Source organism: Labrus mixtus, chromosome 3 (assembly GCF_963584025.1).
Source record: "Labrus mixtus chromosome 3, fLabMix1.1, whole genome shotgun sequence".
NCBI classification, from domain to species: domain Eukaryota; kingdom Metazoa; phylum Chordata; class Actinopteri; order Labriformes; family Labridae; genus Labrus; species Labrus mixtus.
The window spans coordinates 19,523,089-19,753,249 of record NC_083614.1 but is presented as its reverse complement, the minus strand read 5'-3'; the positions used below and the strand labels follow the sequence as shown (position 1 = coordinate 19,753,249).

The 230,161-nt window shown below is 38.7% G+C and overlaps 21 protein-coding genes and 1 pseudogene across 30 annotated transcripts; 11 read left to right on the top strand and 11 right to left on the bottom strand.

The window, feature by feature from the left end:
* The first annotated feature begins 395 nt into the window (after positions 1 to 395).
* Positions 396 to 5,375, top strand: LOC132964600 (deoxyribonuclease-2-beta-like). Its single transcript, XM_061033648.1, has 6 exons — positions 396 to 628; positions 836 to 1,010; positions 2,355 to 2,433; positions 2,914 to 3,075; positions 4,028 to 4,225; positions 4,750 to 5,375. Exons 1-6 carry the CDS (start codon positions 516 to 518, stop codon positions 5,082 to 5,084), a joined length of 1,062 nt encoding a protein of 353 aa, XP_060889631.1. The 5' UTR covers positions 396 to 515; the 3' UTR covers positions 5,085 to 5,375.
* Positions 5,376 to 8,153: 2,778 nt separating this feature from the next.
* On the top strand, positions 8,154 to 9,531 carry LOC132971978 (deoxyribonuclease-2-beta-like; annotated as a pseudogene).
* Positions 9,532 to 10,196: 665 nt separating this feature from the next.
* Positions 10,197 to 14,843, top strand: rpf1 (ribosome production factor 1 homolog). Its single transcript, XM_061033646.1, has 9 exons — positions 10,197 to 10,528; positions 11,234 to 11,290; positions 11,383 to 11,463; positions 11,562 to 11,657; positions 11,980 to 12,133; positions 12,362 to 12,444; positions 12,852 to 13,033; positions 13,149 to 13,275; positions 13,710 to 14,843. The coding sequence occupies exons 1-9, from the start codon at positions 10,283 to 10,285 to the stop codon at positions 13,749 to 13,751; spliced, it is 1,068 nt and encodes a 355-aa protein (XP_060889629.1). The 5' UTR covers positions 10,197 to 10,282; the 3' UTR covers positions 13,752 to 14,843.
* LOC132964584 (guanine nucleotide-binding protein G(I)/G(S)/G(O) subunit gamma-5-like) lies at positions 14,353 to 15,831 on the bottom strand. The gene is made up of 2 exons (XM_061033647.1): positions 15,623 to 15,831; positions 14,353 to 15,450 (listed from the first exon to the last, which is right to left on the bottom strand). The coding sequence occupies exons 1-2, from the start codon at positions 15,701 to 15,703 to the stop codon at positions 15,325 to 15,327; spliced, it is 207 nt and encodes a 68-aa protein (XP_060889630.1). The 5' UTR covers positions 15,704 to 15,831; the 3' UTR covers positions 14,353 to 15,324.
* A 769-nt stretch (positions 15,832 to 16,600) lies between these two features.
* spata1 (spermatogenesis associated 1) lies at positions 16,601 to 22,562 on the top strand. Its single transcript, XM_061033644.1, has 12 exons — positions 16,601 to 16,981; positions 17,096 to 17,202; positions 18,112 to 18,229; positions 18,492 to 18,545; positions 19,098 to 19,473; positions 19,928 to 20,096; positions 20,203 to 20,263; positions 20,520 to 20,637; positions 20,737 to 20,862; positions 21,153 to 21,328; positions 21,821 to 21,919; positions 22,230 to 22,562. Exons 1-12 carry the CDS (start codon positions 16,916 to 16,918, stop codon positions 22,359 to 22,361), a joined length of 1,602 nt encoding a protein of 533 aa, XP_060889627.1. The 5' UTR covers positions 16,601 to 16,915; the 3' UTR covers positions 22,362 to 22,562.
* Positions 22,563 to 22,706: 144 nt separating this feature from the next.
* ctbs (chitobiase, di-N-acetyl-) lies at positions 22,707 to 27,299 on the bottom strand. Its single transcript, XM_061033645.1, has 7 exons — positions 27,097 to 27,299; positions 25,253 to 25,391; positions 24,921 to 25,129; positions 24,614 to 24,785; positions 24,419 to 24,516; positions 23,541 to 23,702; positions 22,707 to 23,180 (listed from the first exon to the last, which is right to left on the bottom strand). The coding sequence occupies exons 1-7, from the start codon at positions 27,208 to 27,210 to the stop codon at positions 22,992 to 22,994; spliced, it is 1,083 nt and encodes a 360-aa protein (XP_060889628.1). The 5' UTR covers positions 27,211 to 27,299; the 3' UTR covers positions 22,707 to 22,991.
* Positions 27,300 to 28,351: 1,052 nt separating this feature from the next.
* Positions 28,352 to 37,247, top strand: vtg2 (vitellogenin 2). Its single transcript, XM_061033643.1, has 34 exons — positions 28,352 to 28,391; positions 28,757 to 28,777; positions 28,860 to 29,011; positions 29,140 to 29,391; positions 29,494 to 29,655; positions 29,756 to 29,904; positions 29,991 to 30,141; positions 30,236 to 30,393; positions 30,475 to 30,640; positions 30,731 to 30,877; positions 30,968 to 31,174; positions 31,268 to 31,485; positions 31,578 to 31,675; positions 31,755 to 31,879; positions 32,413 to 32,511; positions 32,631 to 32,750; positions 32,843 to 33,029; positions 33,113 to 33,206; positions 33,309 to 33,494; positions 33,579 to 33,681; positions 33,762 to 33,966; positions 34,056 to 34,378; positions 34,462 to 34,506; positions 34,591 to 34,659; positions 34,740 to 34,946; positions 35,028 to 35,170; positions 35,277 to 35,415; positions 35,518 to 35,647; positions 35,738 to 35,921; positions 36,036 to 36,130; positions 36,237 to 36,331; positions 36,449 to 36,614; positions 36,766 to 36,927; positions 37,037 to 37,247. The coding sequence occupies exons 1-34, from the start codon at positions 28,352 to 28,354 to the stop codon at positions 37,147 to 37,149; spliced, it is 4,911 nt and encodes a 1,636-aa protein (XP_060889626.1). The 3' UTR covers positions 37,150 to 37,247.
* Positions 37,248 to 46,972: 9,725 nt separating this feature from the next.
* Positions 46,973 to 56,230, top strand: LOC132964458 (vitellogenin-1-like). The gene is made up of 34 exons (XM_061033637.1): positions 46,973 to 47,012; positions 47,682 to 47,702; positions 47,911 to 48,062; positions 48,144 to 48,395; positions 48,480 to 48,641; positions 48,732 to 48,880; positions 48,967 to 49,117; positions 49,209 to 49,366; positions 49,460 to 49,625; positions 49,707 to 49,832; positions 49,923 to 50,141; positions 50,231 to 50,448; positions 50,546 to 50,643; positions 50,723 to 50,847; positions 50,942 to 51,043; positions 51,157 to 51,273; positions 51,383 to 51,569; positions 51,863 to 51,956; positions 52,033 to 52,218; positions 52,329 to 52,470; positions 52,559 to 52,775; positions 52,865 to 53,175; positions 53,270 to 53,314; positions 53,416 to 53,490; positions 53,602 to 53,808; positions 53,901 to 54,043; positions 54,131 to 54,266; positions 54,359 to 54,482; positions 54,579 to 54,759; positions 54,855 to 54,949; positions 55,116 to 55,210; positions 55,398 to 55,563; positions 55,725 to 55,886; positions 55,984 to 56,230. The coding sequence occupies exons 1-34, from the start codon at positions 46,973 to 46,975 to the stop codon at positions 56,094 to 56,096; spliced, it is 4,935 nt and encodes a 1,644-aa protein (XP_060889620.1). The 3' UTR covers positions 56,097 to 56,230.
* Positions 56,231 to 58,528: 2,298 nt separating this feature from the next.
* LOC132964474 (afadin- and alpha-actinin-binding protein-like) lies at positions 58,529 to 66,410 on the bottom strand. 4 transcript variants are annotated; one of them, XM_061033638.1, is made up of 14 exons: positions 66,302 to 66,410; positions 64,520 to 64,615; positions 63,756 to 63,925; positions 63,448 to 63,651; positions 63,208 to 63,318; positions 62,957 to 63,092; positions 62,745 to 62,820; positions 62,215 to 62,395; positions 61,927 to 62,074; positions 61,529 to 61,665; positions 60,239 to 60,412; positions 59,974 to 60,091; positions 59,579 to 59,726; positions 58,529 to 59,464 (listed from the first exon to the last, which is right to left on the bottom strand). In XM_061033638.1, the coding sequence occupies exons 2-14, from the start codon at positions 64,536 to 64,538 to the stop codon at positions 59,359 to 59,361; spliced, it is 1,728 nt and encodes a 575-aa protein (XP_060889621.1). In that variant the 5' UTR covers positions 64,539 to 64,615; positions 66,302 to 66,410; the 3' UTR covers positions 58,529 to 59,358. The 4 variants fall into 4 exon arrangements, with proteins under 4 accessions (XP_060889621.1, XP_060889622.1, XP_060889623.1 ...); XM_061033639.1 differs by having other exon boundaries at positions 60,239 to 60,409; XM_061033640.1 differs by having other exon boundaries at positions 63,756 to 63,910.
* A 429-nt stretch (positions 66,411 to 66,839) lies between these two features.
* LOC132964426 (atrial natriuretic peptide receptor 2-like) lies at positions 66,840 to 82,768 on the bottom strand. Its single transcript, XM_061033635.1, has 23 exons — positions 79,842 to 82,768; positions 79,106 to 79,196; positions 78,687 to 78,819; positions 77,626 to 77,749; positions 76,881 to 76,985; positions 75,928 to 76,030; positions 74,876 to 75,021; positions 74,468 to 74,540; positions 73,949 to 74,093; positions 72,903 to 72,989; positions 72,628 to 72,771; positions 72,399 to 72,520; positions 72,047 to 72,185; positions 71,794 to 71,842; positions 71,601 to 71,708; positions 71,359 to 71,478; positions 71,030 to 71,123; positions 70,557 to 70,644; positions 70,078 to 70,217; positions 69,645 to 69,797; positions 68,666 to 68,764; positions 68,203 to 68,294; positions 66,840 to 67,719 (listed from the first exon to the last, which is right to left on the bottom strand). Exons 1-23 carry the CDS (start codon positions 79,968 to 79,970, stop codon positions 67,609 to 67,611), a joined length of 2,595 nt encoding a protein of 864 aa, XP_060889618.1. The 5' UTR covers positions 79,971 to 82,768; the 3' UTR covers positions 66,840 to 67,608.
* Positions 82,769 to 82,896: 128 nt separating this feature from the next.
* lpar3 (lysophosphatidic acid receptor 3) lies at positions 82,897 to 90,660 on the bottom strand. Its single transcript, XM_061033636.1, has 3 exons — positions 90,427 to 90,660; positions 88,004 to 88,758; positions 82,897 to 84,657 (listed from the first exon to the last, which is right to left on the bottom strand). The coding sequence occupies exons 2-3, from the start codon at positions 88,743 to 88,745 to the stop codon at positions 84,329 to 84,331; spliced, it is 1,071 nt and encodes a 356-aa protein (XP_060889619.1). The 5' UTR covers positions 88,746 to 88,758; positions 90,427 to 90,660; the 3' UTR covers positions 82,897 to 84,328.
* A 1,506-nt stretch (positions 90,661 to 92,166) lies between these two features.
* On the bottom strand, positions 92,167 to 109,179 carry mcoln2 (mucolipin TRP cation channel 2). The gene is made up of 14 exons (XM_061033634.1): positions 109,002 to 109,179; positions 108,175 to 108,328; positions 107,384 to 107,557; positions 106,725 to 106,881; positions 106,422 to 106,500; positions 106,213 to 106,309; positions 105,891 to 105,990; positions 105,022 to 105,134; positions 104,491 to 104,640; positions 103,628 to 103,729; positions 103,274 to 103,396; positions 98,303 to 98,509; positions 97,429 to 97,562; positions 92,167 to 92,775 (listed from the first exon to the last, which is right to left on the bottom strand). Exons 1-14 carry the CDS (start codon positions 109,043 to 109,045, stop codon positions 92,739 to 92,741), a joined length of 1,671 nt encoding a protein of 556 aa, XP_060889617.1. The 5' UTR covers positions 109,046 to 109,179; the 3' UTR covers positions 92,167 to 92,738.
* Positions 109,180 to 112,057: 2,878 nt separating this feature from the next.
* Positions 112,058 to 119,744, bottom strand: clcc1 (chloride channel CLIC-like 1). Its single transcript, XM_061033633.1, has 10 exons — positions 119,295 to 119,744; positions 119,096 to 119,203; positions 116,061 to 116,171; positions 115,693 to 115,914; positions 115,121 to 115,261; positions 114,915 to 115,014; positions 114,593 to 114,690; positions 113,847 to 113,993; positions 113,185 to 113,754; positions 112,058 to 112,286 (listed from the first exon to the last, which is right to left on the bottom strand). The coding sequence occupies exons 1-10, from the start codon at positions 119,424 to 119,426 to the stop codon at positions 112,191 to 112,193; spliced, it is 1,725 nt and encodes a 574-aa protein (XP_060889616.1). The 5' UTR covers positions 119,427 to 119,744; the 3' UTR covers positions 112,058 to 112,190.
* An 805-nt stretch (positions 119,745 to 120,549) lies between these two features.
* ftsj3 (FtsJ RNA 2'-O-methyltransferase 3) lies at positions 120,550 to 129,723 on the bottom strand. Its single transcript, XM_061033631.1, has 21 exons — positions 129,558 to 129,723; positions 129,324 to 129,429; positions 127,716 to 127,762; positions 127,020 to 127,099; positions 126,749 to 126,848; positions 126,269 to 126,463; positions 126,064 to 126,179; positions 125,733 to 125,837; positions 125,454 to 125,554; positions 125,228 to 125,314; positions 124,986 to 125,129; positions 124,336 to 124,471; positions 123,708 to 123,901; positions 123,497 to 123,614; positions 123,250 to 123,331; positions 122,961 to 123,102; positions 122,735 to 122,829; positions 122,336 to 122,438; positions 121,594 to 121,777; positions 121,331 to 121,425; positions 120,550 to 121,219 (listed from the first exon to the last, which is right to left on the bottom strand). Exons 1-21 carry the CDS (start codon positions 129,622 to 129,624, stop codon positions 120,964 to 120,966), a joined length of 2,553 nt encoding a protein of 850 aa, XP_060889614.1. The 5' UTR covers positions 129,625 to 129,723; the 3' UTR covers positions 120,550 to 120,963.
* A 1,460-nt stretch (positions 129,724 to 131,183) lies between these two features.
* Positions 131,184 to 136,417, top strand: plaat1 (phospholipase A and acyltransferase 1). 3 transcript variants are annotated; one of them, XM_061033630.1, is made up of 6 exons: positions 131,336 to 131,410; positions 132,215 to 132,264; positions 132,395 to 132,461; positions 132,571 to 132,709; positions 135,111 to 135,379; positions 136,235 to 136,417. In XM_061033630.1, the coding sequence occupies exons 4-6, from the start codon at positions 132,571 to 132,573 to the stop codon at positions 136,334 to 136,336; spliced, it is 510 nt and encodes a 169-aa protein (XP_060889613.1). In that variant the 5' UTR covers positions 131,336 to 131,410; positions 132,215 to 132,264; positions 132,395 to 132,461; the 3' UTR covers positions 136,337 to 136,417. The 3 variants fall into 3 exon arrangements, with proteins under 3 accessions (XP_060889612.1, XP_060889611.1, XP_060889613.1); XM_061033628.1 differs by lacking the exon at positions 132,395 to 132,461 and having other exon boundaries at positions 131,187 to 131,410; XM_061033629.1 differs by lacking the exons at positions 132,215 to 132,264; positions 132,395 to 132,461 and having other exon boundaries at positions 131,184 to 131,410.
* A 1,801-nt stretch (positions 136,418 to 138,218) lies between these two features.
* Positions 138,219 to 148,563, top strand: mfn1b (mitofusin 1b). Its single transcript, XM_061033624.1, has 17 exons — positions 138,219 to 138,376; positions 138,542 to 138,677; positions 139,034 to 139,196; positions 139,702 to 139,826; positions 139,984 to 140,092; positions 140,919 to 141,026; positions 141,130 to 141,283; positions 141,701 to 141,768; positions 143,078 to 143,199; positions 143,447 to 143,573; positions 144,357 to 144,461; positions 144,555 to 144,657; positions 145,475 to 145,701; positions 145,805 to 145,987; positions 146,083 to 146,279; positions 147,051 to 147,185; positions 147,657 to 148,563. Exons 1-17 carry the CDS (start codon positions 138,229 to 138,231, stop codon positions 147,724 to 147,726), a joined length of 2,280 nt encoding a protein of 759 aa, XP_060889607.1. The 5' UTR covers positions 138,219 to 138,228; the 3' UTR covers positions 147,727 to 148,563.
* Positions 148,564 to 149,010: 447 nt separating this feature from the next.
* Positions 149,011 to 172,156, bottom strand: LOC132964305 (guanine nucleotide-binding protein subunit beta-4). 3 transcript variants are annotated; one of them, XM_061033626.1, is made up of 12 exons: positions 171,995 to 172,156; positions 167,152 to 167,233; positions 160,315 to 160,505; positions 160,038 to 160,076; positions 159,688 to 159,794; positions 159,335 to 159,349; positions 157,925 to 157,988; positions 157,086 to 157,248; positions 156,024 to 156,090; positions 155,496 to 155,697; positions 154,959 to 155,175; positions 149,011 to 153,468 (listed from the first exon to the last, which is right to left on the bottom strand). In XM_061033626.1, exons 3-12 carry the CDS (start codon positions 160,369 to 160,371, stop codon positions 153,362 to 153,364), a joined length of 1,038 nt encoding a protein of 345 aa, XP_060889609.1. In that variant the 5' UTR covers positions 160,372 to 160,505; positions 167,152 to 167,233; positions 171,995 to 172,156; the 3' UTR covers positions 149,011 to 153,361. The 3 variants fall into 3 exon arrangements, with proteins under 3 accessions (XP_060889609.1, XP_060889608.1, XP_060889610.1); XM_061033625.1 differs by lacking the exon at positions 171,995 to 172,156 and having other exon boundaries at positions 167,152 to 167,351; XM_061033627.1 differs by lacking the exons at positions 159,335 to 159,349; positions 171,995 to 172,156 and having other exon boundaries at positions 167,152 to 167,350.
* A 1,703-nt stretch (positions 172,157 to 173,859) lies between these two features.
* On the bottom strand, positions 173,860 to 176,147 carry aldh7a1 (aldehyde dehydrogenase 7 family, member A1). The gene has a single exon (XM_061033619.1). It carries the CDS (start codon positions 176,145 to 176,147, stop codon positions 174,525 to 174,527), a length of 1,623 nt encoding a protein of 540 aa, XP_060889602.1. The 3' UTR covers positions 173,860 to 174,524.
* A 1,210-nt stretch (positions 176,148 to 177,357) lies between these two features.
* Positions 177,358 to 186,093, top strand: actl6a (actin-like 6A). Its single transcript, XM_061033621.1, has 14 exons — positions 177,358 to 177,499; positions 179,972 to 180,048; positions 181,343 to 181,520; positions 182,516 to 182,616; positions 182,934 to 183,031; positions 183,216 to 183,310; positions 183,712 to 183,818; positions 184,019 to 184,108; positions 184,208 to 184,269; positions 184,467 to 184,581; positions 184,738 to 184,818; positions 185,148 to 185,243; positions 185,348 to 185,434; positions 185,797 to 186,093. Exons 1-14 carry the CDS (start codon positions 177,475 to 177,477, stop codon positions 185,875 to 185,877), a joined length of 1,293 nt encoding a protein of 430 aa, XP_060889604.1. The 5' UTR covers positions 177,358 to 177,474; the 3' UTR covers positions 185,878 to 186,093.
* A 786-nt stretch (positions 186,094 to 186,879) lies between these two features.
* Positions 186,880 to 189,661, bottom strand: mrpl47 (mitochondrial ribosomal protein L47). The gene is made up of 7 exons (XM_061033622.1): positions 189,503 to 189,661; positions 188,659 to 188,807; positions 188,489 to 188,549; positions 188,311 to 188,407; positions 188,037 to 188,167; positions 187,310 to 187,405; positions 186,880 to 187,185 (listed from the first exon to the last, which is right to left on the bottom strand). Exons 1-7 carry the CDS (start codon positions 189,634 to 189,636, stop codon positions 187,074 to 187,076), a joined length of 780 nt encoding a protein of 259 aa, XP_060889605.1. The 5' UTR covers positions 189,637 to 189,661; the 3' UTR covers positions 186,880 to 187,073.
* A 189-nt stretch (positions 189,662 to 189,850) lies between these two features.
* ndufb5 (NADH:ubiquinone oxidoreductase subunit B5) lies at positions 189,851 to 193,376 on the top strand. Its single transcript, XM_061033623.1, has 6 exons — positions 189,851 to 190,012; positions 191,125 to 191,207; positions 191,431 to 191,497; positions 191,628 to 191,689; positions 191,872 to 191,978; positions 193,159 to 193,376. Exons 1-6 carry the CDS (start codon positions 189,895 to 189,897, stop codon positions 193,277 to 193,279), a joined length of 558 nt encoding a protein of 185 aa, XP_060889606.1. The 5' UTR covers positions 189,851 to 189,894; the 3' UTR covers positions 193,280 to 193,376.
* Positions 193,377 to 194,603: 1,227 nt separating this feature from the next.
* On the top strand, positions 194,604 to 228,589 carry usp13 (ubiquitin specific peptidase 13). Of its 3 annotated transcripts, none has more exons than XM_061033616.1 (21): positions 194,604 to 194,867; positions 197,087 to 197,212; positions 199,690 to 199,750; positions 202,204 to 202,325; positions 203,155 to 203,297; positions 203,798 to 203,982; positions 204,533 to 204,630; positions 204,730 to 204,920; positions 206,289 to 206,360; positions 207,615 to 207,687; positions 209,320 to 209,445; positions 213,136 to 213,289; positions 213,786 to 213,960; positions 214,128 to 214,216; positions 214,892 to 215,014; positions 218,398 to 218,421; positions 218,835 to 218,978; positions 221,202 to 221,371; positions 223,726 to 223,915; positions 224,594 to 224,678; positions 224,971 to 228,589. In XM_061033616.1, exons 1-21 carry the CDS (start codon positions 194,757 to 194,759, stop codon positions 225,065 to 225,067), a joined length of 2,559 nt encoding a protein of 852 aa, XP_060889599.1. In that variant the 5' UTR covers positions 194,604 to 194,756; the 3' UTR covers positions 225,068 to 228,589. The 3 variants fall into 3 exon arrangements, with proteins under 3 accessions (XP_060889599.1, XP_060889598.1, XP_060889597.1); XM_061033615.1 differs by having other exon boundaries at positions 207,615 to 207,708; XM_061033614.1 differs by having other exon boundaries at positions 207,615 to 207,720.
* Positions 228,590 to 230,161: the final 1,572 nt, after the last annotated feature.

The following is a 230,161-nucleotide window of genomic DNA, read 5'->3' as shown; positions in this document are numbered from 1 at the left end:
AACTTTCTTTATTACGTTGAATCTTAAAACATATGAATCATTTATGAAATCAGCGCACCACAAAATAAGAGAGTGTGAGGTGAAATGAAACAGTTTCATTTCAACATTTACTTACAATATGAGAGTGATATTAGGCCAGATGTTTTACGTTTTAGAGATCAGCACCCCCATGTTAATAAAAGATGACTCTATTTATAACGAGAAGCAGGTGCAGCACTCTAAATGAGAGGAAGAGAGCTAAAAAAAAATGCTCCAAACTCCCCCTGGGTATGTTTCAGTTGAGTATCATAGATTTAGAGCCAGTGAAAGTATCAAACCCTTCCAGTTCCCTGACTATAACCTTGACCATATCCTTCAGTATTGTATCTCCCTGTCTTATGACCACATCATGTGACTTCCTGTTTTCGCAGCTACAGCTGTGTTAGCTTTGCCAGTTACTCAGTCTTGAAGCAGACGTGCTAATATCAGATTTCATATTTCCCTTTTTTTGTTCACTACACCTGCAGGAGTCAGTCATGGTGGCCAAGTGCTTTAGTTTCTGCTTGCAGATCATTTTATTGTTTAACTATTACACAGTGTGTAGTGCTAATATTTCATGTAGAAATGAAGCCGGGGAGCCTGTTGACTGGTGAGTTGGTCTATAGTATTTAATGTTAGTTTTAAGGGTACAATGCTATCAACTTTTTAGCTAAGATGCCGGTTGGTTCAACTTTGAAATCGTGGTGTGTTGTTTTTAATACATTTAGGATTGAAAACTATTCAAAATAACTGTTATATTGTACTTGATTTTTTTTTTTTTTAAATGCCAAAGACAGTATCTCTCTCCTTTTCTCAGGTTCGTCATCTACAAGATGCCCAGGTATAAGATCGGCGAGGTGGGCAGTGGAGTGGACTACATGTACCTAGACTCCTCAGCAGAAGGCTGGCACATGAGTAAATACATGGTTAACACCAGTCAGGGAGCCTTGGTGAGCACTCTGAACCAACTTTACATGGGAAAGGCCTACGAGGTGAGTGTATGTCCTCTTTCTTTTAGCATTTTTAAACAATGAAGCCTGTGTGTGAAGGCAGATAGAAACCCTTTCAATCAGAGCTGAAGCTCGAGCCAGTTTGCAGCGTTAACTCTCTTTTATAGGGAACTGAACTGTAGCTGAACATTAACATGCTTCCCCAGCAACACGAAGTAAGTGACACACTCCTTCCTCATGTCATTCACTTTGAGTTTCATGGAACGCACATTTCTTAGTCGTTTGTCGTCTGCATTAGAGAACAAAATAAAAATGGAACATAAAAAAGGGCTCAAGTGTTACCACAGATAGAGCAATGGCTGACATATAGTCTTGTTTCATTTCATACTAAGAGTGCAGTAAATATAAATCCACAACCCAGTCAGCAGGTTGTACTAAGCCACGCTATAAAAACAAGTGGTCATTGTTACGTAAAATCCATTGTCAGAAAAACTAGAAGTATAAATATTTTGTGTTTGTCATCTCAACCAATGTAAAGTTTTCCAACTTACAAAAATGATTCAATTGAAATTAAGAATATGAGTCAAAAGGTTACACCTTGTAAAAAAGTTGACACAAATAATAATGTATAATAAAGATGACAGTCCACAAAGTAAATGGTGCAATGGTTACTGCTGTCCCCTCGAAGACAAAAGGTTCCTGGTTTGCAACTTCACCAACTACCAAGGTGCATGAAGAGTGAAAGGCTTGAAGAGTAAAAGCTCCAGCAACACTCGTAGTATGAAGATCAACTATTAACTGTATTAGACCGACACATTTCAGCTTGTGGCCTTCATCGGGGTCACCAAGAAACACATTGCAAACATCATTTAAGTACCTATTTAATAAAGTTAAACCTCATACTACAAGTGTTCCTGGAGCTTTTTGACCTCTTGCATCTTGGTTTGGTCATCAGTGTAAAGAAAATATTGTGATGACATCACCTTAATAGTAAATATAAGTTCAGTAAACCAAAAGATAACAAGTACACGTTGGTTTAACAAGGAACTTGATTTTTTTTCCCCAGTGAAAACAGATTAATCTTTACTTATTATCTCAAATTCCTTACATCACTTAATAAAGCAGCTGGACACAACTTTTTCCACAAGTGCAACAACTTTCTTGTTTCCCCCCACGTTGTAACCTTTTGCTGTCTGTAGACTCAAATTTATTGTATACTCATTTCACAAAACTCTTACCACAACAGTGAAGAATCATCTTTCTTTATAGGTCAAACCTTAATAAGATGTCAAGTTACAAAATTATTGAAGTGTTAAAGATAAACCACATCCCAGAAAGTGTACTTCTCCATGTTCAAAATGTATGAAATTAGTATTTTTTTCCCAGTCTAACAGTTCAGTCTACGCTCTCTACAATGATGCTCCACCGTTGACAGATTATATCCGTGGATATGGACACACCAAAGGTACAGTAAACTGAAAAACGTGTTTTTTTTCCTGGTGAAAGAACACTGTAGGATAATTGAAGATTGTGCCAAATGAAAACAACGTTAAAGCAACAGTTACACTACATAAACTCTTGTACATCTGGTGAAAATTGCTGATTCAATCATTCTGCCATTCCTATTTATTATCTTTTTAAGTTCTCAGCTCATGATGCTTTCAGTATATAAAAACTGAACTTTCCTTAAGGGTTAGGGTTAGGGTTAGGTACCTTCCAGAAATTTACTCTAGTGCTATGATTTAGCAAAAAAAGGAACAGATCAATGAGATTTGGTATCAGGGGAGGAAATGAGCAAAGGGCACCTGTCTGATAACAACTGTTGACTCTGGATTATTGACTACCCTGATGAGACTTTGGTTGAAATGTTTGATGAAGGCATGCTGATGAACATGTGTGTATTTTGTTGCTCATGCATTGAGGGTTGTTTGTGTGACTCCTGCAGGGGCCATGCTCTTTGACAACTCTCAAGGTTTCTGGCTGTCGCACAGTGTCCCCCATTTCCCCTCATTCCCCGAGAAAGGCTACGTTTACCCCTCCTCTGGCAAAGTCTACGGTCAGACCGCTCTGTGTGTGACCTACCAGTATAAACAGTTCCTCCAAATAGGTGAGTGACGGCTCAACATGTAACAAAAACAGGCTTACATGTCAACTTACAAAATTCTCTATTTGCTGAATGGTAAACACAATTTAAACAGAAACCTGGTCTTATGTAAGACTGTCAGGCTCCTCCGTGCAAACAAAACGGGTTGGAGGGTTTGAAGGTTATTCTCTTAAATAAATAAATAAATAAATAAAACAAACAAGGACACTGATGTGATTTAAAGTGCCAGTACTTTTGTTTGTTTAGATACATTAAAAGGATGTTTTCAACAATGCAATTAATTTGGAGTTGAATGCATAGTGTGGAGTATTTCCACGTCACCAGACACGTCATAAAACATGTGATATGAACACTGCTAATGGAAAAAGTTGTTCACAGTGTACTGTATTGTATCCTCATATATGTAGACTTGTGTGGTTTTACCTTCTAACTTACTGAATGCTGTCAATTTCATGACACAGCAAATATAAAGGCCTTACCAGGGGCAAAAATAAAAATAAACAATAACTATGAACTCTCTGGGCAATACATCAGTTTCATGCTGTGAACTTATCAGGATCTAGATAAATGCCTATCTTAATAAAGATTTCAATGGCAAGCAAATTTTCTTAGGTTTCTTTATTTACAACTTTTTATTAGTAAAGGAAAATCTCAAAATACATCACGTTGTTATCTTAATAAAAAATATGAAATGAAATAAAATGAATAGACGTCATAAACCTATAACATCCATATGTGTAAGCCTCCATAACAGTATTAATTAAAAATGGTTCTGGTTGATGTTTCATTTGAGCAAAAAAGAACAGAAGTCCAACACTTTCAATTAAAAAATAAACCCTTTAAACCTCTCTCTCTCTCTCTCTCTCGCTCTCTCTCTCTCTCTCTCTCTCTCTCTTTATGTTTGTATTACTACTGTCCATACATAATATTTCTTATTTCTCTCTTCCATGTCCAGCACAGCAGATGGCGTATATCTTCCCACGTTTCTATAACTGCTCTGTACCTGCAACCTTCATGGCTGACCTGCCGCAGTTGGTTCAGTTATGTAAGGGCTCCAAACCACCGCTGTCCTCAGATAAGAGAGAGGAGCATCTTTTCTCAATCAGGGGGGAAAAGTTTGTCAGTTTTGTCAAATCTGAACACTTAGTAGATGGTAAGATATGGTCATGCACTCTTTGTCACATCTCTTCTTCTCTTTTTCAGACATTTGAATTGCTCTTTTCTTCCTCAAGCACTTAACTCCACATTTCATCTCACATAAAAAAAAAATGAAATGGTAAAAATTGTATGCACTTCACAATTTTGCAGAAACCACTATCTGCCACGGTCATGTTTGCACACTTCAGTCAGCCAGTAATTTATTATCAGGTGCAGACACCCTGAAGCCTATGAAAACACCCCACTCGAGGCCTCCACAGTCTTATTGATAAAGCGGAGGCCTAGTATTTGTGTTTACTTCACAGAGCTGATTCAATATCATCTCTCTTACATTTTGCAGACTAATTACATGTTTAACAACTCTAATATTCAAATACTAAAAGGAAATGTCCTGTTATGTAGAATTATTTGATTATCTTATTAAAGAGTTGTTATCTTTATGGCACCAAATGACAATGACCAAGCGGCCTTACCTATATTCACTGTGTGTTTTTGTGTCATTAATCCTAATCCTTTCAGACATCTACACGGGCTGGATGGCTCAGGTCCTGGACGCCGACTTACTGGCAGAGACATGGCAGAGACAAAGTCACGAGCTGCCCTCAAACTGCTCCCTGCCCAAACACGTCATGAACATTAAGAGGATCCAGCTTCCTGGGTCAGTCCGGTTTCAGTCCTACTACGACCACTCAAAGTGGTGCGTGTCCTTGGCCTATGAGGACCAGGTGACCTGTCTGGGGGATCTTAACAGAGAGAAGGCCCAAATGTGGCGAGGTGGGGGGATGGTCTGCACCTTTAACCCACTGATTTACAAGGCCTTCAGGAAGATGGTCGACTGGTACATCGGCTGTTGAACAAGAACAAAAGATAGGATGTTTGGGTCTGTACCTACACAATTTGAATGGGTAGTGAGAAATATTCTCATGTGTAAAAGAGCAGTTTTGAATATAATATCACAAAAGATTTATCTCAATTTCTTTACTGACTCCGACATTTTCTATCAATCTGAGTCTGCTGATATTTAAAATGAGCCTAATAGGCAAGAACTTGTTTGTATGTACCGGTATTAAAATGATGACCTTGTTTCACCATGTTTACGCTTTTATAGCAACTGACAATTAAAAACTAAAGCTTTTATAATCCAATCTTTAAGAATTTGGTTTTTGGAGAAAACTCATTTTTGTATCATGACATGAGTTATATGATGTCACTATATGTTATTAATAAATGTTCAAGAAACAAGATGATCAAATCCAATGGAGCTGTCCACCCGGGGGCTGCAAATTAGACTAATTAAATTGCTGTGTTTCTGGGAAAAAAATTTAACTCAGGAGGTTTGTTTCTTGAATTAATGAAAAAATGCAAAAGGTGTAGTCTTCTTTATTTAAAAAAGAAGATTTAAAAAAAAAAAAATCAGTTTGCAGGATTTTAGGTCACCAGTGACTCCTAGTGGTCAGACTAGTAGACTCATACAGTTGAGTATTTTCTCTGTGAATTATTAGATTGAGTACAGTACTCTTTACTTTACATTTACTAGTATTGTATCCCAAATTCTTATTTTTCTAATACAAACCCAAACTCTGTCACATAATTAAGATTATTGCCTGTTGCTCATACTTCTATTGATTTAAAGGATATTCTAGAATAGTGTTTCACATTTTCTTGAGAATAAGTGTGTGAAACAGTTGTAGACTATAAAGCAAATTTCGGCAACAAGACAACTAAAAGTGCTTCACACATGATATCAAACGCATCGCGGCAAAGAGAAAAAGAAACATTAAAATAGAAAATGTCAAGATCACTCCAACAAACAATTAACAATCACAGAGAAGATCAAATAATCACAGAGAAGATACAATAATCACAGAGAAGATGAAATCAGATTAAAGTGAAGTGTTAGTTTGAAGTTAGTGTAATATTGTTCCTGCCAACTCTCAGTGTAACCCAAAGTGGGAGTACGGACCCCCTGGGGGGTCGCGAGACACTGGGAGGGGGGGGGGGGTTGCGAGATGCCTTCCTAAAACAAGACAAATTACTTAAAATGGCATATTTTACCCATTACTGTGAAATAGTCTTTAAGAGAGATTTGTGCCATGATGAAAGTAAAACATTTGAGTTTCCATATGAATGTTGGTATCTGTTGTGCTCTTTGTTTTATTTTGTTGAATTATTTTAAGGCTGCTGTATTATTTAGTGTTGTTCTATTGTCTGTGTTTGGATAGGCCTATTAGTGCGTGCTGCTGTGCACAACACTGAATACTTTAACCACTTCCAGGGACAGAGGGGTGTCCCCAGTCTCTCGCATCGTCATTTTGGGGAAAGTTTAGGGTTATGTCTGTTATTTACCTGTCTACTGAGTACTTGTTGGGATTTTTAAGTCAAACAGCTCCATGTAAAGCAATCACAGTTTGTCATTGTCAGAGGTTTCATGAAGTTAGAAATGGCAGCTCTAAACCTGTCTGACCTCGGTTCAGTTAGATAAAAACTGTGTGCCGAAAGTCAGTGAAAACAAAGAAGGTTTTCAAAGCAAAAGAATGTTTGCACGGGGTTTCAACTTGTTCTTTAAAATAACGATGCATAAGCTCATTTGAACAGATAACCAGTCAAACTGGGTTCAACTGGGAACACAAAAAATGTTAACCAACAATGTCCCTTGTTTATACAATGAATCAACATCCTGGTGTCAGGCATGTAATCATTGAATCAATGAAGATACTGAGCAATGATGAGGAAGAAGTTAATACATGATGTGTTGTTAGTGTTAGTTTTGTTTAACAGTCAGTTATACCACAAACAGCTTCACCGACAGACTGAAGCTTAGATGAAAAGTAACCAGTGAGCACGATGGCTAACTATGTAAGTAAAACATTGACTTATTTTGAAAATGATGCCAGAAAAATACATACATAAATGTAATCAAAAAAATAGATATTTAAGTTGTATTATTTGGAGTTTTGTCAAATATCTCACAGCTAAAGCTAAAGGTTGAGTCCAGTGGGATCAAATCTTTCATCTATAGATTATGATTCACAATTATACATTGAAGATAACAAATATTTGCTTTAAGGAACAATTTTAACGATTTGGAGACTCTTGTTTTTGTTTGTCACTACTCATGAAATGAAGCTGCTTTGGTTGAACCATTGCCTGATCTAAAAGTGGCTGTATAGAAATGCAGAACTCTGATAGCCCTCTGATAACTCAGCTTCCTGTTCGCAGCAACATCTCTCTACAATCATGGTTGAACTAATACGTTTGTCATTTTATAACATAATTCATGTTGTTTATGTTATATTTACATTTTTGAGTCTCTAAAAATAATGCAATGTTATACACCCACAAACAATTTGATCCTTTTGAACAGCACTCTGTTACAAAAGCGGGGGATGAGAGTAATTGTGCCCAAATTTCACTGCTGCTAACCCTCCATGCTCAACAGCTATCGAATGGTGGCAGTAATATGACCTTTTACAGTGACTAGCTGTCACCGTTTACAATGCAAATCCTTCAGAGTCGGTCTGACAATTGGAAATGTAGTCTAACCCTATATTATATTATATTGCTGGGATGGCTACACTAAATCCAATCCCAGTCTTACCCTATTATCACTGTAACCAATTTATGGCAATCCTAGCCCTCACCTCAAAAGAAAACACAACATATTCTTTTGACTTTCTCTTGGAAGAAGATTTGAGCCATAAAATTCAGCTCCCAAAATTCCCACTACAATCAGTACAGTATCTATGTACCAAACCTTCACAGTCATTTTCTAAATGATTCCGACATCAACTGTTTATTAAGCCAACAGGACTGCTTTGTAACCTTTTCTTTACATTTTTCTTTTAGATCAAAACAATGAGATTGGTCTTAAGTGTCTGGCTATTTTGTTCATGGCTGTGATTTAGATGTGAAATGCAGGAACGATGACAGAACAGAGGTCGACTGGTTGGTGGAAACTTTCAATTGTGGCAGTTTTTTTTTTTTTTTCACCAGTTTTCACTATCAGCAGCTCACCTCATCGAATGTATTTTTCTGTCTGTTAGGTATATTTTGTACAAGTTACCTGACACGAATGGTAAAGGTTTGTCCTAGTTGCACATGGATGAGAACACCAATGGATGGATACTTAGCCGGCAGCAAATCAACAGTAGATCTGGCACTCTGGTAAACACGCTGCAACCTCTTTTGGACTTTTATGAAAATTCATATGACTGGGCAATCCCGACAACCTTTTTCAAAGAGCTGCGGTGTGTTGCACAACGAAGATGCTACACCCTGGTCTCGTGTAGAGATGCTGACTTAAAATAGAGGGAGTAATTTCCAAAGCATTGTGAAGTACAATCAATTTGGGGATGGTGAGTGTTCACAGTTACAGTACAACACGTTTTTTTTAAAATAGATGTTTAAAATCATCTTCTTGGTTTGTTTTCTGTTTATTAAATCTATGCACGACGTTTTTATTCAAAGATTTGGCTCTAATTGCATGATGCCCGTCTGTTTATGATTCTTTTGTAGTACATTGAATCATATTCAAAAGTGTTGTGTTGTTTTACGTGTTTTGTTTTTCCCATAGATCTTTACTCTGGCCTTATTGTTTCCAAACTGGGTCAGCCTCTATATGTTAAGAGCTGGGGAAAGATGCCTTCCAACTGCAGCAGCAGCATCCCTCGTGTTTACAATGTGACGAGCGTGAATCTGATGGGAACCCGTTATTACAATACTGTAGATCACTCCAAGTGGTGTGTGACGCCTGATTGGCCCTTGACCTGTATTGCTGATATGAACAGGGAAAATAGCCAGATGAAAAGAGGCGGAGGTGCAATATGTACCAACAACGTTCTATCAGCTTATCGCACAGTATGAAGATTGTACAAATAATTTTCATCCACCTGAGGAGCATCAACAAAGAGAGCTTTAGAGACACAGGCCTGAATGAAATGTGAATGTACATGACTAAATTTGAATTTGAATTGATATGTTTAATAGGGAAAATTCAATTTAACATTTTCAATACAGAGCATGAAACTGATGTGCTGCTTAAAGGGTAAATAGCTTAGCACTGACCACTGACACTGATATCACTGCCAGGTATACTGATCACATTACATATCCATATTTTTAAGAACTTGACCTTGTCTTTAGTTTTCTGCACAGTTTATTGATGTTTTTAAGCCCTGTCTTTTCACCTATATACATTTTAAAACATGTTTTATGTTCAAAATCAAGCATTAACTTAAATACGCTAGGGACACTGTTAAAATTCATTACATTATGGAAATTAAATAAATTCAAATTAATCACTATGTGAACCATTTGATTTTCTCTTGTTGGTCAAAAAACTCTTGGATGATAAAAGTTAGTTAGTAGTGACTTCCACTTGCAGCCTCGGGACACTTTTGACAGAAAACTTTACAACCACATTTTAAATGTTATATCAATTTTTAGACATGATTTATATCTATATCTATATATAGATATATGTATATATATCTATATCTATATATAGATATATGTATATATATATCTATATATATAGATAGATATTTATTGACCTATACTTGAAACACTTTACCTTATTACAGACCTTCAGGCCTACTACTATTTTTTTCCCATATCATAGCGACAGGTAGCCTCAATGCAATCAGAAGATAGGTCGACACAGTCAGAGGGCTCATGAAAAGTGAGAACAACTAAGTTTATAGAATTGACACCAAAAAATATTTCATTGGTGGAGAAAAAAATCCGTTCAAATTGAATTAATTTGATTTATTTATAAATGAATCTGTTTATTTGACATGGACAGTATCATTGGTGCTCGTCCAGGGACATGAAGTGACGATCTTTAACTGAAGCTCAAATTGCAGGTAGCCAACAACAGGTGAAATTTCAGGGGCCGCTTGTCTGTGTGCGCTTTTTTATTCCTCCTAACCACTAGATGTCACTGTAATTTAAATCGCGAGTACAACTCCGTCACTTCCGGCCCCCAGACGACACATACACGAGCAAGGACTACACGTGAAAACAGCTTCCCAAAACTGACACCTGAAACAAGATGGACATCACGGAGGTTCCCGTGAGCCAGAATGAAAAGGGTAAGAAAAAGAAGAACAAGAAGCCAAAGAAGAAGAATGAGGGGGGGAGTGGAGAAGGCAGCGGGGTGGAGGTGAAGGAGGAGGACGTGAAGATGGAGAAGAGCGAGGCAGGAGCTTCCTTTCCCCCAACCTTCAGTGTGTCCGAAATCAAGAATAAACAGCGACGACACCTCATGTTCATGAAGTTCAAACAGGAGAAAAGAAAGGTAAAGTGGGAACATTATATTTAGACAGTGTAATGAAACGACCCTGCAGATAAACATGCATTCAAGTAGGTTATTAATATTTACAGTCTATGGTTATTACACTGTTCTGGTCTGAGAGTACTTAATCCACTATAAAGAGACGTATTTTCTGCTGATGGTTTTATACTTTTCTACCAGTAGAAACTAAGATAAGTGCAGAACTTATTCTCTCTAATGTCTCTGAGAGCTGCAGTGATTATTCTCTTAGTTGGATAATGTTCAATGGATCTCCTTCTGTTATGATAAATCAGTGAGTTGCTTTGAATATTTCTATTTATAAATCAAAAGGTTTGGCTTTTACTGTCCCAGCTGGGATTGTGTTTGGATGTTTACTATGACTTGAAAGTAACATAGTTACAATATTTTGGTTGTTGGCAAATAAATATATTTCAGAATGTCAGTTATGTTCAATTTAATTTATTTAATTGATCAAATATTAAAGCATTAAAATAAATGTATTCTGCTCAGATGTACGCCGTTGCTTTTTAGTGGTTCATTTTGCTTTTTTTTTTTTTTTTTTTTTTTACACTGAAACATTTATTTTAAAGCTTATTAGATCTTTCAAACCTGCAGGGCTTTTTAAAAGGAGTTACAAGAAAACTGCTCCTGGAATTTGTGGGAAACTGTTTTATGTCTTCCCTCATTTTATTTCTTCTTTCATTTTAGCAAAAGCTGCAAGTGAAGAAGAAGAAGAAAAAAGAAAGGGATGCTTTAGGTGACAAGGTGAGTTTGATCTTTCTTTCTTTCTTGATTTCTCAGCAGCGTTATTACCTCACACTCACTCTGTCTTTTTTTGTTTTTCCTCCCCCCTGTAGGCACCACCGAAAGAGGTCCCAAAGACGATCGAAAACCAGCGGGTGTACGATGAGACGACAGTTGACCCAGAGGATGAGGAGGTTCTGATTCAGTCTCGCTGTGCTTGTTCAAACAATCGATGCTTATTTTTTTCTGACGAGTTTTGCATTTATCTTTGTTTTTCTGTCGTCTCTTACAGATTGCATTCGATGAGGGAACTGATGAGTTTTCGACGTACTTTAACGGGCTGACAAACCCCAAAGTGCTCATCACCACGTCCGACAGACCGAGAGGAGTAAGTGACTGCCGTTGAGAATATTTCACTTTAGCAGTTTATTTTCATTGTTTAAACTTTCTTAAAGGTTAATAACTTCAAATCTTTTGGGGTTATGAAAAAGGACAGGTAATTTATTTCCGTCCCACTGTGTGATTGAACCTGATTTGACAGTTTTTGTGTTGAAGTGTAGACAGTTTTGGATTCATAAATAATGTCAGTATGCTATTGAACACTTTATAAACCTTTAACAAAAACCTGAAGATGGCTAATTATCCTCCTTTATGTTTTCCCACTCTGTCTGTTCAAACATTGATTGTTCTTTTTAATGGCTGTCTTGTAGAGGACGGTGAGGTTTTGTGAGCAGCTGGCCACAGTTATCCCAAACGCCTACGTGTACTACAGAAGAGGTTTGGCCCTGAAGAGAGTCATTCCTCAGTGTGTCGCCAGAAACTTCACCTACCTCATTGTCGTCAACGAGGATCGCAAAGTGCCCAGTATCCTTACAGGCAGCTCATGAAGATGAACACTAAAAACTCTGTTTGTTTTCTGTTTCACAGTATTTATTACAGTGCTGTATTGTGGTTCTATTTACTAAACTAATGTCTTACAAGTACAAAGAAAACTCTCATGAGATGGAAGCTCGTTAATGATGGAATCTGCAACAAGTAACAAAATATCTTAAACGGTCCTGCATGTCAGCTCCTTTAACCCCCGACTTTCAGATGGTTTGGTTCTCTGTCATCTACCTGACGGGCCGACCGCACACTTCAAGGTCAGCAGTGTTCGCTTACGCAAGGAGATGAAGGCAAGTTGACAAATCCACACCGTCTGTGTTCCGTTTCTAATGAGATATAGCTGTCATATCTGTGTAGACATTAGTTTAGACAACACTTTTCTTTTACAAATGTGAGCTCCCAATCTATGTTCATATTTAAATGTTGGGTTTTATCTTTGCATCATTTCCACATTATTCACAATATTTTCCAGCAAAAAAAACTGCCGTGTGCAGTCCTGGTTTCATTATACAATTTCAGACTGTGCAGTGCGACGAGATACAATGATTATCAATGCTGAGGTCTGTGGCTTCTTTTTGTAGAACTTCAAAGTGTTTCGCTTTTGAACAAAGCTGATAACAAGAGTGTCTTAATTGTATCCGTTTGGCAGCTGTGTAGTTAGTGTTCCGGTTATAATTGTAGGGTTTTCTCTCTGCAGAGACGAGGCAAGGATCCAACTGAACACACCCCCGAGGTGATCCTTAACAACTTCACTACACGTCTGGGACACAGCATCGGCCGAATGTTCGCTGCTCTGTTTCCGCAAGACCCTCAGTTCGTTGGTCGTCAGGTCGCCACCTTCCACAACCAGAGAGACTTCGTCTTTTTCAGATTCCACAGGTGAGCATGAGTACTGTGAATTCTGATACGAATTGGACACAGTGCTCTGTAGTATAACCCTCCTTCCTGTTGATCTCAATCTATTAAGTCTAAAACAGTTTATTTGACCTTTCAGGTACATTTTTAAGAATGAGAAGAAAGTCGGTATTCAGGAGCTGGGACCTCGTTTCACCCTCAAACTCCGCTCTCTACAGAAAGGAACCTTTGACTCAAAGTTTGGGGAGTATGAGTGGGTCCTGAAGGTGAGTCTTTCATCACTAAACCTGTATTTGAGATGCCAGAAGAGCTGTGGGGTAGAACTAATGGTGTAATGTCAGCACTAAGGGTCTAAGAAAATACCGATAAACGTGTATGGATTCTCAAGAAACCTCCTTAAATGTTTGACAGTTTCCTAAGAAGTGATTCTTAAAAATGTTGTCTTGCTCACAGCAAGGTAACACATTTAACTGTAATTCCTGTATCATGATTTATAGTCTCACCAGATCATTAGTCATTAGTCGCACGAGTCATTTCTCTTTTAATCCGGGATTTGTTTTGTGCCACTTATAAACATGGGCTTGACTTCCTGCTGCCAGGCTAGTCAACAATGTATGAATGACTGGAATGAGCTTAAGTAACATGCTTAAAGTACTTCTGCAATTTCACTCAAAATAAAATGACTCTTTTCTGTTTCCAGCGCCATGAGATGGACGCCTGCAGGCGAAAATTCCAGCTTTGAAAACCAATTCACTACTGGCTTTTTTTCAGTCAGACAAGGACAACTGTGTGTATAATCCAGGATTGTTCTGCCGTCTGTTGCTCTACACGTATAGGCCCTTGTGCGGATATCCACATCATTTTTGGGACTATCAGCAGCAACAGCGAAGAACTTCTTGAAAGCCTTATTTTCAGTGCTTCTGGAGACAAAGAGTGGGACAGGAGCCTGGAGCTGATGCAAGGACTTTTACTTTCTCTGACGGAGACAAGCAAGCGCTCTCCACATGAATCTCATTACCCTCACATTTCTTACCTGCATGGGTTTCTAGAAGTTGTATTGGCAGATCAAATGTATCCCCACATACTGAACTGATGTGGTAACAGTTCATTTTGCATATAGACATGAACCTGATAGATATGGTATAAAAGATTCTTAATTAAGTGCTACAGCTGCTAGTCTCTGGAGATGGCTTAATTGTCCAGATTGTGTCCACAGTGCAGTTTGTTTTGTGTGTGATGGAATTTCTTTAAATACGTGTGGATGAATTGTTTAAGACTTGTTCACTGATTTCATAATGTAAAATACTCATTTTAAAATAACATGAATCTGCAAGCTTAAAAAGTTGAGTTACCATTTATTCTCAAAATTAGGCATGGAAAAAAAAAATCAAAAAGGCACAAGTGTTGAAATGTGTCTGCTACTTTTAAGCAAAGAAGTTAGGACATTTATCATGCTGCTTTTAGCACCAGGGAATGTTTCCGTATTACATTTTACAATAGCAAAAGTACAAAAAACTCTTGAGTTAGTTGCCTGTTCTCAAAATCCTGAGACGTCTCTAGTCCACAGTGCAGATCGTGCATCCAAGTTCCTCAAGGCACCACAACGGTCAAAACCTGCATACAAGAGTAAAATGATCATACAAACATTCAACTTCACAAATAAGACTAAATATGTTTGTTTTTTTTAAGTTAGAAAGGAACCTGCAATTACAAATGTGTCCTTATGTGTGCTGCCAGAGAATAAATATGTGGTTTCTTACTGTATGTCACTTTCCTAGGAAACTTTAAATGTTTTATACAACATGAATAAATGGTGTTAATCAAAATAAAGTGATCTGCAGGTAGATAATCTCTACGTCTCTCAAACTGCCAGTGTCATCAGGAGCTCCCTCACAAAGTTCATGTTATTGCAGCTGAGCCTTGTTTAAACTCATATACCTATTAAGTTTCTAAATACTACACCAAGGCTAAATAATGTGTTTAACACTGAACATAGTGTAAATGATAACCAAATGGGTAAAAAGTTAACAGATATTAGATGATTCTGTGTCCATTAAGGCAGAGGATGGGCCTTGAAATGGGAGATAAAATCATGACTTTTAGGGACAAAAGTATAAATAAATTGATGTATCTTTACATTTAAATATTGCAGTGTATGCTACATATCAAACCACTGACATTTTGTCAATGGGTTAGATAAAAAAAAAAAAAAAAAACAGCTGTAAAAACGATTGAAAGGTTTTGATATCTCTTAAAACCAACAGGTGTGTTGGGGTGTATATGAGGTGTTACTCACTTTAAAGGGTCAGTGTGTGTTATAGGAACGAGCAGACTTTCTGCGGTCTGAACGGGTTATTGCTGGACGACATGCCGGTGAGCAGAGGGTCCTGCTGGGCGTGCTGAAGACAAAACTGCTGCAGGTCTACGGCGGCCTGGGACACCTGTGGACAACAACCGAGTCCTCACAAGTTAACTCGAGTGTTTCACGAAACAGCTCTATTAAACACATGAACAGGGCGGTTGTTGTGTCACGCTAATGGTATTAAAGTAGAAACAAAATAACCTACAAATAAACAAAACACACACACATTAGTACCGTAGTGAACGCGTTACCTTGACTCTGTTGATGCCAGCCTCCAGGCGTAACTGTTTGACAACTTTCTTCATCGCTACGATGCTGGATGAACTCGACATTGCGAATACCTTAATAGACTTAAGTCTTACAAATGTCGAAAGTAAAACTTTGACAAAAGCAACTGTTGGCAACTAGATTGCTACGTCTTCCTCATAACCAAGTTTCCGGTTCTGAAAGGCGTGTCCGCAGCTGATGCGTTCATGGAAAAAGTACATTTACCACTTTCATAGTTTATTCCAAATTGAATTGCACTGAAATAATTAGGCTACATGTAGGTCCTATCATTTTTTGTAATATTGTCCAACATTTAGATGTGAATAAACAGAATTAATTACAATCTTAATTTAGAGATTAAATGTAGGCCTAATTTCGTAGCCTATATTTAGGCCTATTAGCCTATCGAGTGTGATATGGTTAAAATAGGCTAGTTTGAAACGTTGTCTTTTAGTTCTACTCTAACATAGGCTGTCGACATAGTTTTCTGTTGTCTGGTTACTGCATAACCTCGTCAAAATATGGCGGGGCTTTGGGGTGAGAATAAAAAATAATTTTTAAACTTTACAATTCCGACAACTTCAGAGTAAGTGAAAGCAGCACCTAAACTCCAGTGATGGAAATTTGGAAAATCCCATTAGGCTATTATAAGATATAAAACATGCCTATTTCTTAAATAGGCATACAGTTTTTTTTGTTTGTTTAAAAGTTAACATATAGTCGAGCCCCTGAGATGTCTCAGTGAGAATTGAGGACTATTTTTTTTGTGTTTCTTCGTAATTCTTTTGCATTTACCTCGCAACATTACATTTCTTCATAGGCCTACGTGAGCCCTCGTCACGATACTTGTTTTCGTTTTCTCCATCGTCTGTGCAATAGGCTCAAGCGTTACTTTCAGTGTTGATCAACATATTGAATCTGACTTTTAACTGGCATTTAGTGCGCTGAGATAACCTATTTCTACTCCTCAATGTGAATGGTTATGTAATTAGTAAAAGTAAACTTTAATGGCATATCCAGAGATCACAGTTGCGTCCTTCTTCTAATATTTACAGTCTATGGTCCTTCTGCAGCAGTTGTCATCATCGGCACCAGAGCAACAACTGTTGGCACTCTCATAAAAGAAACTCCACTGGACCAATGACTGTGTTTGATTACAGCAGGTTGTTACTTGGCATTGCACTCCTCCACAGAGCAAAAACCAGCGACTCTTGCGGATAAACCAGAACGGAAAAACAGAAATCTAAGCTCTATTTTGAAGCTGTTTCTCTTGTCTGATGATAATGGAGCTTTCTTGTGAGTCAGTGAGATACACTGAGGACAGAAGACCGACCAGTAGCAAGGTATGCCTTTGTGAACCTGAACCTGACAACCTAAATAAGTTACTACTAGGCCTATAGAAGTGACACTGTTAATCGCTTTTCACGCCAATTTACACATCCGCTGTCTGTGTTTAGTTTGTGGAGCTCCATGTGCTGTATGTGCCAGATGACCAGTGGGATGTGAAGCTCAATAAAGTCCCTGCTGAAGCCATAGAGAGCTTCATATCTGCCGGCTTCATCAGGTGAAACTATAACTTCAATTTGAAATTAAGATTCAATGTGCCAGACTCAGAAGGACGAGATCTTGTATTCAAATATTGTGTTGTTGTGCGCATGTAAGTTATTTAACTCTGCCGTGAACAGATATAAAGATAAAGATAAAGATAAACTTTATTGATCCCCAAGGGGAAAATTTTTGCATTACAGCAGCTCAAGAAAACAGGAAACAGGAATATAATTATTAAAAATAAAAATAGAAGTTAAAAATCAAACATATTTACATCAGTTAAATAAAAAAACATACAATAATAGAAAATTACACGGTATCTACACTTCCACTTGTGGAAAGAGTTATTGTTATTAAAAACACACACAGTGTGTAGCATTATTGAAATGAGTCATGAGGTGGTGATGCTGTTAAAGAGTCTGAGTCTGATATTTAAAGAGATGCAGATCTCAGCATTATGGCATTGATAAAGATGCCAGGTAGTTCAATGGTAAGCAGTGTAATGTTGTGGTAGGTCAAGAATGTGTGATGTAAAGTTACAACTGTCAGACAAAAACCATGAAGTAAGATGAGCAATATATCTGAAATGTTGGTTGATTTCACTATAATTCGGTCAAACAGTAACCTACACAAATTTATTTTAGACGTTTTCAAATAAACGTACAGAACATAACTAAATGTAGCCTACTTTTTTTGTCTTAGAATCCTACTTTAACTTGTTTCCTACATGCTTTTAAATAGGCCTATGATAATCGTATATGTGAATTGAAGCTCTGAAAATGTACATTTTTGTATTTTTATTTTGTCAGAAAATATTAAATCTTTACTCATGTTTCGAAACCAATGTGACATCATCTGTTATAATAGGCTATATCCTGTATACAGTTCCATCCAAATAATGTACCTTTTTTTCTTTCGATGTCAGGGTTTACCCTGATATCACCCTGAAAACTCTGAGGAACGAGCTCGGAGCTCTTCTTGGTGCAGAGAGGACCATAGACAGATTCTCCTTCCTTAAATGTGTGGGGCGCAGTTTGGCACTGGTGAGTGCAGCTGGCTGTTAACTGTGCTTTTTTATAGCTGGTTGTGTTTCACCGAGTCAACAGACAAAAAAGAAACAATGCAGACAATTTGATTCACAAGCTCACTATTCAGGTTGCTACACTAAAGGGTGTAAAGTATGTGTGTGTGTGTGTGTGTGTGTGTGTGTGTGTGTGTGTGTGTGTGTGTGTGCGTGCGTGTGTGTGAGTGAGCACATGTTTTACTACCATGCCTTTTACAAAAACAAATTCTTTCCAATGACAGGTCAAGAGCAGACAGGAGAGGGATCTGAAAGTAAAAACATTCGCTCCACCGTATGTATGTCGAGTTTATTTTCTTAAATTGATCCTTTTTTTTTTCTTGAATAGTTTCAAAATCTTGATGATTTAGGTTTCAAGAAGTCCAAGCACATATTTTACAACACTTTAAAGTCAGATCTTGCCTTTCGGGTATATGATCAAAATTGGGAGCCGACCGAATTGGGAATTTTGGGGCCGATACAGATATATCGGCCGATATCTTTCTTAGATCTATGAAATCTGAATGTTTACACTCTTGTGCTCCTAGACACAGCTGTTTTTTCTAGAAATCTGCTTAATTATCCCATTCAATATGCACAAATTTTTATAGAAGTTTTATACTTCTTCCTACTCCTTTTCAGGCATATCAACTGAATATATGTAATTTTCTTTTTCTCTTTTTTTTTGAAATTATTTGAACATTGTTTTTTGTTTATTGTATTTTCGTGCTTTTTCATTTTTGTTTTTGTATTTTTGATATGTTTGATTTTTATTTGATATGTCTGAAATAAATTTAATCAATCAATCAAAAATTAAGCTCCACTAATGTCCTGCTTTGACCTGTCGACAGGCCCCTCAGCCAGAGCTCTACTTGCTGCCCACAGTGGATATGGACAGCAGCGTATGCTCCCAGTCTCTCAGCCCGGACACCAGCAGCAGCAGCTCTCCAGACCAGCACACCTATTACCACACGCCAAAGACCTGCAGTCTGCCAGCAGGAACAAAAGAGCCCGTTAAATTCCCCCTCATTCCAAAGGGTTCCCATCAGCCACCTCCCACCCCCAGCCTGGAAGAGGAGGAGCAGGAGGAGGAGGAGGATGAGGAGCAAGGCTACAGTTCTTCAGATAATGAAGAGGAGGGTCTTTCCTCAAAAAAGTCAGGGTGGGCAAAGAAGGATTGTTGCCAAAATAAGAGTCAAAGAGCACCACCTGTCTCATATAATAAAGGTAAAATTACAGTTTCGTAACAAAGGATGCGTTAATTGCTGTACATGTATACATTTACAGCCTGGCAATCATGCATCTTGACTTGATCAGGTCCAGTTGTAGAAAAGTGTAAGTTTCTGTTTTTTTCTGTTATGAAACAAAATTGCTGCTAATTCAGATTTTTTTAGTCACTTATCTCTCTTAATTTAGGCTGCCTCAATATTCTTGTGGTAATATCAGAACAAAAATGGGAATTCAATGTTATGTATCATCCTAAAAAGATGCTCATCTTCACTGGAAAGCCAATTTCAAAATAATGTATAATAATGTTTGTATGGAATATATTCTAGCTTTTAAAATGACAATATATATTTTGCTATGATCTGTTTTTTGCAGGTTTGTGTATTTGACTTTCAGTATCTTCGCAATGAAATTACATTGTGGTACTAAGATCTTAACTTTCACATATTTCAAGTTTTAAGATGCTGTGAAGCTGATTCAGTTCAAGTAAAGGAGTCACCAGAGAATGGCAATAATTGCGGGAAGAAGAATAAAAAGCACAGCGGACAGAACAGAGCGCCCCGAGACTCAGGAGCAGGTCCGTCTTTGGAGGACAGAGATTCAGGCTTTTCTCTCACAGACGGGTACACAGTGCAGCCCAGCACACCAAGCTGAAGTGTTACTGAGTGCCACATCATTTGTAGTCACTCTTTCTGCTGCTGCTTTCTCTAACTGTGTTTTTGTTGACAGGCTGGGGAAATCAAAAGATGCACATGCGCTTAAGTTGATCAGGAATAAACAAACAAGTGGAGTGAGTAAAAGACAAAACTATAAAAACATGTAGCAATCATTGTCTTCTGACTTTCTTTTTTTTTAGAGCAGTTATCGTTAAAGATTATTATAGGGCATTTAAAATGTACAGGAAGGGTCTAGCAAGTTGTTTGGTGTAGTAACAAGTCCAACTACCACTGACGGCAAGTGTGTGAGGTCTTTTAAGTGAACAAACAAACAACAGAAGTTCATGAACATCCATTCACACACACTCTCTTGCTCTTGCTTGTTTGAAGGTGACAGACAGTCCAGCAGTATTATCTCGGCCTGTTCGCTACACCTCACCGCCTCCAGGTCTGAACTTGGCAATGGTCTCTCAAAAGAAGTCTGCCTCTCCTGTCTTTCACACAAACCGTAAGCAATCACTTTGGGGACACACCCAAAATCAATGTCATCTTCCTTCTGCCTTTGTCTTTTGTCCTTTAACTGACTGTCATGGTTTGTTTCTGTCAGGAGAGGACTTGATCAAGGAGATCAAGCTGGTGAGGGAGGAGAGAAAGCAGCTGGAGTGGACAAGACAAGAGTTATTAAGAAAGGGGAAGGATTTGTTGGCTCAAAACAGACACCGCAGGAACCAAGGTAAGTGATGTGAAATATAGTGCTTCATATAATAGGTGTCATAAGAGTTAAGAAGTGTACCAGCAGTGTGTTTACCTTTAAACAGTGGTCATCATTGTTCCTTATGTGGTGCGACATAAGTGTTACACATTGGTGTAAATTATATATTTAAATGTTTTGGTAAATTCTCTGTATGTATGTAAGAAAAGAAAAAGGATAAACAGTTACTTTGTTTTCTGATTACAAAGTCAAACTTGTCAAAAGTAACTAAATGGACCTGGTGCACCTTCCGTCCTTTTTTTCACATGAAGCCCGTGACAGTTGGAAGAAGAAATATTTCGAAACCAAGAAGGTCACAGCACCACTGGAGGAAAATCTGAGAAACTTACGACAAGAGTTGGAGACGTTTTACAACAAACTACTGCACCAGCTGCAGGCCAGGGACAGCAGAGGGAAGCCAAGACGACAGGGCAGATCTTCCATAAAGGTCCAATCAGATTCATCTTGATTTTTGTTGAACTGTATAGACTGATTTTACCATGTAGTGAAATGCAGGCACAAATTCTGATCAGTGATTTATCTGAGGGTTCCTTATATTTAGATTTATGAATATTTGTCAAGTTATTTTTTATGGGTATTATTGCCCTTTACTGGGTAGGATAGCTGAAGAGAGACAGGGAAGGCTGGGAGGAGAGAGTTGGGAATGACATTCTGCTACAGGCCAAGTCAGATTCAAACACACATACCCTGCAATGAGGACTATAGCCTCTGTAAATGGGGTGCGAGACATAACCGCTAGGCTTGATAGTTTGAATTACCATTAAACAATTTTTACAGCATGTATTTTGCCTTTAAACAGGAAAAGAACAGATTTAATTGTAATCATTGCAAAATTCCATCCATGTCCTCATTTGCTTAAAACAATTCAAACTCTAATTAAAGTTGTGGAAATGACTGAATAGCGGCTCCTGAATTTCAGAATGAGCTCATCATTCAGATCATGACAGAGAGCCATGTGATTGACAACCTGAAGAGGAAGGTCGAGGACGCCAAGATGAAACTGGTAACAGAGATCAAGGTACCGTTAAATGATTTCCTCTACATCTCCCCTAATCTCACTCTAACCTTAACACCAAAATAGTTTTTTTTTAAAGTGATGAAGTTGATTACTAGTTGAACATATTTGAAAATTATTTTTTTTATAGCCTGTACCAAACTGACGACTTATAAATAGCATCGACATTGTTAATCCAAACGTACAGTTGAATTCAAGAAACCCTGCATGGAGATGAAAAATATATTCATAATGAAAATAGTTCAAACTTTCAGGCTTGATGATTTGTTGGCCATCTTGCGTATGACATTAACAAACCATGTTTTTCATGTAGTTGAGGAAACAGGCTGCTACAGAGCTGAGGGCGTTGAAGGCTGAGCTGGCCCAGAAGAAGAGCCAGTCCTCTTATCCTACTCACATGGAAAATGCTACAAGGAACAGACAAGTTCAGAGCACATCTGTCTAATCCACAGTTAAGAGAACTGTGAGTCAGTCTTAAACCAGACTTGGAATACTGAATAGTGTTTGATGTCCTTATTTTATTATTGGTTTTATACATTTTATTTTACAAAGTTTTTTCTTGTAAGAAGACTCACCATTTTGAACCTGAGTTTTGAATGTTGTTCTCGCTTTTGTTGCAATGTATTAAACTTGATTTGCTGCTTGGACGTCTGGTTTGTTCAGTCGACTGACTTCCCAAATGAGACAGGTAGGTTGTTGCAGAAGGAAGAACGCTAAAACGGTTATATAACTTAAAATTCACAACTTTAGCAATTTTTTTTATTCATGAAAAATACAAAGTGGAGAAATGTAAGCATGTTGGGTACATTTTAATCAACAAAAATGTTTGTCTTCATCACATTTAAGGAGTGATGGAAATAAAAAAAAGTCAGTTAATCAGTTAGCACAGACAAATGTTTTAGATGTTACATTGGAAGACAGGAGCAATAACAGCCACAATCAACTCTGAAGTGCAAGTATGCATCTATACCCAGAGGGAAGTCACAGCCCATTACAGCTACAATGGGATAGATTGACTTTGCAACAAATAGGAGGGGAGATGTAAATGTCTGCAGCTGTGATACATGTATTCCTGCTAGCATCCTAAGAGTGCATTCCACATCCCTGCGGTTTGTTGCCTGGCGACTGGCTCATCGCTGTAGTCCAAAATGTTTCCATTCCACATGCCAATACCCCTCAAACCTTTAGATTTCACAGAGTCTGCCTTGGGACAAATACTCTGTGGATCATCATACCAAACCTGATGAATCTGTCCCGTCTGGTCCTATAGGGTAAAACGTGCAGATGATAGTTAGATGAGAAAGGATGAAGAACACGTAAAGCTGTAAAAACTTTATTGCTGTTTGGAAGGGGCCATTTGTTTTGTTTGAATTGGGACTGGTAGCTCGGTTGGAAGCCAGCACTCCAGATGAACAACCCATGCTTGAAAACCCTGCTTTAGTTCTTGAGTCTTCACTTATAAAAAGTTGAAAAGGTGAAGTCAAGCAGGCCTGAATTTGACAGCAAGACAAATTCTCTGAGATAAAGGCGCACACTTTGCTTTCCATTGATTAAAACTTCTGTGTTTATCTAGAAAAAAAAGGCTACAGACTAAAGGCTTGACACTCAAATAAAAACAACGTACCTTGTAATTGAAGTAAGGAGCCTCCTGCTTTTCGTCCCAGAGCCGGCCGGACATTGAGACATTGACCTGCTTCATGATCCACTTATATGGTTTCTGTCTCCCAGCTGCATCGCTGCACGGGGCTCCACGGAAAGGAACTTTGGCTATAGAACATATTCCATGCTGGGAGAAGAAAAGACACAAAGGGACATGTGTTTATACGTCAATAAAACTAACCCCTGATGTATTTTAACAATAAATATAAAGTGGAAAATAGCAGTAACATAAACTACATTCAACATCATTTTGAGACTGTTTCAGGATGAGAAAAGATCTTTCAGAAAGATCATCACTGATCCGGAAATGTGAAAAGTCCACATTCATGCTAACCTGCTCACAGCACGATATTAAAACAAGGGTGATGTGAATGTCATCAGTTTAGAAACTCATCTGTTAAACAGAAACAGACCACAAGATGGCGCTAAATTAAAGCTTATGGCAAACAATACTAGTAAACAAATTTGGAAGTGGGACAAGAATGTTTGCAAAACTTCAATCCATCCAATAGTTGTGAGGTGATCTCAACCTCAGAGTGGCTCAACAGGAAAAAGTCTGAGAATCAGAAAGTCATAAAACCTCTGCACCACATGCTGTTCCAATCAGTCCAGTAGAGTAGATGTTGTGATATTCAAAAACATATGTGAATACTTTTCCCACATGGGGATGTTTCAGGATCAACAAAGTAAATATATTTATGCCATCATATCATGACAGTCTATTTCACAGTTGTTGAGATATTCTTAAAGCCATAATTCTAGCACAGTTAAAAATGCTGAATATTACAGGACTCTTCACAAGTACTATCCAACATTTTGACCGTAACTTGATAAACATCTCACCTCAGAAAGGTTGAGGCATGGGTAGTCATAGCCGTACCATGGCACTCCCATCACAAGCTTCATTGGATCGATGTTCATACTCAAATATTGGTCATAGGCTTAAAAGAAAGTGCACAGGCATTTGATGTAACAGTGATCAAAAGTAATGACAAGCTCATATTTTCTGACGACTAATCTCACATCTGGAAAACAAACCATTCAGTGTTTGAGAGAGTGGGGCGTTTGCCATTGCTATACAGTCCCCTGTGATCTGGCTCTGTTCATCATAAGACATGACAAAGAGCAGGTCACAGGAGTCAGCGATGGTGATGTAATCATAGCAGCGCTTGTCGATACATTTTGGTGACCAGGCAACATCAAACGAGACCTAGAAGTCAGGATAAGACAAATTTAACATCATTTAAATACATTTTCTCTGGAGGGGGGCAACTCCCAGAGTTCATTTTGAAAAAAATAAGCCATATGTTTCCTTAGAGAACGTAGTCAAACAAATAGTGCTGACCTGGGAACCTGGGATCTCCCTGTGGAAGGTCTCAGTAGTCTCTTTGACCAGGGCTGTCAAAGCATGGAACTCTGGCGAGCCGTCCTCCACAGCTTGTTCAATGTCAATGTTAATCCCATCCATAAACTGAACCTTTGCCAGGTTGATCTTCTCTGTTATCCACACTGTCCTGTTTTCCTGGTCCACAATGTAGGAGAGAGGAACGTCACCTTTTACCCAAAAATAGGTAAGAGAGGAAGACGGACACAGTTATGAGCACAGTGGGTCCATGAAAGCAAAATGGAATCAGTCACCCACATAAATAAATACAGTAGCTATTCAATGTAGTCTACCTTTGAGTACAACGCGTGCTCCATTGGAGTGAGCATGACACATGAGTTCAGCATCATATTTCCCAAACACTGCCACCGTTGTCACCATGCTCCAGTTGTAAGACTTCCATGTCTTTCCACCCACATCAAACACAAACACCTGAAAAAAAAAAAACATACACACTTACTTTAAGAATACCTGTTTTCTTTGATCAACTGATTTTCTATTTGTTTATTTTATGGGTAAATCACCACAAAATTGAACACTTACAGAGACTCTTTTTTAAAAGGTATTCCCTCTTCTCGTTATACCTCTCAAAAAATAATGTTATTAGGTATGCTTTAAAGAAGCATAATATATAAATATATATATATATAAATATATATAAAATATCACATGGCCACAAAGCAAATACAGACACACTGGGAACAGTCCCAATTTGAAACTTGGGACTTGAAAGAGAATACTGCTTCATGCTTTGTAACCAAACTATCTGAACAGTGTAGAGTGATATATATTGTTTTATATAATGTTTAGTTGTCCTTGTAAGCCCTGGAGTAAAAACTGTAGATTGCATTGTTTTACATTACTGTAGGCTACTGTTTAGGTTACAGGACATAAAGTAAAGGTCTTATTAGTGAAGACACCAGTTTAAAAATCACAATTAAAAGCATTTTCTATCATAGGATCGGATTTAATAAAAGTCATAAACACCATGTAAGAGCCTTGTGACAGTATTGTCCAAATATTTACCACACCCGGAAATTATTTTATTTTAACCTAAAGATCCTTAACTCTACCCAAACAGCAAATAACCTGAGTTCAAATATTTTAGACAAAGTGTGGTCGTTATTGGTAGAAGTAAACAAATTCAGCCAAGAACATATTTAGCCTCTTAAAAAGCAAAGCAACTACGCATGGTTAACAATGGCCACTCAATATAATTATTTCCTTGTTTTTGTTCTCCTGATCTCGATTCACCTGTCAATTAAAAGCCTACGTTTTGTCATAATGACCAGCTCATATTTTGTCATAGACTACTTATGAAAAGCAGCTCCTTACGGCGGAGGATTAGGGCCATGTTAAAATATATATATTTTTAAATTTCGAGATTAAAGTCGTAAATTTACGAGAGTAAAGTAGAACTGAAAGTAGGCTATTTTCCTCTGCAGACAACTTCCTCCCTGTCAGTGTGGTTCTTTCTTCGGAAAAGCCACAGTTTCTTGCAGTATCTTTTCAGGGTGCTGATATTTTATGACAATGTGAACGTGATGATGTGCCAAAAGCATGTGTAGTTTCATATCTGCATAAGTAAAGCCCCAACACAACTATTTGTGTCTGTTATCGGTCTGCCTTGTTAAAGTGTCTCACTTGCAGAGACAGTTTGTGTCCTGTTCATCATTTTACAGAGAAACAAGGTCTTGCAAGTTGAAGTGAAAACTTCCCTTGAACTGTTTTTACCGACTACACAAGGAAGTAGCCTCTTTCCTTATTAGTGAAACCTTTAGGCCGAGATGCTCCATGTTTGTCACTTGAGAACAGGATGCTGCTGCTCTTCTGATATAGACTAAAATAACGACTTTATTCTTTTATTCTTTAAAGACTTGTAAGAGTTCTTCTTTCATCATTTTCGCGCAGGCTGGTCTCGAAAATTAATCCCGAAATGTAATTTAGTTTAATTTAACGTGGCCCTAATCCTCCGTCGTAGCTCCTAAACCATGAACAATATGTTTTATAACTAAATTATTAGTGAAATGTTAACGATATTTGGCTTAGGGTTGAGTTTGTTTAATAGCCTAGGCTACTTGAACGTAAGCGGAGTGTTGTCTGATGATCGTTTTAAATGTATCAAACGAACTTGTACCTCAAAGTCTTTCTCCTCGCGGATCTGCTGACAGTGCTCCGGTCTCTCACACGGACAAATGTTAGCCCTGCAAACCACAACTATCGTCGACAAAAACAATAGAAACCAGGACATTTTTTAATTTTGTCAAAAGGGGAACTCTTAAAGTAATGAATCTGTCCGGCTGCTAGACTTCGAACTGTCAAACAAATCCCATTTAATCTCATGACAACTGTACGGAGGCTGACATGGTACAAACTACAGTCACGCTGTAACGCGTTTAAATTAGAAACCAAATGTATGCCTGTTTTACCAGAATGTTACCATAAAATAAAGATTGAATTTCCATTCATATTAAACTTTTTTTTTTTTTTAAATTTCATAAAATTGTGTGGAGAATCCAATTGTTAACGCCTGACTTTATTAAATGTTGATATGGCTTCATGGATCCTATGTTTAAATGTTAATAACATCAGAAGTTCTGTGTCAACGTTGCTTTTATTGACAATGGCCAGATATTTGTCCAGAGCTCTTTGGCCACATATTCATGGCTCTAAGCTTTCTCCAAAACTACACTCCTGTATATTTCCTTGTTTCATATTCTTACATTTCTCTCCTCTCTTTTTAGGGAGTGGTGTAATGACTTTGGTTTATTCTATTTTATTTGTCTTTAAAGCCACTGCTGGCAATGTGGAACATTGTATTACATGGTAAAAAGAAAAAAAGTTATAAGAATTTTAGTGCAATTTCTATACAGTTCGATTTTCAACTAGATGATTTTGCAACATTGTGTTATATAAGCAATAAGCAAACATGTTGGATGGTTGCCTTTGGGAAGTCAACAGTTCCCAGGTTGAGCCAGGTAGGACAAAATTACAGGTCAAGACGAGATGACATTTTCTAAAGAGTCTGAAGCGCTCATGTTTAATGTTTAACAGAAATCCAAATAATAATTATTTTAAACTATATTTGAAGTACAATGCAATGTGTGAAGGTTAAAACTGAAAAGGTAAGTATTATAAAAAATAAATCAAATATGTAGTGACATTACATTAGTTTAAATTTGCAAAATATAAAAGAGAAATAATGATGTATTTGGAAAAGGCTGTCAGTGCCATGAAAGCCAGGGTGAGATAACTGTGACATTTTCAACCATGCTTTAGTCAGCATGTCATAACTGCACGACCAGGGCACAGTAACATTGACATGCCTTGTAAACATTCAGCAAAGCTTTAAAAGGCAGTATCTGGATGCAGTCATTTTACAACCACCAGCCATGAGACTGCTTGTGCTAGCTCTCACTGTGGCCCTTGCAGGTGAGCATAACTTTATTTATGAACTGAATAATTGATGTTGCTTTTTGTGAAATAAGATAACAGCACTTTCAATTACATGAATACAGGGAATGTGCATGATCATATATTTAACCAGCCAAAAAATGAAATTAATTGTGATTTAACAAAGGTAATACTGCACACGCTAACAATCTCTTATTATAGATTAATAACCACGGCTAAATTTCGTGCCTTACCCAGAACAATACAGGAAATAAAATAAAAAAGATGTCGTATGCAGTATGTTATTTATTTTCTGTTTTTTCTTTATAAATACGTTTGTTTTTGACACATACCTTATATATCGTTATGAAAACCTTTTCTTTTTTTTTCTTACTATCTTGTAGCCGGTTACCAGGTGAGCTTTGGTAAGTTGTCCTTCTATTTTAACAAAAATTTAAATCAAAAGTAAAAACATGCAATCGCTATACTAGTTTCATGTCTTTCCAGTTCCAGAGTTTGCTACCGGTAAGACCTACAAGTATAAATATGAAGCATTACTCTTGGGCGGACTGCCTGAGGAGGGTCTCGCACGTGCCGGAGTGAAAATCCATAGCGAAGTCTTGATCAGTGCAGCAGCTGGTGACATCTTTGTGCTAAAGGTGAGGCCTTTAAAATGTACAATTTATTGTGATAAACAAAAAAAATGAATGAGATAAGTGATTCTCCATGTGGCTTATTAACAATGAAGTTTCAAAGTGTAGTCAAGCCGTCACTTTTTTTTTTATAGCTTGAAAGCCCTGAAATCCTTGAGTACAGCGGCATCTGGCCTAAAGATGCTTTCATCCCAGCCACCAAGCTCACCTCTGCCCTGGCTGCTCAGCTCTTGACCCCAATCAAGTTTGAGTATGCCAATGGTGTTGTGGGCAAAGTGTTTGCACCTGCTGGCATTTCTGCAACTGTGCTGAATATCTACAGGGGAATCCTCAACATCTTCCAGCTGAACATCAAGAAGACTCAGAACGTCTATGAGCTGCAAGAGGTACAAATAATTCACTTTTGTATGCTCCCCTACAAATAATTATGCAAAACTTATACTAAAAACTGTAATATGCAAATACTGCCTTTATATTTTGTGAACTAGGCTGGAGTTCAGGGTGTGTGCAAGACCCAGTATGTCATCAGTGAGGATGCAAAGGCTGAACGCATCCTGCTGACCAAGACCAAGGACCTGAGCCAATGCCAGGAGAGAATTGTTAAGGACATCGGCCTGGCTTACACAGAGACATGCGTGGAGTGCGAGGCTGTAAGTAACATTTTGTTTTTATACTCTTTTTATTCTCTTTTACACATTTCCCTCCTGGACACTGATGCTGTGATGATAATGTTGGATTTTGTCATTGCAGAGAGGAAAGTCTCTGAAGGGAACTGCTGCTTTCAGCTATGTCATGAAGCCATCAGATACAGGTGTCCTGATTTTGGAGGCAACTGCCACAGAGCTCATCCAGTTCTCACCTTTAAACATCTTGAATGGCGCTGCCCAGATGGAGGCCAAGTATGTGATTTAAATTCAAAAGAGGAGTGCAACAGCAATGTTTGGAGACAATGCACATTGATGTAGAGGTTGCATTTGTTTCACAGACAGACCCTGACCTTGATGGGGATGGAGAAGATTCCAGTGGAGCCCATCAAGGCTGAATATCTGCCCAGTGGATCCCTGCAGTACGAGTTTGGCAGCGAGCTTCTTCAGATTCCCATCCAGCTTCTGAGGATCACTAATGTTGAGACTCAGGTACTCCTGGAAGTATTCCCTCTTAGTCAGAGCTCTCCTAATTGCATCCTGTAGCAGCAAACTATAATAAGGGAAATGCTTGTGTTCCTGACAGATTGTTGAGACTCTCAACCACTTGGTGGCCAACAATGTTGCCAAGGTCCATGAAGATGCTCCTCTGAAGTTCATTGAGCTCATCCAGCTGCTGCGTGTGGCCACATGTGAGAACATTGAGGCCCTCTGGACTCAGTTCAAAGAAAGACCAGATCACAGGTGACTACAACATTCAGAAAGAGCTGTGAAATTCAATTGCATGCTGTGTGTAAATACTTACATGAAAGTTTCCCTTTCCAGGCACTGGCTCCTGAATGCTGTCCCTGCAATTGGTTCTCATACAGCTCTGAAGTTTTTCAAGGAAAAGTTCTTGGCTGGTGACCTGACTATTGTTGAAGCTATTCAAGTTCTGCTGTCATCAATGCACATGGTGACAGCCGACCTGGAAGCCATCAAGATAGCTCAGGCAAGTCAATGTTTTAAAGATTTCTTGAGCAACTGTCATCATGTTAGGACCTAGATGTATGATCAGTTATTTACTTTGCCCTCTCCTTAGGGACTGACCAAGGTAGACAAGATCCTGGAAAACCGAGTCCTTGCGGAGATTGCCCTGCTGGGCTACGGCACCCTGGTTTCTAAATACTGTACAGAGAATCCAACCTGCCCAGCTGAACTTGTTAGGATACATTTAATTTGTTTATGGGTTTTATAAAACTTAAATTCAGTTACGAAATTTGAATACAAAAAAATTCTGTTCCTCCCACAGCTCCCACAGCTCCCACAGCTCCCACAGTCCGTCCATGACCTTGCTGGCCAAGAGAAATTTGAGAAGCTTTCTTTTGATCTCAAAGTTCTTGGTAATGCTGGACACCCTGCCAGCCTCAAGCCAATCATGAAGCTCCTGCCTGGCTTTGGCAGTGCTGCTGCTCATCTGCCACTTCGGGTTCACATTGATGCACTTCTGGCCCTGAGGAACATCGCTAAGAAGGAGCCCAAGATGGTGAGACCATATATTCAGATGAATTCCTTGTTTTGGTAGGTGCAGATTGTTGTTATAATTATTTTATTTACAACATTAATCTTTGGGGAATAGATCCAGGATATGGCTGTTCAGCTGTTTATGGACAAGGCCCTCCATCCAGAGCTGCGTATAACTGCTGCTATTCTGCTGTTTGAGACCAAGCTGCCAATGGGTTTGGTGACTACTCTGGCTGATGCCCTTTTGAAGGAATCAAATCTGCAGGTTGCCAGCGTTGTCTACTCATACATGAAGGCCATGACCAAGAACACTGCCCCTGACTTAGCCTCTATGTAAGAACAGAAATTATAGTTTCCTTTTGCAGTTCTAAATTATTTTGACAAGTAAACACTTAAAATCTCATAATAAAATGTTCTAATTTCAGTGCTGCATCTTGTAATGTTGCTGTGAAGATCCTAAGCCCCAAATTCGAAAGACTAGGCTACCGCTTCAGCAAAGCTCTCTATATTGATGCATACACCAGTAAGAGCATGAGAAAATACACATTTTGATCAAACATTTCATGTCAAATCATTATATTGGACAATTTTTCAAATTGCAGGTCCCTGGATGATGGGTGCTGCTGCAAGCGCCTTCTACGTTAATGATGCTGCGACCGTTTTGCCAAGGGCCGCTTTGGCCAAAGCTCGCGCCTACCTCGCAGGAGCTTATGCTGATGTACTTGAGGTAGGGCTGTCAGCGTTAACAATGTTGATCACGATGTGATTAAGGTCAGAAATTAATGCATACATTTTTTTCTATTGCATGCTATTTTGTCCCTAAACTGCACCGTAGGTAAGCCATGCAGTGTCTCCCTGTAGTCACAGTGATGGAAAAGAACAACCCTGCCATGCCTTTGAATGGTTAATTTCACTTTCTTTAAAAAAAAAAAAAAACAGGCAGTGCACTTGAGTCAAAAGTAATATCCACCTTGTAACATCAAACATTTCACTTTTTTTACCATTCCCTTTTGCTGTTTTGATTAAATTTTTGATCCGTAACACCTTCCTTTTTCCATGGTTAAGTTAAGGTTGTAACATTTGATCGACCAGAAGTTTCTTATTTTATTTAAAAATAAAAGCAGATTTGTATCCAAACAGCCATAGTTTGAGATATAACTATCATATCTTCATAACTACTAGACACAATGGAAGTATCTCACATTTTTGTTAAAAAAAACCCCAAAAATATATATATAAATGAAACTTTTATTTTTTCAGCTTGGTGTGAGAACTGAGGGACTCCAGGAGGCCCTTTTGAAACACCAGGTTCCTGAAAATGCTGACAGGATCACCAAGATGAAACAAGTTATGAAGGCTGTAAGTTTAAGGGATCATTAATAAGTCCAAGAAATGTCATATGCTTTATTCATTTCCCTGTTCATAGGAGCTGTAATTTTTATTTTCTCTGTTTCGTTTTGGTTTTTTTGCTCACTTAGCTTTCTGAATGGAGAGCTCATCCTTCAAGCCAGCCCCTGGCCTCTGTGTATGTGAAATTCTTCGGACAGGAAATTGCATTTGCCAACATCAACAAAGAAATTGTTGAACGGATCACTGAGGTACAGCCTATAGCAGACAAAAATGACCACTATGTTATAATTGCACTGTGTATTTAATATCAGATGTCACATTATCAACTTTACATTTGAAGCTTGCCAGGGGACCAGCTATTCACACATATGGAAGGAAAGTTTTGGATGGTCTCTTGTCTGGTTTCGCATTGCATTATGCTAAACCAATGCTGGTTGCTGAGGTTCGTCGTATTCTTCCCACCACTGTTGGTCTGCCCATGGAGCTAAGTTTATACACTGCTGGAGTGGCTGCTGCATCTGTAGAATGTAAGGTCCACCGCTGTAGCTTTAATCTTTCTGATTTTAGGCAATTGTTTGTGATGATGCTATAACTGTGTTGTTTTTCATAGTCCAAGCAGAGGTAACACCACCTCTGCCTGAGAATTTCCATGCTGCACAGCTTCTGAAGTCTGATATCAGCATGAGGGCTGCCATTGCCCCAAGGTGATCAAGACGTTCTTTCTTCTCACCAGTTCAACCAAGAAATTCAAAATATTTATAATTATAGTGATCAGTCGTAAACTTGTTGTTCTGTGTCCCTTTCAGTGTTTCCCTGCATACATATGCAGTTATGGGAGTAAACACTGCCTTGATCCAGGCCGCTTTGCTGTCAAGAGCCGAAGTCCACGCAATCATTCCTGCAAAGATTGAAGCAAGAATTGACATAATTAAGGGCAACTTCAAGCTTCAGCTCCTGCCTGTTCAAGGCATCGATAAAGTTGCATCTGCACTGTACGTGTTTAGCATTGTCAACAGGTAATATGCATCATCCAAGAAACATATGTTTTATCAAACTTATTTTCCTTTTTACAACAGTGTTGAGACTTTTGCAGTAGCAAGAAATGTGGAAGACCTTGCAGCTGCCAAATTCACACCCATGATTCCTGCTGAAGTTCCAGCACAGCTGGCTGGTAGCATGGTGGGTTTGGTTCCCCTACAACTTTTTTCCAACATCTACCTGTTCTGAATTGTGTGATGACATCTATTGTTGTTTTACAGTCAGAATCTTTTGAAAGCATTCCTACTGTCCTGCCAAGCCAGCTGAAACTCCTCAAGGCTTTCAAGAAGAAAATGTGTGCTGTAATTGAAACTTTTGGAATCAAGGCATGCACTGAGATTGAATCTCACAATGCCGCCTTCATCAGACACTGCCCACTCTACTCCATGATCGGAAAACATGCTGTCGTTGTTGAGGTTTCTCAAGGCAAGTGACAAGGAAGGCATTTATTATTCACACTTGTAAGAGGTTGAAAAAAATATAATGTATATATTTATTTATTTATTTGTTTGCAGCTGCCGGGCCAGTCATTGAGAAGATTGAAATTGATATTCAGGTTGGAGATGAAGCAGCAGAAAAGATCATCAAAGTTATCAATATGAGCGAGGAAGAGGAGATTCTGGAGGACAAGAATGTCCTGATGAAACTCAAGAAAATCCTGGTTCCTGGTCTGAAGAACACCACTGCCAGGTCTTCCAGCTCCAGCAGTTCTCAGTCTGGCAACTCTCCCTCAAGTAGCTCCCGTTCAAGTCTCTCCTCCTCTGCATCATCCAAGTCCTCCTGCAGCTCTTCCTCTAGCCTCAAGAGCAAGAACGCCAGATCCAGCTCCCTGTCCAAAGTGAGATAACTTCCCCTTTGAACTTAGTAGAAAAAGCAGAACCAAAAATAATGTGTGGGAATTAATTACTTTTTCTATTGCAGCAAGAACTGTATGAGATGAAGTTTACCAAGAAACATATCCACCAGGTAATTTACAGGTTGAAGTTAATTTGACTGCCACATCATGCACTCTGTTTGTTCAAGCTAAATGTATTCTGTCTTTGTTTGCAGCATGCTTTTTCCACAGCCCGTGCTAACAGCGGGAGCAGTGGCTACAGTTTTGAAGCCATCTACAAAAAGGTAAGCCTTTTAACAAAGCCATTTATAATTTCTTAAAGTTAAATTAGCACCAATCTTAAAACTAGTCTTCACACTTTTAGGCCAAGTACCTCGCAAAGGAAGTCTCTCCCATTGTGACCATTCTTGTCCGTGCTGTGAGAGCCGACAAAAAGCCTCAGGGATACCAGTTTACAGCCTACTTTGACAGAGCTACTGCCAGACTTCAGATCATTCTTGCCAACCTGGCCGAGAACGACCACTATAGGATCTGTGCTGATGCCATGATGCTGAGCAAACACAAGCTAATGGTACAAACTTGCAAGACTTGGAAACAGTTTTAAGAATTATGTGTGATGTGTGATATTTGACATTGGTTCAATATCTCTTAGGCTAAAATTGCCTGGGGCATTGAGTGCAAACAATACGAGACTGAGACCACAGCTGAGACTGGTGTTGTAGGTAAAGAGCCTGCCTTCCGCGTTAAGCTGACCTGGGACAAACTTCCCAAGAGCATGAAACGCTACGCCAAGAAGTAATGTCACAAACTGATGAATATATACTTTTTTTTTTGTGATTTAATTTCCAATCTGACATTTATCAAATACTTAAAAATAACCTTAACCTTAATGTCTGGCTAGGCTTTCTAAGTACACCTTCCACATCGCTAAGGCGGCCGGAGTAAACCTGGAAAAGGTCAAGAACATTCGCAACCAGATCAAACTGAGTGTTGCTGTTGCTTCTGATACAAGTGTGGATGTGGTGCTGAAGACACCAAAGGTGAGGTTTTGTTGGGGATTTTTTTTCCACCCAAAAAATATCTGCAGCATTTTTGTCAACTACATTGTTTGCTCCTAAAAACTAATATAACTTTTCTTACAGAGAACCATGTATAAACTGGCCATAGCTCTCCCCATTTCTCTGCCATTTGGAGACACTGCTGCTGAGCTGGAATTTTACCAGAGTAACTGGGCTGACAAGATTTCTTACATGATCACCAAGGCTCATTCAGGTGAAACAATTTTAAGGAACGGTTTTTATAGTGATGAGTCCACTAAGTTATTTGTTTCTTCATTACTGTACTTTTTCCTTTTGACCCCAGCTGAGTGTGCCATGGTTAATGGCACACTGGTCACATTCAACAACAGGAAATACAAGAATGAGATGCCCCAATCCTGCTACCAGGTTTTGGCACAAGATTGCACCCCTGAACTTAAATTCATTGTTCTGCTGAAGTGGGACCATACACAGGAACAGAACCAGATCAATGTGAAGATTGCAAACATGTAAGAAGAACTACTACTTTCATTATGAGAATTGTCAAAAAAAAAGAGATAAAGTCCTGAATCTGAAAATCCAGAAATTAAAATTAACACATGTAGCAACTATTCTTTCAACAGTGATGTGGACATGTATCTGAGGGACAGTGTTGTCATGGTGAAGATCAATGGAGTAGAAATTCCCACCCACAACATGCCATATCAGCATCCTGAAGGTTTTTTGTTGAATTAATTCAATATCAAATGCAAAGTTATTTATTTTGTTCAAAGTCAAAAGGAGATATATGTATATAAATACATGCATGTTTGTTTTCATGTCAGGCAAAATTCAAATCATACAGAGAGATCAGGGAATCGCACTCCATGCACCGAGCCATGGTCTTCAGGAGGTCTATTTTGATCTGAACACATGGAGGGTAATATAATAATTCTAACTATATTTCACAGATTTTGGTATTGATTCGAATTTTGATTACTTTTTCTAAAAATCTTCATACATGTATAATTGCCAAGCTGTATGGGTTGTTTTTTAGGTTAAAGTTGTAGACTGGATGAGAGGACAGACCTGTGGACTCTGTGGAAAGGCTGACGGTGAAATCAGACAGGAGTACCGCATACCAAACCAACGCCTGACAAAGAATGCTATCAGCTACGCTCATTCCTGGGTTATGCCTGGAAAGAGCTGCAGGGATAGCTCTGGTAAATATTTGATTGACTCCTTCACCTTTACACCTTTATTTTTAACCATTCTCGCCATAGCCAAATGCAAAATAGAACAAATTTAAATGACGATGATGTGTATGTGTGTGTATATGTTTAAACACTTGCCTGTCTTTTTGTCCTTTTCCAGAGTGTTACATGAAACTTGAGTCTGTGAAATTGGAGAAGCAGGTCGTCCTGTATGGGGAGGAGTCCAAATGCTACTCTGTTGAGCCTGTACTGCGCTGCCTGCCTGGCTGCATGCCTATCAGGACCACCACGGTCACTATTGGATACCACTGCCTGCCTATTGGTAAGTTTACAAGAAATCACAACTGGCTGAAAAAATATGGAATGAACTTAATCTGTCTTGTTTTTTTGATTACATTGCCTAACTTTTCTATACTATTCTCTTTTTGCAGATACAACCCTGAACCGATCTGAAGGTATGAGCAGCATCTTTGAGAAGAGCATTGACCTAAGAGAAACCGCAGAAGCCCACCTAGCCTGTCGCTGCACTGCTCAGTGTGTTTGATTTAATTTCCTGCTGTCCCTCCATGTTGTATTCTTTGTTTTATGTCAACATTGTTATCAACTTGAATTGTAGATTGAAATAAATTGCAGAGGCATTCAGTGGCAGTTCTAGACCATTTTTACTGAGGGGGCCAAACTGGGGCCATTTGTTTTGTCAGAGGGGAACATTAAACCCAGGTGAAAAATAGACAAGGATGATCACTTTAAAAAATATATATTATGCCAAATAATAGCGCACATCATTAAATACCACAACATAAAATATCGGTTGTTGAGTCAAGTACTGTGTATGTGTTATGAGGGGGGGGCTCTTCCTTTAGGAGGGGTGGCCACAGGGGGGACCAAGCTCAGTGTAACCTGTTGGCCCCTGCCTAGAACCGCCCATGGAGGCATTTGAAACATGTTTTGGCTGATATTCTTTTTAAACTGCAGCAGGTAAATATCAATAAAACAAAAAATAAGTGATCCATACAGACAAGTTCACATTTTCATTACACACAATATCAAGATAATGAAAGACTTAACAGACTATGAATAAATAAAGCTGCTACGTTAGCTGCCCTGCAAGCACTAGCTCCAGGCATCCCAGGGCTGCAGCCATGGAATACCAAGAAACTGATGTGGAGGAACCTTCTTGCAGGGTGTTCATGTCTGAAAACCAACTTTTTAAGACCTTTTTTTATTTTATTGAACCTTTTCTTTAATCAGGTAATTAACCCATTAAGATCAAGAGCTTTTTCTCAGGGGTGACCTGGCCAAGAGGGTAGCAGCACAGGCCATAATAAACATTACATGATCAAGAAACACTTCAAAAGAAATAAGTTAAGGGCAACAACAATCAAAATGGTTTGCAGATAAAGTGCAAAAGTTGTGATCACAGTTCAAAAACAGAGGCACTGTCCAATGGTCTCACGCTTTTTGTCATTTTAGATAGAGCCAAAGGCTTCAAGTGAAATGAGGTCTGCCAGTTTTAATTGATTCTGGAGAAAGTTCTTTGCTGAAGGGGTAACAAAACAAAACGCTCCTTTCCCGAGCACCGTCGAGACACTAGGAACAAAGAATTGCAAAACATTACAGGAACGCAAGGCATAACGGCTTCTGGTTCTTTGGAGGTATGAACATAAATAAGAAGGAATTAAACCAAGAAGAGCCAAGGCACAGTGGTACACAGTGTCCAATAACTGCAATCATTTGGCTGAAGAACCCATATATAGACCATCCTCATAATCCACCAAATGCATAAAGGTTGATGATACAAGAGGTTTCCTTGCTCTGAGAGAAAAGAAGGATTTATTTTTTTAAATAAAACCCTAATTTCACCTTGAGTTTGGAGAACAATTTGACAATGTGCTTTGATAGACAGCTCACAATCAATAAGAAAACCCAATTACTTGTAGCTTTTCAAGAGCTCGATTTGATTTGCTTGGGAAGTTAAAATCAACGGGACATTAGTTGGTAAATGAGTAAACAACATGAGCTTGGTTTAATCAGTGTCAAGGATCAAGGACCAATTTTAGTTCCTGCACAGAGCCTGGAAAACGTTGAATACTGACTGCAAACTGCATACAAGACATTCGACAAATTTTTACACAGGTTATTGATATAAAGGGAAAATAAAATGGATCCTAAAACTGAACTTTGGGGCATGCCTTCTGACACCTTTACAAAGGAAGAGGTGGATCTTGCCATTTGCCTGCTTTGCTTTCTGGCTGACTTAACCAGATGCCTCACTTTACTATAGGTTACACAAAAAAAACTCACTAATGATGGGGTAATAATTCAGAAGTGGGTACTAGTTACGATGTCTCACTTTAGTACAGGAAACATAAAGATGTAAGTGAGAATTAGATAATGATTCAGTACTGAGTAACTACCAAGTATGGTGCCCCACTTAGTTCTCTATTGAGGAATCATTGGCTAATCTGTATTGTGATGAGGAGTTACTCACTATCTAAGGGTCAGTCCTTTGGCCAATACTTTTTAATCTATACATGCTTCCGCTCGGTACAATCATCCACAACATATCTTACCACTCGTACGTTGATGACACACAGCTGTACATCTCGCTTTCATCTGAATATCTCAGTCCTATAAACAAACTAACAGACTGCAAAAAAGATATCAACTCATGGATGTCCAGCAACTTTCTCAAACTTAACGCAGACAGACAGAAATACTCACCATTGGTCCAAAACAATCAGAAACAGCGAAATACAGTGAGCAGGCCAGAAATCTTGGCATTTTTTTGTATTCTGACCTTAGCTTTGACAATCATATCTCCAACCTTACCAGAACAGTATTTTACCATTTAAAGAACATATCAAAACTCCGATCCTTCATATCCAAAACTGACGCCGAGAAATTAGTCCATGCTTTCATCTGAACTAGGTTAGATTACTGCAACGCTCTATTTGCCGGATTATCCAAACAATCTGTCGGTAGACTTCAATTTATTCAAAATTTAGCAGCCAGAGTCCTGACAAGTACGAGAAAATTTGATCATATCACTCCAGTCTTCAAAACTCTCCATTGGCTCCCCGTAACACACAGAATCACCTTCAAAATCCTTTTATCAATCAATCAATCAATCAATTTTTATTTGTATAGCGTCAACTCATAACAAGTGTTATCTCGAGACACTTTACAAGAAGCAGGTAAAATACCTTACTCTTTGTCTGTTAACATTACAAAAGAGCAGGTAAAAAGACCTTACTCATTGTTATGTTACAAAGACCCGGCCTATCCATCATGAGCACTTTAGCAAAGCAGCAAAAGTTACAGTGGTAAGAAAAAACTGCCTTATTAAAAGGCAGAAATCTTCGGCCGGATCCCCGGCTCATGACGAAACAGCCTTCACGGGCCTAGACTGCGCTGGACTTGGAAAGGGATAGGGGGAGAGATGGGATAAGACGCAGAAAGAGGGATAGGGAGCAAGGGGGTGGCGGGAGGCAAGCCGTCCATCAAGAATCCGGTGGGGAGGGGGTTGTTCTGGCAAGCCGTCCAACGATCTCGAGGAGCCTAAGAGAGCTCCCAGGAAAGTAGGTGGTTAGTGACTGAGATTTACAGATAGATACATGCAGTAATATGATGTACTGTATATGCACAGAGAGAGAGAGAGAGAGAGAGAGAGGAGCTTAAGGTGCCAGTTCCTCCGGTAGTCTAAGCCTATAGCAGCATAACTAGGAGCTGGTCTACACCAGCACCAGCCCTAACTATAAGATTTATCAAAAAGGAAAGTTTTAAGTCTATTCTTAAAAATACAGACTGTGTCTGCCTCCTGGACCCCGGCTGGAAGACGATTCCAGAGGAGAGGAGCCCGATAACTGAAGGCTTTACCTCCCATAGTACACTTAGAGACTGTAGGTACCACTAGCAGGCCTGCATTCTGGGACCGTAATGTTCTCGAGGGGCAGTACGGCACGAGTAGCTCCTTAAGATAAGATGGTGCCTGGCCATTTAGAGCTTTGTAAGTGAGAAGAAGGATCTTGAATTATATTCTAGACTGTATAGGGAGCCAGTGCAGAGAAGCCAACACAGGAGTAATGTGGTCCCTTTTCCTAGTTCTAGTCAGTACACAAGCTGCAGCGTTCTGGACTAGTTGAAGAGTCTTTAGAGACTTACCAGAGCACCCTGATAAAAGAGAGTTACAATAATCCAATCTGGAGGTAACAAATGCATGAACTATTTTTTCTGCATCATTTTATTAATCCATAAAGTATCATTTTATTAGTCCATAAAGTATCATTTTATTAGTCCATAAAGTATCATTTTATTAGTCCATAAAGTATCATTTTATTAGTCCATAAAGCACTCAATGGTTCAGCTCCTGAGTACATTTCTGGCCTGCTCACAGACTAAAACCCAACCGGAACCCTCAGGTCATCAGATGAAAGTCTTTTAACCGTACCCAGAATCAGATCAAAGTCCGGAGAGGGGGCCTTTAGTTACTGTGGTCCTTCTCTATGGAACAAACTCCCTGCTGACCTGAGGTCCATCACCTCCGTATCTACTTTTAAAACAAAACTCAAAACCTAACTGTTCTCCAAAGCATATGCATATTTTTCTTTTGTATGCGTTTGTGTATGTATGATCACTTTTGTGGTAACTGATGTTTGCTTTTTCGTGTGTATGACTTCATTGATTAGATCTCTGTATCTTATTAATGACTGTGGAAACATTTTTTTTTTCTATGCTGTGTTTTGATGTTGCTTTTAACCTCAATGTAAAGCACATTGAGCTTATCTGTAATGAAATGTGCTATATAAATAAAATTGCTATTGCTATTGCTATTGTTTCTCCTTCGTTCCTTAGTAACTATTCAAAATGTTGTGTATATCTGTTTACTAATGGTTAACTAGTAGCTAGTAGCTAGTAGCTAGTTCCTCGTTCGTTACCCAGTAACTATGCACAATTCATGCACCTTATTGTAAAGTGTCACCACATAAAATATTCACACTGCACATAGTTAGGTAATTGAAAGCAAACTATACAGTGCAAAGGGTACCCAAAGCCTGGCAGGATTATCTGGCTATATTTTCAAAGATCGAAGAAATCCAAATGAATTAGAGGTCTACTTGACTCACTCTGTTTCTCTGTTTCTAGTCTCAGCTTCTACTCAGTTTGTACAAGTTAATGATAAGTTATGTCAAAGAAAGTCATGGAGTTCTACAAGCTCCAGTGCTCAGACTGAATCTTTGACCTTAAACATGCTTTATCAAGGTAATATCATAAAAAACTCCTTTAATTTTGCTTTGTAATGTATAATACTAAGTTACTTTTCAATGAAGCCAGATGAAACCAATCAGTTTCTCGACTCAAAAATACATTCAGGATGTAAGACCAGATGACCGGCAATTTTTTGGCCGCTTAACTTTAGACAAAACTAAAGAGATGAGTCAATATGCAATCAAATAATACCTTCCCTTGATGGTATCAGTATGACACATGGTGAGTTCTATATAGCATGGTAACATTGAACAGCTGGAGTCTTATATGTCTTCCTTTTAGATAAATCTAGAAATAAATAACTCATTATTCACTGTAAGTTGGAAAAACAAATTGTTAGAGGCAATACACCATATTGCTAATGTACAGTGTCTGTATTGTAGATATAGGCAAAATGTATGTTTGCAATATTATTTGTATTTGCATTTAAAAAAAAGTTATTACAGATCTACCTTGCAACAAAACCATGGATTACTGGTAGGTGTTGAATGACCAGTTTAGTTATATGTTTTGTTAGCTTTTAGTTACAGTACAAAAGACAACATACAACATACAAAAGATAAATATTATAATTGAAATACATTTTTAGATAAGATAAGATCAGACTTTAATTGTCCATTTACACAGATCACAGACAAATCTGTCTTGCATAACAAGTTCATGAATAAGGAAAACTGAATAATTAAAACAACAAAAGATACATTAATAAAATCAGTAAATCATAGAGTAAAATCTCACTCTTTGAATGAGTAAATTAATCATGCTGGTTGACATGTGCAAGTCCATGTATTGTAGTTTTAAAGGCAACATAATTTGCTACTATTATTCAACATTTTTAAAGATGACCTCCATAAGATGCACATGATGAATTAACCCTTCTGCACACCTGGACACTAGTGACCGGAACTCTCTCTCCTTACCACTGGCATCGTCCAGATGGCTCCCTAGCTCCATCTACTGGTGTATGAAGCCACTTCTTTCCACTGAAATTAGACAGGATCTAGATTCTCAGGTGAGCCCTATTATCAACAATCTCTGCTCTCCATTTCCACTCTCTGCTCCAGTATTTAGCATCCCTGTACTCATCACCAGTGTCCGCAAGAACCGCCAGTTCCTCCCCAGCACAAGTTTTTGTAACCAGGATAACTTAGTTCTAATTAAACCAAAACCATTGCCATCTGCTAGTGGGCCCTCCTGTGACTCTGAGCAAGTTTTATTTAACCCACAGACTTTTAAGTCAAGAAATGGCTTAGGTTTTATGCATTTAAATATTAGAAGTCTTTGTGCTCAGTTTAAATTAGATCATCTGAAAACTCTTGTATCACAAACTGACCAAGATATCCTTGTGCTGACAGAAACTTGGCTTAAAAAGAGTATCCATGATCCGGAAGTTGCAATAAATAATTACAACTTGTACAGAAAAGACAGAGAGGGACGAGGAGGTGGCGTGGCTATATATGTAAAGGACTTTATATCTGCTACTGTTTTAAATACCGTCTCTATACCTCACTCGTTTGAATGTATTGCTCTACAAATTAAAATCTCTTGGAACAGATCATTGACTGTGCTAGGTGTATATAGACCACCATCAGCTAATCCCAGTGCTATTAATCAATTAACAGAAATGTTTTCTCAGTTCAGTACTTCAGAAATCCTGGTTTTGGGTGATTTTAATTTAAATTGGTTGTCAAATGATTCATTAAGTTTAAAGGAGATGTGTGATGATCTAAATCTATCACAGATCATAACTGAACCAACTAGACCTAATTTGAAAGATCCCTCAAAATCACCATTGATTGATCTAATTTTTACCAATAGAAGGGACAAAATTACAGCCTCTGGGGTCTTCTCCCTAGACATCAGTGACCATTGTCCTCTGGCATGTATAAGGAGTGCTAGACTAGCAAGATCTAAGCCCAGGATTGTACTCAAGAGAAATTTCAGAAATTTTAATGAACAGGTGTTTTTTAATGACATTGTGAACAGTAATATATGTCAAACATCTGAAATACCTGATGTGGATCATGCACTTGAATATTTTACAAATACATTTCTCAAAGTTATTGACAAGCATGCACCTTTTAAAAAGTTAAGGGTTAAAGATAGATCAAGCCCATGGTTCTCCACTGAATTATCATTACTTTTAAAGGAAAGGGACAAAGCCTGGGCATTAGCAAGAAAGACAGGCACAGCAGCCCATTGGCTTTTATTCAGACAACTCAGAAATAAATGCACATATTCACTGAGAAAAGCTAAAACCTCTTATCACCAGGAGTTGATTTCTAGTTGCTCTTCAAACCCATCAAAATTCTGGAAAGCAGTGAACATAAACAAAAATAAATCCTCCCCATCTCTCCCTTCTTATGTTACTTTAAATGAAGGCCAAACAAATCAAATTTTAGATATTTGCCGTGCTTTTAACCTCCATTTTGCTGCTTCTGGGAGTCAGTTTGAAACATTGTACTCTGGAAACACTGTTAATATCCGGCCGCTGGCTCATATTCCTACTTCCCACAACCATTCCCCTAAATTTACTATACAGGCCTTCACTTCCTCTGCTGTAATGGAGGCTCTGCACTCTATAGATATTAGGAAAGCAAGGGGAGAAGAGTTCCTATATTTTTAATCTTTCAATCACCACTGGAGTTGTCCCTCAGGTTTGGAAGTCAGCACACATCGTCCCTCTGCATAAGGGCGGCAACAAAAACAAACTCAACAACTACCAGCCGATCTCCAAACTGTCCAGCCTCTCTAAAATCCTGGAGACATTAGTCAACAATCAACTAAAATCATTCCTTTCAAGAAATTCTGTATTAAGTCCTCACCAGTCTGGTTTCAGAAAAAAACACAGCACCACATCAGCAATTACCTTTGTCATAAATAATATTGTATCTGCTGTTGATCAAAGGAAATACTGTGCTGCCCTCTTTGTTGATTTAACTAAAGCGTTTGACACTGTTGATCACACCATACTCCTGCAGAGGCTACATGATGTTGGTTTTGACAACTCCTCATTTAAATGGTTCCAGAATTATCTGTCTAATAGATTGCAATGTGTGACTGTACAATCTGATCGCTCTGATTACTTACCACTATCAAAAGGGGTTCCACAAGGTTCTGTATTGGGTCCTGTGCTGTTCACGATCTATATTAATAATATTGCTTCTGTATTTACAAATTGTAAGACCTATCTCTACGCTGACGACACAGTTTTGTATTGTTTTGCTGAGACTGCACACTTAGCAATGGAAACTTTACAAGAAGCACTTCACAAATTACAAAATGCACACCTTGATTTAAAATTATTACTGAATGCAGACAAAACTAAATACATGCTCTTTACACGAGCCAGAAATACCACAGACAATGACTTGCATATAACAACTCTGGAAGGTCACAATATTGAAAGAGTACCTCATTATAAATATCTTGGCATCTGGTTGGATCAATCCCTTTCATTTAAATTTCACATTGATACATTAACCACTAAACTATGACAGAAAATTGGATACTTGTACAGAAACAAAGTGAACTTCCCTTTAGTGGGTAGAAAGTGAATAATTGAAGCCATCTTCCTATCTGTTCTGGACTATGGGGATGTCATTTATAGACATGCTTCTGCCTCCACCCTAAAATCATTAGACACAGTTTATCACTCCGCCCTCAGATTTATCACTGGTGACAAATATTCCACTCATCATTGCATTGATAAAGTTGGTTGGCCTTCACTAACAGTTAGACGTGAACGGCATTGGCTGCTATTTATTTATAAATCACTTGCGGGTAATCTACCAGCATACATCACATCTTTATTAATCTGGGCTGATAATCAGTATCAGACTCGATCAAGTGACTGGCTAATGTTAACGGTTCCACATGTAAAAACTAACTTTGGGAAAACATCCTTCACCTATTGTGCACACACCTGGAACACAATACAAAACACATTAAAACTCAATACAATGGTTACCATGGGTCAATTTAAAAACTTAATCACAGTTCACTGTACTCATGAGTGTAAATGTTATTAACTTCAGTTACCTGTTTACTGCTTATTCTTCTGGACTTATAATCTATGTATTTTGACTTTCTTGTTTTTTGTCTCTTATTCGTTTTAATTGTACTCTCGACATCATTGTAAATGAGGGCTTGCCCTCAATGATTTCTCGAGAATAAATAAAGGTAAATGAAAGTTCAATCAATTATTAAAGACTGCAGCATTTTATTCAAACACATGTACACTTCAAAGGTTCAGGACGCATTTTTAAGAAATAGAAAGAGCACCACAGACATTCAGAAAATGAACAGAATTTTGGCAATTAATGACAAAGTTTGGATGGAACAAAAATGTCATGACAACAGTGGTCATGCTGACCACAACAAACAAAGTAAGTAAACAGCCATAGTCATGGTGCCCTCTTGTGTGAACTTTGAAACTGAATTTAAAGAAGTGAGATGAGATGACAAAAACAATAGTATCATTTACTAAACTAACCAGTGATATGAATTGAATATGATATGATATGATATGAAGAAATTAAATTAATGATTTATGGCCTAAGTTCAATCAATTTAAAATAACTCCTTTTTAATTTAATCAAAATGAAGGGCCATTAACCTTTCAGTCAACCGGAGCTATGATTTGAATTTAAAAAGACATCAACGTCTTACTTTTGACAAATTGTTTCCTATTCTTTTCTTATTTTGTATGTCAAATAGCAGTATCATATTAGCAAATAAGAGATACAGTAAATGTACCCCGACATGTAAAATGTTCAAGTAAAGTTCAAATTGATGTGTGAAATTAAAGTTAGTTTTACATTTTGTTAAATAATAACCATTACATGGCGTAATTTAGAGGAACAGCGGTCAGTTGACCATAACTTTTTATCCATTGATACATGTCCTGTCACCCTCTCCAATCTAGCCCAGTGTTTTTTTTATCTAAAATGGGATGTAACCTACCAATCTAATAGACTGTATTGATCAAACATGCCAAGACCTAACCATGCCTTCATGACCTCCCATTTGACTTTGTCAGCAAAAATTTCCCTTTAAAAGGCTGCCCATGACTGCAGAGAATCACAGCCCCATCAGCCATGAGAGTTGTAGTGCTTGCCCTGGCCCTGGCCCTTGTTGGTGAGTGTGAAGGTGTAACTTTAACAGAAATCAGCTTTTCTAGTTGAATCTTGAACAATGCAATGAAAAACTAGAATTTAGGAGAACACTTTTCTTACCATAATCCTAATTTGTGAGCTAATGGAAACTATTGTGAGAATAGCTATATATTTTCTTTACATTTGTAACTTATCTTGTTTTTTTAAAGACAGATTACGATGAGAAAAAATGGCTATATTACTCAGTAAATAGAATCTAATTTCCTGTTGTACTGTAACTACACTTACAAACTTTTGAAGGCATTTACAAGTCACAAAAACAAAAAAAGCAGTCTATCATTGCTTTAGACAATAATATAAAACAGAATGGCTTTTATTGTACATTTGACAGTTTTTTCTGTATTGTTAATGAGACAAAAAAAACACAGTATCCTGTGTGCCACAGGGTGTTAAAAGAGCACAAAGATCTCAATATGTATTTGATGTGCTTCATTTAAATAAAAAAAAACAGTATCAAACATAACTCACTTTTAAATCTATTGAATAATTTAGTTTTTAAGTGTAAACGATTTGAAAGCAGAACACTACTGCATTGAATTTCCTTGAATTGCCAAAAACTGCAAAATCCTTAACCTGTTTAGTTTCACCATTTATTTCTGTTTTAATAATGAATTTTTTTTTTTCACTTCAGCCGGACAGCCTCATAGCCTTGGTAAGTTCAGATGTTTATTACAATAAAAAAAGACGGTAATTTTTTCCCCTCAAAATTATAGTTGGACACAAAATGCATTGCAACCTTTTCCAATGTAATCTGAAACTCAATCTCTCTGTGCAAATTTTTATTTGTATAATTAAAACATTACTCAGATAATGTTGAGGATAAGGCAGATCACTTCTCACTAAGTAAATTGTTCTTTCAGCTCCTGAATTTTCTCCCAGTAAGACTTACATCTACAAATATGAGGCGCTGCTCCTTACCGGACTTCCAGAGGAAGGTTTGGCAAAGGCTGGACTTAAAGTCAGCAGCAAAGTTCTCATCAGTGCCGCAACTGAAAACATTCACATAATGAAAGTAAGATCAAAAATAAATGTAAGCTCTTTTTTGTTTCATAATCCAAACTGCTCTGTAATTAAGTTTGTTTTTACCTTCTAGCTGGTTGAACCTGAACTCTTTGAGTTCAGCGGAGTCTGGGCCAAGGATCCTCTTATTCCAGCACCCAAGCTCACTGCAGCCCTGGCCTCTCAGCTCATGACTCCCATCAAGTTTGAGTATGCCAATGGTGTTGTCGGAAAAATGTTTGCCCCTGAGGGTATCTCAACCTTGGTGCTGAACATCTATAGAGGTGTCCTGAATGTCCTTCAGCTCAACATCAAGAAGACACAGAATGTCTACGAACTGCAGGAGGTTTGTCTAAGATCCTTGACTAATGATTTCAAATCCAAAGCAGGAAGTTGAATCTCAAGAGTAAATAGATGCTTTTCTTGTTAGGCCGGAGCTCAGGGTGTGTGCAAGACCCTCTATGCCATCACTGAAGACGAAAAGGCTGATCGCATCCTTTTGACAAAAACAAGGGATCTGAACCACTGTCAGGAGAAGATCGTAAAGGACCTGGGGTTGGCATACACAGAAAAATGTTCTAAGTGCCAGCAGGTAAATTCAAACCCTTTTTGTGTCAGGCATACATCAGTGAAAGTAGAAAAATGTTTCATAATTGAACAACTATGTGGATTGTTTTAACAGGACTCAAAGAACCTGAGAGGATCTACAGCATACAACTACATCTTGAAGGCAGTTACTGGCAGCATTCTCATCTTGGAGGCAGCAGTCAATGAGCTGATCCAGTTCTCACCTTTCTCTGAGATGAATGGAGCTACTCAGATGCAGACAAAGTATGTCAACGGCTAAAGGAAATGTAAAAGGGGCATGGTTGGATTTAGAGGAGCTGTTGATTAATGCTGTGCATATTTATTTCAAGGCAATCCTTGGTCTTCCTTGAGATTCAGAGAGAATCTATTGTACCCATCCAGGCTCAGTATCTTCACCGTGGATCTCTGAAGTACGAGTTTTCTACTGAGCTTCTTCAGACACCCATTCAGCTTATTAAAATAGACAATCTTGAGGCCCAGGTAGTGTTTTCTGACATTTTTTTTTCAAAGAAAAATGAAAATATATGAATCTACAGCACTAAATGATTTCCCTTTCAATTTCGTGTTTTAGATTGATGATGTTCTGAAACATCTAGTCATCAACAATGTTCAGAGAGTCCATGAGGATGCCCCTCTGAAGTTTTTGGAACTCATTCAGCTCCTTCGTGCAGCCCGTTATGAAGACCTTGAAACGCTCTGGAACAATTACATAGGCATGCCTGCCTATAGGTGAGTTTGCACATATGAACACTCTAATAAAATGCAAACTAACTGTATTAAAACAGGATGAACAGACTCAATAATCACATTTTCATCTTTCAGACAGTGGATCTTGGATGTAATCCCTGCCATTGGGACTCCTGCTGTTCTGAGGCTCATCAGTGATACATTTACTGCTGATAACATGACTGTTGCCGAAGCTGTTCAGGCTTTGGTTCCATCTATTCACATGGTGACAGCAAGCCCCGAGGCCATCAAGATGGTTGCGGTGAGTAAACGATAAAGTAATTACTTTTTTTTGCACTAAGAGTGGAGGTATGACAAATTTCTCATTGTTGCTTTCCTTTAGGCTCTGACAACCAACGACAAAATTCTGGAAAGCCCAGTTCTGCGTGAGATCGTCTTCCTTGGTTATGGTACCATGATTGCAAAATATTGCGTCGATTTGCCTGTCTGCCCTGTCGTGCTTATAAAGGTAATGGAACCTTGATCTCTTCACCAAACTCACTCTGCTGCACATTCCCGTAAAGACAAATTAATCCTAATGTCTCACTTTCTCTAACAGCCCATCCAGGACAGACTTGAAGATGCTGTCGCCAAAAGCGAGATTAGGGATATCATCCTGTTTGTGAAGGTTTTGGGTAATACTGGTCTTCCTATTAGTCTTAAGCCAATCACAAAGATCCTGCCCATCCATGGCACAGCAGCTACATCTCTGCCCATGAGAGTCCACGCTGATGCTATCATGGCCCTGAGGAACATTGCAAAGAAGGAGCCCAGAATGGTGAATCCTTAACACCAACAATCCCTTCAACCTATATTCGTTTTTTAAACATAACTCCTTACTTAGTTTGCTTTGTCTTATAAAAACAGATCAAAGAATTGGCACTTCAGCTGTACATGGACAAGGCTCTTCACCCAGAGCTCCGTATGCTTGCATGCATCGTGCTGTTTGAGACTAGGCCTGCATTGGGTTTGGTTACCGCTCTCGCCAACATTGTGAAGTTAGAGCAAAATCTGCAGGTGGCAATCTTCACTTACTCTTACATGAAGTCCCTGACGAGAAGCACTGCTGCTATCCATGCCTCAGTGTAAGTGCAGTCTTTGATCCTCAATAATCATCAAATTATCTACAGTACATATAGTGATGTCTGCTTACTTAGAAGATATTTGATGTTTACATTACAGTGCGGCTGCTTGCAACATTGCAGTCAAAATATTGAGCCCAAGGCTGGACAGAGCAAGCCTCCGTTTTAGCAAAGCCATTCACTTGGAAATATACAACAGTAAGGGCAAATTTAAATTCAGTTCAAGCACTCCATTTTTTTCTGCAGCTTCAACTAACTGGATCTCATGAAACTTTAGGTCGTCTGATGCTTGGTGCTGCTGCCAGTGTGTTCTACATTAATGATGCTGCCACCATTCTGCCAAGATCTATTGTTGCCAAGACCAGCGCCTACCTTGCTGGAGCAGCTGCTGATGTTCTGGAGGTAAAAGGAAAATAAAACTACCAGCCTCAGTGGCATTTAATTCATGTAATTATAGTCAGTGAATTGTGTTTTTAACATGTTGAATTCTACACAGGTTGGAGTAAGGACCGAGGGACTACAGGAGGCTCTTTTGAAAAACCCTTCACTTATTGACAATGCTGACAGGATCACCAAGATGAAACGTGTCATCAAAGCTGTAAGTTATGGATCTCCAGGAAGTTGCAAAATACAAGGATAGAAAATCATACAATTGCACATGATACGTCACAGCAGGCTAGAAATAACTTGGACTCTTGTTTCCTTTTACAGCTTTCTCAGCTGAGGTCTCTTCCCACCAACACACCTCTGGCCTCTGTCTACGTAAAATTCTTTGGACAAGAAATTGCTTTTGCCAGCATTGACAAAGCCTTGGTTGAAGCCATTGAGGTATGATTCCAATTGAAACTTTGCAACCACAAGTAAAAAAAAAAAAAAAGGCTTTTTTTTTCAAAACATTTTTTGGGAAGAAACAGTTGTTATTAATTCATCCTTACAGGAAGCCACTCGTCCCTCTGTTCAGTCACTTGGTTTATATGCTGTCAGATCTCTGCTGTCCGGTGTTTCCTTCAACTATGCTAAGCCAATTCTGGCCACTGAGGTGAGGCGTATCATGCCCACTGCTGCTGGTCTTCCAATGGAGCTGAGTCTTTACACTGCTGCAGTGGCCGCTGCAGCTGTTCAGGGTAAGCAGAAGCTAACATACATCCCAAAGCAGCTTTCTATAAGTCAGACCTGTCCCGCCAGGTTACTTTATGTCAATCGAGACAAGAGTGCCTGCTATATCACAAAATATTTTTTGAAATGCATTAGCATTACCAAGTTTTATTATCGAAAAAAAAACCTTATACAACCTTATCGGGTATGGCTGACTATATAACATTCAAGCACTAGTGGGATATTGGCACATCCTTCAAGAGATGAGATGAGATGAACCACTGACAATTCAATCTCATGCATTGTTTTATTGTTTTTTTAGTCAAAGCAACCACAACACCAGTTCTGTCGGAACCCTTCCATCTTGTTGATCTTCTGAAGACAGACATTCAGCTCCAGACTGAGATCAGACCAAGGCAAGTACAACATCTTAAACTAAAATGACAAAGACAATTTATTGTAATGTAACATATAAATGCTCTCTCCTTCTAGCATTGTTGTGAACACTTTTGCTGTGATGGGTGTCAACACCGCCCTATTCCAGGCTGCCCTGCTATCAAAGGCTAAACTCACCTCCATCGTGCCCTCCAAAATTCTTGCAAGACTTGACGTCAACGAGGGCAACTTTAAGGTCGAAGTTCTGCCTGTTGTTGCACCTGAACATGTAGCAGATGTGCAGTGAGCATGACCTTTTTAACTCTACGGTTACTCTATGTTAAAAACATCAAATGCCACTTCTAAAATGTGCTATTCTTTAGAGCCTACTTGATGCAGTTCTTATTTCACAGTGTTGAGACCCTGGCTATGACAAGAAATATAGAGGACCTCTCTGCTGCAAAATTCACTCCAATCATCCCTGTCAAAATCTTTCAGCCCATCTCAAGGGAGATTATTTCATCTGAGATTGCTTCATCTGCTGTTGCTAGTTTTGTAAGCAGCTTTAATAAGTAATCATTGTCTTTCTGTATATATCCAATCCACATTTAACACATTGCTAATAAGTCTTTCATTTTCATAGTCAACATCCTCAGAGATGGTATACCCAGATGAGGCAGCTGCTGGCTCAATAGTGAAACCCATAGCAGCTCAATTTGACAAGACGTACTGTGCAAAGGTTTCTGCCGTTGGACTAAAGGTTTGTCTTCAATTGGCAACTGACAATGCTGCATACTTGAAGAACATTGCCCTGTACAAACTGGCAGGAAAGCACTCTATTGATATTGATGTCAAACCACGTAAGTATTGGGAACACAAAACTATTGCATTATGTAGATGCATTTTGCAAAGAGCAAATTTTAACAACATTATTAATTAATACTTTCAGTTGAAGGTGATGGCGTTGAGAGACTGGAATTAGAGGTTATAGTTGGACCAAAGGCTGCAGAAAAGCTCATCAAACAGATCAACCTGAGTGAGGAGGCAATTATGGAAGTAAAACCTCTTTTGATGAAGCTCAAGAAAATCTTGGCTCCTGGACTGAGGAATGGTAACTCATCCTTCTCTAGCTCCAGCAGCTCTAGCTCAAACAGCTCCAAGTCCTCTTCTTCTTCTTCAAGCTCCTCATCTGCATCAAGCTTTGCATTCCTCTTCGGTGCTAGCTCAGGATCCACTCGCTCCAGTGATCATCTCTCAAAGGTCAACACTTTTAAACTGTTTAAAGATATTAATGTCCATAAATATAACAGTAAATACATGTTATGTGACAAAAAAATGGTTTTCCTCTAAACAGCGCGTGATGTATCGTCACAAGTTCCAGAAGATCCACAAGAAGCAGGTAGGTCGGGAAATGAGTCAATCTGATGTAATTTTTTTTACATTTTAACATGTTGAAGCTCTTTGGTGGAAGTCTTTAACGCATACATATTTTGGTTGTAGGCTCTCACTTCCCAAGTCACCTCAGCTGCACTTTCCAAGAGCAGTGCTGCAAGCTCGGAGGCAATCTACAGCAAGGTGGATCTTGCCTAGCCTTTCTAAATACCATTACCTTTGTGAGATACTGTCCCTGATGGGTAAGGAGGTGTACATTAATTATTTTATTGACTGATCTTTTGTATCCCACAGAACAAATATCTTGGCAATGAAGCTGCTCCAATCTTCGCCATCATCGTCCGTGCTATCAAAACTGACAAGAGGGTGCTTGGAGCCGAGCTGGCCGTCTACTTGGACAAACCAACCAGCAGAGTTCAGATTATTTTGGCTAATTTGGCAACTGACAGCAACTGGAAACTCTGTGCTGATGGAGTTTTGCTTAGCATCCACAAAGTCTCAGTAAGAAACTGTATAATCTATATTTTAGAACTTAGGACATAATACAAAAAATCCTATGGTTGGTTATATTCACATTTATTGTCTCTCAAAAGGCTAAAGTCGGCTGGGGAGCAGGATGCAAGCAGTATGACGCTTCAATCACAGCTGAGGTAGGTCTTGTTGGACCAAGGCCCGCCTCTCGCCTCAGAGTTACCTGGAACGAACTACCTTCTGCCTTAAAACGCTACGCAGAAAAGTATGCAACATCATATGCCCTTCATTCAGCCTGTTCCCATGCAATTTGTACGATGGGAAATATCTAATATTTCTAAATTCTTTAAAGGGTTTACGACAACATTCCTGATTACATGCCCGCTGGTGTTATTAAAGAAAAGGATGAAAACAGTGCCAAGCAGATCTCATTCATTGTGGTTGCAACATCAGAAAAGACCCTTGACTTAATCTTGAAATCACCAACAGTAAGCATTATTTGGTAGTTTTCCCAAAATATAAAATTACTTTCTTTCTTTTTTTTTTACTTATACTAACAATTGTGAATTATTGTCTACAGTCCTCTGTCTATAAGATGGCTCTGCATCTTCCACTCACTCTGCCACTTGAGGAAATCAAAGGTCTCACCCCCTTCGATGGCGTTGCCAATAAAGTCCACTACTTGTTTGCCAAGGTTGCCGCTGGTAATGCACCACTGCATTATGCCTCTTTTTTTATAAGAAAAGTATAGACTGTTACCTTTTGTGTGCCAAAGATAACATCTTTTTTTTTCTCTACAGCTGAATGCATGTTTGTCAAAGACACTCTGATCACATTCAACAACAGGAGATACAAGAACGAGATGCCATTGTCTTGTTACCAAGTTCTGGCCCAGGATTGCACCCAAGAGCTGAAGTTTATGGTTTTGCTCAAGAAGGATCACATCGAACAGAACTATGTCAATGTGAAGATTGCTGACATGTGCGTTTCCATTATGAATACGGATACAACTGGGTCTTTTTTCATTGCCAAGTTTACACAACAAACAAAAAATGTTTTTATTTCTGCACTTGCAGTGATATCGACCTGTACCCAAAGAACAATAATGTGATTGTGAAGGTCAATGGAATGGAAATCCCCATCACCAACCTTCCATACGAGCATCCAACAGGTTTTCATACAATTTCATCCTTCCCTAAAATCTAGTACTGTAGTGATAATCTGTAATTTAATATTGAAAACTACACATCAGTGTCTTAATACTCCAAAGTTGACATATTTCTAGATTGTGGGGTATTTAAATTTGCTTTGAGAAATTATAAATGTTTTTTCTACAGCCAAAATCCAGATCAGTCAAAATGGTGACGGCATCTCTGTCTACGCTCCCAGCCATGGTCTGCAAGAAGTCTTCTTTGACAAGAACTCATGGAAGGTAAATGCTACATTTACAAAGAAATAAAATAAAAAAGACATAACATCTCTTTCAGGGTCTGTGCCTAAATCAAGTTTAAGCTTAAAAGTTGCAGAAAATGAAAAAGGACCTTTCAAGGCTATCTGATAATTTTGACAGGAACTGTAAATTTGATCGTCGTAAATTTCCCATTTGATTCATCACACAGGTTAAAGTGGTGGACTGGATGAAGGGACAGACCTGTGGACTCTGTGGAAAGGCTGATGGGGAAGTCAGACAGGAGTACCGCACACCCAGTGGACGTCTGACTAAGAGTGCAGTCAGCTATGCTCATTCCTGGATTCTGCCAGCAGAGAGCTGTAGGGATACCACTGGTGAGACGAAATAGATTGTGGAATTGCTTCTAAAACATTACTTCTTCACGTCATTCTTTTGTCCCATTTCTCTAGTTTTGTAGATATGATTTTAAAATGTTATGATGCAGCATCAATTTCCATCAATAACTCCCTTATAAATATCTATAAATTGCTTACAGAGTGCCGTATGAAGCTTGAATCCGTGCAGCTTGAGAAGCCAATGAACATCCATGGCCAGGAATCCAGATGCAACTCTGTTGAACCTGTTCTCCGTTGCCTTCCTGGTTGCTTCCCTGTGAAGACCACCACTGTCACTGTTGGCTACCACTGTCTGCCTGTTGGTGAGTCTGCAACAAATCACAGCTCCTTCAAGACCAAGACTATGAAAATGTGAGAAAAGCAGATTTCCTAATTGCTCTGCTCTCTTTACTTGTGCAGATTCTCTCCTGAACCACTCCGAGAGCCTGAGCAGCATCTATGATAACAGCGTGGACATGAGGGAAGCAACAGAAGCCCACTTAGCCTGCAGCTGCACAGCTCAGTGTGTTTAAAAATAATTTGTCATATCACTGACATCAATTGTATGTATTAAATGCCATTTTAAATAAACTGCATCTCAAACTACTCACATTCTCAGTCTTCTTTCATTTTACCCCAAAGTATTTACTCTGTAGATTTAAAACTGCATTAAAAGTCCCATATTATGCTTTTTCTGGTTTTATATGCTCTTTAGTGTGTTTTCCATGTGTCCTGTGCATGTTTAGGCACATCTATGTGCAAAAATTCAAAGTCCGCGTAAACGCGGCTTCTCCTACGTCCTCCTGTTAGCTGTAGCATTAGCCGCATGTAACGCTCGGTTCTAGCCCCCCTCGAAAAAAATGTGTCAGTCCGACGTCATTGTCAGTGTGAGATCACTGATCTAAGCCCATTGGCTCGTTGTAGTGATGTTACGTTTGACACCGAGGCTTTGAAGCGTGTGTCGAGTAGGAGGGGCATTTCTAGCCGAGGCCCCGTATCGAGGCTTGTGTCATTTTCAGAGAAGCGCGTCATCGATGACAAACGAGGCCTCACTTCGAGTAGAACTACGTCATTGATTTGTTTGTGTTTCGGGTTGTGGATAAAAGGAAGCGAAAACCCACTTGTCATGTCTCCTTGTGAGTTTGCGTTAGTTGGTTGTTGAGAGTTGGAGTTTTGGTTCTATTTTTTTGGAGAAATGGAGCCTGCGAGAAAGAGGAAAACGTCTCCTGTTTGGGAGCATTTTGAGTTATCATCTCCCAATAAGGTAAACGTAAAAAAACATTAAAAAAAAACATTAGTTCAGCGGTTCCAGGAACCGGACCAGAGCCTCTATGTCGATGTGGCGCTGCCATAATCATTATGCCACAAAGCTTTCATGTATTGTTTTTCATGCTGAAACGCTTCTATTAGTTGTTACTATTTCTGTCACTATCATCATTTTCTGTGTTTATTATCGATGGCTTATTATTTTGATTTGAAGGTGAAGTGCTTGGTGTGCTTTAAGGATCTTTCTTTCAATCTTCCTTTTTTTCCTGGACTTGTAGTTAACATAGGTCCTCAAACTTGTTGAACAATAGATTTATATATATTGTTGTTTCATAGGCTATATCTTGATAGGAAATCATAAAAAAAATAAGATCACTGAATGATAATATGATTATATTAACTAAGGTATGTTATAAAGTAATATCACGTGAATCCTTATTGGTTGCCGCAGTAGTACAATTTGCTATAACATGTCAGTAATGCAATGGCATGTGATGTGATCGATAATAATTTGGCTGCTCTAAATTGTTTTGACCAGTAGATGTCACTAGTGTACACTGTGTTAAATGAGGCCTCGAGTTATGAATCTATCTGCGATACAATTGGCTGGAAAGCCTCATTGCTTCACAAAGCCTCATTTCGCCATCACTAGCTCGTTGTGGCAAGCCCAGCAGCTCATGTTGCACGCCCGTTAACTTCTGTACCACGATATGCCGTAGCCTGCGGTAGCACAGTAGTGCTAAGGTGCTAATGTTTATGCTCCCCTCGGACAGAGCCAGTGGCTGCATTCCCAATATGGTTAAAGGGGCGTGACATTTCCGAGAACCGTGCGGAGCGACTGACCAATTACGGCAGAGCCGACAGGCCGCCCAATCAGATCAGACTTGGCACACGGGGGGACTCTGAACGTGGGCACTTCAGAGCCTTAGAGAGTCAGAAGCGAGCCGGTGCATGGAGCGGCAGTACATGAAAACAGACACTTTTTTCGAAGTTTAGCTATTGTGAACATACTTTAGTAGGTACATAGATTAAATATACGAACCCCAAAAAGGGCATAATATGACCTCTTTAATGCTTCTCTTAACTTTAAGGACCTGTAAAAAGTTTGATGCGCACTAGTCTTTTTGATGACAGCAGAAACCCACTGGATATAGTATCACATTCCAATGATGTCAAGCTCTGCTTGACTGACCAAAGAACACTGTTGGTTTCTATTAGCAGGCTAGTTCCTTATTGTTACTGAATGTATTTGTGAATGGCTTAAAGCTCTTGAGAAAGTCATCATTCCTGTAACAGTTTTTGAAAAGATTCAGGCAATTGGTTGAGTATGGGTATGAGTTCTCCAGTGTCATTTCATCTAAATGAATTCCAACAAGTCTGTCAATCTGATGGCAAAAAGAAATAAAAGAATATCACTTGTGCACAATATCTGTCAAATTAATACAGATATCAATTAATGACAGTAATTCCAGTACAGCTCTAACATTAGCTTGAGTTAGGCTGTCAAGCCAAAAAAATAAAGTAACAAATATATTTATGACAGCAGTCGCCTCTGTGCAAGAAAGCCTTGTTGACATTATTCCTCTTATTGACAGTCTTATTTAGACACTTTTGTCTATGACAGGAAGGATAGAGACTGGTGACGAAGTCTGCTGATCAACATCTCAAAATTGTTACTGATAAAAAGCCAATAAAAGTCATATGTCAAGTAACGTGTTCAAAAAATGTATAATGAATTTTTCAATAATATTCGATAGTCTTACATACATTGTGTCACATTCCACAGGTTAAGAAGTAAACACATCTGTAAATAAAACTAAAATAATAAACACATTTGATTAATCTACTTCGTTTCTAGATAATGTGATCAGTGTTAAAGCCTTCCTATTTCACCGCAACAACACAACCGGAACAGTTACCAGAAAGTTAAGTTGTTCCTCACACAACTATATCAAACTGTAGAAACGTATTACGTTATTACCTTATTGCATTCACTCAAACAGCAGCATTACATCTACAATCTAAGATAGTGTGCCAGTTGACCCTCATTCCAAAAGTTAAAAAGTTTACTGCATAAGCTACCATTAACAAGGGCCAAGAGATATGTCACTATCAGGTCACATGATCTTTTTCAGCACACCTGCTAGCCAAAAATAAATAAACAAATAAAAATAGGAGCCGTGACTAAACATATGAGAACCAAAGCAAGATTTACAGAACCAAATGAATAAATAAATTTAACACATCATCTAAAGACAAAACAGTATTATATTGAAAAAATATACAGGTAGAGAACACATTTTCTCTCAGTCACACAGCAGCAAACCAGAACTCATTCTGGCTTTTACTTTCAACAGTGATGTCATTAGTTTGCAGTCCGTCTTTTGGTATTTGGCATTCACAATTCAGGCATGTTTCTGAAGAACCACTAAAGCTCCATAATAGACATCAACGGTCATTCTTATTGCAAAGATGTAGGTTTCGGCTTCTTATAGAGCTGGTCTTTTCCATCATGAGTGTGTGGCTGCTCTAGTCTTCACTGTCGTTCCGATTTTTGTGCTGAACTGCAACGTTTCCATTCAAAAAGATGCTTGATTCTATGACACGTTCAGTCTTTTTCTTTGGTTTGGTTAAACTGTAAAACCGAAAAAGACAAACAGTCAGAGACAGGCTATTAAGAGGATTCTTTTAGAGATGGTTCATGTCATGATTTTTTTCATAAAGCATAGTACGATTAAATGCAATGTACCTGTTTTCTGGGATAAGGCAGAGTGTGTGATACAGGTCAGCTGTGGATTTCGATTTGTGAGGAACAAATCTTGATGAGGGGGAGGTTGTTTCAGACGGGCATTTAATGAGCCTCCTTTGAGCTGACGCTGCACTCGCCTTTGTGTCAGCTACAAAATAAAGTGAAAATGTATTAATCCTTGTCTGAAAAGTCAGTTAATGATAGGTCATTATAATAAAAGTTATACAACAGAAATTCAAATGAGACTGTAACAATTCATTCTTCAATTAAGTAGAACTATCACAATTGAAAAGATTTGAGAAGGGCACTTTCTTCAGTCGACAATAATCATCAGACAGTTTATCAGCAGTTATATCAACATTAGATCGGAATCAGGTAATATGGTAGATACTTACATAGTACATAGGCACTTTTAGATTTTGACATTGGGGGTTTCTTTGATTCAGAAAATGGACTCATGTTAAGAAACTGGTGTTTGAGCCACATTGCTCGATCGTCCTCAAAGGCCTTCCTCTGCAAGATTACCAAAACAAAATGTATGTCATCAACAGCCAGCCTTTTAAACTTAAGGTAAATAGACAGATAATATCATGTTAACTTTGCACACAGACTTATTAATGCTGGGGGGGAAAAAAACTGGAAGAAGGTTTTACAAATCACCTCATGGCTTAGTCGTATGGCTGCTTCAGTAAAGTTTCTCCTCTCCCTTTCAAAGATTTTTCTCTGCTCCTCGAAGGTCTCCCACTCCTCTCTGAGACGCTCTTTCTCCTGCAACATGTAGCAGTCGCTCAGCAGGGACGAAGTCTCTTCATCACATGGAGAGCTCAGCTGCTGCTGCAAATAAAAGAAGACAAAAACAGATTATTTAGAAAGAATTAAACAAGGTTTGCAACAACTAAATACTGCCTTTCTTGAACATGCAAAAAAGGTTTCAATGTGTCCTGCTAAAACTATGAGAGAGATAAAAGTATGACGGACACTGTTCGAGTTATAACTGTTACAGAGGGATTTGCTTATGTCGAGTACCTATTATTTTAGTTTGAAATAAACATGCTTTGTCTGTTTAAAAAAAATGTTGCTTGAGGACTTTTTTCTGACCCAGGACCAGCGGAAGCTCAGACTGCTATACAGACTCGTTCACATTGTGTGCTGTCTCTTCAGTCAAGTTGATGTTCTCGTAACAAGTTGCTGCTATACTTTCCATCCACAGAGCACTTTGTTGGATGCAACAGTGGGATTTGTAGTTTTTAAAATGGATATAGCCTTTTAATGGCCCTCTATTTCAGTAGTTTGATATTGGACACTAAATCAACTCCCCTGGGGGCTTAAATGAAGAATGTGAGACATTTTAGACATAGATACAGCAGAAATCAAGTATATCCTCTGTAAATGTCTCTCTGAGTCATGACTGTCTACACTGAGTGAGACATATGAGTCCCGCCTGCTGTACTGTTGTCTGGGTTGTGTTTACATCATGTTTACATGGACGGGACGCCCTTGTGTATAAAAGCTGTTTTAGTCAAGGACTACAAAAAAGAAGAATAAAATAGTCTACTCACTGCTTATTTGGATGTCACGTAAGTGTCTTTAAATAGCGGTCATTCCGTGTCAATTTAAGTGCAAAATGACACTATGAGTTGACCAAAGTGTGCTGACATTAAACTGCTAACACATCAATGCAGACAACAGGCCATTGCAGATCGAGCAAAAGGACAATTTAGTCCCCCTCTTTCGCTTAATGGTGCTTAATTATGGTGAGTTCTAATTCTTAACTCCTTCATGCGAATGAGAGTGGATAGGGGTTGGAGGTGTTCCGCTGGAGGAGAGCGGAGGCTTCAGAATAGCCGAGGTGTCGCCAAACAGCATTTGGCCCGATGGCAACATCTACTGGATCAAATGACGCACATTCTTCCTTTAAGGGGTCAAATTCTATGTTGGATTCCGTCTTACATGCAGGAGCTGCTGTTGTGTTTGAATGAAGTCTTTGCACTGCTGGATCTCCTCCTTCAGTCTCTCCATCTCCTCTTCATGTGTCTCGCGGGAAACAGCATCAGTGCTTCTAATGTCACCCATCTGTACCAAAGACGCTGAACAAACATCCAAGAAGATCAGATTTTACAATAATGGTTACATCCCTCATTGTATTGACTTAAGCAGGGAGAGTTAATATAGTCTGAAATGTTATTGGTTCTCAGACCATCTATGTTGTGTGACTTGCATATAACTACATGTTTTCTTGATTGCAGTTAATGTGATTATGTAACTTGACATAAAGTCATGTAATACAGTATATTTATATATGTTATGCATCAAGGTTAAACAGTTACAGTATGCTGTAGAAACACTACCTTGACTGTCCAATCTCTCTACATGGCTTTTGAGTCTTCTCCACTGGAGGCGAATACTGTAGGTCAGCTTCTCCCGGGCATGAACACAATACTGGTCGACACTTTCTTTACCGAAATCAAACACTTCTTCGTCCTCCTCCGAATCAGCCTGTTTATAATAATTACATTATTTCTTAAACTATAAGTGAAACACCTGACAAACACTTCTAAAAGACTGAAAAACATCACACTGAAGAATATAAAGCATATCATTTGGTTATATGTAATTGGTTTTTAAACTTGCCCCACCTGTATGCAATCATCTTGATGCTTGCCACTTTTGAGCGTTGATTTCCTTGCACTGAGAATAGTCACCATGTCTTTTTTCATTTGCTGCAGGACTTTGTTCAACTCCGCATTCTCCAGCAGCAGCTCCTTTTGTCGGGTGTCATAGTCACTCAGCAAAGTCTTATACATCTCCCCTTCATGCCTAGAGATGAGACAAGTAAACATCCATGTATCTGTTCATCTGTTTAAATGTTGTGTATATGACATAACTATAGAGAAACCGTATTAAATCTACAGAAACACACAACTGAGCCTTTTAAACCGTTTGGATTCCGCAGTGACAGATATCTTCCTCAATGAAATGTGAGTCAACTAGAAAACTAACCAAGTATCTGATGTGCAGCTGGTTTGAGATACAGTCATAGGCTGAGTAGTAATTCCTTGGATCATGCTTTTTCTCTATAATTATTCTTATTTTCTTCTTCAAATATGTTTTTTCACAATTTGATTCAAAGTCACAGAGACAAAAGAGCCCCGATAGGTGAACTTACTTTGCTTCTGTCTTTTCAGTTTTCCAGAGGCTTCTTTTCCCATCAGCTCTTCCAATGTTGTTTAACACGTCAATAGCTGGAAGCAAGAACGACAAATGTGGAAAATCAAAAAAATATTTTTGTATAATATTTGTATAAGAGAATGTATAATATTGTGACTGCTTTTTTGTATTTCAATTTGAAATGTGAAATGAAGAAGATTTTTTTTAAACCTTGTTTCTTCTCCTTTTTGTCAACCAGAAGTTGGTTCAAGCGCTCCTTCAGTTTGTTAAATTCTCTCTCTTTCCTTTTCATCTCATGATTGTACTGGCTGGCACGGCTTGCGATTATGTTCTGAAGTTTCTGCACCTGAAATTAAACAAGTGTTTTGTTTTTTTAATTTCATGCTTGTACAAATGAGACAGAATAAAACGCATTTAAGATACTCGAACATTGCTTGAGAGTGTCTTTAAAAGAAACACACCTCTTCTTTTTCATTTTTCAGGCAGTTTTGTAAACTCTTCATTTTCAGCTGCAGCTGTCGTTCTCTTTCCAGGATTGCAGTGTTTTCTCTTTTGGATTGTTCAAGCTGCTCCTATGATGAAAGTAAAGACCTTGACGGTTAACCATTAAAGTCCAGTTTACATTAAACTTCTGGTCTATTTTTTTCTATTTGAATACAGCATTAATATTGATAATTCAAGGGATGTTAATTTGAATTTACTTTTAGTCGGGTGCTGGTGAGCTGCAGGTAATCCACATTGCTGCTGGATTTAAGCTGCTCTATTTCCATATTTTCCACAGTTCTGAGGTTCCTGTGATGCAGCTGAATCAGGTCGTACATGCAATTGAGCACAGCCACAACATTCGTGTCTGTGCTGCCAGCAGACTCCGTCCAAACTGGAGGCAGGCCAAGAGTTGACACCTCCTGTTTAAAAAGAGAGTCAAGAAAAAAATGATATTGATCCGATGATTACAAGCGTCAAAAAACTGTACTAAAAATACATCAAAGACACTTGTAAGGTTACCCACCTGATTGATATGTGATCGACATTCTTGTACATTGTGCTCTGTGCAGAAGGAACTGAGCATGTGGGAGCTTCTGTGCAGTGGCAGCAATGATTGGTTAAACTGCCTCAAGGGGGGTGCTCTACATTCAACAGAACCGGTGCCAGTGTCCTTGACTTCTGGGGAGAAATTGTCTGTCACATATGTGCAGAATAGCCCACACTGAGGTAAGCATGCTTGACAAGAAAATGTTACACAAACTATTGAAAAAAAGTTACAGGCATTTAGGTTATATTTGGCACATTAAATAAAAATATCATTTTGAGTAATGTGCAATATTCTGTACATTGTTTGTGCTATTCATTGATGTTTGACTCTCTGTCTACATGTAGATTGTTATTCTTTTCATTTTTATTTATACACACTACTGTGGAGGTAGCTAAATGTATGCAGCACTTCAAAAGTTCCCCCAAGGGGACAATAAAGTGGATCACATCGTATCTCCTGCCATTGGTGTTATTTTACCCACTACTCCTAACTCAAAAGTTGTATTACAGTGTATGGGATGAAGATCAAAATTCTGCATCAATTTACTTTATACATCTCCATTTGTTCAATTTAACTGATCAGTATATCAACATAAAGTCAAAATCAAATTCAAAATATTCTGTGGTGTCTGGGACAAGTGAAAAAACCTTTTCTTTACAACTGATGACTTCAAATGTTATTTATGTCTCTCTCAAAGTATGTATCACAGGACCTTCAAAGACATCAAAGTTTGAACTCACCCAGGGACGACTCTGGCATTGTTGAGTTGAAGCCCTCAGGATACGTGTGTTGATCATCTACTACATGTGCAGGATCCACCCACGCACTCCCTGCTCCTGAAATAGAGTGTCAGATTAGCAGTAGCCATTGAACATAGTCTTATCACAGATTACAAGGCCATGAAGATAAACATGCCACAGTGAGGAAGTGGAAACATGCAGCACCCTTCAAAACCGACTGCGATGACTAAGCTGAGTCATTCATTAATTACAGGCAACAATCGAAGAAGCTAATACATGATGGACCCATGGTTATCTGTAGGTAATCTAAATTCTATTTTAAATGTTGGGTTTATTTAGAAAGTCTTTCACAAGGCTGATTTTGATTGTTACATTGTTGCTGTAGGTGCTGTTGTACCACAACATAATCACTGTAGGCGTTTTTAACAGGTTACTGGTTGGGACCAGGCTGGCTTCTTATCCCAAAGCTCTTGTCATTAGGCTGATCAGACTAATCCCAGACACACAGTGTGGGGATTTGACTGCAAAACTGCACAATAAGAAACATGACGTAAACTTTGTTTTCCTCCTGTGGGAGAAACGCTAATGTTTCAACCTATTGCCAAATTCTATACGTTTATATCTAAAGACATATGGTACCATGTACAATGCCTCCTTCTGGGACAGCAGCTATCAGAGCACAACACTAAGCAATACAAATGAATAAACATTCTACTAAGAGCCCTTTCTATGACTTCAATCTCATACATTTTAGTTCTGGGAAAGCTATGGCTCATTGTTAACTCAGTGGACCTTCCCTTTGGTGTCAGATACTTCAGACAGATGGCAAGCCTACAGCCACAAGGCTTAACAAGCCTAGCCTCTTCTTAGACTGACTACTCGAAAAGTGTTAACCTCTAGATCAATAGTTCAACTTTTTTTCAGTAAATCTCTTAAAAATAGTTTCAACAGAGACGTACAGACTGCATATTAAGATTTGTAGTCTGTCTGAGGCTGCTTTAAAATAATATGCTGCTCATCCGAATTACATTTTAGGCCAGACTCTGAACCATGAAAGGTGCCTGATAGGGTCACAGGATGCAGCCCTGCTAGTAACCCTTGACCATAAACCTCATAATGTTTAGCTTCTGATTTTTTTTGTGTGTCTGTTTGTCACAGTCACTGATATTTATGTGGAGGGCAAACATTGGACACACTTGACAGTACAATGTCATAAAATACAATTAGACATGAGTAAAGTGACCAAAAAGCTGAACAAATATTTAGCTACATCATGCTTTATTGTCGGGCTCACTGTAAGGCTTAGTATTTAGTGTAATAGATTGACAAATATTAGGGTAATGGGCCGCAGTTATGCAACAGTGTAGCCTATACTCAAGTATGCAGCATCTCTATAGCCTACTTGCTGGGACTATACAATAAAGACTATACTGTTGCTAAATAAATGTTACATAAATGTTATGTTATGTAAAAATGTAGTAGCTTGCGTTTAGGCTACTTAGACGTTTTTGCAAACTACATGCTTACAAATATAAAGCCTGGAACACAAAGTCGTGTTGTTGACGCGTAAAAAGCTTTTTCAATTAGGCTATTAATTATTTGTCAAAACGTTAGTTAGATAAAATAAAGCAACAGTTTAGTAACCTACATTATTTGTTACTTAGTAAAACAGTCTGACATTGAAGCGGAAAGGATAGCCTAACATGTTGACTGGTTATAAAGCAGCTGTTTCAAACCTTTGGACTATAAATAATTGATAAGCAGTATGTTTTCAGTACTTACTCGACGTTGTCGTGTGTTATGTATGTCCAAAAAGCCCCTTACTGCTCAGCGGCTCCTCCAGCTCTGTCGGTCCAAATGACACACACATCGCTGAACGCAAACCAAACAGCACTCTAATTGGCTGACTTGTTGTCTAGCAACCGAGCACGGTTCAATGTGATTGGCTCGCAGCCTTGATGGACTTAAAGTGTTTTAACTGTTTATAATACAGTCCACAGTTTTAATGGCATTTAAAATGATGTTGACATTTGGCAGTTTATTGTATTTTGAAATGTGCATAATATCAAACAAGCAATAGAGAAAACATTATTTAGAAGATTAAGGAAAAGATTGGTCTCTAGATGTTCAACAAACTGTTCAGTCACAGCCTTTTCAAGTAGCCTACCTCTGACAGTACAGGGAGAATGCAGATAGGTTGATAATCAAATCATAGTACCTGTTTTTTTAGATTGGCATAATGAATGCCTTTTTCCTACATCAAAATATTGCACTTAACCAACAGCAACCACTTTCAATAACCACTACTAACAACCGTTCATTTATTTTAAATGTTTATTTATATTTAAAGGCAGACCATATACTTAAAACATGCTTAAACATAGACATTTGGAGGGGGGAAAAGATTATCACATAGCAGGAAAACACATAGGGCCTATGGCCAAAACGCATTTTAGGTGCTTTAATTTTCAAATTAAAGAGGGAAGTTATGTGCAATAACCAAATTGGAAATATTAATGAAAAGCCATGTTTAGGTAATGACATTTGCAATATGCTGCATGTGCAACAGGCCTTTAGCCTACTTAATCAGATGCTAGTTCTAAGGCAAACATTTAAGATTTAATGAATCCAATAAGGTTTATATTTGATTTAATATTGTTGTAGGCCTATCATATTAAAGAGTACGTTATTTTTAGGCAGTGAATTTTCCTTTTAATTTTAATATATCTGGCAAAACTAAAGTGCATCAGGTTGCAAAAATACAATTATATAGGCTATGAGAGAAAATGTGTGACTAAACAAGCATTTCTTAGACTCTGGCAGGTTTCTCTGCATAATGTTTTGATGTCCTTTCCTAGTAAATAAATAAATAAACAATATGTAAACAGTCCTGCACAATCATGATACAAAAAAGACTAATTTTTGCAATCTCGTAATCATCACTCCTGCCCTCAAGAATGAAACCATGACAATGACAAACACTTTGAAAACGTTACTAAAGTCCTCAAGAACACATTTGAATCATATCATTGTAGAAGCACGTTTAGTCCTAATGTATAGCTCTCTGGACAATATATCATTTAACAACACTAATCACTGACTGGAACAGGGACTTCTCTAGATTCAGATGTTCTGAGCAGTGGGTCAGTGAGATCGTCTCTTTTTGCTTCGAGCCACCATGTTGTCATCTCCCCTTTTCCCTGTTTGGCCAAGAAAAAATAGAGTCAAAGTGGTAACGAGAGAGGAGAGTCATATTGCAAAGCAAGAGTCCCTTTGAGTTTTAAATAAAGCCATTAGGGTTTGATGGGGTGTGGGGGGGTGTGGGGGGGGGGGGGGGGGGGGGGGGGGGGGGGGCAGAGAGCAGCAGCTGGGTCCATCTCTTATACTTCACAAGTGTCAGCTATGCTGAGGAGTACACCCCTCCCCCATATCAAACTGCCAACATCCAAAAAGAGGTATTAGGTTGCAACATGAAAAGAATCCATGAACTGGATAATGTAAGACTTCCCTGAACAACAACAATAAAAGAACAAATACCATGCAGACACACCCAGTGTCTTTTATTTGAACGGAAGACTTCAACTGACATGGGTTTTTTTTTCTTCAAATTTCAAGCATAAAAATATCAGATTTATCTTTACCACAGGCTAGCTATAACATTCATTTATACATGCATATGTTACCTTCACATTAAGATTTCCTCTGCATGTCAGAACGTAACCTCTGAGTGTGTGAAGGAGGTCAGCTGTGGCACCGCTCACTTGGATCTTTAGAGCTACGGACATATGTATAAACACATTCAATATTACATAGAATCAAAAAATTCATGACTGATTGAATTCTTTTGTATGAACTTGGTGCATCCAAAAGTCTTATGTCATGTTTGTTTGACATTTTATTTAGCTTCTAAGATGTTTTTTCTTTGACCCTCTCAGTGCTTTTCCACTATCCCACAGACTTAATGCAGAACATAAGATGAGCTGATTGTCCTTCCTCCATGTTGTGACTGCACTGTGTAGATGTAAACAGCACATGTGCAAAGTGCAGCACAATGGAAACCTCATTTAACCTCAGGTCTTCTGACACCAGTCATTCCTCTTTGGGACATTAATTGGATGAGAGGCAGAGTGCCTAATCCTTCATTACCTTCACTGGTTGATTCCATTCGTGACGCTGTGTTAACCGTGTCCCCAAATAGGCAGTAGCGAGGCATCTTCGTGCCAACCACACCTGCCACCACAGGTCCTGCCAGAAGAAACAGCAGTGGTTGCATCATCATGATAATGTATGTGAGGATAATTAGTTTACAGATACGTAGTTATAAAGCAGTCAAACAGTGAACATGAATGAACTTATAAAACTTATTATTGTGGAGCTGATTCAAACAGACTGACTCAACAAACTAACAGACCAAAGAGCATAAAGGAGGATTTTTTTGTTACAAAAGAAAATGATCAAGTTTGAAGTAGTAACTATTAATATATTATGAATAATTTCTCATCATGTGTGCCCTTAAACTTGTCTGCTTAAAGGATTTCAGATTCATGGTGATGGTTCATTTTTTTTTAGCTAAAGGCATACATTTAAAGCAATATAATGAATGTATTAATTTGGTTTGTATGACCATAAAGCCAGGTTTTTTTTGGAAACAGTCAATTTCTGATTTGATTTATTATTCACTTCTATAATTGATGTTTCCAGACTTTATAGATGCAGCAGGCTTACGAATAGAATCAGAATGTAGTAATGTTGAATCCTTTTTATTCATTTCTTCTAATCATTATTCCTATTGCCAATACATTTTTTATTTAATTCTTCATTTATGCATAGATATTCTATAAGGTTACTCTTTCATCTTCTGAAACCAATGACCATTTTAAAACTGTAAATGTGTCATTTGTCATTAGACCCTTATTTTTTTTTATACTGAATAACACCACCCTACTGAATTAGAGTTATAGGAAGTTTGTATGAGGTTTTCATCTATCAGACTGACCTCAATCTACAGATTGAGTGTGTTTTAAAACCAAGCTATTTTCTACATGGGACATATTAAAGGCCCTACAACATGTGGTCAAAAAATCTGACAAATAGATGCTGGATACGGGCGAAATGTCTTCAGTACCTGAGTGGATGCCGGCTCGTATCTTCAGCTGCGTGTTGGGTTTGTGAGGGATCTTGAAACTGTGGCAGACACTGACCAGATCAAGAGCCATGCTGGCTATCTCTCCAGCATGATTGATGCCATTTTCTTGAGGGACTCCAGAGACCACCATGTCTGCAAGGTTAGCCATTTATCCAGGAAGAGACAATATAGAATTTAAGAGAGAGAGAGAGAGTGATGATAAAAAGACTAAAAAAAACGAGATTCTGATGGAGAAACAAAGTGGCACTTATATAAGCCGTTTCAGTTGTTTTTCTCCCTATACCATCTGGTTTACCTATATTATGGAGCAGTGAAAGGTTTTTTAAAGAGGTTGAATTTTTTTGGAGACGTATCAAAATGACTTATTTCTAAGTGTAAGTGGTTAAAAGTATAGTTTATGATTCAAACTTACAAGCATCGCCTATTGTTTCCACTTTGTAGACATCGTAATTGTCAATGATGTCATCAAAGGTGGTGTAGAGCTGGTTGAGAAAGTTCACAACTTGGTAAGGAGTGCTGGCACCAGATAGCTGAGTAAAGCCAACAATATCACTGCCAAGAAGGAATAAACCAGTGTAAGTCGACAATTCATTTGAACTTGATGCTTTTCGAAGTTGAGTTATGGCATTACATTTTCATGAATGCTATTCTGAGTACAAATTGATAGAATATTTGGAAAATATATATTAAACAGAAAAAAGCAACAAAACAGTATTAAAGTCATAAGTACTTCTATAAAACAGGAGCAAATTGCACCAGGGATAACAATGTTTAGGGGGCGACAAACAACTTTGGATCCCAGTTTTTCTCAGTTTCTGACACATATTTACATCAGGGCTAATTTACATTGAAAAATAAATCTAATAAAAAAAAGCTTTATAGAACATATACCTGAAGTAGACAGTTGCATTGGAGAAGCTCTGAGCCTCTGTTGTCCGACCTTGTCTGAGGTCATCAGCCACAGGTTTAGGTAACATACCTGCACAGGAATTTCATGATTTGAAATATGTCTGATGATGAATAAAGCTGTGTCTGTGGGGCAGCAAGGGATGAAGGTGATACATCTGCACCACTAGATGGCAGTAAGCACCTTCTTATTACTCAATAAGTGTTATGATTTACACTTTATGTGTAAGTTATTTAATGAATGAATAAACACTAATAAACTAAACAGTCACAACTCTTCCATGATCAGCCCCCCCACATGGGAGGAACATAGGAACATCCGCATTTCAAAGTCCTTTAAAATATAGTTTTCAGTTTGCCACAGATTATTTATGTATCCTTTAAACTTAGTGGTACCATGGTTCTTTGTATCAATCATTAGAGCTAAAAACCTATTTCACATTGTCCTCCTGACTTACTGTATAAAAGCCGATCTGTCTTCTGCTTCTCTTGAAGGAGGTCCTGTGTTCTTTCAGCGACTATGGCCTCCAGATGTTTGCTGTACTTCTCCATCTGCATTTAACGAAACAGTCTGTGTCCAAAACTGACAAATATTTAAATGTGTACAGGTAGCACTTCAAATTCTTGTCTTTGCATTTGTCTTTGTAATTCTGCAATTTAGGGAATGTCATTTGAATCCATATTATGTGACAGTATGAGGAGTATTTCCCTGTACTATTCATTTTTAAATGCATGTATCTTTACACCAAATGTTATTTATTTGATCATATTTCAGTGCGTTAATTACCAAGTTCATCATCATGTCCACAGGGCTGACTTTGTGTGGGTTCATTTTGTCGAGCATCTTCTTCACCTGCTCAAACGTGGGCCTCATGGTGACGTTATGACACCAGCACTTCTTAATAAGCTGCTCAAGTTTTTCAGAGAAGAGAAAAACACCTCACAGTGATATGTCACAACAGGCTTACATTTAAAAGCCTTATGCTTCATTTCAACTCTGTTCTTGCAACATTTGCTCATGAGACAGACCTCGCAGTAGTCTCCCTGGCTGGGACAGTCTATATCGGCCTTCCCTGCTTTGACTTCAGGCAGAGGAGGGCGCCACATGACATCCATCCTCACTCCCTCAGTCTGCTCCTGTTTAAGAAGAGCGCCAGTTACAAAGCAGAGATCAAATGGGAGGCCGAAGGGTGTAATCTGCAGAGTGGGCTGTCATACTCACTGAGATGAGATCAGAGCGAGTTGCAATCTCAACCAGAATCATGGAGTAGCTGCGGAGAGGAGGGAAAAGTGATGAGGGTTTTATATTCCTTGTGTTTTAACACTGCAGTTACTAAGCTTAAACAGTAAAAATGATAGGAAGATGTGTGTATATGTATGAAGATGCTTGCCATCCAACTTTAGGCTTATTCAGTGTTAAGATTATTTTGTTGTCAATCTAGCTAAATACATAGATATCTGCTGTTTATTCTCACCTGTAAACATCTGCTGCTGGTGTCATATTGGAGCTGCTTCCAAGCAGGACCTCTGGGGCGCAGTATATTACATCCCCACAATTAAAGCCATTACTAACAACGTCAAAGTCCTCTCGCCTGTAGGCTGTGAGCCCATAATCTAAACACAAACACAGGAGAAGAAAATGAAATGTACAACATTGAAGGAGGTTTCTGAGGGGTTCAATGACTCCTATTAAGAATGATTGTTGTTTCTTGTTGTTCTCTGCAAATGTGTATTTGTATGGTTGTAATCAAGCAACCACACACTAAAAACAACTTTGACAGTACTTGGCAGGCTGCAGACTGTATTTTCAGATTATATTTTTTTAACCTGAAATTTTGCACACCCAGCGGTCATCAATGACACAGTTTCTGGAGTGAAGTCTTCCATGAAACACTTTGTGCTGATGAAGGTATGACATCCCACGGGCGATGTCAGTAGCAAAGGACAGTCTGCAGAAGGAGGAAACAATCTTAGAAGTGACTATTTGTGTTCTGCACACAGTCTCAAGAATGAAGACGTAAAGTAAAAAAGTAAGTTTTGTGTAAAATGATCTCACCTGAAGCCCCAGTTGATGGGGATGTCATCATTGAGCAGGACGTCAGACAGACTTCCTTTGGGGCAGTGCTCTGTGATGATGCTGACGTAGGGGACCTCGATGGAACCACCAATGAACTTGCATAGATTAGGGTGGTCCAGTTGCCTACCCAACATGAAAAATGAGACAAGCCAAGGGAGTTTTTGTTTTTTTCATCTGGGAAGCAATACTTTAGCTTGTCAGTAAAACATATTGTTTTTCCTCTTCCTCCTCAGCTTATTATATATATTACTCACCTCACTTCTTTGACCTCCTTCCTGATGGTTTTAGAGAGGGTGAAATGTTTATTCTGGATGTATTTCACTGCCACAGTCCTCCCATCACTGAAAGACCGTAAGTATAATTCAGTTTTTATCAAAATACAAAATGAGGAAGAATAACTCAGTAAAGTCAATCATAATGTGTTTGTGAAGCTCAGAGTAACCTTTCAAAAAACCTGCATTTTACTAACAGATTAAAATTAATGAATTTTATTGGCATATCACTTTTACTCTTCATTCCATTATAATGCTTATTATATTTATTACAACAAAACTATAATCCTCTTCATTGTTACTCATGTGTTTTCTCATCAGATGGCTGTTCAACATGAGTCTGGTTGTGCTCGAGGTTTCTGCCTGTTAAAAGGAAAAATTTTCTTGGCAATGTTACTTTGCTAAATGTTGCAGTGCTCATGGATTAATGCAACAAAACGTATGGTGTATAAATTGTGCTATGCAAATAGAGATTGATTTATAGACTGGTTGACTGATTGATTGATTGATTGATTGATTGATTGATTGATTGATTGATTGATTGATTGATTGATTGATTGATTGATTGATTGATTGATTGATTGATTGATTGATTGATTGATTGATTGATTGATTGATTGATTTATAGACTGGTTGACTGATTGATTGATTGATTGATTGATTGATTGATTGATTGATTGATTGATTGATTGATTGATTGATTGATTGATTGATTGATTGATTGATTGATTGATTGATTGATTTTATTTGTTGTGTAATAACAATATTTGGTTAATGTGTAGTGTGGCAAATTATGTACTATACACACATACACTTAATTAAATGATACACACAATTAAATATATTTAAATATATATTTCCAATAGGGGGTATATTGTCCATTTTTTTCAGACCCATACAGCCTAAGAGTAAAAGAGAAAAGTAATGTTTCTAAATGAAAAGGTCAGATTAACACCCTTTTACCCATGTTAGTGAGTGTATCTGATTCAGGAGTCTTAATAGGAGCTCATAATAAAAGTATTTCTCACTAGATGCCTGGTTGGATGAAGCCTGGTTTGATGGAGCTGTTGATTCCCGTACACACTGTCACATCAGTAGTTTGACTGACGCTGGAGTTACTCTTGAAGCGTTGCAAGGTTGTGGTGCTGCTGAGGCCCATGTAACACACTCTGCCTGCAAACACCACACAGATAGTCAGATACTGATGTAAGACTTACAGGTTGTTCAAGGTCAGCACGTGGAAATTCTGCTGCGAATGTGTAAAAGAAGTCAAATCTTTGTTTTTGAGAAATGAGTTTTATAAATAAACACTTTATAGAAAGGCCTATAAAAGGTACATTTACAAGACCAGACTACAAAAAGGTATAATCGATGGCTACTTTTCACATAATGGCAGCAAATATAGCATATAACATGGCAGTATACATCTACGGTGCCGGTCTTATCACTTTAATAATAATGAATGTGATCCATTGACATTCAAACATTCAAGACATCCATTTGAAGTTTTTTTTTTTTTTTTTTTTTAAAGTGTAAGACATTTTTACCAAATATGATGCTCTTATAGTTGATGATCCAGCTTTCATCCCAAAGCATCCTCTGTTTCTGGTACTGGAGCCACTGTATGAAGAAAACAATGCCCGTACATAAACTTGGTAAATTATTTGCTGAAGTCCAAGTTGTATGCACATTTGAATGTGCATCTGTGTGTTAACAGTACATTCAGCCATGACTATACATGTGGGTGAGTAAATGTGTTTTTTAATACACAAGTGTGTCTGTGTTTGTTTGTCCATGCGTTCATCCTACCACTTTGTGACATCCTATGTTAGGCCTCTGCTTCAAGTGAGAGCGTCAGAATTAGATTTAATGCCAATAGTGATGAAGTAAAAATAATCTTTTTTGGAAAAGTATTTTGGGGTTAGGGTAAAGCTTTGTGTATAGCACGAACTGACCACCATGGTTAGGATGAAGCCGCTGCTGAAGAGTGCGACAGGAAGCCCAATAGCCACTTTGATAGCAAAGGACATGGGGCAGATGCCACAGTCGGCAGGACAGGTGAGACAGGTCTCCTCCATCTCACAGACATCGTCCCCGCACACTGGAACACAGGGAGAAGTTTTACATTCAATCTTTCCATCCCCTGCATTCAGAGGAACACTAAGTACTTTGATGATTTACTGCAGAAAGAGCAGAAAAACCACGACAAAATAAATGCTTTTACACTTTTCCCCGACTACTACACCCATAGTTTCCACTTCTTGCTCTACTTTTGTTGTTTCTTCCTACCAAACCAGCTTCCAGCGCAGGCCTAGCTGATAGACTATCGATTTAAAAAATGTTTAATTTTAATATAGACATTTTTTTTTCTATAGATTATTTTTTTATGTATTTTACAAGTATGAAATCAAACAGAGCCAAAACAGAGCCCAAGTTCCCCAGCTTTGAATCATTCTACCTTGTAAATAATATAAGCCCTAGTTCATTGATAGATGGCCAAAGTGGCCAGTTGAGTCACCAAGACAATGAGACAGGCAGCCAATCATGAGTTAGTTCATTTATATTTTGTATTAATCGTCTGTATCTGAAAAGTACCTTGTAATTTAAGTCATCAAATAAATGTATACACGTCTCAAACTGTTGAAGAATAGCCTACTATTGACTGGATCAAAATATATTTTTAAAGAATAAGCTCGAAGCTGATAATGTTTCACGAAAAAAACACAGATACATTTAGATGTATATTTTTTTGTTACAAAGTAGGTCATATCTCCTCCATGCAGTCAATAGTATGTATTGCCTATCTGATGTTAGTAATTACAAAATTAAGTTTATTATTGTAACTCGGCTGATACTATATTGCAAGGTCAGTCACAAGTTGGCCTTCACTCAGTGCCTCTGTGCAGGCTCTGGATGTAAACACAGATGTGCTCTTAGTTTCTTTGGCTCAAACTGTAGGATTCATCAGATCAACAAATGGAGACTTTGTGACTGTAAGCAGACTTACCTTGAGCGCTAACAACAAGCACTTTGGCCTCCAGCGCTGCATGCATCTGTCCTATTTTGATATGAGCAATGACTGAGGTGACTCCCACATGGACCAGCACCACCTATATAAGAAAACACCATACGAGAAATCAAAGTGGACTTCTGCTTTGGAGGAATTAAGTTGTATAAGAAAGTCCCAGTCACTCATTTACAGTACATTCAATGTTTTAGATCTAATTGCACTCAGTGAACAACATTCAGACAGTTCACTGACACTATGGTGAACTATCTGATAAATCACACTTCACTAAATTTCAGAACCCATCAGCGCTTGACGTCACCCACTGGTTACTGTCAGGAGCTTTGGAAGCTTGTTGATGGCAGTCACCATGCTGGAAAACTTTCAGTCAACCTAACAAGAGGCAAAGGGCTGGAGCTGAGGCGGGTCTTAAACTTACCTGACAAATAGCTACACTGCACCCGGCCATCAGTCAGGTCAGGTAAGCGCCTTGTAAAAAATAACTAACATCCTTCAAAAGCTTCTGCAGCCAGTCTCCAGCCAACACTTAAAAAGCTTATTTTAACATATATTCTTTTAAAATCAAGGTTATAATTTGGTCAACACTCCAACATCGCGGTGGTTGGTAGTCAACCTCAAAGCTGGTTATATGCCGTAAAGGAGAAATCAAAACATTTCAAACAGCAAAAATGGTGTAACCTTATTATTATTACATAACTTTATCATTTTGTCTGTGTGCAAGATCAATTCCCCTTCAGACAAAAAAGGTTAAAACCAAGTTCAATCATGTGCCAAAAGACAGAATTTTGTCTATTGTGTCAGTGAGACATTGCAGTTGCAAAATTGTTGCATTGACTTGATATGGGACTGAAAAAAAACAAGAATGTTGATCTAATCTCACAGGCTGTTCCAACCGAGCCATATGTAGTCTTGTTTTCTGAGGTTTTTCTCACCTTTGTAGTCCAGTATTTCTGCGACATCTTGCCGGCTTGAGACACGGTGTGAGTCACTATTTTACCGTCATCAGGGATCCACGGGCCACAGATTCCCCCATGTTTCTGTTCAAAGAAATTCATGATTAAAGAAATGTTTATTTCCACAGGGGAGATGGGCAACTTAAGGAAATCTTCAATGTATTAATTTATTTTAAGCTTATGAAAAAGTCTGAAAAAACAGGCTTCATATAGGATGAGATGTCTTAATTTGGGGGGGGGGGGGGGAGAGCAAACGTCTGCGCCAGATTTTGCACAAAGCACACTGGCTGAGTTGACAGATTCACAACAGATAGTCCGTCATTACTAACTAGCAGGCAGGCACACACTGACATCACTCAATTCAAGACATCCAGAGTTTCTACATAAAATCTCTTCAGCGTATCAATGCAGCCATAAAAATCATAGTGCTTTGTTTTTTTTTATTTGCTCCAAAGTAATAACCACACATATTAGGGGATTACTTTCTTTAAGATTAAATAAGAAGATATAGAGCGCAAAAACTGATATTGTAAAAAAATAATAATAATAACAGGAAAATGGGTACAAGGCTCAAGAAGAATGGGTCATGTTTAACTGAAAAGCATAAACAAACTCTGATTATCCTTGATGTACCATGTGGGTTAGTTTTCTTTTTATGAGGAGGAAAAGAAGGGCACAACATGGACTGTATTTTATGAGATGAAACCAGTGCTGAACGACTCACCATGAGACCAAGAGGACACGAGTGGATGTTGGCATGATACACGCAGCAGTTTGTTTCATTGGCGTTGTTCCAGTTTGACGGACACTCATGTTCATTGCAGAACCTCTTTGCTTCTGATGCATTCCTGGAAGGGAACATGGAGGGCAGATTGAAAACGATAATTGTTTCCACGACAGATTAGGATGATGTTCATAAAGCTCAGAGAAAATCATTCTGAGTTTGTTTCTGGTTGAACCTGAAATGCATGTTTGAACCTTTATCAAGGCACCTGGGAGAAAGATTTGGCTTGTCTTGTTTCTGGCGCCCCCTGTAGACATCGTGGTACCTGTTTATTTCATTTGCTGATTTTGCTGATGTGTACAGTATAGGAAGAGTTTTTCACCCCAATAAAATCTCATTCTGCTTCAACTCATCATGAATCTTTTCAATGGAAAATGAAACAAAGGCTGTCTGCAGCATGTAGTTGACACCTAACCCCACAGCAGCAGTTACAGGCATAAAAATATAACCAGACAGAACATTCAGTCTTTAAGCTAAGCGAAGCGTGTTGTTTGCTTTTCAAGCAGCGTTAAGTGTCAGCTCTTTGTAGGTGTTTCATGCTTACAACAGCAATAGGGCCTACAGCTAGGCTATACTTACAATTTTTGCATATTGTTTTATTTAGTTTTACAAGGACCCTTGCTTACTACGCTCTGCCAATGAAAGGCGTCTGATCCAACTTTCACAACAAGTCTCTAGCTAGACTCTTCTCCTCTGTTGCATCCCCAGTGGTGGAACGAACTACCAAACTCCATTCATTCTGCAATCCGAGTCTCTTTGCGCCTTTAAGAAAAAGCTAAAGACCCTGCTCTTTCATGGACACACTACACACTTTTGTTTGTATGAATTGCATTTCAGCAATTGTATAGTCTTCATAAAGTGTCATCTCTTAAATTGTTATTTTTACGTTTAATTTACATGGGCCCCATTATTCAAACACAATCGGCTGCGTGTGGTTATAAGTGTGTTTATACGGGCACAGCAGACATTTAAGATTCCAGGTGTTTATGTAACACACTCACCTGAACCTGAAAATCTTGTTCTTGACTGTGTACTCATAGAATGCATCTGAGGCCGTCACTGTGTACGAGACATTGAACTCTTCCCCATTTGTCACCTTTTCTGGAGGGCGCTGGGACCAGGCCATTTCCAGACCTATGACAACACACAGATCAAGTCACTTGAACACACACACTCCAACAGTGTACATATAAATACAGTCTGGCTATGTATTTGCTCATGATTATGTTGGTCCCCTCCTGTTAATTAAGAGTAATTCATTCTACACACATGTTGTCTCCTTCCTGTGCAGCTACAGAATAAACCTTCTAATTTCACACAGTCCAAACAAGTCAAGATCAGCTGGTTTAAATTCAATGAAACGCTCAGGCCAACCCCGACCCAGAAACCCAAACAGACAAAAAACAAAAAAAATACGTACCACCGCAGCTGATCATGTTGGAATCATTTGGACTGTTGATCGGCCAACAGTCATACTCTGTGTTGTCCAGATCATGCCAGCACATCACTTCCTGCAGGATAAACCAGAAGCTTTATCGTGTAAAGGCATTTTTAAGGTGTGCGTAAATAGATTTGAAAAAGCTAAAAACAGGTGAAGTGTTTCATCAGTCAGTCAAGGCTGCTCACAAGAGCATGTTAATGCTGAAAAGACACAATTAATCTCTTTTGAATTGTCGTTGGTTTTGTGTTAAATGATAGAAAGCAAACAACAGCTGACGACATCATCACTTTTTTTAAAGCACTAAAGTGTTCAATTCTATGTAAGAATCTAAGCAATTCTTTTTTTGAAGACTGATTACTTTTAAGCAAGGATATAAGCCCAGTAAGAAGATGGAAAATAACAAATATATACACAAGAACAAGCCACGAGCCCATGACCACGTCTGCAGCAACAAGTGTTTCTGACAAGACAACAAAGACAAGAGGGGTTTCTCTGCAGCAATAAATTAAAATGTTAATATTACATACTGGATTCTCACAGAAGTTCAAATGTATTCCTCTGTTTGATACCTTGATAAGTAACTGCACATAATTGTGGAGCTTATTAACAGGTTAGCCATAAAAATCAACAGCTTTATGTACACAAATCCTCACTTGAATTCAGTCTGTTGTACTTATTAGAAATTTGTAAAATCCTCTCCTGTGTGAGAACTTACCAGTAGGAAACACAGGTAAAAGCATATTGTTGTCCGTAGATCCATGAGGAGGTTTGCTGCTGTCGTTTGTCCCGCTCTGGACTGACCGACTGACTGAGTGAGTGAGTGAGTGTGTGTGTGTGTGTGCATGTGTGCTCTCACCTCAACAAATCTAAAATAGCCTCCTCCAATTTTATCTTTTTTTTTTTTCCATGACCTCTGTTTTGTTCCAATCAACAGAAAAGGCTCTTCAATCACAGTTTGATGAAGCACTCATTCACAGGGTTCTTCAGCTTCACCTTCACCATCCTGCAGGTCAGGATCAGCCAAAGGTCTCTGCTGCACCTGAACTGACCAACAAGTCTGGTTTCTACTTTTAAAATGTCCTGCATGATCTGACTCAATCTATTCTGTTTCATGTGTGTGACCTAACTCACTACTAACTCCAAAACCTAACCCTTTACATGGTAGATTTTTTTTTTCAATCAACTTTACATCAAATGAATATTGTGGAAGACATGACATTATGCCATAAATGTCTGCACACTTAATGTTGTGCGCAGCATACAATATAGGATGGGTTTTATCGTACAGAAGTATTCGGTGCCAGCTCCAGACCGTTTGGTCGAATACTTTCTCAAAACTAACAGCTGATGGCTTTCAATACAAGATTTAATACCCAGCACTAGTTGAAGAACACTCTAAATACCACCTGTTAAAGATTTGTTATAAATGTGATTCATAAATGCAAACCCTTTACCATCTATACATGTCACAATCATAACGTGTAGACTAATTTTTGATTGTGCCCTATAACATGCTAGACTTTCATATTTACCTCACACCATCCTTTGACTCAGACAAGCATCAACAGTGAATCTACTATTCATGTGGTATAGTAAATGGGTGCAATATTATGTGTGTTTCATTTATTTCATTTGAAACCAAATGGCCATTTGTCTGTTGGAACATTGTCAGAGAAACCAGTGAATTCCTGGTTTAACTTTGACCTTGCAGTTTTTTTTGAGTGTTTTCCTTTATGCTAAACATATTACACCCCGTGTACCGAGGAACATTTCCCTGCTCTGCCTACATCTGTTAACTCTGAAGTTAAAACCAAACCAAAAGACCGAATTTCTGAACATCTGTGAAATTTAATTGGCTTTTCAAGAATGCATAATTACAGCACAGCTGTAGAAAAAGGGCCTGCCTCACCACACCGTTTACAGTTCACATTTTTGGGAAGGAAAAATCTAAAGTGGCAGACAGCGGTCCCCAAAGGTCTGCAAAAGACTCAACAGAGGACACACAACACTCCCTATAATTCAGCATCTTTAAAGATGCCATTTATTTAAGCGAAACCTCGATCTGACACATGGACTTAATGTCATTTACATCCTGAGTAGTTTTCTTTGAACAACATACACAGATTTGGATCTTTTCTTCAGCTGTTATAGAGGATGCTGCTGGTGTTTAGGGAAGTAAGTCTGATGTTGGATTTTACTGCACATAAGGGAAATAACATGTGATTTGAATGTTGAATGAAAGCAGGACATCTAGAGACAGAGGGAATAAAAACTGCTGTGGTTTTGTGGTTGCAAAGAGTGAAAGGTTCTGAACAATTGGCTTTCATTTCAAGCATGTAAAGTTGAGTAAATTAGAGGGGAGATTTGAAACGTTAACAGGATTCAAAGGCTTTTTAGGGGAACAGATGAGCTAATTACACAGTATATATTATTTAACAGCACCCTTTCAAATTGAAAAACTGCATTTTCTAACTAGTTGCATAAAATGAGCAGTTTTCCTTAGAGCTAAAATATCATTTCATTTCATTTCCGTATTTTGACAGGTAGGACTTGACTTGACTGGACTAATGTGTACAGGATTTTAATTAAAGCCAACAGAGGTGTATTGCATTCACATGACAAAATAAAAATCAGCTTTTTGAATTGTCAAGATGCAGATCACATTACAGATCAGAATGGATTTTGTGTCTGAACAATATACAAAAATACCATCAGTTTTACTCAAAGACATGAGTATCTCCAAATGTCTCAAACTTAAACCAAAATAAAACTGCATTAAACTAAACTGTCTGAGCATTTTTGTTACTTTTAAGTGGTCCAAATGAAAGCTTTTATTGGGATCTTAAGGTACTGGTATGTCATTGATTCAGAAATGTTTGTTTTCTAGTTAGTCAGTTAGTTTTACTGGTACGAGTACTCTGGTTTCTTGTAATGGTAGTATTTAATACCATTTTAGAATCCTTTGTGTTTCTCTCAATATTTGAGGCAAATAATGTTACAGTCTGAGTGGAAACAAAAGGGCACACACTAAATCAACCTTAAGTGGTAGCTCTTGAGCAGCAGAAATCTCAAGCGTCAGTACTTCATCATCTGTTGTGTGTCAGGTAATTCAGGGATTGTTTTTTTCAGTAGTCCAACTTCTACATTGCATTTCTTTAAATGTAACCAAACGTTTCATCAGTTAGTGACAATTATTGAAAGTAGATGACATTCGAACTCGGTCAAACAGGATCTACCAGCACAGTTTTAGTTTGGCTAATGTGGGTGCCAAGTGGGTGGTGTGAGCAACATTCAAAAAAAGCTGGAGCCAATAAGGTAGTGTGAGGCCTTGCTATGTGCTAACATGTTCACAATGACATGGATATGGATATTTAACAGCTTTTTTTTAAACCATCTTTAAACTAAATTGCTGTTGCATTTTACATGCTACAAGTAAATACATACAGATTAGCCCGATGGAAATGCCTATAGATAAGGAGATATTTGAACAGAATGTAAGCCCTTTTATGGCACTCAGGACAAGGTATAAAGTCTTGTTCTTAATATTATTATCCATTATTTTAGGTAGTGTCATTTGACCCATTGTTGTTACCAATGATCAAAATATATTAAACCCATTCTGGTTATTTATACCTTTATTTCTTCTGCTCTACAAATATGCAACAAGTGTAGCTGTAAGCACTTTTTTAAAAATGAACCCCGATGTCGTCACCTTCTTTGTATCATATGTCTGGCTTTTGACAAAAAGAAAACCATGAAATTCCAAGTAATGTTGTTAATTTTTTTAAATATAAAATGTACAACAGTTTAAAAAGTCTCAGCAATCTTATCGCCACACTACCAAGGTCTAAACAAAAAAAAAAAACAGCTTTAATGACGTTATGTCCCTTACAGCAGGAGCAATAAATACTGTACAGCAAGTTAAAGATGAGTCATTTGAACCCTGTCAATGATTTAGCAACTGAGTTTTTCAGAGCAGTCTGGTGGAGGCGAGGAGTGTTGGTTTGTGTGTGTGTGTGTGTGTGTGTGTAGTTGCAGTCTATTCAGTCATATCCTCTTCGGGTCCTGCAGGTGATTGGTGTGGGCTGAACCTCCAGCAGGAATCCAGTGTGTCGCAACATCATTTTACAACCCCCGCACTGTTAGGAGAGTTTCTCCAGAGCAACAAGAGTCATCTATTAGAAAGTTGAAGCGGATGTGTTTCAATGCTACAAGGAGAACAAGTTTTCCCTCACAGGCTGCTCCAGGAGGGAGTTATCTGTTTGTTAAACGGAAGGGATAGAATTCAAAAGGTGAGACAAGAAGGGACTCTGTTATCTGTTTCCCCTGAGGCAAAGCTGCTTTACAAAAGAAAAGCAGGGAGTGATTTTCCAAGCTGAAATTAACATAGCAAATATTGGCCCTAACAATTAGATCAGCCTGAGCATGCTAGCTGTCAAATAGTTAACATTACTTCAACTCTTCTTGAAATCATATGACAGAATGTCAATAAGTTATATAGAACACTAGTTTGCAGTATTTCTGATTGTTTTGTTTAAAAAAAAAGGTGATTTAAAAACGGTTTGCTACCCAAGTAAATCTTGAGTTTTATAGTACCTGACTATAAAGAAGTTACATTTCTATTTCTTACAGGATTCCTTCCTAAAAAGCTACACAAGAAGTTTATCTGCGGGAAAAATCAATCACATGTACAGTGTTATAACCAAAAAAATCGCACAAGTGATGAACTCTGCATGATTTCTACCCTTTTTGCCTGTAAAAAATAAAAAATGTCCACGCCGCATGTCCCTCTTGACTCTTTCCACAGCATAAAGAGTGCATTATTATCCAGGTACTGAACAGCAGGATAAAACAAAACTGGAATTTTCCATAACAGTCTGAAGTGGGAATGATGTGTCTAAAACCTGTAAAATCCTGTGGTATATGAAAAACCTCATCTTTGAATCTATTTGGGATACTAGCAGTTCATCATGGTTTCTTCTTACATCTCAACACCACTCGAGCTACATACTGGAGCAGCTGGCCTGCAGTGAGAGGAGTGAGAAGTACTTTAAAACTGAACAACTATCCCCTGACACCAACTGGAGTAAAGGAGGTGCAGTTCCTCTTCCAAGTCAACTCCAGTCAGTGTCTTTTTAATCTACGTCCAGTCGAAACAGGACTGGAGTTCTGCTTCATTCTTTAAAAAAAATGAAAACATCTTCAGGTCTTTAGTATGTCCTGTTCTTCATTTTTTGTCTCTTCTGACGGAGGCTGGCTGTTGCCCGTGTCCTGTACAGAGCTGAGAGGTCTGGCATTGGCCTTTGTTGACCGCTGGCGCCGCGTGCCGTTCCCAATGCAGCGTAAAAGGTTTTTGAAGGTGGTCCACATTTCGTCGTCCTTGTAGGAGTAGATGCAGGGGTTCATGACGGAGTTAGCTACAGCTAGGAGCAGGAGCCAGCGTTTTAATTTCATGACTTTACAGCTCCTACAGTCAAGGCCGTCCATCAGCAAAACCACCAGGCCAGGAGTCCAGCAGATCACAAAGGCACCTTCAGGGAAAAGCGGAAATCAGTAAGGTTTTGAAACACTTCATTCTTAGATCTTTGCTTGTGCAGGGGTCACCCTGTTTCAGAGCTCAATTTGTAATTTAGAAGAACTCATCTAAGAGTCGGCAAGAAAGCAAAGAGGTATCCTTTAAATTTTGCATTTTAATTTAGCTTTACAAAAATGATTAACTATAATTCATAGTTCATATGTGTTTATGTAACAAATGTACAAATGTGTATTTTTGTTACTTTAAGGTAAAGTCCAAATTTTGACAACAGACTGTAGGCATACTGTAAAGAAGAAAATGTGATTTTTAAGGAAGCTAAGGGGTGCTGGAGTTGATTCCAGCTGTGAATGAGTGAGAGGCGTGGTACACCACGGACTGATCAATACTCACTGACGGGGCTAACGCATAGAGACAAACATTTACACTTACACTCACATACAGTACAGGCATTTTAGAGTCAGCAGCCAGTAACCACTGCACCCTATGCAGTCCAAGAAAAACTATCCATTAGCAAAATTGTTGCTGAATACATTTAATTTATTTAAATATGAATTTAAATTGAGCGACCAAATTATGTTAGAAACCTTTTCATTTACCGCAGACTTACTTGCATCTCCTACAACCTAAAAGAGCCTAAAAAAAGCAAATGAATAAAAAAAACAAAACTTACTTGCATCAGAATGTATATAGTGGTATCAAATTCCAAAATTCCAAAATACGGAAAGTATGGGAGCATTTTAGTAGAGTTATAACTTCGAACTTTGAACTGCTGCCGATGTTGTTGATGTTGATGATATAATAACTTTAATTATAAGAAGAAAAAAAACTGTGCTTTGTCACCGTGCACTGCCTGTCAGCACCTTTCTCTGATTGGATATACTGTTGTATATTGCTTTGGACAAAAGCATGTGCTAAATGAATTGTAGAATTATCGAATGCCATCAGTTTAGTCAATAATATGATAAGTCACAGAGCTACCAAAGAAGCCAATTATTAGCCATCCATTTCAGACATGTTTGGGCACAAAACAGAGCTACTAAAGAGATTTCTGGAGCTGAAAGGAAGCAACAAGCAGCAACTTGTCTACCAACAGTGATGTTGACACCACCAGCCAGTCGACGGCTTCAGTGCATCTGCAGAACAAAAACAAGTATTGCTCTAAACAGCTCTCTTGCCTTCTTTGTCTCTCAGACACATGTGCACGCAGATAAAAAAGAACTGGTGGAAGTATGAACCACATTTGTTCTTTAACTGCCTGAAAGTCAGAAAGTTTGAACTTATTTCTGTTTTATACTCATTCTTCTTCCTTGTGTCTTTTGTTTTTACCACTAATGAACTACATGTTCAAATTAAAGCACATTTAAACAATAGTTTTCCCTCTCCAGTGTTTAGAATATTGAAGTACAGTATAAATACACTCGTGCTTGCAGTGGTGGTTAAAATAATAGTGAACGCAAAGTCTGATCTGCATGGAGTAGTTTCTTACTTCACACTAACTCTCGGACTCAGACTATGAATAATATTTTGGAAGACAAAGTAACAAACTAATAGATTAAGTGTACATTTACACAAGAACTAAATGCGTATGAATTTGCTTTTATTTTCAGTGTTTGTTTGCCTGCACAGGCAGACACCAGTTACAATGTCATCCTTTATCTTTATCTAAAGCGTATGCACTCATTAATTTTACTCAGGTAGTAACAAAGCATGTGTTGATTATGTGCCTTCAAACTGGTCTGTCCAGTTGAGATTCCTGCCTAGGCAGAAGGCTTTCTGTTCTATATCCTATGGTCCTGGATCTGATTGAGAGTCATTACTCTTCTTTTGTCTCCCAGATACTACCATCTTCTTCTCACCAACTGATACTTTTTAACATTTGCACCAACAATGACACTTCTGTACAAACACACCACAGGCTCAGGGGAATTCAGCAGAGCATTTGAAAGCAATTGTAAAAGTTGTCAAGTATAGGTTTGTCCTGCTCTTTCCTTTTTTTGGATCAGTTTGGAGGAGGGGATGTTCATTGAAGGCTAGTTTGTGTGCTGTGGTGTGTGGACGTTACGCCACACAGGCTGTGGAGCAGTGTGTCCTTGCAGGGAGAGATAATTACATAGCAGTCTGGAATAAAGTGAGTAGTGAGGCAGACAGCTCCTTCAGAAAGTTACTATACTGTACTGTCCCGTGCCATCCGTCCGGGAAAACTAAGTACCCAAAGAGACAAAGCACAATGAAAGACTCCTGGTCAAGTCATTGCAACTATGTCATGCTAGTTCTTATCTATGATGATATAAAGTGGGAAAAAACTTTAGTGCATTCGTTGCTGAGATGAACTCATCTGACCTGCGTCAGTCTTAGCAGAGTTTCTGTGATTTAGGGTATGGCAACTTTGTTTATGTGTTGTGTTCTAGTTGCATGAGAATGTGTAAAAAAAAAAAAAAAAACACCCTTTTTTGTGGTTAATAGAAGACCTAGTAGCGATGTACTATTGTTCAGTTCTTCAGGAAAGCACTGGGAGGGAAGGGCTTAAGTCCTTTTACTCTTTTCAAAGTATTATCCTGTTGTAACAACTTCACAAAGAGCCAGACAAGGATATCTGACTGCCTCATCCTGGATACAATTACAAAAGAAAAGATCTAACATTTTATGTGCTCCTAATTTGGAAAAGAAGATGTGCAGTGGTGAAACTATTAGCCATCTTCTATTTCAGAGGGTTTGTCACAGAAAATACATAAATTGCTTCAGTTTGGGCTCCTCAATTTGCCTCGTTTTCCTGTTTAAAATACTGTTAGCGTAATATTTTAGGTGAAACTGTTGGTTGGGCAGAAGATACACCTACAGATTTACCTTTAAATTGGAAATGACAGTATTTTAAAATCATATAGGCTGATTAATGTCTCTATCCAGGGAAACATAAAATTGTTTTAAGAGGAATAATGAGTAAATACGCTAAGCCACTGAGCAGTGAACAAACTCAGAACATGTAGACTTTGAAGCAACAAAATAAGAGATAGAGAGAAGAAAATAAAACATTTGAATGACTCTTCCTTTGGTTTCATTTAAGGCTCACTCAAATCACTGAGAAGCACTCAAACTGCTTCCTGAAAGCACAAGTGCTTGTGTTATTCTGCTCAAGGTTTTCTCTCTTATCAGGAAAACATTAGTTACAATCCAGTATGATCAGCGGAGACTCAGTGAATAGCCTGGACTTTGTGACCTTTTAAAACCCTGACGATTATACACAGCTGTGCACCACAACGTTTACAGCTGACATCTGCAGGAAATGTTGTGGCTCACTGTTATATCAATGAGACTGCACAGACATTTTAATGATCAGCACCTACCGAGCACAACCATGACCGTCTTGATGAGCTTGATGGGCGTCCTTTTGCGGTTGATGGAGCCGGTGGTGTGAGACGAGAGCATGGCCGTCTTCTTCTTGACATAGGCATAGATCCTCATGTAGATGACCACCATCACCAGGAACACCACGAGGTTAGACACAGACCAGAAGACCAGGTAGCTCCGGCTGAAGATGGGCGCCAGCTGGGAGCAGTCGCTGAGGTTGCAGATACAGTTCCAGCCCAAACTTGGCACAGCCCCCATAAAGATGGAGATGGCCCACACCAGCACTATCAGCAAGGTCACCCTCCTCTTCGTCAGGTTGCTGTGGACGTTCCAGTGCATGACGGAAATGTAGCGTTCAAGAGCGATCACTAGCAGGTTTGCCAGTGAGGCAGAGAGACTGATGTCTAGAAGACCCTGACGGATGAAGTATTCTTTAACTGTAAGTTTTCGTGACAACTCGCCCGTGTTAAACATGAGGTACACATACGCAATCCCCGCCAAGAAGTCCGAGGCTGCAAGGTTGGCGAGGAGATAGTAGAAAGGGTAGTGAAACCTCTTATTGGTGATGACAGCGGCTATGACCATGGCGTTGGAGACCAAGATGAAGCAGCAGAAGAGCGAGCCCACCACCTGCACCAGAATGAGCTGGGAACTGTACCATTTATCGTCTGCACCGCTGTTGTTGTAGAAGAAGAGCATGGACTCGTTATAGTGACAGGTCTGGTTCTGAGGAGCCATTTTCAGGTTGAGTCTGTGAAATTAAGAGAAAAGAATAAGGTTTGAAAACATTTATCAATACTTTAGCCAGATTTAATTAGTAAATTATCTGGTAAACAAGTGGTCAGGGGATCAACAGAAAGTTAATTGCTGAGTAAATGTGAAAATATTCTTCAGTTTGTTTGAGTATTTTGTCCTTTGTCCTTGATGATGGTTCATTGAGTATATATGGGATTCAGACCATTGTCCTACTGGTTTCTGGGCAATGCAATTTGTGAAACATTAACATTTTTAAAAGAGCACAATACCTTCCTCAAAAGTTTCTCCAATAAACTGCAGATTGATTCTTAAAAAATAGTTATTAGTTGGAGACTTTGGTTTGAAGAATGCCTCATAAACCCTACTGTATTTGCAAATGTACAATTAAACTTATGTAGAAGGGAAAAAAATCACATTTAATAAAGATATAATTGGGATGGTGAGGATAATAAAAAGTCAAAATTACAATCATTTGCTTTGTCAGAAAAGTGGATAGTTTCCGCCAATTTTCAGAAAGCTATGAGAATTATTGACTTACACACTATAGGACGTAATCAATTACTTAGGTTAATATCTAAACACAACTTTAATTACCAAATATATTATTATCACAGTATTCAAAAGGAAAATAATTAAATCCTTACATTTGATAAGCTAGAACTATACAATTAAATAAAAAATGTTTTTGCATCACTATCAACTAAAACAATCAGGTAACTGAGTGATCATTGTTTCAGCAGTCAATCAATCAATCAATCAATTTTTATTTGTATAGCGTCAGCTCACAACAAGAGTTATCTCGAGACACTCTACAAAAAGCAGGTAAAAGAACTTACTCATTGTTATGTTACAAAAGAGCATGTGAAAAGACCTTACTTATTGCTATATTACAAAGATCCGGCCTATCCATCATGAGCACTTTAGCAAAGCAGCAAAAGTTGGCAGTAGGCTATACTTTTATTCACCGATTGAAGTAATGATCATACTTTATAAGCTTGTCCTATGTATGTACACCAATACCTAAAGCAGACAGATAAATGTAGTAAAGTTAGTATCCCAATAAACTGTAGAGTAGAAAAAGAAGAATTGGGCATGAAAAGAAAATACTAAATTACCAGTGCTCTGAATATTTAACTTCAGCAGAATACTAATACTTTCATACATTCCATCACTGTTGAGTGGAAAAGGACAAGTGCACATGCAAAAGGTAAAAAAGCTGCTTTGAATAAAACTGAACAGAACTCCCCAGACAACTAAAGCTGAACAAGATAGTTACTATAGCTACAATGTAATTAAAGCCAAAACAACACACCCTCAAGTAACTAACATATGTAAAGTTACTACCTGAGTTTTCTACCTGTTCAAACATTCTTTTGGGTAAACATTACAAATATGCCGCAAGACAAGATTTCGAGCCTAAAGTAGCCTACGACTTCCTATGTGACTTCAGAAACAATACATTTTCGCAAAGAGTTAACCTGTCCGACAACAGCGAAGAAGATAAACAGAATTCCCTCAGACGCAGTGAAAAAACCTCGTGCAGAAAATAAAATACAAGTACAACTAAATGAAAGTAGCCTATACTCATTTTTGCCAATATAAGCCTATATTAAAATACAGGAAGAAGACAGATACATAAGAACAATGAGCCAGGTGAGTCTACCTGTGGCGAAGGGCTGGTCTTGTTGCGTCAGTAGGCTAGACCAAAAATATTGAATGTTGAAATATTCCGTGAGTTTCTGAGCATGTTTCCCTCCAGCATTGAGCAGCAGCCTGACTGACTGACGGGAGGTGAGAGCAGCAAGCGCGAGGACAAAAGTGAAGGAAGAAAAGTTGGACGTCTTCACTTTGAGGCTCGAGCTCGGTGACGTAGAGGGCGTGCCACCCGTCCTCCAACGTGAATTCCTCCGGTTTACCACTGCACGGTCCCAATAATACACAGATTATTGAAATGAAGTGGGAAAAGGACACGCATTTAGCCAATTAATCTATAACTTGTGTGTGATTCTCTTTAGCTATTGGACTTAACTTGATTATTTTTCTGTAATTATTGACTGCTCCAGATTCGACGTTACAGGTCTACTTTAATTCAACTAGTCCTACAGTTCAGAGGGATTTTGTAGCCTACCTTCCTTTTCCTCGAAAGCTGGCATTTATCTTTACAATATTCAGAACATTTTAAAAGTGAAATCATTTTTGAAATATTTAAAACACATTTAGCTATAGGTATAACACGTGGGTTGCCAAATGTTGGGCATATCAAAGTATACACCTTCTCACGTTTTGTATTCCAATAAATTGTTGAGTTAATTTTACCAATGAATTTATAGGCCCTATAAGTTTAATATATAGGCCTATAAAAAACAGGGAAATGCCCTTAAAAATGCGAGGACGATTTTTCGCTTGGGGTTTTATGTTTGTTTTCTTTAATAATATTACAATGACAATAATAATAATAATAATAATAATAATAATAATAATAATAATAATGATGATGATAACCTCTGAGCTCCTCAGATTCCACTACCTACTTACAAACTCTATATAAAACTGAGCTCATGTCTACAGCAAATGTATCACGTCTGTCCAAATGGCCTTCACTCTTAATATTAAATTCAAGTTTTTTGTTATTTGTCTGTTTTATTTTTTTACTTCAGGCAGAATTGTAAAGCAGCACATTTTGTTGCTGTGTCAGAACTTTTACTCAGCTGAAATATACTCTAAGTACCTCTTCTAGCATTGACTCAACACACTGGCAGCTGAATTAAGGTTCTATCTCTTATCCTGCCCAATGAATGACCACTACAAAATGGGCCACAGGAGCTGGGGGTCAAACCTTTAATCTGTCAATTAGTGGACAATCTATAATATTTCAAAGCCACATCGACACTATTGTTCTTGTTTGAGAAAAGGCTTTAATTTTGCTTGTCTCACCTCAGACTTGAATGCCTATATCACTTTAGAAATCATCCAAAAAAAACTAGTATGAAGAACACATGATCACAAAGGAAAAATACTGCATGGGTATCACTTAATGACGTGTTTTGTTTAAATAGGTGTCATAAACTAGAGTGCCTCAGGCATTACGGCAAATCCCAACACTGACTGGTCTGGAGATGGTTTGAGTGAGATCCAAATGAAGGGTACAGAATAACAGTGACAACCCTTTCGATAACACCTCCATTAATATCTTCAATTTGTTATTTGAATAAGACATACGTCCTTTTCTAAATCACATTAAGAGCTCAGTAGTCAAACTCTAAGTTAGAGATCATGCTTCAACTTGCTTGTAGATTTAATGATAAAACTGAGTCATACTCTAGCTCTGGTGTCATATTTTAAATCTGCCCTCATACTCGATCTCAAGCTGTGAATGTGTTACACAATTAATGGAAGCCTTAAGAGCAGGTTAGTTGTTTAATAAGCACAGAACAAAATCTGCTGCATTCAAATGTCACCAACATTAGTAAAAATGTAAATAATCCATTAGGGAAACACTTTTCTTATAGTCTATTTTTTTTTTTTTTTTACAAAAGTTTTGAAAGAACAAAGGATTGTGCATAAAGACAGAACACATAATGAAAATATTTGTTTTACTGAAGTTTTTACAAGAAGAACACTTGACAAATAAATTACATCTACTACTGCAGAAAGCTTTTGCATCAAAGCCAAATGCAGGAAACACGGATTTCATATCTTTGGCCACTGAATACATGTTCAGACCTTAGAAAGGAAAGGAAAATTCTCACAGTACCCTGAACTTTTCTTCAAACTGGTATAAAACATTTTTGTTTCCTTTTCCAACTCTCAAGCTTGAGGTCCGGTTTCATGTTCAAGAGAGGGAACTTGTTCGGTGTCGATATTGCACTTGACAGAATCACCTGTAATGGTAACTCTGAATCAGACATGTGAAGTCCTGTTCCCAGCATCCCCCTCCTCCTCCCTGAGTTGTCTCATCTGGAGATGAGAAACCTGTCAGCTGATCAGTATGACATCATCATTTTCAGGAACTCTGCAACAACATGTAAAAAAGAGCATCAGACATTTAATATTTCATTATCAGCACAAGATAGACATACTTTCTACTTGTGTCACCAACGAGTACTTGTCGGCAAATATGTGTACAATGATTTAACATGGTTTGAATATACATGCAGATGTGACAGATGTGTTGATAATGTTAATATTGTTTAGAACGTGCCGGTGGCCTGGTAGTTGATTCACGTGCCCCATGTACAGAGGCAGGAAGCCCGGGTTCGTATCCAACTTGTAATAAAAAAATAAGAACTGATGTTTTTCACTTGACCGCTCCTCTTTCCCGTAATATTTCTGAGCAGTTTCTTTGGAGTTGTGCAAATTAAACGTCAAGACAACACAAAAACGTATATTTGTCAACACTAACGGCTTCTTGTGAGTTTTGTTCTGAACTCTGGCAAATATATTTATTTCAGTTCTGAAGACAATCCCCTACATGTAATAATGACATGTATAATTGATTCCAACTTAACAAATCAGTAAAAACATGTTTCTTTATTTTCTGCATTTCCACCTGCATGAAGTGTTTGGTCTGAATCTCTGATTGTGCAGTTGTAATAATAGATTCTCCAAACATGGCCTTAGGAAATGATAGCCTGGTCACTGCTCCTCTTGAACACTTTCTCAGGTTTGCTTTCAAGAGAAAACAGCTAATTATGTTCCTTTTACATAAAATATACATTGTGGTTGTCTCAGACTCTCTGTTCCACAATCTGCTGTAGTCGTTTGAGGATGTGAATGTATTTCACAAAGAGCAGGGAAGTGGTGTCAAATAATTTTCTTGTAAAGCAAAACCACATTGAATAACAGACAAAGAGTAAGGTATTTTACCTGCTTCTTGTAAAGTGTCTCGAGATAACACTTGTTATGAGTTGACGCTATACAAATAAAAATTGATTGATTGATTGAATGTTCAGACTTTTAGTTATACGTTTAGTTTATTTGTTCTATGCAAAGCTCGACACTCCATCTGCCAAATGTTTTTCCCAATAATATCCACTCCGAGGCTTAACTGTTTTATTATGCTGTGTAATTATAACACACATGAAACGCAGCAGAGAGATTTAAGTCTTGGCTGTCATAGCCTCACCATTGAAATGTCTCTTCCGAGTCTTATGAGACATAAGATATTACTGCTACTGATTACTATGTTGGCTTCACGTATGCTGTAAGGGTGATTCATTTCCTAACTTACTTGATTTTAAACATTAAAACGTTAACTCACTGCAATACAAGCAGGAAGAGGCAGATTATATGAAGATGAAATTTGATCCAGTAACTCAATAACATGTTGGCTGATCTAATTTTTGTGAGCACAGTGAGATTAAGACATTTGTCAAGATGAAATTTGGTCAGCCCAGAGGCTGGAAATGGCTACAATTACAGTGTCCTAATGATAAAAACGTTAGCTCACTCTAAAAGGGCATTGGCAATTCTACACACAACTCAACAGAGAAGATGCATAATCAGCTGCCATACCAGTATTATGTTGCCCTATTACATAATGGCTCTGTAACTGAGACGACACTTCCTTAAAGACATCAGGGAGACTGGATGGCATGGTGGTAGATAACGGCTTTAGAGCACGAGTAGAAGACAGCAGAGTGATAACATCTGGTGAATCAATAAGGAGGGGAAAGCCCTGAAAGGAAAAACTATTAACACAATGTAAGAAAAAAAAAGAGCAAAGAAATCCTTACAACCCCTAATATGTACACTAACATATCTTTCTCACAAGGGTACATGACTTTATTATTTTTTTTATTTTTTACAGGCTCTCTGCAAGACTCCTGATATTTCCAGGAGGAGCTGTATGTGTGAACCCAACAGCCACATTTTTTGCTCGGACTTCACCCGGAGTTTCTCCTGCCATTTTTTCCGCAGCAAGTGCGAGTGAGCTGATGTGAGATCGCAGCAGGATATTATCCAGAGAATTCACCTCTAGCAAATGGGAGGGGGGAGTGATGTTTATATACTGTGACTGCTACACGGTGCATAGAGCGTATGCATGCAACCACTACGATCACCGTACATGGAATTAAACAGCTGCATTACGTTTTCTGTTCGCCAGTATGTTATTCTCTGCTCTTTTGTTGATAATGTGATTCTGTTGAACTACAAGTAGTTTTGGTATAAAAGGTAAATATTGTCATTATAGCATCGTATAGCGTCACATCTTATCTCAGGAGACCCACTGCCCCCCCCCCCTCCTGTCTGACAGGGATAGTCTCCCACTGTGAGGAGCATATGTGAACAGCCAGGTCATGAGAATATCCGGAGCAGTCCTCCTGAAATTATCTAGATATTTTTATGAGTGCAAAAGTTCAGCATTTCATGTTCACATACAGCTACTCCGGCTAATATCAGGAGTTTTCTGCAAGTGTGAAAGCCCTACTAGAGTTTGTTTACAGTTAAGCCTTTCCTTAAAAACACCCAATTGATCCCAAACTGGAAAAGAAAACAATTTAATAAAAGAAAAATCTAGGGCCACCGTGCATAAAATAGCTCTCTATGCTGACTATATTTTGCTCTTCCTTCCTTACCCTGAATGATCAATCCAAGTGATCTTGTTATTGTAATAAGAATTTTGATAAATATCTGGATTTACAGGGTTGAAAATGAACGTACTCCCCAGACTCTATATACATAACAAATGTAAAATATCAATGAAAGTGGTATTGGGTATTGAAAAGCTCTGAATTTATCTGGAATGGTAAAACCTCTAAATGCAGAAATAAAAGCCAGAGTAAGACAGACACTAAAAGAGGAAGCAATGACACCAAGTTGTGCATAACGTCGACACTAATTTCAAAATGTATGTGGTGAAATAAAATGCTGATTACTTTTACACAGTAGGAAACAATTGTCAGAAATGTCATGTGATAACAAAAAGGAGGGTGAGAAAGTGATTAAGGAAGAGAGGACAAAGACTTCCTAAAAAGACAGTGAACTCCATATTAAAAGCTGGAGTTTATAATGCTACAAACAAATAACTCCTCCTATCTCACGGCTGTGCTTCAACAAACCTTTTCTGGCTCAAGTCTTAAAGTTGACCATGGGCTTTATTTGGGAAGCAACACAGCAGAGAGGGAGTGATGGCTGGGGGTGGAAGAAGGAGGGGGGGGGGGGGGGGTTCTTCCCAGTGTACAGCCTGAGCTTCTCTGTAATCAGCCCATCACTGGGTGTGTCTGCATAGCTCTCACCACTAATTTCATTGCTCTCAGACCACGTAAGCCTGAGCCAAACCACAGTGTGGAGGAAACTCCGCTGCAGTCTGCTGATGATAGAGATTGGCTCATAGAAAAGGAATGAGCAGAAAACAGAGAGATATAGAGCAATACGTCTTGCTGAAGCAACTTAGTATCATTTAGGCAAACTGAGTTTCCTTTTTTGTAATTATATAGTATGTGTAATGTTTCTGGTTATTGAGTTGAATAAAGACTGACAGGCAGGCACACTGATATGGGGACAAAGTAATGTAATATTGTGAGATATCAGCTGTGCAGTATAGAAAACATCCTGCTTACAGTAGTATACAACTATCTACCTGAGATAAAGTGAACTCCAATTTGACTACTGTGAGGGACCATTCATTTCTGTTGCTTTGGAAACATTCAAAGCAATAACCTGGTTTGCTCAAACTCAAGGCTTTATCAGAAAGATTGCTGGTTACTGCTCATTTTGTTCAAGCTATGCCAAGCTGATTTGGTCATATTGTAAATATATTTCTCCGTTAGTAATAGATGCAGAATTTGGAAAATATTCCCAGAATAATCTCATGTCTGCTATGTGGCATTTCACCAACACAGTAGCATACATTAGTCAGATAAGGTTAGCCTGAAGTTAGATGTTTTTAAATCAGCAGGGGTTGTAACTTCACCAGCCCTTTGAATTATTTGATACAGTAGGCAAGGCTGACTAGCTGGATATGTTTCTAAACATAAAACATAACCTGATATTTATTTGCTTCTGGTTTTCTACTGCTTCTTATGAGTACATATTGGCCAAAGAAGTAGTGCTGCTTGTATGATAGTCAGTTAAGTATACAGCCTTATTTTCACAACACAAAGCTCTGGTTTGCTTAATTTTTATGTGTCTTATCTTTTTGACAAGTAGGCATCCAACTACTAGACCTAAAGATCTTATTTGCCTGGAGCACCTGCTACCACCTTCTAGAGAGGCAATTATTAACAAATAAAGCAAAATCTTGCCCACACTGATTTTTATTAATATTAAGAGGATAACTTCTAAGGAATTTCTGTAAAAAAAGAGCTTGAATAACTGTTGAAACAATGAGATGTTCTTGTTGTGAGGTAACAAACCCTTCTTCCCAGCTGTTGAACTGATACAAACAAAACATTAAAAGTTCATAGTATGTAGTGTTAGATCAGCCTTAATATTTTCTGACAAGAACAAGCCAAGACGAATAGTTACAGAGCAGGCTGTTAGTGGTAAACTATAAAGTGCCCTTCAGAAGGCTTTTACACCATAACATCGCTCATATTTCAGAGATTAGAAGTCGTGTTTGTACAGAGCATCTTCCAGGTGTGAGTGTGTGTGCAGCAGGGTGTGTGAACAGAAGTTAAACATAATTAAATTATGATAGCATGACTGTAAACAGTGATCTTACCTCTGGCAGCAGCACAGCACCGGGTATCGGAGTTTGGCGTCTGTCTGACTGCTCTCCTCTGAAACAGGAAAATCTTTCTGCTCTCTGAGGAATTTCTGAAGGTCTGTCAATGGGAATCCTTCCTTTTGATATCTCTGTTTGTAAAAAAAAAACAAAAAAACAATGAAACAAAAACAAAAATATCATGGAGAAAAGCAAAGCACCAAAAATAACCTAAAGAGAAGGTGTCAAAGTGCTTTTGTGCCAAACACGTGTCACACAAGAGGGATAAGACAAGAGTCTTTAAGTTAGCTTGGTATTTTTTCTAAATCATTTGCATAATCTAATTGCAACTAAATTATATTAGGGTTGAAAAAAAAGTAACACTGACTGTAAATAAATCGACCTTACAACTTCTCAATGTTTTCCATTATTTAGGTAATTAAAAGAGAAGAAGAAATCCTGTAAGTTCCTCCAGAGTTCCAATGATTGTTTTAACCAGCAGTCTCAAATATTCACTTTATACATAAGTATGAGAATAAAAAGATTCTCACGCCTGCCTTGCTTAAACAAGCGAGTTTTGCTTAAAGGAAGAATGTGTGACTTTTTTGATCCATTAAATGTCGCCCGTAAGCACCAGCATGAAACCTGGTGGGACTCACACTTCTCACTTAGTGTAGACAGTCGTGACTCAGAGACATTTACAGAGGATAAACTTGATTTCTGCTGTATTTATTTGTAAAATGTCGCACATTCTTCCTATAAAGTTGATCAATTCATTATTTAATATTTCACATCTCAAAGAGCAATTTGAGCGCTGTATCTGTCATTGACGTTTTGTTTGTTCTCTTACTGATTCCCTTTTATTGGGTAACATGAGACGTTCTAAATGTACCTTTATAGTCTCGTATGAATCAGTGATGAGGGCGATGAACAGCGACAGAACCATGTAGATGAAGAGCGAGATGAAGGAGTAGAGGTAGGCCCGGCTGAAGAGCCACACTAAAGTTTTCTTGTCCTTCAGCTGGGCAAAGGTGGTGAACATGTCGTCACCGTTCAGGAGGGAGAACAGACACTCTGCTACACGACTCAGGCTTTCAAACTAGAGCAAAAGGAGGAAAGAATATCAGATTAGATTTTAAAGTGAACACATGGACCATGATCAAATCTGAGGCGTTTTGAGATATCTGTAAAGCAACAAAAAAAGAGAGATTTCCATTAAACAATCAATCTTTGTTTCTGATTTTATCTGATTATTTTTTCTTGATAATGACAGGACATTTTTTTTAAAGAAGTAGCTAGTATCAATTTAAGAGGGTCTTGTAGAGTTAGTTTAATAATCAAGTTATTTCAAGTCACAATGTTTTCATCTTTAAAAGGGCTGAAAAATGTTTGCGTGCGGATAGCCTAGTGGTTATGTTGTGTGCCCCCATGTGCAGAGGCTATGGTCCTCGTTGCAGCGGCTGGGAGTTTGCTTTGCTGCATATCATCGCTTACTCTCTCCTCACAGCGTTTCCTGTCTCTCTTCAGCTGTCCTATTCAAATGGAGGCAAAAATGCCCCCAAAATAACTTTCAAAAATTACAAATGTTTCAAACAAGCTTGTTTCGTGAGATTTACGATATTCGTATAACTAAAAGTTCAAAATGAATAATTTACATTTTGGCTTGCTGATCTTTGAATTATGAAATCAAAAAGCCAGCTAAGCTGGTAGCAAGCCAAAAAGGTGGGGAACTAAAAAAAAAGGAATTGAAGCTTAAAACCAAAAAGTGAGTTGTTTCAGATATAATGAAAAATACATGTGTGCCAAGTTGAAAACTACATTACCTCTTTCCGCTGAAAACAGGCACACCATGACCGTATATTTAACATAATTTCTTAATTTTAAACAGCAGAGGAACAAACAGAAATCCCTGCAGAGATAAGGTTCAAAATAAGTAAAAGAAGGTGCAGAAACATGATAGTTGATAAGGATGAAGTGATAAAGGTAGAAAGACAAACAGAGAGAATGATGGCTGAAAGGGACAGACATTATGAAAGAGTACCAGCAGAGTGTGATAATATCTAAACACAACATCCCACTGTGACGGTATGGATTCCAGGGCATAACACTTGAGGACGTGTGGGATGCCGAGTCCCAGAACATCCTCTGTTTATTCCTACAGTAAATACACAGAGGAGCCTAAGAGGGCTGAAGGCACACTACAGGAGACACCTCAAGCCACTGAAATGTTAATATGACAGAGTATCAGTTGACTGTTGTGTTGAAAAAACAGGGAACTGAAACTCGTTCTTCCAGTAGAAAACCACTGCAGACGCCTGAAGACAAATAAATGAAACTTGTGAAATTAAAATGTGTATTTCACAATCTATCCTGTTTATACAGATTAAAAACATTAAGAAAACGCATCATAATAAATTGCAACTCTCCCTACAAGCCTAATGAGCTATGGTCTATAAATTGTGAACATCTTCACGTAAACTGACCTAAAAAATGAACCTAAACTCAGCCCACAACTTATTTACAGTACTTCCTCCTTTTCAATTTAACTTTATCAACACTTTTTAGTAGCTCAGTGAGACATGCCGCGGGGCAGGTTAACCAGTCTATCTCCCATCTGGCTCTCCTAAGACGCCCCCTGCATCCTTGGACTTCCGTAAATAATTTGTCAAGCTAAATACACACATGTTTCCTGATGACACTTGCTGACCAAGCTAGGGTCTCTCCCTGTCCAAGTGTCCCATGCGTGTTGGTGAAATGTGTGTCGTTGAGTTTTCGGAGGAAGTTTAAACATGTAGTGTCCTTTTTTTTTCTTTATTGCTTACAACCGCAGTTACAGGATGTATTCAGAATCACGTCAACTTTTAACAGTCGACTTCTGAATGTAATTCAGTATGCCAATCAATCTGAAGGCAGAGAATGTGAGAAAATTTGGATGGATGGGGGGGAGGGGGTTTGTTCCTCATACAAACCATCAATCATTCACCAACAGCTAGTGTCATCACAAACAGCCTGGCACCAGACTGGGTTGCCCCGAGTCCACTGCTGTTTGCAAATAAACAGGTCACGCTAAACTGATAATTTAGAGTTCCATCAGGGTCTGTAGGGATTTCACTCGGTTATTTGGAAGAAGGATTTGGTCTCTGTGCTAACACCTATCTGTGGGAATGCTGGCTTCATCCTGGCTGGTTGAAGATCAGTTTTTTATTTATGGAAATCCAAAGGCTTTAGGGTTATTGGAGATTTGTTAAAAGATGGTATTCTCAGGTCTTTTTGTCAACTTCAGCTTCAGTATTACATATCTGAGGAACATTTTTCCAGTTTCCTGCAGATACATCACTTTATCAGTGGCTAATGAATTGTGTGAAACTGAGAAGTGGGACTACATGTATAGTCACCTTTTCTGGCTGAGTAAATACATATCAGGGTTTAGGCCCTGTATAACCAAAGAGCTCAGTGGCATTTTAAAAACTAAAGTAAAAAAAAGGATCCTCCACTCTTCTTTCTTGGTCTGCTTTCTAACAACTTTCACTTTCTGCTGGATAAACTACTGATTCTAGCAAGGAAATGTATTCTGTTGGAGTGGATCCAAGAGAATCCCCCTACTCTCACTATGTGGTACAAAGAGAACTTTTATGTACTTCCTCATGAGAGGATAAGTGATGTGCTGAAGGGTACTGAACAGTCATTTCTGGAGATCTGAAAACCACTCGAGCCCTATTTTCGCACGGGACTAGTATTACCTGGGGACCCCACCACGTCTGTGTTTCGTGCGGCGCATTTGCACGGGATAAGCAGGGATAAGTCTGTGTTTTATCTCGAATTTACTGACATTATCCCCCGGATATGATGTCAAGTGTTAACCTTTCCTGCTTCGGCGTTCCGACTGTGGTCGGAGCGCACAGGGGAGACTTATTGGTATGCTCCACGGCCTAAGTTGTAGCCCTCAACTTCGGGACTAACCCCCGTCACTTTAACTGGGGTGCAGCAAGTTGTAACAGACACGGAGAGTCCGGCTTGTTACTTGAGGTGTCGGGTCGTTTATTACGCACACAGAGCTCAAACTGTGCATGCACTTCAGATGCTGACTAGTTTCTCTGCGCTGATTCTGCTCAGGTCCCTGGCATCAGTAACTTGCCCTTCGCACACACCTGCCGAACACACACTCCCCTCGTTTTGTCCTCACTCGCACTGAGCCATTCACAGACATACGCTACTCGTATAACACAAGGCTCTGCAGAACCTATACGTAAAATATAGAAAAATGTTCCATGCATGTAATCCATCTAATCATCTTTCCAGATTTCGCTCTTCTGATGGATTTGAGCTTGCTCTTTCTGTGAATGGGTCTCCATGCTGTGTAGCTAGATGAGCCTCCTGAATTTGCACCCAAAATGCTGTCAAAACTTTCATTTTGCCAACGCAGCCTGCATAATTCTTGACCGGAAAAGGGCAGGAAAAAGGAGCGAGAACGCAAAAAACCTTAAAAAAACTACCCCAAATCACAGAGATGCTGATTTGCACGGGACTAATATTATCACATATCCTCTGTGTTTGGTGAAATATGGTAGGTCATTTGCGGTGGAATTTTTACTTTACAAATTAAGGACATGGCAGATTCGCACGGGATTAAGATCACAGACAACCTCCGCATTTATTACAAATTATTAGAGGTCCACAGGTAATACTAATCCTGTGTGCAAATAGGGCTTTGGACTATCTTCCTGTTGAGAGCTTAGACTTACTGTCTAAAGGATTTTCTCTCATGAACTGGAAACCCTCAGGTCTGAATCATGGCAAAGGATAATTCCAGTCGGATCAAGACTAATTTAAAAAATGTGAATGGCCACTGGTACATTGATGAAACCAATATGTTATGGAAATGTTTTTTTTTTTCATTTTGTTATTGAAATTATTAATTTAATTAACTTATTGTAGTGGTTTTGGTTCTTGTACTTGTAGGTTAATATGTTAAATGTTTCATTATTTGGAAAAACTAATAAAACTGTAATGCTCAAATTGCCTATAAAAATCAAATTATTTGTAGATACTGAAGATACTGATTATGTTAATATTTCACTCCCAATTTAAGTCCTGCTTGGGGACATTTGTTTCTTTGACATCCCCATTTGTCTACAATTATTTTCTAAATCCCACGTAAAAACGAATGAAGTTGCAGTTTAAACATGCTGAAGGTTTGGCTACATGGACTTGAGGCTCCACCAATTTAAGCTGGAAGTTTCAATAACCAGACACACACTGACACCTAGTGGTTGTCAAAGACCTTTTTTATGTTTCATCAGCGTGTGGGAGATAATGTTGAAAGAGATTTTCTTAATAAGTAAACTGCTTTTTAAATAAAACACAAACTAACCATGGTTGACCTTTGATAATTTCTACTGTACTTAAATCAATTTTAAGCCAACCTGTATTTGTTTTTTTAATAGTGTATTAAAAGCTATTTAAATTCAAAATATACTTTATACATAGCATTTATGAACTCAATATTTCTCAGAATAAAAACACAAATTAAAAACTGACTTCAGCATTCATTGACACTCATCTGTTTTTTGTTTTGCCTGTCCTCGTTAAAAAATGCTGTTACAGCTAATTTTAAAGATGTGAACATACATACAGTAAGTCTTGTACCTCCCTGATGCAACTTTATTTTTCTTGCCTCAGCATTTCTGCCGGATTTCCAAAAGCCAAGTCAGTAAAAAGCACCGTTAGTTCCTCTTATTTCCATCACATCCCTGCAAATAACTACGAGAGCAGGGATTCAGATGAACAAAAGCAAAGCATCACAAAACCACTTCTGAAATCTGCATATAACCTGTGTTTTCCTCAAACCAGTTGTCAGAGTTACCTTTTCATGGTATGGCCCCAGTACGATCCAGCCACAGAAGGTGTAGCCGAGGTAGATCATGCCAGCACAGCAGCAGAAACGAAGCACTTTGGGAAAGGCTGCTTTCATGGTCAAAATTAACACCTAAAACAGACATTTGATTTTAAAAGCTGTGAACAGAAACTCTATAACAGTGAATTATTTGTAATACATCAACTCTTCTCAGACTTCTTTGTGTTGTTCATTTTGCTTATTCAGGGTTTTTACTTATTCCACAACAACACATCATACATTTTTACATTTGAAACTAGCTGCCACATCTTTTAGTTTAGACAAAAGTGATCCACAAAGAGAGAAAAAGGGTCAAAGACTCACGTTGTATTTCTGGAAGTATCCGAGGTACCTGATCACGCCGACCCACACCATTAAAGTAGACGTTCCCAGGAAGATACTGCACACGTCATAACTGGTCAGACTCTGTGAGATACAAAAACAACCAGGAGAGCACTGAGAAATATCCCCTTCAATCTTCTAAGGAAATCAGGCTTCAGAGATATTCAGTAGGATAAGCCAATATTTTGTGTTTGTGAACGTGACACACACTCCCTGGTAAACCAGTTACACACACACACACACTCTGGTTAACCAGTTACACACACACTCTGGTTAACCAGTTAGGTTACCACAGAGTCAGTAGGAGTTACATTTTAGGTTCAGCTAAATCTACACAACTGTAGTTATTTATATTTAAGTTGTAGGTGGTAGCTGTGACATGATCTGTGCGGGCTGTTTTATTACTGCTTTGGGTACAAAGTGAAACTGCAAGAGAGAAACATCCCTTTAATATTTAACTAGGGTGACATATTGTGACATTTTGTTCAAAGGTTTTTAACACCACTTCTAACTGAGTACTGAGAACATTAAAAGACCATTAAGTGTATGCATAGACAGGTCTCTACACTGTCTACATTGAGTTGTTTTACTCCAAAGTACATGTTCCTGTGATTTTATTTGTATTGTTTAATAAATAACTTGATGTAAAATCAAAGGCGATGCCATGCTGTTATCTCCACTTTGCTAAAGCTGATTTGAAGATAACTCATCACTGTATGTTACTTAACTTAAACAGCATTATGACTATGTCTCTCCTCTTACATTTATTTTGACATATGAAATACACTTATCTAAGTCTGTGCAGTTACTTTGTCTCAAAGACTAAAGTGTCTGAGTAGTTATACCTTCGCTTTTATTTCCATCTTAAGTATGGATCCAACTGTTGCCAAGAGGTCGCTGACGATAACCAGAACATACCAGCCATTCAGAAACTCGCTCTGGTCATCCTCACACACTTTACGATTGTAGTTCTCATGAAGGAATCTGGAAAACCTCTGTAAATAAACAAACAAACACAAATTAAGTCTCTAATTAAAGATAAATGCATGAATAAAAGTCAGACCCACTATGATGAAAATGTTAACTCTAGACAGACAGTATACTGTATCTGTACATGTGGCATACTTTAAATAGCATTATGGAGTGAATTTGAATATTTTGTGCTTCATATAACACTTAGCTTAAGAAAATATAACTGGCAAAAAAAAAAGAGATGAAACAAAAGGTTCCAACAAACTGGAAAGTAAACAACACGTATTTACCCAAAAACAAAAAAATGTAAGGGAAAAAAAAATACAGAGTGAGATCCTGAGAGAAAAAAAAGGAATACTTCATGTTTGATATTAAACAATGTGATCAGAGACCGAACAGCTGACCTGGAGTAACCTGACAGCCAGAATGATGGAACGGGTGCACAGCACAGCTGATGTCAGGCAAATAAGAATGACAAAGCCGTCAAATACCAGGAGATAGTGAGTGTTTTTCTGAGCTGAAACACAGACAAGTTTTATATGAGTTTGTGTGAAAAACCAATAAAGTTGCAGTTTAAACAGGCAAAAGGGAATATGTGTATATGTGTGTGTGTGTGTGTGTGTGTGTGTGTTTGTACGTATAAAGGTTTATCTCTTACGTAACTCACACACAGACGACTGATAACTAAGGGTTTACTGGAAAACGCCTTACCAACGGTCAACAGTAAGAGGCACTTGCATTATGGGCAAAATAACAACTTTTTAAATTTCACATTTTTGGAAATACCGATGCAAAGTTTGGAAAAGGTGAACATGATTGCATTGAAGTATCTACAAGCAGTCTTTCAAATACTGTAATGTGAACATTTTTCAAATGTACAGTCACTAAACACATCTGTTTCCCTTCTAGAAGAACTTCTAGGTGCTTTCTGGTAATTCAGCACATGTCAAATGAAAATATAAACATTTATAAACTTTGACATTAGAAAATAAGAACGTGTAACATCACAATATAATATTCAAGTTGACTGCAATAACTTGTATTTGTATTGTTGTTGCCAATTTAAGTAATGTTGTTTAGTTTAAAACATTTTATCTTCTCTCATATTTATAAACCAAAATGAGAGAATAAAGTCTGTTCTTTAAAAAAAAAAAAAAAGAATCGTTTATCAAATTAGTGTGCAAATATAACCTCCGTCTGTGCTGTAAAATCTGTAACATAACCTGTTTTTCTCTTTATGTTTGTTACCCGACCATGATAAATAACACCTTACCTGTCCCAGATATTTTCCAGCCTTGACAGGCACTGCTTTGAGCGTCTATGTCAAGGAAGATTTTCACTTTTCCACTGTGACACTGGTTGTCAAATGTTATCTAAAATACAAGATCAGGGGTATACATCAGTATGAAGATGAGAAACATAGTTCCTTCATCATCAAATGTGTAGTGAGAAGTTTGTTTAAACTGTATTATAATGTACATTTTGTTTGAAAAGAAAATCGGCAGCCTGTACGCTCAACATATCAAAGATCAGAGTGTGAACTTACTTACATTAAGTCATTTCAATAATGAAGCCAAAAAACAGCTAAACCGTACCGTGATGTAGAAGAAGTAGCAGTCAGGTAACTCGCGGGATCGCACTGTCTGAAGGTTGATTCCTTTCAGCTGGAAGGTCATTTTCATGTCAACAAGCCTGAAAATACATTGGAGTATTTAAAGTGTACGTTATGATTAAAAGTAAATATGTAAATGATTCTTTAGTAATATACAGAGCATTGATTGAATACGAATAGATAGATGAATACCTGTAAAAGTCTAGATCAAAGAAGGATGAATTCTGGGTTTTCCATTGGTTCGCAGTCTTTGGATCATGTGACATACAAACTAAGAGAGAGTAAAAAAAAAACATGGTAAGGTGTTATAGTGCTTAAGACCAACAAGTTACTGAGTTGGTAATTCACCATCATGTGGTGTGACATAATAAGTGTAAAACAAAATATATCATATGAACAACAAATCAATTATTAAGTTCGATTGTGAGGTGTATTCGTCTGAAAAATGAAGTCAGATTTCACTTATCAGATGATATTTTACAAGTCCCCTCTTACCTGTTTCTAGCTGAGCGTCTATGTCAAAGGCCTCATCTGAGGGCTCCACAGTGCCTCTCTTGTAGTACTCCTTACAGATGATGAGAGGAAGCAGCTTGCCGTCATCATCCTCAGCGTAACTAATGGGACCCACAGAAAGGCGGCCCAACTGGCTGTACTATGAATATAAGAAGACTCTGATAAAACACACGGTCACTGTAAGCCAGGTAAAAATAAAGTAACATAATTTATATTAATTTAGTAGAGTGCCTCACAGGATAACCAGATACGTCAGTGGGAGTATTTTCTATGTAACACGGCATCCCAGTTCAGATTCTTGACCTGGCTTTTATAACATTTGGGGATGTGGTGTTACATAAAAAATGCTATTAAACAAACCTTGGGGCGCTGGTAGCCTAGTGGTTAGTGTGCATGTCCCATGTACAGAGGACAAAGTTCTCAAAAGTGGGAGGCCTGGATACAAATCCAACCTGTGGCTTCTCTCCCGCATTTCATTCCCCACTCTCTCTCCCTGATTTCTGACTCTATCCACTGTCCTGTCTTTCCAATAAAGGCATAAAAAGCCTAAGAATAAAACTTTTATTTTCCTGTTTTAACAACACAAGGTCTGTTTCATTTTACATTGTTTAAAGCGTTGGAATGTAAGTAGTAAAACTTGCCTGATCCAGGGCATAAAACAGACTTTCATAGACGCCATGCTGCGTGTAGACGGCGACACAGTAGTCATCCTCATCCACTCCACTGTAGTCCTTCAGGAAAAGGTTTTTCAGCGTCATCATGTTCTCCTCCTTATAGGACACCACCAGCTGGTTGTTGAGGCCGAACAGGATGAGCTATCAAGGAAACAAAAAAGGAAAAACTGCATGCTTAGTGTGGTAATCAAAGGTGAAGGTCACCTACTACTTTTATTCTTGTTTATGACTTCAGAACACAAGTAGAAATACAAGATCAAGGGTAATAATATTTTAGCATTGTTTTTTTGTTTTTATTAATTGTCTTAAGTTATAAGTATTTTCTAAAAATCAGTCAGAGGTCATCACATCGACTCTATTATCAACAGCTTTTGTTGCTATAAAAAGATTTTTCTGTTTTGTTTATGCATTACTTTTTCTTCTACTGACAAAACTGATATCTATTATTCCTAGTGTAACATAAAGAAAAACGGCAAATTCCTTTATCGCCAGCATTAAAAGCAGCTTGTAGGAAGGAGAGCAGGGTTCAGATGTGTGTGTGTGGTGCACTTATTTCATCATCTTTTACTTGAAATAAACAGACACTCCCCTCCTCATTTGAGACTTGAAGTTGTCAAAACATATGAACACAAATGTCCACACAAATTCACATTTACTGGCTTCCTGTCTTGGACAAATAACACCTTCAGCAGGAAACATTCTGGGTGGATCGTCCTTTCCAGGTCTTTCCTAATCTACAATAATCCCACGGTACATACTTGTGTAGTGATCATGATGATTTTAAGTATCTGCACCCCCAGTTTCCAGGGTAAATGTCGTCGGGCCCGGTACTTCTCACACGGGCTCATGAAGTAATACTTCAGGTCATCCCTCAGGGTCTCCTCCCTGATAACCTCTTGGGTCAAGACGGAGCTGAAACACAAGTAACAACAGAATGTAATATCACACCAGAGCAGGGAGACAGAACTTTTAAACTAAGTTAACCTTGATTTTTGAGGGTACCCCTTGTATGAAGAGGTCATATTATCATGTCCAGGACAAAAAGCAGAAGTGAAAGAAAAAATGTCACGATCATCAACTTGAGCCATCTAAGCTTACTTGTGAGTTTTTTTCAGTACACCAGATTTGTCATCTTTCACAGGAAGAACTCCCTGTACTGAGTACACTGGCTGCATTCATGCTGCTGCAGGGTTTAAGTCCAGGGTTAGCTCAACGTGGTTACTTTCAATGTTTTGCCAACAGTTCCTTTTTTGCCTCACACTGACAAAACACAAATGTACCGTTCCTCACTTATACCTTTAGTGTCAGTTTAACTACATATTTTACAACTAGCCTACTTCAGGTGAAACTTGCGTTAGAAACACCGGTGCGAAAGTTTAAGATAGTAAAACGACTCAGGCTGTACATGAGACAAACATTTTAAGGCTTTCAAAGCACGTTTTACAGTAGTTTTGGTGTCGTAATATCATAACTAAGCGACAAACACAGTACATATTTTGGTAAGGAAATATATGTGAAAAATAGATTATCGAATGAAGTCATAAAAAATTAAGTTCCTTCACAACTTTTTAAAGTCAACACTTACCTAACTGAGTTACTCCTGTCCAGGTATCGATTCAATAATTCCATGATTGATTTTTACGCGTGGATACAAATGTGAACTGAGTATGTAGTTATCAAGAGGTTGACAGGCAGCAGACACGCGACCTCTTTCAGCTGGCTGTCTGTCCGCACGCGGCGTCAAACTCATCCAATCAGGAAATGAGCTTCAGGCGTCGCGCGCGGTCACAGTCTACAGCCCAGGGGGCCTAGGGGTCACTGGTAGTGGGTGGGGTGGGGTGGGGTGGGGTGGGGGGAGGATACGGTATCTCTCCTGCTCTATACTTATTGTCAACACAACTCAGGACCAGCAAAAGGGTTATTTTGCTTTTCTTCTTACCAACTTTTTATTTTTTACTTTAAATACAAACAGTATTAAAACAATATAACAAAACACGATTTACACCCAAAATTGAAAAAAATCTATAGATTATGTACTCCCATGTCGAATAGTAATTCGACCAGGTAATTCCTCTTTTTCTGAACAAGTTTGACCTGGTCAATTAAATGGAGAGATTTTTTATATGCCCCATTTTTCTTTTTTTCATATTTAATTTATTGTAGGAATAACTTTCTGAAGGGGGGAACTTTTTGCCATAAAATAAGTTGTGGTATCAAGTCTAAGGTATTGGTCTATAAGGTCCTAAATGTCATGTAATACAAGAATATCCACATTCATTCACGTTAAATTGATAACCTTAAAATGTATTGATAAAACAGAAATTACATTATGTAATTATATTACAGAAAGCATTAGGCTAATAGCTGGGTTCAATATCTGGTCTTAAAATCTATGTATTTTGTCTTTGTTGTTTTTTGTCTCTTATTCATTTTAATTGTACTCTCGACATCATTGTAAATCAGGGCTTGCCCTCAATGATTTCTCGAGAATAAATAAAGGTAAAATGAAAATGAAATGAAATATAGTGTTACATTTTGGATAGAGATATGTGGCTATTCTTCAGGTTGTGGTTATTTAAAGAGGACATATTATAGCCCATTTTTTCCTTTTCAAACAGTCCCCTGTGGTCTAAATGAAACATCTATGCTGTGTTTTGGTCAAAATATAACATGAATCAAGCACCAGAGGAGGTTTGTGACCCTGTAGAAAACAGCTCTCTCAGAACGCTCCGTTTTGGTGTGTCTCTCTTTAAATGCAATGAGCCCCCCTGAGTTTTCATGGTAGACATCACTCCTCTGTAGCGAGAATAAAAATGGCAGACCTGTGCAAAAGTTTTGTTCTAGGCTGGGGTGGAGTCCATTGGTGGCGATATTAGGGGAGGGTAATTTTTTTTTACCAGAATCCCACTTGTGATGTTACAAGCTGAGCAAATTTGAAACAGTCTCTGTGTTGTAAGACTTATGCAAACCACAAACAAAGGACTGGATGGGTTTATTTCACATTTTGTGGGTCAGTAGACACTCAGGTTACCCAAAATAATGTTCAAAAAACACTGTAAAAGTGAGTTTTTCACAGTATGTCCCCTTTAACATGCAGAGAGAAATAAGGTTTCCATCAAAGATGGGGGATGTTAAAGGCATGCGCCTAAATGAAAAGGATAACCCTTAAATGTTTGATTTCAGGGGCGCTGGTGGGGCAGTGGTCCCATTTATGAGGGTCCTTCAAGTGGGCAGCCCAGTTTCGATTCCCACCTGTGGCTCCTTTCCCGCATGTCATTCCCTACTATCGTTAACTAGTTTCCAACTCTATCCACTGACCTAAGTATAATATAATAATGTTAAACTTATAAAATAAGTTTAACATCAACATCATTGCTGAGGGACATTATGTATTAAGAAGCCAAATATTCCACTATGTGCATAATTCCACTTACCGTCTGCCTCCTGTTTTGTGCTGTACAGGAAGTATACAGCCGTTTCATTGGTGCTTCTTTGCTGCAAATAGCACACTGCTGCTGTGAAAAACAAGGTGAGGTGAGCTGTGAGAGTAAACCATGAGCCTGGAAGTCAATACAATGAGCTGAAATATGATTGGTGCAACTTTCAGTAGGGTTTCCTTACTCAGAATGAATATTTGTCATCCATTTCTTTGGGAAGAGGTTGCAACAAAAAGCATTTTGTCACCAATTACAACATCTTCCCCTCATAATTTAAGCAGTTTAATTTTTTGTACAAACAGTACATATAAGAAAGTATAGTTTACACTGCTTGTTATGGGTTGTGTTGTCTGTGTGTGTCTCCCCTCTCTGAGTTCCTGGACAGGTTGGTGCTCCGCCCATCTCTGGGGGAGATTGATGGAGAAGTGGAATAACCTGTTTACGCATGCAGCCGATGAACAAAAGGCACTGGGTGCAGGCTGCAGAGAGAGAGACAAAGAGTCATATCCGTGTGCTGGGACGCAGGCTGCTGGAGTGCCGGATCGTCTCTGTTTCAGTTGTTATAAATTTGTGTACCCTTTGTGGGTGCAACTAAAGCTGGTTACTGCTTGTGTGTTTCCTGTACAATTAAATACAGCGACTATTATTTTGAAACCAAACTCTGGTCTCCACCTTGATTCCGGGTAAATATAAATTTGTTGTTCCCCGCATCCCCTAGAACTACGGGGGATGTGACACTGCTGCTCAGGAATAGACTTCAGCATCATTATTACAAAACCTTCAATATACAAAACTTTAATAACCTGAATAAATTATTATAGCGGGGAAAAAAAAGAAAATTAACAAATAGTACATCCCTTTTATATTACAAATTCCTACAATATATATAATAATAATAATAATAATAATATATATAATCTATTTTTCAACCTAGAAAATAAAAGCATTAAATACAAGTTTACTGACTGAATGAGTCAGTCGTTCATAACACTGAAATGAGCAAACTTAATAACATGATTCCTGCAGATAGACATTCCAACATACAGTAGCTGTCTTGACCACTGATCTCATTAAAACTGATTAAAATAAAAGAAAAATAATCAGAAAATAAACAGATGATAAACAGAATTCTGGACTCAGCTGGAGTGAAAGGCACAATCATTTAACAGGAAAAGATAAAGTGTGTTAGAAACTCAAACTCTGTGTTTCCTTTAAGATGATTGCCTGTGAATCCTTTGTATAGAGACATTATCTTCCCTTCATCGCTTCTACAGTCCAGTATAAAAATAAAAACATAATAAAGCTATTCTTCCAGCTCTGACTGATGAAGAAGGTAGCTACTCTGCCGATGCCGGAGAAGACTCCTGAACGGGAAGTCCGATAGTTTCCACGTGTGCCATCATTGACCTCCTGTCTTCTGCCCCCTCCTGGTCCTGCAGCGAGGATGGTTACATTAGAAATGTATCACATAATATGATGACATGAGGCAGCAAATAATACATCAGTAAATCAAAGTATAAGAAATTAACACATTGAAATATTTAAACTAATAGAAATAAACCATTAATACCTCAACAGAGTAAAAATAAAATTTGTTGTAGGAATTGCATTACACAATAGTAAGTAATAGTGACGTTTATTTTGCTGAAACAAGGCTTCTAATGGCATTCAAATGTATGAACTGAATTTGCTCATCTACTCACAAAGTGGAGTTCAACCTCTTTATTGTTAAAAAATGAAACAACTTTAAAATAAATATAAGTTTCAGTTGTTGGAAAATGTCACAATAACAACTATGACTGTACTCACAGAGGGAAGATGCTAGAAAGATATTTATGGATGCAGATAAGAACTATTAAGCTAAAATGTATTAAAAGTGAAGGATTAGTTTCACAAGATTTTGGATATCTTCAAGTTCACACACCAGCATGGCATCCAAGGATGAAATCCAGCGTGCTTATATTTGGATGATAAATATATATGTATGTATTTCTGGCATACATATTGGGCCATCTTTCCCCAGGAAACTGGCTAAATACATATTATTACACATAAGAAGACCTACAAATCTATCATCAAAACACAGGAAAAATCTAAACCAATACAAATGGGTCAGAATAACACTTATTTACCAATCAGCTTATGTTGCATGTGAGAATGTATCATCCCATTCACGCATGTGCACTGCTGAAGCATTAAGTATGATAAACGTGGGGATTTAAAGGCTTTAGTCACAGTTAGAAAACAACATTATTTTCTCTGTGGTCAAATATTAGCGAGTTGATTAGTTGAATTTAAATGAGATTGAATGTACTGGTGTAAAGAACTCACTTGAACATCAGTGTGTGCAGGCGGTCTCTCTGCTGGCTGATGTTTGGATGCTGCAGTGTCTCTGCTGGATTCATCACAAGCAGGTTTTTTACTCACTTTCAAAGGTTTATTTTTAGAAAAAGATATATCTAATTCAAGGGATTTCGTTTCTAACTGAGTTCTATTATCAGAGATCTCACTAGCACTGGCTCCTGCTAGCTCCTCCGGTGCCTCCTGCTGAGTTTCTGAATCCGACTCAGCAGAGAGATTTTGCACCTCCTCGCGCAGCCTGGCGTCCGTCTCATCCCCACCGTGTGAAGGCCCTGCAGTCTCCACGACCAACTTTGCACGCTCTTCCCGGGGTCTGTTGGGCCTCCTCTGATGAACCTGGTTCCTGTTTAATCTGACATCATCGGCTCTGTGCCTCAGGGCTCGTTGGGGCATGTCCCCTCCCGCTACGTGGTCACCATCCTCGATCTCCTCGACGTGACGCCGTTGTTCGAGATGATGAGGTGGATCTCTTCGAGGCCGACGGAAAGGTGCGGTGATGCCGTGCTGAAAAGCTGCATTGACACTCCCATACATGCACACCTGTGAAAGAGGCAAATAAATATAACTGAAAATAAAACGTGGCCGAAATTCATACAATTGGATTTTAATAATGCCTTGTCAAAGACATTTACCACAATAGCGAGCACAATGGTGAGGAGAACTGGGATCTGCAGCGTGATCGGTAGATCTTTGAGGAGGGCTCGAAGAAAGTCACTGATGCCCTCGCCGATGTGCTTAAGTGGCTCTGTGAAGAAGGTTGTGATGGTAACTGCAAATGCCTAAAAGGAAAGCACTGCTTGAATTCCAGACAACAAAACTAACATTTTATATTGTATGCTGTTAATGGAGCACTTTGTTAAGAACAAGTGCTCCATCAATAACGTTAATTATTCCCCAAGATTATCATAATACAATTTCTAAGCAGTAATGTTTAAGACGTTGGTGAATGGGAACTACATTTTTCTTTAACGCCGATGGCTTAATTTGAAAAAGCTAACATAACTCGTGAGGAGAAATGACATTCACAGTTAACATGTAGCTCGGTGCAATGCCAAGTCAGTTCTGACAGACTCTTCCTTGGACTTGCCTATATCCACCCAACTGGATACCATATACGGCTAACCACTTCATCCCCTCTGTGCGTACCAGGACCTGAATTATAACAAAATGCCAGATGCTACGCTGTTCCGGAAGAAGGCTATGACTCTCATCCTGACCTTGCAAGCCTATGTGTACTCTAACTCAGGGGAGACAAGAGAATTCCAGCACGACTCAAATATCACAAGTAATAACTATTATGTTGCCAGGTTTCTGATATGCAACAATATGGAGTCTGTGCATGCACCCCAAACACACAGGTACAATCATGGTCACCAACCTTTGTTGGGGGGACAAGCAGCAAGGGGTCAACCATCAGAAATTCATAGTATTTCTTACAAGGATCATCCTGGAGAGTCAGGGTGCTTCTGTACCATTCTGAAGGAAAACAGACAGAAGTCAAAAGACGGTAGCTGTGAAAGCAACAAACCAGAGTACTTCTGTCTTTCTTCAAAGGCTCAGTATCACTTTCAGCAGAACAGGGTGTAAAACAATAGAAGGCAGGTCATCTAACTAGAAAAATAAACAAAAGCATTGCTAACAATTATTTAAATATATCAAAAAAGGCACTGAAACTAATCTGAAAACACACTCAAACCTACCTTTTATGCTATCATACCAGTCAATCCTCCTCATTCCAGTGCATTTCTCATAGTCGCCGTTTGCCTTCACCAAGTTATTTTGACGTTTGGCAAATTCAATCTATAAGACACGATGACATTAAAACTTCATCCTTCGTGAAAAGCACTAAACAACAGCTAAACAAGTACAATGAAACTAAAAGAGTTTGTTGTTGTTTTTTTTTTACCTTGTATAGGTACAACCAATTCCAGAAAATACTCGCAATAAAGCCAACAAAGAGCATTCTGCGGAACTGCATGAACCTGGACACCGTTGACCACAGCTGAGTGCATATGATGCCGCTTAAGAAAAGAAACAACAGCGCCACCTGGAACACATACAGAGTGAGAAGAGTACAACATGACTGGTTGAACAAGACTGAAGCAAAAATTAAATACCAGAAAAGCAACTGAAGAACTCATTATGAGACAGGCAGCCTCAGGCCGTTTGACTGTAGCGGTAGTGTAGTAAAGTAGTAGTTTATTATTTTGATTTTTCATGCGCCAAAAGAAGGGTCCAGCCCTCATTGCCTACAATACAATAAAAGTGTTATTGTCTAAAATAAATGTTACTAAACAGTAAAATAGAACACAACTTTTTCAGTTATGTAAAAGGGAATTCATTCTGCTTTTTAATTCAGACTTCAGAGAAAAAGACTTCAGACTAAACTTGGCTTTAGGTCTGACTCTGAACACTGTCTATTGTTTATGCAGCACATGTCTTAAATGTACAAAGACATAAGATAAACTATGAGGTTACTTTTAATAGTGTGTCCAGCTCCACGCCGAAGGTGTCTTCAAAGCGCCACTTCCAGGCCTCGTAGTCATGTGGTCTGAGATCCACCAGTATCTGACTGATTGCGTTGTCCAGAGCTCCTGTCCTCCAACTGTCTTCACCCTCCAGAAGTGTCTGAATCTCTGTAATGGCTTGTGAGGAGAGTTTGATTGTGGCATCATAAATGGCGTCTGCAGAATGACCGGGCTGTGGAGAAATGGGGACAGGTGTGATTCATTAGCAGGAGACCATTTTTAACTGTACAAAAATTGGCAAAAAGTAACTTTTAGGCTACATGATGATTTCAAAGCCACATATCATTGGATATTGCACATGTAAAAAAAACTACGTACCAAACCAACTCTTTGGATTTCTTTCAGCAGCCTGGTTAAGAATCGCTTGAACACTGGATTACATGTGGGCTGCTGTGAGATGAGTGTGATTTTCTTTTGTAGCTGTTCAACCTGAATTAAAGAAAAACAAAATTTTCGTAATGCTTGTATGAAGCTAGGTTTTGCCATACAGCGATGTAGGGTTTGTGTTTGTCGCATGCTCAAAAGACAAAAGTTTATTTGTGCTCCTTGGCAGTCTAGTCAGCTAAGTGTTGTAACACCTTTCTGTCAAAAGCCTGAGGTAAGATGTAAAGAAACAACAGAAGAAATGATGGTTAGTCAACTGGACTCTATGTGGAAATAGAGGTTCATATTTCATAACTTAAAAAAACGAAGATGTAATTTCTGCCAGTTCATAGAACATTATATGTTGAGTGCACATTTAAACACAGGGTCAGATGAGTTTCACATGTTTATTATTACAACTCTTAATAAATAATGTTAAACAAATCAAAATGAGGTGAAATTAGTTTCTATATTAGGTTTCTAAACTTAAATCATCAATGCATCCACTTCCGGTCTACTTGACTCTCAACAAAGGTAAATAGGGAATCTAACAAAGTAAACGTTAAACAAGGTGTTTCATTTGAAATACTGCATATAATGCCAAAAAAAATACAAGAATAAAGTAAGGTGTAAGGTCCATTGTCCACTCATATTGTGGTTGTCTTTGTTCTCTGTAGCAGGTCAGGCTTGGGTTGGAGGGAAAGAGGAAGTCGTAGTCCTGAGGGCAGGTTTTTATAATGTTGGGGATGTGGCTTGAATATGTGTGGCATGTCCAGGTATGGTGAAGTGAGTTGGGTGGCGACTTAAACAATGTGAGATTAGTCGATTTAAGTTCCCTTTGTTTTCTCTGAACATCTCTGTTATGCATTCCGTCAGAGAAGCTGGAGGCCTGGATGTTGTATTGTCATATCGTTGGACGTGTCTGAGGTGTCATGGTTGGGTAATCCAGGTTTTTTTTTTTTTAACTTTAAAAAATTTTTTTTTTATTGTTTCTTAAATATTTGAGCAACTCTTTCTTTCTGTTACATTTAAACAAACAAATGTCCTTAATAGGTCAGTAAATGTCTCTTACAAAATCACAGATCAGAGAAATCTGTATGTGATGTATGCCTATAGGAAAGTAGGAGAATTTCAATATACATGTCTGATCTTCCTCACAAGCTTTTCCATAAACTCCAACTTGTCCAGAACTCAGCTCCCCGCATCATCACCAGAACCCCTTCTATACAAGACATCACCTCTGTCCTCCAACAACTTCACCGGCTGCCTGTCAGATGCCTCATGGACTTTAAGATCACCTCTGTTCTAGGGCCCGGCCGTTGTGGGATTTTTGGGTCCCATACCGATATTAAGGATATTGATATATTGGGCGATATCGTTCTTAGATCTATCTTCGATCTTTAGAGTAAAATATAGATGTCGTGTGTTTGTCCCTCAAATGCAGTTATCAAACACTTGTGGAAAAGATATATAATGAAGAGAAGACGGTCGCTCAGCTGGAAAGTAACTGTGCATGTAAGTGAATAAACGCTTGACACTCTGCAGAGCGATGATGCTTGTTGTTATCCACATAGCACACTCTGCTGGTGAAAGAGAACTGCTAGTGTAATACACAGGGGTGCAAACTGATCAGGGATGAAAGAGGTAACATGGATCCAAACCACCTAGGGGGGTCTGGGGGCATGCTCCCCCGGGAAGATTTATTTTTTAAATATCAGCTTTAAAATGTGAATTTACAGACGACTTTAGCATTCAGGCAAAAGAAGCAGTGCAAACAATGAGAAAAACAGAATTTGCAGAACAGGGCTCACCATGATCTACTAAGGGGTGATGTGATGGGCAGTCACTATGCAAGAAGCTCTCAGGGCAAGAGTCTGAGAGAGCATCATAATACAGTCATCAAGTATGACAATATTTTCCTCTTCTATCATTACCTATGGCTACCAAACAGTAAATATGATCAGACAGGATGTTTAACAGAAAGGGCTGGCTTCCTAGCCAGACTTCGAGTCTTCCCACAGTGTTATCACGGGAAAATAAACCTTATGTAAATTAGCCATGTGCTGCACATTGACTCATGGACTCATGCTTCTTGCGGTCGGCGCGGCGCAAACCTCCAAGATTTTGTAACAGTGCCGACCACATTGCAATGATTGGCTACAGGGGCCGTGTTGAGCAATCAGACCGCTCTGACAAGCAATCAGTATGAAACGACTCGACGTTTGCAGTAGACTCCCCACCACCCCCCTCAAAATATTTTTATTGCAGATCTAAATGAATCACACAAATGATCTATTTGGGATCCAAAACGGTGACAAGTTTGCACCCCTGAATACAATGAAACTCAAATGAAATGCTTTTTGACTGGTGAATAAATCTAGTAACACTTGCGATACCGATAGTCACTGGATATGCTAATATGGGCCGATATTACAGGCTGGGCGATTAATCGGTCAGGCTCTACTCTGTACCTCTTTGATCTCCTTCATATCTTCACACCTACCCATACTCTATCTTCCTCCTCCATGCTCCTCAATCTGTACCTCCTGCCCAATTAACCTCTGTGGGGTCTCAAGCTTTCAGCTGTTCAGGGTCCCTCTGGAACTCTCTCCTGAAAGACATCTGTGACACTGACTCTCTCCCTACTTCCAAAACCCACCTGAAGATCACCTTTTCAGAGTGCTTATACATTATAACCATGCCTGGTTCTGCCTGCTATAACACACTGTTTTACTGAGGTCCTGTCTTTCCTTGTTATTGTAACTGTAAGGTGACTGAGATACAACCACGTGCTCTGGAAGTGTATGGACGATGTGTGAATTCAGACATTAACTGCATTGCAGAACACTGTGTGCAATGGTACACACACACACACACACACACACACACACACACACACACACACACACACACACACACACACACACACAGCTTCTTCAACCAGTTGTCTCAGATGCAAATCTAACACTTTAAATCTCAAAACAACCAACCTGTATCTGAAGCTCTGCCACTTGAGTGTCACATGGCATCTGATCATCTCTGCCGGAGTTCTGGTTATGCTCTCTTCTTTTGGTGGGCACATTGGGATAGCTTGCTGGCTGGAAAAGCATACGTGCATGCTTATTTGATACAGCAGAAACACCCAACAGAACAAAGAAGATATTGTGTTGGGATTTGACATGAGCCTACCTCTGCAGGCTTCCTCATCGTTTTGGTGCTGGCGTCGTAGTTGAGCATATCATATGGGTCTATCCAGTCGTCCTCCACATGCTGTCCTGTGGCAGACAGCATCAGGCTGCAGAGCAGGACAGTGGCCAGCATCCTGGCAAGAAAGAGGTACTTTCCTTTACCCTCCAGTGATGTCAAAAGTTAGCTGGCAGGCGTATTGTTATACGACCAGGAACGTGAAAGCAAGTACAGGAAGCTAACGATATTTTTAATGATAGATGAATAAATAACGCATGCATTCAAGGTTGAACGAAATCTTAAAACTTATTTCAGACACACCGACACAAATTTTAATCTGTTGACATTTTAAACCTAAAAGCTTGGGTATATACGCTGAATACTAAGGACTTCGCAAAAGCTCTAAAACGCTCAGCAAGAAAGCTCAAAGCAACGTCAGGACTGCTTTACGGCATAAACCTTCGACCTGTACAGCGCGAAGGCTCATGGGAAATGTAGTATTTTGCGGGGGGGGGGGGAAGCAGTGACGTTTCCTCTGACACCCGAGGCTCCGACACATGCGCAGTAGCTCATGAATCGAACCACAGGCCGGCTGCATCCGAATTGCCAAGCACCTGCTCAATCTGTCAGTACCTACTATTCAGTAGGCGGATATTTGTTCCTACTTCGTCTGATTCATTCAGTATGGAAGTGGCAAAGTAAATGGAAAGTAAAGTACTCAACTTTATACAGCTCACTTGTGGTACAATTAAAGTAAAGTTAAAAAAAAAAAAGTTGCAGGTGGCATATAATGATACATTTAGAATCTTTCTCAAATTACCAAAAGTGAGTTTTTGTTTTGTTTGGGTGAGTGCAAATCACGTTCGGTAATGTTTCCACGTTTTATGCTGTACTGAGAAATTGTATGTACAATTGTATGTACAAATGTATGTAACTTCAGCCAATGTGAGTTTTACTTTGAAAAGTATCTTTTAAAAAAATGTTTTAGTAGTTAACTGAAATCAGAATAACAAGAAAAAAAATAATCCCTTTAAGTTACAAATTCAGAGTAACAATTAAAAATGATTTCAGCCCTTTAGTGATGCAGCAGTTACATACGTATATAATGTAGAAGGCGACTGTTTGTTCAGTTTATTTTACCAATTCCCTTAGTTAACCTATATCTAAATAAATGTCCACAAAACTTGATTAAATCAAGACTCCAGAAAACGTACCATTTTCTTTCAAATCATGGACTGAATTGATGCGTCGATGAATCAACAATTGACAACATATTTATTGGAAAGAAGTGTATATAATATTTACAATATTAATACCAACATTTCTGGAGAAAACATTCATGGTTACAACTTTAAATTTGATTTACTGTAATGTATATTTCAACTGTTCACTCAGAGGTCAAGGCAAATAATCTACATCTTCAGAAAGATGTGTACAGACCACCAGTATCTAAATCACCTCAGAACATTGAAGTGTCCATGAGTTTGAGGGACGTCAGCAGAGGTTGCTTATATTGGGCATCCACGTCTTCATCTTGGTCTGTGTACCTGATGAAGGAGCTCAAACTGTTGCAGGCATCTTAGCTCACAAAGCTCCTTAAATGCATACATGAGACCAGGCAGTGTGTAACAATAGAAAGGCAGGACAGTGAGAGAGAGTTACAGATTCAAATTTATCTTCCTCTTCGCCCTTTACCGCCTTTCATCCCTCCCCTGCCACCCTTTGACTGTCCTCCTCTGCCTTTTCCACCTTTACCATGTTGCTCTTTCCGCTGCATTCCGCGCATGTCTTTCTTCATGCGACTGTCCACAACCTTGAATTGTCCCTTGACACCAGCGGGCCGCCTCACTTTCTTGCCAGCTCCCTTTTTGCTCACAACATAGGTAACTTCTCTCTTCTCCTTCCCGATGCCGGCTTTCTTGTAGATACTGATGAATGGACGAGAACAAAAATGATTAAATGATATTATCTACAGTGAAGAAATGCATTTGATCAAAATTTGAGGTTTCAGCTCCAACCCCGCAGGTGTGACATCATACCTCTTCAGCTGAGCCGTCTTCTCCCTCTCTGAGATGTCCACTGTGTTTACGACTGCCTCTGCTTTCTTTTTAGCCTGCTCCATCTTCTTCAGCATCTGGAAATATCAGAGAAACAAACCAGTTCAGATCCACAAAAGCCATGAAAGCAAATTTTGATACAGTCAATGTCTCGTCATTTTTCACTTAAATTTCTTCAACTTTCTTTTGTTTCATGTCGTCAGCAGCTGCACCACCACCACCACGGGACTTTCCCCTGATCTTACCCTTCTCTTCTTCCTGGCTTTGGCCTCTGCGACGCGTTTGATGGGTCGGGCATCAATCTCCTTCCATTTTTGTTTGAACTCCTCCACCATCTCTTTGGTGACCGGCACCGGCTTCTTCCTGTGTTTCTGCTCATCGACCAGGAACCACTCGGGTACATCCCACTGCTCCTCAGAGCTAGCAAACCTGAAGGAGCACACAGTCACACCTTACTGTACAGGTACATACTTATGTTATTTATGTGTATTGTCTATGTACCAAAATGTACTTTTTTTTTAATTGTAATTCATAGAACTCTCAATCGGAAAAATAAAAATTATTTTGGTTATCAAAACTAATGCTGTGTCTGAACATATGTAAAATACACAATCAGTGATCAAAACATTAGAGCTAACATGCTAAGAAGATATTTTGCAACTTTAATTTTTAATTTTTAAAATGCCTTCCTTGTGCTTTTTACTCTATATTTCTCTTATTGTCCTTATTGCTTATCCATAAAGGATGTACATCTTTGAATGCAAATTCAGCATATTTTCACTATTCATCACATTGCTGCACTAGAAGGTATTTAAAGCTGCAGGATTTGGTAGGAGGTTTAACAGTGTTACTCTGTGTCTCATCTAATGTAGCCGTTATATTTATTTTGACAATGGATTTATTTAAGTCGATACAAAACATCATCATCCTCCTTTGACATTATTTATGAAGTTTTGAGACGACGCTTTGTCTTATGCACATGCCAACCTGTGAAAGGAGCCGTCCATCAGGTCCCTGGCTCTCTTCTTAGACGTAGCGATCTGAGCGCCCAGTGCCAGGCCTTCTGCATCCAGGATTCTTGCTTTCTTACCTGAATAGCACAGAACCAACAACACACACAACAGTTAGAACCATGTTGCTGGGTTGGCTAGCTGCATAAATATATATTTGGAAAAGTTAATATTCCTCTTTCTTACTAACATAAACTTCCAGTCGATGCTTTTTTGTTAAGAAATACACTCCAAATATTCGTATACATCAATTTTAAGATATGCATTAAACATCCTTGTTTTTTTTGCGATTCCAAAGTAAATAGTTAGAATGGAAATCATCAGCAAAACATCAATTCATAAAAAAAAAAAATACAAATGTGTTTCTCATACTCACTCATGCTCTCTACAGGAACAACCTGAAGGTCAACGTCATCAGCCAGTCCTGAAATCCCACCAGCCCCACTGGCCTGTTTTATCCTGCTAATCTCCCTGGAACAAGCAGCAATACATGTTCATGTATTATTGTGTTCAGTAGTTTGGATGTCAATTATATTATCGTGTTGTAACATTGGATTCCTTATACATTATGCAGAACATAAAAACAGCATAGAAGGTATTACTTCTCATCGTCGCTGCTGTCATCTGAGTCGCTGTCACTCTCTGCAACTTCCTGTGAAGGTACCGCCTTTTCCTCCACTGGCAGAGCAGCCTGCTCCTCCTCCTTCTCTTCCATATCATCAGCTTTCCTCTTTTTGCTTTTTTCTATAAAAAGGTTTCCAAAATTGAAAATACTTTGTCAGTCCAAGGTGCTACTTTAGTGCTGTCATTTTAAACTCTTTTGAGGACTCCCTGAAATCCAATATTTAAAAAGAAAGGACTTTCGGCAACGTCTGTGAATAAATTTGTTACCTTTTTGTTTGTTCAGGAGCCACTCGGTCTGTTGGAGCTCGCATTCTGCGTCTCCTTCCAGATCAATCTCAGAGAAGATGCCCTACAGAGTGAAAGATGACATGGTTAAAGGCTTCACAGTAATTAGACTTTCTGCAGGTGTAATCCAGAGTAGAGGTCAGCAACAGAAATGAAGATTGAACAAATTTGTGCTGCAGTCAGTTTAAAAATTGTAAATATTACGTTATAGGTGGAATTCTACACAAACCTTGCTGAACCACAGGTTTGTCTCTCGTTCTTTCTTCTCGTCCTTTCCCTCTAGTTCAACCAGCAAGCCGCTCTCCTGCCCTTCGTCCTCCTCTTCCTCTTCTTCATCGAACCTTACTCTGGAAAACATAAATAAAAGAGATTACAAAAAACGACATAAGGAAATCTTCGACAAAAATATCAACAAAACCATTGTTTAACCAGCCAATTACTTCTTTGGTGCTTTTTTCTCCAGCTCTTTCTGTCTCTGCTCAATCTCTTCCAAGTCCTCATCGTCTAAATCAGAAGCTAGAGACATTTTGTCTGCCTCGTCATCCTCCTCCTCATCAGACAGGTGAAGGTCGTCGTCTCCTTCTACTAGGGCGTCTGCAGCCTGCATGTCCCCCTTGGATATGTCAACCAGCGCCTGATGGAGAGAGGAGAAAACCAAAGCAACATAAGCATTGAGGAGATGTCCAGGAGCTGTTTCATGAGACCAGTGTTAAGCCCACTGACTGTATATTTCACCTGCACGTTCTAATCTCGTTTACCCCCCGATATCCTCCCCCACCCACCCAGCTCACGGACTGTGTTCTGTTACACTAAAAGTAAACAGGTGTGCGTGATCGTGATGGCTACCCTTACTGTGTTTGTGTGCGCATCAGTGGAGATTGGTGTGTGTCAGCGTGCACACACCAGGAGAGAGAAGCTGCAGCTTCACAAAACACGCTTAAAGCTGCTTGGCTGTGTCTATTGAATGTTCGTCAAAAATGTTGTTCTATAACTTCAAGAAGCATTTATTTCTGTGGCATCAACTTGGTGTGTCTTTGCTCTTGTGAGGTATCTGTGTGCACTCTTCACCTGTTGCTTCTTGATGGTGGCGAGAGAGAACATGGATGAATCGTTGGTATCTGCGATGGAGACACCAGGGAGGTCCATCTTCAGCTCCACCCTCTCCCTCTGCTTCCGCCGCTCCTTCAGCAGCTTCCTCTTCTTCCTGTCGGAGCATCACGGTTACAGCAAGTGTCTCAGAAAATGTCAAACTAACTTTTTTTAAAGATCTATTTCTGGGCCTTTATTAGAGAGATAGGAGAGTGGATAAAGTCGGAATCAGGGAGAGAGAGGGAGTGGGGAATGACATGCGGGAAGGGAGCCACAGGCTGGATTCGAACCCAGGCCGCCCGCTTGGAGGACTATAGCCTCCATACATGGGCCGCGCGCACTAACCAATGCGCCACCAGCGCTCCTGAAATTTTGTATCCTTTGAACTAAACCAATGGGGAACATTGTAGGAAGATGGTAAGAGGTCAATGACAGCAACAGTGTTCCTCCATCCATCAGCAATACAAAACTTCAGAAACTGAGATGTATCCCCCGCCCCAAGTTAGAATTTAGGATTAGAAACTACATGCATGATATTCTGCAAACACGCGATAAGTAGAAGCTGAAAATCTAGGCAAAATTGAATTTGTATTAATGTCGATTCGAAAAAAGTTGTAATCCTGTCAAACCTTTTTAGCTCTGCCACCTCCTCCGCTTTCAGCTCTGCTATTTTCTTCTCCATTTCTTCCTCTTCCTGTTCCTCGTCCATCTCCTCCTCTTTCTTCTTCTCTGGTTCTTCATCTGAATCGCCCTCTGCTTCATCAGAACTTAGGCTAAAAAGAAAGCAAAGGCATTTATTAAATCTGCCGTGACACAATCTGGCAGACACAGATGATCATTTTAAGTTCTGTGTGTGTTTCTAAGACTTTACTTGATGTCCTGGTCCGGCTGTTTGGACTCCATCTTGAGTCTTTTGGTCACAAATTTCCTCAGCTTGGACCTCCAGCTCAGCAGCAAACTGAAGAGGTAAGGATGGAGGAAAGAAGAATACACACAATGATGACTGAGTCACTAAAACGTATCTGATTTTGTTCATTTAAAAGAGAGCACCAACAGGGATTTACGTATAAACCTCAGTTGGGAGTGAAAAGACGTACCGGAGCTCTTTGCGACCCAATACTTTGATGTCACGACAACACTCCTTTACCTCAGCGCTAGTGGCCGGGTGACACTCCAGTTGTGGGTCGTCCAAGGCGATCTGAGTGAAGACAACAGAATGAGAATAGCGACAAAGGGTTGGTTTCCCTAAGCTTGATCCTTTCTGTATGTTGTGGACTGTAGTGTCATAATCAGATCAATTGTTATTTAAACAGCAGAAAATGTGAGGGCCTTCAGCATCATTCTTTGAGAACTTTAAGTAGAACAGGGACCCTCACCTCACTGGCTTTTGACAGGAAGTCCACAGCGTTTTCGGCTTTCAGAAAAGCGGTCACCGTGAAACTGTGATAGAGCGTCAGATCACCGTCTGCGTATCCCTCCGCCTGAAACAGAGGAGCAGCTTATTCATCAGTTATGGATGCAACATTTGGGGGTCATAAATATACATTACAACATAAGTGAGCTGGGTCCATACCAACATGATTACAAATCATATGATGTGTGTATGTGTCTTAGCAAATCATTGGAAAGTTGTGTTTGGTGTTCTTATTGTGATTAATCAGTTAACTTCTTCAAGTTTTTTCCCTTTATTCCACCCAGTGCACACACCTTGGGCTTCTTGACAGGAATCAGCTCCTTCACAGTTTTGGCCTGCACCTCCACCTCTTTGAACGCATGTTTGGGGTCAAAGAACTTGCCGTCAATTTTGTCTGGGGCAAGAAAACCTAAGTGGGGATAAGAAAATAGTATCACATGCACGTAGCATAAAAAAAAAAGTTTCATCACATCGCTGTAATCTGTCGCTGGCACTGACCCTGACAGATGACGAAGATCTCGGCGGACTCGTTCCTGGAGGCCTGCGGCTTGGTGGCCTGCACCTTTTTGAAGAACTGCTGGAAGATCCAAAGCAGTGGCTGGTAGTCTTTGGAGCGGAAGACCTTTGTAACAAAGGTGCCACCTTTGTTCAGAAACTCAACGGCCAACTTCAGGGCCATGAGGGTCAAATGAGCTGGGGATGAGAAGGGATGCAGATGTTTCAAAAAGTGTGGTTACAATATTTGCCCTTAAAAAAAAAAACTACTCCTGGATGAGAAGGGAACACAAGCATATTAGAGGAATAATGATTAGGTAGAAATTATACACACATCAATGATAGTTGCTGACACATAGTACTGTTGTCTAATTACATCATGCTTTTGCTGTGGGGCAAAAGGTTACAGGATGTACAAGCTGTTCCAACATGCGACTGAATATTTATATACAATGTCTCAAAAACATTTGCTTTGACACCCACCTTGGGAAAAGGCGTCGTGTGACCAGTTGGCTCCCACATTCGGGGCTCCATCATTCAACACAACATCAACCTTCCAAGTGTGTAGCTCTTTTCGTAAAGCCTGCATAAAGGACAGCCAGGAAACAGATTTTAAAAATCCATGTTGAGGTCTATTTTTATAGTTTGGGAAAACAAAGCTGTCAACGACAACTACCAGGTTATTGAGTTAGTTATTCTGTGAATATTTTGGTTGATGCACAATTTTAAATGCGGTAACAGAGCACTGCCTCACCTGTCTACATTTATCTGTAGTGATGTCTTCTTGCAGTGCCACCACATTGGGGATGGCCTTGATGGGCACCAGGTCAACACCTGACAGGAGAAAACATTATTTAGAAAACCGTATCTCACATATTAAAAAGGAGCAATATGAGCGATATCTACTTAAACATAAAGTGACTTCATCATCAGACATTAAGGAAACATACTATGTTGAAGTGCTGGCTTCTCTAACAACAATGCAGCAGCCACTGTGTCCTCCTCCTAAGTTTCCAGAATGGTCTATTTGTTTTGACCGGGGAGAAGGTCTGCGGCTTGAAGGCACCCCCCACAGCCTTTTTCTATTAACCTCCACGACGACAAAACGTGGTAAAACTAGGATAAGTATTGGAGATGCCTTTGAAAACGGAGAACGGTTTCGAGACTGATGCAGTCTGCAGCTGGCTGCACAGAAGCATCGGTGTCTGCGACATGGCAATCTGTATGTGCATCTATTCTAGGGAGGAGGGGGCGGGGGAGACAGCTCTCTCCAAAGTTTCGAATTGGGACTGCAGTACCAATGTATACCACTACAGATCAGATTACATAGTGCTCCTTTAAAATTGTAATTTCCATAACAAACCAAAAAAACGCAAAACAACTTTATCTAAAGGCCTAAACAGACAAAGAATGAATATTGACATATTCATATGAATGACATTAAACTCACCAATGATGAGACTTGATACAGGCATAAACTTGGACGCCACCTGCAACCTGTAAAAACATTTTAGTACAGGTTTATTCTTTGTGCCAGCTGTATTCCACAACATGTTGCTGATCTGCCTCTCTAGACAGATAAATCCAGGATATTATGGCAAAGGTGCGCTTAAATCTAATAACTCCAAAGCTTACACTTGCATTACACCACAGAGGAAAAGCAGAATAAAGTTTAAATACAACTTTGGTTTTGGTTCCAGGTAAATATTTATTGGTCAAGGCAGGTAGAGGACATCGGTGCATTAGCATAAAACCTTTGAAGATGCAGTGCAACCAACCAAACCGTTCACGTAGTGCTGAGGCCACAGAAAAGCTCATCAGTAGTTCACATTACTTTGAATCCTTTATTCAAATACAACAAATTCAACGCCCCCCCCCACCCCCCCCCCCCCCCCCCCCCACCCCACCGGATTGTTGATGGACGGCTTGCCTCCCGCCACCCCCTTGCTCCCTATCCCTCTTTCTGCGTCTTATCCCATCTCTCCCCCTATCCCTCTCCAAGTCCAGCGCAGTCTAGGCCTGTGAAGGCTGTTTCGTCATGAGCCGGGGATCCGGCCGAAGATTTCTGCCTTTTAATAAGGCAGTTTTTTCTTACCACTGTAACTTTTGCTGCTTTGATAAAGTGCTCATGATGGATAGGCCGGATCTTTGTAACATAACAATAAGTAAGGTCTTTTTACCTGCTCTTTTGTAATGTTAACAGACAAAGAGTAAGGTATTTTACCTGCTTTTTGTAAAGTGTCTCGAGATAACACTTGTTATGAGTTGACGCTATACAAATAAAAATTGATTGATTGAAATTGAAGGTTAAATCTTGTCAGTTTAATGACAGTATAACACAATTCTGGTCAGGTTCCTTCCCCCCCCCCTCCCCCTCACACCCATCATCCCCCCCCCCCACCACTCCTCCTAGTCATACACACACATCTCTCATCCACCTGTATTATTGTATGTTAATATCACCTCAATAAATTATCGACCTGTAAAATATGTCCAGATTCTGTATATTATCTGTAATCTAGTATAGCATGCTCACTGCACCTTAATCTGTATATTATAATCAGAAGAATATACTTATATTTATTGCATTTATTTATAGTTATAGCATCCCATTAATCCAGCCATATATACCCAATAATTCTTCTTTTTTTTTTAAAGTCTACATCTGTACATTTTGTAATTACTGATTCTTGCACTTTCTGCTTGTTTGCACTTCTGGTGAGATGTCAAACCTCATTTCGTTACTCTGTACTTGTATATGTGTAATGACAATAAAGTTGAATCTCATCATCGTCTCATCTCAGGTTCCTGCTTCTATCCTGTAAATCTGATACAACTCCAAGTGTCCAGATAACATATTAGCAATTCCAAGTGCATTTTCAATAACAAACCCAGGGTTGATTAAACAACCAAGTTCTGTAGGAAAATGTTTTTAAACACCCTGCAGCGGTATGACAAGAAAACCTTATTATGATTCAGTTACATTGTCTTACACAAGCTGCGCAGCCTGAATTAAAACCATCGACATGATGAGTGAATATGTTTAAACTGAGCTCACCATCCTCCAGGAGCTGCACACAGATCCACCAGAGCTCTGGCTTTCTGAAGAAACTGAAATTTACGGTTGAGCTGGATGAGTTTGAAGGAGGACCGAGAGCGATAACCTGTCAAGACAAAAGATGTGATTAAACATTTGATCAGATGAGCACATTAACTGAGAGTCTTCTACTGTGTCGCTCAACGCGCGAGGTCTCACACTTTATTTTATTTATTCTAGACTTGGTACGCTTACCTGTTTCTTTGGCAAGGTGGTAGAATTTATCCTTTCGGGTCTTTCCGACTTTAAGTTTCTTCCCCATGTTTTTTTTTCTGGGTTTAAAACTGAGCTATTACACAGAAATAACACGCTGATCGTGGAGCAGTTAAACGTCCACGAAATCAACACGTGCAGCTTGCCCCGTCGCAGACTTTGACGTCATTCTTCCCGATAACTTCTTCTTCGTCTGATTTTTTTTTGTTCTGGTGCTTGAGGGATGTTAGCGCAACCTGCTGGGCTGGGGTTTATTTGTTGTGCTTGCTCGCTCCGAATACAAACAACTACTGACTAAATATGTACAATATTTACAGTCTATGGGTCCAAACTTCACAACATTAGAGAGGTATGTTTGATTTGTGTGTTTGATTTTGAAAAAATAAAGTAGTCATGTCGTGACCACATGGAGTCAAGGATAATAACACATATTTTGAACAAATAAATAATTTGGTTTCGTCATGCAGCACTCGCATGCATACAGGGAAACTGAGATTTTACACTTATAGAAGAACAAATAATTGTAAAACAACGTGGCTGCTACACAGTTAATTGTGTTGTGGCTTATTTGAATTTGCATGTAAACAGCAGCAACAAGTTATGATGATATTGATTTTCATCCTCACATTAAAGAAAGTTTTGGGAAACACTTCCCATAAACTTTTGAGTACAAATTACAATCATTTCTTATTTGTTTGAAGGATTTGTGTAGCAAGAGCTGCTAAAATCAATTAGAATGATGAGGTAGGCCTATGCATTGATATTAGGCTGGACTGTTATATTTAAATAGGATATCTGATGTGCTCTAACTTAAAGTTTTCTCTGTTTTAGGATAACCTACTGTTATCCACTATGATGCGGTCAACACAGCAAATTGTCCTAAAACTGAGTGGGAAGTCAAGCAGAACATGGGTGACTCTGTGACTCCACATTTTCACGCCTTTTTTTTCGAGTCACCAAGCCACAGTTTGAATATCTGATAGCTATACCTACACACCCTTAAGCGAACCTTTACTTGGTCATTTCTCTGGCAGAAAGACTGGGAACAGGTGCGGGCAAACCATGACACGGAAGCCCAATCTGAAAAATGTTTTTTTTCCTTGTTTTGTGACAGTGGTAATCCAATGTCAGGATGGCTGAGGAGCTGTGTGATCTTCAAGGGAGGGAGGATGCAGAGTGAATGTAAGGAGTGGTTATAAAGGGGGACGGGTTGGCCTGTGCTACAAAGATGAGAGGTCTGTCCCCTAACAGACACTGTGGGTAGTGGATCTTCAGTGACTGGTCAAGTCAGGTGGCGCTTCCCCACAATGAGATACTGAGCAAGGTTTGAAAGTGAAAAATATGATCTTAATTTGAATAGAATACACATTTTGAAGAAACCATTCACATTACAAGTTCAAATTGAGAATATATGAACATATTGTCTTCTGTACTAATGTAACCTCCACAAGCACAGAGATCCGATGGCTATTCAATGAAATAAGTCTTCTTTATGTGTTGTCTTTCCAAGCTCACAATACCTCTTATTCAGAGGAGCAGTGTGGCTGCCTGTGAATGGGACAATGCCTCTCTGTGGGTGTATAGTGCCCGTGTGACCTTAGCAACAGTGTGAAACTGTCATCACTCAGAGCAGCGACACTGAAATACCTCCACCAGGACCCCCAGCTACTGGTTTGGCTTTTGGAATATTTTACAACCTTTTTTTATCATCTCGAGAATTGGAAATCAATCTCTTGCTTTTTTTTTTTCGTTTCTAACTGGATTTTTCCACGGTTATGTGCGGATTTATGATGGAGAATTAAAATGGTGAGGAAGAAAAAGCTGCTGGTGTTCGAGTAAGTATCACTCTTATATGAATTAGCTCTATTGTGATGTGGGCCTCTGATGTCATTACACCAACACCAAATCATTATTTAAAAGAACTTTAGAGATGTCTAATGAATCTATAGTTTCATTTTATATATTATTTCTAGAAAGGGTTTGTGTATTAAGATACAGATGATGTTTATAGAGCATTATAACATATACGTTATGACACTAATCTTTATGGTTGAATAATTATATTATGTGTATGTTTTCATGTTAGTAGCATTTCAGTGACCCCCCTGATTAGGTCTTGGTGTTGTAGCTTTCTTTTTTCATCATGGCTTGTGCATCATATATAATTGATAAGATGGAATCACTAATTGCTCTCCTGGGCAGATATAGATTACATCCTGACCATGTGTTATTTTGATCAGAGCTACATTCTTAGCCTTCCTTTAATACACACAAAATAAACATTTTAATAATTTATATGTGTCATTAGATTATTCAAGGTCATGTATTTAAACATTTTTAAAGTTGAAACATTGGTTTATTTAACTATTTATGGATGTTTATTTTCTATTTGAAATAACCTGGGCTCAAACTATTTTTCTGTCAGCTTCCTCATTGTGTTGACGCTTTTGTAAGCAGCACAGGTGCTCGTGTGTATTGTCTGTGTGTGAGCTGGTGTGTATTGTCTGTCTGTGTGTGTATGGATTGCCTTTACATTGTACCATCCTATCCAGCATTCTCTATCACTGAGAATTAAGTCATTTCTGCTAAAAGTAGCTGTGTTGTTTGTTTTTTTCCTATCTGTTTTCTTTTCTTCTTAGAATTTGTGGAAGCATGATGTGGGATGGATAAGCAACAACAAACATCTACTGTAAGTTGACTGAAAGGTTGTTAGTAACATGACATTTAATATTGTGCCGGGTATTAATGACAGGATATTGTGGCTGTGTAATGTTGGAGTATCAATGACCCCCATGGTAATTTTAGGGGTACATTCACAGGTCACCTAAATGGTAAAACTGAAACCATTAAGACAATTCATCTGACAACTGAAACGTTAATAGAAAAGTAAGATTTGAATTGATTACAGTTTTGGAGTTGGATGTTTGTTGACTGTACAGTGGTAAAAAAAAATGAATAATGATGTTTTCGCATCTCTCTCTCGGCATGATTGCAGATGGCCTCTAATGACCCTGACCTTTCTGACCCCTCTGGTGACCCCCAGCCTGGTGACCTCATTGAGATCTTCAGACCAGCCTATCAGCACTGGGCTCTCTACCTGGGAGATGGTTACATAATCAACTTAACTCCTGTTGGTCAGTAAGAAACAGCTATTGACATCTAAAAATCGGCCAAGCAAAGCTTTACTACTATTACTACTATTACTAATAATAATAGTCATATTGATTATAAGTGTTATCTTAGACAACAGAGGTTTATTTTGACACACTTTGTCCTGATGATTCATTCAAACTAATGTGAGATGTATAATCAGATGCCTTTTTATTGAACAACTTATAATTATTAATTTATTTTATTTAAAGTTGATTTAACCAGGGAAAACCTCATTGAGATTAAGACCAATCTGACCAAGACAGGCAGCAACACATTTTATCAACGTTACAGACATTCAGTACGTCATGTAAAAATTTACAACACACAGGTCAACATATCCATGGTCACAGGCCAGACTTCCTCCATCTTCCTCCAACGCCTTCAGTCTTCTTTTTAAATGATTTAAAGAGACCGGCTCCCCTGACCCAAATCCTGCTGCAGCAGATTCCAACCTGCAGGAGCAGCATACCTGAAACTTAATGTCCCCGTTTCAAACACACTTTAGGAGCAGATAACAAGTTTTGAGACAGCGTTGCAGAGCCAAGACTGTAACTTCCAACATTTTTCACATAAATAAAATAACACATGTATGGGGGAAGCAGGTAAAGTGTTGCCTTATAAATCAAGATCAATGATGATGAGTTAGGGCGTTGAGATTTGTGAAGTACCGCGATGCTCCATGATACACAGTATCCAAAGTTTTAAGAAATTGAAAAGATGCATGCATAGAACATCACCGTAGTGGAGTACAATAAAATAAGTTTTGGGTTTTTTTTTCAGCCAAAAAAAAGTCATGACTTATCTCTGAAATAAAGACCCAGCTGCAAGTGTAACTTCTTTGTGAGCTGCAGAAGATAAAGCTTAAAAGACAGCAAATCCTCAATAAAGAATAAAAGATATTTATAAGAAGATACAAACTCAATCACGTCACCCTTAAACCTAATAATAGAAGGAAGATAGAGAGCCCGATGCTGTATAGGAGTGGAGCAATAAACAACAGTATCATCTGCATATAAAAATTAAAATTTGGATTAAGAACACTATGAACGGGGATGCTGGTGGCCAATGGTTGGTTTGGAGGATGTAGTCCTCCAAGCGGGCGGCCCGGGTTCGAGTCAGACCTGTGGCTCCTTTCTCGCATGTCATTCCACACTCTCTCTCTATCCCTAATTCCCGACTCTATCCACTGTCCTATCTCTCCAATACGGACACAAAATGCCCCCAAAAAAGAACACTTTGAACGATAATGTCAATACAAAGTGAAAATAACTGTAGTCCCAAGACTTATTATTGTAAGAAATGTATAGGTTATACCTGCAGCCTGCACACACTGTAACCTTTTTTCTTTAAAAAATTCCAAGCCAACAGCCAAATTGTTCAAACTGTCCAAGACTATGTAGTCTGTGTTTCATAATTACATTGTCAAAAGTATCGAAGGCCTGCGACAAGTCAATAAAAAGGGCTGCACAGTAATCCGTATTGTCCATGACTTAATGAAATCACTGCCTTTAAAGCTGCTGTGGTTGTACTTTGTTTTTCCTAAAACCTGACTATTGGATAAAATATTGTCGGACAATAAACATTTATTTGTAAGTTTGGAAATGGGCTTTAATAATTGTTTTAGCGTATTGATCCGACAATAGATAAGTACATATTTGGGAGCCATAGTGTTGCGAGTCTTTGTGCATCATATCTAGTGATTTTTTTTTTTTACGACTCAGCACATAAATAAGTGATGTGCGTGTGTTTGCTGACTTTTTCTGAAATGAAGTGTATCCCAGTCAAGACCAGAACCCCTTGCTTTAGGTTAAGCCACGTTGTGTTTTCATTCAGTTAACCTGGATATCAATAAGGTTGATTTTCTCCCAGTCAAAACTGAAGATATGAAAATGCTCCATATTTCGCTTGTTTGTTGTTGTTTACTCAGTGATTTGGAGAGTATGACTTTCACATGGAACATGCTATTAATTAAAAAATGAAACAGATTTAGATGGAAAATCTGAATATCAGTCTTCATATTTTAAGTATGATGGAGTCAAATTTCTGATTGAAAGTTCAATTTTGGGCTTGCGGCTGTTATTTCACATTAAATAGCATTATAAGATTTGATCTAAAACACTTTATACTTGGGTACTTTTTACTGAAGTAAATCTAGTTTCAAATTGTATATTCCCTTTTATTTGAAAGTAGTTCAGTTTTGATTTTTCAAAGGATGATGAAATACTTTGTTGTCTTTGGCTCAGATTCTGCATGTCTGTATGAACTGTTTGTTGTACATTTCCTCTTTATACATTTTCAACATGTTCACCCTAACCTGCAACATTCTAGGTCCCAGATCCTTAAGTATGTTTTCAAAACAACTTTTGTTTAACTCCTCCCCAGATGAGAGCCCGGCAGCCGCCATGTCCAGCGTGAAGTCCGTCTTTAGCCGGAAGGCGGTGGTGCGCATGCAGCTGCTGAAGGAGGTGGTGGGGAGTGACTCATACCGTGTCAACAACAAGTACGACCACAACCACACACCTCTACCCATCAGTGAGATCATCCAGCGATCGCAGGTCCTCATCGGCCAGGAGGTGTCCTATGACCTGCTGGGGAGCAACTGCGAGCACTTTGTTACCCTCCTGCGCTACGGGGAGGGGGTGTCCGAGCAGGTCTCTCATTGTTTGTTTTGTTTCTGTCTCATGTGTCGTCAGGGCAAAACACACTTTTTACTCAAAATACCACAGTGAGTGACCACAAATGTCACTACTGTCATTGTTGTGCTATAGAAGAATATGTTCTGAGCGGGATAAGACATTTAAACAAGACAAATTATTTACCACAGTGGTAAATTAAAGTAATCTTTAACATAAATAAATCTCACAATATTTAAATTCTAATTGCCTGTGTTAATTTTATTACTCTGTATGGTTTCAAACTATTTTTCTGATATGTCATTGTGTGGTTGCCTGGGAATAACGATTTGCATGATAATCAAAAGCTTATGATTGTTACTTTCTCTTTCTCTTTCAGTCGATCAATCTTTATTTGTATAGCGCCAATTCATAACAAAAGTTATCTCAAGACATTTTATGTTAAGAGCAGGTCCAAACCTCACTCTTTATTACTATAGCCGACATGAAATTATGAATCAAAATGTTAGGGACTCAGTTTTATTCTTCTTAACTTGGAGTGAGTTCTTACATTTTTTTCCATACCCATTATTATTTTTTTAAATCAAAATAAGCTTAACTGTAAGTATTTAGTTAACCAGTTAGCCTGGGTGGCTTGTTTCATATAGGAACAAGTTGGTAGATGTTTGAGATCCAGTACATGATAAATTGTCTTTACTGTGCTTTTTTTTTTATTTACGAGACTCATTGGCTAGTTGATACACTTTGTCCAACTCCTTTCATCGTCAACAGACAACCTAAATAATCTGCAAAAAAAAAATGCCCATTGTTCTAACATCTCCTGTTTCCTAATGGTCCTCAGTCCACCTCCTCTTCCTCTCCTTGTCTCCACAGGCTACACGGGCCATTGGGGCCATCAGTTTGGTGACGGCAGCAGCCAGCGCCTTCTCTGTCCTGGGACTGATCAACACACGATCCAGAAACAGGCCTTTCTGACAGCTGTATTTCCTCCCAACATTCATGCGGCTGTGAATTAAAATGCATAAAAACATCATTAAAATGTAAAGGAAATATAAATGACTTCATCATTTCTTTATAAGTAACTACCCTTGTTTAGTATGAACAACACTGATCAAGTCTGTTAGTTGGGTAAAATTATGGGGATCATGTGCTACTGCCATGAGTTAAATTATCTTGTACCACAAGATATTAACCTGTGGGAACAACATAATATATTTTTGTCAAGTTAATATCATGTGCGCACAATATATATATTTTTTTTACTTTTTGGGACTTCAGGGGCTACATAATAAACCTCATTCAGGTTCTGAAAGTAATAATTTTTCATCATGCTTGTGCAGCTCTAGAGAGAGAACAGATAAATATCGTTAAAGTATAAGAGAAGATTTTGCTTGAAGACTTGCTCCAAACTTTTTTGTATTCATATATATATATAGTATACAACCTGTCACCCACTGTGAACTGGGATTGACTTCAGTCCCGTTAAACCCTTTACAGGATAAACCAGAGAAGACAATTGATTGTTGGTGCTGTAACATGATTAGACCAGTGTACCAGTTTGGTGATGTGCTTTTGAAACTGGCATGAATGTGACACTCTTTTTCCTTAACTTTCTTTCTATGCACCTTTAGAATAGAATATACTTACTTTATTGATCCCAAACTGGGAAATTGTGGAAAAAAACTGGGAAATTGATTTGTTTTACATATGATTTGTATTGTCAGGATGTCCATGCAGTGAAGTTGCCTTGGGAGTATTATTCAGTTAACTGAACAGGACTCAGTAAGGTAAAGGGAACTCGCTCATTGATTGGCTGCAGCCCGCCAACCTTTACGTCATTTGTCTCCTCCCCCTGTCAAAAAGTGAATTTGTTAGCTACGTCAAGAAGCCGAGAGTTAATCCGAAAGAAGCAGGAAGTTTGATACATTAAGCTTCAATATAGAAATATACCCTAGTGATTGTTTTTTTTTTGTTTAGTCACAAACTGCATGTTATGCACATTTATACGTCAATTTATTTTAAACTAGAGTAAAAGCAAAAAATTTCATGATGAATTGCTACTAAGTAAGGGGTAATTTGACTTTCATTGGCTTCAAATATAAAATATAAAATTTGTCAAAATCAATAGCAACGATAAAATATGGTCTACTAAAAAAAAAAGTATGATTTGCATAATCAAAAACATGGGAAAGGTTTCATCATTTGAGTGTTACAGATAACCACGACGTGTATTTAAATTATACGCAAGTCAGCGGAATCAGAAACTGAAGATTTGCAACCACATTCAAATGTTTGACCTATGTTTCTGGCACAATGTCAAAACGCTGCAGCTCAGGTCAACACGGCTTTTATTGTGAAAGTTGTTCCGGAAGTGAGACTCTTATCTACAATAACCTTTCGGGTATTTTACCAACACTGGACACAAACAGAAGGTTAGCTAGTCTGACAGCAGGACATTATTTAACAGGGACGGATCCTCTGTTTTGTTGCTGCGGATCAAGATTGTTTTGTGTAATGACAAGAGGACATTGGCTGTTTTAGGAACGTGGTGAGTGACATAAAAGCAATAGTTACTTTTCTAACGCGTTGTCGTTCACAACATCAGCTAGCTAAATGTGTTAGCTTGTTTGGCAGCTGCATGCGTCCTCGTGTGTGAGATTTAAGAATCAAATCTAGTTAAAAAAAACAGCCTCCTGTGTGTTCCCTCACTATCACTACAGAGGTTTTACAGCCTATTATTACCACGAACCATCTAACCGCATCGGAGCAGTATAATATTAGTCCCTCGATGGTAACTATTCTGTTTGTCATTCTGATACACCTGGGCTTGACCCCTCTTGACCCCTCTTGACCCCAGATTGAACATCATGGCTTCAGCTCCTCCACTCACACGGTCAGACTCAGCTCGCGGGGAGTTCTCCCCCCTGAAGCATTTTGTTGTCGCCAAGAAGAAGATAAGTGATGTGTTTGAACAACTACTCAACTATGTGAAAGAGACCTCGGAGTTTGTAGAAGGTGAGATGCTTTGCTCTGTTTCAGTCTGCTCTTGGAGAAATAAATCGCAAGAGCTACAAAATGTCAAAAGAGAAGTGATTGGATTAACATGTTCTTCATTTGATCTGTCGCCTCTGTCTGGCTTTTGTGAAGTAAAGTGTGGTATTCCTCTCTGTGTCGGGACAGAAACCTGTGGGAACAAAGCTTTGGAGAACATAGCGAGTCAGGATCAGAAGTTGGAGATTCAGGCATATGCTGAGAAACTGGCTATAATCAAGGAGGTGCTGGCACGTAGACACATGAAAGTGGCCTTTTTTGGCAGGTAAATACATGAATACACTCTGATGGATCATACTTTCTATTTTTGAATAATAACTAACTAGTCCTTTTATTGACACAGTTAAATTAACCCATTTGAACCATGAAGTATACTTTTTATTCTAAGAAGATGTGTCAGAGAAAAACTGAGATTTTTGATTTTTTTGTTTTTTGAATCTGCTTACGTTGAAAGTATTTCTTGTTTTACCTGTGTAATTACAATATCGACTTTTCAGACTCCTGAGTAGCTTTACAGTTGATGTATTACGATGTGACACCTTTGGACTTTCCACATAAACATTTAGAGAATAATAAGCCAGTTATTCACATTCATCCAGTTGATGTCTTGTTTGTTTTTAGGACCAGTAATGGTAAAAGCACTGTGGTCAACGCCATGCTGAGGGACCGTGTGCTGCCTAGCGGGATTGGCCACACGACCAACTGCTTCCTGAGCGTGGAGGGCACCGATGAAGACAAAGCTTATCTCAAGACGGAGGGCTCCGAAGAGGAGAAGAGCATCAAGGTAAATGAGTATGTTGGCGCACAGTTTTACATGAACACATGATCCAAAATCTGTCCCATCTTCACTAACCAAGCCACCCTGTTGCTGTCGCCTTTTGAACACTTGTCATCCGATTAAACTGATGATAGAAGCTGGGATATCTGAGAAGTGCGGTCAGATTAGCAAGAATCTTGTTAATGGGGTTTAAAATGTTGTAAGTGCTGTACTTGAATGGGTGTCACAGATGAGCATACAAGCTGACAAGGTTAATCTCTCTAATCTTCTTTACTGATTGTTCTACAGGTTGTTTTATGTGCAGTAGTTGATTTTTCAAAATCAAATGTACAGTTTTTTATAAAAGATGACATTTCCAGTTTGTGATATATTCCTAAAAATGAATTAAAAAAAGGAAGGGTTATAAACAATTACAGTGTATAATTTCATGTGTTCATAACAGATGATCCACAAATTCACACATCAGTCATTTTTGATCTGTCGGCTGTATTTGTTTACATTGTGTCTGCAGACTGTGAACCAGCTGGCTCATGCACTCCACATGGATGAGAGTTTGGATGCGGGCTGTCTCGTCCGTGTGTTCTGGCCCAAGACCAAGTGTGCTCTGCTTCGAGATGACCTGGTGCTTGTAGACAGGTAACAGCATCAGTTCATCACATTTCAGAATTCCTATCATTATCAATTTGACCGATACTAGGACGTAAATAAGTGAGGACTTTGACAGAGTCAGCCAGCGTTGTGAAAAAGAATCTTATCGAGGTGGACGTTGTGTTTGACTACTTCCTCTCCCTAGCCCGGGGACAGATGTCACAACACAGCTGGACAGTTGGATTGACAAGTTTTGCCTGGATGCTGACGTCTTTGTGCTGGTGGCCAACTCTGAATCTACACTCATGAACACGGTAATGCCTCTGGTTGATATCCTGTGGAAATTAGACTTTATGTTTGGCAATTGTTGTCATTCTGTGTCAGGAATTAACTGAATGAAGTGAATAAACCTGCACTTTCACTTTCACTTTACATATGAAGAAGTGTTTGCAGTATTTAGCATCATGTTTTAACCACAAACTTACACGTATTGTCTTACAGAGAAAATGAAAAAGTGAAAGTTGTCTTAATATTTGGTTTTGTGTATATATTATTCCCCATTTTTGAATCTGTTGCATAATAGTATGCATTGTTACTCTTATTATTTATCTATCCATATTTCCTTATCTCTGCACAGTCTTTCAGAGTTCAAGTTGTGTCGGCCACTCCTGTGTACTGAAAAGATCAGTGCTGATGTTTTTTTTTTTTAATGCTGAGCTGATAACAGAGTGGAGAGTGTGGCTGCCTGTGTTGGTATCCAGCCAACGAGGCCTCACACTTGATTCCCTAAGCTCAGGTATTCGTGCAATGTAAAGCTGGACATCATGTTAATCATGGCGTTGATTAACCCGGCAGCAGCTCTTAAAGGGAAAGAAACACACATTTCCCAATGAGCTATTCAATGGAATGAATCCAGTCATGATGTTGATAATGTATGATGGTAGAGTTGAATGTTGCAGTGAGAGTCTGGAATCTGGCTGGTTGTGCAACCAATAAATCTCCATCCATCTTTGTTTTGTTTTTCTCCCATGTTACCTCATTTACTTGTTTTTTTTCATGGTAAAGTTGAATAAAACAGAAACAATATGATTAGCTTCAACATCACTCTTACTAATCTCTCTTCAACCTTCCGTCTTCTAGGAAAAACACTTTTTCCACAAAGTAAATGAACGCCTGTCAAAGCCCAACATCTTCATCCTCAACAACCGCTGGGACGCCTCAGCAAACGAGCCAGAGTACATGGAGGATGTGAGTCAACCATCTGCTTGTTTTGTGTGACAAATAATAAAAGTTCGGTACAGAATGCGATGATTATTTTTTATTTGTTTTGTTTAACAAATTTCCACTTCAGGTGAGGAAGCAGCACACAGACCGCTGTGTGGACTTCCTGGTTGAAGAGCTGAAGGTTGTGGATCGTGACCAGGCTCCAAACCGCATCTTCTTTGTCTCTGCCAAAGAGGTGCTCAACTCTCGTATGCAGCGGGCGCAGGGCATGCCTGAAACAGGTGAGGCTTCAGAATATAGCCCTGCTGTTGTTGCAGTTGATAGAAAATCTTTTTTTTTTTTTTTTTTTTTGTTTAACAAAATTGTATTATTAGATTGTATAAGCTTTACATGGTACTTAACAGAGTTGCTTACGTACATGACTTTTTTATTGTTGTTGAGTTGCATTTTTTTTATTAAACACTTATAAGGGACAAAGGTTAGATTATTTTCATAATCTTATTTTATCTTGTGTTATTTTAAACAAAAGACTTCACCACATTAGTGATGCAAATGACAACAATGAAAACCATGATAACAGTAAACAATAATATTTGAACTGAAATATAAAGGCTTATTGAGGATACATGCAGATGGCTGCTGTGCAGTAACTGCCAATATTTTTCATTTTACATACATATGATCATTTCATCCAACAGGTGGCGCTCTGGCTGAGGGCTTCCACGAGAGACTGAAGGAGTTCCAGAACTTTGAGAGGAGGTTTGAGGTGCGTGTGTGCATGTGTGTGTGCATGTGTGTGTGCGTGTGTGCGTGTGTGTGCATGTGTGTGTGCGTGTGTGCATGTGTGTGTGTATGTGTGTGTGTGTGTGTGTGTGCGTGCGTGCGTGTGTGCGTGCCCTCTTCATATCTTCCGGTAATTTTAATCCCACTCTTCAAAGAAAATCTGAATAGTGAGAGACAGAACTTGAACTTAATCTAGTATTTTTGGGCATATTTGTGAAAAGTAACAGACATCTCTGCTGCCGGAAATGCATCTCATCTGTTAGAATCTCTAAGTGTGGAACAGATATCGCGTCAAACAAGGACAGCGTCATCAGGGTGGCTGCTGGTTTGTGGAAATCTAAGCCAGTCTTTTTGACATTGGCTGTTGAGTTACTTGTGAAGAGAAGATCACATGTTATGAGAAGTGTGGCCTTTTTGTTGGCTTTTAATCGAACAGTGAACCCGAGCTTTACGCTTTGTGTAAAGGTAACACAAACTCAAAGGGTACTTGAGAAATACTGCTCTGAAAGAAAGGAGTCGCCTGGTGAATGTCTCGGCTTGTGTGTGTTCATGTTGGACAAAGGGTGAATGATGTTACTGCGCAGGAAAAGACTTCAAAATAAAGAAGCAACTGAAAGCTCTTCTTGTAAGCAGAGCAGTCGTCGAGGTGAAACCTAGCGTAGTGTTTGGGTTCTGCCGCAAACCGTGCAGCTTCGGGCTGTCGGGCGGCGGGGGCCTTCGAGACCATTCACTGTGCCTTTTCCATCAACCTGCGTCTTCATTGCTGAAGTCTAGATTCACTTAGGCGAGGGCATCCGTTTGTTTCTGTTCAGCTTAGATTTTGTTCTGTCATTGTCACCATGTTGACTTTTCTTTGTGTTTCTGTGTTGTTTGTTTTCATATGTTTTGATAATACCATTATTAGCATTTGTTTCATAATCGAAGATAAGATAATTCATCCCAAAATGACACATTATTCATCATTTTATATTTTCTTGATTGTCTACATTTGATGTTTTATTTCATTCATCCATTTAATTTTTTATTTCCTTAACAACACGTTACTGTGATTTTAACGACTTTTTTGTGGGCTGTGAGACGCAAGATACACACACACACTGCTGCTGCTGATTCCACACCTGTGTTTTCATGTTTTATCTTCTCTTAAGTTCACGTAGCAGGTGTGTGTGTATCTTGTCCTCTGTTGGTCTCTGGTCAGTGTGTGTGTGTGTGTGTGTTATGTGGGATCACACACCCTCTCCAGCAGCAGCCCCTATAGCTGTCACAGTAACTTGTGTGTTATGGCCTCGCAGGAGTGTATCTCGCAGTCAGCAGTGAAAACAAAGTTTGAGCAGCACACTATCAGGGCCAAGCTGATCACAGAAAAAGTCAAGAGCATCATGGACGCCATCAACATTGAGGCGGCAGAGAAGAGGTGAGTATCCAGATCCATTCCTCTGACTCAAACAATTGTTTCCTTTTCAATAAAGGTCTTACGGAGGTTATCGATAAAAGTGTTTGGAAAATACATTTGAAGTTTTCACACATGAATAATATCCTGTTAAAGCTAGAGGGATGTCTAAAGCACTATGTGTGTCTTGTCCTGCTTGTTTTCAATAAATCCTTCAGCTGCTAGTTTGTATGTTTTGACTTTACTTCATATTTGTCGGACGCGGCTTCAGAGTGGCAGCGCTGGAGGACAGAGAGTATCAGATGGATCGGCTGGAGTTTGTTAAGAATCAGCTTAACCTGCTGATTAATGATATCAAGAAGAAAATCAAGGCCATCAGTGAGGATGTCGAGTCAAAGGTGATGTACATATTACCTCGTGTTGGAAGAAAATCAAATGTACTTAAAGTATGTATCTTACCTGAGCTTTAGTCCTCCACAGCCCTGCTCTCTAACAACAATAGTTCTGGGTCAACGTTTGGGAGGATAAGAATACTTCACATTGAATGTGTAGACTACTTGATGAGACTCGTTACAATGCCAGAAATTGAAAGTAATGCTTTAGAGCTCAAGGTCAGTTCTTTAAATAGCCAAATGTCAAAGGTCATTAATTCATCATAAAGACGCGGACAAAAAACAAATCATCCTTTTGGAGACTGAAACTGCAAAAAGAGCATTTTGTCTGTTGGGATGGGTTTTTATTGTAAATTGAGTAATAAGATAATCAACTCAATGTCTCCAATTTAAATACCTTAAAGACACATCAGCTTCATGCAGCCTCTCACATTGGGCAAAACTTCAAAAACATATTGGTTTTAGCACGTAAACATAAACAGAGGTGCTCTTTGAAGTAGATTCTCATCAGAAAATCCAACATTAAAAAAATATGTTTTCTAGCCTTTTGTTTTATTCAATTAGTTTTATTTGATTATTATTGGTTTCTGTATATTGGTTGTAGTTGGTTTATTTACTGGGTAGGGGTGGAGGGGTATGGAGAAGAACAGTGTACTCTTGTACTCATTTCTTGATGTGGAAAAAAAAGAAAGAATCCAACAACTCCCAATTTATCCTTGAATTTAACTCAATCTGTTTCCGGCTCCCTGTGCTGTAACCGACTGGTAACTCAGGTTGTGTTTCATCCAGGTATCTTGCGCCATGGGAGAAGAGATCTGCCGCCTTCACGTAATCGTTGATGAGTTCCGTGCCGACTTCCACCCATCACCACATGTCCTCAAGATCTACAAGACTGTAAGCTAGTGCAGAGGTTTCATTTTTGTAATCTTCTCCTCCTCTTATTGTTGATTGTTTGTTCATTTTGTGAGCTCTGACTCCTGTTTGCAGGAACTGCTCTCTCATGTGGAGGAGGGGATGGGTAAGAACCTGGCTTTCCGCTGCTCTGACGCCATCAACGCTTCTGTCCAGTCCTCTCAAGGATTCATGATAGGTACTTACATTGGGAACGTAAATGCTCAAAAAATATTGTTTTAGTATCTAGAGCCATTTTGAACAGTCATTTGAGTGCAACCTGAAGCCCTTGTGTTAAGCCATCAGGTGTGAATAGTTCTGCTGAACCAGAACAACCTGCAGGTATGAAATGAGTTCATGTTGTAAATAAAGTGGTTAGTTGTAAAATAGTGCTTCTCTCTAAATGATGTGTTGGGTAGAAAAAGAAGATGGAATAATAGTACTGATGGAAAACTAAAAAAGTAACTTTGATATTATGTTGACATTTTGCTTAAATCCTATTTTCATTGAAAATGACTTCCAGACAGATTTCCAGTTAGCCATTGTACTTTGCTCTACATAGCATGTGTTGATAAACTGAGAACAAACCTTTTGGACACCCAGGCTATGGTCTGCAACACCCAGCACGCTGCTATATTTACCCACCTCGCTGAATGCCATCATCCCATGTCCTGTTTAGCGACAGAGGCATCATTCTGTCACGTTGACGTTGGCAGGGTGTTAATGTGCCCCCTAATGCAAAGGACTCAGGTGCTGTTATGAAATTGTGATGTGATTATTTTTTTTCTGTTCTCCCTGAGGACAAATGAGACAAAGCTGACTACACTGACAATCAGTCGATGGTGTTTCTAGTGCTTTGTGTTGTTCTTTTCTGACCCCCCCCCCCCCCGGGTGGCCATATTATAATTAACAGCAAAACTCACAAACAGTGCTTGTTCAGAATACAATTTTAACTTCGTATAATATAGAAAACCCCTGTTGATTTCTTCCTTTTCCCCATAATCCTCACTCTCCAGAGAGCATGCTCCCTCTGCTCCCCTCTACGGTCCAGAACCAAGTCAGCATGCTGGTGCCCAACAGGAAGTTTGACCTGAGCTATGACCTTAACTGCGCCACACTGTGCAGTGACTTCCAGGAGAACATAGAGTTTCAGTTTTCTTTGGGCTGGACATCAGTGGTCCACCGCTTTTTGGGATCTGTCAACGCACAGAGAGCGCTCAAATTGGTGGACCAGAACTTCCAGGTACAAGCTGGAAAGATTTACGTTGTGATATTAAACATTCATGTCGGTTGTTAATCCACTGTGGTGAGTCAGATTTCTAAACGTTACTGTCCTCTCGACACAGACCTCTCGACCAGCACTGCCCCTGGCTTCTACACCATCTTCGGGGCCCCCCTCTACTATATCCCAACCCACCAACAACGAGACAGCCCTCATGACCCAGGAGGACCTGATGGTAGCCATGGCAACCAATGTAGCATCTCTAACTTCCCGCACTTCAATGAGCGTCATCATCGTAGGGGGAGTGGTAGGTTGTTTTCAAGTCTAGTCAGACATGTCAGCTTCTAGGAAAAGTGTTTCAAAAAGTAATTTTTTTTTTTTTTTTTTTTTTTTCCTTTTAAGGTGTACAGAGCTGTCGGCTGGAGGCTGATTGCCCTCTCAGCCTCTATGTATGGCTTGCTGTACCTGTACGAGAGACTAACCTGGACCACTAAGGCGAAGGAACGCTCTCTGAAGCGCCAGTTTGTGGACTATGCAACAGAGAAGCTGCAACTCATCGTCAGTTTTACCAGTGCAAACTGTAGCCACCAGGTCCAACAGTAAGTCCGACTACAGGTCCATTTTGCCAGAACAAACCACTTCAGGCAGTATGTAAAAACTACACACTGTGTGACATTACAGGGATTGTTGTTATGGTTGAATTTAAGAGGATTTCTTCAGGCTGCATTTTGTTTGTCATTGCAGAATGCAAAAGTTAAGGAAAATATTATTTAATGTCATTTGATTATCATCTGTATTTATGATATGAAGTTATATTATTATTAATCATATTTAATTTTATACACTTTTTTTTTTTTAATCCAGAGGGAAATTATGACTTTTGCTGTAATCCTGAGACATACTTCACACACATTGGTCTAGAAGCACAAACGGGGCCTACACATGAACGGAGAGATGTCAGAGTGAGGGGGTTGCACAGGCGCCACCGAGCAGTTAGGGGTTAAGGGCCTCGGAGTAAACTAAAATCCTGAACGTCTTTGATTTGCTTTAATTAAAAACACAAGTAGAAAATGTGAAATTTAAGAATGAATCGTAACAATATAGAAATTTATAACATCAGGTGCATTAAAGGGTACTTTTTACCTTTCACATATTCAGTGTAAAGATGTTTATACTGACATCAAAATCCTAATTTTATCCCCACACATCTATTCCTGGTAGTGTTTAACCTATTGACAAAGCCTGACTCCTCATTATCTTTTTTATTGTACACACTCGGATCCTTACAAAGTCCTGCCCCACCCAACCTTCCCCTTTGTACCATAGCTAAATAAATAAGCGCCACAACGCTGTGCCCTCTGTGTTGCCAGGGAGATGGCTACGACCTTTGCTCGGCTATGTCAGCAGGTGGACCAGACACAGAAAGAGCTGGAGGCAGAAATCCGCCAACTGACAGCCAAGATAGACCAGCTGGAGACGGTCCAGAGCCAATCCAAGTGCTTGCGGTCAGTCCAGCTACTTCTCTTATTGTGTGTGTGATGAAGCAATGAAGCAATGTTTGGGAGGAAGAGCACTGTGTGGGAATTTTGGAAATATCTAGTCTGGGGAAATGATTTAGATGATGAAATGATACATCAGAAACAGCAAACTTTAAGACCAATTGGCAATAATAATCAAAATAATATTTGCTCAGATTTGCAACATGATTTTCAATTTCCTGTTCCTTTTAAGGTTTGATAACATTTTTTTAATCTCTTTTGTGCAAAAATATTGGCTATTAGTCCTACTTGTGGCTGCACTCCACTTGGTAGTTTTTTAATAAAACTTATTGATTAAGTCTGCTTGACTTGTCAAAATGATTCAACATTAATTTCTCAGCTTCATTTAATGAACCTAATTATGATACCCAAATATCAAATGTTTACTAGTTAGACCTGGTTTTAGTCTGAGGTGTGTTTTTTTTCCCCCCTCTGCAGACATAAAGCTACAGAGCTAGAGAGACAGTTGGAGGCATTTACAAACCAGTACCTGCAGCCTCAGCAGTGAGCTGCTCCTCTTCATCGCTCCACAGTTTGGTTCTCTTTGAGCCAATCATTCTTCCGTCAGGCGACACCCGGCCTCCTCATCATCTGAACTACACCAGAGTTTCTGTGTGGACATTAATGCTGTAAAGACAGAGGGATTTGTGGATTGATCTATCATCCTTATACAGAAATCAATATTTTGATAATCAACAACAAGGAAAGTCATTTTTCCTGCAAGAAATACCAAACTTCTGTTACTTCTCAAATGAGAGGATTTTGGACCTATTGTGTTATTTGTAAAAAAAAAAAAATAATCAATTTTATTTTGTTGTTTTTCTTTGATTTGTTTTTTTGTCACACCATTACACCAATTTAAATACATTTTTGGTAACTAAATGGCCACATGTTGTTAATTTAGACGTTTTATAGACCAATCAATGACAATTTGCGAGTGAATCAACAATGGGAATATTCAGTTACTCTCCCTCGCGGAAACAACAGTATTTTTCTCTCCTTCCCGCCTCAGCCAGCCAAGTGTTTGGAAAATAAATAATTGAAGAAATTGTAAAACAAAACTGCCTGAGAATTGAAGAAAGTTGGGCTCACTCTGTACAGATGCACTGTGAGGTGGCGTTTATGATCTCTAGGTGTGAAAGCTGCCGCTCAGGTGCTATATTTTGACACTAATGTGCTTCTAACTGTGAATATGCCTTTTTTTTGACAAACTTGTGGAGCAAATGAAGTTTGTATGTGTGTAAGATTGGAACTCTTATCTGTCCAGCCACATGATCTGCTGTATGTAAGCAACAGAAGTCATATATATTTAATAATAAATGAGAAGCCGTTTGTTTTTCTGGTCTATACTGTGTGGACTAGTCTAGTTCATTGAGTGAAATCATTTGAGTAGGAAGGAAAAGCATGTCTTTAATATACTGTAGATTCTGTAACAATCAAAACTTTACAAATCAAAGGCTTTGGAATTCCTTATATTTTATAAAATCCTGTTTTATTTTTATCCACCTGATTTGTAGAGACGATAACACCAATCTGCACTGTTTGAAATACCTCCAGTATTTGCCTGATCAAATTAAATCTGTCACTATATATAACCACCAACGAGTGCATTTATTTGAAAAACTGAGAATTTTTAAAAGGTACCTAATGACATACTGTCTGTTTATGAATGAAACATGTTTTTATAATGGACTTTAGAAATACACATCTTACAAACATTTTTACTAAAGGGACAAATACTGTACATGTCTACATACATTTATATATATTTTGTAAATGAAATCAGACAGGATTTGTATTCTTGGTTAGACGCCTTTTATTGGTTACAATTACTCATGGCAACATATCAGTATCACCAAGCCACTGTACAAATACAAAAAAAAAAAGGTCAGGTGTGAAAAAGACTATAAAAATTATTCCATAACAAGTGATTATAATTTCACACAATAGCACTGTAAGAGATTTATCATGGCACCAAGTCCCTGGTCTTTACTGGCTTAAAAACAACAATAAATAAAATCCAAACAAGAAAAATGTCAGAACAGTGAGTTGTGGAGTCAAAGGGCAGTGCATTTATTATGTGATGGTGCTGTGGTGGTGTTCATGTGACAACTGATGCAAGTGTTTGGCTGCCGTACAACTCTGATGTTGAATGTTGATAAGGTTTAAATATTTTCTCAGTTTAAGATATTACATTGGACAGTCGTGCAAATACAGTCCTGTATAATACTGCCTGAACTTGTGCAGTGCTAACATTTTTCAGATCGGCTTTTTGAAGTCAAAAGGTAGCACTGCGGTTGACAATGGCAGCTTATATTGATCTGCAGACAAACTGGTGTCAAACATACCAATGAATCTGTGCTTGGTACTTCACACAATACTGTAAATGCATCAGCTCAAAAGATTTCCACAAGAGATGTGTAGCTGAGAATAAACTGGAGGAATCTTCTGATAAAAGAAAACAACAATGTAATTAAATGTAATCAAGCACCTTTTTGATTAATAAGTCTACAGCACTACTTGGATGAGTGAACTGCACAGGCACGTAGAAGTGATTCCAGCTGCTAATACTGCAGAATTACACAAAGAGCGAAGAAATGCTTGTCTGCTGATTATCACTGTACGAAATACACACAATCCCCCTTTTCAGCTGTTAAGGGCTACAGTGTATTTTTTTTGTTCTTCTAAATTACAAACAGCTCTTGAATGAAAACAGTGGGTTCGATACAATGGTTCACCAGTTCCAGTGAATAAGGTTTTTTTATTCACTGGCACAAAGTTTGAGTAGATAACCCTTTCGAGTCTGTCAATGAATAATTTAGCATGGAGGCTGCTGCTAGCTTAGCTTTGAACAAGGACTGAAATAGGGACATAGCAAAGCTGGCTATACTTTATGGTAAAACAATCAGACTGCATCATCTCTAAAGACCAAACATTTTTATCTTTTTTTTTTTTAAATCTCAAAAACGACAATTTAGTTTAAATTAGCTGATATGTGCTGCACCTGTGACCAGGCAACGAGCAGAAAGAAGTTACAGCTACCAGACAAGAACTGGTTTGGTAAGTTGCCCTTTTTACTTACAGTAGTCACCATAAACAAAATTACACTATTTAACCTTTAGACAAATCTGTGCTGTTATCCCGTTTTTTAGTGTTCATGCTAAGCTAAGCTAACAGGCTGCTGGTTGTAGGCCAGCAAACATTTTGCAGACAAACATGGGTGTTTCTGATCTACTCACACAACCATCAGGAGGCAGAATTTCCCAACATGTTGAATCATTTAACTGTCACCTTTATCTGGGGATTTGAACACCTGACTGAATACAAACCTTAATCAAAAACATCCCGGTCAACTTAACACTTTAGTATACAAAAAAAAAAAAAGAAATCAGATATAAAGGAGTCTACTTGTCAGAACAGAAATCATTCTCAGATAGAATTATAATTGATGGATATGGAGAAGGCTGGCACTTGAGTAAAGTGAGCAACATGTTTTTTGTCACATTGACTAGTTTTTCAGTTCACAGCTCAGGGTCTGTGCATAATATTGGCACAAATGATGAAGTAACACTTAGATTTATAGGTTATCGAAATACACACGCGAATCAGCCGCCTTCCCGTCCCTCCCCACACACACGCCTCAACATTGATATGCAATACATATCACATCCTACACATCTCAAAGTTATTCTCAGGCTTGAAACTATAACTGTTTTTCAACATTCTCTCAATATGGATTCATTAATGCAAAGCCTGGTAAAAGCAGCTAAAAGAAGTCAATATACCAAAGAGGGGTTTCATTCATTACAATTGAACCTAAATAAATACTACAAACTGCACGGTAGTAGTAGAAAGCAGAATAGTATAAAAGTGATGTAAAACACTTGCTTTAAGACACAGTTTAAAGCTGCATGTGGTTGTTGTGGTTTTCTGTAAGCATGCTCTTTTTAGTGTTCTCTAAGATCAGAATGTGCTTCTATTGGAAAATGAAAAATAATAAGCGATCCTTATTGATCAGTGTGTAAAAAGGAGGTGGAAAACATTTCTGTAGTTGATGTTTGTATTACCCTCTAGTATGAATGCTATCATAAGGCAGAATGAAGACAATAGTGCCACATCTCACAGGAGCACACACCCTCTTTTATCCAGCCCATGTGGGTCAAACTTTCATATTTACAGATAGGCACCAGAGACAGTTGATGGGTAGGTCCAACTCACGTACATTATGTGTATAAGTCGTTAAAAATTAAGCCTTATCTGAGCTAAAATAATGGAAGATGTGTGATGCAAGAATACTCAAATCAGAGATACCACTTTCCTCTATGGGTAAATAAGTCACATGTGCTCAATGGTTTACATTTGTACTACAGTTTGTGAGTGCCCTTCTAGCTCTCTACCATGCGTACATTTCTTTCTACCAAGTGTACTTTCTTCACAAGCAATATTTAACAGTTTCATTAACATGTTTTTGGTGAGGAGAAAAGAATGCTCAAAGTGTTACACATTTAGAATCTTTTTTTACAGGCTTGTGGTGGCACTGGTGTGATTATGGAGTGGCTAACATGACTCAGTTCAGTGAAGACACTCAGTTCACACCTTGCTGACAACTATAAGGGATCTTTGATCCTTCATTGAGACAATAAAAAAAGATTAAAATGACATGCCGAGCTCTGACAAACATATTTTCTTTAGTCCATAGGCCGCTGTCAGAGTCCCTGCCACTTGTGTTGCTTCAGTATCTTCACATAATAACAGACAAGCTCTAACATTTTGTCCTCCTTACAGGCCTCAGCGCCATTACAGACTCACAGGTAAAAAAAACAGCTTCTGCTGGGAGAGAATGTGCTCTGCCTCTTGGCGATGCACTTTGCTCCATGGTTTTCATTTGTATGGGCAACTTGAGTCTCAGCTTTAAGGAAAATTATGTAACTGTTTGGACCACAGGAGGCTCGGATGTAATAATGGGAAAGCCCTGTTTTTGGAGCCACTATTTGTATATCAATCGTAGCACAAAGCTGTTCACTTGCATGGAATGAACCGGCCTTCAGATATTCAGCATCAGATGATTTGAAACCACCTTCCATGTGGCAAGAGGGGAAGGCAGGGCCTCCATTAAAATTAGGTTCTTATCTTAGCCTAAAATGTACTGGTTTCTACACTGGAACAACAGCAGAATCAAATACTTAAAAACTGAAAACACTGCTTGTTAATGTTGAAGTTCTCTTCCTCATCACTCCAACAGTGGTGTGACTGCTTCTGTCTAAACTAAAAGACAGTGGTGAGGAAAACCAGGGGTTGTGTTATTCAAAAAATGAAATAAAAACAGCTGTCATTCACATGAACGCAGAATTTGTAGACATATATCCAAAGAATGCGAGTTAAACTGGGCCAAATTATATTCCTGCAGATTTAATTTTCTACCTATAAAATCATCCTTTGTTGCTGGATGAGCAAGCTGAACTAAATCAGAAGTACCAGATACCTATGTTGGAAAATTTAACTAGAATTTTACCTTAAATGTTGATGCATTTCAATGTTTAAATTTTCTGGTACGAACACAGAATCAAATAAAAGCTTCTGTCTTTTGAAGAACTACTCTACATTTAAAAGAAACATAAAACCCCTAAAATAAAATAAAAACTCAAGGGTGAGAAATGAACTACAAAAATATATACATACACATTATATATGCATATATGATGCATATATACACACATAATGCTATACATATATACTGTATTTTATATACATTTACATATTACACATCAATTGTCATCTTGTTTGTTGTTTCTCATAGTAACAGACATTTTTTTGTCGCTTTCCTGAAAATTTGCATACAGGCAAAATCTTCAATTTTTCCTTTGTTTCTTTATAACTTAGGCTTTTGTTTTTAACTGGGAACTACTTAAAGGCTCTTATTTTTTGATTCTTTGTAGTAGCTGGGTGAAAAACATCACTTGGAAAGGTAGAAAGAGTTGGTACATTCTCACAAGTGGGCTGGTCGGGGTGAGTAAGGATGATTTCGGCTGACACAGTGTGCACCCCACAGGTCCAGCCCAGCTGATGAGTTGGGATATGTGGGGTGAGTTGTGGGAAGGGAAGTTGGTGGGCAGTGATTGAGTACCACAGTGAAGAGATTTGTCTTAGTTCCAAATCCGGAGGAAACTGTCCCAGGAGCCAGTGGCCACAGCCATGCCATCCTCTGTCACACCTAAGCAGCTCACTCTGTTGTCATGGCCCGCTAACACACCTGCAGGTAAAATAAATCAAAGAGAGCAAAATGTTTATTTAGTAAAAATACAGTCTCATGCCAAAGTGAATAGCCATTCAAATAGAAAAATATAAGTGACTCAGTTACTCATTATATATTCAACATGCTTTCAAGTCTTACTGATTAGGATGGATAAAGGCCTTTTGGGATGATAATTTGAGGATGCAAATAATGACTGCTTCTGAAGTGCAAAAAATGAAATAACCAGATCGTTGACTAGTTGCAACATTAACTTTAAACTAAGAAAATTAATGAGAGGGTAATTTTGCGTTCTTTAATTGTAACACACAATTAGAGACTAAATCTTTCATTTAAAAGCAACACTTAAACCGATTAAAGTTTTGCAAAACACCAGTATAATACAACTACCAGTATGAAAGCTGTGCTTAGTAAAATATTTAATCGTTCTTTTGATCAAAAGTTAAAGAAAAAAAGAGAGAGCCAGTGCAAATTTTACACCTACCCATTCACACCCATTTACACACTGATGACAGTGCTTGCTATAGAAAGTGACCATCAGAAGTAACTAATCCCATTAATACACATTCATACGCTGCTGACGAAGCAGCGGGAGCCACTTGGGATTAAGTGTTTTGCCCAAGGACACATCGGACATGTGGCTGCAGGAGCTGGGGATCAAACAGGTTGAGAGGTGACCAACTATACCTACTGAGCCACAGCAGACCAACTTTATTCAAATGTTCAAATATTTTTGAACAAGAACATGAAAGTAGCCCATGTGCAAGAAATACAGATTTAAACTTCCATCTTAAAACAAAACGTAGTTTAGGAAATCAAGTCTCAAAGTGCTGGATTAATGAAACATTTGGTGGATGTGCTGAAAGTGACAGTGGTGTTATCCTTCACTTAAAATAATGTAAAATCATCACTGATCCAATGGATTGAAACGACAAGGGACTGATGGTGAGCAATATGCGGTAACGGTACAATATCGCTGTATTACAGTATTACAAGGCATCACGTCTATGAACACATATTCATGCATCTTTGTGTACTACGACCCACCCTTCTCCTCAATGCAATTCTCAACTCATTACTGTGCATGAGAGCAGAGAAAGATGTTTTAATACGTCACTGTGGTCCGTTCTCACTACATTGTAGCTTGGAAATAAATCTTTGTGGTTTTAAGTTACATATCTCTCCTGCAGACACAAGGATCAATGAAATGTACTGAAACAAATGTGCATATGACACAAACATAATTTATTATTTTGGCATGTAAAAATATACTTGGCCGATGTTTTTTTTTGCCATCTACCCACCAACTTGTCCGGTGAGTTAAAAAGTACATTTTTGGACACTGGTTTACTGCCCACCCGTACAAGGGACATGAAGGCTGTTTACAAAAGCTGAAGTATTCCCTTTAACAGAGACGCCCCGTCAACTGTCATCTGAAATATTAACAACAAAAAACAACAACAACAAAACAATAGAGCATTGTCTCTTACCTGCTCGCTCGCCTTTCAGAGTGTCCCAGACGTTGCAGTTGAAGTCGTCGTAGCCAGCCAGGAGCAGTCGGCCGCTCTTGGAGAAAGCGACAGAGGTGATGCCACAGATGATGTTGTCGTGGCTGTACATCATCAGCTCCTGGTCAGCACGCAGGTCAAACAGCCTGCAGGTGGCATCGTCTGAGCCTGTGCCGAAGGCGTTTCCATTGGGGAAAAACTATGTGACAAATAAAGAAATGAACCAGACGTAAGGAAGTAAAATAGGAAGTGTTTAATTATTATGTTTGTTTTTTAGCTTATGGGGGGGCTACATTTCTTAAAAGATTCTTCTTGTCTTTCACAAGAGACCGAGAGAGCATTCAGGGCACATATAAGTGTACACACGTCAAATAGTGACCTGAGCACTTTGCCATGATTAATACTTTATTTCCACCAATATACTCTAGATTACTTCAACAGAAACATGACCTAGCGATGTTAGTCTGGCTATCCTTTAAACAGTAAAGAGACGTGTGTGAAGGAAGTTTCAGTACTCACGGTGACGGCATTGATGTCAGACACGTGGCCGGTGAAAGATTGCCTGCACATGCCATCACGGATATCCCACAGCTTGGATGTGGCGTCACAGGCTCCAGACACAAAGGTCTTGAAATCTGGGCTTAAAGACAAACTCATCACATCCCCTGTGTGGCCTGTGAAGCTGGTGGCCTGCTGGCCTGTCTCGATGTCCCACAGTGCACTAAATGAAAGAAGAGAGGTGTGAGTAAGAAAATGTCCCCCGAGTATACACCACGTGAAGTCTGTAAGTGAAGAAAATTAAGTCTCGCTTCAGGCTATTAATATATAGACAATGTTTACTTTTATGTGGACATTACAAAGTTATTGCAATTATTCAACAGATTTTGCATAAGTACCGTTATTTTCAAAAGTAAAGAACTACACTTTGTGTATTAATCATAACAAAAGGTTTTCTATTAAGTGTGGCAAAGAAACAAGATAAACAAATGTTTTATGAGAGCTTGGATTTTTAAGAAGTTCAGGGAGGAGCAGAGAGTAGGTGCTCACCAGGTGGTGTCTCCGGAACTGGTCAGTATCTGGTTGTCATCAAGGAAACGACAGCAGGACAAGTAACCTGCAGAGAAAGAGAAGTTCAACAACAGTTTATAAGGAGAGCTGCGCCCTGCTCGATCAGTCAGCCTATGCAAGGCGCTTTAACTCTTAAACTGCTCGCATGGTCACCTACTGCAAGCAAGAATTGTTTTGGGATGTGTCAATCCTGTTTGTAATGCTGTTACTCCTCCACATTTCATTATCATTACAGCTGCTAATGTTAATATTAGACTGCCATTATCACAGGCATTGTAGCAGTTCGTCTATTTAACTCATTGTTGTTCGGTCTCTCTTCCTGCATCTCCCTCTATCTCACTTTCCAAACCCAACACAGTTGGAGGACTGTTCAACACAAGTCTAGTTCTGCTCAAGATTTCTACCTCCTGAAGGAAGTTTTTCTTTGCCACTGTACCTTTCCTAAATGTTGCTTAGTTGATTGATCGATTGATTGTTTGTTTCAATTGATCTGGGATACCTTGTCCTGTTTATTAATCTGTGGCCCTTATGAGTAGCTTTTGAAATAAAAAAAGTTTAAACATTTGCAGGGGGGGTTCTTTTTTCTTTTTTTGAGGTATTTCTTCAAGCAAGCATGTTCATACAGTACTGTAAACCTGGGGTAGGTAACACACAACTCCCTCCATCTATAATTGTACATCAGCCAAAAAGAAAACTGCAAAGGCAAATTCTGAGCATCATAAAAAAGTACCCCCTCTCTCTTGTTGGTGTACAAATAAACCTACTGAAATTTACTGTCAACAAAGTTCTAGCCCAGTTTTCATGTAATATCTAAAGTCATAAACTGTGATATGAAAACATGTTTTGCACAGGAATACGACAAATCATTTATGCTAGAGCGCTGCCAGCATGACAGAATAAGGAAAAGAAACATGATCACCATAGTTATGTATAGAAAAATAAAGCAACATGCTCAGGGTTAATGAATCCATAAGTCCTGTCTACAAAAGATACTCATTTCATTTCTTTGTTAACATTATTTATAGTAGGCATTGTGCTTACCTGTGTGTCCGGGAAGCTCCCGGGTGACCCGCACGTTGCCCTCGCGGGTCTTCAGACTGTATATAGAGCAGATGTTGTCCAGCCCTCCGCAGGCCACATAGTTCCCAGAGGGGGCGTATGCACACGTCATTACCCAGGAGGAGCGAAGAGGGATGGCATGCATCTGAGGGTAAGGAGAGTCAAGAGTCATTCCTTCATTAAATATAATAAGAAAGTGATGTTGATAAGTTTATAAAGCTCAATTGGCTTGGAGGTCAATTAACATATTTATGTACAAAATAACGTTGTAATTTGACAAAGTTCAGTCACCTCTCTGAAATACAGATACATTAGAGGATGTTTTTCTCCATTTGTGTGGGTTGCAAAAGATGTGGCTTAACCAACATGGTAACATAATTACATCATGACAGAAATGATGCAAAAACCAACATTTAGTGCAAGAAGCGAGCACAAGACAGACTCGGGTAGTTTTTCTTCTGACGTTAGTATAAGCATTATCTCCATTCATTTTAGTATAGAAACCCCATAGTTATAATAAATGAATAAAACACACATAGATACAGAACCATTTCCTTTATTATCTATCTATATTTTTGAGTAATAGGGAGAAACCAGAAGTTGCAGAGCAATCCAGGCATAAGAAAAAAAAGGCTTTTAATTGAAATTAAGTTTATAATATTGCAATTTAACCAACCACATTGATTTCATCATTTGTAAATAAGCTCCAGGCTATCTATAAAGCCACAACATGTACAGGAGTGTTAGTTAAATCTGAAAGGAGCAGCACATAGCTGATGGCAGAACATGTCTACTCAAAGTTAATTTGAAGGTACGCTCACCTTATTTGTTGTGTAGCTGTCCCAGATAATAAGCTTTCCATCTTGTGAGGCACTGACAAGTAACCTGGGAAAAACAATAATAGCATGAAATTAAATTCACAAAAAAGAAAAACCCACTTTATAAAAGTTTCATGCATCTCAATCAATAAATGCAGAAAGAGACAGCCACCTCTCAAGACTGTTGTGCTACACTGTCTGAATCAGTATTAGGCCCTCAAACAAAAAGTATTCAGCATGAGCTCCCTACTCTTCTCTCCTGTTTCCATTCATCTTCACTCATCCTCCCCTTCCTGGTGGAAGTCTCCATATTCAGGGAAGCCACTTTTAATGTCTGCTTCATCTAATATTTATTACACAGTTATGTAAAAGTCTCCACTGTCGGGTGGGAGGTGGAAGCCGGAGGGATTGGGAAAGCACCAGAGAGAAGCTGAAGTGGGGCAAGAAGGGAGAGCAGAAAGAGACGACAGGGGAGAATGAAGTAAAAACTGTCTGAATAGAGGAAGAGCTAAGAGGTGGTGCAGATGCAGAAACAGCTGGAACCCCTTCCCCCACCCTAACTGGGTGTTTTCTTCTCACCAGGAACAGGATGTTGTTTGACGGTGCTATGCTACAATCAAGAGGAGAGCAATCATGCTCAAATGTCAGTTGCTATACAAAATAAACACTGGCCTCAAGCTGGTTCACTCAGAGGGTGCTATATACACACACATGCATGCATTCACATCAACACAAACACACACAATTTAAACTGAATAACCAGGAGAACGTAGCCTATTACAGCTTTAAGGAATACATGAATTTATCTTTGTAATTTAGCATTGTTAGACTGCAACACAGGTTTTAACAGAGAAAAAACATTGTTCCAGGTTTTACAAAGCTCTACAACACTTAAAAGAACTACTTTTGGCTACATCGTCCTGTTCATTTGCTGTGGATATAGATCAGTGCACTTCATGCATACTATCGGGATTATTCCATGTGGACTGATAATTCTTGGTGCTCCAAATCATAGCAAACTGTTAAAAAAGCAGTTTTTAAGTTTAATGGCAAAATTCAAAGTGTGCAACAACATTCATAGTCCATTTGGGATGCACAGGAAATTCCCTTCTGATTAATTTTGAATATTCAGGAAAAAAATACACCAAAAGATTTAGATCTTATAAACTGCTTCTTTAAGGAATTATTAAGTAAGCTGTGGTGGCACCCTGTCACAGTGCCCAGTGAACATCATTATAGTGAGGCTGCATCACAGTGGTAACACTCAGTCAGATGTACAGTAGTTGTGAAGGTAGCAGGAGTGACAGTTATGGTGGTATTAGTCATATTAGTAGAATTTTAGAAGTAGGAGGAGTAGTAGGGGTAGTAGTAGTAAGTAATAGTAGTGGTACAGATAGTAGTATAGCCCCACACCTGGGACTGCCGTCACTGCCCCCAGTGCATTGCATTAGGAGACAGATGGACAGAGAGAAAGAGAAAGAGTGACACAGACATATTTAACACAAATAAATAAGATATTAAGTATTATTACCACTGTTAGGGTTTAAGCAGTTTGGTCAGTTTTTACAGATATAATGCCAATACAATACTGATGATTATATTTAAACATCACTCAGTTTGGCTGAATGTGTGTCCATGTTTGGCTGCAACACAAAACCTACAGACTATGAGCCCTTGGTGCTAGTCTACTATAGTAAATATAAAAAAGGGATCATGTAGAATAATAAGGTTTGTTTCCTATCCAGTCTGTAGAGTAAGAACACTACCTGGAGTCGCTCCCCCAGTGCATTGCATAGATCTTGGCCAGGTGGCCCCTGAGAGTGCGTCGTGTCCGCATCTGTATCCGGCCCACTGAGTCCAGACCAGCTGTGATCTGCCAAAACACAGGAAGACATGTCAGCAGCCACACTCCAGGCCCAAACATAAATATCACCACAAACACACACACACACAAACATCAGGGACAGTTCAATCTAGCTGATGCATCAAAAACAGGGCGACATCACCTAACAAAGAACAATGATGTTATGTTTGTGAATACTGATTGTGAGATATGAATTCAGGGACACCTTATGTTTGTCCATACATCACTGATTATTGAAACATTAAATCTTACCTGTGACAAAGTAGAGTCACTGCAGGCTTTCCTGGCATCCTGCAACAAAACAAAGACCTTACTAATCATGTTTATTGACATATTTTAATCAATTATGAAACTGCCTCAGAAATGTGTATTCATTACTCAAACATGCAGATAATGAGAAAAATCTTAAATAATTTCTATCTTACATAATAATAATGGGATAAAATGATTTCAAGTAAGTATCCAAGCTTGTGTCTTGAAGATAAATTTCCACAAATCAACTAAACAAACGTGTAAATTTGTACTCTACCCGGATCTGATTGCGTAGTTGCTCGGCTTCCTGCCGCAACTGTTCTAGCTCACTCATTGTCCCTCTGTGATGTTTTCAGGCCACGTTCTGCTCCAAATACCGACTAGGCCGGGAAAACACACGCGCCTGCAAGCGCACTCACACACACCCACACACTCTCTCACGCACACACAAGCTTTACCAGCTGACACCTGCAAGACAGAGAGATAGAAATACTATGAGTTCATCAGGCAGACGGATAGTGAAGGATGGGAACTTCCATCAGACAAACACAGGTATCCTGTATGGGTTCAGACCAAAGGATGGTGCTGCAAAGGGTGGGGCTGGGTGGGGGCTCAGAGGGTGGCATAGCTCTTCAAACACCCCCAGTCTGGTTCAAAAGGCCATCTGAGCGAGGCTCTGACCTTTTTGACTCAATCAGCCTTTTGTGTTGTTGCATCGCGCTGTTTGCTCTGCCAGCCCCAAAGATTCAAAACGTTTATGTGTGCTCTATGTATGCTATGTACTGTAGCAGGTCTGGATGGCTTTATTAAACAATAAATGCAGATAGGAAAGGAAAAATATGAATACACATGTATCACGGTGTGTGTGAAAGCAGTACTTCTCAAATAGTCAACAATATTTCATGTGGTGACCGAGGGGTGACCCTGACTGTTGGCAACAATGTAAGCAAAATAATGTCATATTTCACTCTGTGCGTCTACTTTTTCAACAAGCCGTGGACCGGTGGACGGTTGGCAAGAGTAGCATCTGAAACATTAGCAGCCATGGCTCTCGTTCTGCTTCTCACCATGAGAGTAAACCAATGTTTGGCACACCCACAATGCATACTGGGAGTGACAGTAGAAAATGGATCTAATCAAAATGTTGTCATGCACAGAGTATCGCTATAAAAGGTGGTATTGTATCACTTTAAACAGCTGGATTCTGTCGTACTTTTCTAGTATCAGTGCACTGTGTAACACTAATCTGTTAGTTCACGAGCATTTGTTAATACATAAATGCATGTGTTTGTGTGTGTGTGTATGCATATGCAGGCTGCCGTTTCTTTACCTTGGGGACCCTGAATGTGGGTCACAAAGCACTTAGACACTCCTCAGAAATGTTTGGACCGCGCCCCACAACCCCCAACCTCATTTAAAAGGCTTTTTTTACACTCTGCTGCTGAAGTCTAACCCTCAGAGATTAAATTTTCAGTTCCATTTTCTATAATTCAACAATTAGACCATGTACAGCCCTTCCTCTGTACAGGAAATCGCTTCAGTATGAGAGTTATCTACTTAAAACAAAATCAATGAATCATTTCACAAATACAAAATGATTTACTAAATCAATTATTTGATAATCATGATGCCTAGACTTCCCTTTAAACTAGTGTAAATGGGCGGGAACTCCTCTTGTAGATACAGTGCACCAAGTACAATGCTTTCAGCTTCACAGGAGTGACATCACTTTCTCCCCCGGCTGACGCAACCCCTCTGAAGAAAGGCCCTCAACGTCAGCCCACCTGTGATGTGGTGCTGCCCTATGACTGCCATGGATCCATTATACCGTATGCCTCTGAAATCTGCCACATCACAGAGAGCCACTTAGGACTACCAAAACACCCGATATGACCTTCTACACTCGGTTAAATATTTCAGTCAACTTTTTTCAGCCTGAGGCTTGTTACGTAAAAGGCAACCATGCACATGAAAGATGAAGTGGAAAATTACGCAGGTGTGATGGAAGAAAACGCTGAAGAAAAAAAAAAGGACGCGTAGGGAAGCTTACCTATGACTTTGTCATCTTAGACAAACCTGTCTTGGACCATGCATGCCTGGGCAGTGATTTGCAAAGGTGGCACATTAGATATCTTGTTTCACACATGGATTTTAGATGTTAGTCATTTAGAAACCAAAACAACTCATTTATAACTGCTGAACCACATAAACCACAGCCGAGAAAAGCAGCCCTATGGCAAATGGTCCCCACAAAAAACTAGATAAAGTTTGCCTTTTACAAATTCAAGTCAAAATCCAAAGTAAGCAGTCCCCTCTCTGTGTGTGTGTGTGTGTGTGTGTGTGTGTGTCTTTTCTCCATTTGTTTATGTGGAGCAATGCCGCCAGCAGCGCAAAGAGCACAGAAGAGTATCAGGGGCCACAAAGACAGGACTGTGTGCTGGAGCTGCCTATTGTTTAGTATTGGGCTGGCAGCTACAGTAGATAGTGCTGCTTGGCACCACCAGCGTTAGGTCTGTGAAGCTAGCAATAAGGCAATAGCTGTCATCCTATCATAAAGCAACCAAGCACCGACACATCCATCTAATGCGTTCACTGCATGCTCAAGCTCCCAGCATCAAACAGGAGACTACCATGTTTGAATTGAAAAAGCTGCCCTCTGCATAGAACTGTGACAAAAATGCACAAAGGCAAAAGTAAGTGTCCGACAGATGTGGGATGTTAACACTGATACATAAACTGATTTAAGAGGTGGAACGTTCCCTGATTACGGATCTTGCAGTTGAAGCAGTTTACATGGTTGGTGCCCTGATATAACTATGTAAAAGGTATCAGATGGCTGGTTTTCAGAAGAAAAAAGACTTGAGGGGCGGCGATGGCCTAGTGGTTAGGTTGCGTCCTTGAGTCCTCCAAGCGGGTGATTTCCTGTTTTGGACACCGTCTTGTCAAATAAAAGGCATAAATGCCCAAAAATAAATCTTACAAAAAGATTTGAATGAACATGTAGCTGACCATACATTGTAAACTAATTCTTGAGTGAGCTCAGCTGTGATGTTATGCCTCAGACAATATTGAGAGTATTCTAAACAATGGCTAAAAATGCCCCTTTTAACCTACAGTTTTCATCTAGCATATAAGAAAACATAAACTACCGATATATCTGTAGTAGGCCTATATTGGCTGCTAATTTCAGCCAACAGAAATATAAAGCTGTGTGTTAGTGACTACCAAACTGGATAAATAATCACCTTTAAATCACCACATTTGCCCAATAAAAATAATTTATTTCACATTATGTCTGTTCTGTGTCGGGACAGTCTCTAAATAATGCCAGTTTTGCTTATACGGGACTGTGACAATTTGCTCTGGTTTAATCACACATTTATCAGTTAATAAACTATTTGTACCATCGTCAATCATAAAATGTAACAAGTAACGATTAAAAAAAAATAATAATAAAAATGCTTGCAGTTTTCCATAAGTGAATGTCAGTGATTATTACTCAGCCTTCCCTGGTAATCAACTGAATATCTTTTTTTGTCAAATGGTCAACAAAAAACAAATAGAAAACTAGAAAATGATGATGGGTATTTTTGATTATTGACTTCCTGAATTTTTATTGACCAAAAAATCTGTACAGTGAGTGACTAGATTTATTGATCATAAAATGTATGTTAAGTTGCAGCCATTTTAAGTCAGTCAGATTTGTTTGCAAATCTGTTTTGTTGCTTCAGGCTGCTGTTTTACAGTTTCACAATCAAATGTGAATGCAGGTGGTTCATAATGACTCTTAAAATGTTCAGCACATTGGAAACATGGCTGCTCTGTGGTGCAGTGGTGATCGCTGTCACAGCAAGAAGCTTCATGCTGCAAATCCCTGTCGGACAGGGACTTTCTGCATAGAGTTTGCACTGTGCATGCATGGGTTCCCTCCAGGTACTCCAGACATGTTTGTGAGGTTATTTGGAGATTCTATAATTGTGTGAATTTGAGTGTTTTATGTCTCTGTATGTCCGCCCCTGAATTGACTTGCAACCAGTCCAGTGTGCACTCCACCTCTCACCCAATGGCAGCTGGGATAGGCACGATCATGTCCCTGAACAGGATAAGGGTTTAATATAATAGATGGATGGACATTGGACACATTTCACTTTCAGTGAACAACTCACAGAGTGACTCACAGAGAGATCCCATATACTTCTCTGTAGTAAAATCAGTGTCACATTGTCACTGAAGCTTGGACACAATATAGATACTGGAGACACTGTCCCTTCAGTGTGTGTCCCTGCTGACTCAGTGATACTTCATGTTCAGCAGGAAATATACACAAAGTGTCAAATGAACATAGTACCACCAGGAACAGATGTGTTTCTATTCACCATAGAATCTCATCAGATTATCAGGTACCTCTTTAACTTCAATTTGCAAATTTCTGTTAGGTCACATACAGTTAAAAGTCAGTCACATCTGCCTCTACCATGATCTAATACTGGTTAACAGAGCAGCAGGTGGTGGAGGCAGTGCAGCTACACCAAGAGCCACAGGGGCCCAACAACATGAAATGGACAGTAAGTTAAGGAACAAACATTATAAAGAGCCAGTTTACAAAAATGTTCTTGAACTATAGCAAGCTGTGAACACTTATCATTATCCCGAGAAGAGCTGGATGCAATATGATTATTTCCAATACAAAATTATAAGATTTTAATTTTACATTACGCTAACCTGTATGCACTTTTTGTACATAATTGTATATTAAGCTACATGGCTGGGTTTTTTCTCTGGATAAGACTTATTAACAAAGGGGGGTGGGGTGTTTCTGTGTTTCAGTTTGACACAAAAAAAATCATATCAGTCACTTTTTGTCGAACAGAACAGAGTTCCTCATCAATTGCGTGTATTATTATTTTTACTTATGATAAACAACCCTGAGAAAAACAATATGATCATGTACCCCTCAGATGGTTAGGTTTACATTCTTTAAAATGTTCTAATCTTCTTCTTAGTTTTTTTAGCAATCAGTGCCTGCACTGGGGCCTTATTGAAAGTAAGATGGAAACTCATCACGTGAGTTGTGTGTGTCAAAGTGAAAACTGGATGGAGCAGCGGAGCTCCACCAGGTGTTAACTTGTTCAATTGGCATACTGATTATTCAAAACATCCTGAGAATGGAGGAAATAGCTTGTGAGATTCCAGTTAGGTAAGAGGCTACGTTTCTTCCTTGTTGTCAGCTGTCATAAATAACTAAGTCAGAGCTTTATGGTGGTGTTTTGGATGAGTCCAGAAAAAGGAAGACAACTGGCTTTACTTATTATTACACAGAACTAACAGTAACACAAAACAGAATGGATAATGTGGTCACATAATACATAAATTAAACTAAAAGAACTTACTTAGAAAGGGACTTTTGGACAAGACATATTTTCACAAATGGGTCAAGTTATAAAAACTGCTGATACTATAAATGTTGTGTTAACAGTTAAACAAATCTGAGCTAAAAGATTCAGTAACATAGGGTTGGGTTACTATGGTTGAAACCAGTATAATGGATATTTTTTACAAATGAATTTGGATTTATGTCCAAGGAAAAGGCTGTGTATCACCTTTATTGCTCTTAGAACATGTCTTTGCTTCCCAGCCCTAACATTGAGAGAAGAATTGTATCCCAGAAGAAACATCCCAAAAGAACGTTGATGAATTATTTCTTTCAGGTACTGAAGAATTAATAAACCTAGACCCCAGGACCATATATTATTTAATTTTTCAAGATTACGACACAAACATTTCAGTCAGCGTTGTCTTATCTGGGCTGTTAGGCTGTAACTTTCAATATTGGCTCATTTGCAAAAAAAAAAAAAATATTGGACTTATTTATAAGTAAACAAAGTGGCAAACATTTACAGAGCCCTAATTCGACACCTCAAAATGGTTTATTTTCATTAATACTTCAAAATGTTCAATCGACAATGATATGAGACTGAGACAAGTAATAAGATTCTCACATTCAAGAGTTTTTTCAGTAATGCAGCTCAATGACTGACCTAAACGATTATGCAATAATGGTTATGCTTGCCAACTTTTTATGCCATCTTATAATTGATTAATCATTTCCGCTTTAAATGCTGTAAGAATTAAACTACAAAGTACGACTTGGTGGTGTTTGTATAGTGTAAGCATATCTATCTATCTATCTATCATGAGCATTATATGTATTGCCTTTCTGATCATATCACTATTGAATGGAAATGAATTGTAGCCTACACCCTGTATAAGAAAGTTTCTTTACTTTTGCTATATTGCTTACTGAGTAGGATAATGAAACCATAATTCCCTTTTTTTTTTAAACCACATTTTGTGTTTAAAGATATATAAATACACATATTTTAAATGAAGCACCCAACCTTCTCCTTTATCTTTGATTAAGGTGGCAATTATAAGACTACAACAACAGCCAAAACAACGGAAGCTGTATAAAAGTACAAACCAGACCGAATTGGTGAGCTGCATATTGATAACATGCATTGGTGAGTTTAAACTTGTAACCAACTATACTGTAGCCTATTATTTGTCAATGACAGCAAAGATAGAATCCATCAGCTAAATCATACGGTGAACAGACTAATCTGTTGTAGGTGTTCGTGAAGTGATTTAAGCAGAGAAACATTCCTGTTATTACAAGCAACACCATCACCCGTCACCATACCAGATGGAGGACTGCCATGTATATTTAATAGAAAATGAAAAAACCTATGCAGGGTGTCATGAAACCGCAAATGAGAAAAATTGCTACATGAAATTGGAACATTTGAATAAGTATTTTTTAGTATATGGTTATTTCCCATGTAGTTCCGTCAAAGAATAATTACACAGCCCGTATAAGGCCGCGTTTGGAGAGCAGTGAATTTTCAGCTTAGAGAGGGAAAAAAAACACCATTGAGGTAATATAAGCTTGGGAACAGTTGTGTCAAGAACCACAATGCTCCTGTTTGACCCATTATATTTCAAACTTGCAGACATTTTGCTCTCTCAAATATTGTATAAAGCACAATAACACCACCGCGAGTAAAGCAGGAAATAGCCTAAAAGCCATCAAAATATCAAGACTCAACGTCCTTACCTGAAACAGGCTTTGGGGGCTCTGTCCGTCTTTCCAACCCGAGTCACAACGGTGTGTTTTCAAACGAAAACCATGCTCCCAGCTGTGAGAGAAATCAAAGAGGGGGGACGTGTTAATTTTAAGACTATTTGTTCGGTTCAAACGGGCAGAGGTGCAACACGGGTCGGATTAGACTAAAAATTTTCACCAAGCAAGCTAATCACCACACCCATGAAAGTGGGAACATGGCAACAGCCTACGCGGAGGGGTACGCGGCCATGAATATATTAATTCTTTGTATTGTTAACCACTATACCGAGTCAAAAAATAGGCTACCAGTTCTTTTTAAAACTCGATATATTTAAGTCAACTTCAAATCAATCTGGTATGAGATTTTCTTTGGCTTAAGAAAATGTCTGAAATGGGTTGTGTAACCTACCGCCGAAGTGGTACCGTCTGCCAGCCCCCTCAACAAAAAGGAACCAAATGGGATACAGGAAACAAATAGGAGACCTATAAAACATGTAGTAGTAGTAGCAGCAGTAGGCCTTGTGGACTTTATCCCATAATTTTAAAGTCACATTTCATAAGCACACAAAAAAAATATATAGATGCCGAATAAATCAGAGCCGAGAGTCTATTGGAGAGCGTCAGAACAGGCTGACAGAAAATAAAAGTATTGTTCAAGTTTACTACTTGGGGTAGCCTACATGCGAATCCTCCAATTACCGATTGAGACTGAACATTATGAACTATAAGCAATAGTGTGGCGAATGTGATTTAATTTCTTTCTTTTTTTCTGAATATTTTGCACTGAAAATAGTTCATGAATACAAATATGTGAACAGCTACAAATCCTGCTTATGTATAGTTGTTATTCTAATGTAAGCGAATTGTCAATTAAGAAATGAAGAGATGAAAAGGCACACTTAGACTTTATGTAGCCATATGCCAGACATTACTTATTCACTCAGCTCCTCTTTAGATGGAAGTTATTGCCACAGTGCAGCCCAAAATTGTTTATAAAAAATATTTGGATTTTTTTTTTTTTTTAATGTTCCCATTGGCCCTTAGTCTGTGAGACAGGACCTTTTCGTTATTTTCAGACATATTGTAGACTTATTATTTAAATAGACAGCACATCAATAAATGGATTGCAGACATAATATGGTTGAAATAAGGTTTGGATTTTGCCAGGAGGCAGCTGTGCCAAATCTCACCCCGGCACACCACAGTCGGCCTGCAGTTGGCTCATTGAAAAGGATCTCTCTCCATTAGGACAGGATGAATTTTTAATGGGACCAATGAAAGGGAGCAGTGGGATAAGCTTTTCCATATCTCTGCACGAGCCACAATCAATGGAGGGAAGATGAAAGTTGCCCAGCCCTTGGTTTCCTTTCGGAGAGGCATGGGGGGAGATTAAGTCTAATTGAATTCACACACACACACACACACACACACACTCACACACACACACACACACACACACATACACACGCACACGCACAAGCACACACACACGCACACACACACATACAGTAGTTTAGGTGTGTCAGACCACTTTCCCCCTAAACACATTATGAGGATTAGGATTAGCGTGATGGAAGAAACATATGTTGTGGTTTATAATAATTGGTGCAGTCTGATAATGGGCCAAATTACAAATGTATTAATTTACAGAAAATGAATGTAGCAATGTACAGTGAGTCAAACTCATGTGACTAGACAATTATTATTTAAATTAAGAAATAGTGTATTTATGCCTCTATGGCAGCCTATAATTATTGTTTATGTTGTGAAATCCACACATACTGGAGAAATAGGTGACCCATTCAAACCCATAACCACAAATGATTATGATGTCTGACTGTTATTGTATATTATATTTACCAGTATGATAGACATACTAACAGGTTTCTGTCATAACTTGTTCATAACATAATCTTGATCTGTCCCAAATTATCTGTCTTGTCTAATTCAAATTTGCTCAACAAATGCTCAACGCATGCTCAAGTGTTGATACAAATAATCCAACTGTGAAGCAACATCAATCCAAATCTATATTTTAGCAGACAATCAAATCTTTACCACAATACACTTTACATTTTTGGGACCAGAGACTACATTTTAAAATTAGGAATCACTTAATGAATGAAGAGTCAGATCTTCTTCTTTTAGCCCAAAGAGCAAAAAGACTAAATACATTAGCAAGCTGAAAATCAGAGTCATAGTGTCAAAAAGCACATCCTCGGCCAATCAGGTCCCAAGGCCCATTGCTTAGCAACCAAAGAAGAGGGAGGGAGCAGATTGACACTGTAAAAATAGCACAACAATAGCCTGGTGTCTGAAAAAAAAAGAAAGACACACATGTTGCTGAGGCTATAAAAAGCCTCCCGGAACCTGGAACAGGTATCCTGTACGGTATCTCAACTTTAATGTTGATGATAACTGAGACATTTTTGCATAAACACAAATTTGGTTTAAAGTAAAGTTACAGCAGGTAAAATTGATAAGAAAATCTACGTGAGTGTGGTTTAAGGGCAAAGAAGAAATTGGAGCTGACTTCACAATAACATCATTCACCATCATTTATATCATCACCATTCATTTGCAGACTTAATTCTATCGTTTTCTTGTGTTTTGCAAATATAGAATGACAACACATTTGCTTTTTGTGCAGCAGAAGATTTGAGAGTAAAAATAGGCCAGCATTTGCTCTATCATGTCCAATTCAGTTCACAAGACTGCTAAAAATTGAGCCTGATATGTAGGTGATCATATCAAGTGGAGATAATGGGACATCAATCTGGAGCAGCTCCTCAATGCCTATTTTTATCTACACGTTCCAATTTATTTTCTGCCCACATGTGGCGACGCACCCTGACGACCTCCATGTAATACTTCCACTATATCAAAGGCAATTAAAAGGTGTAGCAACAGAAGAACCTTAAAAGGCTTTATCAGGGCCGTCTTATCCACCATGCATCTCCCTGGGAGGCTGGCCGTTGCCAGGGTAACCCTCACAAATGGCAACTGACGTCAAGAAGGTATGAGAAATACCAGGGAGAGCCAGAGCTGCTATGCATAATGGATTATTGAAAAAAGGGCCCTCTTGAAGAGCGCAAAGTGACTTAAAATATGCATGCTTCGCTGGGGCTCTTCTTCCTCTCTCTCTTCCTCTCTGTGTGTAGAGGAAAATAGATGTTGACTGGGTCAGAGTTGTACTTGCTGACCAGCACAGCTTGGTCCAATTCAAAAGATACTCACTGCTGAAGAACTAGCTCTGCAATGACACATTATGGTCTTTACCCTAGATGGAAATTTGATGTCATGTGTCAACACTTTAGTCCTAAAGGCTGGCGATTGTGTGTGCGATTGTGTGTGCTGCTGTGTTGAGATGTCCTACTATGAATAAACATTCTCTGCTTTGATTAAATCAGAGTTTAGTGCCATCTGCACTGCTTTTTAATAAGAGACTAACACATCAGCTTTTCCCTCTTAGTAGGTCCGTTGTTGGTCATGTGTAACTACCAGCTGTGTACTTCCCTGTGTCCATTCTTGTCTAATCTCATTGCTGTCTTTGGCCCAGGAGTGACTGTCAAAGCGGCAGCTTCATGAAGAGCCCTCCTCATCATTTCTGTGATAATGCCTCTCATGCTGTTTTGGAGATAATCAGGAGACCGACAGCACAGAAGCAAGTACATGTGATAGAGAACTGACACAGGTGTCCATGAGTGACAACATTAGTGTCATAATATCCAGGCAAGACTTTCAAAATACATTTTCTGTCACATTATGCCTTCATATCATGCGATTTGAAGACTCAAGGAAGGATTAACGAAAGCTAATGGATAGTATAAGAGTGTTAAGGTCCATGTAGGTAAAATGGTCTTAAATTAGTACTAAAACATAAAACAAATATCAAAAACCTTACATGTTTTTTATGATTAAGAACGTGTAACTGATATGCATTTAAAAATTAAACAATTACAGACTTCTATTACCATTTTATTCAAAATATGAAAAAAGTGTGCTGTGGTTGAAATTGAAGGTGCTCAATTGCAACATTATTAAAGGTACAGAATTCAAACATCTGCATTATAATTGTTCTGTATTAAGCAGCTTTTATTTGTGTAAAATGTGCATGAAGGAGTCGATGCTCAGCAGCATGAGTGGGCCCAAAGCAGAGGAGGAAATGTGCCGAGAGAAGAAGTGAGAGTGTTTCAGTGCAGGGGAATCCCAGACACTTCTGTAAATCAGGAGTGCAACAAAGCAACACAAAGCTTGAAGTAACACGCTGAGTTTCCTGAGAAGTGAATCACACAAGTCATGTATAGGAGAAGAACCATTAAAGGAAGTGAGGAACAACCCTGATGTGCTAATGCCAACCTTTTTTCTAATGGCTGCCATTCCAGCTGCAACACTATGATACGAAAGCATCATTGATTTATAACCGTGAGCCCATATTACTTTGACTTGACATTTTAGTGCACCACAGGTTCAGAACAAGAGATAAGACCACACCACAGTATTGCCCCTAGTTGAAAGCCAATACAATCAGCAGTGCAGAGGCTACAGATGAGTTAGACAAGCTCCCAACCAAAAAATCAGTTTCCTCTGGTACTTCTGAAGAAGTGCTTTAGTTTAGTTTTTGCAACCCATCTTTGCTTCAATTAAGACAATTATTAGTGCAGATTTCAGATCTTCTCTTTATACTGATTATTCATTGACTTATTAGTTATTTCTGGTCATGAATGTATTTACCCTGTGGCAGTGTCACTGATAAATGAATCCAGAAGACACACACATACACACACACACCAAAAATCCTTCAGTCAGAAAAAAGTATTAAAAGCTTTTCTACCTTTTTCCAGTGAAGATGAGAAGTAGACAAAGTGGGTGTATTCTGTATACGTCCTAAACGGCTTGGATTGAGAGCTGTACAGAGCGCTGTTGTTTCTGTTCTTCCTCTCAGATGGGATTGTGTGTGTCTGTGTATGTGTGTGTGTGTGTGTGTGTGTGTGTGGATGCTGCTGGGAGAAGGAGCAGTGAGTGTGGAGAGATAGAGACAGAGCTGGAGTATAGAGAGCAGCTGAGTGGGAAGGTGAAGATATGGGGGGCATGGAGAATAGGAGATAGAGTAGAGTTCTTTTAAAGGGACAGAGTTTATTTCTCCAATACCATAATGAAAATCATTTCAGGATAAAAGGCTCTTTTCTTTTAGGCAAAGCTGTTTTAATACTGGGGTTTTATATGTTTTGTTCATATTTGAATCTATGTTAATGCTGTGTGATGCTAATATTTTGGTACTGTAGTTTTGCAGAAATCTGGCACAAAATCCCCTTTTTAAGTTCTACCTTATCTTCCATGTGAGGCAATTAATTATGTCACTTAAGTTGTTGTTAAAAACATCTTCAGAACAAAGATCATTAAGAGTAGGATTAGTCAAGATGTATTTGGTTTAATAAGGCTGTTTAACTTAGAGTCAAGGGGAACTGGAGCCTTCCCCAGCATGCACAGGGTAACATTAAGGAATATAAATCAATTGCTGATTGCTGAACTCCATATTGCTGTGTCAGTTTTAGGTTCCTGGTTTACTGTGTGCTGAGTCACTATCACTCACTCATGGCTTAACAGGAAAGTTCAATGGTTCACAGCCATTTTTTAAGTGATTAATGTCCTACCATGACTTCAAAAAGAAGCGCTCATGACTGTTTCTGACTCTTTAATGTATACCTGCCTTCCAGATGGTCCATTTCTTTTCTAACTGTCCAATGGATACCTAGTAAGCAATACACTTATTGATGAATCCTGGCAGAATGTATTTTCAAGCTTTAAAAAAGATATGCTTACACATGGAAAATCTTCTTAAGATTTGCTGACTTTGGTAAAAAAATGTTTGCACTTTTTCTAATTGTTTGCTGTTGTATATACATTATCTCAAATTACTAGTTATGCAGGATACATACACACCCGACACTTAATATGAGGGGAAAACACTTTAGCGGTTACCTTTAGAGCTAATTTAACTACTTGTACTCTCTAAAAGACAGTTACAATGTGCATTGAAGGTCACATATTTTCCTTCTTTTCAACAAGTTTAAACAGGGGCTAGGGACACATATACATATAGAACTCGACATTGTCCATGTATAACTAGACATTGTAAAGATAAATGTATAAACTATAAAACTTAATTTTCATATTATAATCTGAATTTAAATGGGTGGGTGGGTGGGGGGGAAGGGTTTTAAAAGTGTTTTCTTCATCCCACTCCTTTTCGGACCTGTCACTTAAAAAAGCTTAATGTTCGACAATTTTATCTGAATTATACTTTCCACTGTGTTATTATCATTTATTTTCTGTCTGATTTTTAATGTTCACATTTGTCTTGTTACATGTTAGGAATACAAAATTTAAATCAAATCAAAATCAAATAAGTGTGCTAACATGGTTAAGTGTAGTTTCCATAATATGTGACCTTTAAAGACATGTAATGTCAAAAGCTTTAAATTCTAGTTGTGATACAAAGCTTAACTTTTCTACCTCGTTATCTTTCCAGTCTGTTTAGTCTAAATCTTTGGATTTTAACATAAGTTACACACACACACACAAATTAAAATCAAAATGTGAGAGCTGGAATGGCTGAATCAAAACTCTTATCTTGTTACACATAGAAACAGCTATTAACATATTAACCACAAGTTCTCAAAAGATGGGCAGACAAAATTCATATCAACAAGGATTGCTTTATTATTTTTTGTCACATAAGAAAAGCAGTGTGACCCTTTCCTAAAGGATGGTCTTTATTCAAAGTACAGTATATTAATGCTCTAATGTAGAAACAAACAAGCAGTGACTCAATACCTTTACCATTTTATGTTGAACTGCTATTTTAAGGATTTTTTGAAAACTTGATGACGAGATTGTGATGAATGCTATTTACACTACAGTGATTGATTGTATCTTTACATTTAGAAAAACCACTACACTCCAGTTGTTCTTCCAAAATAAAGGGTCAGATTGATTTTTTATACAGTATAAAGTATCTGGTACAGTCAGCTAGGACTCAAACCTCCTTTCTAAGTGCTTGTTGAAAAGTGCTGGCAGCCATTACAGGAAAGGGTATTTGACCTTTACAACAAACTATTTTCAAAATGTTATTTCAAAACCAGGATTAACAACCAATGCAACTATCGCAAAAAATATTTCATATAGGAATAATCAACAGAGAAAACATATTCTGATTTTTGTCTGAATTCAAACTGATCTTTTTAAGTGCAAAAATGCAATGACAAATATCTAGTATTTGCTAAGTCGCACTTTGACACTTAAATATTAGGTTTTTTCATTTGGGCTCATCACATCCCTAAAAAACAAACCACCTGATGGCTTTATTCAAACTTGATTCCCTGGGCCAGAGGAAGATCCTTGCTGTAATTGATCGTGCAGGTGGAGCGCCTCATGTACTGCTTCCATGAGTCACTACCAGACTCTCTTCCACCTCCTGTGTGTTTCTCACCACCAAAGGCTCCTCCAATCTCAGCTCCGCTTGTGGGAATGTTGACATTCACTATGCCGCAGTCTGAACCCTTTGGCCCAAGCCAGCGGAAAATGCGACCCAGATCTTTGGTGAAGATGCTGCTGGACAAGCCCTGCTTGACCTCGTTGTTCCAGTCAAACGCCTCCTCTTCTGTCTTGAACTTGAGGACATAGAGAATGGGGACGAAGGTTTCAGTATGGACGATTTTAGCATCATGAGCCAGCCCTGTGATGATGGTTGGCTCCACATAGTTTCCAGGGCGGTCGATCACCTTCCCTCCGCAGACTACAGTGCCACCTTGCTGCTTGGCCTGCTCGATGGCTGCCAGATACTGCTCAACGGCTTGTTTGGTGTGCAGAGGTCCATACATGGTGCTTGGATCCCAGGGGTCTCCGATGCGGACTTGTTTGTAGGCCTTGGCGATCCTCTCAACCACTGTGTCATGAACGCTCTCGTGCAGCATCAGCCTTCTTGTTGTGGTGCAGCGTTGGCCGGCTGTCCCCACAGCTGCAAAGACAGATGCAGGAACCACAAGATTCAGGTCGGCATCCTCGAACACGATAATAGCGTTGTTTCCACCGAGTTCCAGGAGCTTACGGCCGAACCTTTCCTGAACCATCATGGCCACCATTTGGCCGACATGGGTGCTGCCAGTAAACGACAGCAGATCAACGCGCTCATCCTTCGCCATGGCTGTGCCGATATCAGCACCTCCACAGGTCATGGAGCAGATGGCGCCAGGCAGGTTGTTCAGCTCCAGCACCTCGGCTACAATCTTGGTAACTGCAACACTTGTGAGGGGTGTAGTTGGAGCTCCTTTCCACAGGCAGACATTGCCGCAGGTCAAGGCGATGGCATTGTTCCAGCCATAGACAGCCACAGGAAAGTTAAAGGCAGTAATGATGCCCACAAGACCAACTGGGTTCCACTGCTCGATAAGGGCATGGCCAGGCCTTTCTGAAGGCAGGATCGGCCCACCAATCATTCTGGACAGACCAACGGCGTAATCACAGACATCAATGTATTCCTGAACTTCTCCAACGCCCTCAACGTAGATCTTGCCCATTTCTAGAGACACCAGGCTACCGAGGACTTTGTTCTTCTTTCTGAGAGCATCTCCAATCTGCCTCACAATCTCCCCTCTTCTGGGAGCGGGAACATCTGCCCACATCTTCCAAGCCTCCTTGGTCTTCTGCACTGTTTCTTCATACTCCGCCAGAGTAGCCTGGGTTACTCTGGCTATCGGCTCATGGTTGGCAGGACAGCGTGATGTGACGACCTCCCCGCTGCCTCCCCAGCTGCCGTTGTAAACGCCAGGATTGTCTTCAGACAGGCCGAGCTCTCTCAGCCAGGAGTATTCTGGATTGTTGATGAGGAGACCTGACATGGCTGCTGACTTATGGACAGAACGAAGTTGGTTTCTCAAGATGAGCCTGCTGTGCCGGGCAAGGGTCAGAGTGAGGCAGTGCTGCATGAGTGCTGGAAGACAAGTGTGTTAAAAATTAAAAATGTTCAGTACATGTATAGGTAATTATTGCCTAAAAATTCCTACCACATAATGAAATGAGCTTGTGCTTTCTACTGCTTTCAACTAGTGATGATTGTCCATATTATTTTGATATATATTGAGTAATTGTTGGTCTATAAAATTGAAAGCAAATGCATATAATACCCATTGAGATTTTCTTGGGTCTGAAGAGAGCTTTATGTTTCTTCAAAGAATTCAGGTTATAGAGATTGAGAAATGCAACAAACTTGTGAAGAATACATTTTTAGCTTGTCTTTAGAAAAACAACCTGATTAATTGTTACCAATCCAGTTCCGTAACTAAGCAGTGGTACACTAACATGTTCTACAGAAAATGAGAAGAGTCAACAGGTGTTCACCAGAGACTGCCAAGATAAAAATAGGACCTTTCTGTTACGTCTCCTTCTCCTTGAACATATCAATTTGAATGATATGCTTTTAATGAGACATTCTTCGTAGAACTGAATCAATGGCCATACTGTAGTCATTTAATTAAGTGGTTGGTTGCAACAATTTAGTTGTTTGGTTTATCTTTTCTAAATTGTATTTGGGAAAATACAATTGAACATTATGTTTAAGGATTGTATCTACTAACTTGGAGTTATATTTTAAAAAGTGAGTTATATAACCAGAGATCTTCTCAGACTTTAAGATAGCCAACAGTAAGTAACTTACCCGTATCCACCCCTCTGCGCCTGCGCACTTAATACAACTTTGGAAGAGCACGAGGCTGGCGATCCTCCGAGTAATTTATGACAAAAACATTAATAAGACAATTCTCACCGACATCTCTACATTGTGGATAACTGCATCTTCTAGTTTTTAAATGTTAAAGTTCACATCAGTTTGGTACTTTTGCAGCATGACGTGCTGTCCGAGTCAGTCAAGGTCCTTTAGTTTAGTCTCACACGTCACTTTCTGTTAAACCGTGTACACTTGAATTATCTGCACATCTGTTTCATATGAGTAAAAGTTAGTTTATAATACTTGTAACATTTGTTTCCCACTCACGTTGATATAAAGTCCGCAGGTCCACGTCCACTCCACGGCATGGAAGTACTTACAGCTTTCTGGCACTACGTCACACAGCTGAAGCGGAAGTACTGATTGCTGCGCTGCGTTCTGATTGGTCAGCTGCGTCACCACAGTGTGGCGCCTGCCGTTAGATTGATCCATGCTAACATATTCCCTTTGTTGTGATTAGCCGGTTAGCGGTTACTATTCTTCTTGAAATAACTTAAATTGGAAAAGTTTCTGTTTATATTGTTTGGAGGATGAGTGGCGGAGTGTATGGAGGCGGTAAGTGGGTTCATGTGTTTAAAGGCAGAGAAAGAGTTGCGCACGATCTGTCGTTTTCTAGCTAGCCAGACTTATGGCTAGCTAGCTATGTTAGCTCTGATAACTTTTCAACGAGTGCCAATTTTACACCTTCCGCTGGCATTTTTTGATCACTGCTCGTTTTAGGGTGTGTACGTGTATTAACTCGTCAGTGCGTCGTGTTGTGGTTTAAACTTAATTAAAGCCACACGCATGCAAAGCTAACCACGCATGCTCTACCTAGCAAGCTAGCAGGGAAATGAATGAAAGTGGGTTTAACCCATTTTCTGAACACATCATGTGTTTGAAATGAAGATAAAAGTCTCTCACAGTAAATGAGCCGAGGGTATAAAAGGTTAAATATGATACTTTGTTGACTGTGTGGTTGCATTCTCTTAGATAGATCATAGATGTGTCGCTGTAATGAAACATCAAAAGATCCTGCTGCACAATTTATTATGTTACTGAATTAACATCTTGTAGCTCAGATTTGCAGCCAGTTTCATACAGTTAAAGACAGACAAGGTCTTTTCAAGTAAATTGATCATAAAACATCCTTCAATCTTGAATTTGTTGGATGGATCCAAATTGAAATGTGTGGTTGCCACTTGTTGACTCGGACATTCACATCACACACTTTTCTTTTAGGGATTATAAACAACATGCATACAAACATGCATACAACATGTATACATACATGCATACAACATGTATACATACATGCATTAATGGAGAGTGAATATAATATATAATAGAATTACTTTATTGATCCCAAACTGGGAAATTGTGGCGTTACAGCAGCAGGTTATCCAAACACACAATATGAGTAAAAAACACAATGTTAGCAAATCTAAACACAATATAATATTAACTACAAAGTAAATAAGTACTAAAAATATCAGAACTAAGAATGTGAATATATACAACCAGGATTTAACTAAGCATTACTAGTCTTGAATAGGAAGATTAAATATGAAAGATTAAATGTAAATGTGCAAGAACAGAGTTATAAATGGACAGTATTAACATAAGTTAATGCATGCATGAGTGTAGACATATTATCAGCAGAAACTATACAATATAACGGCGAGTAGACAGCCAAATGAAGTGAACATGAGTGCAGGGATAATTTTTTTAATTTAACATGTGCAGAACAGATTACAGTATGGAGAGACAGATATGATCATGATGACAGTTCTCTGCTCACATGAGGTGAGCTGTTGTTCAGAGTTATGGCCTTCGGTAAGAAAGATTTCTTGTATCTGTCCTTGTGACAGCGGAGTTGGGGCTGCTTGATATTGTCAAAATGATGATCAACTTTGATATTGAGATCACGATTAATTAACATGATTACTCATTCATTTAAAATCTGGATCATATGCATTTATTGAACTTGATCACTTTTAACACATTGACATTTTGAACACTTTGAAAAAGAAGCAATACGTGAAAATAGATAAGTGAAAAAACGTAAATATATTAAATAATAAATAAATTAACTATGTATTTAAGGTAGTCGTGATGTCCTATTGGGGCCAAAACATAACATACAATTTGAAACATCTATCACATATTGACAAAATTAGCGCAATACGGCAGGTGGCACAGTAATAGTTTAATCACGATTATCTTGTTCATCAATTGGAAGCCGACTGATGGAAAAATGTCAGAGTGAGGGGGCTCACAGCAGTCTGAGCTATAGCTGACCCATTTGTTTAAGATATTAACATTTCACCTATTATTTATCTTTTCAAGGAAAAAATTATAAACTTACTTCTTACAAAAATAAATTATTTATTTTCATTTTATTTCCTCACAATCAATGCAAATACACAACTAAAAAATGCCTGATATGAATAGTTTGGTGATTCATTTTTTATCATTATACCTTTTGCTGTCATGATTCAATCAAAATAAAAAGTAAAATTTACTAGGGATGTAAAGATTAATCGTAAAATCTTGATAAATTCGATTCAAATATGTCAAGAGTCACATCGGTACTATGAAAAATAAATCGCAATAAAATCGTGAGCGTCAGCAGATGTAGAGCAGAGGCGGTTGGCAGCTGCAGAGCAAGATTTTGAAATTGAGGAAAATGAAAGAGGTGAGAAGGTAACATACAAGACCAAAAACTGTGTGCAAATATTGCAAGAATACAGTGAACTACACAAATAGCACAACCAACATGATGCAGCATTTAATGGACACCACAATGAGAAGCTCCAATCACGTCCCCTTGCGAGAGAAAAAAAACATTAAAAGGCCAAACCACACTGACAAGTTGGTTTGCAGCCCCTAAAGGAATCTTTTTCAGTCCTCATTTGTCTACAGTCTTTGTAAAAATAAATCTTGAGAGAATCGGCTCGTGAACCCAGTATCGTGAGTTGGGCGAGTCGTTACATCCCTCAAATTTAAAGTTGAAATAAATAAACATCACTTTTCTCCCGTCTTCAGATGAGGTGGGAGCGTTGGTGTTTGACATTGGCTCATACTCTGTAAGAGCTGGCTACGCAGGAGAAGACTGTCCCAAGGTAAGTGGATCACTCAAATGACCTGATTAGCTATGTGTTTTTTTCTTCCTCTGCGCATCTTCATCTTTCCTCTGTAGGTCCCTCATGGCAAGAAATGAGGGCTGTCACCCTGGAGACAGACAGCATGAATAGAGATCAGATCATTCTAGAGTACTTTCTCCGATTTGATCTATCTTTGCTTGATGTAGAGATTTTTTATGTATGAATATCAGTTTGATAAGAGAGAAGCGAAAAGGTGGATGTTGATTGGCCATACCGTCATCAATCAGCGTAGAGATCATCCCATACTACACTTAATTTGCATCAGTCGTCTTTTGTTTCCTGTAGAGTCAGTTATCTGAACCATATAAGCCCCCATTATTCCTCTTTCCTGTTTGTGTGTAATGACAGTACATGCTTTTATATAACAGTGACCATGAAAGCGTACTATAGATGAAGGTTGATTTGAATAAGGAATGCACTTCATGATTATTTCCTTGAGTTGGGGCTGGGCAGTATATCTAGTTATTAAGATATACAGACATGTTTTCTTACAAGATATAGGGTAAGACAATATTGTTTATATCCATATAATTTTTTGTTGCCTTAAAAAAAAACATGATACTTTTCTTCTGAAGAGCCACCAGTTTGCCTATTTCTCGTCTCACTGTCTGTCTCTCTCCACCCTGCTTGTTAAACATCAGTCAAAACCTGACAGACATTGGATCTAATTTAATTATTAATTTAAAAAGTTACAAACTTCGAAAATTGAGCATTCAGTAGCAGATTTGTTTTGTTAGTTCTGGCTAAATAACAACTTTTATGATTAATTGAATCCGAAAACAGTTGCAAGTTTATTTTCTGTTTTAAGACTATAAAGACTTTTAATTGTAGCTCTATAGTTGTAATGTTTATGTTTATTTCTGATTTGACCAAGTTACTACAATATGTGTAAATAACATGGTTTGTGAAGGCTGAGTTCCATTTAGCTGATTCAGTCCTTTTGTACTCTGCATGTTGGCTAATTGTCAAATGTGTCTTGTCTTACTAGAGCACTTGCATAAAAGAGAGCTGTTATTGATGTAAGAACTATGCTTTTCCTACTTTTATGTAAATAAAGCCTATTCGTCAATCCTTGTCTTTCCGGCATTCAGTTTGAATGTGCAGACATGTTTTATGCAGATGAACCAGTCCGTACATGCCAAACCAGCACTGCAATTTCAAAAGAGCTGTATTCATTTTTCCTTGGAAGTTAGTAAAGCATTACACCAACTCCATTGTTTCTCCTTATTCTGTTTTTATTGGCTCGGCTCAGGCGGACTTCCCCACAGTGATCGGTGTGACCCTTGACCGAGAAGATGGCAGCACACCAATGGAGACTGATGCTGATAATAAGAGCAAGCAGAGTGGGACCACCTACTACATTGATACCAACCAGCTGAGGGTACCAAGGGAGAACATGGAGGTCATGTCTCCACTGAAGAACGGCATGAGTGAGTGTTGACTCAACATGAAGGATTTTTTTTTTTTTTTTTTTTTTGCTTCCATCTCAAGTATCTGTCTCACATTTCATCTATTGCTCTCCCTTTGTGGTGTTTTTATTGTATATGTCCAGTGGTATTTAGCTTATATTTCATTTTGAATTCAGTTTGACAACTTACATCCAAAACGGCAGCTGCAACTGAGGGTTCATTTCTTTTAATGATCTACTATACTTTTGATCATTCCAATAATCATTTAGTCCATGAAGTGTTGTTTTTTAAAACAGATTCAAATGACTTAAATTTACAATATCTGAAGCGTCACATTGGTGACCTGTGACCTGGGAAAGTTGGACCTTGTCTTTGATAAATCTATTCAAGTAATTGCCGATAAATTTCTTGTCCAACGGTCATTCGGGTATTTAAGTGATAAATTGAATCTGTCTAGAATATTTGAACCCAGCACAGATTTATTCATTACATATGCCACATGTTAACAGATGTTTCCGAGTTCTATCAGCTCAGGAGTATCAGTGACAGCAGATATGAAACTTGCTCTTTCTTTTTCCGACCTAGCTGCTGATACTTATCAGGAGCTGGTCCAGTGGATTTAAGCTTGAAGTCTATTTAGAGACAAGTGTGACACTAATCGTAATTGCAGCAGAACCGCGTTGTGGGACCACTGGCTCCCTCAGAGGGCTGACCTGAAACATTGGTGCCGGCTGCTCAAATTATTATCTAAAAAAGTGCATCATTGCTCTATTTTATCCACCGTCTAACCCAGCATTCAGGTTGAAGAAAGATACACATTTTGTGTGACATTGATTTATTTTCAACAAGCCTAGTCTCCATTAAAGTACAGACATGAGCACACTAGTTCCCACATCTGTCTCGGGCTGAGAGCAGACACATCTCAGTCCTTTGTTCTCATCTGTGCATTATTTAAACACTGGGAGTCAGAGACTTAACCTTTAAATAAGTCGTGCCCTTCTTCTCTTCTTTAACAGTTGAGGACTGGGACAGTTTCCAGGCCATATTGGATCACACCTACAAGATGCACTTCAAGTCTGAACCCAGCCTGCATCCAGTACTCATGTCAGAAGCATCGGTGAGTTAGCATTCGTGTGAAGTGGAGTCTAAACAATAACAGCAACATATTCTCCTAAACTACCCAGGCTAAACGGTGTAAAGTTGTGATATTCCATACAAACAGCTAAATGATGGTCGATTTGGGTCCTCTTCAAGTAAAAAAAAAAATGTAATTCCTGCTTTGTCTTAAGATGTGAATTTGTTTTTAAGACCTTTTGATGTGATGTTTGCTTCAGCTGTAATTAAATGATGGTGATGAGTTAGCCTCCTGTGCTTGTTTTCTCCGTCACTTTATGAAAATGTTGCGCTGACTAATCTTCTGTTTTGTGTCTGCAGTGGAACACACGAGCGAAACGAGAGAAACTCACAGAGCTGATGTTTGAACATTACAACATTCCTGCCTTTTTCCTCTGCAAATCTGCCGTGCTATCTGCGTATCCTTTACTATTTCACTTCTTCTTCTTCAAAAAAAAAAGACTAGATGAGGCTAAACCATTTGATTTAATTGTCCCCTCACTGGCTGATAATGGTCATAGAGTACAGTTTCTCTAACACATTTCTATTTGTAAGTTTCTATAAGTTATATGTAATTCATTTCCTTAACTCTGAGTATTTAAGCTTTGCCAATGGGCGGTCAACGGGTTTGGTCCTGGACAGTGGAGCCACACACACCACAGCAATTCCAGTGCACGATGGCTACGTCCTGCAGCAAGGTGAGCAAATATCTAAATATTGCATTTATGATCTCTCTGCAGAGTTTCAGTTGCATATGTATCATTTTTATTGAAAAGTCTTTAAATCCTTTATTGGTTCAAGTGTCTGATTGTCTTTGATTTATGTTGCCACCTGCTGGTTGGAGGTTGCGTCTCAGCACTGTCCATAGAGCCAGCCGTTCCTGCAAATGCTCAGTTATTCTAGCCTCTGTTACCATTATGATCTATTGTTGTGATTGATAGTGAGCCATCAAGTTTGTTTGTTTCCTATAACTCCAACACTCCAATACATATTGTGGGTGAATTAAATAACTTTCAACAGAGAATGGAGTAGCTGTATATGATGTAAACCTGGTGGGGGATTACTCTGCTCTTTTAAAACGTTTATTTTTTTCTCCCAGGAATTGTCAAATCCCCCCTGGCTGGAGACTTCATGAGCATGCAGTGCAGGGAGCTTTTTCAAGAATTAAGTGTTGAAATCATCCCACCTTACATGATTGCTTCGAAGGTAAGATCTTTGTGTTTCACAGAGAGACATGTTATATTTCTGATAATCCAGTGTATGTATTTGGCAGATATTGCAGCAGTTAAAATCCAAAACTGTTTTGGCACTATGTATTGCACTAGTGGCATTCGAGGCAGCTATTTGCAGGCTTGGATCAAGCAGTGGTTGGTATTTGTAATCACTAATACAAAGTCACATCACAGGATGGAGTGCGGGAGGGATCCCCAGCTAGCTGGAAGAAGAAGGAGAAGCTGCCTCAAGTAACCCGCTCGTGGCACAACTACATGTGTAATGTAAGCATCCTTCTGTCAGACACCTGGTATGATTTTTTTTTTTGCACTATCATGTGTTTTTTTTATGTGTGCAAACTTGTCTTCCCTTGATGTTTACAGTGTGTGATCCAGGACTTCCAGGCGTCTGTGCTGCAGGTGTCTGACTCCCCTTATGACGAACAGTAAGAGCATTGTTTACAATTTGATATCACATAACAAACAGTATGTAGATATACAGTGTGTGTGATTTAACAGCAAAGTGATTTTTTTAAGTTAACATTTATGTTTCACTTTTACCCTCAGATTTAGTTACTAAAACTACACACCACCTGAGTGGTTTAAATGCAGGTTTAACCCCCCCCCCCCTCTCTTTTATTAGGGTTGCTGCCCAGATGCCCACGGTACACTATGAGCTGCCAAACGGATACAACTGTGACTTTGGGGCTGAGAGGCTGAAGATCCCTGAGGGGCTGTTTGACCCCTCTAATGCCAAGGTATGGGCTTTAATATCAAGACGTTTTAGGCCAATAAAGCCAAACATGATTAATACTGATCTAAGTAACTAAAGTTGCATTTTGAAAATATGTTAGTTTGAATGTTTTTTTTATGTATTTTTGTTCATTGGTTAAATATATATCTGATCACTTCAGGGCTTGTCTGGAAACACCATGTTGGGAGTTGGTCATGTGGTGACAACCAGCGTGGGAATGTGTGACATCGACATCCGGCCGGTGATTATCAAGATGTTTGAATATGGGATGATTTCTCTTTTAGTTTTATTTTTCGGTGGTGGTAGAAATTATGTCATTTGAGACAATTGATTTGAACTTTATCAATGAAAATGAAAAATTGATGAATTGGTTTATTACTAAAGAGAGTGCAGATAAGAGTGTCTTGCACTAATAATGTTGAATTGAGAGTTTTACCCAGCCAGAAATATGTTTGAATTAATTAAAGGGGAATGTATAGCGAATATCCAGCTTCAATCATAATGCATAGGGTACTCTTGAGGATGTGTCGCCAGAACACATACTTGACCATTTTTGTCCTGTTGTCTCAGGGTCTCTATGGCAGTGTGGTGGTGACGGGAGGAAACACGCTCATTCAGGGCTTTACAGACCGACTCAACAGAGAACTCTCCCAGAAAACTCCTCCTGTGAGTTAACAACAATACCTCCTCACATAGTCCAAATCACATTATCATCTAAGGCTGAAGTTGACCAATGACTCATTCAAATACCAATTGTCTGTGACGTGCAGAGTATGAGGCTGAAGTTGATAGCCAACAACACTACAGTGGAGCGTCGGTTCAGCGCCTGGATCGGAGGCTCCATCTTGGCATCACTCGTAAGTACAAACAACAGTTCAATTCTGCTATAAGAATAACAAATAACATTGAAATAAAGGTTTTATTTTCAATCTGTATGATACAAATGTTTCTCAAACACTGATGGCTGGTTACTTAGCTCTGTGAATATTAGATTACCATGTGACCTTGCACTGTGGCTTTTATACCCTCTGTGATGTATCACAAAGATATTTTCAGTAAAGAACGAGTACTCTTTTGCTGTTCAATTACTTGACTTTTAACCCCTGTAATTTATTAAAAATTATAATGTAATGTGCTGAAAAGTAGTTAAATGAACATCCAACTTTCTATGTTTTGATCCTGATTTAATTAAACTGACACATTTTATTGTCTTTGTCAGGGAACCTTCCAGCAGATGTGGATCTCCAAACAGGAGTACGAAGAAGGAGGAAAGCAGTGTGTGGACAGGAAGTGTCCTTGAGTTTGTCCCCTATCCCTTCCCATCACGGTCTTTGCCAATATATTATCACAAGTCGTTCACCTCTGACCCTGAACTCAGGAACGCCTACTGATGATCACCCTTGTTTTGTACGATTCGTTTTTTTAAAAAGTATGTCCAAATGTCTGTCTGGGATTTCTTGTGAAAACAGACATGCACATTAAGTAAAAACTGTCACTATGATGAAACTTGGTTTTAGTTCATTTCTGTCTGTTGCCTTATTTTTTAAGATTGTTTGTCTTTTTTTAATCCTTACATCTTAAAATATTAGGTTTTTTTCTGGACCTGACAGAAGGTTGATCATGCTACCTACGCTCCATGCATTTTCTTTTCAAACTTAGACATACTCTCACATGCTCTACAGGCCGTAAAATATCAGCGTGCAGATCCTAAATTCAGTTTTTTGGGTCCAATGGGAAATACACGTCAGAAACACAACACTTTATCAATGTAAGATTTCTGCAGAATAGTGACAAGATTAGTTTGGGTGATGTGAAGAATAACCTAACAGTTGGAGGGGAATGTCTTCTGTCCATTAAGCCTCTTCTTTTTTTTTTTTGAAGTAGTAAGCTCAATTGGAAAGTTCAGTCAGTTGTTGCATGTGCTAATAGGTCTGTATTTAATTTTCACTTTTGCTTGTAATTGGCTACATGTGGTCTTTTAAAAGAAAATAAAGTGATATTTGTTAAATGATGACATTTATGAGTTTGCGATAAATACTGAATAGCTGTTTTTAAATGTGTGTATGGTTGTTTCACTTTTTTTAACAGGTCCATGTAAACAGAAAAATCTAACAAGTTGTTCAATATGAAATATATATGGTTTACACTTAGGTGACAATATAAGATTATGGAATAAATATAGATCACATATTCCTGTAACACTACTATTCAGACTTAAATATTCGCCCTAAAGATTCTTAAACAGGAAGAAAATTCAATATGAGGTTTGTTTTAATAAGAGTATGAAAAAAGTGACAACATGTTCAAAGGTAATGAAGTATAATTTATCTTACAGGATCAAATAACAGCTGCACAGACTCCACATCAAAATCTAGACAGGACAACAGTTTCAGACCCTCACTAACATTATCTGCTGATGACATGTGGAGAAGGCCTTTTGTCCAGATGTCAGACTCAAGTTGTTAAAAACGCCACATGTGAACTGCACTTAAATTTTCACGACTTAAGAGCTTTCATGTGAGGAAACCTCTCCTCCAGTTTGGCCTGAGTTTGCTTCTTTAAATTGGCTTTCCGGACCTTCTCTCGAAGATGCTTCTCAATGCGCAGCCTGCAAGACAGACGAGTAAGGAAAAAGGTTCAATCAAATTCAAGAGGAACTTCTTTACTATAACTTTTACTACATGATATTCATTCTATAAAGGTGCTGAAATACTGTTCCAGCCATATCTTACCTTATGTGTGGTTGGACAAACTTGGGTGTGAAGAACCTCTTTTGCTTGTACCTCTTATTCATATACCAAGGAATAGCATACTCCTTGAATCGATACCTGAGGGAAGAAAAAACAGTGTTTAAGATTGATGATTGACATGTGTAACGATGTATTAAACCAAGTATTAGCTACTTTAAGTGGAGTTAAAATGAAAGCTTCTGTCGGTTTCATGAGGTACTGGTATCTCCTTAGTTCAGAAAAACAACAGATTTTTTATTTCTTGTGAATGCAATAAATTTCTGTTTTTTTTCTCTATTAATATAAATCAAACTTTAAGTGTTTGTGGTTATCATACGACAAGTTCACGAGAGGTATCTATCTGGTTATCCGATTCTTAATGGTAGTGGTTAAGTTAAAGGGTCCCCCTTGTGTAGGTATCATGTATACATAAAGTTTTTTTTTGGTGACACTAAATTATTTTAAATGAATCATTAAATGTATGTTTACTAGATGCAGTTCATCCTTACAGTACTTGGTGCACTTCAGCTTATGTTGGAGTATGACTCAAACTCATAGGGTTAAGTTATTTGGAAGAATGTGTATAACATCACCTGCGATATTGAGAACATGCATGTGTGTCCTGCAAGTGCAAATGATAAACAAACCCACTACTAGATATAAAATATGAGATTGCTGCATTTCTCCATGGGTAACTGTAACACACTGTTTATGGAAACTCTGCTCTCACCAGTAGGCGTGTCCAAATATGTTCCTCCTCCAGGCTCCAGGTCTGCCTTTCTCCTGTCCTGTCTGCAGCAGACGCAGTGCGGTCTCTCTCTCGTTCACCACCGTCTCCAGTCGGATCATTGACCTCTCAACCTGGGAGCAGACAAGATAAAAAGATTTACCGACATCATCAATACTCAATTGAAACCCTGCATCCCACCTAGTTTTGTCAAACCATAGGCCAATCATTTCTTTCTTCTGTACTGATGGATATGACACTTGAGCGTTATACCAACCTTCCTTATTCTTTCTGGACTTGGCATCTGAACCCTTTGCCTTCTTGCTTCCTGCTCAAGTGTGAGCAACATGTTCTTTTCTTTCAACAGCACATACCTGGGAAACATTAGCATGTTACACATGTCCTATAAATGGTAATATACAGCAGAGCAAAAGCATCAACTGGACATTGCCTACCAAAGTGAGTGTAGATCTTCATTGCTCTTTGTTCTCAGTTGTTTGGCGGTCCATGGGGCACCTACGGAATAATGACAAGCCAGAAAAGTGTAAAACGTTGCCTTCATACATGGTCCATTTTTTATGAAAGGTGCTGCAACAATATACAGAGAACATGTCATATGTTTTACCTGACTTCACCGTTTCCTCTCCCCAGTTCTCAGGAAGGTCAAAGAACTCTTCAAGTCCCCTCCTGCTGATGGTGGTGTGCAGAGCTCGACACAGAACCACAGAGCTGGAAGGACTGAATTGAGACAGGGCGACGAGTGGAGACTGTTTCCTGGAGAGTGCAAAATATATTTCTGTAAAAGACTTGAAGTGATAACCTGGATAGGACTCTTGAGTTGACATCTTTTGTTTATATTCAAGCACAGACCAAGAAGCCTTTGAGAAATCCCTCATTACCTCAATGGCTACAAAATTGTAGTTTTAATTTTGTAAAAAATAAAGTGGTTTCATTCGCCAGCTGAGTTATGATTTTTTTTTTTTTTTTTTTTACTAAGAAGACAAATATTTACTAAATGCCACCAGACAAATTAAATATAGAGGATGTACCACTACCACCCAATAATTTAATTTTACCCAATAGACTTTTTTTAACTGAAGAGAAATATTCACTGAAGCCAAACTTATATGCAGATTGTATAAATGATGCTACACTGAATTAAAGGCCTCGTATACGTAAACAATAAGATAAAGCCATTATCAATAACAATTTCTGATTAATCTAAAATGTCCATAACTAGACTAATATCATTGATCTGTCAGTTCAGTATGGTAACCTGCTATCTAAGAAAAACATCTACCATAACATAACAATAACCGGTAGCACAATGAAGACCATACTATGACAGAAAACATTATTTTAAAAACCTTAGCTTAGCTCGATGAGTGTATTAGATACGAACATGCTGACTTGTTCACACCTCGTGTTTTAATTATTATTACTTTTTAAGAACTACAGCAGCTTCTTACCTGTAAAGAGTAGACTGGTATTTGCTGAAAGCAGCAGTACATTGCTTAGCATTTGTCGCAGAAGATATCCTACAGACATTTTGAAACTGCTTGCAAAGAGTCAAAAGGCGTCCTGCTGAAGAGGACGCCGCCATCTTTTCAGAAGTCCTTCCCACATTACCCGTCATGCACTTTTCTGTACCAATAATCATTATTTTTATTAGGATTTTTATTTTTATTGGAATAGTTTCCATTTAAATTATGTGTCTTGATAAAAGCATAATGTCATTTGAATTAAAAAAAAAAAAAAAAAAAAACTACATTCATGCCCTTATCAAATATGGCCGTTTCCGCTTCACTCTTTCATGAGCCAATCAGAGATCGTGTTGTTGAACCGTCTTCCCTCAGCAGCGATGGTGGGGATGAGCGTTCTCAGGTCTGCTGCTGCATTTGCGGCCAGACTGAGTCCTCTGAAATCTGGAAATAATGCGGCAAACTTACTCAGCCGAACGGTCACACGAACAGATAAAGGTAAGGGACGACCCGGCCGGTGCGAGGTTGAAATGATTTGACGCCTAAGCTGCCCTCTCTCTGTTATGACCTTGCGCCGGACTTGTTAGCTAGCTAACTGGTAGCGTCTGTTCTGCTGTCAACAAAAGTACAAAAAGTAGGTTTGTTATTAAACTATTACAATTAGTTGTTCATTCAGCTATAATTTAGCTTTTTAAGCTGCCTTTATGTCATTACTAAATTAGTATACGAATCATTTAATGATGATACGGCTTCAAATTATTTTAATAAAATTGAATTACACTATAAACGCTATATATTATCATGTGAAATTAAATAAATAAATATGTTAAATGTTTTATTCGTGTGATTTAAGCAGCTCAAATTCTTGGGAAATATTAAATGCAAATATAATAATAATAATAATAATAATAATAATAATACATTGATGTCGATAACGAGGAGATTACTTTTCCTTCCCATATCTGTGTAAGTGATAGGAAAAACATTGGTGGTCCAATTATAAGTAATGTAGTTTAAATAATGCTGTAGTTTTCCTTTAAAAACAGTGAAACTCAAAAGCTTTTAACAATGACCTCTGACTGTGTGGAAATCAGTTGTTTTTTTGCAACACAAATGATGAATGAAGCCATTTCAAAATGAGCCAAAAGTAAAACACAAAACTACTTTGGCTATTAAAACACAATGTTAATTAAGATTTACTTTTATTGATCCCCGGAAGGGGAAATTTCAGTTTTTGCACTCTGTAAGTCATGAACACACACATGCAGAAACAGGATCCTATGGACATGCACTAATGGAGAGAAGTCAGAGTGACGGAGCGGCCCACAGCGGGCGCTCCTGAACTGATGGGGAGGGGGTTTGGTGCCTTGCTCAGGGGCACCTCGGCAGGGCTCAGGAGGTGATCTGGCACCTCTCCAGCTACCAGACCAACTTCCATATTTGGTCCGACTTGAACCGGCGACCCTCCGGTTCCCAGCCCAAGTCCCTACAGACTGAGCTACTGCCGCAGCCAAAACACACTAAATGTCATTATCCCATGGATTTGGACCCAGTTTGTTCAGTCTTAAATCATATTCTAAATAATATGACAACTGTGCCTTGTTTTTCAGTGGCTGTTCGCTGGGGTCATGGGAAGAAAATGTTTGTCATCAAACCCTCTAGCTACTATGACAGTAGATTTCTGCGCTTATTGGTAAGTACTATAGCACTATTTTCTTCATTGCCTGTAAACATGAAAAATCAAAGCAGTTGAAGAAGAATTATATAAAAACTAATTTTAAAGTGGCAACTACTTTTGCATAAAAGAAGAGCTAATTCTGACCTGCTGTGACCTCCAGCATTAATACCCTCACACGCAGAAAACCCCCCCAGAACTTTATCTCATCTTCATTTTCTGTCGTCTCATTTTTTTTCAGACCTTTTATACCCTGCTGACCGGCATCCCAATGGCTGTCATTATCACAAGTGTTAATGTCTTCATTGGTAAGTGAGATCCAAGTTTTGGTGATTTAGAGCTTCATTTGTTTTGTTAAGTAATGTTTGATCATTTGACTGTTTTTACAAGTGAATCAACAAAAGTTACTTTGAGTCTAATTTGTGATGTGTCGTAAAGGTGAGGCACAGCTGGTTGAAACTCCAGAGGACTATGAACCTGAGCACTGGGAGTACTACAAGGTATATTGTTTTCATGTGACACTAATGTGTGATACAAAAACTTATAAACTCTTAAAGCAAATGTGTATCTAATTGATTACTTGGTTCTTGTGTAAACACTGTGGTTGTTTATTTGGATTATATACATTTACATTCATTAAAAAAATGAACTAAAAAAATGTATTTTTCTTTTTTAATTGCAGCATCCCATCACCAGGTGGATTGCACGGACTTTTTATGATTCCCCAGTGAAGGACTATGAAAAGATGCTTGCTGCAATCCAAATAGAGAAAGAGAAGGCGGACATGAGGTGAGTAATTATGTGATATGGTGTAGCTCTGATGAGTTAAGATCAGAAAAGCAGTTGTGATACGGGGACACAAGGGCAGTTCAAATTATTCTATACTATTGCAATACAGCTAGTAGGTTAATATGTCAGTGTGCTATCATTTCTTAAAGGCTTTATATGTGATTTTTCACACTTAAATGTAATAGAAATCAAGTATATCCTGAAAATAACTCTGTGGGTAATGACTGTCTACAATGGGTGTAACACACGAGTCCCACTGTCTGTGATGTTTTCCAAGTCCTATCTTCAGTTTGTTTACATCGCCAGGACGGCCGGCCAACTCATCCCCTCACGTATAAAAGTTGTTTAATTGAGGGACTAGAGAAAAGAAGAATAACATACTGTACTCACTGCTTAACTGCGTTTCTAGATCACGCTCATTTCGCTAGTATTAGCATGCTAACACAACAATGCACCGCATGCTGGTGCTCAAGGGCGACATCTGCTGGATCAAAAAATCGCATATAAAGCCTTTAAAGCCTGAATACACCGTGCCAAATGCCAGTTGGTTAATTTGAAGGTTTGAGTTATTTGAACAGACACATATTTATGATAGGTAATGAGTCAGATTGCATTGCCATTAAAATATTTTATTGAATTGACTTATATCTGTGCTGTTATTCTCTAAGTGAATATCATTATAACATGTCTGAACTAACTGAAGCATTCATGCAGCAGTGTGACATTACAACAGAGTTTGTTGTTTAAACTAGGGTTGTTGTTGGTATCCAATCTTTCACAAATCTAATCTTTTCTGATGGTCTACTAGATGGGCTGCCTGAGCCATTTGTTTAGTCAGTCAGAATCACAGTTTGTATTGTACCTTCACTAAATTTGATTGAAAACTGAATGTCTTTAACCCTGGCCAGCTGAACAAAAAGCAGGATTGGCAAAGCTGTGTCATCGGTGGCACCCACCACACCAGTGACATACACAGCACAGTTGCACTCCAAGATCTCAGACAGTAAAAATTATTATACAAGCAAAAATGAGTTTGTTTACTCCAAAGAAAGAAGAGCCTTAATATTTCACTTATCCTGGTTATGTTAGAAGAAAATAAAGGGTATTGTTCCACACTATGTTGGGATTGCTCTTGTTTTCTATTTCTAAAGAAACATTTTTTCTGACTTTTGGTCAACAGACTGAGTCAGCTGGAGGTGCGTCGACAGATGAGGCAGAAGGGAGACGGACCATGGTTCCAGACTGACACCCTCAACAAGGAGTTAATTGACTACAGTCCCAAGTCCACTCCTGACAATTAAATTGGTCGTGTCTGCCATCAGTACATCATGCTGATCAATCTAACTGTTTGTACATTTCCCCCTTATTGCGTAAATAAAGTATATATATATACTGTCATATTTTGTCCTCCAGTGCCTTTTGTACCTCTTTCGCAGATTTCAGTCTCTGCTGTTTATGCAACATTGCTGGGCAGCCCATATGGGCTCAGTATGCAGCATGCTCCCTTACGAGATATTTCTGTGTAGCTATTTTATTTCTCTGGTGCTCCAGCCTCCTCTCATAGTTCATTGTTAAACAGAATGCCTATCTGATAATTTACATGTGTGAGCCCTGTGCTGGCTGGCATGTGCAAGGATAGTCTTGTTATCTTAAATAGGTGGCAATTCAATTGCTCTACTAGTACTGAATTACATTTCACTTAAAAAAAACAAAAAACTGTGTCTGATATATTAATTTGTTTGTTTTGCCATGTATTTAAGAGCCTTCAGAGAAAGTGGCTGCTTTTTAATGAACTGCATTCATATAATGCTTATTCCCATCCCTTTTGCAAATTCAGTTTGGTGATGCTTCTACAATTCTATAGAAAAGATACTTGTTGGCTAAGGTCCTATATCTTCTGCATTCCTTACCCGATAATCAGATCACACTTTTTTCCTCTCTCCTTCTGAAAGATAATATGTATAAGATATCTCTAACAACAGGACACACTGACGTGAGAAGTTTTTATGTGGATACTATTTTGCCAAGTCACATTTGTCGTTTTTGCAATTAAAGTGAGTGTCCGACAGGTGGCAGCACTGTGCAGACAATGATTGGTAAACAAAACAAAGGGCGAGATGGTTGAGGAAATCACGTTTTTATCTTTTTTTCTCCCTGTGATGCTCGAAATTAGCCCTTTGCTTTCTCGTTTTGTTACGCATGACCGTCATTATTCATTATTTTAATGCTACAGATAAATAATAAATGTACAACAACCTATATTTTAATCGACAAAGGCTACAGCAGATAACTATAGAGGAATGACGTAGCCTATATCGATGGGCTTGTAGGATACTACAATTAGCAGCGGATAACAAAATACACTTAACAATTCTGACTTTCCTAATCCTGGAGGGAAATATGGTGTAAGTGTGGGTGGCTTTATGAATAATCCTCAGAGCTGGGAGGGGCACTTCTGGTAAATCATCCCTGTGTGTACAGAGAGCCTCAACAGCACAGTCAATAGTAGCGTCATTTGTTTCGGGTCAAAGCTTTTATCCTGGAAATAAATTTAAAAAAAAAGACAACAGAACAAGAGCAGCATCCATGCATCGCAGCCTGTGTATCAACAGCCAGCTCCTCTCCACCCCTCTGTCATTTTATTTTTATGTTTTTTAGCGTCACATCCCCCTGGTCGGAGGAATGTAGACGGAGAGCTTTAAAAATAGCATCCTCTCCTCTGACAGCGCTGCTCCGGAGGCTCCGCAGCACTGTGGTGCGAGAAGCAGGAATGCGAAGATGGCTACAGACCTAGGAGAGCTGCTGGTCCCGTACATGCCCACCATTAGAGTGCCCAGGACAGGAGACAGGGTTTTCAAGAGCGAGTGCGCCTTTTCCTTCGACTCACCTGTAAGTGCCAGTCTGTCTCATACACTAGTCATTGTGTGCTGGGTGAATGTGCGTGGCTGACAGTCTGACATGTCGTGGCTAAACAACACACGTGAACCAGCTCTACTATGTGTGTGTGTTTCTGTGTCTCCATGGCCGCCTACCCTGTGAACTTGAAAGCCAATTAAATAATTGAATGTTGTTTACTTCCCCACGAGAGAGTCGTGGAAGGGGGTTCCCTTTGTGCAGGGGAGGGGATAGTCCGGTCCAGTTCAGGCCAAAACTCATTAAACCTGCAAATACGCATCCGAGCACACCTGTTTTTAGCTGTTAAATTGTTTCAAATGCTTTAGCAGCTGTTGTCTGTAGCTAAATAGTGAGTGTACCGCCACCATATGGATTTATTTCATTTTTAATGAATATATGGACTTCATTTAATAGCAAAAAAAAATGTCAACATGTTATAACAATAATAGTCAAGTCATATAGGCTTGTTGTAGTCTGTCAATTTCTGGATTGGAGTAGCCTAGTTAAAGTCACTGCCGTTTCCTTAAGGAGTGGACAATGACAAGGCAAAGATTCAAGCTATCATTATAGTACTCTAACACTCAAAGAAAGTTTTTAGTCTTTAAAGCTCGTTCAAGGGCAATTCCCAGTTTCTCGAGTGTGTTTCTCGAAAGTGTGTTCATAGAAATTCTCATGACCTATATTTTGAAGCACGTTTCCATATAGCCTGCTGTATTTTTTAGATTGATTGATTTTTCTTTTGTGTTAAAGGCTCTATAGGATAGCTTAAAAACATTGGTTATTTTTTTTATTTAGGTCTATTTAGTGATTTGTAGTAATAAAAAATATGGAATTGTCTGAATCTTCAGTTCACTCTGTAGCCTATTGTTCTTTAAAAATAAACTTATGATGGTCTGGATAGAAATTCTGAATTTTGGACTCCTCACACATTACTCATACAACAAGAAAAATCTACTTTCTCAACTGAAACCGTTTTTAAAGGTGACTCAGCTGTCTGGAGTTCATCACGTTGGCCCGAGCACTGGTTTATTTTTATCCTTCTACTGTTGAAGCTCGTATGTCACTCTGGGCCACTTAAAGGTTTATCACAGGGTTTCATGGCGGCTGCACTGATTGCAGATACAGGTTAGTTTTTGTAGGGTTACACTTGATGTATTTTGTCTCTGGCAGTCTGAAAATGAAACTGCAGAAGCTTTTTTTTCCCTGTCATATAAATTATACCCCTTAAATTAGTACTGCTGGGTCTATCTTTTGCATTTTACAACACCTTACATATGCTGCAGTGGTCTAATGCAGAGATTTGAATGTAACAAAATCATTGAAATGTAATTTTCTATTATTACAGCCAGTAAACTTGAGATGAGACATAGATTGATGTAGTCCACTAGCACTCACCAGCACATTAAAGAGGACTAAGCTTACTGTTTTTAAACAGGGACACCTTCGTATTGCTAGTGCCACTAAATAAAAGATGTATTTTGTCAATGTAATTGTTATCTTTGTAACGGGATGCACATATTGTTCTGTTAAACAAGAGTGAACTGATCCATCAAGTGGCTTGTTTAGAATACAATAGAAGAGATGCATCCCATCTTTGAGACAACTGGCTAAGAAACATGGAAAATGACTGTTGATTATCAGTATCAGGCATTTCATCAGCAGGCTTTTTCTCCATAAAAGTGTTGGCTTTTTTTCTGTGCAAGAGTGCTGGAACAGATTGCTGGCTGTTTGACAAGAGGCAAGAAAGAAACAGTTTGGACAAGAAAGCCTTGAAAATGTGCTTGGTACTTTCTTATATTTCCACTGTGCTTGTTGTGTTAAATGAAAACCGTAGCTGTCAACCTTCAACAAAGTATACAAGTCTCAATACTTATTTCTCCTCTAAACCTTGAGGCTATACGTTGTGTTGACAAGTTTTTGCTTTTACTAAAATGGTCATTTACATACATGCTATTTTTGCAGTGAAGTACTTATAAAGTTAGATTCTTCGTTGTTTTGTATGTCATAATAGAAAAGGATTGTAAGGAGGTACACTGTAACTTGTTGAACACTGTTTGCTTCGGTCAAATTAAGCAAAATCAACATTGAGAATAGCTATAGTCTAAGACACAGTGGAGTCAATTTTCTGTCATGATGCTCTTTTCAAGGCTGTTGTGTTGATGGTTATTGACTTGGTGCTGCTGTTCATTGTTCCTGTTTGTTTTGGTCTGCAGGAGTCAGAGGGAGGCCTGTATGTGTGTATGAACACATTCCTGGGCTTTGGACGAGAACACGTGGAGAGGCATTATCGCAAAACAGGACAGAGTGTTTACATGCACCTCAAGCGACATGTCAAAGAGGTGAGTTTAAACCTGATCTGTGTTTTTAAAGGATCCAAAGTTTGCATAGTGCCTTTGGGAAAATGCACATATGAAGAGCTTGGCTTTAAAAAAAAGAGCCAAAGACAGAGGCATGGCTATATTATTAAATGTGAAGTAAGATGGGACAGGTCAAATATAACCATGATAAAGTAGTTACATCCACTGATGTAGAAACTTATTGTGCAACTGAAGTTACCAGATTTGAACAGCGTCAGGCAGGTCACAACTTAAATTAAAACATTGAAACTTTCATTCTTGACAAACCGGTGATTACACATAAAAAAATATGAATTCTCTTTGAGGACCTCACAGCATTTAATACAAGTAGTTATTTGGAATTTAAAAATTTCAATGTAACTAAACATAACATAAACATCTGATCATTGGTTTTAAACCCTTCATTAAAAACATCTGATCAATGGTTTTGATAAAGATGTTAGCAGGTTCTGTCATGATAAAACACTAAATCCTGTAAAAGTATTGTGCCCACATCTGTGAGGTGCATTATAAGATTAGATTAACTTTATTGTCCCAGTGGGAAATTTGCCTTGGACTTCACATTGCTCTGATGCAGTAACAAATGCTGTGATTGTGTTTATAAGTGATTCTTGTATGGCCTGCTTATACCTGGGGCTGGCATGCATAATCATTGACGTTTCATTAGAAAAAGATGTAAAGTTTCTCTTAACCCTTCATTGGACTCACTGCTGTAACCTTCAGACTGAGTCCCCTCTGAGTGTTTGTGGGAAACACCTGATATATTTTCAGCTCTGCATCTATCTGAACTCCTCATGTGACAGTTTCCAATCAAGAGTCTGCTAATTTGGTGCTAATTGTGTTAAATGAGATGAAGTCTTCACAAATCTTATTAATTCAAACTAATTGAAAAACACGAATGTCCAGCTTGATTATAGTGGAAGTCCATGGTTTTGGTAGGAAGTATGAAAGAAATCCAAGACACAGTGAATATAGCAATAACATTATCCTTAATTAATCATGGATAATCCAATTATCATTTCCAGAAGAACATAGAGGGTCTTATAGACAGTGCGAAGCATGTCACATGTACAAAAAAGTCAAAATTTAGGGGGGAAAAGTGTCCAACAATGACTTGACATTAACTTGAGTTTAAATTGATCATTTATTATAGGATACTTCTTATTTTTTATATTTTATATGTACCAATTTACATTCACAAGTGTATTTCAAGAAACATCCTTCAAATTCATGAAGCAAACATTCTGAAGATAAAGACTTCAACTGAAACTTAAGTGTTGCTGCTCAATAAAAATAACATTTAATTCAAAGTACCAACAGCATTAAAATAAATACAGTCAACAATACAAGCTTTCAAACAACAGAATGTCTCTTGATATTTGTAGCTGGAGTGGACAGAAACATCTAACACTCTTCTGCAGTCCACATTAACAGCTCTGTAACTTATCTTCAAAGGTTATTGCATTTTTGTTCAGTTTGAGGCAGAGGGCTGACACAACTCTGTGTTCAGTTTTTTAAAGTTTTTGGTGGCGCTGCATTGGGTTACATTATATTGTTTGAATTAAAATGATTACAAGTGAGTTATTATTAAAATTATTACAAATTACGTCTGTGATTTGTCCATCCCATCCCGGTGTGTGTTTTAACAAAATTGACTCCGCAAAGCATTCCCAGAGAAGCCCACATTTTCAAAGTTGATGTAAACAACGGGGGTGCTAGTGGTTGCTGTGTTTTCTCACTGGCTCTAATTGCCCTCAGATAATCTCTGCTTTGTAAAGAGCTGCTATTTCCATGCCTGAATCTGAGCAGAAACAGCTGCTCACATTCTACAGGCTCCTGTGTCTGCTGTTTTTTTCCCCCCATGAGTCCACTCTGCCTCGAGTGTGTCAGCATTCTCTGTCTTTCTGTCTGCCACTGTGTCCTCCTCCCTGCCCAGTGAACAGGAAGCTGTCACCTAAATCTGAAAGGATTCACAAGACATCAAACACATGGCCATTGCGACGATGACCATAGCCTCTTTATAAGTGCTGACTGCCCCCAAAAAACAAATACATATTTGATAAAGATTATTTGTGTAAAATGTGTTTGTTTTTTTTGCCAGTCTTGGCAGTATGTTGTGGTGGAAAAGGGAAGGATGATGAGACTGTACAGGCAAGGACAGGCCCAAACACGCTTAACATACTGTAAAGGATATTCATGCAAGTCATACATGCAACTGAAGCAGGTTAATGTGTCATTCTTTAATTTTGACCCTGACATGGAAGAGGGGGTTTTCCCCTGGCCATGTAACCTGACCTGGCAACTTGAAGATCCAGCATCTATTTCTAACAAAGTAATAGCCATCTGTAGAGCAAAAAAGCTTCTTCCATCATTTGACTAAGAAACTCAGTAAAGGTGTTTTATTAATGTGGTGAGGGCTCTTTGATCCAATTTAATTTCCTCCTTCCTGTTTCCTGCAGAAAGCAACAGGAGCTGCAGGAGGCGCCATCCCCAGACGAAGGAATGGAAAAGTGTTTCTAGGTAAGATTTGCACGTCAGCCTGCAAACAATGAAAGTAGTACTAAACATTGTTGAGCAATTCATTCATAGTATTAGCAATGATTCCTCAATGTGTATGTAGCTGGCCAAAGCAGCTGATTCATCTCCTAAATGCACCATAAGAGAGTTTATAACACTTATTCTCAAGTTTTAAATGGTACTAGATATATCTCAGGGGCTGTTAAATACACAATATAGTACTAAAGAAGAAAGTTCAGCTCCACAAATATATGCCCAATTCTTTGGCTCTGTCTTTGGATTTTGGATGTCGTAGTTTATTTTCAGGCATTTTAATTTTTTTTTTCTTTCATGAAACCATCTGAGAAGTTAGAGAGGTAATGCCTCTTCGGTGTGACTGCTAACAACTCACAGACATCTGTAATGTGACAAGCTTTTTTGGAACTCTTCTTTAGAGTCATGGTAGTTGAAACATTTATGTAAAGATACTTTGAAGAGAAATGGGTACAGCACTGAATATATTTAACAAATATATATATATATTAGTTGGTGTTTTGATATCAAACTGAATGTGCTTTTTAATCTTTTGAAACACGTCATTGAACTAAGAGAACCCCCCTCTCTTATATGCCAGTTGTATTGTTTGTTACACTGCAGTGACCCCCCCAGCAGCCCCCCCCCCCCCCCCCCCCCCCGCCCCCGCCCCCGCCCCCGCCCCCACAGCAGGCCTTTACTTCATATTTCCCATGATCAGACCGCTCCTCCCCCTGCTCTGTCTGCATCCTCCTATGCTCCAAATATAGCTCATTTATTTGTATGTGTGGTTGGTAACTGCTCTAAATCAAAGCCTTGCCTGCTCCCCTCCTCCGCTGTGTGGGTCGGGGTGGGTTTGAGACTGCCCCCTCAGCTGCCACCAACTGTCATCCTCTCTTTCGGCTGACACACTTCTACTGCAGCTATGATGCTGTTCATAGAGGACCAGGTGTCTCTCTACCTCCTTCTTAACCCCCCCCCCCCTCCCTCTGCTGGCCTGGCGGGGGAGGAATTCCTTCCACTTAACCTACATATAATTAATGTTCCTGTTTTCTTATCAGCCAGCGTTTAATCAACTCTTCTATCCATTGGCATTCATCTGACTGCTGCACATCAAATCCTACTCAGTCTCTCTCATGGAGATAGTTCTTAAAATGGTCTTCTCTTGGATAATTTAAGCTGTTATCCATTTGGATCTTTGATTTGGCAGCAGGCATGTGTGTGTCTACCACCATTTTCGTACCAGTCCAGGGATTCAATCCAGCCACTGTCTGCCAACGTCAGACGTTACCATGAAAGCAGTGGACACAATAACAATGTCCCGGATAAACTGTTTCACTTGAGTCATTTCACGACTTCAGGATGAAGTGAAAAAAAGACAACTCACTATGGAGAGAGATTTAACACAACACTCATGTTTAAAATTTCATGTTTAAAATTTGCTGAAGTTTAGCTCGACATAATTGAAACTCTGATAATTATTTGATTGGTACATTAGTAGATAGACAGGAAGTTAATTAGCATCGGACATGCTGTGGTTCCTGCAGCCTGATTGTGTAGATCTTATGCCTATAATAAACTGGGTCTGGGATAAATACTTTTCACTATCAATGGCTCTGTAGATTATTTTATAAATAGCTTGATTCATTATTTGTTTACAAAGATGAACAACTGGTTTAAGACAGCATCAAATGTTCCTATCGACCACAGCAATGCCTCTCAATGCCTACATTTGGTCATTAAACAGCTCAGTTAACTAAAGAGTTGGGAAATAACCCCGGAAAAATCTAAAAACTGGCCAGATTGTTGTACTGCTTTTTTTGTTTTGTTCTAAAATTATTTAAAAAAAAGTAATGAATTAGTAAAAAAATATTCTTTTAATTTGATTAATGAAGAAATAGTTTTTGCTTGACAGTAAACAAAAACTGTTTGGGCTTTTAATGTTGGCTGAGAAAGAAAGTATTTTCTGACATTTTATAAAGCAAAGTATCATCTCAAAATATCAATAGGGAAACATATTTGATTGATTGATTATGTTATCAATAAAGACAGTGCTGTAGCTGTGTAGACAAAGCCATCATCAGTACTCCCTAGTAACGCTAGTTGCTGGGTATAAGAGTGTGTGATGACCACCTAATTATAGCTCTGCATGAATTGTTTCGGAGCAAGAGTCATCAGCACAGTATGAAGTCATCCTGTCTCTGTTGTAAAAAAAGATGTCATTGATGGTTTTGTTCAAGGGTTATGATGTGTCATAAAACTTTACAGCTTTGACTAAAAGGACGACAGTCATTAAGACAAGAAGACACCTCACACTTGAAACAAATACAAATAACTGAGAATAACGAGGATCATGACATGTGCAACAAATAATATCAGTCAGCGATGTATTAGGAAGCTGTCTCCAACAGCAGCTGATTGGCTGTGTACTCCCTTCCCTGTAGATTTAGAGCTAAACCGTGACTTTAACGGTGAGGACTATGAATATGAAGACGAGGCCAAGCTGGTCATTTTTCCAGACCACTTCGAGATCCCCTTACCAAATATTGAGGAGTTGCCCGCTCTGGTCCGTGAGTCGGTGCTGCATGAACTCTGTGTGTTTTTCTGCATGTTGATGGGAGTGCGCACTCAGTGGTTCCCTTTGTAGTGAACAGACTGGCAGGTTTATAAACACCCATTCAGCCTGAAAACTACCTGAAAATATGAGATCAAAGTCCCCCCTATAATTCACTTAACCTAAGGCAGAAGTGATCTTACCACAAGGGTTCTTTTTAATTAGTTTTGATTGTAGATGTTCAAATAAAGGCTATTTCAAAGGCTACTCTATTAAAAGAAAAAAGGGAACCACTAGATGCACTTTATATTCAGGCACTCTTATCACTTTAGTGTTTGTGTGTCATTGCTTGCATGGAGTCCAGAAGATACTTGTTTGTTTGTGGAGTGCAATGAGCTCCTCCAGTAAATGAGTCTTGGTTTTGGCCGTCATTTTTGTATTGATTTTTCAAATTCATTGTTGCACGCTTACATTTACTTGTAAAACAACAGGATAATTCCCTTAGATATCGTTTCTTTCTGCACTACAGTAGCACTATAGAGCTGCCCTGTTCTGCTATGTTTGATGATTTTATCTTCACTTTATTTTGCATAAATCTTGCATGTCCAGCTGTCCTTTCTATTTGATGTTGTAGATTACTTGTTTTAAGAGTTCATTTTAAAGAATTTTGATGTTTTCAAGTGGTCAAAATAAAATATTACCAAAAGGTTCCTTCTTATAACAGACTTTATTTATCCCTGAAGTTTTTATTCTATCAAGGCTTATCTATTTTAATATGACCTCAATCACACCAGTTTTTTGAGAAGTTAATTTTCTCTCTGCTCATGCCTCTGATGATCAGGTGACCATCGCCTGTGACGCCGTGCTCAATGCATCATCAGCCTACAAGAAGCAGGAGCCTGAATCGTGGGAGGAGGAAATCCAGGTATCCAAACATGCCAGGAGCCTCAGACAGCTCGATAACGGGGTCAGGATCCCACCCAGGTATGACAGATATGAAGTATCACTGTTACATTTGTTAAGTGGGCCTCAAAATGTATGTAAGACAACACTCACATTTGTATAGCTGTTCTCATGGCTTGAACTGGTGAATTGTGGGGAATAAAGCCGCTTTAATAACAGCTGTGTCTCCGCAGGTTTGGGTTATGAGACATCTTCTGGATTTCTTAGAGCAGTGTTTCTTAAAAACTGTAAACTGAAAACAGAAGAATGTCTTGCTCCTCAGATAACTTTGGTTCTTTTGTTCATTGTACTCAGGAAGGTTTAAATAGAAAAATCTAAAGTGTTTTAAATTAAACTTAATAAACATTCAAACAAATGTCTAGGATCTCTCTGTTTCTTCAGGAGTGTCCTCATGTGAAAGTCATTCAGCACTTAACCTATGGGGCTGAATTGACCTAAAATGAATAGTGAAAAAGTGATTCTCTGCAACTGATTATTTAATAAGTAACAACACAGAGAAATGTATTTGTCTTTGCTCTCAGTGGTTGGAAGTGTCAGAAGTGTGAGATGAGAGAAAACCTGTGGATGAACCTCACGGATGGAGCCGTGCTCTGTGGGAAGTGGTTCTTCGATGGGAGCGGAGGGAACGGCCACGCCCTAGAGCACTTTAGAGAGACCAACCATCCCCTGGCTGTCAAACTGGATACCATCACACCAGACGGAGCAGGTCTGACACTTATGACATGATCATCTCAGCTGTCACATTTTAACCACAATCCAAGTTTCTTTATGATGTAAGGGATGGATATCCTTGAAGTAGCTTTTATTTCACTAACTCAGACAAAACAAATCACACCAAGGATCAAACCTTTGGAAAATGGCCTTTGTTTTAATTTGTCATAATGTAATTAAAATAGTTTACTGTAAACTTGGTGCACATGCATTTACATGAGCTAGTATTGTATAATTGTAGATTAACATGGCATGATTTTAAACTGTAGTTTAAGCCTGGTAGGGATCTTAGAACATGAAGCTTATCATGCTGAAGTTTTTAATTGAAATAATGATAATTCTAACCACAATTTTAAAAGTTATTACTTCACCACCTGTGGTCTGTAACAAATTGTACTTACTGACTATAGTATTAGTACTACATTTTTTAAAATACAAATGTAAACAGGGTTCAGATGTGACCGTAACAACATAAAAAAGCTTAAAAAAGGGTGTTAAGTTTTAGACTGACCTGTAATTGAGATAACCTAATCCTTTGGTTTCAGATGTCTACTCGTTTGAGGAGGAAGAGGCCGTGTTGGACCCCCACATATCAGAACACTTGTCACACTTCGGAATAGACATGCTACAGATGCAGAAAAGAGTGAGTTGTTTTAGCTTTGAACAACAACAACAAAAAGTTGTCCCCGCTGAAGGTTTCACATTGAGCTTTTTACCTCTCTCTCTCTATCTCTCCCCTCAGACAGAAAACGGTCACAACACAGACAATAACTCTCGGCCACGGGTAAGCGAATGGGAGGTGATCCAGGAGTCAGGCATGAAGCTGAAAGCGGTGTTTGGTTCTGGTTACACGGGCATCAAAAACCTGGGAAACAGCTGCTACCTCAGCACGGTGATGCAGGTCCTCTTCAGCATCCCTGACTTCCAGAGGATGTGAGTACACAGCATATATAGATATTTCAATGAGCTAGAGTTTGTTATGTGTATTATTTCACATTATTTAGTTTCTACATATTATTTAAAGAGCCCATATTATGCCCTTTTTGGGGTTTGTATATTTAATCTATGTACCTACTTTTGTACGTTCACAATAGCTAAAGTCCGAAAAAAAGTGTCTGTTTTCATGTACTGCTCCTCCTTGCTCCCTCTCCGCTCTGAGTCCATCAGCTACACTCTGTTGAGCCCCCACTGTTAGACCCCACGTGGGCCAAGTCTGCTCTGATTGGTCTGCCGATCCGCTCTGTCGGTCAGTTGCTCAGCACGCGTTTCGGAAATTTCAACATGAGCTGCAGGGCTTGCCACAACGAGCTAATGGGCTTAGATCAGTGATCTCACACTGACAATGACGTCGGATTGACACATTTTTATCGAGGGGGGCTAGAACCGAGCGTTACGTGCAGCTAATGCTACAGCTAACAGGAGGAGGTAGGAGAAGCCGCGTTTCCGCAGACTTTGAATTTTTGCACATAGATGTGCCTAAACATGCACAGGACACTTGGAAAACACACTAAAGGGCATATAAAACCAGAAAAAGCATAATATGGGACCTTTATGGTATTTTCAGGTTGTCCATATTTATTTTTAATAAGGTTAGTGCCTTATCAAAGCACAAAATGTCATTGAAAAGGTAAACAGATTCTTGATATCAAAGGGGAACAAATTCATTGTCTGTTTTTTTGATTTCATTGACTCACATTTCTGAATACTGTCTCTTTAAACCTCAGGATTTTTACAATAGCAGGCACACAAAATAAACTCGTTACACAGCATACTAAAGCCTAATTTGATTTTCATATGTGAGTCTCTAAGCACCACGAGACACTTTTCATGAGATTCAGCGGCCAATTCATTAGTAAACACAGATGAACTTCCTCAAATGACTACAATTTCGGCAAAGATAAATCTTTACTAATTAGACTAATCATTAAGCATTAAGAAAAAAATAAATGCAGCCAAAAATGTTTCACTAGTTTATATTAACATGGTGGAAAGCCTTACGTGACCTATGTTGTATTATGTGCAGTGCTTATTACATTTTGTCACGGTTAAAGGTGTAATTAAAATGGAAATGTGTGTTTATGTACATTTTTAAAATGTGTAGCTCTGGATTACATATGGAGGTAAGCTTAGTAGCAGAAAATCGATTTTTGCTTTGAAACAATTTTAGTTATTTAAATATCTGTATTTAGTGTGTATGTTCACGAGCAGAAAGTGTTAGTGCTTTCTACGTTTCCAGCGGTCTTGTGCTGTGTCCATGTGCTCAGTCTGAGGTTAGCGTGTGACATTTCTTTTGATCTGTAGGTATGTGGGTAATCTTCAGAGGATATTTGACTACTCACCCCTCGACCCCACGCAGGACTTTGCCACTCAAATGTAAGTGCCTCCTGTGTTACATAATTCAGTGCAATAACACACAAGACAAGCAAGGGGTTTTCAAGCTGCTTGGTTAAGAAAATGCTGAGGTGTCCTTACCTGAAACTTGTGTCTTTGATTATTAAAACACTTTTGATAACTTTATTATGACACTGCAGTTTCAAAAGTTGGCCAAATCACGTTTATGAACTTTATTTAAGAAATTGATGATACTTTCTTTAACAGTGTTTTTATCTAGTCATTCATGTTAAAACTTGGTGTGTTTTGTCATGTAAGCTGGTGTGTTGCAACAGGCCAGTGGCACAGTGGCCAGGATGAAAGCTAAGAGGGGATTAAGCAAGGCAGGAGATAAACGTCAGTGGTGTGAAGCAACAAATGTTTTATATTATGAGGTTCATTGCTAGATAAACATGTTGATGACCGTCACTGTTTGAGAGTCTGTAAGCTGATTAAGGAAATGTATTAAGGAAATTATTGTCACCAACAGTGACACCTTGTCACTGCATGTAATCTCATATTCCTACCTCTTCATTCTTAATTCTTAATTTTTAAATTCTCAATCTTATGTAGCATCACGGTCCTAGAGGAACAAAATGTCATCTCAATGTGTACTTTGTACACGGTTGAAATGACAATAAGGAGAACTTGACTTGACTTAATTATTTTTTTAATGTTTTATGTATTAACAAAAAAGCAACAAAAACAGGCAAATACTACCCATATCTGTAAAGAAAATAGAAAAGGAGATATTGATGAGATGTAAAGGATGTATTTCTTTATATTTAATCCAACCTCCTTTATTCATTTATGTCAAACAAATAAGACTTAAATTGATTTAAATTAAAAAAGAGCATAGATTTATTTGATAAAATATACTGTTCAAGATGTTCATGATGTACCTTCTAGCAGAAGAAATACAACATATTGAGAGAGAAACCAAAGGTGAACCAGAGTAATTATACATATTTTAAGAATTAGAGGGATTTAAGAAAAGTCTGATGAGAGAAGAGTAATATATTTCTGAAAGGTCCGTTGCAATGGAACCAGACCTGAGATTAACTGAAGCAGGGTCCATGAGACTGAAAAGAAAGGGTTAACAAGTTAAACAGGCCTCAGGTGTATTGTCTGAATGTTTTAACAAGACGAGAAAAGAAACAAATGCTCTCAGTGTATGAGCCTTCCCAAAGAGACGAGAACAAACCTGAGAGACGGACGATCATTTGTAAAGTTTTTGGCTTTGCTTCTGTCCAACAGGGCTAAACTTGGACACGGACTTCTCTCAGGCCAGCACTCCAAACCACCCATGAAATCTGAGCTCATTGAACAGGTGATGAAAGAAGAACACAAGGTATTAAACTGGGTATGTCCAGCTCCTAAACTGGGTCTATAACTGACATAAGCATGTTACTACTTTGTTTCATTAAAACACTAAACAGAGTTTCAGCTTTTAAGTTTGATGCTTTTCAAATTGAAACATTAAATATGTTTTATTATAGGCTACACTACAGGCCATATCCATTTGTTATTAATAAACTGTGATTATGTCAGCTTGAAAGATGTTGATCCAAACAGAATGAAAATAACTTTTTTAAAGGCATCTTTAAGTTTTACTGTGCTGTGAGTTTTCCCCTTTTGTCTGAAGATAGGTGTTTGGCTTCTATCCCAAATGTACAACTCAAATAGTTTATTAGAGCAGCTCCAGAAACAGAACTAAAACTGTACATTTCTTAAAATTCGCCGCACCACTGCCTCAATTAAGCTTTCTCGATTGTTTTGAGATTTCTGCAATCTTGTAAATTCTGTTATTTGTCAGTGAGTTTTGCTTTACCAATTTAAATGACCATGATGTTACATCTTTGACCACATGGTGCACAGCTGACTGGACAAAGAGGAGAGGAATACCATGAAGGCATAATGGGAACCAGCACCAGCCCTCTAACCTGTGGTTTTCCTTTAAGCTTATCCAGTCACAGTAACTGATAGGGCATGGCTGTGATCCTACACTTCCTACATGTGATGGAGTCATTTATGTTGACAGCTGAGAGGAGAGGGGGAGGAGGGTTTGAGTTGGCATGCTGCTGTCAGTTTGTACTAAATAATCTATTCCTTTTAGGGAAAAAAAGAAAGTTAAAAAGTTTGCTTCTATGCCAAAAGAGAGAGAGTTGAATGCTCTCATGTCTATTTAGTGAATGTAATGAATGCTAGCATTACACAAGTGTATCTTAGCATAGCACAAAGCCGAGAAACAACTTCCTGAAGTTTCCAGTGTTTATCTAAAACAAGCAGAAAAAAACCAAAACATAATTATATTAATAATAAATATGATGACCATGGGGTGCTGATGATGCCATCCATAGATAGAGCCTGGCCGTCTGTTTCCCATTGTTTCCCTTAGCTAACTAGCTAGTATAAGCTAACTAGCAAACGTTGGGTAGTTAATGTTAACCTAGCTAGCTTGTCTATGAGACAACATGAATCGGTTAGGGCATTATTGCTAGAAAAGGTCAAACTTTCTACATACTTTTAAAACCCAGAAACACTTAAAGTTAGTTTTATTAGTATCCCCAGTAGGCCTACTAGTTTTTTTTAATTTTTTTTACAAAAAACTAGTAGGCCTTCTGGGGATTTTCTGCCTATTTAGTAGCAGTTGTATGCATTCAGGAAGCAGTGATGACATTTTTCAATGTTAATGTTTTTTCTCTTCCTTCATACTAATCTTTGAGTTAAGAAGAACACTCTCTAGATTCCTCTGAAGTTTTATGTTTCATGAACCTGATTTGAAGATTTGGGATTAGCAGACCTGTGCAGAGTCTGTTACTGGCAGGACAGCTGAAGTTTTTTTTTTCAATGTTTTTAGTCACATTTTCCTCTGGTCTGTAATCTTGCATTATATTTCCTATTGAGACAGATGAGTGGTCATTCAATCAGCTTTTGTGAAACCCAAATATTTTCTTTTCAGCACCAGCAGAAGGGAGTCTCTCCCCGAATGTTCAAGTCCCTAGTGAGCAGGGGACACCCAGAGTTCTCCTCCACCAGACAACAAGATGCACATGAGCTCCTCCTGCACGTCATCAACCTGGTGGAGGTGAGTGAAGCGAAAAGTTGTTGCAGCTTAACTTATTCAAATTGTTAAAAACCAGTATACTTCCTGTTTTTTTTTTGTTTTTTTTTAAAGCTTTCCAAAATTAAAAAAGGCAGGTTGGTCCTTCAGTTGCTTAGTGAGTTGGTAAATGGACTTGGACTTGTACTTTGTGTAGCGCTATTCTAGTCTTCTGACTACTCAAAGCACTTTTTACATTAGATGTCGCATTCACTCATTCACACTACATTCACACACTAATGGCAGAGGATGCTACGTAATGTGCCCACCCGCCCAAAATTACTAATCAATTCACACACATTCACATTAATTCAGTGTCTCACCCAAGGACACTTCAACATGTGACTGCAGGAGCTGGGGATCCCGTTGAGGGAAGACTGAGTCTAGTTTTCATCATATTTATTCACATAAAAAAATAAAAACGAACTGAAAAAAAAATATATATATGTATATATATATATATATATATACACACACAGTGTATACAAATCCCCACTCTCTCTCACCACATTTGCCGTCTATTATTAGCTGTCCTGCCCAAATACTGTTGAAAGCCCAACAAAAACAATATTTGAAAAAATAACATTGATGTTTTGGCCTTCATATCAGTAATCTGTGAAAATTTCACTCTTGGCAAAAGTGTCACTTTCAAAAATCCCACATCAGGGGTCGCAGATGGCCTAGCGTTTAGGTTGCGACCTATGCATGTAGGCTATAGTCCTCCAAGCAGTTAACCCGGGGTTAAGTCCGACCTGTGGCTCCTTTCCTGCATGTCATTCCCTTCTAGCTCCCGATTCCCTTCTCTATCAACTGTCCTATCAAATAAAGCCACAAAAAGCCCCAAAATATAAAAAATTAAATCCCATATCAGTCATACTTCACTTAAAAAAATATACTGGTAGTTAGCAAATTGTATCATTAATGTCAATATTCCTAATGTTTTGAATGTTCATCACAATAGCAGATGGAGTTTTCCCGGTTGTCATGGGGATGAATCAGTTTACTTTGGTTTCTCGTATCATGTATATGCTTGCCAATAATAGAAAAGTAATTACAAATACATTGTAACAATAGAAAGTGTGTTATCCAATCTGTAGAGCATCTTATTAGAGCATCTTTATACACTATCACTTTGTGAAACAAGCTTGCTTGTGACAGAGAAGCAAGTGAATAAGAGGCTACCTCCAACAAATATACTGACCCAACCTTAGTTTTCACATTTCATCTTAGTGAAATGTTAAAGTTTTGAGAAAGTGATTTTGTGACATCTGACCTCTGGCACACATGGACATGCAGTAGATTGTGAGGGGAGGGTCTGTTTTTGGGCATACTTTCTCCCTGGTTGTCGGTACATACACATGGCGTGCACTGACGTGTCTTTCTCAACTGGGACTTATAAATAGCTTAGTACTATCTGTTACACAGGGGGCCAGATAATGCCTCCTATTCTGCCTCTGATACATGCCCTGACTCGGACCAAACACGTCACTCCAACCTGATCAACAAAACAGACGAGCAACACTCCCCTAGCATCAATTACTTCTTCATAATCCATTGGAACCTTACAAGACTTGTGCTTGAACTTGGTTTTGAGCCCCTTACTGACCTCCCCTCCTTAAGTCTACTTGCTGGCCTCTACAGCTGTCTCTAAACTAGAGACTGATTTATTTATGTAGACGTAGATAAGATGACTAACACCATCAGCAACATTTTGTTCCGTCGTTGTCAGCCTGCACACTTGGCCTGAGTAAAATTATAACTAGTGTATTTCTGTAGCGTCTTAGAATAGAAAGACTGTCCTGCAGAAAAGATGCAGTGTAAACCTGTGAGCTAAATTGCATTGTCATCATTCATCAGAGTCTTCCGATAAACCCAATGTATACTTTAAGGACCTCCACTTCAAAAGCAGTAAGTCGACAAAAAATCACACAGGGAAAAATAATGAATGTCTCTGATTCTGAAACGATGTAACACCCTCAGTCATGGTGGGCCGGGTAAGGTTAATTGAGGTGGCTCCTGAATTAAAGAGTTGCATCTACATTATGAATAACTGTATAAAGAGATCTGGGTCAAACAGCAGTTGCGTTGAAGTCATGCCAGGAGACTTTAATAGACCACAGCAAAGAATAGCTTGTAGACAGAATTGTATTTCAGTGATCAGGCTGTCATGTGTCCCAAGCTTTACATGTTTGTGGAACGTGTGAAAACAGCCTTAGTGTTTTCAATTAGTGCAAAGAAAGTGCTATAGGAAGGAACAATCATTAAAATGTGACAGGGTAATGCAGAGAGATGATGATCATTGACTAAAGATAATACAAAAACAGCAAAGACAGCAGCAGTGATGGAAAAAAAGAAAGAGAAAATAATATGAAGAAGACCAGACAAACAAAAGCAGATAAAAATAAAAAGGCTGATTTTTTTTATGGCTTAAATGACTGAGTGATCAACAGGAGGTACCTTAGTATAAAGCACCATTGAAAAAAGGAGTACATCATTAATAAGAGTTCATATGTTGTGTTGAGTGAGAAATAAATATTATATTTGTATTTATATATTGTGAATTGGATGATAAAATAGGAAAAAGGGATGGTGGGGTTTGTGGGTTTAAAGATTATTTGGGGCTTTTTTACCTTTATTTACATCGGACAGTGGATACAGAACCTTGGGAGGTCGCCAGCCCACTTGGAAGTAGGGAGAAGAAAAAGCAAAATCAAATCAAATTTCATTTATTTAGTCATTTATTCAATTATCTTTTCATGCATTCAAATTTTGTCTCTTCCCAATTTGCTGCCCTTTAACCAACCCCCAACATCCCAGAGCACTGGCAGTTTTATTTTTTTAATTTATTTTATTCAACCTTTAATTAACCCGGAAAGAGAGAAACTCATTGAGATTAAAAAACTCCTTTTTAAGAGTGTCTTGGCCAAGACAGGCAGCAGCACAGATAACAAAGTTTCTGTCGGACAATGAAAGACATCATATTACAAGTAAAGCTGCAAATGTTTATCAAAATGGATTATACTCATTCATATATCAGACAGGGCATCTACAGCCGGATGTGTCCGCCTCCAAGTCATTCAACATCCTCTGAAAATCATCCAATGAGATCAGCTCATTAAGTTTCAGGTCTTTTTGTAATTCATTGTAAGGAAAGGGAGCAGCAAATATTTTCCTTTTTCCCAGTTCAGTTTGGAACAGACAGTTGAAAAGATGCTGAGATGCTGTCTGTCGTATTCTTACACTCATTGAAATAACTTTGGTTCAAATAGTATAGTTGTTCAGCTGCTGATTGCTCTTATATTATATACCTATCTTTTTACCTTGACCAGCTTTAAATCAGTTGCAACTCTAAAATCATTATGCATATCATATTATTATCAAAAAAGTACAACAGCCTCACTTAAATATCCCTAGCTAAATTTAGACCAGATTATCGGAGCATTAATTCAGAAGGCCAAACTATACTATTACAATGTGAGAAACAGATGGGACACTTAACAGCATGTCTGCCCTTAGGTTTTCTTTGACGGAAGTTTTTAAAAGGAACTTTAATTTGTTATCTGTTTTCAATGTCATGACTGGGTGTTTATTTAAGGTGTTACAAAATGTCGCTGTCAGCCCAATATGTTACAAAACCTCAAATGAGTAAAACACTCACTCTCCCTGATTTTACAGAGGAACAGTGCAGGCTCAGAGAACCCAAGTGACGTCTTCCGCTTCCTGGTGGAGGAGCGCACTCAGTGCTGCCAGACACGTCGGGTTCGTTACACACAGAGGGTAGACTACTGCATCCAGCTGCCAGCCCCCTTTGAAGCAGCAACCAATCGAGGTAAATAAGCTCCTTCACAAAAACACATGTTGTTCTGTAGGAAGCTATAGCTGCTTGATGTGGATACAACTGAGGACAAAGAGGGTCAAGACTTGACTTTTTTGTAATTCATGATATGACAAATCATGTCTAAAGTACATCTAAAGGTAGCTCAAATCAATGTAACATTGCTGTATTTATTGTGACATTGTATTACTTTTAAACAAATATAACCTTGGTGAGGGATACAGACATTGTCACAGGAAGTGTAAATGGAAGCTCAGGTTGTTATTTCTGTCAGCAGCCATTTTGAATTGTACATAAATTGGTGTACATAAACCTCAGTGAATGCTTGCATTTCATTAAATGTATAGTGTGCATGTTTAATATGTGAAACCTTGATTATGATTGATTTGATCGTATTTAGATTTAGGATACTAAACTACTGTGAGGTGTTGAAGATATCAAAACTTATAAGCAGACTTCAAAGTGTTCGTCTGTGTTTTTATTCTACCAGAGGAGCTGTTGGCATATGAGGCCAAGCTAAAGGACGCTGAGGAGAACATGCGGGCTCCTCCTGAGCCAGTGAGAGCGCGGATCCCCTTCACCGCCTGTCTGCAGGCTTTAACCGAGCCAGAAAACGTCCCCAACTTCTGGAGCTCAGCACTTCAGGCCAAGTCAGCTGGAGTCAAGTAAGCAGAGGACCTTCTGTTGCTGGGCTTGGAGAGACTTCTCCACACCTTTATTTGTTTTAAATTACCTGAGATTATTTTCGATTAAAATCCCAGTTTTACTTGGAAGTGTTACATTCCTTTCCGTTGAATCCTCTGTTAAAAATGGCTGTTTTTTTCCTCTGCAGAACTTCCCGTTTTGCCTCCTTCCCAGAGTACCTGGTTCTGCAGATCAAGAAATTCACTTTCGGGGTTGACTGGGTGCCAAAGAAATTAGGTAACTGTCTGTCACACTTCACTTGACCGTCCTTTGCTTGCCACCAAAGCTGTGCCTCAATTATATTTACTGTGCCCTAACTGCCTCCAGAGGGCACCATAAAACCACAATTCATCAGCAGGTAAAGTAGAGGCTGAAACAGCTGCTGCTCAATATTATTGAGTAACCTTCATGGTTTAAATAAACAGACCAATGTTTTGAGTGTTTAACTGCTTTATTAATAGGAATTGGCTGCAAAATACATAATAATGTCACATTATCTTTTTAAATTGTGTGATTAAGTATTATGTGTGGGGTTTTAATTTTGCTCAGTGATTGTGACTTGTGGATAAAGTGTCATATGCCCTTTACAGACTGTGATTCCCACAGCATAGCAACATTTCACCATATTTACACCTTTATACTTAAGTATTGCATCTGCAAATGTGTAATATTGGTGTCCCTGTGTGTGGTTTCACAATGCAGTTGTGTATTCATGATGCCAGAATAGAGATTAGCAACTTTCTGGGCTTGAATTCTGAAATCTGAATTGATGTCCTTAAGTTTTTTTTTAATTAATAATGAATTATGTGTCTTTCATGCTTCTAAAACCACATATTTGACAGAATTGGGAACATCTGGATCCCTGCCGGACGATGCACTTTTCTAGTTTTATATTTGTCTATTCCTCTACAGACTTGGCCATAGACGTTCCAGACTTCCTGGATCTGAGCAGAATGCGGGCCACAGGGCTGCAGACGGGCGAGGAGGAGCTTCCTGACCTCATGCCTCCTATCGTGCTACCTGAAGACACACGAGGTACAGAACAGACACTTTCTTTTCTAGGTGGTTTAAAGAAATGGTAACTGTATTAAGAGGCGTGAGTGTATGTATAGTATGACACACCTACAATTGAATGCATTAGTAGATATGTCTATACAGTTAAGAGAACACACTTTGGCGGTTCAGTAAGGCAGAGTATTGTGATTTTAACTATCATCACTTAAAGGACATTTTCCTTCTTTTGTAATTTATTAAATCTGATTAATCGCACGTTTCAATTAAAAGAAGGATTGCATTGCAGTAAGATTTACTGATTCATCCTGTTTCCCTGGTTATTTTCAAGAGTTAATTCACGTTAAACTTGAATCTGCTCAAGTTGCTCCCCTTCAGTCGTCAACCCCCCTTATGAAAGGGGTCAAGGAATTTATGAAAAGCTTTTGAAACAGAGACAGGAGTAGGTTTAGATTAAGCAGGAAAGATTGCACTCCAATAGATGTTTTCAAAGGTTGAACAAAGCCTACCTTAGCATGTCTCTGTATGTGTGTGTGCACCTGTGGTTTCTTGGTAGAGGCAGACGGGGGAGAGACGGATGGTGTTGATCCCTTGGATGGATATAATCATAACAATACCATTACATTATGGTCATGTGTTCTCACCAAGCTCACAACACTGCTCTGGATGGTTGAATGATCAGTTACATATGACGTCACAGTTCTATGAACATGCATTTTTTGCTCGCATTATTTTTTCGTTAATTAATTGAAAATCAACGCGTTATTCTGACAGCCGTAAAATAAACATTGTGTCTTCACATATATTCTGATTTTTTCAGATCACATAGTGCTTCATTTTTATCCCCCAGGATTCACTGAGAATGATCCTTAAGTCATACAATCTCATATAACTCGCCTATAGTAGCCTACAGGGACATTTGCTTGTCACTTTTCTACTGTTGGCATTTCCTTGCCATTCATATTGAAGTTCACTTTCTCTAATTGAGTTGAAAGACCATTGTTAAATTGTGTCCACTCTAATACACAAAGTTTAAACAATACAAAAAAAAAACCTCTCAGTGAATACTAAAGCATTTATCAAATTTGACCCAATAAACAGTCAACACAGTGTTGCTATGAAAACTACCTGAAGTGTGTGCTGCTCCAAAGCTGCTTCTTGACATCCTTCTCATCAGACGTGGGGTAGTTTTGTGACAGAGACAAATGATCCGTGAAATTGTTTCTAATATGATGTTCTGCTCAAAGCTACCCAAGTTTTCTCTTACAGGCATCTTGAATTGGTTTCCATGGGGAAGGCATGCTCAATCAACTTCTGAAAAGTTGTTGTGTTCACAGTGGCTAAGCCTAATAACTTATAATGATTTTATGAGATCCAGTTGTAATGCACTCCCCTGGGCTCTGGGAAGAATCTCCTCAAGGCTTGCAAGTGTGATTTGTTTTAATGTCACTTCCTCAAAACGCAGTTGCATCAGAGTGTGAACTAAGTGATGTCTTTGTGTTATTTACAGCGTACTTGGGGCTCTTTTCCTGCAAAAACTCAGCCCTCCCTCCTTTGTCACTGTCTCTTCTGTGATTGTATTTCTTATCCCACCATTCCTCTTTCCGTTGTTCTCAAAGTTCAGCTACATAACCTTATCAGTGTCCCCCTTAATATTTTAGCAGACGTTAAGCACAAAGTGTTCTGTACTGTCTCAAGCTCCAAACACAACACACAAAAAGGGGACCAAAGAGCATTGAAAAGGCACAGTAGCATCTGCGAGCAGGCTGTGCAGGGCTTCACACACTAAAAGACTCAGGAGGAGGGTTTTTGTTCTGAGCTTTACAGAATCGTTTAGCTTCTTCAGATGGGGAAATGAGGACAAAACTGAAGTCGGAACATGTTTGCCTGAGTGTGCCTTAATATTTTAGGACTGAACGTTACAGGCTGTGCCTCCTACCCCAGATCTCTGAACACATGAAATGCCTTCTTGGAACATTGCTGTATCTACTAAACACTTTTCACATGAAAGCTTTCTTTGAGCTTGATAAAATAATAGCAATTCATATGTGCATCTGGCAGCAATACTATGCAGCTATACCATTTGGCTGCAGTTGGAATGTTTTTAAATGTAAAAAAGTTTAAAAAGTAGACAGCTAGAGATTGTAGAGTAAATGGAATCTGTATTCGGCTCTTGCCCATCAGTGTATTAAATCCGAGCTCCTCTTGTTGCAGCGTGTAAATTATGCTGTTTGAATTGTCAAATTAAAAAAGGTCAGAGGAAATGTGTTATTTATTAATATTTCCAAGTTTATGTATTAATTTCTTCATTATGATAACTTTTTTCAGCTGCCAATAAACCACTGGCCTATTACTATTAGCATTGATAAATCATTGATCACTCTACTGTCTCCAGAAGGCTTCAGTGCCTCATATTGATTACGCAGCAGCGCACAAACGTGTGTGTGTGTGTGTGTGTGTGTGTGTGTGTGTGTGTGTGTGTGTGTGTGTGTGTGCGCTGCACTTATTTTTCACTGGTCTCTGTGTATCATCCATGCACTCAATAATTCCAGACCACTTCTTTGCTGTTATATTTTTCCATTAATCGAATCACATAATGTAAAAAATGCTCACGCATTTATTGTACATATTGATTTCTCAATCATTTCTAAATTTAAGACACATACTGGATATTTCAAATACACCCAGATCTGTTTCTGTTAACTGATTCTTTTTTAAAGGATACATTAGAGAGAGGCATTTTTTAAAACTTTGTATGGCTTAAAATTGCCTCAGATAATAGTCTTGGTTAAAGTCGTAGTGAATCATGTTTTATAGAAGAAGGATTCACTCAAGTTGTGATTTCAGTGTTTGGGGCTGAACAGTCTCCTCATTACAGGTAGTGCTTACATGGCCCTCACCAAAAGTGTTTACTTCTCGTTTTGTAGCTTTATTGAAACAGCCTGACAACCCCAGTGGGACTTTACTACACAATACAGTTGGCCTACGTAATTATTTGAAACAAATGACAGTTTCCTAGAAGCATTTAACAAAAGTTCTCTAAAAGAGGCCATAATATGTTATTTATCATACATGACCAACTAGACTCATTTCAGAAGTAACATAGTCTCACAGTAATGTGAAATCAGATTTATAGCTGTTGTTTTGTTTTTTTTTCAGATATTTTGATGCATTCATTTGCAACTATTCAAAGAACCACACAGAAAACCTGATGATGTTTGCATCCTTAGTAGAATAATCTGGTGATACCAACCCAAAAAAAATCAATTATCTCAAGTCGTCTCAACTTTAATTTGTATTTTATCTCCAATTGATTCATATTGTTATCAGTGAAAATACACTAAATGAATGATGTGTATGATCTTAATGTGTGCTGACACCTGAAATGATTTTTTCTCCCCTTTCAGATAACTCCATGGGCTCTTTGGACTGTGAGTATATCATTTTATTTTTCACTTCTCATTATAAAGTTTGTGTACATGTTACATTTATATAAGTTGTAGCCATGGAAAATGTATTTTGGCCCCAAAGAAATAGTGATGAATGATTTGCAGCTTTGACCATGTCTGTGTGAGCAGGTGCTGCAATTGGTGTTAACTTCCAAACAAACTTTACTTCAGCATGTGGCTCTGCTTGTTCTAGCCAGGCTCATTTCTCTCCATGATGAATTATCCCTCGATAAAGAAACCTCCCCAGGGCTGATTCTCTGCTGGTGTCTTTGTTTAACGAGGCCCAAAGAGAGAGAGCCACCGCAGAAGTTGTTTGGTTGTGTAAACCGGGAAGTTAGTGTTGAATCAGCAGCGGCTGTGTTTTAGTTATTGATGTTGGTTACTCGTGTCCCCAGCTCCAGAAATAGACGAGGCGGCAGTAATGCAGCTGGCAGAGATGGGCTTTCCGCTCGAGGCTTGTAGGAAAGCAGTCTACTACACAGGCAACATGGGCCCTGAGATGGCCTTTAACTGGATCATAGCCCACATGGAAGAGCCTGGTAAGAGAACTTCATTTCATTCAATGAATGATGGAGAGATATACAACGTATACAATGTATAAACATATATTTTCTCTTTGCATAAGGCACATGTTAGCATAAAGTAAATAACTGCAAAGTAGTGCACTTCCTTAACCAGGGTTTCTTTTGATCCAGAGGAGAACATGAATGTTAGGTCAGGGCCGGCTCCAGCCATTTTGGTGACCTAGGCGAAGCCTGTCACCACAATATATGGACAACAGCCACTTGAAACACCATGAACAGTTTAATTACTTCTCAAACAAAAATATAGAATAAAAAAGAGCAATATATTATAACATCTCTGTTATAACAACAAGGATGCAAAGTTTATTATTTTTATTTTATAATTCAGAAAAAGTTGTCGCATTCAAATTTGAATTTCCCTCAGGATCAATAAAGTATCTATCTATCGCTCTATCTATCTATCATTCTTTTTAATAGGAGTAATGTAGCACGTGCCTGAGCTTCTCTAATTTAAGGTGCTGCATTACTTCCCTCAGTCGCTGAGTATGGCAAAGATTTATGGGCTTTTCCTGTTTAATGGAATAAGTCTGTATGCCAGTAGAGTTAAAATTGTAACTGTGCATATGCCTTCAGTTATGGCCCTGTACTTGCCCAATATCTACAAAAAGGCAGACAGACGATTTAAGTCAAACCTTAAAAATGAAAAAAGTTCAACAGTTCATGGCACGGGGCATGTAATCAGAAATAGTGGAGGCAAAATAGAAACAACAAAAATAGGGCACGATGTACGTGTCTTGCATGAGTGCTGAGGTTTAAAAGGGTAACATTAACCAAGAGAAACCAAAAATACTGGTGACAAATAATCACAACAGCAGCTGCGCTGAAAGAGCCCCAGTTCTCAATGAGCTGACTCCACAGACTTCAATAAGTGAGCGGGAGATACGAGCTCAGGGCGATGAATGAAGAAAAATAAAGCTGTTTCAAAAGGCAACACGTGCAGTCACATGGTGTCTCTGTGAGCTAGTAAACTTACATGTGAACTCTGTGTTGGGCTTTTTTCTTTTGCAAAACACTCTGACGCTGCTAATCTGCCAAAAACATTTCTGAAGCGGGTTTACAAAGCCATGCAAATGTATTTCTATTGGGCCTTTTTAAACACAAGTTGCGTTTGTGTCAGACCTCACATCCCTTTGTGTGCTGCAGGTGTTTATTTCTGCATGTGTCATCACAACATACTTTAGTCAGAGAGGTGACTTTGTCTCCTGAAGATCTTTTAGCAGCAGAGACATTCCCCTGAGGCGCTGACTTGCATCACTTTATTCTCTGGTCGGCTGTAAAGGGCCTCTACAGTGGAGGGGAGTAAAAGCATCCCCTTGCCTGCTTTTAAATGGGCTTAATGTAACTTCACAATTATCCGTGTTTAGCCTCAATAACATCAGTAAAGAGTCCGTCCTCAGCTGAGGTTACTTCATCTTCTGTCTCTCCCACATTTGTTCCTTTGCCAATAACTTTTGTTTTAACAGCTAAACTTTTCACTTAAGTGGCAGAACAACATCATTCTCTTCGACGAGAATCTTTAGAGTCCGGCATGTACTAAAATAAACTTCTTGTAAGAGGTGCATTTCTAAAGGACTGTGCAGGCAATGCGATTTATCTATCACTACTTTGGAATTTAACAGGACTACAGCTCATGTAAATGTCACAGATATCTTTAAAGATATTCCAGATATATCGATTAAGTTCATAAATAAGCAATAATGAAACACTGACATACACATGTGTGTGTTTTAGTTGTGTCTCATTTATCTATTCTCCAGTCTAATAATAGATAAGTTGTTTGAATGGCAACGCAAAGTACACAAGACGAAGAGCCCAGACAGAAGGACTCACACTTCTTATATTGTCAGGAACGTGCCAAGAAGGGTCTGTGGTCCCACCCTGCACTTGTGTGTGAGTTTTTTATGTAACAGTTGTGTGTTTCATGTCTAAATTATTAATAGAGGCAGATAGTTGGGACTTCTTTCTTCATGAACCTGCACTTCTGTACTCTCAGAGGTTCCACATTTTATCTTTTAATAGTCAGACTTTTTCCGTCAACACTCCACAACAAAGCAGCAAATAACTCAGTCGTTCTGCGACTCATTCCTGCGTCTGCAACAAAATATATTACCTCTTTGGTTTAAGAATAAATAAAGACCTACAGCATCTTGTTTTTCCATCTGTTTCTGTTGTTTTCAGACTTTGCAGAACCTCTCACTCTGCCCTCCATGATCGATCCTGGTCCCTCCACCAGTGACAGCCCCATGGGTGCGACCCCGCTGGAAAACTCGCCCCCTGAAGAGAGCATCGCCATTCTAACTTCCATGGGCTTCCCCCGCACTCACAGCATCACAGCACTCAAAGCCACGGTCAGTTTGCTGCCCACTCTGTTTATGATCACACTTTGTATACCAATATATACTCACTCTCTTCACCAGGAACCCTTTCTTTATTAATCTATATTTCTGCCAGCTGATCATTCAGATGAGTCTGTATTCTAATAAATAGTTCTTTGTTCATTGTTTATTAAAAACAGTTTGAGTTTCTGCATTTACTGCTTAGCTCTAGTATGCCTTCCTCTGTAATTAATCTTGCCAGCTGCACACAAAGTGATGCATTACGCTTGTGATAACATTGATTTATTTTTGACTGACCGGAAAAAGGAGGGAAGCTTATGTGCAAGTTGACGGTCACCATGACTGAACAGACACAAGAGCAACACTTCCAGAAAGTCAGACATATGTACTTGTTAGTTACACACCTTCCTGGCTCTGTGACTCACACAGACAATAAATAGTTTTATGAGGGTAAAAAAAAAGAGGCCAAGAGAAAATCTAAGGACAAAGAAGCACCCACACAGTTTCATAATTGTCTCTGGGCCATGCAGTACAGAGACACCACAGCAGTGACCATATGACACCACAGAAAAATGAAGGCTGACCTGGACAGTGGAAAACAAAAGCTTCACTGTTTCATGACAGAGCAGCAGGATGGCAGGAAGTGAGGCCAAAGAGAGGGTGAGCTGATGCAAAGGTAGTTCTGTCAGTCATAGCGGGGCTTGGCTGGCCTCCTTGTTTTCTTTCCAGGCTGCAAATTTAATAGGTCCTGCATGTCAGAGTGATTAAAGATATCTGCTCGACATGCTGTTAACAAACAGTCCCAGCAAGCTTTGAGGTGTAGGAACAGGATCTGCCTCATTGGCTGTGTCCAAAATCACACCCTGCTCACTGTATTGTGCACTTTATAATGTAAAATAATGTCCAAATTCTGAGTGAGCATTATCATACCTTACATAGAGGACTCTTTTTATCCCACAATGCATTGTGAAAACTAGTTTACAATTGTCACGTAATATATACCATCATGCATCGCGATTCAAATCTTTTTGCCAATGAAAAGCGCTATGACTGCTGTAAGAAGGATGAGAGGAGCGACCAGCATGAACACAGGAATGCAGAAACGCTAACAAGTAAATATTTAGGAACATTTCTACTGAAATCTGGAAGCTGACAGATGGTGACGGGTACGAGACCAGAGTCTGTTGGCACATATAAATGAGTTTTTGTGCTAAAACATGATTTATTAAAGCAAAATTCAGTACATTATATTTTATTATTTTTTACTGTTTTGTGAAAATGAACTCAGTACAATATTAGTCATCACTGACAGTCATGCCGGTATTTATTATTGATCCTCAGCTGCACGTTTTAGTTGTGCGACAGCAATTTGTGATTTAGGACACAACCAATGACATGTTGTGCCATTTAATCCGCATATCTCATATTATACGTGAGTGTTTAATGCAAAAGGATTGATATTGTGCTTGTGTCATTCAACGGCAGCTCAGATGTATTAGCACTAAGGTTTTGACATTAATCTTGAGTCTTGCATTTCATGTGTCATATAACGGCCCCTCCAGGAAAAATAACATACCGGACTGTTATTAAGACACAGAAATAGACAGCAGGTTTCCTCGGTTAGTGACCCTGATGCCAACAAAGACCCCGCCATCCACAATGTTGTTAGAGTGAAATAAAATGGACACATATTACCCATGAAGGGGATTTGGGGTGTGAAGCAGAGAGGGGTGTCACGGCTGGTTTATTATTGGCTCAAAATCAGGACGATGAACTCTTTTTCAACCTCGTTGACCTGGCAGGGACATAAAAAGCAGCCTCACATTGTTGAGGAATCACACCTCTATTCTCGATTCAAACATCCTCAGGGAGATTTAAGCACGAATGGAGGTTTGCCACCTTCCAGATAAATGATTCCCTTTTTAATTTTTTTGGCAGCAACTGTCTTTTGAGGAGCTACCTGGCGGCACAGTAGCAAGGGAATGAGGGAGAAAAACAATATGACAGTGTTTCAGCCTCAACTGTTATTTAGTCCCATATGCACCTTTTTCTTTTTGTGAGCCATATGTTTTCTTTATGCTGGTATTTCCTGTTACAGCTAGTGTTCCTTTAAAGAAGAAGAAGTAGAGCATCAGATGTTTTGCATCAAAGAAAATATATTTCAAATTTCTTATACTGTAGATAAAAGAAAAGCATATTCAAAACTGGCTCAAACCCTTATACCTGTACAATCCTAACAATCAAGAAGTTGTTGATTTCACATTTATACTTCGCATCACTGACCCTCAGTTCTGGTATATTAAATGGAGTTTGGTTAAAAATAAATAAATGATCAGTGAACTAAAGTAAAATGAAAATTTTTACAGAACAATAACTTGGAACGAGCGTTGGACTGGATCTTCACTCACCCGGAGGAGGAGGAGAGTGACGCCCTCTCAGACATGGCGGACACAGAGCCCAATGACAACACTTTCTCAAACTCAAACTCACACAGTGACTCCACGCTGTCCCAAGACAGAGACTCGTCGGGCCCGCGGGTCAAAGACGGACCAGGACGTGAGTGACTCTGCATGACTTAACGTCAATGATGATAACTTTAGACTTTCTTTATTCTTGAAACTTTTTGGTTATCAAAGGTTTACTTTTAATTACCTTTACTAGTGATCAGTAGAATCAAGGTGAGGTGAGTCTAAAAGCAGAGTGGCAGACAGATTGGGAGTGGATGAGTTTGAAATGACAGCAAAGCTAGATCACAGTATAAACAAAACAAAACATGAATACATGAATGGTGAACTCAATAGAAGAACTCAAACCGTGTCTGTAACTTTTGTATTTGAAACAGAAGGTCAGCAGAAGCATTTTATGCATTATTTAACAAAGACCTGTAGCTTTGAGAAATGCACACGTGTTCAGAAAACAAAAAAATAAATTTCACAGTGAGTTTTCTGCCTCCTGCTTTTAATTTCCCCTGGATGTTATGACAGTTCACCGGTTAGCTAACACTCGGCTCTAAGTAATGGTTGCCACCTTTACACAGTGTGTGTGCTGCTGCTGGGCCTGCTCTGTCACACCAACTTTAAACACAGCAGCAACAAAAGCAATGTTGATGTATGCCAGATGTTTTTCTGCTCTAGATATTAATTTAAATATGTTATGAAGGCTGACATTTACTATTTGTTTAGCTGCTTTTATAGTATCACACTTAAATACATGTGTTTGTGTCTCCTTTTTCAGGATATGAGCTGTTTGCTTTCATTAGCCACATGGGAGCATCCACCATGTCTGGTCATTATGTTTGTCACATCAAAAAGGAGGGAAGGTGAGTTGTAAACAGCCATTTGTTTACATTCAGTTCATCGTGGTTAAAAACTGACAGCATATTATTGATAGCAATGAGCGACCCCCTGTTAGTCACAAACAAATTGTCCTTTTTTTGTACAATTGTATCTACTATTACTTCTTTGTCATCAGATTTCTGAATAATGTAGAATTCTAAATTCTTCAAAAACTAAAGACCTGCTACTTTTGTCCCATTACATCTGTCCTCATAGAGGAGAAACTTACATTAAAATGTTTCTTAATTAATTTCTGTAAATGTTTTCCTCCGGCAGGTGGGTGATGTTCAACGACCACAAAGTATGTTTGTCAGAAAGGCCTCCAAAAGACTTGGGCTATATCTATTTTTACCATCGACTGTCCAGTGGTTAAAGTAAATTCCCCCCCTCTCGCCTCCACCCTGCACCCTTTAAAAGAAAACACATTTGTTCACCTGCAGAAGACTGGCAGACAACATTAATAACAACCACAGTGGAAATGATGTAATACAACTTCCTTGACCAGCTGCTCGCCTTACCGTGATGTCATTCAGGATCAACCAGGAACCTTGGTTCAAAAAAAAAAAGGGAAAGCAATGTGCTCTTTTGTTATGTTACGCTTTGAATGTATATTTAAGTGTTTGTGTTTAAGAAAAGACATTTTCTTGCCAGTGTAGGTGCAGAGGAATGTGTGCAATTTCTACTTCTGGAGTGCTCTGCAAACAAAATAATGCCACATATCAAATCACATTGTTCCTTCTCTATGCCTTCAGCTACTGTGCCAGTGTCTTCAAAGTGGTACATTTTATAAATGTATATTGAGATGGGAGTGCTTCACTGCCAGCCCTGAAATGCCCCGAAACTGCATCAACAGAAAACAAATTACTGTGCTGCTGGTGGCTTTGCATTCTGCATTGAAATACAATACAGTGTTTTTCATCTCAAGGATATTGAAAGGACATCCTGAAGTTTAAAGGGGCTATATGTAACTTTTTACATGTATAAATCGTTTTGTATCGCCCATTAATAAGCGAACGGTTAACTGATGTGAAAAAGTAGATGTTCACTGTCTATCTGTGTTGCCTGTATAAAAAGTTTCCCTGGGTCGTATTTTCCGCGAAAGCTCCAGGAAGTCACATTTTATGCACGTTCTCAACGTCCTCCTCACTCCGCTCCGCTTACAGAGATCAAAAGTACAAACTCATCACACACTCCCGGTCTTCACCTCCACAGCCAGAGGCCGACTTCCACACACTTCTATCCGCCCTAGGAGCTCTCAAAGGCGGACAAACTCATCACACACTCCTGCTCTCAGCCAGTGCCTGCCGAGACTGTCGTTTGTAGGATGTAGAACGAATACAGACACACTCTGTAAACATTATGCCGGTAAATATCCAGTGTTTCGCAGCCGATGATGATGCTCGTTTGTGTACGTACGAGCACGTATGACGAGCACGCGAGGGAGAGCGAGCAACAGGTTACTGGTGCAGTTCGCTTAACGGCCATGTGGTATCGCTACAAACACAGTATTTTTGAAAGTTACATATAGCCCCTTTAAAAGAAAATGTAGTAACGAGAAATAAACGACTTATTGTATGCTGAAAGTTTCAGACTGAGCGCAGCGTGAATGGGTGTTAACCTGGTTAAAAAAACAATGTTACTGAATTATGGCTCAAACCTGCCTCAGTTTTACTTTGAGATTGTTTGAGTGTGTCCCTCTTTAAGGCAAAACTTTCTCGGGTGCCCTTGCCGAGTTATCAACATTGAAGTATTTTCCCTCTCTGTAAGCACTTTTTTTTTTTTTGCGTAAAATGAGCTCAAGGTGCAGATGAAGTGGGTCTTTTTATTCACCAGCTATAAACAAATGAATGTGATGTCTTCAACTTCAGTACTGCTGAACCTGAAAATCCTTGAAGTGGCCATTAGTTGATGTAGAGATTACAGTATACAAACATACAACTGATGCCAAATTAAAGCTAAGCCTATGTTGAGATCATATCAGTGCACAAACAGAATCCCTTCATCCTGCAGTGAAATTCTTTCATTCATTGTGAGTTGCAAGATGTTTGCATTGTGTGCAAAACTTGAACTCTCGGCTGCAGCTGTTTCAGATTGGTTCCTTTATCACTTCGACATATTCAGACAATGACTCAAAATTTTGAATTAATGTTTTTGCTGGAGCTGTTGCTGCTTTTTACACGTCACCAGTTATGCACCTGAACTGTTTTCAGGTCTAATGCAATATGACCACCAATATGCACCACAACCATATCTGCTCAGTGCTGCTGTATGATAAAAGCTGAACTGGGATATCTCGTCTATGTGCAGTCTTGACAGATAGACATGCTGCAGTGCTGAATGTACTTCGTGGTGCTCACAGCAACTAAAACCTCCTGTTCAGCTTTAATACTCAGAAACCACATTGAATTTAGAACTGGCCCCTCAAGTTTTAGTCACTAAACCTCATGCTGGATCACTCAAAGACTCTGTACTCCACTCACTCAGTTGATTCAAAACATGCCCAACAGATACATCAAACATATCTTGTTTAGTAGTATCTGTGATATCTTTTGTTTTCGTCCTCTGACTGTCAACAATATTTAAGTTTTTCTGGCGTGTTTAGTCTATTAACAACCAAAACAAAGAGTACATGGAACTGGACTTCAATCGGGGTTTTATCTGTTTTATCTCAAACAATCTGCATAGTATAACAAAGTGTTTTGTTATCGCCACAAACACAATCCCAGTTGTATGAACCTGGCATTTACCGAAACTGTCTTTAACTCAGTGGTGCACTCATGGTTGCAAGGGGAGCTGTGATGAAAAACGATTTTAAGAGTTTTTCTGCAAAATGTGTGCAAACTTCGGAGTCAAAACTTCCAATATTCAGGGAGAGGACAGACCTTTGACAATAAATACACAATTCTTAAAAGTGTTTGAGTGGGTAATGCATAATCTATCACACATCATCCTGGACAAGATATTAAAGTAAAGTGAATGCCTCTTAAAGATTTCTTTAGAAATAGTCAGAGGATTGTCTCTACCTGTGAGTCTGTATGTTTACAGAATCTTCAAGATGATTTTGCAGAAGAACTCTGTCTTTCAGCAGTGCTCCCCCTTTAATAACAGTGTGCCTACATTTGACTGATCACTACATCTCAACATTTATCATCTTCACATACTACTTGATAAACTGCTGCAGTGTTCATCATCTATGCATCGGGGAAGTCTAAAAAGGTCTCTCTATGCAACTATTTTATTTCTGTCTTTCCTTCTTTAATGTTTTGTATCCTTCTGTCGGACCCTGGTCTAAAATGTGTCTTTCTGATCTTCATCATACGTGGATCAGTGAAAAACCTGTTGTCTTGCTCGATGACGTTAAGTTATAAATGTCCTGAGATATTCTGTGCAATCAGTTGTTATTTCGAGGCACCTTTTGTTCCCCCTGCTCTCCTGATAACGTAATGCTTTTTGTATTTTTTGTCTATTTTGGTTTTGGCTTTCCCTCCAGCTCGGTCTCTATTCATTTTCTCTGCCATGCTAAACCTACCTGTTTAATTTGTCACTAAACAGCTTTTACAATGTCAGCATGTGCACTAGACTTTGGCATTTAGTCATTTGGATTGTGCAACTGTTCTTCTGTGAGTTTTATTCTTCTTAACCTTTAACTAAATGTCAAAATGTTCTTCACCTGTTTTTACTCTGTTGCTTTTTTTTTTGCAAAAAAGTTTGTGCAAATTCTGTAGTTTTCATTACATAGGTTTCCTGAAGGGATTATTTTAAGTTGACTTTTGTAATGTACGGTATGCGTTTATCCAAATATAATTTAGGTGTATGTGAATAGAGTAATGACAGTATAGTCAATGGCACTGTTTACTTACCAGAGTTGGAACATTGAATAAACTACACCTTTGTCGAGAGCTGTCTTCTTTACCAATAACCCAAAAAAAGAAGTGTTTTGTTTCTTTTAGGGGATTAAAGACACAGGAGCGTGGAATATATACCAACAGTTTATTTTAAAAGGTTACTTTCATATTGTATGTTTCAAAGGTGCTAATGCTTTCCTTGTGGTTATACAGGGAGTAATATGCATTACAGTAGGTGTTTCAATAAACAAATTAAAGCATATCATTTCTAGGTTCATTCATCAAAATATCATTTTATTCATACGTTTGTGATGCATCGATAAATAAACCAGAACAAACTACACATGTTGAATAAAAGGAGTGAAGACTGAAATGTACACAGCATGTACTGATAACCTTTACGAACCCCAACCGAGGACGCTGTTCATAACATTTTAGAAATACTTTATAGAGCCTGAGCATGATATTAAATGTGAGAGGACTACACTCATCCATAGATCATTATGAGCACATGCCAAAGCACAAAGATATAGGCTACTTGATAAATATATATGCAGCAATAAAGTTTAAAAATCAAGCTAAACAAACAGAATAGTGCAGTTAATTGCAGATTTCTTTTCACATCAAAATGTCCCTCCACAATGTGTTTTTTTATTTAAAATATCTTGTCTCAAAAACATGAGATTCCTTAAATCCACAGTTAACCATTAAGAATTTTGTCAGTCAAGCTCAAAGGCAGTAAGTTGATTTCCTTTAAATTGATTACCCATCACATAACAGGCTAGATTGAACATATATGACCTGCAGGGAACTCTATTATTATAGAAATGAGGGAAGGATTATTTTAGACACTATATGTTTTATTATGCATTTTATATTTTGTCAATTGAATATTTGAATTAAACTAAAAAACATTTTTCCACATGAGCAACCAGAACTAATGACCTTTTAGAGCTGAAAAAAGATGACTGAAACTTTGTGAAAGTGTTCATAACAATTTATGGAAAATATGTTTAGTTTGAACATTAAAAAGCATTGATTTTATATGTTGGGGTTCTTTAAAAGGTTACAAGTACATTTCTAATGTGTAGAAGTCATAATTACAACATTTCTACAGCATATAACTACAACCAGTTTCTAGCAATGTGCCAGTATTTCTCAGCTCAAGCCTTGCACACTCGCTAGTTCTTTGCAAGAAAAAAGCATCTTGTGTCGAATATATACTGAATATATACATCACTTTTTGTCAAGGTTACAGAATTTTAAAAGTTCATTGTAGAAATATTGCAAGGAAACTTCATGATATAGTTCATTTCTTTAAGTAAGTTGGAGAGAAAGAAAGCACTTCCATGTATTTCATGCATACAAATAAAAAAAGCATTCAAAAAAAATGTAAATCATCTAGCATGCGATCAACCTTGATCTGTTTTTTTTTTTTTTCCCAAAGCATGCGTTAAGCTAGGTCAGTTCACCTGAGAGGGTCCAAAAGTAGGAAGGTTCTACAAAAAGAAAACGTCACCAGGCATCCTATTAAAATGCACTGCAGTATGATGTGCACAGTAGAAGTTTGACCGTTAGCTAGCAAGTTAAGATCTCTTTAAAAAAATAAGTTTCTTTTTTTT

What these genes read in the sequence shown, in the direction of transcription:
- LOC132964600 (XM_061033648.1), top strand. Translation starts at nt 516, where the DNA reads ATGGTGGCCAAGTGCTTTAGTTTCTGCTTGCAGATCATTTTATTGTTT. An exon ending in ACATGGGAAAGGCCTACGAG is followed by an intron (nt 1,011 to 2,354) that starts GTGAGTGTATGT and finishes TTTTTTTCCCAG; the next exon opens with TCTAACAGTTCAGTCTACGC. An exon ending in ATCTGAACACTTAGTAGATG is followed by an intron (nt 4,226 to 4,749) that starts GTAAGATATGGT and finishes TAATCCTTTCAG; the next exon opens with ACATCTACACGGGCTGGATG.
- rpf1 (XM_061033646.1), top strand. Translation starts at nt 10,283, where the DNA reads ATGGACATCACGGAGGTTCCCGTGAGCCAGAATGAAAAGGGTAAGAAA. An exon ending in GTCTTTTTCAGATTCCACAG is followed by an intron (nt 13,034 to 13,148) that starts GTGAGCATGAGT and finishes TTGACCTTTCAG; the next exon opens with GTACATTTTTAAGAATGAGA. An exon ending in AGTATGAGTGGGTCCTGAAG is followed by an intron (nt 13,276 to 13,709) that starts GTGAGTCTTTCA and finishes TTCTGTTTCCAG; the next exon opens with CGCCATGAGATGGACGCCTG.
- LOC132964584 (XM_061033647.1), bottom strand. Translation starts at nt 15,703, where the DNA reads ATGTCGAGTTCATCCAGCATCGTAGCGATGAAGAAAGTTGTCAAACAG. An exon ending in CTGGCATCAACAGAGTCAAG is followed by an intron (nt 15,451 to 15,622) that starts GTAACGCGTTCA and finishes TGTTGTCCACAG; the next exon opens with GTGTCCCAGGCCGCCGTAGA.
- spata1 (XM_061033644.1), top strand. Translation starts at nt 16,916, where the DNA reads ATGATAATGGAGCTTTCTTGTGAGTCAGTGAGATACACTGAGGACAGA. An exon ending in ATATCTGCCGGCTTCATCAG is followed by an intron (nt 17,203 to 18,111) that starts GTGAAACTATAA and finishes TTTCGATGTCAG; the next exon opens with GGTTTACCCTGATATCACCC. An exon ending in TCCTGTCTTTCACACAAACC is followed by an intron (nt 20,638 to 20,736) that starts GTAAGCAATCAC and finishes TGTTTCTGTCAG; the next exon opens with GAGAGGACTTGATCAAGGAG.
- ctbs (XM_061033645.1), bottom strand. Translation starts at nt 27,210, where the DNA reads ATGTCCTGGTTTCTATTGTTTTTGTCGACGATAGTTGTGGTTTGCAGG. An exon ending in AGCACGCGTTGTACTCAAAG is followed by an intron (nt 25,130 to 25,252) that starts GTAGACTACATT and finishes TTTGGGTAAAAG; the next exon opens with GTGACGTTCCTCTCTCCTAC. An exon ending in CTCCTTACTTCAATTACAAG is followed by an intron (nt 23,181 to 23,540) that starts GTACGTTGTTTT and finishes TTTACCCTATAG; the next exon opens with GACCAGACGGGACAGATTCA.
- vtg2 (XM_061033643.1), top strand. Translation starts at nt 28,352, where the DNA reads ATGAGACTGCTTGTGCTAGCTCTCACTGTGGCCCTTGCAG. An exon ending in ATGAAACGCTACGCCAAGAA is followed by an intron (nt 35,171 to 35,276) that starts GTAATGTCACAA and finishes ATGTCTGGCTAG; the next exon opens with GCTTTCTAAGTACACCTTCC. An exon ending in TTGATCTGAACACATGGAGG is followed by an intron (nt 36,332 to 36,448) that starts GTAATATAATAA and finishes GTTGTTTTTTAG; the next exon opens with GTTAAAGTTGTAGACTGGAT.
- LOC132964458 (XM_061033637.1), top strand. Translation starts at nt 46,973, where the DNA reads ATGAGAGTTGTAGTGCTTGCCCTGGCCCTGGCCCTTGTTG. An exon ending in GGCCGCTGCAGCTGTTCAGG is followed by an intron (nt 51,570 to 51,862) that starts GTAAGCAGAAGC and finishes TTGTTTTTTTAG; the next exon opens with TCAAAGCAACCACAACACCA. An exon ending in AATGTGAAGATTGCTGACAT is followed by an intron (nt 54,760 to 54,854) that starts GTGCGTTTCCAT and finishes CTGCACTTGCAG; the next exon opens with TGATATCGACCTGTACCCAA.
- LOC132964474 (XM_061033638.1), bottom strand. An exon ending in ACTGAAAAGACAGAAGCAAA is followed by an intron (nt 62,396 to 62,744) that starts GTAAGTTCACCT and finishes TCTCATCTCTAG; the next exon opens with GCATGAAGGGGAGATGTATA. An exon ending in CCATACGACTAAGCCATGAG is followed by an intron (nt 60,092 to 60,238) that starts GTGATTTGTAAA and finishes GTAATCTTGCAG; the next exon opens with AGGAAGGCCTTTGAGGACGA.
- LOC132964426 (XM_061033635.1), bottom strand. Translation starts at nt 79,970, where the DNA reads ATGCACACACACACACACACTCACTCACTCACTCAGTCAGTCGGTCAG. An exon ending in GCTTCATCCTAACCATGGTG is followed by an intron (nt 74,541 to 74,875) that starts GTCAGTTCGTGC and finishes TTCTTCATACAG; the next exon opens with TGGCTCCAGTACCAGAAACA. An exon ending in CTATAAGAGCATCATATTTG is followed by an intron (nt 74,094 to 74,467) that starts GTAAAAATGTCT and finishes TGGTGTTTGCAG; the next exon opens with GCAGAGTGTGTTACATGGGC.
- lpar3 (XM_061033636.1), bottom strand. Translation starts at nt 88,745, where the DNA reads ATGGCTCCTCAGAACCAGACCTGTCACTATAACGAGTCCATGCTCTTC. An exon ending in GACGGTCATGGTTGTGCTCG is followed by an intron (nt 84,658 to 88,003) that starts GTAGGTGCTGAT and finishes TTTTCCCTGAAG; the next exon opens with GTGCCTTTGTGATCTGCTGG.
- mcoln2 (XM_061033634.1), bottom strand. Translation starts at nt 109,045, where the DNA reads ATGGAATTATTGAATCGATACCTGGACAGGAGTAACTCAGTTAG. An exon ending in GCTACTTCTTCTACATCACG is followed by an intron (nt 105,991 to 106,212) that starts GTACGGTTTAGC and finishes CTTGTATTTTAG; the next exon opens with ATAACATTTGACAACCAGTG. An exon ending in GTGCTGTGCTGCTGCCAGAG is followed by an intron (nt 92,776 to 97,428) that starts GTAAGATCACTG and finishes ATGTTGTTGCAG; the next exon opens with AGTTCCTGAAAATGATGATG.
- clcc1 (XM_061033633.1), bottom strand. Translation starts at nt 119,426, where the DNA reads ATGCTGGCCACTGTCCTGCTCTGCAGCCTGATGCTGTCTGCCACAGGA. An exon ending in AAATCCAAAGAGTTGGTTTG is followed by an intron (nt 115,915 to 116,060) that starts GTACGTAGTTTT and finishes ATTTCTCCACAG; the next exon opens with CCCGGTCATTCTGCAGACGC. An exon ending in TGCTTGTCCCCCCAACAAAG is followed by an intron (nt 113,994 to 114,592) that starts GTTGGTGACCAT and finishes CTTTCCTTTTAG; the next exon opens with GCATTTGCAGTTACCATCAC.
- ftsj3 (XM_061033631.1), bottom strand. Translation starts at nt 129,624, where the DNA reads ATGGGGAAGAAACTTAAAGTCGGAAAGACCCGAAAGGATAAATTCTAC. An exon ending in GATCTTCGTCATCTGTCAGG is followed by an intron (nt 126,180 to 126,268) that starts GTCAGTGCCAGC and finishes ATCCCCACTTAG; the next exon opens with GTTTTCTTGCCCCAGACAAA. An exon ending in TTGGGTCGCAAAGAGCTCCG is followed by an intron (nt 125,315 to 125,453) that starts GTACGTCTTTTC and finishes TTACCTCTTCAG; the next exon opens with TTTGCTGCTGAGCTGGAGGT.
- plaat1 (XM_061033628.1), top strand. Translation starts at nt 132,238, where the DNA reads ATGGATAAGCAACAACAAACATCTACT. An exon ending in AATCAACTTAACTCCTGTTG is followed by an intron (nt 132,710 to 135,110) that starts GTCAGTAAGAAA and finishes ACTCCTCCCCAG; the next exon opens with ATGAGAGCCCGGCAGCCGCC. An exon ending in GGGAGGGGGTGTCCGAGCAG is followed by an intron (nt 135,380 to 136,234) that starts GTCTCTCATTGT and finishes TTGTCTCCACAG; the next exon opens with GCTACACGGGCCATTGGGGC.
- mfn1b (XM_061033624.1), top strand. Translation starts at nt 138,229, where the DNA reads ATGGCTTCAGCTCCTCCACTCACACGGTCAGACTCAGCTCGCGGGGAG. An exon ending in GACCTGGTGCTTGTAGACAG is followed by an intron (nt 139,827 to 139,983) that starts GTAACAGCATCA and finishes TCCTCTCCCTAG; the next exon opens with CCCGGGGACAGATGTCACAA. An exon ending in CTCTCAAGGATTCATGATAG is followed by an intron (nt 144,658 to 145,474) that starts GTACTTACATTG and finishes CTCACTCTCCAG; the next exon opens with AGAGCATGCTCCCTCTGCTC.
- LOC132964305 (XM_061033626.1), bottom strand. Translation starts at nt 160,371, where the DNA reads ATGAGTGAGCTAGAACAGTTGCGGCAGGAAGCCGAGCAACTACGCAAT. An exon ending in AGTTCCGGAGACACCACCTG is followed by an intron (nt 155,698 to 156,023) that starts GTGAGCACCTAC and finishes TCTTTCATTTAG; the next exon opens with TGCACTGTGGGACATCGAGA. An exon ending in CTGACATCAATGCCGTCACC is followed by an intron (nt 155,176 to 155,495) that starts GTGAGTACTGAA and finishes TTTGTCACATAG; the next exon opens with TTTTTCCCCAATGGAAACGC.
- aldh7a1 (XM_061033619.1), bottom strand. Translation starts at nt 176,147, where the DNA reads ATGCAGCACTGCCTCACTCTGACCCTTGCCCGGCACAGCAGGCTCATC.
- actl6a (XM_061033621.1), top strand. Translation starts at nt 177,475, where the DNA reads ATGAGTGGCGGAGTGTATGGAGGCG. An exon ending in TACTCATGTCAGAAGCATCG is followed by an intron (nt 182,617 to 182,933) that starts GTGAGTTAGCAT and finishes TTGTGTCTGCAG; the next exon opens with TGGAACACACGAGCGAAACG. An exon ending in GGCACAACTACATGTGTAAT is followed by an intron (nt 184,109 to 184,207) that starts GTAAGCATCCTT and finishes TGATGTTTACAG; the next exon opens with TGTGTGATCCAGGACTTCCA.
- mrpl47 (XM_061033622.1), bottom strand. Translation starts at nt 189,636, where the DNA reads ATGGCGGCGTCCTCTTCAGCAGGACGCCTTTTGACTCTTTGCAAGCAG. An exon ending in GTCCAGAAAGAATAAGGAAG is followed by an intron (nt 188,168 to 188,310) that starts GTTGGTATAACG and finishes GTCTGCTCCCAG; the next exon opens with GTTGAGAGGTCAATGATCCG. An exon ending in TTTGTCCAACCACACATAAG is followed by an intron (nt 187,186 to 187,309) that starts GTAAGATATGGC and finishes TCTGTCTTGCAG; the next exon opens with GCTGCGCATTGAGAAGCATC.
- ndufb5 (XM_061033623.1), top strand. Translation starts at nt 189,895, where the DNA reads ATGGTGGGGATGAGCGTTCTCAGGTCTGCTGCTGCATTTGCGGCCAGA. An exon ending in GGTCACACGAACAGATAAAG is followed by an intron (nt 190,013 to 191,124) that starts GTAAGGGACGAC and finishes CTTGTTTTTCAG; the next exon opens with TGGCTGTTCGCTGGGGTCAT. An exon ending in AAGTGTTAATGTCTTCATTG is followed by an intron (nt 191,498 to 191,627) that starts GTAAGTGAGATC and finishes TGTGTCGTAAAG; the next exon opens with GTGAGGCACAGCTGGTTGAA.
- usp13 (XM_061033614.1), top strand. Translation starts at nt 194,757, where the DNA reads ATGGCTACAGACCTAGGAGAGCTGCTGGTCCCGTACATGCCCACCATT. An exon ending in ACGTCATCAACCTGGTGGAG is followed by an intron (nt 209,446 to 213,135) that starts GTGAGTGAAGCG and finishes CTGATTTTACAG; the next exon opens with AGGAACAGTGCAGGCTCAGA. An exon ending in GGTCAAAGACGGACCAGGAC is followed by an intron (nt 223,916 to 224,593) that starts GTGAGTGACTCT and finishes CTCCTTTTTCAG; the next exon opens with GATATGAGCTGTTTGCTTTC.